The sequence below is a fragment of the Cupressus sempervirens genome, chromosome 6, assembly GCF_028749045.1.
Source record: "Cupressus sempervirens isolate cs-2001-9-10 chromosome 6, ASM2874904v1, whole genome shotgun sequence".
NCBI classification, from domain to species: Eukaryota; Viridiplantae; Streptophyta; class Pinopsida; order Cupressales; family Cupressaceae; genus Cupressus; species Cupressus sempervirens.
The window spans coordinates 16,615,003-16,903,360 of record NC_143123.1 but is presented as its reverse complement, the minus strand read 5'-3'; the positions used below and the strand labels follow the sequence as shown (position 1 = coordinate 16,903,360).

Here is a 288,358-nt window from a genome sequence, read left to right as displayed (position 1 = left end):
TTTGCATAATAGAAACAAACATCGGTAATCATGAAGATCGCAAAGAAGAAGAAGATGAAAGGTTAAGAAAACCCTCAACACTAATGATGAAGGGAAATGTGAATCCCACCTACTATCTAAGAAAATTAGCCTAATATCATCACCAAAGAAGCAAGATCCATGGAATTCCTCTAACAGGAAAAACAAAACTACATTACAAAGAAATGTTTTGCAAACACTTCTAAATGTCGTCAAATAAAATTGCATAGAAAAGGGGTTCAAGGTACTAACCAAAAGCAAGCTTGATACATTATCTAATCACATGTCCTTCCCCTACTCACCACAACCTCCTCCATTGCATAGAAAACAATGAACAAAAAAAATAGAATGCAAACACAAAACAAACATACAATACACATAAAACATGGAATACAAACATAGAACACAAGAAATCATCATAAAAAGGAGAAAAAATACAAGAAAGTACCAAGAGAGATAAGGCTAGAAATGTTGATTTGACATCTTAGATTGGAAGAAGACCTCCTAGAAGAAGACCTCAATGCATGCTGCAGGTTCTATAGAGTTCGTTCAATGCCACAAAGTGGTGCGAACTTGAAAATCTACACTGCTCTTTGGATGTTGATTTGACATCTCAGATTGGAAGAAGACCTTCTGGAAGAAGACCTCAATGCATGCCATAGGTTCTATAGAGTTCATTCAATGCCACAAATTAGTGCAAATAAGTCAGATCTACAATGCTGATGACACTCAAAGGTTTGAGGGTCATGTGGGAGATTAAGCATTCGATAGGCCAAAGATGAAGCCCGTGTTCGACATAACAATGAGTGTGCATAACAATGAAATAGGGTATGCCATTTTTCATTTTCAAAACAATATGAAGCCCATGTTGGTCAAAATTTTGACCAATACAGGCATGGATTTAAAAAAAAGATATTTTCCCTTGCATATTCTGACCAATCTAAAACATTTTAATAGATGGTCAAAAACTTTGGTCTAAAAATGGGGTCAAATGTACTAGTGGCATGCGTTAAGGAAATAGGGTTACGGGATTTAGGAAATAGGGAACAGGGAACCAAGGAATAGGGAAGCTAGAAGCATTAGCGAGCTAAGGGGCCAAGGGCTTGAAGCCTTCAATCAAAAAGGTCTTCAAGTCCCTCCATGTAGAATCTATTGGAGAAGATGATGTCGTTGAACTTGTCCAGCCATGTGAAGTTAGTCTCACTGACGTCGTCCAACAACAACCACTTCTATATAAAATCCCTTCCAAGCCATGCCCACTTTTGATGGCAAATCAATTGCCATTTATTCACCTTTAGGTTACCCTTTGTAACTTATTAGGTTACCATTTTTGGGTTTCGATCTCCTTTTATAAGGATTGATCTCTTTGTAATTATAATCTTTTCTAATTCTAAATATACATTTTTGTGTTTTAGATCAAACCCTTATATCTTCTTGTCTTTTTCTTCTTTGTGACAAGTTTTTTACATGCAATTATTCTTGGGCTTCGTGGATTTGATTTGCATATTTGCTCAAATCCTACATGGTATCAGAGCTAGATCTATTGTAGCTTGTTCAATATCTGGAGAAAAAAGGAGAACAAGGGTTTAGCAGATCAGATCTACTATTTTAAAGGTATTTCCTAAGAAAATAGGGGTTCACTAATTTTTGGATCAGTTTGAGGCCAAATAGACATCACAGATGGATTCAAAAGGCATCAAAAGACCCATTTCCATATAAAGTTTGTCCGTTTTGAACAAGATTGATCTGGGAGGCAACAATTTTTTGCCCGGCAGGGCCATATAGCCTAATCCAAGGTAGAAAATTGAAAAAAAATTATTCTCAGCCATTTTAGGCCATTGCGGTTAGCAAAAACTACTGGTGGTCACTAAAATCACTAGTGGTTGCGGCAAACCGTCGACGATTACCACTAGCAGTCCTGCAGACCACCATGGCTCTGTGGTTGTTGCGGCTCCACCACCGCCTCCCATGAGTGGGTGCTGCTAGTGGTGACACCCACCTACTACCACCGCCCCCTCTCCACTCTACCTCCACCTAGTGGTGGTGCTTTTTTTTGAAGGTTTTTTTATTATTAAAAAAATATTTTTTTTTAATGCATTTCCAGGGCCTTGTCAGTTTTTCCTCCATAACTTGAGCATACAAATGTATTTTTTCAATCTGAAAAATGTGCTAGAAAGTTGGTTCCAAGAAAAAGACATTGGTGTAGGTTTTTTTTGGTTTTGATGTAGTTTAGTTTCCTTCTTTTGTAGTCAAATCTGAATGTTTAGTTTTGCAATCTAGCGGACATATCTTGAGCATCTGATCTCCGATTTGGAATTTTTTAATATCATTGGAAAGCTCTTTTCGATATCTTTCTAGTGATGCTAGTTTTTTTTTATAGATTCTTCTCTAAGAACATTCTATTTAGTCTTCTACTTTTTTGCATTTTGGTGGATATCCTGGTTGTTTCATGTCTAGGGATCAATTTTGTTGCTTTAGATGGTTCGTCATGACTTGTACTATCTTTTATATTAGTCTTATGTCTCTTTTGATTTATTTAGACATCATTTGTATGCATTCTTGCAAACACATAAGATAAAGTGCCATACTACATCTATATTTTTTGTTTCACTTGTTTTGCTTTCTGATTCAAGCAGCATCATCTGAGGACACTTGTACAGATTATTGTCTTCTTAGGATTCATTATATCTTGTGCCTTATTATACATGCACTACTTTGATAAAGTGACATGGGGGGGTTGATATTTTTCCTTTGTTTTCCATCTTCCCTTGTTGAGTGAGTGTTCCTTTCGTGGCATTACCCTCATGACATGTCTGAGATTGATCACCTCAGTACACACTTATGTACTTTTTTTGGGCATCTTGATTATGCTTCCTTGACTTGCAGTTCCTTTTGGATCACTTTCTCAATTACCTATCTCCTCACCCTATTTGCATTAGGGGGGATTCTACTATTGTTTCTCATGCTTCCTTGGTTCAATTGATCAGCTCTTTAGGCTTTGGTGCTTTGTGCCATCTATATTTTCAAGTTCAATTGTTTGTTTCTTGATTCGATGTAGATTACAATCTTTTCTACCTGGTTAGGTTCTATTTTAGTTGAGGTTCTTTAGATTAGTAGTTATCTTTTGACATAGCTTTATAGCTTCTAAATGCTATATTGATGTTCTTCATGATCACTCTTTGTTCCTATTTTCTGGGACATTCCTCTAGTTGGAGGCTTCTTTAGTCCTTCACTAGATTTTTTCAGCTATCTCTTTTTGGAGTAGAGTTTTTCCCACTGGGTTTTCTCTATTTCTCTATTTCATAGAGATTTTGTTGCGATTAGGTACCTCATCAGGCCTTGGTGCTGAAACCCAAGTTTGCTTTCAACATTGCATTATAGTTGCATTGTTTCTCATATTAAGGGGGGGTGTTAGAGAAAATAGATAATTTAATTTCATTTATTAAATTACCTTTTCTCCCTTCTTAAGATTTTTCTTTATGTATTTTTTAGCTTTGTCTATTTAATAATTATTAAATAACTTTTACCTTTAGGTTACGCTTTGTAACTTATTTGGTTACCCTTTTTGGGTTTTAATCTCCTTTTACAAGGATTGATCTCTTTGTAATTATAATCTTTTCTTATTCTGAATATACATTTTTCATGTTTTCAGATCAAACCCTTGCCTCTTCTTGTCTTTTTCTTCTCTGTGATGGGTTTTCTGTATGTAGTTATTCTTGGGTTTCGTGGATTTGAATTGTATATTTGCTCAAATCTTACACCTTTCTCCCATCACTTGTCTACTATGTCTGCAAAAGGGATGCCAATGCTTGACCCTGGTACTTGCTCGACCAATAGAATAATTTTGACCTCGTCTTCTAAAAATATTTCCTTAAAAATGTTATGCAAAAGCATCAAAATGTCTACTTGATTACCTCCAAGGTCAAGAAGAGACATGAGAAAGTGGGAGGTAATATCTGTGGACACACGATACATTTTATCATTTCTTAAGAATTCATGGACGAGGACCACGAATAAAGCATGGCGAATAAAAGGAACTTGGGCATCTTCCTTGCAAACCATGACTAGGACATTGTCAGGTATCATGCCCAAAAAGGGCTTTTGTAGAGTCATTGTAGTGCATTTCAGGTGAATTAGTGTATCCATGACTAATAAACTTTGCAAACCGAATTCGGATTCCAGAATTTGAGAAATGATAATGAAAGAGCAATTGAAGAGGCTATTTAATGGTAGTTGCATTAAATTTTTTGGCATTCACAATCTTTCATATCTTATTTTTTCATATTCCTATTAATTTTCAAGTGTACGAAATGGACTTGCATTAATGTTGGATAGTTGAAAGTGCCTGCCATGGTTGTAAATGGAATGTAATAATTGTAACTGTCAGTACCACATTTGTGATTTTAATCTTGATGTGATGTTCACTGCATTGAGTACATTCTAGTTAATGGCTTCTGTGCAAAACTTTCCACATATCTCCATTCTAGAGAATTTCATGTGACTCTAGGTCTTTTTAAGTGATTGGCCTCGAAATGCATCTTCTGTCATTGATCTCTAATTAATCAATAGTCGATAAAACTATTGTATTAAAAATACGAAAGTGATGGTAACTGACTTGGTAATAGTGACACTGATGTAACGACATTATTAATAATAGACCTAAGACAGTACACAAGTTGAAACTTGAAGTGACTACTCAATAGTCAGTACAGTCACTAGCCAATACATGTTCAAATTTTCTTTCATATCAAACAATTTTTCAGTACCAATAAAGATTAGCCAAGACCATTATTATTCATTTTCCTCCAAAATAAGTAATTTGCCTCTAACATTATTAATTCATTTTTGGAAAGGGAAAAAATAACCATCATTTATTTATTTTTCAGCAAGAAAAAAAATTAATTCACCACATTTAAAATGATTTTTGCTAGGGCAAGAAAAAAATTGCCAACATATAATATTTTATTTTCCTATATGGAACAAAATAATGGCCCTCAACGTTAAAATATTCCTACCCACAAAATGTTGGATTCGCCAACATTCTAGGCATTTTTTTTTTTGGAGGGGTTTCTTAAAGTTATCCCTAACTCAAAGTGCACATCATGAGCTCCTCAAAAGAAATCAAATAACCATAATCTTTAACCAAGAAGATGTACCACCATTACCAAATTAGAAATCCAAATCAATGAACATCAAGGATGTACCTGTATATCCAATCATGCCATGCCAAAATCTATGGCACCATGATCACATCCATGAACCAAGCATCTAACCCTCAATATGTCCAACTTGTCAGCATAAAATAGTCAACCACAATCCTCCACCATGACTATACCTAGTAACAACATCTCATCCCTTTTGCATGAAGAAAAAATCAGCAAATCACGTGACTTAGGGCATAGACAACCCAAATCCAAGCCACCAATCTGAATATGCATCAATAATGAAAGATCAACAGGCAAAGACAACCCATAACCAAGCCATAAATGCAACCTATAAGTATAGACTGCTTACAATATTGCACAACTTGTAAACCCAACAAGTCATCATACATATCCAAACCAAATATTGATAGTCATATTATCATGAGACTAATTTGAAATATGAAATGAGTATACAATGACATCAAATCTTAAATCTCCAAAATATAGAATGTCATAAACACATAATGCTACCATAGTCAATATATACCATAAACTATTCAGATCAATATATCACCAAATAAACACGCCAAACCTACACCAAATCTAAACCAATGTGTAGAGCTCTCCAAGAGCTTTCTGTTGACTACTCAAAGTCCAAAATCTGACTCCATATGCCCAAGTTATGCCCTAATCTATGCTCAAAATAAATAATATCTAAATTTTGGGCCCTTAAAACCTGATAAAATATCAAAATCATAGAACCAAACCTACACCAAGTTGTAGTGCTTTGAATTAGCTTTCTAACACTTGTAAGAAGTCTGAAATCTGATATTGTGAGAGAAAGTTATGGTCATTTTACTAAGATAATCTTTTTACCATTTTTACTGTGACTTTTTTTTTTTTGTGACAAAAATTTTGACAGGATTAAATTTGATAGCCATCATGGGCTAAAACTAAAAAAATATTTCATTTCCTTTGAACATGGCCAAATTAGGGCATATGAAATATCAAAATTTATGGAAACATCGATCTAGATCCAATGGTCAGGTATGTTTTTACCTAGAAGGTCATTTCTACAAGCTCCCCATGAAACCTTTCATCTAAATGAAACATCAAAAAAATCCTTTTAGATCTGAAATAAATAAGAAATTGAAATCCATATGCAAGAGTATTAATTGACAACATACCCACAAAAATGTGACACAAGATATACCCTGGGAAACCCTCATTGAGGGAAAAACCCAGCCTCCAAAAGCATCCATCACCATATATTATTTAGCAAAAACACCATTACAATACAACCATGGAATCCTTCAAAGCCATAGCCACAACTGAGAAATCCATGTGAACAAGCATGAATCCACATATCCCATGCCATGCTTCCAACCTTCACAAATGCTCCTTTGGCTAACCTATTAAGCCTTGTCCTACACGACTCTTTCTCTTTTTTCCTTCTGTCCTTTCACTTATCTCTATAACTACCCTTGTGGTTGCTTATATAGTAGCAAGTCCCACAAAACTACCAAATGGTATTACATAAACCATGTGCTACCTAACCCCTCAACCCCACATTTAATATTAGAATTTAAATTCTTTTGCTCATTATTAAATAATTACATGAAATATTATTACAATGTTACAATACAACTCATCAAGTATATCCCATGGGAATCTTTACATGTTGTATGTCCATCTAGGTGCAACATTACATAATAAAATAAAATAATATAGTATAACAATATTATGCAATGTGTGCAACACCCATTAACTCAACAAGGGTAAGTTTTTTCGTTGATGTTGATTATATATGTTGAATTGAAGATGTACATTGAAATAATCAATTTTGAAAGTGATTGGAGAGTGAATTTGTACAAGACCCTAGTTTTCAGAAGAAAGTTATGAGGATTTGGTGGTTGGGAATGTAAAAAAAGCCAATGGGACTTTAAACTATTAGGATTAACCACAAACATAAATAATAATTACATGCAAATATAAATAATATCAGAAAATAATAAATCACATAGAAGAGAACACAAGACTCCAAGATTTAACGTGGTTCACCCAATCCTTGGGCTACGTCCACCAATAGCAAGTCCAATATTATTACTATCTAGTGATTATAATCTGTAATCTCTTACAACTCAATCCCACTGCAAGAAGCTACAATAACACCATACATTATGAAATCCATAACCCTAAGCCTTCTTATACAAGCTTTTTACCACTTACAAAATTAGGTCTAGAATAAGTCATCCAATAGAAAAATAGTAGCTGATGCCTTTTATGATATATGGTCATTTTTGGCTTTGGAGGCACTGCCGATGAAAACCCCTATGGGGGTGTTGCCCCTCGACCCCACCCTATATTGTGATAGGGAGTGCACTTGAGACAATGCCCTAGGACCTCACAGGGGCACTACCTCTTGACCTCATCTTGGGGACACTGCCCACAAACCACCATAGAAATAATTTGGGGAGAAACCACACTAAATAAACCTTTGAGTCTAATTAGGCTCCACATCACAATAATCTCCCACTTTGAGACTGATCATAGCACTAAAAAACCTATAACTCCAACTAGAATATCAAACCATCCTAGACTCTGTTGTTCTTTTATTTTATTCAGTCTAGAAGACCAACTAAAGTTGAAGAGGATTTCAACTTCTCCCTTGTTACTGCCTTGGTAAACATATCTATTGGATTATCATCTGTATGTATCTTCTCCAGCTTTAACTGTCCATCATCCAAAATTGACTGAATGAAATGGTACTACAACTGGATGTGTTTTGTCTTTAAATGCAAAGCATAATTATTCACAAGATGAATGACACTCTGGCTATATGTGAACAAATAAGTATCCCTCTATGGGTGCACCAATTATTCCATGAAGAACTAAAGCCATATCATCTCCTTGGTTGCCTCTATAGTAGAAACATACTATGCCTCTATAGTGGATAAAGCATTAACCTTCTGTAACTAAGAAACCTAGCTCACTGCTGCCCCACCAACAATAAATTCACAACCTATAGTACTATGCCTAGTATCAATATTGCTTGTCAAATTTGAGTCAACATAGCCCTATAAATCAGTAGTAGATCCCCCAAAATGTAAATGCTTACTGGATGTTCCTCTCAAATATCTAAAAATTTATTTAACTACATTCCAATGCTCAATTCCTAGATGACTTATATACATGGTAATGAATCCCTATGGTTGTGTCATATATATCTCTTCATCCAAAGCACCATGAAGAAAGGTTGTTTTGAAATAAAGATGATCCAAATTCAAATCTTCAGTAGCCACAATACTTAAAACAATATGAATAGAAGTCATTTTAAAAATAGGAGATAATATCCCATCAAAATCAATGTCCTTTTTTTTGTGCAAATTCTTTTACAACTAACTTGGCTTTAAATATTTTCTTACATCCATCCTCTTCTTTCAACTTGTAAACCCATTTATTCTATAAAGCCCTTTTACCTATAGGAAACTTGCATAAATCCCATGTCTTATTTTTGAGCAAAGAGTCAATTTCTTCTTTCCTTGTAGACTCCCACTGAATCTTTGTATCCACATGCACAACTTCATCATAACACTCAGGTTCACCAGCATCAATTAATAAAATAGAGTATAAAGAGGGAAAAAATCTTTCTGAAGGTCTATTTAGCCTTGTTGAGTGTCTAACATGTTCTCATGAATGTTGATGATGCTACTTTTGGGGAGTATCCTAAGCATTGGAGAGGATTCACATGTTGCTTTCATGATTATGTTTTTCATTGATTTCAACATAACATTATTTCTATAAATATTGGTTGACTAGAAGACAAAGATATTAATGGTATCAACAATGGTTTGATTATCTAGTGATGCATATTCATGGACATGTTCTACACAATGTCCTGATGATGTGTGTCAAGTGCATAGAGTCTAATTTGAAGACATACAAAAGTTGTACCTAGTTTACAAAGAGAAATTCAAAGACAAAGTATTGGGAAAGTAGTTCTTGATGTTTGTTTTCTATCTTACATCTGAGATGCAATGAGAAGATGCCTAGTCAAGAAATGACAAAGGACAATTTGTTAGTGAAATCAACAAGTGCACAAGCCCTAGTATCACACATGTGAAGTTTTGTATACATTGTGAGCCAATAATGTTATTATAATTGTAATTAATTAATTATCTTATTATAATTAATTGGAAAAGCATAGGGCTGACTCAAGAAATTATTTTAAAGATATATTATAACGGAAATATGTTTTCCTTATTTTTAGTGTGTGTGGAAAATCCATTGAAGTGTGAAGTGTGAAAATGAGTAGAGTGCTTACTGAATTTGTGTAAGCAATCCAAGGGATTATTGGATGTGAGTTATGTAATCTAATTACAAGATTAGAAGGAGCAGAGGTTTGGTTGATAGGACAGAGGAAGAGGAAGAAGGTACATTTCATTTCTATTATTCTGTAAGGAATAATATAGAGATCATTTGGACAGTGGGTTCATTGGTCTTGCTCTTAAATCTATTTAGGCAGTGGGTCCGACTACCTTCCACAACTCCTGATAGGGTTTGAATCTCCTAAAAGGGACTCATATGTATTGAATTTATTCATGGACTCCTAGCATTATCCATCCTCTAACAAGGAATATTTATATTAGTACACCATCTTGTGGGTATCATTCCCACCATGGTTTTCCCTCTAATCAAGAGTTTCTCTAGTTAACATATTTGGTGTTATTGTTTATGAGTATCTTGTTATGGTTTTAGTTTATATTTCTCATATGGTTCAGTTTGTTTAAGGTTTTTAATTGTGATAATTTTTGGATAATTGATTCACCCCCCCTTCTCAATTATATCAGTGGACTATATATTCTAACAATTGATATTAGAGTATCAAGTCCTTAAAGGATAAGCTTAATAGCCTTGAGAGATCAATGATGAATCTTTTCAAAAAGGATACTCCTAGATTTGATAGGGCCAATTATGACAGTTGGAAGGAGAAGATGAAGACTCATCTATTGTGCATGGGTCCAGGCTATTGGATCTTGACAAAGAGTGATAAGATGATTATGGATGAAGAACAACATGAACAATGCACTAAAGAATAAAGTAATTTATTCATTTATAACATGAGAGCCAGAGAAACTCTACTATTAGCTCTTCTAGAGAATGAATACAATCAGGTAAAATCACTTCAAACATCTCACACAATTTGGAAAGCATTAGAACATAATTTTGGAGGTGATACACATGCAAAAAGAATTAGATTGCAGAACTGGATATGTGCATTTAAAGATGCCAAGATGATGGAAGATGAATTTGTAAGAAGCTATATTGGTAGAATATCAAAAATTGTTGCAGGGATTCATTCTCTTGGTGGAACAAAGGAAGATGATGAAGTAATATGGAATATCTTAAAAAGCTTGACGCTACCATTCAAGCAAGTAGCTTAGATAATTTACTTAGTAATACTTTGTACTAAAGATTTCAAAAAGGAAATTTTGCTTGGAAGGTTAGAATATGTAGAAGTAGTTTTGAGATAGTTTGGAGATCTAGTTACAATAAAAAAAGGTTTCAGTTCCCTGAATATTTGACCTAATCTGACAAGGAGTGCAAGCACATGTGGAGATTTTGCTAGTAGCAACAGATTTGATGAAGATAAGAAGATTGAGGAAGGAATAGGCCTTCTTTTTATAAGAGAAAATGATGGTAAGAAAATATTTAAATTTTGGACTTGTGATGAATTTGGTCATTATGCATCTAAATGTCCTAAAAGAGAGAAAAGGTATAAGGGAAAGTTTAAGCCTATAAGAGATAGAGATATAAATTGTTTGTATGCAAATGAAGATGAAGAATATAATGAGAAAGGTCAAAGTAAAAGTGATGATTAATTGGGATTTGTGGCTATCAAGGAAGATGATCTTAATAGAGAAATTAGAGAAGAAAGAGCTCTAATTTCCATGTGGAAAAGAAATATGATTGGATAATTAAGAGTGGTTGTTCACATCACATGACTGGTGATATGAATAAGTTTGTTAAGTTCAAGAATCATGATGGAGGTATTGTTAGATTTGGTAACAATGCATCTTGTCATATAATAGGAATTGGATCCATTACTCTTGATTGTAAAACTAACACTGATGATGTTGATTTTGTTGATAGATTGAAGCATAACTTGTTAAGTGTTGGACAATTGGTGGACAAGGGTTATTAGTTGCAATTTACTAAGAAGACCTGTATTATCAAAGACATAAATGATAAATGAATTGGAACAAGCACAAGATCCAGAGGTAATGTATTTCAATTGAATTCTACTAAAATGACATGTTCGGTAGCTAAAGTGAACAAGCTGGTTGTGGCATAGAAGATTATGTCACATAAACTTTGATAATATTGTGAAGGTTAGTAGCACAGTTGTAGTCAGAGACTTACCTAAGATAACTAAGCCTAATAATGTTGTGTATAAAGAATGTGCTTTGGCTAAACAAAAGAAAGTATAATTTCCTAGCAAGAAGTTCAATACCACAGAGAAGCTAGAGATTGTTCACACATATTTGAGTGGTCCTTCTAGAACAAGAGGATTCTATGGTGAAAGTTACTTTATGATTTTTTTTGATGATTTCACTAGAATGATGTGGGTGTCTTTTCTTAAGATAAATTTGAATCTTTTGATAAGTATAAGATATTTAAGAATGGAGTTGAGAATGAATTTTGTGTTAAGATAAAGCGTTTGGGATCAGATAGAGGAAGGGAATTCATCTCTAGAGAGTTTAACATATTTTGTGAAGAGAATGGAATCAAAAGACAAATATCTTCACCTAGAACACCTAAGAAGAATGGGATTACTAAAAGAAGAAATAAGTTTGTAGTAGAGGCAAAAAGAGCAATGTTGTTTGAGAATGATGTTTCTAAGACATTTTGGAGAGAAGTAGTCAATACAACAATATACACTCTGAACATAGTACTGATCAAAAAATGTATGAAGAAGACACCTTATGAAGCATGATTTGGTCATTCACCATCAGTTAAGAATTTCATAATATTTGGGAGCAAATGTTACATTAAGAGAGATGATGACATTGGTAAGTTTGATCCAAGAAGTGATGAAGGTATGTGTCTTGGTTATTCATTGAAAAGAAAGGCATACAAATGTTTTAACTATAGAGCTAAGACAATAGTTGAATGTACAAATGTAAGGATTGATGAAAAGTTTCAAATTAAGGAAAAGATGGTAGATTATACTTTAGATGAAGAAGAAGATAATTCTGGAGTTAGATAGAATGCAAAAGTTTTCTTTGAGACTAATAATTATTTGTAGAATTATTTGCTAATTGTTGAACAAAGAGGAGAGAAGAGATCTGAACCTAGAGAAGAGATCAGAGTTGAGATGTCAACTCCTTTAGCTCTAATAGGAATCTGACAAATAATCACCCTCCTAAGCAGATAATTAGAAGAAAAGACAAAGGTATGATGACAAGAAATAGAGTAAATGAGGAGATATATTTGATATCTCAAGTTGAACCTAAGAGTGTAGATAAAGCATGTAAAGATGATAATTGGATTCAAGCAATGAAAGAAGAATTAGATCAGATTGTGAGGAATGATACATGGGAGTTAGTCCCTAGAATGAAAAAAAAGAATGTGATAGGAACCAAATGGATATTTAGAAATAATATGAATAAGCAAGGTGAAGTTGTGAGGAACAAGGCTAGACTTGTATGAAAGGGATATTCATAGCAAGAAGCCATAGACTATGAGGAGACATATGCACCTGTAGCTAGAATGGAAGTAGTAAGGATGTTTTTGGCTTATGCAGCAAATAAGAAGTTCAAAGTATATCAAATGAATGTTAAATCAACTTTCTTGAATGGAGAACTTGAAGAAGGTATATATTGAGAAGACTGAAGGTTTTCCTCTAACAAAAGGAAAAGACATGGTATGCAAACTAAAGGAATCTTTATATGGTATGAAGCAAGCACCTAGAACCTAGTATGCAAGGTTGAACAATTATTTGGAAAAGCTTGGATTTGTTAAAGGTACAACAGATGGTAACTTATATTTGAAAGAAGTTGAGAATGATTTTCTAATAATAGTAATCTTTTTTTATGACATCATTTTTGGAGGTAATGATGAAGAAAGTGATAAGTTTGTTGAAGAGATGAAGAATGAGTTTGAAATGAGCATGATAGGATAAATGAAGTTTTCCTAGGATTGTAGATTGTGTAGAAGAATGATGGTATTTTTTCATTTCACAAGCTAAGTACCTAAAAGACTTGTTGAAAAGGTGATGATACTCTCTCTCTCTCTCTCTCTCTATATATATATATATATATATATATATATCTCACATACACACACACACTCACTCACTCACTTACACACAATTGACCCCAAATGAAATCTTAGTATTGTCTACTAGCGTTCAACACTTAGTCATTTACTAGTTATAGTTGGTTGGTCAAAAGTGCGACCAAGCCACAATATAGACTAAGCCATAAAGTGCAAAAGTATGTAAGTTAAGTGTGTGTCAGGGCAAGCATAGTTACTGAGAACACTATAGTCAATGAGAATTATAGTTGTTTTTGAGTGCTACATAAGATGATAAGTTTAGAGTTGAAACAATTCACATCGAGGGACAACATGAAGAACCAAGCGTGACTGAGCATCATGAGGTATATTTGTCGAGTAATACAATTTTTGTATTTGGGTTTAGAATGACACAAAATCATATGTAAGACAATTTTGCCAAGCTAAAAACATGTTTTTATGTTTGAGGAGAGAATCAAGGAGGTAATTATGCCTGTGATTGTACATCATGAATCCATGTGTGTTATGATCAACCAATTAGAAACTAGAAAAGACTAAGTGGCAATAAGGATGAATCCTAATCATTGATCAAGATCTAGAAGCTTCATGAGATGGTTATAAAAGAAGGCTTTCAAGCCAAAAATTGTTGTTGTGAGTAAGAGGAATGCATGAATAAGAAGCTAAAGGTGAATCAGTGTTGTGAAGGATTAAGGTGACCAAGTAGTATAGTGAAGATTTATTGCAAATCAGTCATTGAGAGGTGATTATAGTTTGGAAAGAGAAGACTTGTTATCAACATATCAATGCAAACCAAAGGATTAAGGTCTTGTTACATTGTAACAAGTGTATTAGGTGAATCCCTTAACAAAGTGCTCATGTAATTGTGAAGTTTAAATCCTTTAGTCAAAGTAGACTTAACAGTCTTTTAATAGAGAAGACTTCTCATAGGGTAAATCATCAAAAGTGATCAATATTGTAGCCCTAGTAGTAGTGAAGATTTAATGGATGCCATCTCCACTAGAATTTTACTTTCACCTTGGAGGGTTTCTGCATTACCAAATATTGTTTCATGTGTTTAATACTTTTTAATGTGTCTTATTCATGCAAGTAGATGGTAGATTTGATATTACATGTTATAATGATACATGCTTAAAAGGTTAATAAGGTGTGTGTGGTAAAATAAGTTTTATATGGTTTATTTTTTAAGTGGTAAAAGTTTCAAAGATCTTGATTCCATGAATAGATCTGTAGAGGCCATGAGACAACTTGGTGAACAACTAAAAGCATAGAGGGGACCTCATGATACTAGTGGATTAGGCTATACCGATTTCATATCATTTGTTGAGCAAGGAGAGAGTCATCAAAGTATGGAGAACAAAGAGATACAAAACCAAAGAACAAGAAGCCTACATGCTATAACTATGGAAATATAGGTCATGAAAGAAGTGTCTGTAGGAGAAAAATTGGTAAGCCCAATCCTAAGCTAAAATTCAATGGTTATTGCTTTAGTTATAACAAGCATGGACACCAAGCACATGGGTGTAGATGAAAGACCAATAAGATACCAGTTACATCTATATTTGAAGGTCATTGCTATACATGTCACAAGTATGGTCACAAGGCACAAGATTGCATATCTAATCCAAAACATGGTTGGACACCCAAAGGTCAAGGCAGTGCAAATAGACAAGGAAATGCTATAAATTTAGATTACAATACTTGTGTTAATTGTCAATTATGTGGGAAGTATCAACATATTGCAGAAAATTGTGCAAGGATACATCTAAGAGGAAGGATAGGACATTAGAGGAACTTTGGTCTAGTATGGTTTCATTGTCAAAATATTGGTCACCTAAGCAATGATTGTATGAATTGAGCACCAACATCCAATATTGAAGAGAGAAATGGAAAAGAAAAGGTAAATGCAGAAGAAGTGAGAAATCAGATGAATCAAACCTAGAAGAAGAAATCTTATGGAAGAAACAATAAAAATAATGAAGTTGAGATCACCTAATCCAATGGATTAGGTGATTCCAACACTACAAACTAAGATAAATATGTATGTATGGAACTGTATTTGAAATTGCTAAATCATACATCAATTCCTAATATTGAGTGCACAAAAGTATGAATGAGGATATGATTAGATGCATTTGGATAGGTTGAGGTTTGAGCCAAGTGAATATCTTGAATGTTGAGTTGATAAGTTAGAGATTACCGAGTGTTACTATTGAAGGATGAAAAGTGTAAAATGATTGAGTAAAAATTTTAAGTGATTGATTTGTGGTATTAACCAAGTTTAAGGAACTTAGAATTTTAAATTGTTATTGTCGAGATTTGTAGTTTTCACCAAGGCAGTTGTTATGCACTCACTATGTGTACAGAATATTAATGAGGCCCTAAATTCAATTTTTTGGACCTATTTAGCAAATTTTGACAACCATTTTGGTCAATTTTCTTTCAAGTTTTCAAGAGAAAATTGAGTCTAAGAGATTTATGGGCATTGTTGAGTGATTCTGTGAGATTTGTGAGTGTATTATCGATATTTGAAGTGAATTGTGAACATTTGTATTGTGGCCAAGTTAAGAAGAGTTTTGAGGTAGTTGAAGAAAATAGACTGAATCAAAGGTTAGTAATGTCTAATTGATTAGAAACAAGGCATGTAATCCACCTAAGTTTAAGGCATATCTAGAGATTGGGTCAATAGGAGATTCATCTAGTGCCCTATCTTTGATCCTGCCAAGGGTAATTATGATTCATGATGTCAAATCTTGTTATACATATAAGATTGGTGAATTCAATGATCTTGAATTGAGGAATGCTTATGAAAATTTATGCATAGATGGAAAGTTGAAGGAAGAGCATAAACACACCACTGAGAAAGTGTTAACTCTTGCCCTAAATTTTTAAGGGTTTTCAAAATTAAATGGATTAAATATATTTTGAGCTAAATCCATGACATGAAGATATGGTTAGAAGGTGGACCAATCAAGATTACAAAGAAGATTGCACACCAAGTTAGTGGATACCTTGTTATAGACAAAGTGAACATAATTTGCTGCTAGATAAAGGATGTGATTGAAACCATCACATTGATGACAATATGGAATAAGTGAGGGATGATGGGTTTCTACCATCAAGGATGTAGAGACTGAATTTGTAGTGGTGGTTATTGCACATAAATTTTATAAATCTAACTAACCAAACAATGTACCCTATGTTGTAGTCGATGTGGCCTAGAGATTCTGAAGAAGGATCATAGATATGACCTTTTCAACCTGCAATTAAAGCAATTAAATGAGAATTTGCAAAACATCAAAAAATTAGAAAAGAGCACAATGTGTAAGTTTGGATTCTTACTTTTGCATATTATCATATGTACATAACTCTTTTCGTACTATTGGTAATGTTTCATGGAACAAAAAGAAAATTGTCACCCAACAAATAGATTAATTCATCACTCAGTTAAGTCATGAGAACTTTGAGAAGTTTATGGATGGCTAATTTGAAGAGTTTTAAAAAAAAGATGAAAATAGGACAAGGATTCCTTAGTCCTTGGTGGATAAATATTATGATGATATATATTTCTTAGTGGATATTTATTGGACATATATTGAGGTGGTCATACCTAGAATGACATGATCGAGACCATTGCCCCATGAGATAAACATTGATGAAGTGAATGCATCAATTACAACATTGTTAGATGAGCCTATTGATAAGGATGTCAAGCCATTCAACAAATTTGAGAAAAAAAAGGTTAAGATTAATATGTGAATAAGATTCCCCTAAGATTGAGAAGAAAAGCAAAGGAATGATAAAGAACTTGGAGAGAGTGCTGAGAGAAGTAGCTAAGCAAGAGCCACCATTATAGACAACCGAGGGTAAAGGTGAAGATATGTCTAGTGATGAGGAAGAATGAAATGAAGAATAGGGAAAAGGTAAAGAGAGAGTCTTTGCCAAGCCTTAGGAAAGAAAGAGTGTCAAGAAGGTCATCAAGCCATTCCCTATAGTTTTTTCTAAGCCTCGGGAAAGAAAAAGTGTCAAGGAGGTCACTAAGCTAGTCTCTACACCACAAAGAGTCACTAGGAAAAGAGAGCAATTACAGTGGTAGTGATTATGCCAAATAATGAGTTGTAAGAGTTATCAAGCCTGCTCAAGGCAGGAAGCTAACAAAGATGAAGAATATCTCAATTGAGGAGGAGGCCGAGCCAAGTAAGCCTACAAAGAATTCAAGAAGAAAGGTTGTTATGGCTAAAGATGATGAGTAAGATGATGAAGAGAGGACTAATTTAGAAGATACAAGTTAGTTTAGAATTGTTGTGCACAAGCCGACCCAAACTATTGATAAACTTTGTTAAAACATTAGGGGGTGTACATGAATTGTGGGATTTATTATCAAGTATGACTCTTTGGGCACTATAGATAAGCAAAAGATAGAAGAGGCAGTTTTGGAGATGATGGAAACATTCAAGTACACACCTTTGGAGTTAGGTAATTTGATCCCTAATGAGTTATATGGGAAGATTGATGAGAGATGGTAGTATTCCTTGAAGATTGAAAGGTAGATAAGGGAAGACACACTTGAAAATGTAATGGTTGATTTGAGTAGAAATAAAATTCCAAAGGTAATGAGTAAGTACAATGATAAATTTGTTCCTAAAAGAAGAGCATTTTTAATTTTGAATCACAATATAGAGAATGTAGTAGAATATAAAAAAGTAATATGGAAGAAGATCTATGGTTTAATGTTTGATGATGAGAAGAAGGATGGGTCTGAGCAAGCCAAGCCTGAAAAGGTTGAATTAGATAATACTATAGATTTTAATGATGATATTGTTCAGCAAGATGATGAGAAAATAGAAACAATCATAATTGAAGATGAGTCAGAGATCAACCTAGCTAAGGATGTAGCACAAGATGAAAATGTTATGGCTAAACTCAAGAAGATGAATATGTTGACCGAGCCAAAGAGGAAGGAGGAAACTCCACAATCAAAATTAGCACATTAGACCTTGCAAATGGATCCAAACCCTATAATTGTACAAGTTAATGATTATCCCAAGCTTGACACATAGGTGAGTTAACAACATGTTGACTCAATGCCTATTATTCCATCTATTCCTAATATTTCACTAAGTCCAAATGTCAGTAAGGGTAATGTACATGTTGGTGATGCCAAGGAAAAAAGTTTGTGGACCGATGAAGGTGAAGTTACCCATATGTCAAGACATAGAGATGATGCCAAAGAGGGAAATGTAATATTGATATAGAGGGAAAGAAGAATGAGAAGAGTAAAGATGATGTGACATATCAATCTTCTACTGGTGAGAGACCACATGCCTTCAGACCTCTGCAGGAGGGAGAAAATGAGGCAAGACAACCAAGTTCAATTAGTGAACACAAAATTATTGATGAAAAGGAGAAGAAATATGAACTAGTGAAACAAGAGCACAAACCTGAGGAAAAGAAGATAGATGAAGAGACTAAGAAGGCCAAGGAAAAAAGAGATGAGACTCAAAGGTTGAGTCTAGAGATTCAAATACAACAACATCAAATAGTGCTGAGCTCCAATACATTAGACTCTAAAAGTAAGAGATTGAAGAAGAAAGTAAAACAGTCACCACAAGCCATGAAGGGAAAGCCTATTATTTTAGATGAAGAAATTTTGATTCCAAAGCGGGACATACCTAAATTGAATGTAGAGTAGATGAGGACACTCAATGACTTACTAGATAGAAAGGCTAAGCAAGAGGAGGTGAGAAAGGAGCATAAAAAAAGCCAAGTATTTCATGATATCAAATATATATTTCTTCATACTATTGTTGTTGATAATTTGGATGAGAATTCCTCCATTGTTGAATATTTGATTAAGTTCATTGATAATTAGAATGATTTTGACATTGATACTCAAGAAAAAATATACAATGGTTAGAGAGAAAATTTGAGAATAGAGTATTGGAGAAGGTTGCTACTAAAATTACAATCAAGAAGGTTGAATTAGCCACTCTAATTACTGAATTGGAGCAATTAGTTACTAGTGCCAACACATTTTTTGGTAAAATATGCAATGTTCTAGGTTTTACAAATGAGATAAGGGTGAAAATGGACAAAATAGATGTAGATCTAAAGAAGTGATGTAGGAACATCCAGTGGTGTAAGAGCAATCATGTATCACCCAAAAATATTCCAAGTGTTAGCTTTTGTATTTATGGATACCCATTTGGGCCAAATAAAGAATCCAACTCTCATAGTTCCACTATTAGTTTTGTGTTAGTATTTTTTATCACCTTGAGATATGTGCCAATGTAGAAAAGTGGTTATTTTGTTATTGATAAATAATTATGATGATTCAGAGGGTGTAAGTTTAAGGGATGATTTTAATTTCAATTTCAAGCACTCTAGCAAAAGAATTAGGTCAAAAGGCTTTATGGTTTGAAAGTTATTGCAATTTTAAGTTTCTTTGAGACTTCTTAAGAATGCTTCAAAGTCAGATTTGAGGCACTAAGAGGCCTTGTACGGGCTCAAAAATGGTTGGAAAAACTAGGCTAGTCCATGGGCATATAGAGACCTCAAAGAGATTTCCAAAAATGTAAATGTTTCATCAATCAGAGCCCTAGATCAAAAGTTATGCCTCCTGGAAGTTGGATTGCCATTTCTAGATTGTTCTAATTTTGTGCTAACTTCTGACACCTCTTTTAGAACCTTCTGCTTTGGTAGTGGATTCCAAATGGCATATTATAAAATTTATTCCTAACCCTAAACCAAAGTTGAGTTACTTAAGGTCATTTCTTGCATTATAAAGGCAATTTTTGTGGAGTTTGGGAGAAGGTATAGTGAGAAGGGTTTTTCTCTAGAATATGATCATATTGTAAGCCTATAGGGAATATGGTTGAGTTTATTTTTTGTTGTTATGAATGTAATAGCATATCATTTCTAATAATAAAAGTATCATTTCCTATTGTGTTCATATTTGTGTTGGGTCTTGCCCTCATCAAGATGTGTAGATTGGATCTGAACATGGATCCTAGTTCCAATTCAATTTATTCTTCAAAGATCAAATTTTTGTAGGGAAAATATTCAAAGTTTCTACATGAAGAGTGAAACATATGGAAGTAATGTAAAGACATTTACAAACTACAAAAGATCTTAGGAAAATTCCACGAGTGTCTATTGGAAACAACATGGTCTATTGCATATCACTACTCGACATATGTTACAAAAACAAGGCAGAAATACATGTTTATATATTGAGTATAAAGAGGAAAATGCATGATGTTTTTGAAATGTAAATAGAAGAACAAGGGGGAATGGAGTAACAAGTGATGCCAAAATCAAAAGATTTTGAAAATACAAGCTACAATGATATGATGACCAGCCTATGAGTATGGAGTACACCTTAAGTGGACTTAATGTTTTGAAGTTTTGTCATGGCATATTTTTTAGCATAATAATATTTTTTTCTACTAATGCCAAAGGGGGAGATTGATAAACCTAAAGGAAATCTCAGTATTGTCTATTAGTGCAAAACACTTAGTTATTTACTAGGCAAAGTTGGTCCATCAATGCTGTGATCGATCCACAATACAAGCCATATCATAAAGTCAAAAAGTAGGTTAGTTTAGTGTGTACCAAGGTAGACATAGATATCAAAAACACTACAGTCAATAAGAATTCTAATTGCTTTAGAGTGTTATATAAGATGAGAAGTTCAAAGTTGAAACATTTCAAGCCAAGCCAAGTTCATGCCAATTAACATCATGAAGAACCTATTGGTATCCCTAACTATTATTGTCTATTAGTTTCTAACACTTAGTCATATACTGGGAAAAGTCAGACAATCATCACTATGACTAAGCTACTCTATATAGGTTGAGTCATATAAAAACTTGTACATAAACATGTATATGTCAAGCTCTATAGGAGTCAAGCAAGTCTTTGGCCGCCAAGTATTTTTAGTATAAGTTGAGCCTAATGATTGTTGAGAAGTCTGACCACATTGGCATCGAGTTATACAATAGGTGTCAAATATAGTAGAGATCGAGAAACAACATTGACAATAGTGAACATTGAGTATCAAAAATATTAAGTGTTAAACAATGTAGGATTAACATTCAAGTCAAGAATAATATAAACTTTGAGGTAAATCATTTCAAGCTAACATGGACAAGACATTTAATATTTGTAGAGGTTGTTTCTATTGCACATTTTATGATGTGGATCATGAATCCTTGGAAGAAATGTTCAACCAATTAGATGAAGAGGCCAAAAAGGGAAGCATATATAAAAATCTTTAAGAAATATTTAAATAGAGTAGATCAAAACCTATAATGGCATGGTGAGAATAAGTGAGAAAGATACTTGTGCAATCACAGAGTAGATCAATTGTGAAAGTGCAAACATTGTGAGGAAGGCAAGAGAGTTGAGTTTTTTTATTGCAAAATAGAGGAAATGAACTTATCAAGAAATGAAGGACAATAAAGATATATCAAATTAGAGATTAGATCAGATTGAAGAGAGGAGATCCAAAAGCATCTTTTTAGAGAAAACCGAGGATCATGTATTGAATTGGTTTTAATAGATTGAGTCAAGGATAATATCTTAATAGAGTGGTTTTAACAGATCTTTTGTAAATCTCTTAACCAATTCCATACTTTATTGTAAGTGTAAAATCCTCTCACAAGGTAAGACCTAATAGTCTTAATAGCCTTTAATAGGGAAGACCCCTCCAAGGGTAGATCATCAGAAGTGATCAACATTGTAACCCTGATAGGTTAACTTTATTATTGCAATAGTGAAGATTTATGGGTATCATCCCCACCCCAATTTTACCTTCATCTTGGAGGGTTTCTAGGTAACCAAATCTTTATGTTATATGCTTACATTTCATGCATGTGATTGATAGTCTAGATCTACATGTTACTAAAGCTTGATTTTACAAGTTATACATGCATTAGATATGAGATGGAAAATGTGGTGAATGCACTAAAGTTATGTTAAAAGGTAAAGTGTTATAGATCCTAATTCACCACCCCCCCTCCCCTCCATCAATATCTTAGTTTCCCAACTAAGACTTCCAAAAATTGGTATTAGAGTGAAGATTCACTTGAAAAAGTCTAAAAGATTTGGAGTTTGAATCTTGGAGATGGAGGCTTATAAATTGGGAAAAGTTATTAACATTAAAGAGATTGACATCTAGATCATACTGTAGCAACTTGAGGTAGAAAGACAAGAACTAAGGAAATCCCTAAAAAGGAGAAAGGAGATGGCCATTAAGCTAAATGAGTTGAATTACAAAGAAGTTGATACTCAAGAACTATTTGAAATTGGAAATTCATGTGATAGTGATGCACTTGTTGTAGATCTACTAGAAAAGGATAATATTCTGCATGAAGAAGTCAGAGGACTAAAAATGGAACATGAGATCTAGTTAGTGAGACTATGTGAAGTGACCAAAAAAAATAAGAAATTTGAAGAAGATGAGGTTTTTGCTGAGGAAGAAAAAAGGAAAATGACAAATAGACTTGAAGAAAGGTCATCTAATGTGAAAAAGAATGCAAATACTCAATTAGACATGATCAATCAAATTATGCTTGCAAATTAGGAGTTGACTATAAAGGACATGGAAATAGAAAATATGAGATCATAGAATGACTTATTGAGGAATGAACTGAAGACTGAGAAAGAAGTTGTGGAAAAATTTGATAGGCCTAATGAAGCAATGAAATACTTTGAAAAACTAATGAGATCATCTTTCTAGATCAGATCACATAAAACAAAATTCATTTACCAAGCAAGGAGAATCATCCAAAAGTGGAGAGCTAAGAAATGAAAAGTCAAAAGGAAAGCCAATGTATTATCATTTTTGAAAACTTGGTCATATTGTAAACATTTGCAGAAGCAAAAATGGTATGCAAAAACCTAAACCCAAGTTTATTGGTTATTGTTTTTACTCCAAGAAGCAAGGACATCAAATATAGGAGTGTAGATCAAGAATGAAGAATGCATCCACCACACTTAGATTTGATGGCTATTCTTACAATTGTCAAAAATTTTGACATAAAGCATATGAATGCAAATCACAGACAAGGTCCTATTGGAATAAAAAAGGTCGAATGATAAACCCAAGAATATATGTTCCAAATGTCATAAGTTTGGACATTAGAGCAAAAATTGCAGGATGCAAGTACTAGCATCAAATCATAATCACACCAAGGGTAAAGGAGAAGTAGACATTGAACAAAAAAGGAAGGATATGAACCTAACCTAGAAGAAAAAGCTAGAAGATGGAAATAGTGAAAGAAATGGAGGTGAGATCACCCAATCCAATGGAGGAAGTGATCATATCATCTCAAACTAATCAAAAAAGCTATGTAAGGAAATACATATTTAAATGATATATATTACATCAGTTTTGAACATAAAATGAGCTAAAGTTCATATCTACATAAGAAGAGATGCAATAGAACATATCTATGAAAAGACTAGTACAAAAGAATCATTTACATAGTTAGTGTTAGATGTTAGTAAAATTTTCTATATTGATCAAGCACTTCCCTATGGATCAAGTACTTTGTTAGAATCTGAAAAGATTAATAACCCAGAAAACTAGTGCAAAGAGTAAATATCTAAACTATGAATGCAAATAATACAAAATCAAAATAGCATCATAGAGTTAGTCTCCAAGAGAGTAATGCAAATGCTGGAAGCAAAATAACATTAAGAGGATGCAAAAACAAGAGATGCAAATACAAGCCAGGTAGCATGCTTATATAGGCTAGGAAGAGGGAGGAGGTGGCAACACCAACCAATGAGGAGCAACCATCTATCGGACTAAAGATAGCAAAGTATCTTTCCAAGATAGCTAATGGATGCTCACATGTAGGAAGATGACACCTCACAACCATTCACCTAATAAGACATGCTTTATTAACCTAAGCAAGATTATTAAAAGTGTAGGAAAAACCTAGCAAAATAGGAAAAATAAAAAACTACACTAACACCCCCCCATAAGCGAAGCTTAGGTGGATGTAGAAATGGGTCCCGGCAAGTCAAGCCTGATGAGGTACCCATATACATAAAATTCCCCCAAAAGAGAGAGAAAAGAGACTCCCCAAAGAAAATTAGGACTCCAAGTGAGAGGAAGAGGCCCCCCCGAAAGATGTAGCATCCTGCACCTCCAGCAAAGCTTGCAAATTTTGTCCGGTAGATCCACTTACATCGAACAATTTTTCTTCCCTTAGAAAAAGGGACAAGATCCCAAGTGTGGTTCCTCATCAAGGAACTATACTCTTCCTGCATAGCTGTATCCCACTCAAAAATACCAGAAGCCTCATGAAAGGACTGTGGATTTGAGGCAGTAGCAATGAAGATATGTAGAGCATCCTGGAATTGTGAATGAGTCTGCTTGGTGTCTGATGGATCCCCAACCCAATCACCTGCAAACTGTAGGGTCTGTCTAGCCCAAAGTGGACCAGAAGATGGAGAATCTAGAGGAGAATCATCAACCTGTGAATGATGACTAGGAGAGGAAGGAGGTGAGTCCTCTGAATCACTCTCTGCATCAGAAGTGGAGGTAGAAGACTGCTCAAGTGAATCTGACCCATCATGTATTCCAAGTGACTCCAATGTCAAAGTAGAAGGCAACCCTGTGACCATGCTTTGCTGGTTAAGCTGATGCAAGTAGTGGAAGTTAAGATGGCCAAACCGCTCATGCCATAATCTGCTCACATCATTAAAGTGAGTGAGTGAAACAGTCAAAGGAGGATCAGGAACAAAGTGAGAAAATATATAGAGTCGTGACTGATGATCTGCTCTCCCCACTGCAACTGTAGAATCATTGTGCAACTCACATATCTCCACTGAACTAGGAGTGAACTCAACCCGCTTGCCTAAACCCATGTGAGTGATCTGGTGTACCGATTGGAGATTAGTTGACAATGAGGGTACATAAGGAACATCATGGAATGTACCGTCCCCCACATCAACAGACCCTCTCCCACACACCTCAACAAGAGTGTTATCACCCATCAAAATAGAAGGCATAGTACACGGCTCCAAGGATGCAAGTTCTTCCTTAGATGAAGCCATTTGGTGTGAAGTACCCGAATCAAGAACCCAAGTGGATGGTGAGGAAGTGACTGCAAAAAGGGCCTTGCCCTTTCTTTTCCCCTTGCTATTTTCTTTTTCCTTGTTAGACCCTTCATTAGAACTTTGTTTGATAGACTCAGGAACACTGATATTATTCTTCTCAAGAATGTATGTCAAGTGATCAAGTTGTTTCTGCAAACATTTATGTTCATCATGACCAGGTCTTTTACAATAAGCACATTTGACCTTTTCTTTCTTAGGCTTATCGCCCTTGGAATATGGTGTATCAATAGTTGAAGAAACCGGCGTCTGATCCTTCTTCTCCTCGCTATTCTTTTGTTTCTTGTCCTTACTATTGTTGTTACTACTTTGTCCTTGTTGTTCTTTTGTGTCTTGGTTAGCAGCCAAGGCATGTGACTTAAAGGACTTAAGAATGCCCATCTGGATTAGCTTGTCCTGTTCTCGAGTGAGATTGATAGCAAAATCATCTAAAGATGGCATGGTGAATTGAGTACCAAGTGCACCCTTAGTAGCATAGAAGGTAGAAACAAACACAGAATATTCTGAACTTAGCTTAGAGAGAATACTAAGAATCAGTTGTTCATCTTTCTTTTCAATTCCACATTGTTTTAACTGTAGCCTTAGTGATTTCAATTTGGTGAAGAAATCTTGAATTGTGTTGAAATTGCCTGGACTCAAACTAATTAATTCATTTTCCAACATATGACCCCTCATTGAATCTTGTGTGCCAAATAGTGTCTCTAGCTTTGTCCATACTTCATTTGGTGTATCCAAAGACTCAATGTGAAATAGAAAGTCAGGAGAAACAGAAAAACACAATGTTCCATATGCCTCATCACATTTGTTAAACCACTTAGGCTTGTCTTCATCTTTAGTAGGTTCAGTTTCAAGTCCCATAGTTATCCTATTTAATCTAGCTTTCTTTAAGTGAATTATCATGCATGATTTCCACTCAAAGTAATTGTATGGAGTTAGGATGGGCATATTTGTTTGATCCATGATGAAGGAATGCAAAGAAATGCTAAAAGGAAGAGAATCCAGCCACGACAATGCCCCCCCCTTTTTACTCAATCAAAGAACCCCCCCCCCCCCCAAAGAAATATGATTTGGCACTTTATTTTAGTGCATTTACAATTACCACTAGAAAGAGATGTTTAGTGGTCTTGATTTCAATGCATTACAAACCCTCATGAAGAGCATATGCTAAAAGTGAAACTTGGGCACAATAATCAAGGAAACAAATAGCACCACTGCGAGCTACTAAAAAAATCATGCACTTTCAAAAAAAGAATCGCCTCGATACGAGGTCGTATGAGAAAGTTATGATCCTCCGAAGTTTCCAAAACGAGAACTGTGCACAGTCACGGCTGAGAATCTGCAATTTCTGAAGAATTCATGCATGAAAATCAAAAACTAACTCCATTAGTGGATAGAGCACAAAAAAATAACCAAGTTCATAACAAGAATCATCAAAATCGGAGTCCGTATGAGCAAGAACGAGACATTTGAAAACTGCATTCAGATCTGCGGCTGCCAACGGAGAGGGGTATGGCTGTAGCTTTGCATGCTCGATTCTGAAAAATATAGAACTTGCATGCAAAATCTAAAAGATACCCAGATGGTTTTTTGGGGCTGCAAACAAAACCCAGAAAGCGTTTTTTTTGCTGATGAACAGAAGATGTTGCTGTAGTGTAAATCAGACGCTTTTAACAGTAAAAAACGGCTCCAAAAATCAGAAAACGACCCCAGCAACCAAAATATGACATGCAAATGCTGGATCAGCTTCTTAAGTCCATCAATGGCATGCTGCAACCTGCAAAACTGATTGAAAACTCCAATTATGCAAGTTGGTTGTCAAATTTGAGATTGAAACCCCAGAGAAAAACTGTTTTTGTCAAAACTTTTCTGATTCTCAGGATCATCCAAAGATGCAAGAGAAGAGCATACTTCGTTTTTCAAAAAACTACAATAAAGTTTATTTTCCCCCCCCGAATCTCTCAAATAAGGAAACTAAAATCTACTCTTGCACATAGAAAAGCTCTGATACCATGTTAGAATCTGAAAAGATTAATAACCCAGAAAACTAGTGCAAAGAGTAAATATCTAAACTATGAATGCAAATAATACAAAATAAAATAGCATCATAGAGTTAGTCTCCAAGAGAGTAATGCAAATGCTGGAAGCAAAATAACATTAAGAGGATGCAAAAACAAGAGATGCAAATACAAGCCAGGTAGCATGCTTATATAGGCTAGGAAGAGGGAGGAGGTGGCAACACCAACCAATGAGGAGCAACCATCTATCGGACTAAAGATAGCAAAGTATCTTCCCAAGATAGCTAATGGATGCTCACATGTAGGAAGATGACACCTCACAACCATTCACCTAATAAGACATGCTTTATTAACCTAAGCAAGATTATTAAAAGTGTAGGAAAAACCTAGCAAAATAGGAAAAATAAAAAACTACACTAACATACTTTAGATGCCAAACTAGTGTATAGGTCAAGTTAGAAGGAATAGACCAAGCTATATAGTGAAGACCAAGTTCAAAAGGCACAATATCAACTAAGAAAACTGGATTCCACCTACCAGTGAGCACAACATTAATGGAGACCCTAATTAAAGCAAAAGGAAGTATGTATTGAAATTTGAAGACATTTTTCATACCTTGCATACAGATTACAAGAGCATAGAGCAGTTTGTGCAATTTGTAAAAGAGATCTTAGGGTGATTAAAGAGAAAAATTTGGAGCGAAAGTGTGATTGAGTGAAGATTTGAGTTGTGCCAAGTTATCCAAAGAAAAGAAGTTTCAAACTCTAACAAAGAGATATCGTAGCTTCATCATCAATAGGAAAGAGCCAAGGAATAGAGGTAAGAAACATTCAATTAATGAAGAGTGATGCTTGTCCTCCACCCAAATTTCATCATATTCTTGAGATTGTAATGAAAGTGACTCAATGGGTGTGTTATCTTGGATACCACCTAAATTAATCATGATCCATGATGTACGAAGTTGTTACATGTGTAATATTGGAGAAGTTGGTGACTATGAGATTCGAGAGGTATATGAAAAACTATGTGAGGAAGGAGTTTTGAAGGATGAGTTCAAAGTTTTTGAAAGGAAAGGGTTAACTCATTTGCTAGAATTTCCAAGGAAACTTAAGATTGAATGGATCAAGGTTGTACTAAGCATGATCCATGATATGAATTTATGGTTACACAATGGCCCTATTGAGATAACCAAGAAGATGATTCACAAGGTTACAAGCTATCCCAATCTAGACAAAAAAAAAAGACTATGTGATGTCTAAGTCATGAATAAATTAAGGCAAACACAAAGGCTAAGTGGAAGGGGTGAGGGTTGTCCATCTCTAACATCACTAATCCATTGATTGAATTCACAGTGAGAGTAATTTCTCACAAATTCTATCAATCAAGAAGATTGAACAATGTGCCATGTATGGAAATCAACCAAGCGTGGGAAAATGTTATGAAAGATCATGAATATATTCTCGTAGAGTTGTATAAATTAAATTGGCAAAAAACTTGATATCCATTAGAAAGGAAAAGAATTCTATTTGTAAGTTTGGATCTCTTATTATGCACATTTTCTTTTATGTTTAGAAGTTTTTTTTTTGGTATTGGTAATATTGTTTGGGAGCAAGGCAAACTAGTGACAAGACAAATCGATGAACACATAACTCAGGAATTTTTTTTGAAAATATCATGGACATATATTTTGAAGAATTTAAATAGAGATTGAAAATGAGGATGAGAATACCAAAAGAATTGGTAATGAAATACTATAGTGATGTATACTTTTTAGTGGAGATAGATAACACATTTGTGCAGGTAGTAAAGCTGATGAAAGCATGGCTAAAAGCATTTGATTATGAAATTAATAGTGACATTGTGAGTACAAATATTTTTGCACTACTCAAAGAGGAGATTGATATTAAAGAAGAACCTTTTGGAAAGCATGAAGAAGCTAAGGAAAGAATTACCATTGATATCAAAATAGCTTCTAAGGAGAAGAAAAGAAAGAAAATGATTGAAGACCTAGAGGAAAAACTAGGCACACAAGGCAAAGGAAAATAAATTTGGCATCACACACAAGGTCTTTGAGAAGATGACGAGAAAGATAGTGGTGATGAGGAAGAGAAAGAAGGAGAAGGAAATTAGGGTAAAGCACTAGTTGTTGTTACACTACCAACCAAGAAGGCTAAATTTGTTAAGCCTAAAGAAAGGGAAGTTGCAAAGAAGATAGAGGTGGCACCCCTCTTTCCTCCACCACAAACCAAACCAAGGACTAGAGTAGTAGTAGAAAGTGTCGATCCATTAGAAAAGAAAGGAGTAGTAAAGACTACTAAACTGAGTAGCTCAAGTCTAGAGAAAAAGAAATCACAAGCCTCTGTAAGCCAACCAATTAGGAAAATATTGGTAAAGAAGAAAGAGAGTGAAGAAGATGATGTAGAGAGAATAGAATCAGATGAACCAACCACATTATCTATAAGAGAAAAGACCATTGATGAGGTATGTGCCAACATACAAAGCTCTGCAAGCTTATCCAGTTTTAAATTTGTAAAATATGACATATTGGATAATGTTGATTAAATTAAATTTCATGAGGTCATGATAGATATGATGGCTAATAAAAAATTGGCTCCTACTAAATTGGAGAAGAAGATTCCTATTGATTTGTACAATAGACTAGATAAAAGATGACAATAGGCATTCACAATAGAGAAAGGTTTAAGAGAAGGAACATTAGTCAAGGTTATGCCTGATTTATCAAAAGAACTGAAGGCAACATTTTTGGAGAAGTACAAAAGACCTTAGATGCAAAAAAATAGAAGCAAGAGGTAGATGAATCAAATATAGATACAAGAGTAGACATTTCTACCAAAGGTCATGAAGGACCAAATGTGTCAAAACCTCAAATTGTGGAAAATAAGAAGACAAATCAAACACTACAAAGTGTTACTATTGTCTCAAGCAATGATATTCAAGAAAGACCAAGTGGTGACATCCCTTCATCTACTCCTACAAATACAATGCCAAACAACATCACTCCATCCCCAAGAAAAGGAAAAGCAAAACAAGATAATTCACCAAATATTTTTGTTAGCCTCGATGAAGTGATTGATATGCCAAAATAGGATTTGGAAAATCATACTCTTGAACAAACAATGATGTTGCAATGGTTAGGAATAAGGTATATCAACCTTGGATAATTCCTATTCTTATTATTTGTTTTGTAAATGTATTTTTTGCAAATAATGTAATTAAGTGTGAGTGTACATGTCTAATTAGCATGTTGATGTGTCACTCCACTTGTATGTGTTGGCATCCTGAATTGTGTGTAAGGAGATCATAGTTAAAATAGTTATGACAGATTCCTATGATGCGTAAGAGTTATCTCTAGTAGATATTATGATGGATGAAGATGTGAAGACATGTGAAAATTGATCATTGAGTATGTCTCCATCTAAAACATGAGGTTCAGGGCATCACCCTAAATTTTCTTGGGGGTTCCTACTTTTTTGGAGAATGGTAAAACCCTAACATGGTTGTTCTTTGGAGGTTCCCCTAAAAAGGGAAAGCATATGATATAAGAATTTTTTAGGGTTGCAATTTAGAGAGAGAGAAAGTATATTTTTGGTATGGTATGCTGCTACTGAATTGGTTTTTTATGTCCTAAAAGAACGTGCACTACAAGTGTGTTGTAACCTTTTGTGTTGAAGATAATACATTGTGCAAGTTTTGGAGGGGTGGGGTTGTTTTACCAAAAGGTTTTTCCCCACCGGCATATCTTTGTGTTTATGTGTTTTCTTTCTCTATCTATTTTCTGTATTCATGGTTGACTACAATATTATTGTTTACATAATATCAAATTTGAAATTGTAAGGATTTAATAGGAATTTGCACAATACTTTCCTTAAGGGATTATTGTAGGAAGCTATTTTTGCACCTTAGTTTCCTTACAACAATAATTTTTTGCGAAAAAGAAGAAATAGGAAGGGATGAAAAGGGAGAAGCAACTTAAGAAAGTGTTGCATGATATAAAGGACATTTTTGTTGATGCATTTGATTTACACAATTTTGATGGACAAGTCCCAATTATTTCCTAGCTTGTACATATTATTGAAGAAATAAATCTTGGAGACATAGATGCAAATGAAAAGTTGATGGCATGGTCAACTAAGAAATTTGAGAATAAGGTTGTGGAGAAAATCTCAACAACCATTGTTGAGCAAAAAGTTAAATTATAGGGATGTGTATAGAATACCTAGGAGCTTATACAAAAGGTACAAAATTTGTACAACATTTTGTGTGATGTGTGAAGATTAACAAGTGATCTTCAAGAAAACATCCAGTGGATTCAAGCTAACATGCAACACCATTTTCATAGTTAGTTGAATCTAGCTCAAGACATTACAATAAGTTATTATTTGCTCAAGGAAAATTGGCTGAGCTATAGATAGCTAATAGTAGCATGAGGTCAAAATTGATCTCTATCCAATCTATGTTGGTACCTCATTTGGAGGTTATGCAACATGAATTGAAGTCAACACAAGATCTTATTCAAGAATATCATAATCTTTTGGTTGCTAATACTTTGACTGATTTAGTAGCTAGATTAGAGTTGAAGAATCACATTTTGGAATCAAGAAAAACCACTTGGAATCATATACTTGCTATGATTAACCGAATTCACAAACCATCCATTGAGAAATATGGTTTGATTCCATCCATTCAACCCCAAAAACAACCATAAATGACAAAAATAAAGGGGAATGTAATAATGATTCCATATTTTGAATAGAAAATGATCACAAGGGGAATTTGAAATCAAAAGAGTCAGAATCCAAATTTAGCAATCAGAGTTCAGAAGATAAACATGCTGTGACACTGAAATAGTTAGATTACTTAGAGTCATGTGAATATATGTATTTTGCATTATTATATTATTCATTGTTTATTCATTTAAAAAAAGGTTTGTAGTTATGTAAGAACTATGTCATAGGCTTAGGGGGAGTACTCTTATTTTTCTATTGCAATGATGTAATCATGAAAAAGTATTTTTTGCAACCAATGTCAAAGGGGGAGATTTTTGGTATCCCTAACTATTGTTTTCTATTAATCTCAAACACTTAGTCATATACTAGGTAGAGTCAGACAATTATCATTATGACCAAGCTACTCTTATAGGTCGAGTCATATAAAGACTTGTAAATAAACATGTACATGGAGAGCTCTATACGAGTCAAGAAAGTATTTGGTGGTTGAGTATTTTTAGTTTGAGTCAAGCCTAATGATTGCTAAGTATTCCAAGCACATTGAGGCCAAGTTACATAGTAGGTGTTGAGCATAGTAGAGATTGAGCAACAAAATCAAGAATAGTGAATTCTAAGTATCAAAAATAATAAGTGTTGAGCAATGCAAAATTGACATTCAAGTTAGGAATAATAAAAACTTTGAGGTAAATCATTTTAGGCTAACATGGACAAGACATTTAATATTTGTAGATGTTTTTATAGAAGCTATTACATATTTTATGATGTGGATCATAGATCCCTATGAGAAATGCTCAACCAATCAGATGAAGAGGTGAAAAAGGGAAGAATCTAGAAAACTCTTTAAGAAATATTTAAATAGAGCAGATCAAAACCTATAATGAAATGGTGAGGAGAAGTGAGCAAGTTAGTCATGCAATCACAAAGAAGATCATATGTGAAAGTGCAAACATTACAAAGAAGGAAAGAGAGTTGAGTTTTGTTATTGTTGAACAAAGGAAATGGCCTTATCAAGAAGTGAAGGATAGTAAAGATATACTAGATCAGAAATTAGATCAGATTGAAGAGAGGAGACATAAAAAAAATAAAAAAATTAGATAAGACCAAGGATCAAGTACTGAATCATTTTTAATAGATTCAGTCAGGGATAATCTCTTAATGGAGTGGTTTTAACAGATCTTTTATAGTCTTACCAAACTTTAATAGGGTAGACCCCTCATAGGGTAGATCGTCAGAAGTGATCAACATTGTAACCCTCACAAGTTAACTTTATTACAATAGTAGTGAATATTTGTGAGTGTCATCCCCACCCTAGTTTTACCTTCTCCTTGGAAGGTTTTTGGGCAACCAAATCTTTGTGTTATTTCCTAACATTTCATACATGTGATTAATAGTTTAGATCTACATGTTACTATAGTTTGATTTTACAAGTTATGCATGCATTATATATGAGATGGAAAGTGTGGTGAATGCACTAAAGTTGTTTTAAAAAGTAGTGTTACAGATCCTGATTCACCCCTTCCCTCTTAGTATCTTAGTTTCCTAATTAAGACTTCCAATAGGACCAAGCATGGCATAGCATCAAGAGGTATATGTGTCGAGTAATATAGTTTTTTAATTTGAGTTTGGAATGGTACAAAATCACATGTAAACCATTTTTATTGTGCTAGAAATGTGTTTCTATGCTCAAGGAGAGAATCAAGGAAGTAATCATGATTATGATTACACATCATTAATCCCTATGTGCTCTGATCAACCAATTGGAAAATAGGAAAGACTAAGTGTAAAAAAGGATGAATCATAATTGTTGATCAAGATTAAGAAGTTTTGTGAGATTGTTATAAAAGAAGGATTTCAAGCCATAAATTGTTGTTGTGAGCGAGAGGAATGCATGAATACGAAGATGAAGGTGAATCAATGTTGTGATGGAGTAAGGAAATTGAGCAGTGTAGTGAATTGTTATTGCAAATCAGTATTATAATTTGGAAAGAGAAGATACGTTATCAACATATTAGTGCAAACCAAAGGATCAAGGTACTGTTACATTCTAACAATTGTATCATTTGAATATGTTAACAGAGCAGTCCTAGCAAGCAAGCATATTGTAAATCTCTTAACAAAGTGCTCACTTAATTGTGAAGCTTAAATCCTTTCGTCAAGATAGACTTAACAGTCTTGTAAGCTCCTAATAGAGAAGGCCCCTCATAGGGAAGATCATCAGAAGTAATCAAATTGTAGCCCTAACATGCATACTTTATTATTGTAGTCCTGAAGATTTTGTGGGTTCCATCCCCACAATAGTTTTGCCTTAACCATGGAGGGTTTCAACATTACCAAATATTGTGTCATGTGTTGATTACTTTTTTATGTGTTTTATTCATGCAAGTAGATGGTAGATTTGATAGTAAATGTTAGAATGATGCATGGTTAAATGTCAATGAGGTGTGTGTGGTAAAATAAGATTTATATAGTTTTTGTTTGAAGTGATAAAAGTTGTGAAGATCCCAATTCACACCCCCCCTCCCCCCCCCCTTGCACCAGCATCTTACTTTCCCATTAGATTTCTAACACACACACACAAACACAAACTATTAACATGGTTGTGTATGTTGGCTATGGTGTACGATGTTGTATTGGTGGGATATGGGATATGAATTATTTTGAATGTGTTATACCTTTTGTATAGCAAATGATTATCCTCCTTAGTATACAAAGATATTTATAATTCAAGAATGCCTCATTTTTCGGTGGGAATGTTTTTATCTTTTATGTCAATCATTAATGGTTTGATTACTAAGATGATGTCATCCTTAAATATGATTTTTTGTATCTTTGTTTCTGTGTGCTCTCCTATATTCCCCATCAATGACATGGACTATATACACCCTTAAAAAAGGGTTGTGACTTATCATTTTGGGAAATATTTATTTCATTAATAATATATCAACTGGGTATAATATTTTAGTTAGTAATTTTCTTATTAATTACTTATTTATTAATAAAAATTAACTATTTAGTCTATCCTATTCATTTAATTTATTGATATTAATTAATATTATTTATTTATTTGATGTCTAATATAAACATTGATTTGTTTATAGTGATTTGGTAAAGTCTAATTTATCTAGGATTCTATTTATTGACAATTATGTATTTTATTAAATGATTATTGAGGTACCTTAACACATCTATTGTGTATATTTATTTTATTTATCTAATAATCAATCAGACATTACATATAAATCCTTTGATTACAACTAGGAATATCAATTATGATTTAATATTACGCTTCTTTATTAGATGGGATATTACAATCCACCCCTCCTAAACTTACTTTTCCTCAAGTGATTTTAAAGTTCTTAGAATCTTACAAAGTGATGTCGGTTATTGCTAAGTGGCCCTCATTAACATCATCAAACTTATCCTTCTTGTTGGGTCTTTTGTCTTCAAAGGTTGCTTCCATTTGGTGGATTTGGGATTACATTTGTAGCTCAATTTCCATCTTTCCTTGCATTTATGACATGATCCTTTATTTTTTAAATCTTCCTTTTGATATATGTGTCCTTTTTCTCATGATTTCTTACAATTATAGAATGGATTCTTGATGGAGAGCATCCTGCAACAACATTAATCCCATAGGATCATGTTGATCCAATCAACCATGTTCACAAAATTAACCATTTTTTTAATGTGTATGAGCTATACACAATCACTAGATAAGCTTATTAGCTTACCAAATCAATATCCATATGACCTTTCAGTCCTTACATCCTTCATTATTGTTAGAAAATATCACCAGATCATAATTTAGTCCCTTTGAATTAATATCCACTATTCTTAATTTTCAAAGATATACAAAACTTGTCTCTTAACACCCTTCTAGGTTCCAAGGACCATTTAATACAAACTTTTACCAACTAACATTTGATTTTTGTTTTTACCTCATCTAAAATAATTATAAAACCCTCTTTATTAACCATTTCTAATTTCAAACATACAACCAAGTTTATAAGCTAAAGATTCATTACCTATGTTTATATTTTCAATATGTTATCTACATTGTGACAATTTTATAGGTATGCACTCCATCAACCACATCTTCCACAATACAATGAATATTGAGAATCCCTCAGGTGACATTGTACATAAATAGGTTTATGAAAAAAATATATTATTTAGGAAGATCCAATGATACAACCCAAAGATATACCTTTTTTTCACATAGACCCATTTTTACTATCACAAAATTAGAAAGGATACATTTGTAGTCCTCCTAAAGCATCAAATGTCTTCCAACATACAAATCCATTTGAAAAAGTATCTAATATACCTTTAAATACAAGATATACAATAGTTTACAATGGCGCAATGAAATCATATTGATTGAACATTAAAAAACCTCAATTAGTGAGGGCTTTAAAATTTCTTTTACAAAAAATCATCATACCTCACCCATTCCTTTAAGAAAAATCATCAAAGATGAGAAAAAAAGGAAGTCATTTAGGATGGATATAAAAAATTCATTTCCCAAGGTTGGTTAGTTATTAAAATTAAATACTTACATGACCCTTAATCCCATGAAGAAGGAAGATGCATTTCAATTTGTCAACTTACACTTAGAAGGTACAACCAATGATTGGTGGTATCATAGAGTTTTCATACAAGGGTACAATGACATAATAACTTATGAGGAGCTCTCTCAAAAAATTATTTAAAAGTTTGATTGTGAACATTCAAAAAATTATTAATAGGTTAAATTAACAAATGCAAACAAGGATAGTTGATGAATATGTCCAAAGATTCCAAAGAATTTCTAAAAGAGTTACAAAGGTGGATGAAGAAAAATTATCCTACATATTTGTAGGTGGATTAAAAGAATCATTAAGGGGATTAGTTGTTTCATTTGTACCAACCTCTCTAGAAGAATCTATATAAATAATAGTAAATGTGGAATCATCGGCCCTAAATAACAAAGATGAAGATGAGCATGTAAGACACACCCATAATAAAGAAATTAACCCCAAATCCCATGAGAATCTCGAGTAAAAAAAATAGGATAATTGGTACAAAAGCACCTAAAAAGATACAATCAAAGGTTGAGGATAATGAAGAGATCCATTTAAGTCCACAATGTTATTTCTATTAGAGTAATTTATTTATTACTCTAGTTGCTTTACCTCTCTTAGGTGCATATAATTAATATTTTATTTTAATTATATCGTGCAAACCTAGTTTCTTTTTCCCTCTAGGGTTTCATTTACCTTTAAAAGGTTGAACCTTTGTATTTTTGTTTTCATAATGTGGAATACATTTTTGCTCTCAGATTCTTGAGAATTCTAAGCTCTACTTTTTACATTTTCTAGTTTCTCTTCATTGCAAGATATTTGCATGTAGTTGTTCTTGAGGATCTATGAAGTAGGTTTTCTCATCTTCTACATGGTATCAGAGTAGACCTACTACTTCCTCATCTAAAGATTCTTGAAGCCACAATTCAGAGTTAGAAACCCTAGCTTTTTCAAAGTTTCTTTCTTGAAAAGGGAGAAGGGTGTTTTTTGGGCACTTTGGGCCCAAACGGACCCTGCCATTGGATCTAGAAGGCCGTTTGCAGTCAAAATACATATAAAACTTGTCATTTTTGGCTTTTGGGCATTTGGGAAAATTTTCTAAGCCCCTCGATTGTAGTCGTATGATCGTACGGACACGAGAATCAAAAAAATATAAAACATATACAAAGAAGGCACCACTACCACCATGCCTAGGTGCCACCCTGTGACCACCCACTCCCTGCTCAGTCAGTGGCTCCCCATTGCAACTCTTCTGATAGATAGTGCCCCCACGTCTCTACCCCTACTCCGCCAAGGAGCCACCTCCGTTCCACTCCTCCAATGGTGTCACTAGGTTCTCCTCCTAGGTGCCAATACCACTGGTGGTACTTTCCTACTCGCCTCTCTAGCATGCTAACATAGCATTTAGATAGAGTGACATCATCTTTTTAACAGTCATACATGTGCTGACATCACATTCTATCCTAACACATCATCTTTTCGACGAGTGACATCATCTCTGCCAGACCTCGTGATCACATAATTTCCTGGTGAGGTGACATCATCAATTTAGTTGCTAATGTTAGCAATTCAGCCATCAGATTTCTTTTCCAGTAATAGCCTCGTGATGTTTATACAAGTGTCAAATTTAAGCCAGTGTCTATAATTTTTATAGAGAGCCTCTTTTTTGGAGTAGCAATCAATTTTTTGTCCATAACTTGAGCATACAGACATATTTTTGCAATCTGAAAGAAGCATTGGAAAGTTGACTCAGAGATAGAGACAATGGTGCTCATTTTATTTGATTCTGACTTCGTTTGAGCTTTCAAATTTGGCATTGAACTAGAGGCTCTTTTTCCTCTTCTTTGCATTCAAATTCCAAGTTCTTTTCTCAATTTTTGTGTTTTTCCATAGTTTTTGCTTTGGTTTTGGGGGATATATTTATTAGTTGTGGGGGGAGCATTTTCTATTCTATAATTTGCTTTAGAATTAGACCCTTCTACTTCCATCTTCTTCATTCTCTCAATGTTGGATCTTTCTGTGATTTGGCTTATGCCGCACAACTATCATAGTTGGAAGACATAGATGACTAGGCTTCTCATGTCAAGAGGCTTATGGTCATGTCTAGATGCGAACCAACCTATTCTACAACTCCCTTTTGAGGTTCTTTAGCACATAAACAAAATGGATGAAGCCATGGGATTGCTTGCACTGAACATCTCAGATAGTCTACTATTTCACTTGGATGGTTTGACCACTCCACTGGCTATTTGGACCAAATTCCACACATTGTTTGGCACAGTGAATGAATTTCAAGCACTACAGCTTGATATAGAGTTGACTTCTTTGACACAAGCCAGCTTTCCGACTATTGAAGACTTCTTGATGAAGTCCAAATCTCTACGTATAGTCTTGCAGGGATGTGGTAAAAACAAAACTAATAATGAATGTATTTTTTTGATACTCTCAAAGTTATGAGGACAATATCAGATCTTTTCTTCCACTTTCTACTCCACTATGGATTTCTTGGGTATCAAACATTAGATGCCTTCTTTTGAGACATTTTGTGATTAGTTGACATGAGAACATGCTAAGATCCAACAGGTGGATGCCTTTGGCTCTTCCAACCAAGAATTTGTTGCTTAAACTTCTCAGGGGAAACCAAAATAGAAAGCCAAACCATAGAAAGATGCAGCAAAAATTGATGCCAAACCTCCAGCTAACCCTTCCAAGGGTAAATCTTCTTCAAAGTCTACTGAGTCTACCTTCAAGACTAAGAAGAAATCAACTAAGACCTATAGTTTTTGTGAAAATGATGCACATCTCATTTCTAGGTGTTGGAAATGTTTGGAGACTTTAGAGGAAGCTATGTAGGAGCACCACATTTAAGCTTGTAAGTCTTCATCCCCACCTGCAGGAAAAGTTCATGCTCTTACTACACGAGCTATGACTTCTAGGCCTACTTGGATTCTTGATTCTGGTGCCTCCCACCATATGACAAACACTTAGTAGTTATTCAACTCACTTGCCCCTTGTCCTACTTCATAGATTGTTGTTGGGAACTCATCACATCTTTCCATCATGGGTTTTGGTTCTATTGCATTAACTGGGGGCTCTCTTCAGGATGTTCTTCTTGTCCCTAATATTTTAATGAATCTATTGTCTATCTATCAGATTTTCCACTTTGGCTCTAGTAAGATAGTTGAGTTCTCACCACATGATGTGGTTATCTAGGACTTACATGATTCTAAGATGATTGTGGCTACTAGGAGTGTTGATTCTGCATCTCACCTCTATAGATTTGATGGATTTGAGTCTTCTGATGACATAGATACATGTCTTGTTGCACATGAAAATTCAGTAAGTAGACTTTGGCATGATTTTTTTGGTCATGTCAATTATAGATATCTTTAGTAGATGAGCATACAGGCACTTGTTCTTGGGCTTCCCTAGATTTCTTGTACAGATGGTGTTTTTTAGGGTTGTGCACTTAGCAAACAACATAGGGATCATTTTCCACATGGATGAGCCAATCGTGCTTTGGCACCACTAGAGTTGATTCATAGTGACCTCATGTCATTTCCCACTCCTTCTTTTTTAGGTGCCAGATATATGCTTACTTTCATTGATGACTTCTTCAGACGTACATGGGTGTACTTTTTGAAGTACAAGTCTAATGTCTTCGATTCATTTTGAGTCTTTAAGACATTTGTTGAGAAGCAGTCTAGTCTTTCTATTTGATAGATCCACACAGGTAATGGGGGGGAGTATGTGAACCAAGCTTTCAAGGATTTTTGCTTTGAACATGGTCTTCAGCATTAGTTTTCAGTTCCCTACACCTCTCAGTACAATGGTGTGGTTGAATGAAAGAACAAAACCCTTTGAGAGATGGCTAATTGTATGATTCAGTCTAGGTCCATGGATTCATGTTTTTGGTCAAAGGCAGTCAATTATGCCAACTATATTTAGAATCAGATGCCTCACAAGGCAGTTCAAAATATGACTCCTGAGGAGGCTTGGTCTCATGTCAAGCCTAATGTTTCCTCATTCCGAGTTTTTGGTAATGAAACATGGGCATTTATACTAGATGCTCAAAAGAGAGTGATGGAGCGGAAGAGCCAACACCTCATTTTTGTTGGCTACTGTGAGGATGTTAAGGCCTACAGGTTGTTTGATCCTAATTCTAGAGAGGTCTTATTTTGACGGGATGTCCAGTTTGATGAGCACCTTCCTATAGTAGATACCCCACCTCTAGAGTCTACTTCACTTACCACCACTCCCTCATCCTTTCCAGTCTCTTTTCCAGATGATGAGGATGATGATCATGTTGATCTCCATTTACCTTTGCCATAGGATTCTCCATAGATGCCTAAATGGGCTTGAGCTATAGTTGAGGCTGTAGGATCGCTAGCTGGTGACCCTACCACTTCCTGTCGCACCCATTCTCATACTGCAGGTTCTAGTCTTCTCAGTCACACTATTTGTGATTACCCTTAGACTTTTGCAGTAGCAAAATGATATCTTGAGTGGGACAGTGCAATGGAGAAGGAGTGTTCTTCTTTGATGAAGAATCATACTTGGGATCTTTGTTCTCTTCCTAAGGGAAGAAAGGTAGTGCAATGCAAATGGTTGTATTAGACTAAGTTTTTTGCTGATGGTTCCATTGACAAGTGCAAGGCCTGTCTTGTTGAGAAGGGTTTTTCATAGGTTGAGTGTATTGATTACACTGAGACATTTTCCCCTGTCACCAAGATGAACTCTATTCGCCTTGTCTTATCCCTCACAACTTCATAGGGATGGCCCATTTTTCAAATGGATGTGAAGAGTGCATTCTTGCACGGTGATCTTACTGAGGAGATTTACATGGAGCGGCCTCAGGGATTTGTGCAGGATTCCTCCTTGATTTTCAAACTCTAACACTCATTGTATGGTCTCAAATAGGTCCCTCGAGCTTGGTATGAGAAGATGGACTCCTTTCTGCTTTCTATAGGCTTCACACACTGCCATTCTAATCCTACAATCTACATTCAACACCTTGAGGCCAAGGTTTTGATCCTTGTGCTATATGTTGATGATCTTCTTCTCACAAGTAGCTCATCCTCTATGATTAAGGAAGTTCAAAGAGCATTGATGGAATAGTTTGAGATGACTAATCTTGGCCTGCTACATTATTTTCTTGGTCTCTAGTTTGTTCAGTCCCCTGCTGGAATCTTTGTTTATCAGTAGAAGTATGCTCTTGACATGCTTCAATGCTTTGACATGCTTGATTGCAAGCCTACTCCTACACCTTTTCAGTCGGGTGTTACTTTGTCTACCTCTTGCACTTCACCTTCATTGGATCCCACATTGTACCGGTAGTTGGTTGGCAGCTTGTTGTACCTGACACACACTTGTCCTGATCTCTCCTTCGCAGTGGATCTTGTCTCTCAATTTTCACATGTGCCTCATGAGAGTCATTGGCAAGCTGCCAAGTGTATTTTGAGATTCATTCAGGGCACATTGATGTATGACATTCATTACATAGTAGGAACTACTCATATTGTTGGCTACACTAACTCAGACTGGGCCGATGATGTTGATGATTGAAAGTCTACTTTTGGCTTTGTTTTCTATCTTGGCTCTAGTCCTATCACAGACGTTCTGATGTAGGAGCATCTTGCATGGAAAAATTAAATTATTAGAAAAAAAAAAAAAAAAGAGAAAAAGAAAGGGGAAAAAAAATAAATAAATAAATTTGTGGAGGAGAGAGAAAGTGACGAAAATGGAAGGAAAATAATTAAAAATAGAAAATAGGAAAAGTGGAGAAAAGAGGAATCTCTATTTTCAAGGTGCATGGGTGGCATAAATAGAAAATAATAAAAATAGTTGTCATTCCATTAATCGAGGTGTGTAGGTGGCAATTTAGAAGTTTGTGGAAAGTTCCTTAAATCATGCATTTAATATTTTTTGGGTGCTTAGTTGTATTTGGGTGGGAATTTAATATTTATTTAAAGGTAGTTGTATTTACCTTTTATCCCACATTGGTTGTGTTTGTAATGTTTTGGGTTAGAAGTGCCTATTTAAGAAAGGCCTATTATCATTTGTAATCAAGTTCAAGAAGTTCAAGAGATGGAAGCTCTTCTAATGGAAGTTGGAGAAATAGAAGCCCTTCAAGACAAGCTCTTCAAGTAGAAGCTCTTTGGATGTAATTTCTTGTAGAAGCTCTTAGCGAGAAATCTCTCTTATATTGTAAGAATTTGGAGTTTTTCCATTTGGAGAATATTCTAATGAATTTCAAGTATTAATGGAAGTTTTATGAGGCATTTTGTCATCTCTCTTGTCTCCATATTATTGCATTTTTTTTGTGAGTTGGTACGGGTGGTGTGGCTCGTCATCACACATGGTCATGTAAGAAGTAGTAGGCTCATGCACTTTCATCTACAAAGGCTAAGTATCAAGCCGCAGTGCTTTCTAGTCAGGAGATTTTATGGTTTCGACAATTAATGACTGAGTTTGGTTTTCCTCCTAATCATCCCACTATTCTGTGGTGCAATAATTAGAGTGTTATTCATATTTCCCACAACCCAGTGGAGCATCAATGCACTAAACACATTGAGCTTCATATACATTTCATTCGTCATCTAATCCAAGATAGTGTTCTCTCTTTGGAGTACATTTCTACTAATGCACAAGTTGTTGACATCTTCACCAAGTCATTTGCATCACCTTGCTATCTTCAGTTGTGGTTTATGCTTGGGATTACAGAAGTTTTCCTTGGGGGGTCTTGTTGAGGCCTTCCTTCCTTCATGTTTGTTCTATCTCTTTTTGGATAGGGATTTTTCCCACTAGGTTTTCTCCTTTTTCTCTAGTTTACAAAGATTTCTTTGTTTTGGGTACCTAATCAAGCCTTGTTGCTGGGACCCATTTTCTTGCTTTCATAGCTTTGCTAGGTTAGTTTCCTCCTAAGTTTCACTTAAGGAGGGGTGTTAGAGTAAGTTATTTATTACTCTAATTGCTTTAGCTCTCTTAGGTGCATATAATTAATATTTTATATTAATTATATCGTGCAAACCTAGTTTCTTTTTCCCTCTAGGGTTTTGTTCACCTTTAAAAGGTTGAACCTTTGTATTTTTGTTTTCATAACTTGGAATACATTTTTACTCTCAGATTCTTGAGAATTTTGAGCTCTTCTTTTTCCATTTTCTGGTTTCTCTTCATTGCAGGATATTTGCATGCAAGTGTTCTTAAGGATCTATGAAGTTGGTTTTCTCAACTTCTACAATTTAATCTCATTTTGAATCAATTGGACTCAATGATGTAAAGGTTATGCGAATTCAAATTGTAAAATTTGTCATAGTTGTCCTAGTGGGGTCAATCATGGTCAATAGGGTTGACATGAGAAAAAAAGATCTAATGAGAGGTGAAAATTGTTCAAAATATTTTTTTCTTCTATCCATATTGATGTGTTAAGATTACTCATAAAAAAATTAGGATCCATTTGGGTCAAAATGTGAAAGTTGTAAATATAACAAAAAGGTGTAATGCAAGAAATGGAAGAAAGTTTCAAAATGCACTTTGGGAGGTTCCAAATTGGCTAAAAAGTAGTTATGAATGTAAAAAGGATAGTAATAAAAGTTATTTAACATTGATTCAAATCATAAAAAATAAGGAGTACATTTTGATCAAGTTTGATCTTCAAATATCTTGTTCTATAGTTCCAAATTAGTTTTGTCCTCTATTTCTAGGCTTTGTACGGTCTTGTACAACCTGGAAATGGTGTATTATTATTTGATTAGTTAGGATAATGGTGCAAGAGCACCTAGAAATCATATAAATATAAGATATCACAATGTATATTTTAATGATTTATGCTCATTTTATATGTTACAATGTCATTACATGTAATGGAATCCAATTGAAAATAAAATTTGTAATAAAAATGTAATGTTGTCCACATTGTTGTAAAATATGTCCCAATTGGTTTAATATGTCAAAAGTTGTAAAATAACCCTTGAAAGGGTAATAACCATGTAAAAGGTTATTAAATGGTCATTTGGATATGTCTTGAATGTTTGTGCAAAGTCATGACATCACATTTGTAAAAAGTCTCAAAAGTTGTCAAGAAGGTGAAGAATTACCAAAAATGCAACAATGTAAAATTGCATTAAAGTTGTAAAAGGAAGTTCAAAGGTCATGGGTGGTATTTTTAAGGTCTAAACTAACCACTAAACTATAAAATTCATTGTAAGTTTGAACCAATAAAAGAAGGGAGGAAAAGTTAATAGTTAAGTGTTAGAAATAGATAATATTGAGAGGGTGGGGGGAATTTGTATTCTACAAACTTTTTCACACAACTGGATATTGTTAATTACTTTATAACTTGCGCATGAAAGTAAACCAACAATGTTGAATAGTAAATATAACCATACATAGAGAGAACTCATAACACCATTATTTTTTAACTGGGGAAACCCTAGCCAAGGGAAAACCCCAGTTGGGATGATACCCACAAGATGATCCACAAAAAAAAAAAAAAAATCTTGTTAAGGATATTGACCCTGTTAGGAGTCTATGAATTACATATAGTGTCCCAAATCCTTGTTAGAGGATGAGGCCTTGTTAGAAGCCTCAACCCTACTAGGATTTGGTAGAGAAATTAAAATGAATGCAAGAAGAGCCCATTGCCCTAACATGCAATATACAATTAAGTTTGTTCACAAGAATAGATATACATACAATATTGTCTCTCACTATTGTAACTTTCAATTTCGTGCATCATACAAAGCTTGCATATTTATCCTTCACAATAGTTTGCATCACATACATATCACATTCGCTTGATTACTTTTCATTGCACCACATCTTAGCGATGCAAGATATGATCTTTACTTATACCTTGCAAATAATAAAAATCTTTATCAGTCAGCCTTGATGCTTTCATACACTTGACTAATTATAAAATAAATTTGAGTAAACATTGGGGATGTCGACCCATCATTATTAAGTAATTATTTTGTTACCAAAATAACTCCTTAAGTCGTACACTTCAATTTACTGATGTGCTCTATTAATTCCCTATACTGGTAATCCTTCTATAACTTATATCATACTATCCATAGATATATGTGTATTGATAGATTTTATCATGACATTGTCATCTATTACTCCTCAACTTCACATGAGATATCTCAAACTCTATCATCTGTACATACCATATATGTCTCTATACTGCTACAAACTGTCTAACACTTAGATAATTTTCTAACTTTGATTACATCATGAAATACCAAAATGGATATGTTTCCATAAATGAAAACACTGATACATCTACCAGCCATATTTCCAACAATCTCCCACTTGGGCATTGATGGTGATATTTGAAACAATTGGCAAAGTCCCAAAATGATGTCATACAAAACAATAAGTAACTACTCAAAAAATGGCCTTCAAAACATAAAATTTTATTCATGTCTTGATGGATCATTACATTAGTTATCACTCCTTTACAATAATATCTTAAATACATAGCTAAGCTCCCCTTTATATATACATATACATACTTATTACTTACATATACAAACATGTACATATACAACTTCTCCTTGACATATACAAACATGTACATATACAATTTTCCTTACATACTTCTCCCCCTTTGACATCTATGGAAAAGGTGTCAAAAAAATTTGTACACACAAAAAAATTGTTGCCTTCCTCTGATTAACTTGATATTATGGATATACAATCTACAAAAAAAATCCTTCTTCCATTTTTTCTTGACTGTATCAAATATGTTAATGAGTGCACAAAGTGCATAGGATTCCACTTCCACTACGCTCAAGTTAGTATAGGAAAATTTGTAATAAGATCCCTTTGCTGCAAGACACTCCTCTAATTGCCTCTACAAAATACTAATTTTAGGTGAAAAATATTCTCTAAAGATAGAGAATCTCCTGATTACTTTCTCCTTGTCAAATTTAATGCCTCTAATAGCATTGTGAATCCTCTTCATTTATGTTCCAATATCTTCAATATTTGCCTCAGGGTGCTGCAATCTAATAGTGAGTGTTTGAAGCTCACTCATGTGGCCTTTGATCAAATTATCAAATTTTGATAGATGATTGTATGAGATTGTGTATTGTTCATACAATTTCTAACCTTCATCTATGCTCTTCCTTTTCTCTTTAATGCACACATTCAATGCTTGCAAGTCATTCTTGACATTGTTGCATACTATGTTGAACAGTGATGCATCATGATTTGTCTGTGCTTATACTAAAGCAATTTTAGATAAGGTGGCAAACTCTACAATAAAAGATCTTATCATTTCTTTAGCCTTCTTCTGTAAGATTGGTTTTGTAACAATGGACTACATTATCTTCTACATTTTGTCCATAACTTCTGCCAATATTTTCTACAAAGCCTTTATAGAATTATTCTTCTCGAGCAACTTTCTCAAAAAGCTCATTAAACCTTTCTGATCATCATCCTCATCAGATATTGTAGGCAACACAATAACTGGTGGTGGTGTGGTGGAATGAGTGAGACTACTTTCAGTTTAGTACTTTTCTATTCATCCTCTTGTCTCTTGTTCTCCTTCTCTTCTTCTCTCATTCTTTCTTCCTTAGCTTTCTTTTTCTCTTCTTCTAATATTTCTTTCTCCTTTTCTACTTCTTTCCTTTTCTCTTCTTCTTTCTCTTCTTCTCTTCTTTTCTTTTCTTCCTCATTATTCTTTTCTTCTCTCTTTCTCTCTTCTTCTACTTTCCGCTTCTCATCTTCTATTCCTTTTATTTCTTGCTCTTTTCTTCTTTCTTCTTCTTTTCTCTTTACTTATCTCTTTCTTTCCTCTTCCTCTAACTTTTTCTTCTCTTCATTTTTCTCTTCTTCTTCATCATCCTCTTCATCTAAACTAGAGTAGGTAGTAATATTGCCAACAATTTTGGTCTTGAATCTTGCAAAAGGATTCTCTTTGGCATTGATAGTTATATGAGTACTATCGACTTGCATGGATTTAGTATCAAAAACTATGTGAGGAGGTGACTTTTCTTTCTTAATTTTATCAACCTCTTCTTCATTGTTAGTAGGAGTACTGGCCTCAAAATATATTGAACTTGTTGTCTCTGACTACACACTTCCTTTGGTGGTTTTTGGCATGGAAGTCATGTACTTCACTATAACCTCTTCAACATCCTTCTTTACTTCTTCATAGTTGCCTCCCATAGGAAGAATTTCTCTTCTTTTGTTCCTTAACAAAGGCTCAATGTATTTCAAAATAATTTTAATGTTCTTATTGCTAACTTCACACAATTTTTGAATCATATTCTCTCTCTTTTTTTTTAATTCCTATTTTTTATATTCCTCTACTACTCTTTTCTTTATGTTTATTGATATAATATAAAAATCTTTTGGTATCTTATTCTGAAAGTTGTTAAAACTTGTTATTCATCAAAATCATGTTTCTTACTATAGCATTCTCTGATTGTCTCCTATCCATGTTACTGTACAAGCTATAATACTTATTCAACTAAAAAAAACTATCATTATTTATAATCTTCATTTTTAGATTTTCAATCTTGGGTTTCCAAAATTTCTTGCCAATTGGTGTCCTTTCTTCTCCAACTGCATGTTCTGTTGGCTTTTCTTCAATCTCATCATCAGACTCCTCATACTTACTTATTTGCAGTGTCTTCCTTATCTTTTTGGGTCCACTAGAGGTTTTCTTGACCCTTTTCTTGGGGGTTGGTGTTAGTTCTTGCTTAACCTTCACCAATATCTCATATTTCCTATGTGTAGATTTTTTGTCACCACAACATCATCAAATTTCCTCTTTTTCTGACCAAGTTGTACCTTGATTGGTTGTACTCACACAACTACTACATAAGGTGCAGTAAGTATTTGTGAAGTAGACCCTACTATTGTCACATCCACAGATGGTGTTGTAATGGAAATAGGTGTGGCTTTCAACACCCTAGTTTTCCCAATGGCCTTAATCTCCAATTTTATGCCATTAATTTCATTGAATTATTGCCTACTCATGTCTAGCTCCTTAAGAATAGATTCTATCTTCTTTTCCACATTCTTCTTTATCTATTTACTATGAAGTTTGGAGAACTTCCCTTATCTTCTCTTCATAATTTCCCCACCTTGGACATTCATTGTCCCTTTCAGATTATAATAAATCTTTATGTATCCTTCAATGAGTTCTTCACTCATTTCATAGCCCATAGGTTCAATAAATTTCACTCTAGGTTCAACTGCCTCCATACAGATTGTGTTAATCTCTACCATAAGTCATATTTCATCTCTGTACTTCTCTACCATAGAGGGAGGTAACCTATATCTTTTCTTCATTTTTTATTGGAAACTCTTCATCATCTTGTCTATGTCTCTATCTCTAATATCTTCAAGTCTTGCCTTGTAACACAGGGTGATCATCTTCATAGAACATTCATTACTGTCCCAATTTGTCATTCCAGGAAACTACTTTGTTGCATGAAAAAAATGTGTTAAAAGATATTTGAATCTAGAAATTGCATTCTTAGTTTTCTTTAATTTTTCAATGTTTTCTAACAATTATACTTTGATGATCTCACACATGTTTGATTTCTTACTTTCAACTATCATAACATAGGCTGCATGTAAAAATTCTCTTGGAATTGAGTTTACTCTAGAGCTTTGATTTAGCTTGTATCCTAGAGCTCAATACTCTGACTCCAATATCCTGAAATAGGTCTATCCTCATGTTTCTTCCATCAAAATTAGTCTTTAAGTTCATTTCAACAGTCTTTCTTACATTTTTGTCAATTATAGGATTGCAATGTTTATTGCTTAAACTCATGACCTTATGAATTAGGTCATTGTTAATTACAATAGGTACATCACCTATCCAAAACATTTTTTCATGGACTCTTCTTAGAATAATTCTATTCCATTCATGATTGTCAAATTCTATGTAAAACACATACTTAATTAGGTTCAATTTATTCAAGTATGTGTACTCAACTTTTAGGGTTAGGTCTCCATTACTCATAACCCTTATATCATTGTGGATGTCTTCATCACCAATACTCTCAAATTTGCAATGAATGTAACTTCTAATATATTCTACGTGAAGTACATTTGGCAGGATTTGAGAAAATGCTCCTAACAGATCATCAATGAGAGAGACAAGTGGGTGCTTCTTGAATTTGTAACTAGGTCTCTTACTAGCATTACATACTGACTGGCTTGCTATAATGCTTAATTTTTTATATTGTAAATTCAATTCAAGCTTCATAAAATACCTTGAATAATACGTATTAGGGCTTCTACAACTTCTCACTTGAAATGCTTCAATTCACACTTGAATTTGATGTCAAATCACTCACAAATAGCTCCAAACTCTTCACACAATCAAATGTTACTAAATATCTTACTCACAATCCTTAAATCATTTCAAATTTAACTCTGCTTTAAATGCACATCTACTTTGCCTTCAAAAAGTTGTCACTGATTAACAAAAACCTTTTTTTTCTTCCATGACTTATTGCGACCATAAAAATTCCCACGCACTCGACCATACCTTCATCTCTATGTCATCTACCTTCTATTGAGTGATAAACTTCTAATTTTTATTCTATCTTCAGTTATGATTAACTAACGCTTTGTATCTATTGGAAATGCTTGATTCAAATATGATAAGTCACAAACAATTTTTGACTTCAATGTTCCATCAAGTGCATCAAAGTACTGCTCTTCCAAAATTGTATAAGAAATTTTTAGATTTTTTTCTTTCACAAATACTTCTTTGAATTCATTAACATGTTCTTTGATTTCTTCCTTTAAGTGTTGTTGCTGCCATTATCATTTCTTCTGTCATTTATGTTATTGTTCCTTTTGTAATTAGGATTCATGTTGAAGTTTCTTTTGCCCATTCTACAAAATCTTGTTGTGTCCAAATTTTTTACATAACTAATATACAGGTGCATTCCTTCTTTGATTGGTTCCATTCTAACTTTCAACTGCTCTGCAATTCCTTGCAATATGTCCAGGATTGTTACATTTGTAACATACAACTTGTTTCCTTTCACCATTAGATTTCTCTCCACCATTAAATCAGCTTTGTGATCTTCCTCTCTCATTACCTATAGGGTTAGTATTCCTAAACATTCTACTATTTTCATTGCTATCATCAAAGATAGGTTTCTTACAATCTACTGCTTTATATCCATAACCATGATAATTATAAAAATAGGAAATAGTAATAGGTTTAAAAGATTTACTTGTGCAATCTCTTTTTATATGACCAACTTCATTGCATATGAAACATCTACCTCTAAATTCATGTCTAACTTCCTTAGATGATTCAACTTGCTTAAGTTCATCAACTTTCTTTGTTTTCTTTGGTTCATCATGTTTCACAAAAAATCAACTAGTTCAACTTATTAAGATACTTATGTAGTTATGCTTGATTTAATCTTACTCAAATTAGATTCTTTAGGGGACTTAACAATTGGATTTGACTCTTTTCTAATTTCAACTTTCTTGGCTGATTTTTTCCAATAAGATATCAAAGGTTTGTCTTATCATAAGAGTGTCTCTGGTGTAATATTTGTTCATCAATTTTCTCACTACTAGTATAAAGCTTCTCTAATTTTTGTTTAGCTTGTGTCAATTCTCCTTTCATAATAGTGTTGCACTTTTCTAATTCTGCATGTTTTCTCTTAATATAATCTAGTTTAGATGTTACTTGAATTAACTGGGATCTAAGGTTTGGATTCTTATTTTAGATCTGGTTCAATTTTTCTATCATATTTCTTAAGACTTAAGTTCAAAAATTTTTAACTCATGCTTCAAAATATCATTTTCTTTCTTGAGGTTTCCTACTTCATCATTGTAAGTAGTCTTCTCTTTTGATTCCTTTCTAGATCTCAAATCATCAATCTTTTCTTTTAGTTTTCCAATGTAAAAATTTTCATCCTCGTACCTATCTTTCAGGTTATCTCTTTCTTTAGTAAGAAAATTAATTTTCTCAAGAGCTTCTTCAAGGTTTCTCTTCAATTGTTCCATATCCATAGGGATCTTACTCAAGAGTCTAAGCCTCTTCTGAGTAACTGTGCTCTAATACCAATTGTTAGAAATAGATAATATTAAGAGGTTGGGGGGGGGGGGGGGGTGTATTGGTAATCAGTATTCTACAAAATTTTCCCCTGAACTGGATATTGTTAATTACTTTATAACTTGCATATGAAAGTAAACCAACAATATGGAAGAGTAAATATAACCATACACAAAGAGAACTCATAAAACCATTATTTTTTAACTAGGGAAATCCTAGCCAAGGGAAAAGCCCAGTGGGGATGATACGCATAAGATGATCCACTAAACAAAAGAATCATGTTAAGGATATTGAACTTGTTAGGAGTCTATGAATTACATATAGTATCTCAAGTCCTTGTTAGAGGACTAGGCCCTGTTAGAAGCCTCAACACTGTTAGGATTTGGTAGAACAATTACAGTGAATGCAAGAAGATCCCATTGCCCTAACATATAATATACAATAAGTTTCTTCACAAGAATAGATATAAATAAAATATTGTATCATTGTTGCACTCCACACTTGCTCACATCATACAAAGCTCACATATATATCCTTCACAATAGTTCACATCACATACATATCACATTCATTTGATTACTTTTAATGACACCACATCTTAGGTTCACAAGATATGATCTTTAATTATACCTTGGAAATAATAAAAACTCTTGGTCAGTTAACCTTGATGCTTTCACACACTTGACTGATTATAAAATAACATTGGGTAAACATCTAAGATTTTGACCCATCATGATTAAGTAATTATTTTATTACCAAAATAAGTCCTTAAGTTGTACACTTAAATTTACTAATGTGCTCTGTTCTGCTCTATTAATTACATATACTAGTAATCCTTCTGTAAATTACATTGTACTATTCATATAGATCTGTGCATAGTTATATATCATCATGACACTATCATCTATCAGTCCTCTAGTGTGCATGAGCTAACTTGAAGTCTATCATCTGTACATACCATATATGTCTCTGTATTGTTGTAAACTATCTAACACTTAGATAATTTTCTAACTTTGATTACATCATGAAATACCAAAATGGATATTTTTCCATAAATGACAACAATCATACATCTCCCTAGCCATATTTCCAATACTAAAATCATTTGGAGCACTTTGTACTTATTTTTTATTGGGTTTTCTATTTCTTTCATTATTTATAGGATTTGTACATCCATGTAAAACCTAGAAACAATGTATTATTAATATGGTATATTAATAAAATTAATATTCCTTCTATTTTTTTGGTTTGAGTTTATTTCATGCAAATTTGAGAAAGTTATGAACATTTTATGCATGAAATTTTTTAAAGATTTTCTGATTAAAATCATATTGAAGTAATGTGTATGACTATTTAATGGATGTTTTAAGGGATAAAACTTATATTTCTAAAAGAGGGATGAATTATCTTTCTAATTCAATTGGTTTGGTATGTTTTTGTACTATTTTGTAAAAGTTATGATAGTTTTAGTGAAAATAGGTTTTTAACCCTTTTCAATGGAGTCATAGAAACATGGGTCTTGTTGTAGAGACCATAACTTTGGCTTCTACTGTTGAATGTTTCTAATTTTTGTATATGTTTTGGGGAACCAATTTTACCTAAATTGGATGATTGGATTAAAGAAATAATGATTGGTTCAAATTTTATGAATCTCTGTATGCAAGTCTATCTAGAATGGAAGATTTGAAGACTATGCTTTCAAGATTAATTTGTTATTTGATAATGATGATTTGATTGATTATTGTATTGGGAAACACATATTAATGCCTCTAAAATATTGAAGATATTATGTCAATGATTGGAACTCCATGACTGATTTTGGAGTTCTTGAAGGGTTATGAAGATGATTTGCATCATTATTATGATGTAGGAGCATTTATCAAAAAGGAAAAATGAGAGGATCCATGTGGATATGATACTTTATTATGATATTTTAAATATATTTTGAATCCATTTAAGTAAATATATAAGGATAAATGAAGTCATTTGTAATAGATTATCAAAGTTGTCTAGTATGGTCAAATTATGTAAATAAACCCATGGAAGGGTAAATTTTCATATTTGATATTTTATTATGTGTATTTATAAGTTTTATAATTAATTTTTAGGAAAATACAAAGTTTGTCAAATATGTAAGTGAATATTGAATATTGTCATAAAATGTGACAATATAAAAAAGATAATATAAAAGAGAAGGTGAAAGGTCATAGTAGGTATCCAGTAGGTTAGAGGAATTGAAAGTAGTTTAAAATAACATATAATTTCCATGAAAGTAGTTTTATCTCTTTAATTATATTATATAGATAAAACAACATATATTAAAGAGATAAAAGTAGTTTGAAAGTAAGTAGGAGATGATTTCCACAGCTACTCATGAAACATGGGTCATCGAGTTTGACTCAAAAATCACACAGTTAAATCCTGATATTCACATCACAATTTGACTAGCTGTGGAAATCATCTCCTACTTATCAATTGATGAGCTTAAGGGGCTTCCTAATGAATGGTTCATAAGGCACAACACTTGGTGAAGGTTTTACAAATGGGGTTGCAAGCTTTGGGTTTAACTGTAGAGGAAACTCCGTAGTTAAGCGCGCTCAGGCTGGAGTAGTACTGGGATGGGTGACCTCCCGAGAAGTCCCGGTGCTTCACCCCTGTGAGCATCACCTAGATCCAATGAGTGCTAAGTGTTCCATTTATTCTCATGAGAGATGGATTCATTTTGAATCACTACTCATGAAACATGGGTCATCGAGTTTGACTCAAAAATCACACAGTTAAATCCTGATATTCACATCACAGTTTGAAAGTAGTTTTATGTTAATTGTCTGTGTAATTTTCCAAAAACCTGACTGTTGTTTCTATTCATAAAAATTCATATTAAAATATAAAAACCTGAAACTTACATTTTTAGAAATTTATTTATGTTATCATTCTTTTGGTTTTTTTTTGGTTGAATTTTATTGTGATTTGAAGAAGATATGAGAAATTGAGTGCAGATTGGTTTGAACCTGATTTTTATGTAAGTAGTTTTGGAAGAAGGGTAATAACTTTTATTCTAGTTATTATTTTGAGCTATAACTTTTGAAAAAAGATGTTCAACTGATATATATACACTCTCATAAAGGAATTATTTTTATCTCTTTAATTGTGAAAGTTATTAATAGTTCTTTGGAGAGTTTATATTCTGTCCTAAATGATTAAGTTGGTAAAAGTTCCTTAACTAATGTGTAAGAACACATTTTTCAAGCCTCTTGAGTGGTAATCCAAAAATTTATGTTACAAAGGTGTTCCTCTAAATCATTTTTGGTATCAGAGCTTAGAAAAAGGTCTAGGCAAAGGTGAGTTTGTGAGTTTGTGTGGGTTGTGATAGGTTGAGGAGAGAATCTATAGAGTGGCCAAAAGATTAGGTTGAGTGGAGTAAAACTAGATGGGATAAAATGGTCACAAGAGGAGATTTATCTTATTATAAGATTATCATATTAGATGCATGGGATTCATATTGGGATTTTTAGAAAAAGAAGAATGAAGAGGCAAAGAAAAGAGAGGAGGAGAAAAATAAGGAAAAGAGAAGAGGAAGCTAGAATGAAACTAGAGATAGAAGAGAAAATAAGATTCATAATATACCTTGATTCCCTTCAAATATGCCCAGATATGGCATGCTTTTACATTAGAGATCTTATTTACCATTTCAAAAGATCGCAATGTAGTCATTTATGCTCACAACACACTTGACATTAATGTGGCTATGTACTCTAAAGCATGTATTTACAACAATGTCATGTTGCAAATTCAAGTACAAATGGATAAAGAGGCTTTGGAGGTGGCACACTTATAGGAGCTTTTGGCTCATTGGGGAAATGCCCCCTATATGGTTGCTCGTGTTCTGCCAAATTTGGCCTTCGATGATCGTACCCCTCTTCACGGTTGTCGTCGAGGATGTAGCAATTCCACTCACCACTTGCACATGCCTCACTCTCAGCAACACCACTCTCCCAACGGTGGTGCTTCTAGTTGGTGTCATGCTTCTAGAGGTTCTAGTGGTCAGCACTGCTCGGCCTCGCCTCCCCAGAGGTCTGGTTTGGGGTGGTCCTCAATGGCTCCTCTTATTGCTTCTACTATTGGTTGGCCCTCTACTCACTCGGACCCCAAGTGGGTGTTTCCCCGACTGGACTTAGTCATTTCTCCTCCTAGGCCTGAGGGAGAGAAAGATGAAGATAATGTTTCTATTGTTGATGATGATTGGGCTCCCCCTGAGCCATCTATTCACCCCACTTTTGGGTGGGGCTTTGATGATAAGGATCCTCCTTCCTCGGCTGGCGTTGCACTAGCAACATGAGGATTTCTTTGTTTTATGTTGTTTTCTAAATTTTTTTTGATGAATAGCTAATTTTCGACTAGTAGCCGTATGAACTCCCAAGGTGATCATGTATCCTCCAGCCCCTTTTTTTGTGAATATGTAGCTTTATTGTATTTTTTTTAATATAAGGAAGGGACTATTCATAAAAAAAAAGGGGGGAAGACAAATTAGAGATACTAAACAAGGAATTGAAGAAAAATATGGACAAGGAAAAGACTGATTTGGAGCAACCATTCATTGTGGACACAAAAGTATGTGAAGATAGAATAGAGAACCCAACTACCAATGAAGAGAAGAGTTTTCCATTGGAAGGAAAAAGTGAACAAATTGATGTTAATCTAAAAAGTTTGCAAAAAATAGTTGTTGATGAACCTTATGATGAAAAGGTTCTTGAAGATAGAAAAAAGATGTAAGTGGTAGTTGTTGATGAGCCTTATGATGAAAAAGTTCATAAGGATGAAAAAGAGATAGATGTGATGGTTGTTGATGGAACCAAAGGATGGGATTTGAAGTTAAGAAAGAAAGTGGTATGACCTATCAAAAGGAAAATAGTAGAAACAAGAAAAAAAAACTCATGATGAAGCTAAGAGGATAGAGAGGGATCAAATACTAGTGAATCTTTCTCCAATTATGGAGCTATTACAGCATGAAAACGTTGAACAAAAAGATACAAGCATTTCTATGGTGAACCAAATTGATGAATTTATGTATGAAGAAGTCCCATTTATTTTGCCTAATCAATTTATTGCAAGTTTGCATGAGTTATTCTTCTTGGATACTCATGTGGAGGAGATTTATGAGGACACACAAATTGATGACTTGGATACTTGGCAAGAGTATAAGGAACAAATACCAAAGATTTGGAAGACAAGAAAGAGGAAGGAGAATCCAAGGGGCATGAACTTTTTTGTTGCCGAGAGTATGATGTAGGAGCATCTATAAAAAATGAACAATAAGAGGATCCATGAAGATATGATACTTTATTATAACATTTTAAATATATTTTGAATCCTGTTTAAGTCAATATGTAAGGCTAAATAAAGTCATTTGTAATAGATTGTCAAAGTTGTCTAGTATGGTCAAATTATGTAAATAAACCCATGGAAGGATAAAATTTAATATTTGATATGTTATTATGTGTTTTATAAGTTTTATAATTCATTTATAGGAAAATACAAAAGTTGTCAAATATGCAAGTAAATATTATCATAAAATGTGACAATATGAAAAAGATAACATAAAAGAGAAGGTGAAAGGTCATAGGAGGTATCCAATAGGTTAGAGGAATTAAAAGGACATTAAAATATAATTTCATGGTCATGATTTACAGATTCTAATGTTTGGAATTTTTTTCGAGGAGAATAGAAATGAAAGGAGGTTTTTTTTTTTGCAAGTTTTATGTTAATTTTTTGTGAAATTTTCTAGAAATCCAACTGTTGTTTCTATTGATAAAAATTTATATCAAAATATAAGGAACTCAAACTTATATTTTCAGAAATTTATTTGCATTATTGTTCTTCTGGTTTTGGTTTGGTTGAATTTTATTATTATTTGAAGAAGTTATGAGCAATTGAGTGCAAAGTGGTCTGAACTTGATTTTTATGTAAGCAATTTTGGAAGAAGAGTAATAAATTTTATTCTATTTATTATTTGACCTATAACTTTAGAAAAACATGTTCAACTAATCTATATACTCTCTCATAAAAGAAATTAGTTTTATCTCTTAAATTTTGAAAGTTATTAATAGTTCTTTAGAGAGTTTATATTCTGTCCTAGATGATTAACTTGGTAAAAGTTTCTTAATTGATGTGTAAGAACACATTTTTGAAGCCTCTTGAGTAGTAATCTCAAAATATATGTTTCAAAGGTGTACCTCTACATCAATTTTAATTCCTTTTTAGACTATTCTTTTACCCTTCTAGGAACCTCAAGTCTTTTTTCTTCGCAATACAGATATATATTATTTTTATCTTAGGACTTAACCTCAAATACATTTCTACTAGTCTTCCATGCCATGAGTATGGTGATTATTTCATTCTTCTTCCCTATGTGTTTCCAATTTGGGTAGGAAGCATAGTTCTTAACCTTGGGGGTTGATGTCTTGCTATTAATTTCTGATTGTTTTGTACTAAGATCCTTCCACTTAGGGTTTCTAAGGAAACTTATTAAATTATTCACATTTTTCAATTCTTTCATGAGTTTTATGACTCTTTCATTTTTCTCCATTAATGTCCTGCTTGTTATTTCCATGAATGTCCTTCATTCATTACATATCAGTTCACTCATTGTACTATTCATTATTTGTTCTCTTTTTTCTCTTTCTAAGTCCCTTTGAGATCTTTGACTTTGGGGTACTAACATAATAGTGGGGTAATAGGTCTGATACCACTTGTAATGTTCCTTGTTAGGGTTGGACATTGACATTACACAATTGAATCATTTTAATGTTATAGACTTCTAAAAAATCTATATTTGTGAGTATGAAGTAATTTCCTTCCCACATACTCAATGCTATTAATATTTGCTTTGTGGATCAAAGAGCATAGATGTTGTCTAGTTTCCCTAGATACCAGCTATGGAATCCCTCAAAGTTTCTATGTCCAAGTCAATTTCACGAATATTTATGATCATTTATCCCTACCCTCTATTGGATAAACCCTTAGTTTGGTTTTATACAAGCTACTCCTTGGTCACATTATAAGCTTTACCATAGGTCAAATAATAGTAGTATTGGAAGTAACTTTACAAATACTTGTAATGATAACATAAAAAAAATTCCACGTAATCTCAAAATCCATTTAATATACTTTGAAGTTGATTCTCTTTTATCTATTATTCATAATTATATATAATACATACACACACACACACATATACACATACATACATACATACATATATATATATAGACACACACACACACTTATATATACACACACAAATATATATAAATAAGATATATATAGATATACATATATATGTGTATATATAGATATAGATATACATATACATACACACATATACATATACATGTATGTATATATCTGTGTGCCCCAAGGTTCACTTTAGTGCCGAATATTCACCATTTGGTGAATTTCACCAATTAACCAATGTCGGTTTGGAAAAAAATTTATGCATATGTGGTATGGCACGTCTCCCCAAGTTTACCAAATATAAGTCAAACCTACAAGCCCATCACCACAAGATTTATGCCATTGGATCTCCTTTCGAAATGAAATAGCCAATTAGAAATATTTTTTGCGCACAACAAATTAAACACATTCGCTTATGATTTTTGAAACATAATTTTTTGGATGGCCTCAATTCACCCTTAGTTTTAAAAAATGTTTTAGGAGAGGGATGAAATTTGCCCCCCAAATATGCAGATGTATGTCACACACTAATTCAAATTTTCTAACTATATTATGGATGTCTGTATAATGGATGAACCATATCTACCTTGGAAATTCCAGAATATTTATTTTTATTACGCAGGCTTTGCCAAATGTTTTGTATGCACTATAATATTCCCATGAAATTTTCCATAAAAGAGTAGTATAAATACATTCATAGATCAATAGGATGTCTCAATTATAATCAATAGTGAAGTCTCAATTCCTCATACTACTGAGATCATTGTCAGGCGAGTCACGAGTGCAACAACTACATTTTAGCCAAAGGTGAGTAACTCAGACCCCTATCTATCCATTCTCTATAATTTTAGTTCATTCTTATTTAATAGATACAAGTTAGACTGTCAATGGTGAGTTATCAATTGGGACCAGCGACCAATACCACCGAGTCATGTAGTTACTAGGGAGACCTAGGACATCTATATTTTATATTGTAGGTCGTACAACCAATGAATACTATTTAGATAAATATATGTAATAGATTATAGTCGACTGTCACTTTTTGAAAAACTTTAATTTCATGACAGCCTATATTTCTTGGGGAATGTCAAACATGAACAAGGATAAGAGTCATATGTGGTGGAAGTCAAGAAAGGCCAACCAAGTGCACTCACAAAACCTTGTCATCATATTTTAGTTGCCAAAATCAGGAAGCTACAACATCACAAGTACATTTACAAGATTCTAAAACACTGCCACTACTAGTTCCATTGGCACATAGTGAAGAAATTGGCAAACCTAATATCTCTGATCATGATAAAATTGAAGAATATATTCAGGTAAATACCCAAAGTAGTCGAGATCTTCAGGTCAATACTTAGAGTAGCCAGAATAATATATAATAGACTTGAACATAAATTCCAGAGATGGTGATGGTGCACGACCAGGAAAGGGAAAAAAGAAATAGAATGCAAAAACTGATGTGAAATCTTAAAAATATCAAAATTGGGATCTATAGATAAGGAATTTTCAAATAGAATGGGCCTTAAAGTATCCATTCATTAAACTTGAACACAATCCAAAAGAAGGTAAGCCTCTGGTAGAATGTAGATGTATGATATGCACAAAGATAAATACAAAGGAAAAGAGGTTACAACTAAAAATTGACATCATAGAAAAGAATATGGGTAAAGTTTATGAGAAGAAAATCATACATGGAGTGGAAAAATTAGTGACAAGATGGAAAAACAAGGAGGAATGTCAACATTCTAAGAATGCAGAATTCTTAGAATTTTACAAGAAAATACAAGCGAAGCCTACTGAAGTTAAAGGCTCCATTGAATCTCTTCTTGAAAAAGTAATGGAAGTTCAAAAAATGGGTAAAGTTCTTCAGTTAAGAGTTGTCTTCTATATTTTGAGCAAAGGGCATGTCATGATAGACTACCCATTGTTGAATGGTTTATTACACTTTGTGAAAGTTTGTAATTATCCGAGCAGTCACTGGCCAATAAAAAATAGATGGGAATGGGCAATTTATCTTACTAAGGTTGAAAAGGAAAATGTCAAAGCAAAAATTAAAGAGTCAAATTTCATTGCATTATCTTTAGAAAGGTGACATCAATAGACAATACTCCCTGGGTATGCATGCATGTTTATACTATACATAATTTTGTCTGCTAACCCAATCTACTAACTATTGTTAAATGAAGGATAATTCAATAAAAAAAACATATTTGAACTAGTAAAGAGTTCTCTAATTGAATAATGAAGGTTGCTCCCCTTAATACCATAAACACATAACAAAAACAAAGAAACAACAACAAATGTGAGAACAAAATATGGACTTCCTATTATCACCGCAAATGCGGAATTATAGAATTCACAAGTACAATATGTTAACCCACACAGGTGCCTTTATTATAGTAATCTGCAAGACAATGCTGTGAACTATCATCCAAAGCTATTCTAGACAATGTTCGAACCTTTCTTAAATAGGAAATTTATGCTGCTCGAAAATGTTCTAAACATTTAAACTTAATACCTAGGGCCGAAAAACCATAACAATACATATAGAATCAGCCAAATACATCTTTGACAATTATATTAGAAATTTTTAATAGCTCAACTTTGGAAGATCATAACTCTCAAACTATTGCTCTGATTGGCTATTATAACCACTTTTTGGACATGCTAGCTCGATCTACAGGCTCGTAATCATGAAAGCACCATTCCATCAAGTTTTTAGACCTCATTTGTGGCCTCTAAGGCCTTCAAAATGAAGTTCAAATATTTTTATCCAAAATTTTCCATCAAAAATCCACAATAACTTCTTTGCTAATTAAGCTGGAGCAATTAGATTTTTATGGTAGGCTTATTATTCTAAAATGAACCTTCATGTAGAAAATGATAACATTCCAAGCTTGTATGAAAAATTTACTAAAAATAGTAAGTTCTTAGAAATAACAACCCCCTGTCTAATACAAAAGGCTGAAATCTTTAAAAAATTGGGTGATGCAAAATTGCTCTTACACCCGGGATGCTTCTATATCAAATACCCAAGGTAATTTGAGAAGTGACTCTGTCACATCTCAGGTGTTTAGAGGAAAACCAAGATGATTAACCTCCTCCCTTGCTAGCCATGATGAATCTTCTATTAGTTTTCCTTTCCATTTGACTAGGTATTTCTCATAAGTTTTGTTCCTTGTACTTTTTCCAACATGACTGTCCAATATCTCCTCAATCTCCTTTGTAGCTGAACTAGCTGCTGGAATACTCCACTGTGCTTTTGCAATTTTGTCTCCATCACCTCCTTCATAATACTCTATCAAATCTGAAATATTAAATATTGGTGAAATATTCAATTTAGCAGTCAACTCAACTTCATAAGCATTTCCAAAATCATGCCTTTTCACTAGCTTTCACAATCCAAACTTCTTCATCTTCAACTTATATATGCACCCATTGGAAAATGCTTCTTTCTCAAATGAACCATGACTTCATCTCTAATATGAAATTCCTTATACCTCCTTTTCACATTTTCCTTAGCCTTGTACTATGTATTAATCTTTATGATGTGCTTCATCACCTCCTCTTGGATATTCTTCAAATGTTCAACAAATTCTTCTGTTGCAACACTTTATCTCTCCTTTATCCAACTATCATAATTCAAAAGCATTTCTGAGTCTACTCCCATATAAAATCTAGAATGGTGATTTACTAGTACTCCTATTGACAGAATTATTATATGCAAATTATGTTTGTGGTAAAATCAGATCCCATCCTTTTGGTTTGTCTCCAACCAAACATCTCAGTAAATTTCCCAAACTATATGGTTCACAACTTCTATCTGTCCATCATTCTATGGATGATGCGATGAACTGAACTTCAAATCTATCTTCAACTTCTTCCATAATGTATGCTAGAAATACCCAAAAAAATTGGTATCTCAATCTGAAACTATACTCTTTAGTAGACCATGTAGTCTCACCACTTCTTTGGAAAAATAATCTACCACATGAACAACATAACTAGTCTTCTTGCAAGGAATAAAATGTGTCATCTTTTAAAACTTGTCAACCACCACAAAAATAGAATCATGTCCACGCTATGTCCTCGGTAATCCAAGAACAAAATCCATGTTAACATGCTCCCACGGCTTCTCTAGTACAGGTAATGGCTGATATAACCCTATATTCTACTTCACTCCTTTCACCATCTAACATACTTTGCAACTTTGTACAAACTTCTTCACATCTTGCTGCAACTGTGGCCAGTAATAATTCTCAACAACCAAAGCTATGGTTTTATCTCTATCAAAATGTACAACCAATCTTCCACTATACTTCTCCTTGATGAGATTCTCCCTCATTAAACTTTTGGGAATGCACAACTAGTTTCCTTTGAACAACATATTATCCTGGATCATGAAATCAAACCACTTTGTCTTATCAAGTGTAATAGGTTCTATATAAGCCTTCCATGCTTCACCAAAATCAAGACCATCTAGATACAAAGTACTGAGTTCGTTGAACCCAACCACCTCTATTTGCATTTATGTCAAAAAAAGTTTTCTTCTACTAAGATCATCTGTAACTTTGTTAGACTTCCCACTCCAATGTTTCAAAAACAATATACAACTCTACAAAAACTTAAACCGCTTCAAATGCCTTTGGTATAATTTTCCTTGACTATTCAAATATTACAAAGCTTGATGCTTAGTATACAAAACAAACTCCTTAGGAAGAAGATAGTGTCTCCACTTCTTCAATGCTTGAACTATAACATAAAATTTCTTATCATAAACAAAATATTTTATTTTTGCATCATTCAGCTTCTCACTAAAATATGAAATAGGTCTACCTTCTTGGCTCAAAATAGCTCCTATTGTAGTACGAGTAGCATCATAGTCTACTTGAAACACCTTGTTAAAATCAAGAAGTGCTAAAGCAAGCTGATCATTAACTTTCTATTTCAACAGATTAAAACTCTTATATTCTCCTACAATCCACTTAATTTTTTTCCTATCCCCTCTCATTGTTTCAGTCAAGGGTCCACAAATACTGCTAAAACCTCTTATGAACTTTCTCTAAAAACTAGCCAGTCCAAGAAAAGATCTTACCTCTGTCACACTCTTTGGAATAGGCCATTCAAGGATAGCCTTCACTTTCTCTAGGTCCATTTTCAGACCTTCTGCTAAGACTACAAATCCTAGGTATACCAACTCCTTTACAAAAAGCACTTCTTCAAGTTTATCAGCAACTTTTCTTCTATCAACTTATCAAACACCTTGTGAATATGAATCAAATGCTCCTCCAATGTCTTACTAAAGATCAAAATATCATCTAGGTAAACAATGACAAACTTACCTAGAAACTATTTTAATATCTCATTCATGAGCTGCATGAAATTGATCAGTGCATTGGTTAGCCCAAAAGGCATGATTAACCACTCATACAGTCATTCCCTTGTCTTGAAAGCAGTCTTCCACTCATCACCTTCTCTGATATGAATCTAATGGCACCCACTCTTCATATCTATCTTTGTGAAATACTTAGCTCCACTCAAATAGTCCATAATATCATCCATCCTTGGTAGTGGAAATCTATACTTGATTGTGATCTTGTTGATAGCACGAGAATCTGTGCACATCCTCCATTATCCATTCTTCTTTTGTGCTAATATGGTTGTTATAGCACATGGAATCAAACTCTCTCAAGTCAACCCCTTTTGCAACAACTCGTGAATTTTTTTATTCAACTCTTCACTTTCTTTTAGTGTCATTCTGTGGATTTCCTTGTTTGGAAAACTAGCTCCTAGAACCAAATCCATCTAGTGATTGATCTTCCTCACTGGGGAAATTCATCAAGCACATTATTTGATACAATATTAGAAAACTCTCTCAACATAACTGCAACTTCTAAAGGCACCTCATCTACTTCTTCTTTACTATCTTTTGGAATTATAAAAAATCACACATGCTCATGTTTCATACCTTTGAGAAACTCTTTTCCACCAAAAAAACATATTTTGGCAACACTACATACCTTTTATTCTTTCTCCTTCAATAGCTTCAACTTATGTTTCACTCCATCCTTGGTCATAGTTTAGGTATTTGCTGACCCATCATGTACAACATGTTTGTCAAACTACCATGACCTACCCAAAACATATGAAATATGTCCATAGGTATGATATCACATAGTACCTCATCCTATTAGCTTCCAATCTTGAACTTCACTAAGCACTGCTCATTGACCATGACCTTGTGGTCATCTTGTATCGAAGAAATGCAGTATGAATGTAGATGTTTCTATCTCTTCAACTTCAACTTTGTGATCATCATTTCTTACACCAGATTGTTAGTGATTCCACCATCAATGATCACATCACAACACTTATCTTCACATCTGCACCTTGTGCAAAATAAGCTCCTTCTTTGATCAAGTTCATTCTCACCACTTAACGAGACTCTTCTATTAAATAGGACTTCTTCTCTTTCAACATCTTCAAAATGTGATGATCTAACATCTTCATCAACATGTGCAACTCTAGCTTGGCCTTTTGTTCTTTGATCTATCCTTCCTTGGTGCTAGGAACATTCAATGATCTATGCCCTTCTTCTTTGCAGTGAAAGCATTTCCCATGGAAGCCTCCTCTTCCAAATCCTCTTCCTCTACCTCTTCCTCTCTAATCTCTATTATTTTGATCATGGAAATGATGAATTTTTCCCCTCTGGTTCTGACTACTAGTTCTAGCCTCATCCTTCTTCTTTTGATTGTCATTTTGACCTCCATAAGATCATTTGCTAGATCATCCACTATGACCTCTTCCACTATTCTTGTTGTCAAACTTCTTGCTTAGTTTCTCCTCAACTCTTAGGGAAAACTGGTATGCCTCCTCAATACTATTCATTCAAACCAGACTCAACTTGTCCTAAATATTTATCCTTAACCCACTAAAATAATAGGCCACTTTCTCCTTATCATCTTCTGCATGGTCAGTTCTAATAAGAACTTGGTAGAACTCTTCAGTATACTCTTGAATATATTTTTTTTCTTGCTTCAACCCTTGCATTTTCTTCAACAAATCAAACTCATAATCCACAAGAATGAATTTTCACTTCAGTTTAGCTATCATCTAATCCCATTTGATGATTTTTTCCTTCCCCTTTCTATTCCAAAATCCAACTAAACCTCTTGCCACCAGATCTTTACATGTCCCTTCATTTTTTCCTTTGTAAACTTGACCCTCAATACCTTCATACTCAAAGTATTCATCCAATTCATTGATCCAATCGATTAGCTCCTCTAGGTTAAGATTTACAAAAAATGTGGGAACCTCAAACTTAGGTCTTTTTCCTATCTTAGAGATGGTCTTAAAAAGCCTCTCTTCCTCTGGGATTAGAACTACCTCTACTTCGACATTTTCTTCTTCTTCATCCTCATCGTCACTTTCATCTCTTACAACAAGATTTATTCCTTGCAACAAATTTCCACAATCCATGATATTTTTTATTTGAGCTTCTGGGTGAGATTGTGTATGATTTTTTAGAATCAACATTTCGGACCATACTTAGCTCTCTCATTAACATCCTGATGATGGATCATGGAGTATGATCTGAAACATTGATGCTAAAAAATCATACACAATCTCACCCAGAAGCTCAAATATAGAAGATTTATTCCTTTGTGCATTTGTTCTTCCAATGCTTGCATTTGTCTTTGGAGGCTCTAAAACCCTCAAGTGTAACACCTACAAATCTTCCACCACACTCTCTTCATGGAGGCATTTTTTGTTCTTTTGCTGAAACCCCAATGCAAATTCTCTCACAATCAGTGATCTGTCTACATGCTCAGTCCAAACCATGGTCTTGATGCAAACTGCCTCAATGTTTATTATCTGTCCATACACTCAAGAACTCTAGCTTTGATACCACTTGATGAAGGGTGCTCCCCTTGATACCATAAACACATAATAGAAACAAAGAAATAACAAAAAATGAGAGAACAAAATATGGAATTCTTATTATCACTGCAAATGTGGAATTACATAATTCACAAGAACAATATGCTAACCCACATGGGTATCTTCATTACAGTAATCTGCAAGACAATGCTATGAACTATCACCTAAAGTTGTTATAGACAATGTATGAGCCTTTCTTAAATAAAAAAATTTATGCTGCCTATGAAGGTTCTAGACATTCAAACTTAATACATAGGGTCCCTAATAATACATATAGAGTCAGCCAAATACATCTTTGACAATTATTTTAGAAATTTTGGGTAGTCCAACCTTGGAAGGCCATAACTCTTGAACTATTTCTCTGATTGGCTATTATAACCACTCTTCAAAAATGTTGTCTTCTTATCTATAGGCTCAAAACTGTGCAAGTGCCTTTTTCGGGGCCTCTAAGGCCTTCAAAACTAAGTTCAAAGATTTTTCTCCAAAAAAATTCACCAAAAATCTGCAATAACTTCTCTGATACTTAAGCTAGAGAAATGATACTTTTACGGTAGGCTTATAATTCTAAAATGAACCTTTATGTAAAAAATGATAATATTTTGAGCTCGTATGACAAACTTACTAAAAATAGCAAGTTCCCAAAAGTAACAACCCCCCTGTCTACTAGTTCTTATTAAAATAGAAAAGGCTGAAAATAAAAATATTTTTGGGTGATGCAAGATTGCTCTTACACCCAGGATGCTCTTGCATTATTAAATATGGAGGTATAAATGAAATGACGATCACCCAAAAGTCAGTGTGTGTTGGAGCAGCTGGAGCTTTAGTAATGCAAGGCCACAAGAATGGTCTTGTCGCAAAGTTATAAGATTTTCTTGCACCTTATGTTGTCGGCATTCACTGCATGACCCATAGAATGATTCTAGCTTTTGAAATTGTTAGCAACTCTCCAAAAATATTTAGAGTTGAAGTTAAATTTAAAGAGATCTATAGGCACTTTTGTCAAAGTCCTAAACGATATAGGGAATTTAAATGATTTGTTGAGGAAATAATTATTGGGAGAAACCATTTAAAGGATAATGATACTAGATGGATCTCTTTGGATGGACTAGATCATCAAGTTTTTTCTGAATATCTATTGTTGCTTGGTATAATGGACTGAACTTGTGACGATCAAGGTGGTCAACAAAAATATGGTGAGATACTTGAAAGGTTAAGTAATGTAGAGACACTCTTAATGTTAGTAGTCATTCTCTCTATGCTAGAGAAAATGAGAAATATAATGAAGAAGATCCAACAAAGATTTATGTATATTGCATAATATAATACATGCACAACCCTCAATAATATTTATAGAAATATAGATTCATTTTCTATGGACGAAAATCTTTTAGCATGGATGATAATCACATATTTGGATAATCCTGATAAATTTGTAAAGATTGATGCAAGGGGGAATTATGTGCCAATATACGGGGTGTTGAGATGCCAATGCACTACTATGGAAGGTTCGTGTCCACAAGAAAAGGAAAGAAACCCATGCAACCAAAACTAATTGTTACAAAGGAATTATTTGAACATATTGTTGAGTTTGTAATGAATTTTGTGAAGGATATTTCTTATAATATTTCCTCAAAAATTAGAAAAATATTGCCTTGACATGAATTAATTGAATTAATGTGTATTGTGTTTCCCCATTATTGGAGTTTAAGAAGTCCTAAAGATTTTAGAGATAAGTTATTGGTTTTGATAGATCAATTTTACAAAAGAAAAAAAATCAATGGGGTAACTATAATGTCATATCCCACAATTTGAAAGTAATAATTAAATTAAGTTAATTAATTAACTAGTCCCAAAATTTACATAATATAACAAAAGGATCTTTAATTAGTAACTTCGATTAAGATGAGGCCCAAGTTCATAATATGTGTATTTGTGGTTCTAATTGATTTAGTATATCTTAGACCCATTTTTATTTAATTGTTCTATAGGTGTTGTCATCGTCTATCTTTGTACATCCTTAAAATGATTTTCCTAATAGGTATTTAAACACGACATGTAGGTATTAGTTGGTATACGATTTGGATTACTTCTTGGTATTTGTGAATTCTTGTTGGAGTTCTAGATTGTTCACCATTTTGGAAGTGAAAGATCTTCCCTACTTGGCTCTCACAGTTTTGGTGGGAATCAACCCTCGCCCTATTTAGTCTATTATTTGGCTTAGATCTAGCAAATCAGAGCATATTTCTTATGTGTAGATATTATTGTTTCTGGAATACATCTATCGTTATTGATGTCCATGTGTGGTCATGTACACTCTCATGTGTTTCTAGTGATTTCCCATGATCAATAGAAAACTACATTATTTTGTACACCTTACTACAACCATCATTCTATAATGCATCTCTTTCATCACCATACGACCTCTTACAAAACACCCTACATCTCCACTGTTGTATGACCTCTTCTTTTCTCCACTGTACAGCTCCCTAAGCACTGTCATATGGCTTGTATCATTGACTGTATGACCCCTTGAAATATCATACCAAATAAATGCCCCCCTTAAACCATATGACCCTATCTTTTGATACCATAAAGATGCACACCCAACCCCATTGTACGACCCTATCTTTCGATACCATATGGTCCTGTTAGTTTGCTACTATAAGACCAATATTATCCCCTCATTATATAGAATTTGGGAATCACCCCTAGGTGTAGTAGAATTTGATTTTGAACTATGATTTTGGGCATAGAGAAAGGACACCCTAGGTCATTTCAGGAAAGGAACATTATAGTTGTGTCAGAGATGGTGATTTTGCCAGCCTATTGGGAGAATGGATAGCTTTGATTTGGATTACACTATGTCTCAGTTTCAAGATTATTGGAGGGTACATTTGTTAGTTGAATACTCCAAGAATAATTTTATGTTCCAACTATTGGATGGTCAAGTATAGGATGATAGATACAAGGTGATTAGCAAAATCATTTACCACAAAGAAAAAATCTACTTAGTACTTGAGTCCAAGATGAAGGAAATGATTCAAGAAGAAGGGACTTGTACAAATATCATTGAACAAATGCCCGACGATCAACTTGATGGAAATTTGGGTTCTACCAATGAACCTCTAAATAAGAAAGCCCTACCAGTAGTTGTCCAGCCTCCTAGTGATGCAGATTCATTTGAGGATTATTTGAAGGAGAAATCTTTATAGTTGGCTAAATATGAAGTATATTCCCTAATGGAAATCATGATCGATTACAAATTTCACATTTGGGATCATGGTGACTCAAGACATGACCATATGTATATCAAAGTGGTGTAACAAATGCTTAATGACAGTGTGGTGCAAGTGAGGTTTGATGATAATTCACTTATTTTGCTTGCATGTTTAGTTTGGGATCCTAGTGACTTAAAACATGAAAATATTTATATCAAAATAGTGCAGCAAAATTTTTATAGCAATGTGGTGTTGTGAAGGATTGATGTCATTCTATTTATCTCGCCTACATGTTTGATTTGGGACGCTAGAGTTGTTGGTGTTCCATCTGATGACGAATTGCTTGAGGGAAAGCAATCTTTGGGAAGTGAGGATTTTTTGTGTCCCCAAATTTGAATGTAATAATTTAATTTAATTAATTAATTAACTATTTCCAAAATTTAAATAATATAACAAAAGAACCTTTAATTAGTTACTTTAATTAAGATGAGGCCCAAGTTAATAATATGTGTATTTGTGGTTCTAATTGATTTAGTATATCTTGGACCCATTTTTATTTAATTGTTCCATAGGTGTTGCTGTCGGCTATCTTTGTACACCCTTGGAAAGGTTTCCCTGATGGGTATTTAAGCACAACATATATGCAGTGGTTGGTGTGTGATTTGGATTATTTCTTTGTATTTGTGAATTCTTGTTGGAGTTCTGGATTGTTCACCATTTTGAAAGTGAAAGATCTTCCCTACTTGGCTCTTGTGATTTCAGTGGAAATCAACCCTCACCCTATTTCATCTATTATTTAGCTCGGATCTAGCAAATCAAAGCATCTTTCTTATGTGTAGATATTATTGTTTATGGAATACATCTATCATTATTTATGTTCATTTTTGGCCATGTGCACTCTATATTTCTAGTGATTTCCCATGATCAATCGATAACTACATTCTTCCGTACACCCTACTACAACCATCATTCCATATTGCATCTCTTTCATCATTGTACAACCTCTTACAACACACCCTACATCTCCAGCACTACATGACCTCTTATTTTTTCCATTGTATAGCTCCCCAAGCACTTTTGTATGGCATGCATCATTGATCAGATGACCCCCTACAATATCACACCAAACATATGCCCCACCTTAAACTATACAACCCTATCTTTTGATATTGTATGATTGCATACCCACCCCCACTATATGTCCATATCTTTTGATACCATATGGCTGGACACTCACTCCCCCACCATACGACCCTTTTACTCACCTACTCCCCAATGTATGGTCCTATTGTTTTGCTAACATATGGCCACTATTATCCCCTCAACATATAAACTCTTGGAGTTACCCCTAGGTTTAGCAAAAGTTAATTTTGAAGTGCAATTTTGGGCATAGAGAAAGGACACCCTAGGTCATTCTAGGAAAGGAACATTACATGTAAATGGAGTTTTAGATTAATCTCTTTTGAGAGAGTGTTGGGATACTTTAGAATAACTGAGGGGGGGGGGGGGGGGGGGGGGTGAATCAGTTATCCAAGGTCCAAATGTAGAAATAAATTTTTTTAATGCTACAACTTATTCTTATGCATGCATTTAGCATTCAATATCTTAAACATATTCATATTGTTGTCCTATATCAAAATAACTTTTCAGAAATGTAAACATGCAATACCACAAAATCAATCACACATTTTGAGACAAGGATTATATATAGAAACTCAATTTGGAAAAAAACCACTAGTAACATGCTACCAATTTGTATTCTTCTAAAGTGAGCTTTGTGAGGAGCCAACCCTATTAAAGGTTACAATGCACACAGTTAAATGCAACCTGGTTAAAGAATTTAAATCACCCTATTAGGAGTGAGTCCTATTAGAGGACTTTAGAATATTCCATTAGAATTTCACCCTATTAAAGGATGAACTAATGATTGTTAGGTCAACCTTAATCCAAAGGATTTATCCAGACTGATACAATTGTGAGAGAGTAACAATAGGACTTGATCTAATAACAATAACAACTCACTTGCAGATTACAGATCTCAGCATAATTATCTTCCACATGTTACACACAATTAAAGAAACTAACTTTGTCGATTCAAATTCATTAAATCTTCAATCTAACACATTTTAGTGGAACTCGTCAATAACACTCTATTTTCTCAACAAACATTGTCTTCTAATGCTTGGCCAACACTAGGTTGCTCAACATCCAATAAGTTTTTACTGGTGCCTAACACATACTAACTTTCTTCACTCCATACCAATTAGATTTCTCTTGATCAACACATACTAAATATACTTCACTCAACACTAACTATATTTCTCTTTCTCGATACATACTAAACTTACTTTACTCGACACCAACTAGATTTCTCTTGCTCGGCACATATTGAACTTACTACTCAACTTCAACTAATTTTCTACTCGACCAGCATTGAATTTTCTTAGATTGCACTATTTGCTAGGTCAGGATTGGTAGACCAAGGATAACTTTAAGAAACCCCTTCCAAAAAAATGCCTAAAATGTTGGCAAATCCAACATTTTGTGGGTAAGAAAATTTTAATGTCGAGGGCAATTTTTTTGTTCTATATAAGGAAATAAAATATTATATGTTGGCAATTTTTTTCTTGCCTTAGCAAAAATCATTTTAAATGTGATGAATTAATATTTTTTCTTGCTAACAAATAAATAAATGATGGCTATTTTTTCCCTTGCCAAAAATGAATTAATAATGTCAGAGGCAAATTACTTGTTTTTTAGGAAAATGGATAATAATAGTCTTGGCTAATCTTTATTGGTAAACTAAAAAATTGTTTAATCGCAAAGTGAATTTGTACATGTATTGGCTAGTGATTGTACTGACTACTGAGTAGTCACTTCAAGTTTCAACTTGTGTACTATCTTAGGTCTATTATTAATAATGTCATTACATTAATGTCACTATTACCAAGTCGGCTGCTTTCACTTTCGTATTGTTAATAGAAATAGTTTTATTGACCATTGATTAATTAGAGATCAAAAACAAAAGATGCATTTCGAGGCTAGTCATTTGAAAAGACTTGGAGTTGCATGAATTTCTTTGGAATGGAGACACGTGGAAATTTTTGCATGAAAACCATTAACTAGAATGTACTTAATGAGTGAACATCACATCAAGATTAAAATCATAAATGTGCTATTGACAGTTACAATTATTATATTCCATACACAACCACCTTGGCAAGCACTTTTGACTGTCTAACATTAATGTGAATACATTTTGTACACTTGAAAATTAATAGGAATACGAAAAAATAAGAAATGAAAGATTGCGAATGCCAAAAAATTTAATGCAATTTCCATTAAATAGCCTCTTCAATTCCTCTTTCATTATCATTTCTCAAATTCTTGAATTTGAATTCAGTTTGCAGAGTTTCCTAGTCATGGATACGCTAATTCACCAAAAATACACTACAATGGCTCTACAAAAGTCCTTTTTGGGTATGATACCTGACGATGTCCTAGCCATGGTTTGCAAGGAAGATGCCCAAGGTCTTTTTATCTGCCATGCTTTATTCATGTTCCTCGACCATGAATTCTTAAGAAATGATAAGAGGTACCGTGTGTCCATAAATATTACCTCCCACTTCCTCGTCTCTCTTCTTGACCTTGGAAGCAATCAAGTAGACATTCTAATGCTTCTACGTAACATTTTCAAGGAAACATTTTTAGAAGACAATGTCAAAATTATTGTATTGGTTGAGCAGGTACCGAGGCTAGGCATTGGTATCCCTTTTGCAGATGTAGTAGACAAGTGCTAGGAGCAAGGCATAGGGAGCATTGTACAGAAGCATCCCTTCCTATTTAGCATGAATGAACAACAATTGACTCACCATCGAAAGTGTGTGCAACTCAAAAGAGATTTTCTATGGAAGTAGTTGTTGTTGGACGATGCTAGGAAGAATGACTTCCCATAGCTGGACGAGTTCAGCAACATCATTTTCTCCAACAGATTCTGTGTGGAGAGACTTGAAGACCTTTCTGATTGAAGGCTTCAAGCCCTCGGCCACTCAGCCTGCTAATGCTTCCAGCCTCCCTATTCTCTAGTTCCCTATTCCCTATTTCCTGAATCCTATAACCCTGTTTTCTTGACCCTTGCCTTTTGGGCAAAAAATGTTTTTAAGATATCTCTTTTTTCTTTGGATTAGGCCTTGCTCTTTAATGTAAATTACAAAATAGTAAAACCAAGTTGATTTAATCAGTTATTTTGAATACCTATGCTATGAATCAGTATTATGTACATTGTACACTTTAAAATATTATCAATGAAAACAATAATTTTTTGGCTTCTCAAATTGTTGTTCCTATTAATCTACAACTTTTTTTTTGGCATCTCAATGCACTATTGAAATGTTAGTCAGTGACTCTATTATAAAAAATTAATTGTTAATAGTTATAAAGTTAGAAACAAAAAAAAGTGTTTCAACAATCCCTTTATGGTTTCATATTTGATTAACAATTTATAGTAAAAAATTATTCAATTGAAAATTATCCAATGACAATTTATAAATTTGTAATATGTATATGTATGTCCTTTAAATTTCAAAACCTGTAAAATTTGATAATATATGAATGTAGGGGTTAGGGCCATGCAAGTTAATAGTTGTTAGTTATAATAGTTTTAACTATTATTAATTTATTTAAAAATATTAAATAAATAAATAAAATAGTTTTTTAAATTTAAACTTATGATACATGTAACATCATGAATCATGAATCTTGAATCCTGATCAATGATCATGCAATTTAAATTGTATAGATAATATTGAAATTTGATTTGAAAATAAAAAGTTTAAATTATAACTTATATATAAATGTTCATATAAAATATTGAACATTAATTTATTTATTCATTTCTTCCTATTTTGAACTGTAAATTTATTTAAATATCGTGATCATCATATTTTTTAAAACTTTTTATCATATTTTGAATTAAATGAAAAATGCCATAGTTATTTAAATTTAAATAAGTTATCACACAACTTGTTAAAATAGTGCACTAGTGAGATGCGTCCAAAAATGACTTTTTTAAAAACATTCGACCAAAGCTTAATCTAAAAATATCTAATAACTAAATTTAAAATTATTATTTATTGTTAATAGAATATTGTATAACTATATGAAATGTAACATATATGTAACTTAAATGGACCAAATAGTTATTATTAATCACAAATATTTATTATATATAACACAAAATGACAAATACTTCAATAAAAATAAATAAAAATTGTTGTTATAAAAATAACACATTATTATATAAAATACAACCTATAACCAACACAAAGGGGCCATTAGTTGAACACTAAAAGTTTTTGACAATCTCACACATTTCATAAGAAAATACAAAACATTTATTAGTATTCACCTTTTATATTTGTGAGACCTATTATTGATGTGATTTACTCTATGCATATACATTGCTACCCCAATAGTTGTACACATAAGAGTAGTAATTGTACACTAAGATATCGATGTTTATTTAATTGAGCATATTATGTTTTGAGTGACACACATATATGAAATAGCTATGATATTTTTATTTTTATTTGAGACAAAAAGTTATTTATTTCACTCATTAATGAATTCATATATTTATTTTTTCTATAACATCTATAAGTTTTCATGTGTTCAAGTATTGGTATATTTTTTATCAACGTTTGGATTTTTTTAGATATAAAAATAGTTCAATTAATTACAATATATAGTATAATAGTAAAAATGTGTTGGATTGGACTATATGTTCACAATAGGGTGATCATAATTAGTTCGTGCTATAGGCTATAGAACTATAGGCATCGACTTTTTTTAACTATTGATTAAACTATTGAACATTAACTAATTAATTTTCATAGTTTTTCTTCTAAGTATCAAATTTTAATATTTGATAAAGTAAAATACACAATTTTTAAGTTTTGTAATTTCTAAATTTTTTTATCTTTAATCTAATTGGTTAAAACAAATAGAGCGATAAGTGTGGACTTCAAGGAAAACTAAAAGATTATAACCTTAACAAAGTTAAATTAACATCATGATTTTGACATGCTCAAACATTAAAAAATAATAATAATAATTAATAACAATTTATTTAACAATATTTATTTCAATATTTTTTCTCTATATTAATTAATATGCTATTTAAATTCTTTTCATGTTAATATTTTTTTACTAATTCTTTCAATTTTTTTGGCTCGAACTTAGTTGCTATGCAAGCTTGTTTAAATAATTAACATTACTTATGTGAATGGTTTAACAATTCACAATTTGATCTGGACCATTCAACGAACGATAGATCAATGATCGTGGCTCTATTTCAGGCCAAATTTTAAAAGATTCAAGTTAAATTCTAATTCTACCCAAAATTGGGACACATGTAGTTGAAGATTCTTTCTTATAGGTTATATTTATGTCCAACTCCCAACTCTTGACTGTTGACTAAAAGAAAGATCGACGGTCCGAGATGAATTTCAAGCCAATTTGGGGAATGTTTTCCCATGTGCCTAGATTCATCCAAAATCTTGATACGTGTCCAGTCATTATAAAGCTCAATTAAGTGTCAAGACTTGGTTAATTTTAATAATAATTATGTTTAGTATTTTAAAAAATTATTACTTAATTCTGACTTGGCGATGTCACATTTGTTAAATAAAAGACAGATCAACGACCCAAGATGGATTTCGGGTAAATTTTTGGGAATGCTATCGCTATTGTTAAGAAACATCCAGAATTGTGACATGTGTCCTTGACAAGTGTCATGATTCTGGATGACTCTTGACAACAATAGCATTCCATAAATTGACCCAAAAATCATATCGATTATTAAGTTTGATTTTTATTAATTAATTTATTTAAAATGAATAAATGTCAAAATTCAAATATATATATTAATGTAATAAATTTTTACTTTTTATCATTATAGTTATGTACATTATTGAGTCTTTATGTCGTTTACACGTGCATTGTACATAGTATTAGTAAAGTACCTAAAACGGTTAATTACTTAATACTTATGTTTTAACTTTTAACTATTAACCTTTTATGTTTTTAGAGTATGAAGTTGAGAGTTCTCCAAGTCGAGAGTTTGATACGATAGGGTTTTCAAATTTCAACTTTTCAAAAATTGACTGAATTCCATTTTGTGTTCTAAAGACTGAAAATGTGAAAATTGAGTATCATAGGACAACACCAATTATCTGAGTATCTACTAGCACCAGTATTTGTCGAATCTCAATTCTCAATTCTAGGTATTTAATTTTTCATTTATTTTTTTTTAAATAATGCAATTTGTAACAATAGAAATCTTGATTCTTATTGTCTTAGGTTTACATTTTACAAATTTTTTAAATAGAGCTTGAAGAATTTTTTGTGTAATAACCAATAGTAGGTGGGCAAAACAAAGTCAAAAACCTCCAGTATAAGTGCAAGCATAAAGGAAGAGAAAGACATTGTAGAACTCAAGCAAGTGCTACAAACCCCAGGTTTCACCGATGAATGTCATGATATTTTTTATCCTAATATCCATGGACATTTTGGAATCATGGGAATTAGACATTCAATGTTTAAGAAGTGAAAATATGCACAAAAGGGGAGAGATTATTACAAATATAACAACAATATTTGTGCACATACAAACAAACAAACTACTTTAGTTATTGGATTAGCAAACTTCATTGTACCCAAAGTATTCCCTTGCCCTAAAATTGGAATACTATGCGCTTAGAATTATGATAAAAATAGAAAGGAATTGTAAACCAAAACACTCAAGAGGAAATTTTATCCATAACTGAGAGTGAATTTTTCACTTTGTTAGACCTAGGGCTAAGGTTTAGAAATCTTTAATGAGCACATTGACTTGGATAAACTAGCACAGGCTTATGACAAACTGGAAAGAGTTTTTCAAGATTCATATATAAAGGGTTTAATAAACTCAGAATCATCTACTAGTGTTACAGTGGACATAGATCCTAAGCCTCCTTATTAGAATGATATTTTTGTGCCATGGGTTCAAAATAATATTAGAATACTATTTCTTTGTTATCATTTTGTCTAGGATTGGATAGTAACAAGGAAGTGGGCCTTTGTTCTTGAAATGATTTATAATATCCATTATCAAGGTCAGTCAGTTGAGAAGGTAGATATTTAAGATAAAATTTTGTTTAGAACATTGTTGAATCTATGCAACAACAATTAGTAATGATTAAACAAAGTACAACTACATGCAAGATGAAGACATTTAGGTTCACAAGTTACTTGTGCTACCTTCTTTTAGCAAAGCATCACCCAATATTTGAGATAGAGAACAACAAGCTTGATATTGAGGTCTATAAGTTTGATAAGAAAACCCAAAAGAAATTAGAGACTCCAAGTCTAGTATATGAGTGGACACATAAGATGAGGATGATTGCTAACAATAATAACTACAATCATTTTGTAGACTTATTTTTGGCACCTATTTACTAAAAAATCATAGGCACTTCGATGCCTAGATTTCCTGTGTTTTGTAAAGATTACATTCAACTGGGAATTCAAATTCAATTAGCTGACTACTTCTTCATGGAAGAATACACTGTCTTAAGGTTTTACAATTTAGTGGTTGAAGCATGCAAACTTCCAATGCATGTTACAGAAAGGATTTTTGCACTAGAATATGTACAGTAGATAGAGAGCATAGATGAACTTTTCACTGGACAATAAAAGAAAATGATATTTCCTTCCTTGCCTTTCGCAATTGGAGGCCTCACATTTGAGAGAAAGGCTTTCAAATTGGCAAATGAATTGGTAACTTTTTTTGCTTTGATTTTATTAGTTACTGGAATTATGATCCACTGAATATAATAAAAACAAGACTAATTGCCAATGGGAACTATGCGAGCAAATATCAACATCAAGAGATGCCATTAATAGAAAAATTAAAAAATAAGGATTTGTGGGATGAGGTTAAGAAAGAGATGAAGAAACATGCAACAGAGAATAATATTTCAATGCAAGAATTGCCATCCCAAATTATGATATTGTAGATATCAGAGTCACACAAATCAAAGCCTCTGACATACCTAAATTTCTACAAGAAAGCATTTCAACCTTTGAAGAGGTCTATGCCAAAAGAAATTAAAGAGGCATATGCATCTGAATTGTGGTGTCAAACCAAGATGACTAATTTTTAGAAAATGAGGCAAAATTTGGGTGAACCAAAGACATCAACATGTTTTGAAAAAATTGAGGAGGATGAACTTTTCAACAATTATTAGAGTAAAGAGCATCCTGTTAGAGTAAATAATTATTTATTCTATTACTTAAGTTTACTTAGATTAATGCATTTAGTTAATAGTTGTAGTTGATGAGTTGTTGGCAATTCGGGAGTTTGTTCCCTTCTAGGATATTCCACCTTTTGTGTACATATGTTTAGTTGTCAACCTTATCTTCTACCACTTTCCAACTTGTTCTACAAGCTTCCTTGAAGCCTTTATATTTGGTATCTCTCTCATTGTAAATTCATTCACATAGCAATTTCATTTTCCTATTGTGAAATATTTTCTCTTGCATTGTTTGCTTCAAGCTCTTACTCCTTCGGTTTCTCTTCAACAAGTTATTTGCATGTAGCTGATCTTGGCACACTATGAAGTTGGATTTCCTCAACTTCTACATGGTATCAGAGCCTCCCTGCTGCTTCTTAATTAAAGGATTTTTGAAGCTATGATTCAGAGACACAAATCCTAGTTTGTTTGTGTATTTTTCTTCAATCCGAGGGTAAAGCAATTTTTTGGAGCACTTTGGGCCCAAATGAACATTGCCATTGGATCCAAAAGGCCAATTACAATCAAGATTCATATTAAAAAATTTGATTTTGGTTTTCGGGCATCAGGAAAAAAAATTTGGGCCCCCTACAGGCAACCGTATGGACTATACAAACTTGGCAAAAAAAAAAAAAAAAAAAGGGGGTGCACCACTGCAACAATGCTTGTACATCACTGTAGGGCCACTCGTGCACCACCTGCACTCTGCCAAAGCTAGCTGCATCACCCATGCGATGCTTGGCCTTGGCCACCACTGGCGCACAACCTCCTCTCTGCCTCCGTCAGTGGCACGATAGCTGCGTCATTAGGTTCTCCTCCTAGGTGCCACTGCCACTAGCAAACCACTACTTCTCACCACTCCAATAGGTGACATCACTCTACAAAAACCTTGCATCAGAAAACTGACATCTAATATCATTTTTCTAGTGTCACATCACTTTTTCCAACCGCTGACATCATCATGGACCAAACCCATGCTAACGTCATTTTTCAATCAGGTGACATCATCTTTCTAGCTACTGATGTTAGCAAACTAGTGACTGAAATTTTTTTTGATGATATCCAAGTTGATGGCTGTATAGCCATAAAAATTTTCTAGTGACTGTATTTTTCTAGCAAGGTTGTATTTTGGAGCAGCAGTTGGCTTTTTGACCATAACTTGAGCATACAGAGGTATTTTTCTGATCTAAAAGAAGTGTTAGAAAGTTGACTTAGAGATGGAGACAATGGTTTTGGTTTCATCACATTCTGATTTTGTTGGAGCTCCCATTATTGACATCAAAGTAGAGGCTTCTATTTCCTCCTTCTCTACATCCGAAATCTAGGTTCTTTTTCAAATTTTCTTGCTTTTCATAGTTGGTTTTGTGGTATTTGAGGGATATCGTTATTAGTTTTGGAGGGGCATTTTTCTTTTCTATAATTTAATTGAGAATAAGACCTTTCTACTTCCATTTTCTTCTCTCAATGGTGGATCCATCTATGACCTGTCTCACGCCATACAACTATCCCACCTAGAAGGCACAAATGACTAGGCTTCTCATGTCAAGGGGCTTATGGTCATGTCTGGATGAGAATCAACCTATTCTCACATGCCCTTTTGAGGTTCTTCAGCATAGAAATAAAATGGATGAGGCCATGAGATTGATTGCACTGAAAATTTTAGATACTCTTTTATTTCACTTGGATGGTTTGACCAGTCCACGGGCTTATTGGCTCAAATTTTAGACTTTGTTTGGCACAGTGAATGTGTTTTGGGCACTTCAGCATAATGTAGAGTTGACTTCTTTATCACCAACCACCTTTCCCACCATTGAAGACTTCTTGATGAAGTTCAAATCTCTGTGTGCAGTTTTACAGGGATGTGGGAAAACCAAAATAGATGATGAGTGTATTTTTTTGATAGTCTCAAAGTTGCGAGGACAATATTAGATTTTTTCTTCTACTTTCTACTCCACTATGGATGCCCTTGATGACAGACATAAGATGCCTTCATTTGAGACATTTTGTGGTTAGTTGACATGGGAATAGGCAAAGATCCAACAGGTGGATGCCTCTAGCTCTTCCAACCAAGCATTGGTTGCTCAAAATTCTAAGGGGAAATCCAAGAAGAAAGGAAAATCGAAGAAAGATACATCAAAATCTAATCCTAAGCCTCCAGCTAATCCTCTAGCAAACCCTCCAAAGGGTAAAGATTTTTTGAAGTCTGCTGAGTCTACCTCAAAGACCAAGAAGAAATCCAGTGAGACTTACCATTTTTGTGGTAAGGATGGACATCCCATTTCTAGGTGTTGGAAGCATTTGGAGGTTTTAGAGGAAGCCATGAAGGAGCAGCATATTTTAGCTCCTCGGTCTTCATCTCCCCTTGTAGGGAAAGGTCATGCTCTTTATGCTCGAGCTATGACTTTAGGGCCTATCTAGATTCTTGATTCTAACACCTCTCACCATATGAGACACACTCCTAAGTTTCTTACTTCACTTGCTCCTTGTGCTACCATGCAGATTGTTATTGGGGACTCATCACAACTTTCAGTTATGGGTTCTGGTTCTATTGCACTAGCTAGGGGCTCTCTTTAGGATGTTCTTTTTGTCCTTGGCATTTTGATGAACCTATTGTCTATCTATCAGATTTTCCACTCTAGCTTTGGTAAGACAGTTGAGTTCTCAACACATGATGTGGTTATCTAGGACTTACATGATTCTGAGATGTTTGTGGCTATTGGGAGTGTTGACTTTGCATCTTGCCTCTACAAATTTGATGGATTTGAGTCTTCTAATGACATAGGTTCATGTCTTGTTGCACATGTAGATTCAGTAAGTAGACTTTGGCATGAATTTTTTGGGAATGTCAATTTCAAATATCTTCAATAGATGAGCACATAGGCACTTGTTCTTGGGCTTCCCCAGATTTCCTGTATAGATGGTGTTTGTCAGGGTTGTGCACTTGGCAAGCAACATAGGGATTATTTTCCATATGGATGAGCCACTCATGCTTTCGCACCTTTGGAGTTGATTCATAGTTACCTCATGTCATTTCCTACTCCTTTTTCGGGTGCCAGATATGTGCTTATTTTCATTGATGACTTCTCTAGAAGCACATGGGTCTACTTTTGCAAGTACAAGTCTGATGTCTTTGATTCATTTCGAGTGTTTAGGAAATTTGTAGAGAATCAATATGGTCTTTCTATTTGATGCATATGCACAAATGATGGGGGGGAGTACGTGATCTAAGCTTTTAGAGATTTTTTTTCTGAACATAGTCTTCAACATCAGTTTTCAATGCCCTACAATCCTCAGTAGAATGGTGTGGCCGAGAGAAAGAACAAAATACTTTGGGAGATAATTAATTGTATGCTTTAGTCCAAGTCCATGGATTCATGTTTTTGGGTAGAGGCAATCAATTGTGCCAACTATATTCAAAATTGGATGCCTCATAAGGCAGTTTGACATATGACTCCTGAGGAGGCTTGCTCTCATGTCAAGCCTGATGTATCGTCATTCTGAGTTTTTGGGAGTGCAGCATGGGCATTTGTATTTGATGCTCAGAGGAAAGAAATGGAACAGAAGAGTCGACCACTCATTTTTTTTGGCTACTGTGAGGATTTTAAGGCTTACAAATTTTTTGATCCTAATTCCAAAGAGGTCCTATTTCAACAATTTGTCCAGTTTGATGAGTGCCCTTCTGTAGTTCATACCTCGCCTCCAGTTCCTACTTTACCTCCCACTACTCCCTCCTCTTTTCTATTTTTTTCCATGGATGCCATAGGATCCTCCCCAGATGCCTAAAGGGGCTTGAGCTATAGTTGAGGCTACATGATCTCTAGCTGGTGACCCTTCCACTTCTGGTCGCACCCGTTCTCATACTGTAGGTTCCAATCTTCTCAGTCATGTTATCAATGATGATCCTCAAAAATTTGTAGAGGTGACTGGACATTTTGAATGGGATAGTGCAATGGAGGAGGAATATTCTTCTTTGATGAAGAATCATACATGGGATCTTTGTCTTCTTCCTAAGGGGAAAAAGCTAGTGTGATGCAAATGGATCTATTGTACTATGTTGCTAATGGTTCGATTGATAAGCATAAGGCTCGCCTTGTTGTGAAGGGTTTTTCAAAAGTTGAGGGTATTGACTACATCGAGACATTTTCCCCTATCACCAAGATGAATTGTATCCCCCTTATCTTATCCCTCATAGCTTCATAGGAATGACCTATTTTTCAGATGGATGTGAAGAGTGCCTTCCTACATGGTGATATCACTAAGGAGATTTATATGGAGCAGCCTCCAGGATTTGTGTAGGATTCCTCCTTGGTTTATAGACTTTGATGCTCATTTTATGGTCTCAAGCAAGCCCCTCGGGCTTGGTCTGAAAAGATGGACTATTTTCTACTTTCTATAAGCTTCACTCACTACCATTCTGATCCCACAGTGCACATTCAGCATCTTGGAGATGAGATTTTGATTCTTGTTCTATATGTTGATGATCTTATCCTCACAAGTAGCTCATCATCTATGCTTCAAGATGTTAAGCGTGCATTGATGGACCAGTTTGAGATGACTGATCTTGGTTTGTTGCACTATTTTCTAGGTCTTTAGATTATTCAATCCTCTACTAGGATTTTTGTGTATCAGCAAAAGTATGTTCTTGACATGCTTCGACACTTCGACATGCTTGATTGCAAGCCTTCTCCCACACCTTTTTAGTTAGATGTCACTTTTTTCACCTCCTACTCTTTTCCTTCTATGGATGCTACTTTGTATCGATAGTTGGTTGGCAACTTTTTGTACCTAACACACACTCATCCTAATCTCTCCTTTGCAGTTGGCCTTGTCTCTCAATTTTCTCAGGACCCTCATTAGAGTCATTGGCACAGTGCCAAGAATATTTTGAGATACATTCATGGCACACTCGTGTATGGCATTCATTACACCATGGGGACTCCACACATTGTTGGCTATATTGACTCAGATTGGGCTAGTGATGTCAATGATAAGAAGTCTACTTTTGGCTTCGTGTTTTGTCTTGGCTCTAGTCCTATTACATGGTCGTGCAAGAAGTAGCATGCTCAAGCACTTTCATCTATAGAGGATGAGTACCAAGCCACCATACTTTCTAGTCAGGAGGCTTTATGGCTTTAGCAATTGATGACTGAGTTTAGTTTTCCTCTCGATTTACCCACTATTTTGTGGTGTGATAATCAGAGTGCTATCCACATTTCTCATAACCTGGTGGAGCATCAGTGTGCCAAGCACATTGAGTTGCATATGCACTTTATCCGTCAGATGATCCAGGATGGTGTTATTGCATTAGAGTACATTCCCACCAATGCCCAAGTTGCTAACATCTTCACTAAACCTTTTGCATCTCCACACTATCTTTAGTTGCAGTCTATGCTTGGGGTTATGGAAGTTGTCCTTGGGGGGGCTAGTTGAGGCCTTCCTTCCTTCACTTCATGTTTATTTTAGCATGTTTTTACCTCTTTTTGGGGGAGGGTTTTTCCCATGAGGTTTCCCCTCTTTCCCCATTTTCAAAGGTTGCATTTATTTGCATTGTTCATGGGTACCTAACATGGCCTTCTTGCCAGGACCCATTCTGCATTACATCTTAGTTTTTGTGAGCTTAAGGCATTCCCCTAAGTTGCATCTAAGGGGGGGCGTTAGAGTAAATAATTATCTATTCTATTACTTAAGTTTACTTAGGTTAATACATTTAATTAGTAGTTGTAGTTGATGAGTTGTTGCCAACACGGGAGTTTGTTCCCTTCTAGGATATTTCACCTTTTTGTGGATGTATGCTTAGTTGTCAACCTTATCTTCTACCACTTTTTAGCTTGTTCTAAAAGCTTCCTTGAGGCCTTTATATTTAGTCTCTCTCTCATTGTAAATTCATTCGCATAGCAATTTTATTTTCCTATTATGAAATATTTTCTCTTGCATTGTTTACTTTAAGCTCTTGCTCCTTCGATTTCTCTTTAGCAAGTTATTTGCATGCAGGTGATCTTGGTGCAATGTGAAGTTGGATTTCCTCAACTTCTACACATCCATCTGTACTAAATGATTTTGGCAATTTTAGTGATAATGATATTAGAAGATAGAAGGACCTCGATTCTGATGGAGACATTCAAAGTATATAGGATTCTGGGCCAACCAAGGGCAAACATATTGTTAATCTTCAAATGAGTGATTCTATTAAACAAATGTATAGTAAAGGGGCAACTATGATACAAAAATGGGTTATGTAGGTATAGGGCCCATTGGTGCAAGTGGTGAAGGGATTTGGAATTCAGCTCTATTACCAAACCCACCCAAAAGAGGAAGTAAACCAATCATTGGACTCTCTAATGAGATCAAAGATGATTCATCTAGAAAGGGGGAAAAACATTATATTTCTACTTTTGAAGGTCATCCCAACACATTATTTGTTAAATCTTCAAATACAATTACAGTTGATCCCACTGGCACTAGCACTTGCACTAGCATGGATGAACCTTGTGCAAAAAAGAAAAAAGTTATGATAATTACACTACAAGCAATGTCAATGATTAATTCACCAATGTATGCACCAATAGCTTCTGTACAAAACTCTAAAAATAGTCCTAAAACACCAAGATTTGGAATGGGCCATCTTTAGTATGTTGGCAATCCTCAAAATACAATTGTAGTTGGAGTAAGTTTAACTGGAATTGGAGGAAGATACAATAATACAACTGATAATTCACCTTTCAAACACTCAATTGTGTCAACAAACCCAAATTTTTGTTTGAAGGAGTTTGCATCAAAGTTTGATTAGACAAGCAAAAGATATAGGCAAGTTATAAAGACTTTGAAAGTGATGTAGTTGTTGAATCTCAGGGATCTACTAATAGTATATTTCCAACATATGATCCAAAAAATGAAATGATGAACTTCATGGTTGTTATGCCCCTGGCTAGAGATAACAATCCACTCGAAAATGTAATAAATCATAATGATGTACAAGTTACCAGTCTTCAAATAGATTTTTTAAAAGGGAAAAATATTGGCAAAATCAATATATCAAAAGAGACCAACAAAATGGTCTACTCTACACTTCTAAAAGAAGAGAAGGAAAACAAAAGGCTTACAAAAAGAATAGAAAAGTTACAAGAAGACCTTGATAATGTGAATGCCAAGGAGAAAGCAACAAACAATAGGTTCAAAGAATTGCAAAACAAAATAAAGAATTCTTCTCCTATAGAGGCAATTGTCTAGCAAAAAAGGATGAACGAACAACTGAAAATTTTGACTAAAGAATTGGATGAGTGGAAAAAAAGAATTTAGCATGAAAAAGCCTCTACTACACAGTTGTTCAATTTTGTAGAGAGTAGTGCACAAGTCAACAATAAATTGAAAACTGACCTGGACTTTGTTGTCAAGGAAAATAATGATTTGAAAATTGAATTGGAGAATGAAAAGAAAAAAGAGGAGTCTAAGGAAAAGATAATTGATAATTTGCAGAAGAAATTGAGGAATGAGAAGAAAAAAGAGGAGTCTAGTACAAACACAATCCGTAATTTGAAGAAGCAATAGGAGAATATGAAGAAAAAAGAGGAGTCAATTGCAAAAATAATCCTTTATTTGAAGAAGGAATTGGAGAATGCGAAGAAAATGGAGTTTAGTGCTACTGCAAATAGTAACACAATCCACCATATGAAGAAGAAATTGGAGAATGCAAAGAAAAAAGAGGAGTCAACTACAAAGAAAGTCTTATATTTGAAGAAGGAATTGGAAAAAATGAAGAAAGAGGAGTCTACTCAAACACTTCATGATTTGAAGAAGGAATTGAACAATGCAAAGAAAAAGAAGGAGTCCACTACGAAGACAATCCATGATTTGAAAAGGGAACTGAAGGATGAGAAGAAAAAACAGGTAACTACTGCAAAGACAATCCAAAATTTGAAGAAGAAATTAGAGGATGGAAGGAAGAGAGCAACTAATTGGCAAGGAAAACTAGAGGAAATATAGAAAAAGAGTGAAATAGAGATGTCTGAAATGAACAAAAAGATGGAGAATGTAACTGCACAAAATATAACAACATCTTTCGAAGACCATCATGTCAAGGATACTATAATAAACATAGTTAAGCTTATCAAACAAGAAAATAGGGACAAAATAATGAAAAACAATGATAGTTTGTTTGATGGCTTGATTTAAATAGCAATCTTAGACTTGTCTTTGAAAATGTTAAAAAAGATGTCGAGGGTAAAAGAATTATCTTCACCAATTCCTTAAAAAATCTTGCTAAACAAATTTTGAATAAAGTATAGAGATCTAGCGACAAGGATTTGGCCAATGAAGGAATAAACAATTGCTTAGATGCCTCTATAATGACCTTTGTTGTCTATCACAATTGTGAACAAGTAATGGAAATAGATGAATCTCTCAATCTACTTCTAGAGACTTGATGAAGATGAATCACAACATACTGAACTTGCTAAATGTTGGATTACCAAATCCAACTTACTAAGACAAAAAATTCATTGGAAAAGAAGATTACATGAAAAAGTTGCACAACACCATGAATTCTGATTTAGACAACTTGCTTAAGGAAACCACTCTAGAAAGAATTGCAAGTTGCATCAAACCACTGTCAACAATGAATGTCATTATAGATAAATTCTTTGATTCATGTAAAAATATCTCTTCAAAGTATTCACTGTTGATGAGGTTACAACTATTTAGCTACAACCTCAAAAAAATAGAGCTTCCAAATGATGCATAATGGAGTCCCCTAAAGAACATCATTAGAGCTGGGTCATCTTTTCAAACTGTTACTATTGCTATCAGTGATAGTCATAGCTAATAACACTTTAAAAAGTAACAATTTAGTAAGTGATAATACTATAATCATTTTGTTACTTGTTGCTCTTTAATTTCAAAATTTTGGATTTAATTTTAACTTTGTTTAATGTTAATTTTTACAGGAATCAAGAGCCAGCATATCAGGATAGTTGGATGGCCAGGCACTGGCATACTATTACTACACAGAGAAGATGGAAAAAATTTCCCTACTCCTACTTGAAAAAATTGTACAATTGGCAAAGTGGCAAATTTGCAATGTGATTTTACACACATAATGTATTATGTCATAATAATTTGGTTGTATATACAATGACAAACCAACCTACAACTATTGTTTCTCCCTTGTATCTATAAAAGGGAATTGTAGGGTCTTTTGACATTGAGTCATTTGCAAAGGGTTGCAATTGTTTGTAATTGTTAAATGTATTATGTTATAGGCTGATTTATAATTATAAATTATAATACTATTTTTTTAAAATAAAGCTTATTCTATTAAATGCATTATGTTAAAAAATTTTAAAGAAACTATAATTAAAGAAAATCTAAAAGTAAAAATGTGTAAAAACTAGAATGAATGAAAATCTCAAGTTCAACATGTACTATTGTATTAAAATTAGAATCAATAAAAATATCAACATGTTTAAAAAATACAATCAATGAAAATCTCAATTCTCAACATGTTTAAAAAATACAATCAATGAAAATCTCGATTATCAACATGTTTGAAAAATACAATCAATGAAAATCTCAACATGTGTAGACTCTTAAAGTAAAAACTAGTTTCAATGAAAATCTAAACATGTAAGTTTGTAACATCAACATGTTTTAAAAAAATAAGCATCTATAAAAGGACAGTGAATGAAGGCTATAAATTAACTTCTACAAACATAATTAATTAGTAGATAGAGTCTTAGATCAGAGCTACTAGCCTACTACTTGACTCACATAGAAGTTAGAACTTGAAGTTGAGAAGCTGCTATAGTTGCCACTCCACCTAGACCAGCTCAACATCACTATCATCAGAATCCTCCTCAATCATTGCATATAACATTTCATTGTTCATTGTGTTATTTGAAGATTCACTATCAATTCAATATGCATGCCAAAGTAAACATCATCTTCATTGTTTCCAATATCAGGACATGAATCACTACCACCGCCACTGCCACGACCACTACCACTGCCACTTGGGTTTGAAATGTTGGCCATCCCTCTTCTTTCACATTTGTTTCTCCAAATATTGGTCCTCCAGCTCTGTCATAAGGGAAACTATCTACCTCCTATCTAGAATTATAGAGCCTCAAACAATTATCCAAATTTTTGTCTAATTTATTTCTACCCTTTGTCTTCAAGAATCCCCAAGTATTGAAAACTCTCTCATCCTCCACTGAACCCAATATCATTTTCAAACATAAATTAGTAAGCTTGAAATATTATTGTATTGACTCTCTCAACTGAATGCTCTAACCAAGGTTTTTCCAAAGCTTTGTTACCACTCCCTCTTCATTTGGATTTTCCATAAGATCATATTGTTCCCTCATTATGTTTGCAAAAAAATATGATTGACCTCTCAGTCAATATTCATCTAAAATTCCATGTATAGTTACTCCATTGATTACTTTAAGTTTGCAAAAATGCTGAATCAAATTCCTCATCCTTCTTCAAAAATTAGTTAGATAGTTTAGAGACCAATATTGAGGAAAAACAATAGACATTTCTTCGAACAGTTCCTCTAGAGGGAATCTAAATCTAATTTCTAATGAAAGATTGTAGCAAACTCTCTTGATTGAGTCAAGCATAGAGTCTTTGATCTTTTTGAAGTCTTCACTTGTAACACATGAAAGTACCTTCTCTGGTTTTGATTCTATTTCATTTCCTACTTCGTTGGGGTTGGAGTCAGGGTTGATGTGAGCGTAGTACTACATTGGTATGTCAACTCCACGTACCATGATACATACCTCATCGTTTGCACCAATATGTAAATAGTTCCCAGGATTGTTCAAATCTATGATTTTTATCCACTTTGCAAACTTTGATTTGTCTAATGGTAGTAATCAATATAGAGTTTCTAGTCTACTACATGTCATTTTACATAGCTTGTTATATTATGCAATGTACATAGTTCTTTGTTGAACTTTTTTCATAATATTTCTCATGCCCTATAGTATGGGGAAAATAGGTGCTAAAGTTAAGAGTATCTTAACATTAGTTAGACTTGAATATAGCCGAGGGAATCTATCTTGCACAGAGTGGATTAGTCCAAGCAAATGACAGATATTTAGAGAATACTTGATGCACAGGTCCATCTAAAGAGATCCATCTAGTATCATTGTTTCTAAGAAGCTTCCTTCCATTAGTAAGTCCTTGAGAAAAGTGTTGAAATTCTCAAGCTCATTTTGGACTTCGAAAAAAGTATTGGTAAATCTCTTTGATTAGAGATTCCACTTTACTTACACAACCAAAATTGCTAACAATTCCAAAAGCTGGATTCATTCAATGGGTCATGCAATGAATGGGAACATCGTAGGGTGCCAAATCATTCTTGATATTTTTGCAAAGACTGCCTTTATGAGCTTGCATAATCAAAGTTCCGTCCACTCCAACAGAGACCAACTTTTTGGCAATCTCTATGTTATCTAAATCTCCACATTCAATTAGAGTACTCTTTAATAAATCATATAAATTTTTAGCTATCGCATTACAATTCAATTTAGCAACAAATAGTAGAAAGGGTTGACAAAAAAGATCATTTACAGTATAAACATGCATGCACACCTAGGAGCTATTATCAATTTCTATAACTTCATCTAGAGACAATGCAATGAAATTTGAGTGTTTTATTTTTTTCTTCATATCTTCTTTTTCTACCTATGCAAGACAACTAGCCCATTCCCACCTACTATTTACTGATCAGTGATTGTTCAAATAGTTTCAAACTTTAAAAAAAGCACAATAAGGTAGTAATTGAAGTGTAATCCATCATTGGAAGTCCTCTACTCAAAATATAAAAGAGCACACTTAATTGAACTACTTTTTCCATATTTTACACTTCCATTTCTTTTCCAATGAAATCTTCAATGGAACCATTTACTGCAAAATGCTTCTCCTATAATTGCTTGTGTAACTCTTATATTTTGGCATCCCTGATATGCAGACATTTGTCCTTTGTTTTCCAAGTTAACATAGATTTTTCAACTCCATCTATAGTTTCCTTTTTATAAACTTTACTAACATGTTTTTCTATAGTATCAAGTTTAAGTTGCAACCTCTTCTTCTTCTTTGTTATCTCTGTGCAAAACTTACATCTGCATTCTACAGGAGGCTCACCATCAATTGGATTGGCCACTAGTTCAATGGACCAGTACTTTTTCACTCATTCTAAGTGAAAATTCCTTTTGGAAAAATCTAGCAAGATCAATCTTTTTTTTATTCCAATTTTTTTTTCCCATTTTGTGCATGAACATGATTTATGGAATCACTTTTGATTTTCTCACCTGACTAGTCATTAACCAACTCCAACTCTATAATATCAATTTGTGACTCCCTACTCAAGGGAAGTGTCTCTAAATCATGTTCAAGTTTGTCCTCAACTGAGATATCAGGTTCACCAACTTGAACTTCTTCAATATGGTCTCCAACTTGTGATGAATCTCCTTTTTCAATAAGCACTTGAGATCTAACTTGTGAATCTCATACATTGCCAACATTTCCACCACCAAAATATGCCAATATGGTTCTACATTTTGGTAATGATGGCCTCTCTTGCCTTTCAGGGATCCTACTGGAACCCCTGTTACCCCTCTTGTTTGACACTGCAAACCGATAAAGGCTACAAAAAATAAATCAACTTAGTTGTTGAACAAAAGACTCAAATAGTGATGAGTTAAAGACTATGAATAGTGATAGTAGACTACTTAAATTAAATATAATAACAATAATATTATTCATTCTCATAAAAAGGGTACTATAGTCTACAATACTACCCAATAAAATTTGCAAACCTATAGGCTATCTTAGCATGTGAGATATCTAGTCACTACTGGACACTGGATAGTAAAACTAAAAAAATAACTAATACCAATACCACTGTCCACATAAAAACAAATTAAAAATCACTTGCCTTTTACGAAAACCATGGTCCATGATTCAATGGGCAATGCACTCAGCACTCTAAAACTTTAACAACAATAAGAAATGCCAGTCTCCAAACCAGAAAAAAGTGAATTTTGTAGAATAATAATATCTTATAGTCCAATATAGGTTGGAAAATTACATGGGATTAACAAGAGGGAATATCAAATGTAGGTGAAATGCACCTTCTATGCAAGCCCACGGTAGGAAATAGTTGTTTAAATGTGGCTGGTGGTTGACGCACGTCGAGAAAATGGTGGGTGATGTCCAACCCAAGGAAAAATTATTTGGTTGTAGTAATGGAAAAAGAACATTGTCCAATAAGAAACAACATGCAAAGGATGGAAAAATATTTAAAATAAATGTATCCAACACATATATTACATTGGTGATTGGACCGATATTTTTGACCAATCATGTGATAACTAATGGGTGGCTACCATGGGCATTGGACCCAAATTTGATATATATCCAGCGACATGGTTGACCTACATTACATGTGCTATTCGCCAACTTACGATCGACCCATGAGATGGGATCACCAAATGGAGAAGATTCACCACTAAAGTAATATATGCTTTGATTTCTTTGATGGTTCAATGCCTTGGTTGATTCTCATGGTAAGAGGATTGTTTTATCATCATGTGTCATGGATAGCTTGGATACACAGTTTAGTGGGAGCTTATGAAAGTGATGGGGTGATAGTGTAGGATTAGTTTCTGGTTTGGTTTGTATCTTCTTGGTCTGGAGATCTTGGTTTCACCTGGTATTGACACTTTGGTTGTGAGTGTATACCTGGAGGATATTCATGTAGGATATGGATTTTATGATGCCATGGGTTACTCGATACTACAGTTGAGTGGGAGTATTTTGGCATTGATATATTTGATCTCTTTAATTGATATATCTATTGAGTGTTTGCAAATGTTAGAGGTTTGTCTTAGATCCTATTTTTGTAGAAACATCTTTAAAATTTGGATGGTGCACTTGGTTATCTTCATAGTGTGTGAAGATGGTTAGATCTTGAGGACTCATGGGGTTCTTGGTTATCTTCATGGTATGTGGAGATGGTTTTCTTCATTGTATGTGGAGATGGTTGCATCTTGAGGACTCACATGGTTCTTAGTAAAGGTGTGGTTTATTCATTGACATGATATCCTTGGTGTGAGGATGGTTTCATTTCTATGTCATGGTATACTCTTGATACACGTTTAGAGTTGTGACATGTTATAGTATGTTCATATGGAGCATGTTATCTCTTTGGTTGAGATGGTTTAGATAATTTTGTCATGTTTATGTTCCTAAGGCCATGGTTGGAACTTTTACATTGATCTTGGCTTAGTTTCTTGGTATTGAGTACATTGATCATAAGTTGGATACTTCATGATATTGCTATGTTACATTTGGAGTTGGCATGGATTGATTGGTTATAGGTGTTCATGGATACTTAAAGATGGTGATGATGTTGATTCTCTTGGATTAGAGACGTATTTGGTGGGATAGTTATTTGGTTTCAGTAGGAAGTCTGAGGGGCATTCACCTAATATGCACTTGAGAGGAGATTGTTCTTAGATGAATATTGGTTAGAGACTTGGATATCTTGATGAGCATTCCCATTCTCCACTCTTGGTCTACTTGGTGGTTTGCTACTTGAGAGGTATAGGCCATTATTTCTCTCAGGTGCATTATATTTATGCTTGTCTTTCATGGATATGGATCTTGAGCTATGGTACATGAGTTAGTTCTGGAGAGCTCATTTGAGAGATGGTTTCACATTAGTTATCTCCATTTGCATATGTTGTTATGCTAGTTGAATTTGGGAGATGGTTTCATAGTGGGCATATTTCTTGGATTAGGAATGATTCATGAGTTTGATCTTCTTGTGAGAGGCTTACATCCATGATTAGTTATATGGTACGATTTTGGGTGTTGTTGAGGCATCTTGGTTAGGGTTCTATGGAGGAGATCATACTTGCACAATTTACATCTAGAGGTGTGTGTAGAAGGACATGATATAGGTTATGATTTACATGGTTTCTCTTTGGTCTTGGTTATCTTCCTGGATGTTCGGTTTCACTTACATTGGATTTGATATTGGTTAGAGATTGTGATCACTAGTTTGTACTCATGTATGTCATGTAAGAGATGACATCATTATTCCTTTATCTCTTTCCTCTGTTGGTTGTGGAGAGCTTAGGAGATTGTTGGAGGCTTGTTATGAGAGGTGTTCTTGCAAGTTATTGGGTTATGTGTTGCGGATGTCCTTGAGACTACATGGGTTCACTTCTTTGAGATGTTGTGAGTGGATTGGTTATAGATTTGACATTATTTCTTACAGTGGGAGCTTCTTGGTATATATGTGGCAGGTATTGCTCTTAAGGCTTGTGATTACAGGTTATAGATTGGATATGTTGATGATGTGAGATTCACTTAGTATACCTTTGGAGGTATGGATAGTTGGAGGGGTATGACACTTGTTGTGGGCACTATTTCAGCTATGGATATTTTTTACCACTATGGATACATGTGATTACCTTTGGATCAGGTTTTTGTGCTTGGCATTTCAATTCATACAGGATTTTATGATCTTCTAATGCAACATGTTGGGTGGTTTTCTCTTGGATGGCTTCTATGTATGTTCGATGACAATGGCATAATAGAAGGTGGCTTCACTCATGTTTGAGATATTGGATACTTTGATTTTTTTGCCAGTACCAAGATGGAGCACTTCATGTACTTTGATCCATAATGGTGGATGTGCTAGGAGTGATTATTCCCTTGTTCATTTGTGTGGCTGCAAATTGACCCTATGCAATGTATACAAGAAGTGGGAGATTGTTGAGATAATGGGTGTTGCACACATTGCATAATATTGTTATATTGTATTATTTTATTTTGTTATGCAATGTTACACCTAGATGGACATACAACATGTAAAGATTTCCATGGGATATATTTGATGAGTTTTATTGTAACATTGTGATAATATTTCATGTAATTATTTCGTATTGGGAAAAAGAATTAAAATTCCAATATTAAATGTGGGGTCAAGGGGTTAGGTAGCACATGGTTTTAGAACATGATTTATGTAATACCACTTGGTGGTTTTGTGGGACTTGCTACTATATAAGCAACCACAAGGGTAGTTGTACAAACAAGTGAAAAGATAGAAGGCAAAAAGGGAAAGAGTTAAGTGAGACAAGGTTTGATAGGTTAGCCAAAGGAGCATTTGTGAAGGTTGGAAGCATGGCATGGGATGTGTGGATTCATGCTTATTCACATGGATTTCTCAGTTGAGGCTATGGCTTTGAAGGCTTCCATGGTTGCATTGCAATGGTGTTTTGTTGAATAATACATGGTGATGGATGCTTTTGGAGGCTAGGTTTTTCCCTCAATGAGGGTTTCCTAGGGTATATCTTGTGTCACATTTTTGTGGGTATGTTATTCTAATAAAATCGATTTAGGGGTCCATCATTTATTTCTGACTTAATCTCTTACTTGTATCCTTTGTATTATATTTTCTTCGATGATTCCCCAATAATGAGTTTAAATTCCCATATATATACTAGATGGACAAATTACTAGAGATGCATCTTTTCGAACTTGTACCTTTCTTTAAGCAATGGGCACCTCTCCTTGACAATTGTTTTATCTAATAGCTATTAGTATAATGATTTCTTTGTATTAATATTAACTGATTATTTATTAACTAATTATCATATCAATCAGTCATAGTATTTGCCTTTAAAAATCTATTTTAATTGACTATTACTTACTTAATATTGTATTACAATTGTATTATTTTCATTATATTTATATTATATTATTTATCATATTGTATTCATTATATTAATTACATGATATGGTGATATTGATCTATATATGTGTGCTACAAATTTTCTTATTATATATTTATAATAGACCATAATAAATCATATTATTATTTATTTTATTATTCATTTAATTACTAAATCTAATAAATATGGGGACATGATATTATCTTATTTATATATTAATTGATTATATTAACTATATTATTAGATCATATTATAGTACATTGCTATATTAAATTAATTAATCAATTCATTACCTTTAGTTATCAATGTGATGATAGTTAGATATATTATCAGCTATAGATTTATAATGTAATTATAACATATAACATATTATATATTATATTAATAATATCATTATTCATAATACTATTACGTAGTATATTTCTTTGTATATTATTTATAATAATATGTAATTCTCAATTATGTTATAATATTATCTCATGTAGGTACGTTATAAAATTATTATTACTGTTTGATATCGTTTATAATCAAATTATTTATTTGTTATTTAATATAATATTTTACATTACGATTATGCTATAATCTTATATATTGTGTTATATTGTCAAATATATCACTATTATAATGGATTATAATATTAATATTCTCAATTATTATCATTTTATAATATGTTATTCGAATATTCATATATCCTTAAATTTGGGCTCATGACAGTTGTCTATTCTCTTACATGTGGATTTCAATTTCTTATTTATTTCAGATCTATTATGGGTTATGTGGAAACAATTATATTCTTTGTTGCAAGTTTCCTTACAACCCTTTGTTAAGGCATACAATTGTTGGTATACTATTGCAAACACTTTATACCCTCCAACAATTCTTTCTCACGATGTACACCTCTCAATCCTTCTTTCCTGCATATCTTTGAGCTCATGTGAGGTATTGTTGAGTTGCTAGGTTTTACAAGATTGTGTTGTCTAGGCCTAAAAAAACATATTTCAGTTTTTAGAGATTTGACTTTTTTTGGATTTGAAATCCCTTTCTCGCCTAATGCCAAAAGTTACAATGCTTCTCAGTATAAATGAGCAAGGTTGTGTATATTTCAAACCATTGGTCCTAGGAATGAATTGTCTTCTTTGTTAGCTCTAAGTGGTTGGGTTTAGGCTAGGGCCAACCTCATTCAGCCACAACATCCCTAGGACGCTATCAACTAGATTGAACAAAAGTATCCCTAAGGGTCTCTAAGCACCATTGGGATGCAATCTTTGATCGAGCATTTATTTGATCTTGTGAGAGGTTGGTGTAGGAGCACCCTAGAATCTTGCTTAGGTTCTAGTGTGTTTTTGGCTTGTGGGTGGTTCTAACCAACCACCAAGGTACTAAGGACTAATTATAAATTTACAAGGTTGTTTTAGTGTGCGTGTTGAGGTAAGGATGCTTAGAGTTTGTGATTTGTAAGCTCAATTAGGCTTTAGAGTCAAAGACTTAGAGAAGTCAAGAAAATGGTAAAAGTTTGACCAAAATTCCAAAATGGAGCGGCACTTTTTTTTTTGATGTTTTTAAGTGGTTTGGGATCCAAGGAGTTGATTTTGGAAGGGGATATTCAAGTTAGGAGAGAAATTGCAAAATGAGCAAAAAGTTACAAAATTGCTCATGACAACTTTTTCCTAAAAAATAGGAATTAAATCTACAAGATTCCTAACCCTAAACTTAGGGTCTAAACACAAGGGGTTGAAATATTTAAGGTGGGACAAACCTTAACCCAATAGTTAGTTAATAGATTGTATAGATTGAGGATTGGGAAGAGCAAGAATCGATTGTATTTGCGTAACAGAGCCTTCATCCAGGCATCCATGGATTGAAAGAACTAAACTAATGCATGGATACCTCACTTTGTGTTGTGTACTTATCCATAGTAGCATTGTTTAAATTATTTTGTCAGACTGGTTATCATTTTTCTAATTTCTTGTGTTTTGTTGATTCACTGCCTAGTTTAGAGCTAGTTTTGTAAATATGGCTCCTACTTGAGTTCCCATGGTTAAACTTCCATGGCCTCTTAAAAAAAATTAGGAGACTCTATAAATAGTTTAAATATGTATTTTGGAGTCAATTTTTTAGGGGAACTAATTTTTCCATCAAGCCGTAGGCGAGCACTGAGGTATTTTGGCTAGGAGTTTGTGTAGAACAACAGTAAAAAGGCTTGCAAGATTGTTTGGTTTGTGCCAATCAATGGTAGGAGTGTGAAAGGGAATGTGTCCTTGGTATATGTATGCAAGGAGGAGAACATAATATTTGGATAGATCATCAAAAAGAATCCAAGAACCTAGACTGGCTCACATGCCCTAGAAACCCTCAAAAATAGGGGTTTGGTGAAAGTCCTATGTATAGACATTTTGGGAGGCTAAGACCTATGAAATTTTTAAGCCTAGGAAGACCTTAGAGAGGATCCCTAACCAAGTTGGGGTTTTTTTTTAGAGGAATTTAAAGTTATACCAAGAAGTCAAGTTTGAGGAGGCTAAATTGGGGCAAAATGGCTACAAGCCCTAAAAATAGCAAAATAAGAACTCGATAGGAAATTTAAGTGAGGATCCATAAGAATGGATCAAGATGGATTGAAAACCAACAATAATAGAGGGGAAACCTATTCCTAGCCCCAAGAATAGTTTGGGAAGAAAAGTGACTGATTGAGCCCATGAATGCATAGGTTGAAGTTGAGGTTTGGTTGATGTTTGAAATTGGTGGAGAGTTCTAAAGGGGATATGGATCCTAGAAGTGATCTCTAAGTAGGGTAATATGAAGTACCCTAGAAAGACCAAGGAATAGGTCTTAGGGAGAGCTAGAAGAGATATTGAGAGGTAGTCAGAACTCCCCATCAAAATGGTATCAGAGCCATTGAAAGGCTTCGGTAGTGTAGAGTGCATGTCAGAGGTAAGCGAATCCATAGGAGAAAGCACCATGGTGACCACTGCAGAGTTGGCAAGAGATTTGACATATCAACAAGAGAAGAAAATGCTTCCTGAGGAAGTTGTGGAAGAGATGAAGAAAAAACTAGATGAAGTTGTTGAAATTGTAGGCAAGATGAAATAGTAGCTAGAAGTAGATAAGGACAAGGGAAGGAATCAAGAAGAAGAGGAAATAAAACTAGAACTAGACCCTCCATTAGTAGAGGAACCTTTTCTCAAAGCATTAAAGGCATTAAGTGGCAAAGCACTAGAAGGCATTCTTATTTTACTGGAAGAATGGATGCAAAATTAGTCATGGAGTGGATTAAGGGTATGGAAAATCACTTTGAGTGTGATGGAATAATAGAGGCACAAACGATGAAGATATCCAAATCAAGGTTAAGAGGACAAGCATTAACTTTGTGGAAGTTCTTGTAGGAACAAAGAGAGAAGGAACGCAAAAAGCCAATAGTCAATTGGAATACTATGGTGGTTAAAGTAAAAGAAAATTCTCCATTAGAGGATTATGACATCCAACTACACAAGAAGAGGCAAAACCTCAGACAAAGAGACCTAGAAGTGGTTGCCTATCTTGAGGAGTTTCAAAAACTAAGCATGAGGTCTAGAGTGTAAGAAAGTGAAAGCATCAAGGTTTCCATGTATCTAAATGGTCTTAGATGGAGTATACAAGAAGAACTAAGTCTCTTTACACTTACTATCCCGCATACTTATTATCAGATGGCTATCAAAGTGGAAGAAAAGTTGAAAAAGAAACAAGAATCAAGTACTAAGAGTAGAGAAAGAGGTAGAGACTCTAGAGGTGTACATATAGGAGGTTCTAATGGAAGAATGAATGAGAATAGAGGCCAAGGAGACTCCAGGTTTGTTGAAAAAGCACATCAACCTAATAACAGAGGTGGTTATGGCAGAGGAAGAATTTTTCTCAGTAATGGAAGAGGAAGATCAAGTGGATTTGGAAGAAGTTCCCATTTTTCTTCCATGAAGTGTTACAATTGTGGGTAGTTGGGTCACCTAGCTTATACATGTCCTCAAAAACCATCATCTTCACAAGGGGAGAAAAAGATAACATATGTGCAAGAGGATTGTCCTAAACACTCAAAGGTGAGTTTAGATTCAGAGAAAGGTGAAAATTTGATTCTAGGGAGGATATTGATCAAAAAACTTGCCAAGGATGAGCACAAAAAAAGGAGGGCTCTCTTTAGGGTCAAGTGCAAGATATTAGACAAAGTGTGTAGAGTCATAATTGACTCGAGATCTACTAATAATGTCATTTAAGAGGAGGTAGTCCAGAAGTTAAAAATCACCAAGATACCCCATGAATATCCATATAAAGTCACCTGGTTGAATAAAGGGCAAAACATATTGGTTAATGAGAAGGTATGGGTTGATTTCACCATAGAAAAATATCAAGATGGAATACTTTGTGATGTGATACCAATGGATGCATGCCATTTGTTGTTTGGCAGACCATGGCAATATGATAGGGAGGTAGTACACCATGGCAAGGAGAACAAGTATTCATTCTAGAAGAATGGAGTAACTTATAAGATCTAGTCTTTGATAGAAGAAGATGCAATGGAGAAGGAAAAATCCAATACACTTTTGATGAGTGGGAAGGATTTCCTAAAAGATATGAAGAAGGAAGAAGGAGTTGGCTATGCCATACTGGTGAAACCAAGGGAGGAGGAGGCACCTAAATAATCATGTATGCTAGAAGAGGTGAGACAACTGCTAGATCAGTTCAAAGACATCATTTATGAAGGGTACACTGACTACGTTACCACCAAAGAGAGCAATCAACCATCAAATTGATTTTGTGCCAAAGGCATCACTGCCTAACAAGCTTGTATACAAGAGGACACTAGAACAGAACAAAGAGATATCAAGGCAAGTTCAAGAGCTTTTGGATCAAGGACTAATCAAGAAGAGTATAAGCCCATGTGTTGTCCCAATAGTTTTGGCTCCTAAAAAGGGAGGTAAGTGGAGAATGTGTACTAGTTCTATGGTAATAAATAGGATAACTATTAGATCTAGGTTTCTTATTCCCAGAATAGAAGATTTAATGGATTTCTTTAGGAGTGCTAAATATTTCTCCAAGATTGATTTAAGTGGCTACCATCAAATTAGAATGAAAAATGGAGATGAGTGGAAGTCAACCTTTATGACCATAGAGGGGTTGTATGAGTGGCTAGTAATGTTATTTGGGCTTACAAATGCACCTAGTAACTTTATGAGGGTGATGGATGAGGTTATAAAGGACTATATAAGAGTATTTGTGGTAGTCTACTTAGATGATATCCTCATCTTTAGTAAGACAAAAGAACACATTAAGCACCTAGAACTTGTGTTGAAGAAACTCCAAGAGGAAAAGCTGACCATAAACCTTGAAAAGAGTGAGTTCATGAAGCAAGAACTAGTCTACCTAGGATTTGGAGTATCACAAGGTAACTTGAAGATGGATAAGAGTAAGGTTGATGTCATTTCAAATTGGCCTACTTCTAAGACAGGGATTGAAGTCAATAGTTTTCATGGGTTGGCTTAGTTTTATAGGAAGTTTATAAGGAGATTTAGTGAAATTTGTGCACTAGTCCTTGACACCATAAAAGGAGGACTCAAGACAAATTTTGTGTGGAAAAAGGAAGCCAATGAAGGTTTTGAAAGAATGAAGAAGGAAGTGGCTACCCAACCTATATTTTTGTTGCCAAGTTTTGATAAGCCATTCATAGTAGAATGTGATGCAAGTAACATTGCAGTAGGTGCAATCCTAAGCCAAGAGGGTAGGCCAGTGGCATTCTTTAGTGAGAGGTTAAATGAGGCCAAGTTCAAATATTCATCCTATGACTTAGAACTTTTTTTTTTTGTAAAAGCCCTTAAAAAGTGGAGACATTACATATTTTCTAAGGAGTTTGTGGTTTACACTAATAACCAAGCCCTAAGTTACATCAACATAAATTGAGTTTGAGGCATACCAAGTGGATGGAACTACCATAGTCCTACACCTTCACCATTAAGCATAAGAAGGAAGTTAATAATAAGATTGCAGATGCACTTAGTAGGAGGTTGCTCACTGTTCAGGAGATCCAATTGCAGAGTATTGGAGTTGAGGAATTCAAAGACCTCTACAAAGGAGATGCAGACTTCTTAGAGATCCACAAGGTATCCATTGAATTTGATAACCACTTTCATAAATATGCTGACTACACATCAAAACGGTTTACTGTTTAAGGGTAAGAAATTGTGTGTCCCAAGAGGTTCTCTGAGGGAGAACCTTATTCAAGAAAAATGCAATGGGAGTTCAAGTGGGCACTTTGGGTTGAACAAGATCCTAGACATAGTAGAGAGGTTCTATTATTTTCCTAAGATGCAAAAATATGTAAGGAGATGTGTGGAGCAGTGTGGAGTGTGCTAGAAGGACAAGGGGATATCATCAAATATAGGTCTCTACCAGTCATTGCCCATCCCAAATAGGCCTTGGGAGTGCATCAACATGGAATTTGTAGTAGGGTTACCTAGAACACCAACTGGTTTGGATGGTGTGTTTGTGGTGGTGGATAGGTTCGGTGAGTTTGAGGCATATCAAGTGGATGGAACTACTATAGTCCTACACCTTCACCATTAAGCACAAGAAGGGAGTTAATAATAAGGTTACAGATTCACTTAGAAGGAGGTTGCTCACTATTTAGGAGATCTAGTTGCAGAGCATTAGAGTTGAGGAATTCAAAGACCTCTACAAAGGAGATGCAAACTTCTCAGAGATTCATAAGGTATGCATTGAATTTGATAACCACTTTCATAGTGAATATGCTAACTATACATCAAAATGGTTTACTATTTAAGGGTAAGTAGTTGTGTGTCCCAAGAGGCTCTCTTAGGGAGAACTTTATTCAAGAAAAATACAATGGGAGTTTGAGTGGGCACTTTGGGTTGAACAAGATCCTAGACTTAGTAGGTTCTATTATTGTCCTAAGATGCAAAAATAAGTAAGGAGATATGTAGAGCAGTGTGGAGTGTGCCAGAAGGAAAAAGAGACATCATCAAATGTAGGTCTCTACCAACCATTACAAATCCCAAACAAGCCTTGGGAGTTCATCAGCATGGACTTTGTAGTAGGTTTACCTAGAACACCAACTGCTTTAGATAGTGTGTTTGTGGTGATGGACAAGTTCAATAAGACGACTCACTTTATTCCATGCAAAAAAACACATGATGTCAGTTAAATTTCCCACCTTTTATTTGATGAGATAGTCATGATACATGGCTTACCCATGAGCATAGTGGCAGATAGAGATGTCAAGTTCATGGGCCATTTCTGGAAGACCCTTTGGAAGAGACTAGGAACCAACTTTTTCACATAGCTCTGCCTATCATACCCAAACAGATGGTCAGACATAGGTGGTCAATAGGGTACTTGGTAACTTGTTGAGGTGTTTGACTAAGGAGTATGGCCAAGGATATGAGCAAGTCATTCCTCAAGAAAAATTTCCTTACAATGACATTACAAACAAGACTATAAGTAGAAGTCTATTTGATGTAGTGTATTGGTTACATCCTAGAGGTGTTGTTGAGCTCAGAGACTTGAAGGGTTATGAAGGAATCACTGGTCATGCCAATGAATTTGTTCAATCAATAAGAGAGGTGCATGAGCAAGTAAAAAAAACATTAATGGAGGCAAATAAAAATTTGAAAGCTAAGAGAGATAAAGGGAGAAGAGACCTACAATTTGAAGTAGGTGATTTGGTGATGGTATTGTTGAGGAAGGCTAGATTACATAAGGGAATACCAAGTAAACTACATATGAAAAGGATTGGACCATGCAAAATGTTTGCTAAATATGGACCAAATGCCTATAAGGTGGAATTACCCAAGAAGATGTACATCTCTCCTATATTCAATGTGAAGGACTTGATAAAATAAAAAGGACTAGAGATGGGTGATGAAAAATAGAGTACTAAGGTGGGTAAGGATGTGGAATAACTCAAGGTACCCAATCAAATAAAACCACAGGTTCAAAAGATTATGGATACAAGAGTGAAGAAGAAGACTAAACACAAGACATACATGCAGCACCTAGTGAAGTGGAGACACCAAAAAGAGTCAAAGGCTACCTAGATGGAAAAAATTGATTTCAAGAAGCATGACATCAGTCATGAATTCTTAACACCATAGATCCCTTAGCTTTTTGTTTCTTGGGGAGGATGGTTTAGGAGCACCCTAGAATCTTGCTTAGGTTTTAGTGTAGTTTTGGCTTGTGGGTGGTTCTAGCCAAGCTAATAAGGACTAATCATAAAGTCCCAAGCTTTTTTAAGTGTGTGTGTTGAGGTAAGGATTCTTAGAGTTTGTGCTTTGTATGCTTAATTGGGCTTTAGAGTCAAAGTCCTAGGGAAGTCAATAAAAGGGTCAAAATTTGATCAAAATCCAAAAATGTAGTGGCACTTGTGTTTTTGATGTTTTTAAGTGCTTTGGGATCCAAGGAGTTGATTTTGGAAGGGGGGTATGCAAGTTAGGAGAAAATTTTCTCATTGAGCAAAAGTTCCAAAATTGCTCATGACAACTTTGCAATTTTGCAAAGTTTTCATAACAATTTTTTCCTAAAACATAGGAATTAACTCTATAGGAGTCCTAACCCTGACCTTAGGGTCTAAACATAATTTTTTGAAATATTTAAGGTGGGAAAAACCTTAACCCAATAGATAGTTAATAGATTGTATGGATTGAGGATTGGGAAGAGCAAGAATTGACTGTATTTGCATAATAAAGCCTTCATCGAGGCATCCATAAATTGAAAGGATTGAACTAATGTATTGAGACCTCACTTTGTGCTATGTAGTTATCCATAATAGCATTGGTTTGGTTTTCTTGTCAGACTAGTTATCATTTTGCTAATTTCTTATGTTTTGTTGATTCATTGCCTAGTTAAGAGCTAGTTTTGTAAATATGGCTCCTACTTGAGTTCTCGTTGTTGAACTTCCATAGCCTCTTGGAAACAAGTAGGAGACTCTATATATAGTGTAAATGTGATTTTTGGAGTCATAGTTTGTAGGGGAACTAATTTTTCCATCAAGCCCTAGGCAAGTGCTGAGGCATTTTAGCGAGGAGTTTGTGCAAAATAGCAACAAGAAGGCTTGCAAGTGCCAATCAATGGTAGGAGTGTGAAAGGGCATGTTTCCTTGGTCAAAAGAGTTGGATAGAGCATAAAAAAGAAGCCAAGAACCTAGACTAGTTCACATGCCCTAGGAACCCTCAAAAATGGGGACTTGGTGAAAGTCCTATGTACAGACACTTTGGGAGGCTAAGACCTAGGAAATCTTGAAGCCTAAGAAGACCTTACAAATAATCCCTAACTAAGTTGGGGGTTTATTTGGAGGAATTTAGAGTTATACCAAGAAGTCAGGTTTGAGGAGGCCTAATTGGGGAAAAAAGGCTACAAGGTCTAAAACTAGCAAAATAAGAACTCGATAGGAAACCTAAGTAAGGATCCATCAGAATGGATCAAGATGGATTGAAAACCAACAAGGAATAAAGGGGCAACCTATTCCTAGCCTCAAGAACAGTTTGGCAAGAAGAGTGGCTAATTAAGCCCATGAGTGCATAGGTTGAACTTGAGGTATGGTTGATGTTTGAAATTGGTGGAGAGTTCTAAAGGGGATAGGGATCCTAGAAGTGATCTCTGAGTAGGGTAATGAGAAGTACCCTAGAAAGACCAAGGAATAGGAATTGATGAACTATAAGGTGCTATAAAATCATGTTGTCTAGGCCTATAACAACCTATCTTAGTTTTTAGAGATTCAACTTTGTTTGGATTTGGCATCCCTTTCTTGCCTAATGCCAAAAGTCACAATGTTGCTCAATTCAAATGAGCAAGGTTGTGTATATTTCAAACTGTTGGTCTTGGGATCAAATTTTCTACTCAGTTAGCTCCAGTTGGTCAGGTTTAGGCTAGGACTAACCTAATTGCAACCACAACGTCCTTAGGAAACTATCGACCACATTTAACAGAAGCATCCCTAATGGTCTCTAAGTACCATTGGGTTGCAATCTTTAAGAGGTCATTCCTTTGAGCTCGTGTGAGGTATTGATGAACTATTAGGTGCTACAGGTTCATGTTGTCTAGGCATAAAACAACCTATCTCATGTTTTAGATATTCAACTTTGTTTGGATTTGGCATCCCTTTCTCGCCTAATGTCAAAAGTTGCAATGTTGCTTAGTTCAAATGAGCAAGGTTGTGTATATTTCAAACAGTTGGTCCTAGGATCGAATTGTCAGCTCCATTAGCTCTAGCTGGTCAGGTTTAGGATAGGACCAACCTTGTTTTAGCCACAACATCCCTTCGACGGTATTGACCACACTTAATGAAAACATCCTTAAGGGTATTTAAGCACTATCAAGCTGCGATCTTTGACACAAATACAAAAATCATGACATATTTTTAATTTTCATGTCTTATTAAATCAAAATAAATGACATATGAGTTTGATTATATGTTATAATGAATTTGATAAACATGTTACATTTTCTGTATAAAATAATGAACGTTCATGTGTTTAATTAATTGCAAAAAAAGTAAGATGAAATACAAGTTTGCATGCACACATTGAACAAGTTGAATGGGAATCCAAGTTTAATGTCTATCAATATGAACAATATATTGTTCCATACCAATCATATAGTTACAATAAGACACATCATGAGTTTAACTCAAATCATAAACTTGATAGGTGAGCAAGCTATGATACCGCATAAATGGAAAAGCCACAATTAATGGCCCCCAACAAGCCTATACAATAGTAAAGAGTATTGTTATAAATACAATATAATGTTGTAAATGGGAAGAATACACAATAACAACAAGAAGATCATAGGAGGGAAAGAAGACACAAGAAGGACTCGAAGGATGAGATTGGAAGGATAGTTGAAAAATAGGAAAATTTGGGGCTCAAAAAGTCTACAAGGCCTAAATTGAAAACAAAGAGACCGGGAAGGAAAAGAGAGATGCAAATGAACTTTTGGCACATTTCCATGAAATACAAGTATAGATTCATGATCTCCACACTCCTACAAGACACCCTATGTGATATGGAGGTTCTTCAATGTAGATGGGTATATGGAGGATGAACTCATTAGATTCATTAGATGGAGTTTGGGTATGCTAGGAGCAAGAGATGTGGATAGGAATTGGATGGATTTGATGAATTTGGGAGGGTTTACATGATGTTAGGAGATTGAAGAGGAGTTTAAATAATGGTAGGAAATGGAGGAGGACCTATAAGTGGGTTGGATGAAAGAGGGATAATAGTTCTGGGACATCGATTAGGAATAATGAGTGCAGGAGATGGAAAGGTTTCAGCGTTCTAGCAACTTCACATGATGTAATTATATGAGATGTCCTCATCAACTTAACTTGGACAAGGATATTCTATTGGCTTCCTTGTAAGATTTCTTAGAGACCAGGTGTTCATTGCAAAACAATTAAGAAACAACATTTAGGGAACTTTGTGTTGTTACTATCATACCAATTAAGAAAAATATTTCAAAGCCAATGTATTACTGTACTGTTAAAAATAATTTAAAAACTTTACCTTAGGTGTTCTTGCTCCTAGCCTTACACTTCTAGCAAAATGAGTACTCTATGGTGTTCTCGTACCTCTTGTTGCACCTTGCATCTCATATTGTTCATAGATCAATCTAGAGTGCTCTATATTTTTTTATATTTTTTTACTTTTACGATATTTAGGTGATTAAATAGTATCATGTCAAAACTCAAACAAACAAACCTGTGTCTCTTGTCTACCAAAGACCATTGTCATCAAATCATCTGTGAGTTTGAAATCCCCACCTTTGTATGAATAACAAGTATGCCCACAATGTACACATGGATGAGATGATACTCCATCCTAAGACGCCTCAATATCCATCCCATCACACATGCGCTAACAACTAGAAAAAAATGTGATTGGGCCCCAAAGACTGTAATGATACACGTGATGATGATGTAGGTGGCACAAGAGAGGATGGCACTGGTGGAGTAGGTGACACAAGAAGGAATGAGACTAGTGGTTCAAGTGATGTTGATGGATCTGTCATAGATTGTGATGATCCTAAAGGCACATCTAATGATGATCGAGGTGCCATAGGTGATGATGATGGAGCTGTCACAGGTTGTGATGACCCTAAAGGTGCATGTGATGAAGGTTGAGGTACTGTAGGTGAAGGAAAACCACCTAACTACGAGCCATGCTCAATTATAACGTTTGTCAATGATGCAACTGCATAAAGAATCTATCCTACGCATAGCCTCTCCCTCTACCTTCTCACGGATGCCAAAGTAATTTGGCTTCTCACCAAGGATGAATTCACAATATAGCTTTCTTAAAAAATATAGAGGCACCCCATAATTATTACATGGTGGTAGGTCAAATACCATATACCACCTATCCCAAAAACGTGATCTTATCCTGGTATGAGTGCACTAATGAATAAAAAGAGTTTTGGTCATGTGTAATAGGGAGTTGCCAGATATAGGATCAGTGAGAAGAGAACATATAGTACATCTCAATATGTTATTATCTTTCAATTGCTGATATGATAACCCATTAGAATAAAATGCACAACATGTATCCCTCCATGAACCCCATTTCATGACCTCCCTAGACACCTCATTCACATTTTGGCTCATTTGTTCAAGTGTATTCACTAGGGTTGAGTGGTGAGGAAGTGTAGATGACCGCAACCTATTGACCGTTTGGGTTATGTGAGCACTATTTTGTGTAAGGAGGTTTATGAGGTCCTCTTGTGCAGTATTTAAATGATGTAATAGTATGCACGAAGGGTTTATGGGTGGTGATGGTTATTGAACAGGGACATTGAGTTGAGGGTTTTGTGGTTGTGTCACTATAGGTGGAGGGTTTTGTGTTTGTGTCACAATGGGTGGAGTGTTTTGTGGTTGTGTCACTACAAGTGGAGGGTTTGATTGTATAGGAGGTTGTATTTAGCCTCTCCCTCATTTTGTTGGATTTATTGATGCATTTGATACTAAAAAAATTTAAAAAACAATTACAAATTATGAATTTTTTTTACAAAACTTACAATTTATAAAACCACATTACAGACTATGATAAAAAAATACATAAATGACGAGGAGAATGAATACATACCTCGTTTGCGGGGAGCCATGGATGAAAATGAAAACAAAATCCTCAAGTTTCCTTACAAACCCGATCAGGTTTTGCCTTCTTCTCCAATCCACGCTGCTACTGTCATTTGAGGGTATAAAAATGCCCTCAAACGCAGGCAACAGAAATAATATATGTTTCTTAAAATACGATCGAGTTTTAAGAAACACAATCTTAAAAAAATCGATTGGGTTATGTGGGCAACAATAATAATTAATGTTTCTTAAAACCCGATCAGGTTTTAAGAAACCCAATCAAGTTTTAAGAAACATAATTTAAAAGAACCTGATCTTTTTATTGAGATTTTTTTTTTTTTTTCCTTGGTTGTCCACTATTTTGTACACCAACTTGGTGCACTCACCCATATATTCATTGTTTTCCATCCATAGCTATTTAAGATTCTTACAAACACATCCTCGTTTATTTTTATTCTTGTATTGTAAATTTGGATAACGCTCTTAGAAAAATTACTCTTCTTTGTTGATAACCACTTCATTGTTATTAGCCCGCCTTCACCATAGTCTTTGGAGCTTTTTCTACATCGATATTCACAATTTTCTAGATTGAAACTAGCTTTTTTCTAACATGAGCACATTTAAGTCGATTTAGAAGCATACGTCATTTCAATTTTGACACTTAGTTCTTCAACTTTATGCTAATGGGTTCACTAATCACTAGTGGATTTGTTTACTCCTAAGAAGAATATTATTATTTGTAGGCAATGGATCATGTTTAGTCTTCAACCTTTTATATTGGCACACAAAAGGGGTTAGAGTCCTCATTTTCTTTGTCATCTGGGGGCACATCTATTACGAGTTTGTGACAAAAGAAACCCTTGGTGGGTCACATTGTGTCCACCTATCCTTCTTTTACTACTGCAATTATTTAATTTTATTTCCTTTAGAAAAGAGTTTTTCCTCATATGGTGAAGGAATTGCATTTGTTTGTACATAGGTACCTCATCAAGCCTTGTAACTAAGACACACACATTCATGCATCCATCTTTGCATTTACCATTAGGTTTTTAGCTTCTCTACAAGTTGATCTTGAAGGGAAAATTGGAGTAATTAGGCAATCACCTTAATGATTAATTATTAAAACATTAATTACTTAGGTCCACTATTACTTTTTAATCTTAAGCTAAATTCAAGAGGTTTTAAGTATTTAGACTAAGGTCATTGTAGGCCATGTCTCAATTTATATGACACAAACACTTGTCATGATCTCGTTTAATAATCATCTTGGTTTTTCTTTCATACTATTATAATCATTCATTATTATCTATCCAATTGTATTCAAGTTTACCTCAATATTACATACTTTATTGGATCAAGCTTCTTCACAAGACTGCATGACCACATCAATAAACTTGTCTTTATATGTCATAAGTGTTGGTTGTAAATGATTTCTAGGAGCTATGGTGTTCTCTATCAGATAGCACATAAACACATGAAAAAATTTCAATACTTCCCATCCTTTAATTCCATCAAAATTTAGAATTATGCCAATAGAAAAAAAATAGCAAAAAAAACTCATAATAACAAAGTTGAAATAGAGAGGACAATCTTGCATTATATAAAGAAGGATGAATAGACTGCATAAATATAATTAGAAAAGTAAAATAACAAAATAATTATTATTATACAAAGAAATGTTAAAATTAATCACCATGTAGGAAAATATAAGATAGATCATTTTTTAAGATATGTGAATAATGTAGACTAAATAGATCCAAAAAGAATTATTGAAAAATAAAAATAGAAGGGTAATAGTAACATAGTATGATGGTTTAAATATGGTATTTTTACTCATTTTGTCTAGATTTGACCATTCTTCAAACTTCATTGAGGGTTCTTATTTATTATTAATGTTATTAATGTTGAGAATGAGTTCCCATTTATAATGTCATTGGTACATAACTTAGGTAAAAAATATTCATTCTTTTAGATTTAAACAATCAATTAAAATAAGTAAAAAAATTGATAAGAAAAAGAAGATATAAAAAATAAAATATTAAATTAATTCTGATTAATCTTAGACAAATAAATTAACAGTGGTATTGATAAAATTTGTACTTGAAAGCAAATACAATATATCATCTAAACATAAATAATTTTTATTCCAAATAAGAAAAGTGGTTCACTAGATGATTTCAATGAACAAATTGAAAGCTAATATACATCATTCCATTATTTTAGTGGAACCAATAGCTGAACAAGTTACTTGGTTGAATGAAGTAAAATTAGAGTGACTTTACAATCAAGTAAGCTGTAATGTCATCTAACCTCCTCACTTTAATCTATTACACCATTTCTTTGGATATTGTTATAAGAAATAGGTTACCTGCCTTGTACCTTTCAATTAATGTGACTTGACATAAAATTTCTTCTATAATTAGTCAATTATTTTTGGTATCCAGCACCAACTGTAACTCTCGTTGCTCATCCAACTTTCCCATGTAAAAGCTGGTTAGGTGAGTGAAATATCAATATATAACCTTTTGAATAATCACTAAAACTAGCATCTTACTCATTTTGTCAAAGATTTGACCAAGGTTCAAACTTCATTGAGGGTTCTTATTCATTATTAACTTATTCATTATTAATGTTATTAATGTTGAGAATGAGTTCCCATTTATAATGTCATTGGTCCATAACTTAGGTCAAAAATATTCATTCTTTTAGATTTAAACAATCAATTAAAATAAGTAAAAAATTTGATAAGAAAAAGAAGATATAAAAAATAAAATATTAAATTAATTATGATTAATCTTAGACAAAGAAATTAACAATGGTTTTGATAAAATTCATACTTGAAATCAAATATGACATATCATCTACAGATAAATAATTTTTATTCCAAATAAGAAAAGTGGTTCGCTAGATGATTTCGATGAACAAATTGAAATTTAGACAAGCTATTATGCATCACTCCATTATTTTAGTGGAATCAATAGCTGAACAAGTTACTTGGTTGAAGGAAGTAAAACTGGAGTGATTTTACAATCAAGTAAGCTGTAATGTCATCTAACCTCCTCACTTTAATCTATTACAACATTTCTTTGGATATTGTTATAAAAAACAGGTTACTTGCATTGTTCCTTTCATTTAACGTGACTTGACATAAAATTTCTTCTATAATTAGTCAAATTTTTTTAAAAATCCAGCATCAACTGTAACTCTAGTTGCTCTTCCAATTTTCCCATTTAAAAGCTGTTTAGGTGAGTGAAATATCAATATATAACCTTTTGGACAATCACTAAAACTAGCATCTATCCTCCCTAATATAACAACATTTGGTATCATCTTTTCCTCCAGCTAATATAAAGTGCTTGAAGGGCATTGGCGAGGATTTAATAAGCTGCTTTATATAAGATAGAAAACATCGTCTCATGGGTTGATTGTTGTTGATGGCTCTTGTTTTGCCTCTCCATTTAGCACTCGTTCTTGAGCATCTTGCACCTAAATATTCATAAAACAATTAAAAACAGCTAATGAAAGAACAAAATCCTCCCCCTAAATCCTTCAGTGGATCAGAATGAATTAGCAAGAATAAGAAACCATATTTGAATTTCTGACATGAAATTATTTTATAATTCAAGTGTTTATTCAATGAAACTTGCCCAACTTCATCAAAATCATATACAACAGAATCTGACCATGAATTCCTTTTGGTAGAGTTTTTAATGATAGGTTCTATTTGATTAAAGCTCCTATATTTGTATTAAAAATTTCCAAGTGTTGCAATTTTAAGACTCGGGCATAGTAAAAAATGTAATTTAATAACTTTGTAGTTCATGAAAGAATTAGTTTTCCATGTAAGTAGTTTGGAGTAGTTTTGGGAATTTTTGAAAATTAAATGCTTTATAAGCATTTGCACCATTCATTGTAAAACTCTATATAACTTTATAGCATTATTCTTGAGTTTATTATTATTGCCATCATTGATTAGATTCGAACAATATTTGTGTCTATCGTTTTATAGCAATTGGGAAGTTATGCTTTAATTTATGGATCATTGCATTGTACGGGAGAAGGAATAACATAAACATGAATCGTCCTGTCAAGGGTTAAAATGCAAACAAGTCAAATTATAGGGAGGAAATGACAGTTGGCACATAGTTAAAAAAATGCAATAGTATTTGATGGAGTCAGATTGGCATAAAAAACAATCATGATAGTGTTTAAATGATGCATCAACTTTTAGGAGTCATAACTTTTGAATTGGACTTGGGTTTTCTCTCAAATTTTTATAGTGGCTTCTTTAGGAGGAGTTTGGTTGTTGTCAATTAAGCTCGACTTCATTAGAAAAAATTATTTTCAGGTCCCAGAGAATCCGTTTCGACCCCCAAAATTATGTTTTCATAATCTTTGTGCCTTTTTAAAAATTTGTGTTTTGTAATAACATCGAATGAGTATTTCCAAATTCGAAGATTAGTTGGCTGGTCTAGTTGTCATAGTTTAAGGAAAGGCTAGTTTTATTTTCAGCTTTCTAGGAGTTAATTCCGAAGGTTACCAAAAATGGCAAATTTCAAGATTTGTAAAAATCTGCCAAAAAGGTAATTTTATGTTTTTTCGAATTGAGGGTGTTTTTCATTACTTAAGAAGTTGTAGAATGATGTAGAAGGGAGGATGGTGAATTGAAAATATGCAAGTTTCAAAATTTGTGTATTGCATCTGTATTTTTTTTCTTTTATGTTTTCTCTCTACCGAACGTAATAATGTGAGCACTAGATACTTGGTACTACATCATTAACTACCAGTGGAAGAAGAACATGTATGGGTTATTACCATAGAGACATTTATATGGAGGGTTGGGATCCTCATTTGAAAATGCACTTTCCAACATAGAAGAATCTCGCACCCCTTTGCATCAAATCCATAATACAAATTGATTGGATTCAAGAAACCCAAGTAAAATCAAAATAAAATCCTAACACCCAAAGATATAAACACATCCAAGACTGGGACAACATGGAAAAGTTAACTTGGCGAGAAGATACTTTGTAGTCTAATTATTAGGCGTATATTGGTGAAACATTTGAAATTGTATAACTTTTGAAAATTTCATGCACAATAATTTGGTGTTCATTTTGAAGTCCTCGAGCCTCGTTAGTCACAAGGTGAAATTTCTTTTGGGGAAGTCTAGTTGAGATTTTAGAAGTGAGTTAACACGTTTGGTACTTGCCAACAACACAAGGGGATAACAGTCAAGAACCTGGGACTGCTATGATAATTGCACATACAAAATTATTACCTTATTTCTAAAGTCAGACGACCTAAGTTTCATAATGGTGGCTGTCAATTGTCTCATCAATATGCCTCACTTATGTAGACTAGCTCATCAATTTTTGACTTCTTACTAGTGGTGTTTCTGGAATACGGACAGAACATCCATAGAAATGTGATGGGGACACAACCGAAGAACAGAATGGACACAACAGAAAAGGGAAATTGTATTAACTGAAAAATAAGCTAGTACATTCAATACAGAGAAAATAAACTTCAAAACATGCCCTAAGGGCTTACAATAGCATAAATGTGGAGATAATTTCTCCTATCAGTACCTCCTCTCAAACTCCACTCCGAACTGCCTGTTACAATGCCAGAAATCTCCTTAAATAGACCCCAGAGGGTTAAGGACTAGGAGTACATTCTAAAAAGTGCTAGTAGGCATCCACCGACTAAATAGAAGGTTCTAGAAGCTGCGTTAGAAGTCGGTGCAAATCTAGAAGAATCCAGAAACGGTAACCTAACTTCCGGGAGGCATAACTTTTGAACCGTAGCTCCGATTGACGAACCGTTTACATTTCCGAAAAGCTCTCGAAGCGCTCTATAGCCCTATGGACCAGCTTTTCTCGTCCCCCATTTTTCGGCCCTTTTCGAGGTCATTTAATGCCCCTAACCTGACTTTGAAGGATTCTTAGGAGGTCTCCAAAACCCGAAAAACTGCAATAACTTTCAAACCGTGGCGCCTTTTGACCTGATTCTTTTTTTGGAATGCTCTAAATTACAATTACATTCATCTGGCCAATTCACACCTCCTAGTTCACCAAAATGATGGCCCAATTACATGCTCCTATTTTTTCGGAATTTTCTAGCTCACTGATAGTGGAACTGTGAGAGTTGGAACCTTTATTTGACCCAAATGGGTGCCCAAAAATGAAAACACATGAACAGAAACTAAGTCTAAGTATATTTTTTTTGGGTGACACAGGATTGCCCTTATACCTCTGGATGCTCCTGCATCAAACACCCAGGGTAGATTGAAAAGTGACCCTGTCACTTTATGAATGGTAGAGGAAATCCCAAATGGGAAACCTCAGCTGCTGAAATCCAAGTTGAGTCCTCGATCGGTCGTCCTTTCCATTTGACCAAATACTCTTCATACTGCCTGTTTCTGGTACTCCTGCCCACACAATGATCTAGAATGTCTTCTATCTCCTCCTTCTTAGAAGCAGGAATTGGACATGGCTCTAACACCAGCTCCTCATCTGCACCATCATCATGATACTCTGTTAAATCTGCAATGTTGAAAATGGGAGAAATGTGAATACCATCTGGCAACTCCACCTCATATGCATTTCCTGAGTCATGTTTCTTCAAAATTTTGCAGGGGCCAAATTTCTTCATTTTCAGCTTGTTGTAAGTACTAGCTGGAAATCTTTCTTTTCGTAAGTGCACCATGACTAAATCTCCTACTTGGAATTCCTTATGTCTTCTCCTTTGGTCAGCCCTAGCTTTATACCCATGATTCATTTCGGTAATGTGTGTTTGAACCTCCTCATGTAGACACTTGATATGTTCAGCAAATTCCTCAGCTTCAGCACTTGTCCTCTCCCCTTGTTCTATCTTCCTCAGCTCTGGTGCAATCCTTGGGCTATTCCCATATACAATTTGGAATGGTGATTTTCCAGTACTCCTATTTATAGAGTTATTATAAGCAAACTCTGCCTGTGGTAAAATCAAATCCCATCCCTTGGGCTTATCCCCAACTAAACATCTCAGCAAATTGCCCAGACTTTTGTTCACCACTTCTGTTTGGCCATCAGTTTGTGGGTGATGCGTGGAACTGAATTTCAAGTCTGTTCTCAACTTTTTCCATAATGTCCTCCAGAAATACCCCACAAATTTAGTATCTCTGTCAGAAACTATACTCCTTGGAAGTCCATGTAGTCTTACCACCTCTTTGAAAAACAAGTCTGCAATATGGACAGCATCATGAGTTTTGTGGCATGGAATGAAATGTGCCATTTTGGAGAACCTATCAACCACCACGAATACTGAGTCATTACCCCTTTGTGTCCTTGGCAATCCAAGAACAAAATCCATACTTATGTCCTCCCATGGCCTTGATGGAACAGGCAATGGATGATATAGGCCAGTATTGTGACTAAACCCCTTGGCAACTTGACAAACTTGACAACTCTGTACAAACTTCCTCACATCCTGTGAAATTTGAGGCCAAAAATAATGTTCTCTAAGAATGGCAATGGTCTTATCTCAACCAAAATGTCCTGCCATCCCTCCACTGTGTTTCTCCTTAATCAGATTTTCCCTCATGGAACTCCTTGGAATGCACAATTGACTACCCTTGAACAACATGCCATCCTGAATCAAATAGTCTAACCACTTGGTTCTATCTACAGCAACAGGTTCTTTACAAGCTTTCCATGCTTCAGCAAAATCAGGATCCTCGGGGTACAATTTCTTGAGTTCATCAAACCCAACTACTTCAACCTGCATTACTGTAAGCAACAACTGTCTCCTACTTAGCGCATCTGCAACCCTGTTAGATTTTCCACTTTTATGCTTCAACACAAATGTATAACTCTGCAAGAACTCTACCCACTTCATATGCCTTTGATTCAATTTACCTTGGCTATTTAGGTACTGTAATGCCTAATGATCAGTATACAAAAAAAATTCCTTTGGCAATAAATAATGCCTCCATTTCTTTAAGGCCTGAACTATTGCATAGAACTCTTGATCATAAACAGAATACTTCTTCTTTGCATCATTCAATTTTTCACTAAAATATGCAATAGGCTTACCTTCTTGGCTTAATACAGCCCCAATAGTGCTGCCACTGGCATCACAATCCACCTGGAAAACCTTTCTAAAATCTGGAAGTGCCAATATAGGTTGTTCTGTTACCTTCTTCTTCAGCAATTCAAAACTTCTCGCAGCTGCTGCAGTCCATTTGAACTCTTTTCTATCCCCTCTTATTGTATTAGTTAGGGGTGCACATATGCCACTGAAATTCTTAATAAATTTCCTGTAAAAACTAACCAGACCATGGAATGATCTTACCTCAGTAGCAGACCTTGGAGTAGGCCATTCCAAGATGGCTTTTACCTTCTCTGGATCCATTTTGAGACCTTCCGGTGATATAACAAACCCCAAATAGACTAACTCCCTTTTTGCAAAGATACACTTCTTCAGATTAATTAACAGTTTCTCTTCCCTTAGCCTTTCAAGGACACTACGAATATGTAGTAAATGTTCTTCCAAAGTCTTGCTGAAAATTAAAATATCATCCAAATAGACAATAACAAATTTTCCCAAGAACTTCTTAAGTACCTCATTCATGAGCCGCATGAAGGTGCTTGGGGCGTTCGTCAATCCAAAGGGCATGACTAACCACTCATAAAGACCCTCCTTGGTCTTGAAGGCTGTTTTCCACTCATCTCCTTCTCGAATCCGTATCTAGTGATAGCCACTCTTGAGATCTATCTTTGTGAAGTACTGAGCTCCACTCAAGCAGTCCATAAGATCATCCATCCTTGGCAAAGGAAACCGGTACTTGATGGTTATCCTATTTATAGCTCGAGAATCTGTACACATTCTCCACTCTCCATCCTTCTTTGGTGCGAGTACTATAGGTACTGCACATGGACTCAGGCTCTCTCGAATCAAGCCCTTCCTCAACAGCTCCTGAACATGTCTATTTAGCTCCTCTGTTTCAGTAGGAGTCATCCTGTGAGCAGCCTTGTTAGGCAAACTAGCTCCTAGAATCAGATCTATCTGATGACTGATTTGCCTTACTGGTGGCAATCCATCTGGAAAATTATCAGAGATAATATCTCCAAACTCCCCTAGTAAATCTGAAACTTCAAGTGGTATTTCACTACTACCTTCTTTATCTTTCCTAGGAATCAAAGCATAGCACATATGCTGATGTTTCATGCCATCTAAAAACTTCCTTTCATCAACAAGACAAATCCTAGCACTGCTACATACCTTTTCACCTTCCTTTTTCATGGGCTTCAATTTGTGGCGAACTCCATCCTTTGTCAGAGAGTATGTGTTTGCATGTCCATCATGTACTGCATGTCTATCAAACTGCCATGGTCTACCCAACAATAGATGGCAAACATCCATCGAAATAACATCACAGAGAACTTCATCATGGTAACTCCCAATTTTGAATTTCACTAAACATTGTTCACTTACCAGGACCTTATGATCATCTTTTACCCAAGCAATCCGATAGGGCTGGAGATGTTTCTCCCTCTTGAGCTTCAGCTTAGAGACCATCTCTTCTGATACCAAGTTATCAGTGCTACCACCATCAATGATCACGTCACAACATTTATCCTCACACTTGCATCTGGTACGAAACAAACTCCTTCGTTGTCCTGGTTCAATCTCACCACTTAGTAGGACTCTTTCATTTACCAAGGTCTCTCCTCTTTCTGCATCCTCTGAATGTGATGATTGTGCATCCTCATCCACATGAGCAACCCTAGCTTGGCCCTCAGCTCTCCTATCTGTCCTTCCTTGTCGTTGAGGGCATTCAAAGGCACGATGACCTTCTTCATTGCAATGGAAACAGGTACCACGGAAGCCTCCTCTTCCTTGTCCACGTCCTCTACCTCTTCCTCTCTGATTTCCAAAGTCTTGATCATGGGAGCGGTTGAAACCCTCATTCCTCTGGTTCCTGCTAGTACCCACATCTTCATTTTTCTTTTGGGTTTCATTGCAGCCTCCAAATGATCTACCGCTTCCCCTTCCTCCTTGACCGCGCCCTCTTTGTCTTCCTTCAAACCTTTTATTCAGCTTCTCTTCAACTCGTAGGGCAAACTGGTATGCCTCTTCAACGCTGGTCATTCTTACCAGACTTAATTCCTCCTAGATGCTAGGTCGCAACCCACTGATATAACGAGCAACCTTCTCCTTATTTGCTTCTGCATGCCCCACTCTAATCAAGAGTCGGTAAAATTCCTCTGTATATTCTTGGACTGATCTTCCTGCTTGCTTTAACCCATGCATCTTCTTAAACAAATCAAGCTCATAGTCCACAGGAATGAACTGCTTCTTCAATTTGTCCACCATGCGATCCCATCTTGTGATCTTCTCCTTTCCTCTTCTGTTTCTTTCCAATTGGACCTCTTGCCACCATATTTTGGCATGGCCTTTCATTTTGGCCTTTGCAAACTTAACCCTATCTGGGTCCCTGATATCCTCATACTCAAAGTATTCTTCCAGTTCATTGATCCAATCGATCAACTCATCTGGTTTCAGATTTCCTGAAAATACACCCACTTCAATTGTGGGTCTTTTCCCAAACTTAGTAATGGCCCTAAAAAGCCTTTCCTCTGCATAATTCAGAACTTCCCCGTCAAATTCCCCTTCTGGTCCCATTACTTCTTCTTCATTGTCATCCTCACTGTCGTCGCCTGTGGCAACATTTGCTCCTCTATGGAGCTCCTCTTGCAATGCTTGTACCTGCCTTTAGAGGGCTCTAACCTCCTCAGGATTAATAGCTCTGGCCCTTCCACCACGCTCTCTTCGTGGAGGCATCTTCTTAACTCAAACCCACAACCACATAGTCCTGGTGCAAACTGCCTCACAGTCGGAGTTCTGTCTACACACTCAAGAAAACCAGCTCTGATACCACTTGATGGGGACACAACCCAAGAACAAAATGGACACAACAGAAAAGGGAAATTGTATTAACTGAAAAATAAGCTAGTACATTCAGTACAGAGAAAATAAACTTCAAAACATGCCCTAAGGGCTTACAATAGCATAAATGTGGAGATAATTTCTCCTATCAATACCTCCTCTCAAACTCCACTCCGAACTGCCTGTTACAATGCCAGAAATCTCCTTAAATAGACCCCAGAGGGTTAAGCACTAGGAGTACATTCTAGAAAGTGCTAGTAGGCATCCACTGACCAAATAGAAGGCTCCAGAAGCTGCGTTAGAAGTCGGTGCAAATCTAGAAGAATCCAAAAATGGTAACCTAACTTCCGGGAGGCATAACTTTTGAACCGTAGCTCCGATTGACGAACCGTTTACATTTCCGGAAAGCTCTCGAAGCGCTCTATAGCCCTATGGACCAGCTTCGCTCGTCCCCCATTTTTCGGCCCTTTTCGAGGTCATTTAATGCCCCTAACCTGACTTTGAAGGATTCTTAGGAGGTCTCCAAAACCCGAAAAACTGCAATAACTTTCAAACCGTGGGGCCTTTTGACCTGATTCTTTTTTTGGAATGCTCTTAATTACAATTACATTCATCTGGCCAATTCACACCTCCTAGTTCACCAAAATGATGGCCCAATTACATGCTCCTATTTTTTCGGGATTTTCTGGCTCACTGATAGTGGAACTGTGAGAGTTGGAACCTTTATTTGACCCAAATGGGTGCCCAAAAATGAAAACACATGAAACAGAAACTAAGTCTAAGTATATTTTTTTGGGTGACACAGGATTGCCCTTATACCTCTGGATGCTCCTGCATCAAAATGTTGAAATGAACATAACATACACCAGCTGCTTTTGAAAGAACTACTTGAAACATTGGTCTCTAAACTTGCATGTAATTCTTATTATCATCCTCAATCAGATGGGTTGATTGTTAGTGGTTCGCAGGTGCTTAAAAGGATACCTTTATTTGTTTGCATTTGACAAGGAAGTGTAGTTGTCCAAGTCGTTATTTTTTACTGAATGATGCTAGCCTTTCAAAGGTGAACTCGTTAGAAGATTCCTGTCCAGGCAAAGACTGTAGAGTAGGAAGAGAATGGAAGATTTATCCTAGAGCCAAAGAGTGGTTTGAAATAGCAAGTACAACATCTGTATAGCAAAATCAAAGAGTACATCATTAAATGAAATAGATTTTTACTAGAGGATGTTAATGCAAGGATGAGAGTTTTTTGCAGGTATAGCTTGTGCGGTTGTGCTCATCTTCGTATCCATGGACGCAAAGCCTTTATGTGTGAAAATTTGTAGGATAAAAATCCTCTTGATTTCCATTTGAGTTTTAAGGACAAAATCCCCCTTGCCCTTTTCAGTCAAGAATCACATTTTTACAAAAATTCAAAAATCATTTTAGTTTTAGTTGCTACAATGAGACTACGATACTGATTCAGTACCACTACAATGCTGCTACAGTGCCTGGTTGCAGTGATAAATACTTATTTTTATATTTGCATCAGCTTTCAGTTTTGATTTTTAGTGTAAGTTTACGAGCATTTAGATTTATATATCAATCCAATTGTCTTACAGCAACTTCATGTAAAAACTTATATCAATATAGGAGATTCTTGTAACTTGTTCCTATATTAGTGTATTGTTATTCAAATATTCTTATAAATACAAATGAGAGTTTATTTTCCAAGATATACATTGGGAATAAAGCCCGGGTCAAGTATTAAATCAAGAAGTGAAGATTGACAGATGCTAGGAAACCCTCGTTTTCAGGGAGCAATTCTATTCCAGTTCATTGCACAAGTTTCTTTGTGAGTAACTTGGAGATAATGCTTGACAAAGCCGGTGAAATAATTACTTCCCTTGATATTTCTATGTATCATGTCAATGCTTCCCTAGTGCTAAATCAGCAAATGTACAAACAAGATATCATAGAGGCAGTTGACTGTGCAAGTCAAGTTCTTTAAGGTCACTCAGATAAATCAGCATTTGAAGCAGATGTTGTTCATAAGCCCAGTAAGTTGCATAAATTGGGGAACCGATTCAAGGTCAATGAAGATAAGATTATTGCAGCAATAAAACATTTTGATAACATGCATAAGATGTTGTCTCCATTTTCATGAGCATCAGTTTTCAGTGGTTTAGCCTATCACTGGTCCTTGCAGGCTAATAATGATCTTAGAGGGCCTTGTTCTGGAGATATCTAGTATCTTAGTTGGTAGTTGGCAATGTTTTAATATTGATATTCTTTTTGTATTTTGAAGCAATGTTATTTAGGGTGTTCTGGTTCCATTTTAATATGCATACTATTTATAGTAAGTCGGTGGTTGATATAGAGAGACCCTTACTAGTTTTAGTAAGACAGTTGGGTGCACAGTGGACACAATGGTTGACTTCCAGGTTCAAATGGGACTGAGAAATAATGATTATTTATGGAGTTATGTAATTATTAATAAAGTGATTACTTTATTAATAAGTGTGATTATAATATAAGGTATTAAAGATCACTTTATGTGCAATGGGGCCATAACCCACTACTAAATGCCACTTAAAGTATGTTATTGATTGCATAAAAGTGAGTGCCCAAGTTGAGGAGACAATATAAAGGTTTCATAAAAAACCTGAAAGTAGATGTAAATGCTTTTAAGGAGATTTGGGTTATTAAAAGGTCTCAAAAAGAAAATAAATTCATTCTTGATGATTTTGACTTATGTTTTTTGGATATCTTGCTTGGAGAAAGAACCAGCTAGGATTTCAGCCATATTTGATCATTAGGAATGAAAACTCTCATTGATTCCAGCTATCAAAGGTTTTGGAAAATTAATTAAAGGTTTGATTTGTAAGAGCTTCATCCAAAAGTTCTACTCGTGAAAAATTGGTTAAGAAATTTATAGAATACAGAAGTGATTGAAGGCTGAGCTTGAAAGTCAATTTAAGAACTTGGTAGTTGTTATCTTATTCCCATAATGTTATACAATTAGTATACAGACAATTCCGGGTATGCATGTGATTTGATAGAAGTAGTGTAAACAATAAATTATCAATATAATGTATTGCAGCTTGTAATGTACTTGATATAATTAAATAATTTAATTAAAGATTAATTGTTGTATGGCCCCGAAACTTAAATAATAATACCTTCCAGGTCCTTTTTTATTCATTAGTTAGTAGTGTTTGGCTGTGTTAGCACATATGTAATCCTTTAGGAGGTTTCTTGGAGCCCATTTTTAAGGCCGAGTTAGTTACTGTTGTAGGTATGCTGATTTTCATATTTCATTTGTATTTGCAAACTCCAATTGGAAGTTCAGCATAGTTGAAGTTTCAATGGTGCAAGACCCTCCCAAATTTTGTATCTACAGTTTTGGTGGGAGTGACTCCTCACCCTAGTCTGCCAATTTGGTCTGATTCTGTAACCTCTTTCTTTGAAGACCAAGCTGATGTAATTTGTGATATACATATATATAAGCAATTTGATCTTCATATGCGCAAACCCTTTCTGTGCTTGTTAGAATTAATCTCAGATTCCATTAAGCCAGTATCTTAGTGCATTAAGTGACTGATGGACAGAGGCCTAACCAACCACACAAGCGAAAGCCCTGACCGTACGGAGATGTAACAAGTCATCCGGGTGTGCAGAAGGTTGTATGGACGTGAAAGTCCATACAAAGTGCAAGAAGTCAGTATGGTTAGGACTGACCGTACAGTGTTGACCAGCTAATTGTACAGATTAAGTTTGGGTGGGTAGTTGGTCTCGTACGGTGAAGATGTTAATGTCATACAGACTGGGTGACTAAGGCTGTCGTGCAATGCACTTGATCGGCCAAAGGCTGTCGTGCAATGCACTTGATCGGCCAAAGGCTGACCGTACACACGGTGGAGTGTATATATCTGTATGGGCCCTCCTCTTTGTCGTATGATAGTTAGGGGATCTGAGCATACATGGTCTTTTGGGTGACCGTATGAAAGACATCTGCCAAAGGAACTTTATAGTGGTATCAAAGCAAATGATTCTGCCAGCTTGTCAAGTTATAGATGCAGAACGAGCTCAGAGCGTACGCAAGAAGGTACCATCCGGCAGACAGAATCCACATAATGAAGGAACTGCAAAAACCTAACTCTACCATCACCAAATTATTAAGGCAACGAAGCCATAATCAAAGGGGAACAACAAGAAGAGGGCATTAAGGGAACATTGCAGAACTTGGTAGAAGGTAATACAAGTAGAGGACACCATGGGCATGGTTACAATTCCGTCATGGGAAGCTCAAACAAATAGCATTCATACTCACACCTATCAATGTTGACATTCCAACAACGAACTGAAGCATCTCACAAAATGTTAATGTTTTATAGCATCAGTCAGATAAAACATAGAGTGTAAACCTAAAAGACATCTCCTTGATTAAATGTATTTATAGATATAACTGTGTAGATATATTAGGTATATATACTAATATACATTAATTTATATATCTATAATATCATAAATCAAGTTTCCTTGTCTGCACATAAGCCATATCGGGCATGTTAAACACCCTCACTTTGCATTAGCAGGCCCTTCCCTCAATTTGACCAATATGGAGACCACATCACCATCGTTTCGGACATCATGTCACGTGACTATGGAATGTATATTCTCAGACCTTTTTTTTATGGTTTTACCTTTATTAATATTGACCATTCATATCGGGTGTTCATATATTATCCACTTTATCTGTTATATGGGCAGTGTTAATTAATGTTTTCTTACGCATTAGTTGTGTTCGATGGGATGTGCCCCTTGGATAAGTAAAGGGTCACAACTTTTTGGATATATTTAAAGGAGTAAGAACCCTCCTTTGGAAAACACATAATATCAAGTTCTATTACAAAGTGGGAGCTTTAACTATTAAAATCATTTATTATAGTAAGATAGTTATTATAGAGTATTAAATTTATAAATCTAATCAAAACTTAACACAAACAATGAGAGCCCACTTTTCAAGAAATGCAAGAGCAACTAGGGAAAGATCAGAGGAATGCAGATCTTGAAGGAGACATACCCTTCAAGGATTATGTAGATCTTTGAATGAGATAGTCGAGTGACATTAATCATGGCTACTACACCGATGACCTCAAACGATATATAGGCAACATAAATTTATTATCCTTTGATGGATCAAGGGCAACATCCACATGAGTATGGATACAAAAGGTTGATACATTCTTTTAGCTCGATTGGATGCTTGAGGATAAGGCAATCAAATTTGTTGCGCTTTACTCAAAAGGAATTGTGCACAAATGGTGCCATTATGGGATGGTCACCCTAGGCCATGATCAAATAACTTCGTATGTGGAATTAATAGAGAGACTTATGGACCACTTTAACAGAAAGTATCTTGAACTCAACTTTAGGGAGTTAGCTCAACTGAAGCAGTTTGGACTAGTGGAAAATTACACTATAGAGTTCCAAAGATTGTTAGTATTGGTAATAGACATGTCGGAGAGGAGACTGGTTGTGTTATTCATGGCTGGGTTGATAAAGCCCCTAAAGGATTGGGTCAAAGGGTTCAACTCCAAAACGCTCACTAAAGCAATTTAGAAGGCACGTGACATGATCACCTCATCTTCTTTCAAGAGCTCCTCACATGCAAAACCACCCGTCACTAGAAAGAGAAAAACAATAAACCTCATCTGAAGAAGTTATCCTTGGATGAGACTACCAGGTAGGAGATTAGGAGGAAACTCTTTAATATCTGCAAGAAGTCGTGGGAACTAGGGTACCAATGCTTAGGAAAGGTAAAAATCCATAACATTGAAGTACTGTACAACAACGAAGAGGAGAATGAAGAAGATAGTCAACAACACTTGGAGTAGGCTAAAGAAAACATAAACCGTGCAAAGAGAATTGCCACACTAGTACAGAGGAGAGGTGGCATTGCAAAACTAACCGGTACTCAAAGATGCAATATATTTTAGGTATGTGGTATGCTCTATGGACAATGGGCCATGGTCAAGCTTGACAGTGGGCCACAATTAACTTTATCAACTCCTCCCTCAGCAATTGGAGAGGTTTGCATGGGGAGGGACACAAAGATTTCAAAGTCAAGGTGGCAGGAGGAAATCTCGTCATGTACTCATTTGGTTTTGCAACTGAGCATCACTGTGGGACCACATAGTGACATGTGACTTATTTATGGTAGACGGGGATGACATAGATGTCATATTCGACATCCAATGGATGGAGACTTTCGATGAGTACAAACAAAGCTTCAAGTGGATGGGAAAAAAGTGCTAAGAGGAATGCCAAATGGAGGCACGAAGGAGATTTCAGCCAAATGAATGGAAGACATTTCCAGACATGGTGATGTCATCTGTGTTACACTGCTCAATGGTGTTAATCTCAACAGGATTGATAAATATTTTATTGCAGACTAAATTCAGCATGTCTACATTGCATCAAAATATTTCTTTCTAAGATTTCCTTTACCCTCCCTGCACTCCCATAGTATTTGTAAAATAATATTTCTCCAGTGGGGTTTCTTTGTGTTATTGGAAGCCCACTACATTCATATTTTGTACCATTCCTCCTCATGTAACATATCATTGCTCATAGTTTGCCAACTCAGCGTGTACTCTCAAGAGTTGCTGAGTACTCTTTGTTTTTTCTTTTATATGTGAGTTTGTACAAATGGGCTGAATACATTCATGAAATTCAGAGCCCAAATGCAGAAGCTTTGCCTAATGCCGTCTCTGTCATTGATGTTGAATCTACCTTGAATAAGAGTTTTATTGAACAGGTCAAAAGGGATCGTTCCATTTCCCAAGCCTATGGCGAGTGGTTGAATGCAGTTCATGCTCAAGCGACCAATTATTTCTCTCACTTTACAAATACCAATGCAAGAGCTGATAAATTGATGACTGCCCTAGAATCAGAGATGAAAGCCTGGGAATCTCAAAACATTAAATGGAATGAGTATGTCATTGACATTTTAGAGGTTCAAGAATATGGCAAAGACAAATTCTTGAATGAAAATTCAAAAGCCAAGTTCGATATTGATCTTCTATTCATCACCAGAGCTAACCTGGAATGGAGGAACATAGTGATTGAATAGGGATTAGAAGAATGCTTTGAACTGCTAAAGGAAGTGGGGTGTCTAAAAGAAATCCTAGCGGCTGATATCAAATGCATTAATGTCAAGATTATGGGGAATGAGGATCGAAATGAAAAATCCCCAAAGGAAGTGTAAACAACCTTTTTCTCCAAGATTAAATAGTTGAAGGAAATGAGTGAAGTCTCAGTTGAGAATTTAACCATCGTCGCCAGAGCATACTCCATGATGATCATCTGCACCAACCACTTGGATGTACAAGGTCAAGAGCTTGATCATATTTGCAGGATTATGAAGATGTGGAAGCTTTTCTTCGAGTAGCTAGGCATCCCACAACAACAGGAGTTGGTTGGTTTCTTCACAATACACAAAGTCTAGAAAGAAAATGGTGGTGGGTTCTCTAACTCCCAAGACCCTCATGCCAATGTCAATGATACAGTTGGAGCTTAGAGAATAATCAAAGAACCACCTACATCATTTCCCTATTTTTAGTTAACTTTGCTTTAGGACTCATTCCATTTAAAATGTTTGGAATTACTTAGGGAGTTACCTTTTGGAAACGAATTCGAAAAGCCCTACGTGGCTATATATGTTATGTTTTGATTGATCTAAGGGGTTGGCTCTCTGGACTTAGTATCTTTCTTTTTGCTAGTAAGTTTAGTTGTTTCCCTTTTGTTGAATGAACAGTAAAGTTAATGATAATAGAATTGATTGTATGGTTATTTCTAGTGCATCTGTTTGATAATCGTGTGGTTGCCTTGCTAGGTGATGAAATTTGTGTGAAATTCATTCCTACATAGATGTTGTTTCATTAACTGTGTTGAAGTTATATTTCCGTTTGTTTGGTTTGGTGAGCTTGATCACATATCTGGAATTATTAAGTTGTGTTGTGTGGCATGTATTAAATGTTGATTGCTCAATCTGCAACATTCTTTCGTGGTTATGAGAGGATGTTTTCATTTCCCTTAAGTTCTTTTAGGTCAAAAGAATGACTGCCATAATTCATTTACAATAAGAGTTGTATTGATAAATTATTGTAGAAGGGAGTTGTGCCTTTGAAAGATAGAGAGTCTATGCAAGTTATCAAGACTCATTTGTGGTGAAAGTTTTTTATCTTATTGATATAAACTCAAATCATTGGGGGGAAAGACTATTCACTTACATGACTAATACCGCAAGCTGCCACCATCCATGTTGAAGTGAATTGACCTTAAAACTATCAATCGGCTCCACTATCAATCTCTTCTCTACTAAAACAATATATTAACCTTCACACTCCGTACCTGATTTTGATAATATTTGAAGTGAAACTGGGGCTACGCCCAATCTCCACAATCTTATTAAGGGGTTTCGTCCTTAAGAAAGCACAATCACATTTAAACAACCTTTTAGGATTTGAAAAATAACATATTTCATGGTATCAATCCCAATGCAGATACTTTCTTTTATAACCTTGATGTGAGGGGAGATGCGAACAACTAGACAGTGTGGGATAAAAGCCTATTTTGTCTTTTACTTTTATCTTTTAGTCTTTACTCATTTTTGTCATAAAATGACTTAACCTTAGGAGTTCCCACTTAAATATCTCCCCAAATGAAACCAAATAGACTCCTGCTACTGGCTAGCATCCTCAAAATAAATGTCTTTAGCCTATCTGAATGGAAAGATAGACCAACAAGGCACCATTAGGTCTAGTGCAGAGAAGGGGACATTACAAAGACCCAGGCCTATGACTTTAATATTGAGTATGTAAAAGGGAAAAAGAAGTGGTCGCTAATGCTCTATCAAGGAGGCCTACCAAATGATCTTTGTCCATGTCTTGACTGATTAGAATGCACATTTCTTGGTTGAGGAATACCTTTGCTTGCTACTTGATGTCTGATCAAATTCACAATGATAGATATAAATTCATATGTACAATTTATGTACACATTTTGTAAAGAAAAATGATAATAATTAGTGAATAAGATTACCTCCTAATTAGACCCCTTTGATGGATGCCAAGTGTTGCCACCAAGGCCAAGAGGGCCAAAGTTTTGCACTTGGGCTTAGGTAGGATTTTTAAGAAGAATAAGCTTCCCATCTAAGTAGACCACCTTGATGGATGCCAAAGTGTTGCCGCCAAGGCCAAGAGAGCCAAAGTTTCACTCTTGGGCTTAGATTAGGAAAAGAATGTTAAGATGAATATCTAAGTAGACCACCTTGATGGATGCTAGAATGTTTCCATCAGCGCCAAGAGGGCCAAAGTTTCTCTCTTAGGCTTAGATTGGTCAAGGACCATTTACATCATGTCAAGCTAATTTAGTATAAGATAACCAAGAATCTGCCAAGTAGACCACCACATGGATGACTATTGTCTTCCACTGGGGCCAAGGGGGCCAAAGTTTTTCTCTTGGGCTTGGTAGGATATTAGTTTGGAACTAATTTATCATGACTCATTTTTTGTTTGGAACTATTATGTACATGCACATGCTAATCATCACCTGTGTTTGCAGAATCCATGGTCAAAATCAAAAAGTGTACTGAAGAAATATTTTGTAAATCATTTTCTTGACTCTACTTCAATGCGAGATATAACTTATAGGGAATTAAAAAAGAATGTCTTATGTGTTTGCAGTGTGTATTCCTCGTGTATTTGTGCATCTATGTGTCTACATTGTGTATACTTCATGTTTTCATGGTTTCATGTGTCTACCTTGTCTTCATTTATCAAAGTTTATACTTTAGCTATGTTTTGTGCTTCCTTGCACCACTCTATACATTGACTCTTCATGATAAGATTTGGGAAATTGATATTGCTTAAGGAAAAGCAATTTTGAGAAGGGAAGTTGTCATGACCCTTCCTAAATGGGATCCCACAATTATACAAAATAAAATATATAATAATAATATCATATAATTATAATACACTATTATCATTAATATATCTTATGTATATGAATGATAATCACTTAGATATATTATTACCTTAATAAGGCAATAAAATTATCAAATGATCGTGAGTCAATAAAATTTCAAAGATGCTTAGGTATTAAATAAAGGCCATTGCAGGATCAGAAGAAACTCAACTTGAATGTTTGTAATGACATTACCAATAGTTATATCAATATATAACTTTGATCTATTTTAATATATTCAATCCATATTAAAGATAATAATAATATCTAATTATAGTCTAATTATAAACATGAACTATAACATATCAAACTTGATATTATAAATACTTACTTAACATTAAAATATAACTACCAAACACATTATATAAACAACCTTGTAACATAGTGATCAATTTAACTATCAAATCGATGACACGAAAGCATAAAGTCAAGTGGCATCACCGCTAAGGTAGGTGAGGGGTCATGTCTTGTCAAGTTGATGAGCACGAGTATCTAAGGGGACCTTGACACAGAAGTAGGAGGACAATCATCGAATACATAACAAACTGAACATAAGGATTGGGAACACGTGAATACATGGAATATTTGAGCCCAACTAAGACAAGCCTAGGTCTAACCTTAGACCTAAAGGAGCACTTTAGACCAAACATCAATACAAGCCACGTCACTTAAGAGTATGAGGGGTGTGGAAGTAAGTAGAGGGGTTGGGAGAGAAAAGATAGAAGGCAGTCAAAAAATGGAATAGAGGGAGCAAACCTAGTAAGGGAATTTAGGAATATAAATGAGGGGAGAATAATAGAAGTGGGATTATGAAGTGTATTAATTTGATGTGTAGGAGATATATTATACACTCTTTCTTATACAAATTAACTATTATTTTGATATACATATATATTGTTCACGAGATCATACATCTATTGAGGTGAATTCTAAATTTCATATATTGTCAAGTGAAAAATTATATTTATCATTTATGGCCAAAATATAATTTTGGAACAATTAAAGAGCATATTCAACAAAGGGTACATTACATTCTGCCTTTGATAGATTCAAATCTATTTTTGTTGAATACTAACAAGTGTCTAAAAAGAAAAGGCCTTAAGCAAGTACATCAAAAGATTGGGGTAGATTGCAATCACTTCAAGCTGGTTGGAAGGCAATCCCAACTGGAGATTAAAAAGGAGGACGGTTCATCCTCTTCAAGGCTAGTTAAAACTCTCAAGCTTAAGCTCAAAGGAGTAAAGGGATCAAGGATTCTTCACAAGCACCCCTGCAAGCTCAAGAACCTAAGGAAGAATCTGAAGAAGACAAAGAAGAAGAGGGAGAGATAATGATTATATCTCCCCCACGACCAACAAACAACCATAAGCCATATATTTAAGGGGAACCATTCTTGGATGCCGTAGACAATGATGTGGATTCATTCTCCATTGTATTCACACCCACCATTTCTGTCTGGAGGTGAACATGTCGGCACTCCCCATCTCTTCTACAGCTCCTACTATCCTCGCAATAAATCAATGTGAGAACTTGGGAAACGTATTTGATGATTTTCTAACTCTCACGAAAGCTCAAGTTTCTTGACTTGATACCTCGACTGCAAGGTTTGACATGTCTATGACAGAGTCATCTCAAAGGACACCCATGGTTTTGGGTATGCAAACTGAAGTGTGCACTGCAATGATAGAAATACAATCAGGATTAATGTTTGTTGCAACCACTGATCCAGTTTCAGCAGATGAAGGTTTCAATCTAACTGCATGGTTGGAAAAAATGACCATGAAAAGAAGGAAAGTTATACTACCCCCAGATGATATCTATGCAAAGAAAAATAAATCTAAAATAGGCAAAGGTCATTTCAAGAATCATTGTTGATTCTAAGAAGACCAATTACGCCGAAACTGGAGAGCCTTTGCTAGGTAAACCAGCTGTGGAGCTTAATCACTCAAATTACAAGTTCACCAAAATCAAAGATGGTAAACAATCATGACTGGGGTGTTTACAAGATGCTCGAGATGTACTCTCAAATTTGTCAAGAATCAATCACGAGCTCTGAGAAAAGAAGAATCAGTTGAAGCAGGAAAATACTAGTCTTCACGAGATCATTCGCCAACAATCCTCATAGCCCATGGTCACCAAGTCACAAACAGACTAGGTGAATCGAAGAGTCGAGGCGGAAAAGGCTTAGTTCGAGGAGGTTATCTTAGAAGGGGTTCAATTGATTAAAGATGTGCTAAAAACCTTGAACGTATTAGAGGTGTTGAAGAAAGACTGCATGACATGGTCACTTGTTTCAATCAAGAGACTAATACCCTAAAAGAAGATTTGGCTACCTGGAATCAAATGGAGAAGAGTGATTTGGATATCCTAATCACATACCACATATTTCCATCCCTAGATATGTTCATATTTCCATCCCTAGATATGTTCTATAAATAACAAGGACTCATGGATCACAAGGAATAGGTGATGGAAAACCTTTTGATGAAGTTACAAGGAGCCTTAGAAATGGAGATCATGAGTGATCTCAGACATATGGGATGCAAGGTCCTTAGAGAAAATGATAACTTGTTCACAAAAAAGGAAATGACTTCAGAGTACACCGACGGGGTGAAAGTTGATTTTGATTCAGAAAATTTTGGTTTGCACACGATGAGCAAGCTTGCTACATACAAATTTGTGGCAAAGCACTTGTGGGATTCTCCTACAGAGAATTACCAAGTTGTAAAAATGACATGCAAATGTAATCAGAATTGTGTTTACCGTACTGGTAAAGAAATTAACACATACAGACAATGGAACAGAATAGCAGAACTATATTCGCATATGCCAGACATACATTATGCTTGATAAGATCGATTATAGAAGATGCATTACAATGATCCCAGACGGGATATAAACACTATTCGCCGAACCCTCCCGAAGGGGTCCGTCGGCCACAAACATTATATCCGCTACAAACTATTTACCTGTCGGCTATAAAATACAAAGTTTACCGTACTGGTAAAGAAATTAACACATACAGACAATGGAACAGAATAGCAGAATTATATTCACATATGCCAGACATACATTATTCTTGATAAGATCGATTATAGAAGATGCATTACAATGATCCCAGACGGGATATAAATACTATTCGCCGAACCCTCCCGAAGAGGTCCGTCGGCCACAAACATTATATCCGCTACAAACTATTTACCCGTCGGCTACAAAATACAAAACACCGACGACAGTCAATCCGTCGGCTATAGAAACACCACCGGGACCATCCAGTCGGCTGACACCATCCCCCCAAAAAGAAAAGTCGTCTCCTGATGACTAACAAAATTAGGAGACAACTTATAGACAACAAAAGAAATACTAGAGAGAAGGGGGCGTCCCAAAAGAGTGTTGTTGGTGACTTAACTCATAAACTTGCTTTGTCCTGATGCGGAGATCTGTCTAAATCTAGGAATTAACCTCGACAGCCTCCTTTAGAAGAAGCGCCACATCCATAGCTGCCTCCTAGCTAACTGCATCTCGTGCTCAACCGCATCCTTATCTTGGACCGCTGCCTCTGTACCTTGCCTTGCCACGTCCCTCTCCTGCACCACTGCTACCATCTTTGCCATTAGTGTCGCTCGCTCTGCAGCCCATGCTACCAGCTGGTCGGCCAAGTTGGTGGCTAGCTTCTGTCTAGCCTCACTCTCAGCTGCCAATGATCTCTCTACTGCAACCCTGTTTGCCTCCGCACGCCGACGACCATAGTAAACATCCTTGTACAATCCCACAATCTCATGTGCCAGCTTCATCATAGGGGTGTCACTGGGTCCCAACTCCGGCTCAGTAGCCCAATCTGCCAACATCTCAGCTATCTCCACCGCCGGCCAACCCCTGTCTACAAAACAAGTCTGAAATCGTCGAGGACAAACCCCACGAATGTATGCGCGGATCAAATGCCACTCCCTCCGCCGAGTCATAGCTTGGATTGCCACATCGTGCCCTTTCGTCAATGCAGATTTCATAGCCCGGAGGTAATCTCTGCACCTCTCCTCGTCCAACCCATAATCCTCCTTAACAAAGCCCTCCAATGACCATTCCACATCACTATTCACCTCCTCGTCAGTGGGAACCATGCCCACATCCGGTGCCGCCTCCACTGTTGCTGACGCAACCACGGCCTGTGGCATTCTCCCCTCCTGAGGTTGAGGCTCTAATATTGTAGGTGATGCTCCTGTACGCATGGGAGACTGAATTGATGGAACTCGCTGGGTAGGGGTGAGTCGAAATTGCTGCCTCAAAAACATACTTGCTCTATCCATCACCTCCGCTCGCTGCTGTACTAGCTCGGCTGGCTCAGCCCCTGCTAAGAGGGATGATGCAATAGTCACGACTGCATCGCAGTCAATCACATCCAGACTAACTTGAGGCTCAGTCTCTGGCGCTGGCAACTGTGCTCTCTGTGTAGCGTCATTTGCTTGTGAAACTTGCTCCGTTGATATAATTGGAATCACCTCCGCTACAGTCGTCAACTCTATATTGATCTGCGGGACATCTGTCAGCATCTGTGGTAGAACTTCTGTCGCTGTCTATGGGACCATCTCCGTCAGTGCCCGTGGGACATCTGTCGCTGCTAGCGGAGTCATGATGATAGGAGCATGGCGCTGACCAAACGGCGGAATGACTACTGCAGCGGTAGTCAAGTGCGTCGAAGTAGACAACTGAGGAGAGGTAAAAAATGTGGGCTGACTATCTCTGTTGCCAATCTCTGCTGAAGTACTATCCTCTTCATACCCCGCTCCGTTGCTTTCCGAAGTTTCCTCCCATCCACTGTCAGTGTCCCTGTGTGCTGCTTGCAAATCCAAAAACACTTTTTCCTGTCCCGCGGCTGTTCCATCTGTGTCTAGATGCCTCCAATAAAATACCGGAGGTTCTTCTTGTGCCAACTTCCCCTGAGGTGGCGCTTCAAAATCATCCATAGGTATCTAATTAACCGCTGCCTCCAAGAACAAGCCAATCGCATGATATGGCATAAAGAATGTGCGATGCTGAAGTGTCATGAATTCCTCCATCCTGTCGAGGAGGACCAAAGCCCAATCGTACACCATACCCTGCATGATACCATTCATGAATACAATTTGTGTCAATGCTATATCTGAAGCTCGAGTGGCACCTGTCAACCTGCTCTTGATGACGCCCATGATGCGCCGCCAGTGACCTTCCCGAATGAAATCTATGCGGAGCCCTTTGCATTGCAACCCCTTAGCCACCACGGAATCCATCTCCTCAAGTGAAAGGTCGCGGCCCACTAGTTGTATCCAATGTTCCTTCCTTTCCAAAGAGAGCTTGTGGTTCTTAATTTCTACCTTCTTACCATTGGGACCAGGGATACCAAAAACTCTAGTGAAATCCCTTGGTTTAAAGAAAACTATCATCTAATGTTTTTTGTACATAAATGTACTTGTTCTGCTGTGCCGGCTATATGTCTTGATCATAGTGCGCAAAACTGAGTCGAATAACCGAATGGAGAAGATTGGAATCTGGATGGCCCAATGCACTTGTGCCCGTATCAAAATTTGCTTAATCTGGTCTGTGTCTGGGGTCTCCTACCACCACCTTCAGCATTCGCTGCCATTAAGGCCCTGGAACTGAACGGTGAGATAAGTGAGTTCCTCCCTAACCTTCTGTTTCTTGCTACTGGACCCCGAGGGCCCTGCAACTCGGATCCCTAATGCCAAAACCCTTGCATTCTTTTCCATATTTGCTGCCAACAGATTCTTCCACTGCTTTCGTTTGCCAGCTGATTCCATGCAAGAACGACTTCTTTGTCCTTATGGAAGTTTCCTCTGTCCGTTACAGAAGGTCTCACCCCATGGAAGAGACAAAAGAACATGCGAACACATTTCCTGTGGGAATTCAAAGGGTGGAAGAAATCTTAACCACTCTGATTTTATTCGGGGACAACTGCAGAAAGGAAAAACTACCAGTTGTTTACCGTACTGGTAAAGAAATCAAAGCATACAGACAACAATAGCAGAATAATATTCGCATATGCCAAAACATACATTAGGCTTCATAATATTCGCAATAGTAGATGATTGATGATTTACAATGATCCCAGACGAGATATAAATACTACCGCCGAACCTTCCCGAGGAAGTCCGTCGGCCACAAATATTCTATCTGCTACAAACTATTTATCGACGACGTCGGCTACAGAATACAGAAACACCGCCGGACATCACCCCGTCGGCTACAGAATACAGAAACACCGCCGGACATCACCCTGTCGGCTACAGAATACAAAACACCGACAACCATCATTCCGTCGGCTCCAGAAACGCCGTTGGAACCATCTAGTCGGCTAACACCATCCCCCCCAAAAAGAAAAGTCGTCTCCGAACGACAATTACAAAATATCTTGATAGCCACCTGTGCTGCTTTCTCTGCTTCCAACACTGGGTCCACTGAGCTAAGTGTCGCTGCACTGCCTCCAATTGGATGATTAGCTCCTCCCGAGCTCTCTATGCATCCACCAAGACAGCCTCCCGGCCAACACCTACTCCCAGTGCCTCGGTACACAAACAGTCATGCCTGCAGCAACTTCAACTCTTCTGAACTGGTCAGACTCCCATGACTGATATCCGCCACGACTGGGGGTCCAGGGGGCCTCGCCACCAAGACCAAATTAGCACTTCGAAACCCACACAAAACTGCACGGAACACACCATTTCTGACATTTTCTGTCGATTCTACACTCTTTCTGGCAACCACTGATGCTTCCCCTTCCCTTTGGCATCATTTGCTGCTCATTCCGAACAACTTAAATCTGTCGTTTTTTTTTTTTTTTTTTATATATGTTAGCCATCAAACTAAATTCAATTCATGTTACAGGGCATGTGTACAACCCGAGACAGACTGCAACTCTTCAGCAGTTGCCAAACCGTCGCCATTTGGAGCTCACCCATGTCAGAAATTCGGCCATGATCAGGCGGCAAGCCGTATGAAACAATCAAAAATCGAATTTTGAAGCCCCTTTCTTGAATCTCACGGTTAGCAGTGAAGAAATGCTTGAAGTCTTTGCACGATTCTATCTCCTTCTGGCAGCGAATGGCAGAAAAGCACGCTTCTTATTTTATTTGTCTTTGATTCCTTGCGGAGAAGTCTGGCACGACCGGCTTGGAGGAGTGAATGAAGAAGTCTGGTGAAATTGTTTAATATCCGTGGGGCTTTTCACTTGTCCGCAGGCCTTTTTCTTTCTTTACATCCACGGACAGACTGCCCGTGGGGCCCTTTTTCACCCGCGGATAGCTGCCCGCGGGGCTTTCATCAACCCGCGGACAGACTGTCCGCAGGGCCATTCCTTTTCACGCCCACAGACAAGCTGTTGCCCGTGGGGCTTTTCAGTCCGCGGGGTGCCCCTTCTTTTCTTTTCTTTTTTTTTTTTTGTTTTTGACAAAAATAAAATAAAATAAAAAAGACAGCACCTTAATTTTGCTTCCAGGCGTCGCCATTCTGCAACGACGACGGAGTCAGCTGGCCATTCTGTGATAGCGACGAAGTCTTCCTGGCACCATATATTTGCAATTTAAATCCATTGACTACCGGAGGCACCTCTTGCTCGTCCAATGTCTCCAATTTTATCACCCAATTGTTGCCGACCTCCCAAATCTGATATGGTCCAACCCATCTTGCCTTAAACTTTTCCTGTTTGATTTCATCCCGACCGTCGTACTTGAGTACCAACTGCCACAGCTGAAACCTACTGAGTTTGTCATGCCGCGCCTTATGTCTGTTATGTGTTACCTCCGTCGCCCACTGTGCTTGCAGTCGTCGCGCATCTAGCTTATTTCCTTGCTGTCGGCACCCTTCCACCAATTTTGTGCTACAGTGTAACCTTTTCTTTCCGCTCACCATGTACTCGACAAAGGGATCTTGCTCTTTTTTGGGCTGTGACTGGATGTTCGTCCCCTCAACTTTAGCCATAATAGCTTTTCCTTCTTTCGCTTCCCTGCATTCCTCTGGACATTCATTTTCCTGTGTTTTTTCACGTTCGTCGACTGTTAACATATTGCAACTTGGAAACAATTCGTAGTCCTCTATCTGCCAGTGGAACAGGCCATTAACCGAGTCCAAGTCGTCATCATTTGATCCTCCGTCGAGTCTCAATACTCCTTCGTCTAGTTCCGTTCTCCTCTTTGCTTCGTCGTCACTTTTGCCGTCACTTTCTGAATCTGACGATGCTACCTCCTCACCGACCATTTGTGTATGCAGGTCAATTGTGAATCTTTTGCCTCCGCGCTCCATTGATAGGGTATTTCATTTCCAATCATGTTTTACTTTTGCTTGCACCAACCAATCCCGTCCCAGAATAGCATCATATCCTTTTCTTTTTAATGGAATGACCACAAAATCCAATAAAAATGGTTGCGTACCAATTGTTACCGGTTGCGCTTTCAAGATTCCCAACGGTTTGATTCCATGTTGGTCTGCCGTGAGCAACTGAAATGCAGGTGGCCACAATGTCGGCTTTCCCAACTTCTTCCAAGTATCTTCCGGCAACACATTCACGCCGGACCCTCCATCGACAATTGTGTCTGTCAAAACATTTCCCAAAATCCCCATCTCGACGACCGCTGGATGCCGTCCGGATGTGAGTACCAGCAACATTGGGTCTGTTGTCATCACTTCCCTACTATCCCTTCCTGTGTCCTCCGGTGCTTTCGGGAACGGTGTATGATTTAGAATGGCCATCCGTAACTGGGGCATTGTGAAAAGGAGGTCACTTATCTTGACCGGTATCTCCGTTTGTAAGATCTGTCGTACAATGTTTTGTTCTGCGAAGTTCCTTGCCAAGGTGCCGGTAATATCCTTCAACTGAGATGTCCCCACCGACAATGCCTTTGCAATGTCCACCTGCGCTTCCCCCACTTTTCTCTTTTCCTCCGCTTGCCTCCGTGTAATTGCCAAAACCTCCTCTACATCTGTGCCAACAGTGATCAAGTTTACTCCAGCCTTTGGACACTTGGAATCTTCGTGATCGCCGGGTCCGCACCATCTGCATAATAATTTCGGTGTGTTTTCCGCTGTACAATCCCGCACAAAATGACCCCACAAATTACACGCTCGACATTGAACGATCGGCCGTCTGTTTGCATCATACTGAGTTCGACTTCGGCTCCCATTATTATTGTTATTATTGTTATTATTTTGCCCTCTGTTATTATTCCTGTATCCTCTGGATGTAGCACCGGCGGTATTCGTGTTTCCGCTACTACTCGACAGGGAAGCCTCCTATGTGAGAAACACCTGCGGAGATCCTCTTGTCTTCATTTTAAAGGGGCACTCCTTTGTCGAATGGCCCATGATTTGACAAATGTCACAGAATTGGTTCTTTGGACACAATCCTTTAGTATGCTCGTCTGTCTTACACTCCGTGCACCACAGCTCAGTGCCTTTTGGCTCCTTCTGCATGTTTTTAAATTCCTTCATCATGCGAACCATATCCTTCTGTAGGGCACGAACCTTCTTGCTGTTGCCTTCATCGTCGCTGCTATCATCTCTGGCAGGCTCGTCGTCATCAGAATCAGAGGAGCTAGTTTTCTTCTTCTTTGTCTTCTGTTCACTTTCAAGGTCCAGTGCTCTGTTATACGCATCCACATATGATGACGGTGGGACAATTTTCATTTTCCTCCGCAATTTCGATCGTAGGCCGTCCACGAACCATCTTTTCTGCAATCCGTCCGCCGACTTGCTTTCCATTTTGTTTATTAAGTCTTTTAATCTCCTGGCGTAGATGCGGACAGTTTCGTGCTTCCCCTGTTTGGTATTGAAAATCTCCGCTACGATTTCATTATCATCCCACAAGAGTTTAAATTCCGCCAGGAACTCCTTTTTAATGTTATCCCAAGTATCCAGCTTTTGTGGATTCGTATCCGAAAACCAATCAATCGCAACACCCCATAGGGTTGCCGGAAATTGCCTGACCCATTCGTTGGCATCTGTGATTCCATTTGCTCGCCAGATCGTCTCACATGTCTTACAATGTCGGATGGGGTCGGCTGTACCATCGCCTTCAAATTTCGGCAGCTTTTCTTTGGGTCTCGCCATCACAACACGAGAGGTCTACACTGTCACATTGGAGGTCTGCACTCCTACACTGGCGATCGGCACTCCCACACCGGCAGTCTGAACTCCCGCATCGACGGTGTGCACTTCCGCACCGGCGGTTTGTACTTTCGCACTGGAGGTGTCGACAACTGCGAACCTTGGTGAAGAAGAAGGATGCTCTGAAATTGTTTCCCGCGGAAGTCTATCCTGGACGAAGAGATCACTCCACGCTCATGCTCCGTCGGCACTACGAGCCGTGCAAGTTGATGCTCTTCCATCAGAGTTTTCCTCCCTTGGCGAACACAAGTTCAAGAACTCCTCTCGTGCTTCTTCCACCAATTCCACCCGCTAGCGAGTCTCCTCCAACAATTCTTCCGCGCTCTGGTGTCCGTCGGCAATCTTCTGAAATCTCCGTCGGCGTTCGGCTTGCTGTGCCAGAATTAAATTCTCCTGTGTAGTATGGATTCCATCTTTTCCCTTCGCCTTATTCCGATCCTTGTTAAGCTGATTTGGAATTAATCTTCATTCCTCCCACCTTCCAGATTCATAAGGCAACAGCGCCAAATGTTTACCGTACTGGTAAAGAAATCAATGCATACAGACAACAATAGCAAAATAATATTCGCATATGCTAGAACATACATTAGGCTTCATAATATTCGCAATAGTAGATGATTGATGATTTATAATGATCCCAGACGGGATATAAATACTACCGCCGAACCTTCTCGAGGGAGTCCGTCGGCCACAAATATTCTATCCGCTACAAACTATTTACCGACGACGTCGGCTACGGAATACAGAAACACCGCCGGACATCACCCCGTCGGCTATAGAATACAAAAACACTGCCGGACATCACCCTGTCGGCTACAAAATATAAAACACCGACGACCATCATTCCGTTGGCTCCAGAAACACCGCCGAAACCATCCAATCGGCTAACACCAATGGAAAGTTTAGAAGAATGTCTCCTCCAAACCCATCCCCTTCAATGCTGAGCACTGGAAATTTGTTTTAATAAGGCTACACCCAGACCTGCACCATTTATCGACCTTCCTCCCATTCGAGACCATGGATCGCGTGGTTAACAATACATCCGCAGGGACACATTTAAGTTTCAGTCGCATCTGACCTGCCACTGTCGTTCTTAGCCGGCTCTCATGTCTAGCCTTTTGCTATCTGAATCCGTTTTGTTAAGCCCGTATCAAATGCAAAATGTGGAGGGGCGTGAATAGGCGTAGAAGAAATGGTAATACTGCGGAAGTTCACTGCTCGCAGATTAATAAGTTTGCAAGCCGGAACGCTGAGAGCCCACACGAGCAGAGTGAGGACCAAAACAAAGTCCGCAGGTTTTCTTTTAAATCCAAAACACCGCGGAAAAATAAAGCCTGGAGAAGAAAAGAAGATCCGCAGAAAGGGAAGACCTCGCGAGAAGTCAAGCGCCCGCTAAGAATTGGAAAAAGCTTCACGGAAGACAGGAGGGATAGTTCCGCGGGAAGGGAAGACTCTGCGGGAGAATAAGACCCCGCGGGGAAAAGCCTTCCGCGGCCCCCCTTTTTTTTTTTTTTTGTGGTCAAATTTTTTTATTTTTTTGTTTTTAAATTAAATTACTGAGGTGCCTTCAATTGGCGTCGCCGCCTCACTGTCTTTTAATGACGACGTCGAAGGATTCATATGAGCACTGGGCAACGACGATACTCTTCTTGTGCGGTATATTTTCAATTTTGATCCGTTAACTGACTGAGGCACCTCCTGTCCGTCCAACGTCGATAGTTTGATTGCTCCATTGTCGCCCACCTCCTAGATTTGGTATGGTCCAACCCACCGTACCTTGAATTTTTTCGGCTTGATTTCATTGCGACCATCATACTTCAATACTAACTGTCCAAGCTGGAATCTACTACGTTTCAGGTGCTTATCATGCCAGACCTTGCATCTGTTTTGTGCCACTTCCGTCGCCCACTGTGCCAGCAATCGCTTCTCCTCCAGCTTATTCAGATTGCTTAACCGCTCTTGTAAGATTTCATCGTCATCCATCTTGTTTTCCAACGCTATTCAGAGACTCGGGATCATGAATTCCGCTGGGACTACTGTTTCCTGTCCAAACATTAACTGGAATGGTGTGTGCCCTGTCATGACCTTGTACGCCGTGCGGTAAACCCACAGGGCAGCAGGTATGTTTTCCTCCCAATCAGCACCTTCCACCGCGCAAGATTTGTAGATGATGGATACTAGGATTTTATTGGTGGCCTCCACTTGTCCATTTGCTCTTGGATAGTACAGACTCGACAGTGAATGATAAATCTTAAACTGAGTGGTGAGCAGTCGAATAACATGATTAACAAAATGACCTCCCCTATCACTTGTTAATTGTAATGGGATTCCATACTTGGTAATAATCTGTTCATAAATAAGCTTCGCAGTGCTGACGACCGAGTTATCTGGTAACGCACGTGCCTCCACCCACTTGGTCAGGTACTCCATTGCAACAATGATGTACCGGCATCGTCGAGTCTTGCTCACCCTCAATGGTCCAATGAAATCTAATCCCCATCTCTCAAAAAGTTCCTGCGCATGTGAGGGGTGAAGTGGCATGAAATCTCTCTTCAACGGCTTCCCGGCCCGTTGGCAAGTGTCACATCTGACGACCCATTCTCGCACGTCATTGTACACCGTTGGCCACCAGAGACCTGCGAGCAATATCTTCCGTGCAGTGGTGTCAGGCCCCATGTGTCCTCCCGCAGGACCCTCATGTGCTTCTTTTAACACCTGCGGTATCTCCTCTTCCAGCACACACCGCCGAAGAATATGATCCAGCCCCATTTTGTAGAGCAATCCATTGATCAATTGAAACGTGCGACTCCTGATTATCAACTTGCACCTATCATTTGGTGACAGCCCAGTGGGAAACTGTCCTGTTGACAGGTACTCGCCAATACTCCTGTACCATTCCGGCAATACCCCAATCTGAAACAGCTGCGCGTCAGGGAAGTCATCATTCACACCCTCCACTAGTTCCCCTGTTTTGATCCGCAACAGGTGGTCGGCACTGACATGTTTCTTTCCTGGCCGGACAATGATTTTGAAAGTGAATTCCTGCAACAGGAGTAGCCATCTGTTGATCCGCCCTTGGATGACAGGTTTATTAATCATGTACAAGAGGGCTTGGTGATCAACATAGAACACAAACAGTGTAGCGAGCAAATAATGACGGAATTTTTGCACAGATTAGACCATTCCCAATGCTTCTCTTTCAGTCGTGCTGTAGTTCTGCTCGGCCTTTGATAGCAACCGGCTGGCAAAGTATATCGGGTGATCTAGTCCGTGGTTACCAATCTGTGCCAGGGTCGCGCCGATCGCATAGTTGGAGGCATCCACATGAACATGAAACTCTTTATTCCAGTCCGGATATGCCAGGATGGGTGCCATAGCCAATCGTACCTTTAGCCCTTCAAATGCGTCGTCCTGCTCTTTATCCCATCTAAATGATTCTTCCTTGCAGGTTAACTTATCCAACGGGTGGGATACCTTGGCAAAAATTTTAATAAATCTCCTCTAATAACCTATATGCCCAAGAAAAGATTTTACCTCCGTCGCATTAGTAGATGACTGCATTTCAAGGATGACTCTCACCTTGTTAGGATCCGTCTTCAACCCTTCCTTACAGACAATGTGTCAGAGCAGTCTTCCGTGTGGAACCATGAATCTGCACTTCTTGGGATTCAATGCTAGCCGAGCTCTGCGACATCTCTCTATGCATTCACCAAGTGCTGCCAGGTGTCCATCCTCCGTGCTAAATATTGACCAATCATCCAGGAAGGCTTTGACGTTTCCCACGGACATCTTGTCGAAGATTGTAGTATAATCCGTTGGAATGTGGCCAATACGTTACACAACCCAAATGGCATCCGGTTGTACGCGTAGACCCCATCTTCGATGACAAACGTTGTCTTCAACTTATCCTCCTCCGCTATAGAAATTTGATTGTATCCGGAGAACCTGTCCATAAAGGAGTAGATTTCATGTCCCGCGACCTCCTCCAGAATGCTATCTGTGAATGGAATCAGAAAAGGATCCTTGATCGTTACTGCATTCAGGCATCTGAAATCGACGCATATCCGGATCTGAGTAGTATCCTTCTTCGATGAGATGACTATCGACGACACCCATTCGTTGGTCTGTACCTTGAAGATAATGCCAGCTTCCAGCATCTGGTTGATTTCCTCCGTAACCCGTGCCGCATAGTTCTTGTTCATCCTGTAGGGTCGCTTTCGTACAGGTACAGCTCCCTCCACCAGCGGGATGCAGTGCACACATAATTCCGGCAGTACTCCCTTGAGGGCCTTGTATGTCCATGCAAACACATCCTTGTACTCTAGAAATATCTTAAATGCCGTAGCCTTGAGTACTGGATCCCAATTATCTCCGAACAGTATGTTCTTCGGCTCTGCCTCGTCCCCCAAATTCATCGTTTGCAGTGTAGCTTCATTATATTTGATTATCTCCCCTTCACTGAATGCATGGGCAGGTGTAATGTCCAACGATGCCTCCCCCTCCTTTACCTCACTAAACTCCTTCGGATATTCATTCTCAATTGACAGAACATTGCAGCTATGAAATAATTCATAGTCCTCCATTTGCCAGTGGTAGAGACCGTTAACGGAATCCAAGTCGTCATCCGTTGATCCCCCATCCAATCGGAGGACGCCCTCCTGATCCGGTTCCATCCATTGTCTACCTTCATCCTCCTCTCCCTCAGAATCTGACGATAGGGCCTCTTCCCCTACCATTTGGGTGTGTAGATCAATGATGAATCGGCGGCCTTTACTTTCCAGTGATAAGGTGTTCTTCCAGTCGTGTTGGGCTCTTGCTTCGAGAAGCCACCCGCGGCCCAGGATGGCATCATAGCCTTTCCTCTTCAACGAAATCACCACGAAATCCATCAGAAACGGCTGAGTGCCAATGGTTACCGGCTGTGCCATGAGAATACCCAGTAGTTTAATGCCATGTTGATCGGCGGTCAACAGCTGAAATCTCGGAGGCCACAATGTCGGCTGTCCAAGTTTCCTCCAGGTTTCTTCTGGCAATACATTTACGTTGGACCCTCCATCAACTATTGTGTCTGTGAGAACATGTCCAAGGATCCCCATCTCCACGACTGCAGGGTGCCATCCGGATGTCAGCGCCAGCAACATCTGATCTTCTCCTCCTACAGCAATTTCCTTTTCCTTCCCTCGACTTGGTTCTCCCAGTGACTTTTCCTTCCCTTGACTTGATTCTCCTGCAATATTTGAAAGAGCAGATCGAAGTTGAGGCATGGTGAGAAGAAAATCATTTACCTGTACTCGCACCTCCGTTTGCAAAATTTTTCGTACTATGTTTTGTTCTGCTGAATTCCTCGCTGAAGTGTCAGCGGTGTCCGAAGGTGTTCCTACTTGGGACACTTTTCCAACCTCCGCCCGTGCTTCTGCAAATTTCCTCTTTTCTTCGGTGGGGTCCGAGTATTCTTTTGCTTGTTGCCGCGTAATTGCCAGAACTTCTTCCTCATCCGCCTCGATAGTGATCAAGTTCACCCCAAATTTTGGACACTTTGAGTCGTCATGATTGCCAGGTCTGCACCATCGGCACAATAGTTGAGGTGTATTCGCTGTTGGACACTCGCGCGCAAAATGCCCCCACAAGTTACATGCGCAGCACTAAATAATCGGCCGTCCATTTGCATCATACTGGATCTGGCTTCTGCTCGTATTGTTATTGTTATTGTTCTGTCTATGCCGATTATTCCTATATCCTCCGGATGTAGCGCTGGCGGTATTCGTGTTTCCACTACTACCCGACAGGGAAGCCTCCTATGTGAGAAGCACCTGCGGAGATCCTCTTGTTTTCATGTTAAAGGAGCAGTCTTTTGTCGAATGGCCCATAATCTGACAAATGTCACAGAATTGGTTCTTTGGACACGATCCTTTAATATGGCCGTCGGTCTTACACTCCGTGCACCACAGTTCACTGCCTTTTGGCTCCTTCTGCATGTTTTTAAACTCCATCATGCGAACCATATCCTTCTGTAGGGCACGAACCTTCTTGCTGCCGCCTTCGTCGTCGCTACTATCATCTCCGATAGGCTCGTCGTCATCAGAATCAGAGGAGCTAGTTTTCTTCTTCTTTGTCTTCTGCTCACTTTCAAGGTCCAATGCTCTGTTATACGCGTCCACATATGACGACGGTGGCACAATTTTCATTTTTCTTCGCAACTTCGAGCGTAGGCCGTCCACGAACCATCTTTTTTGCAATCCGTCCGCCGGCTTGCTTTCCATTTTGTTTATTAAGTCTTTTAATCTCCTGGCACAGATGCAGACAGTTTCGTGCTTCCCCTATTTGATATTGAAAATCTCTGCTACGATTTCATTATCATCCCGCAAGAGTTTAAATTCCGCCAAGAACTCCTTTTTAATGTTATCCCAGCTATTTAGCTTTTGTGGATCCGTATTCAAAAACCAATCAATCGCCACACCCCGTAGGGTTGCCGAAAATTGCCTGACCCATTCGTTGGCATCTGTGATTCCATTTGCCCACCAGATCGTCTCACATGTCTTACAATGTCAGATGGGGTCGGCTGTACCATCGCCCTCAAACTTCGGCCGCTTTTCTTTGGGTGCCGCCATCACAACTGAATTTGGTAAAGAGGCGTTACTGGGTCCTGCAACACTGGCGCTATTTACTCCCACATCGGAGGTCTGCACTCCCACACTGGAGGTCTGCACTCCCAGACTGGCAGTCTGAACTCCCACACCGGCGGTCTGCACTCCTACACCGGAGGTGTCGACAGCTACGAACCTTGGCGAAGAAGGATCTTCTGAAGTTGTTTCCTGCGGAAGTCTATCCCGAACAAAGAGGTCACTCCATGCTCGTGCTCCCTCGACACTGTGAGCTGTGCGAGTTGATTGTCTTCCGTCTGAATTTTCTTCCGTCGGCGAACACAAATTCAAGAACTCCTCCCATGCTTCTTCCACCAACTCCACCCGCTACCGAGTCTCCTCCAACAATTCTTCGGCGCTCTGGTTTCCATCGGCAATCTTCTGAAATCTCTGTCGGCGTTCGGCTTGCTGTGCTAGAATTAAATTCTCTTGCGCAGTACGGATTCCATCCTTTCCCTTGACCTTATTCCGATCCTTGTTAAGCTGATTTGGCATTAATCTTCATTCCTCCCACCTTCCAGATTCATAAGGCAACAACACCAAATGTTTACCGTACTGGTAAAGAAATTAAAACATACAGACAATGGAACAGAATAGCAAAATTATATTCGCATATGCCAGACATACATTATGCTTGATAAGATCGATTATAGAAGATGCATTACAATGATCCCAGACGGGATATAAATACTATTCGCCAAACCCTCCCGAAGGGGTCTGTCGGCCACAAACATTATATTCGGTACAAACTATTTACCCGTCGGCTACAAATTACAAAACACCGATGACAGTCAATCCGTCGGCTACAGAAACACTGCTAGGACCATCCAGTCGGTTGACAAATTGAAGCCATTTCAAAAATAATGAAGATCCCACATCTTCCTATGGTTCATGGTTGTATTGCCAAATATAAGGCTTTCCTTGATAATCTCAAGGGTTGATTGAACTTTCTCTGCCTTTTTCTTTTTTAGTTTATAGCATTTCATCTTTGTAGTTTTAAGAAGATGAATTGCATGTGATGCAATTACATGTAATTTGATTGCATGTCCTCGTGACATGTAATCTAACAAATCTTCTCACCTAGTTTTACCGGGTCAAAGTGATTGAGTTGCTCCCACTTTTTCCTCCTTTCTCTCACTCTTTCTCCCTATATAAGGAGCTCCATCCTAATTGTAAAAATCATATTTTATTTGATGCAAGAAAGCTCTGATAAAATTGTGAAAGCATAACTTTGATTGTGTACTAATATTTTAAAGAAAAGTGAATACAAAGAAACAATTAGAACTGAAAATTTCATTGAGAGCAATTGCGATAGTGCAAATTAGAAGCTATGACTGTAATTTGTATCTATTGTCTTTGATTTATGTTGTTATGGTATGTTTAATAATAGAGCATGGTGAGTTAAAAAGCAATCAAAGCCGAAGCTTTGACTGGGAGCGATTGTGGTGATTCATAGACTAGAAGCTTTGACTATAGCTTGTATTGTTGTCTCAATTCACAAAAAATAGTTAGAATTCCCTATTTCTGGAAGTCTTTGCACCCCAATGGTAGAGGTTATTCTTATAGAATAGATTAAAATAGGACTTAGAGCCAAGCCGGTATGCTTTCAATCAGTCTTTGAGTTGGTGTTGACTTATTAATATCATTGTTTCCATCTATTAGGTAGAAGTGTAGTTAGAGATTTCATCTTGCATAGTACTCACTCCGCGGGTAAGTGGATTCTTTCCTGAAAGTTAAGAGGAAAGAATAGTGGTAACACCCCTTACAAAATCTCTCAACCTCTTGCTTACCTTGAGTTGATTGAAGGAACGGTGAGAAGGGGGAGCCTTCCCTTTAAGGTAGGAGAGACTTTGTCTCATACGTTGTGGCTGATCTACCTATTTTGCAACTAAATTTTCACAAATTGTCGGTTACAAAATATCCACCCAACAAGTCGTACTGTATTTGATCTCATTGTTGATTTCCATAACCTTTTGGTGATACATATTGGGGTTTCAATGGAGTGGACTCTCCCTATGTAAAGAGTACTTGCATTCTTCTAGCCTTCAAAATATATAGACACTCTTTGATTAATAATCCATCCCTTGGAAAATCTCACAAAATATCATTTAGGACAATTGCCTTTTGCATTCCCTTCAATTTTGCACTATGTACACCATAGTTGATTACTTCTTTATTGATCTCTTTCTCAACTTTTAGTTCTTTCATTATTCTCATCATGTCTCATTGTAGTGCTTGCATTTTTTGTTGATTCATCATCACCACTACCCTCCGTACTATTGCCATCATGTGTCTTCCTCTTTCCTCGAGTAGATGTCTTGTTTTCATTCTCAATGTTCATCACCTAATTGTAGGCATCGACATCAAGGGTGGAGGAGTTGCTTTCATCATCTTACATGAGGAGGGAATCAATTCCTCGATCAACCACCTATTATTCAACCCATCGGCTAGATAATTCTCCAACTTGTGCAACAATTCCTTGAACCTATGATTGCAATCCTATACACTCTCATTCTTCTCTTGTTTGGTATTATAAATTTCAGCAATAATCTCATTGTCATCTCGTGCCAACTTAAACTTCGCCTCGAGTGCCCTTCTAAATGCGTCCCAAGAAGCTATGGATAAAACATCAGGTTTTATGAACTAGTCAAAGGTTATACCTTGAAGCATTGTTGGAAAGGATATCAGCAATAGTCTTCGCAATCTTGAGCTACCTAGATAGTCTCCCAAGTCTTCCAATGCCTTATAGGGTCTTCCAATCGTTCCTCATGAACTTTGCCAACTTCTACCAATCCACATTTGAAATTTCAATCATTGTCTTTCTCACATGATTGTCTCCTTGTGCATTAGACCTGAATAGATTGTTTGAACCGTTATATTCTAGTTCTTTCCTTGCACTATCGACCACATGCATGTCCTCCACACATCCACCTTCAACATCCCCAACACCTCAAGTACCTTAACGCCTTGACTTGCACTTGTACTCCCTCCATCAAGGATCTTTAGTTTAGAACTTCTAATGACAGATTCTCTTCAAATGGATAGATTCTACAATGTCTTGCAATATATTAGTCAGTTCAAGATTTCCTTTGTATTCCTCGTCTGACAATGTCTGTAAAAACAATTATTATGCTTGGTCAGCAAGATATCCTTCATAAACTTTTTCCTGCAATCTTCTTCGTTCTCTTTGTTATGCAATTCTTAAAGATTACTTGATCACTTGGTCTTGACCATCCAGTGGCCTCTTCTCGCCTTTATTGGGATGCCAAGGGCATAATAATGCAATGGTGATCTGATTTCTTTTGAGGCAACATAGCAAAATATTTACTTCTATACCTAATAACTTACATGCATGAAATAATAATACAAATGACAATGTCTACCAGATTCAAGGTAAAACATATCTTTATTAGCTCCAAAATTCATTACGGAAATAAAGACCAATGATGGTCAGCCAAGGATTACAATTTACTAGATGATACAATACCTTCTTCCTTGGTGGTACACAACATATTTAAAGGACCCATAAGTTGCCAACAAGGACACAACTCTCAACCAATGAGACAACAACTATCCCAGAGTGATAACAAATTAAATATGGGCAATTAATACATTGATGAATAACCTATATTATCAACCATAACGATATGCATTTTATGCTTGCTATAGTCACTACTGTAGGTACTGTCCGAAATTGGAAGCACTTCAATTTAGTGATTGTCTAGCTCTTCTTTAGTTCGTTTACATTGTAAACTTCCACTTCACACACACTTGGTTCAGTTTCCTTCTCTTTCTTAGGCAAAATTTGGGTAGGATCTAACACATCCTCCTTGATTTCCTTTTATTTCTTATGCACAAATCAAGGTAGAACCTAACTCTAATGCATCCTCCCCGTTTCTAACCTTAACTTTATTTTTGTGCTTAAGTCATTGTTTCTCTCTTATTTGTCTGAAAAATTCCGACCAAACTGCACATTTGAGATCTCGGGGAATCTCTTGTGATTGGTTCCTCTCGAGGTTGAGATCGAGGTTGACCTCAACCCAAGGAATTGATTTCACAAAACCTCGAGCCTATTTAAAATTGAAGCACATTCCCACTCAATTTAGTTGGCTCTTGCGGGATTTCATCTCTAAATCACTATAAAACACCCTCATTTGGTAAGCTAAGGCATGAATGACATTGTGCACAAGCTAGAGCATGCTTTGGTGGACATCCCAATTTCACATAGAGCAATTGCAAGGTGAAAACCAAAGGCTTTTATGATTCATTTATTGAAGAAAAAGGAGTTCAACATTCAATCATACAAGCACCACAAACAACATTTAATCAAGCATTGAAATCATCATGGCGTTGTCAACAAAGAATGAAGATGGCTAGAGTACTTTGTCCCTTGGGGGCTTGTTATGATGTCTATGTTATTTTCAGATCTATGCTTTGTTTCTTCATATTTGCAAATTGGCAAGCACTGAAGCACATATTGATTGCATTTAAATGCTAGGCTTTCACTCTCTAGGGTTAGATCTTGCCATTTTACATTACATTTATATATCTTCTTGCATTCTAGATCCAAATTATAGATTCCAAGGCCAATCAAACACTAGATTTCTCTTAACGATTATCCCTAGAGGCATAAATCACCAAAAAGGGATGTTGACTAAGGCAAAACCCTATATAGCCACCTCCACACTTTTCAAATCTACAAGATTCAGAAAACGGTTTTGAGCATAGATCTGAGTACCTTTTTCAGTCAAGATCCATATTTCATTCGAAGTTACAACATGACTCTTCTAACCGTTCCTCGTGAAATTTTCCAATTTCTACTAATCCAAATTTGAATTTGTCAGTCATTGTCTTTCTCACACAATTGCCTTCTTATGCATTAGACTTAGGTGGATTGTTCAAACCACTACATTCTATTTCTTTTCTTGCACTCTCAATATCTACCTCCAGTGTCCCCCACACCTCGGGTAGTTTAAGGCCTTGCCTCACACTTGTACTTCATCCATCGAGGGTCTTCAATTCAAAACTTCTAATGATGGGTTCTCTTCAAATGGATAGGTTCTCAATGTCGTACAATATGTCAGTTAGTTCAAGATTTCCTTTGTATTATTCCGTTGATAAAGTTTATACAAACAATTGTCTTGCTTGGTCGGCAAGATATGTTTCATCAACTTTTTCATGCAATTTTCTTCATTCTCTTTGTTATGCAATTCTTAAAGATTGCTTGATTGCTTGGTCTTGACCAAACCCAGTGGCCTCTTCTTGCCTTTATTGGGATTCCAAGGGCATAAATCATGCAATGCTGACCTGATTTCTTTAGAGGTAACATTGCAAAATGTTTACTTCTATACCTAATAATTTACATGCAAAAAATGAAAATAATACAAATGGCAATGTGTACCAAATATAGGAGTAAAAAATATCTTTATTAGCTTTGAGATTCATTACAAAAATGAAGACCACTGATGGTCAGCCAAGGATTACAATTTACCCAATTATACAATACCTTCTTCCATAGCGGTACACAACATATTTAAAGGACCCGACAGTTGCCAAGAGTGACACAACCATCAACTAACCAACATGACAGCTACCCAAGAGCAAAGTTGTTGAATACTCTTCTGTCCCTCTTTGGGTGCGTGTATCCTTGTATCCAATTTGGAAACGTATCTAATACTATCTAGATACACAACAAATACTAAAGAAACTTGAATTTCCACTATGCCAAATACTATGGGATTTCATTCTTTTAAAGATTTGACGTAAATCTTCCCACATTTAATTTAAGAAAAACTTAATCATTTTTTTAAATAATAGAATAAACAAGACCTGCACTAAATGAGAAAGACAAATAAAATGTTTTTTCTATTTCAGAAACTCATTTTTTACATTATCTTCTAATGCAACTCTACTATGTTTACATCGTAAAGTGTTAAATTAACTTATAAATATTTATATAGCATTTATGTGGTAGTATTCCTTTTGAAGTAATGAAAATCTTCTATAATAACTTAGAAAACTATGTTAAATATATGTATGTGTTATTTATTAATGTCGTGTCCAATCGTATCCATATTGAGGGTCTTAAAAAATGGTCGTATTCGTACCCAATACCATATCCATATTTGTATATGTATCTATATCCATGCAACTTTGCCCAAAAGTGATAAAAAACTTAATATGGACAATTGATACATTGATGGATAACCAATATTATCAACCACAATGATATGCATTTTATGTTGGCTACAGTTACTCTTATGGATACTGCCCAAAATCGGAAGACTTGAATTTAGTGATTGTCTAGCTCTTCTTTAGTGTGTTTGCATTGTACACTTGCACTTTGCACAAACTTGGTTTCTTTCCCTCCTCTTTCCTAGGCAAAACTAGGGTAGGGTCTAACACATCCTCATTGATTTCCATTTCTTATGCACAAATCAAGGTAGGGTCTAACTCTTATGTGTCCTCCCATTTTCTTACTATGCCTTATTTTTGTGCTCAAATCATTGTTTCCCGCTTATTTGTCTGACAAATTCTGACCAAATTGCACATTTGAGATCTCAAGGAATCCCTTGTGATTGGTGCCTCTCGGGGTTGAGGTCGAGGTTGCCCTCAACCCGAGGCATTAATTTCACAAAATCTTGGGCCTATTTCAAATTAAAACACCTTCCCACTTAGTTTAGTCAGATCTTGCAGGATTTCATCTCCGAATCACTATAAAACTCCCTCATTTGCTTCATTTTGTAAGTAAAGGCATGAACAACATTGAGCATGGGCAAGAACACATTTTGGTGGACATCCCAATTTCATCAATCAATCACACCTCCTCCATCTCATGGTATGGAATATATATACATGTTTGAAGAGACACATTGTAGAGTCACGTCGCCTAATGTTAGTAGTCAATGCCGCAAATAATAAAATAAACATAATGCGATTAAGTGCTGACCATTGTCAAGGCAATATCATGATATAATCGCAAGTAATAAAAAATGATCAAAGTGTCAATAATCATCAAGGCTATAATGTCCCAACTATTAGGGTTAGTTTGGGACAGGTAATTCCTACAAAATAATGGTTAGAATCACAACAATAACAAAACTAATAATATTATTCTACCCTATATGTTAACCCCAATCTTAAGGACATCCCTAAGTCGGGCTTCCTAGCTCATAGCTACCTTGCCACCTTCCCGGGAGAGCACCCGTTAAGATTCTTCTTGGACGGGCATCCTCTATCCAAGGCTACTCACATATGCATATGTTGACAACATAAGAATATTCTAGTAGATCAAATATTGGCCATGGCAGACAATGGAGATCTTAATATCTCCATGCTCCATGCTTCGATATCGATTCTTGGCCATGGAGATCTTAATATCTCACATGCTCCATGCTTCGAGTTCATTAATATCCATGGTGTTGACCCAATAGGTCAACACAATATCATCCAATAACCATCATGTCTTATATAAGAAATTATATTCATTATTCCAAATATAAGTCGTTCATATTATTCAAATGAATGTATTTACATCTACATTCAAGATAACAAACTAATACCATTCAAAAGAATATATTTATATCTATATTCAAAATAATTTAATACCATTCAAAATAATACATATTTTATAGGAATAGAAATAAATGAAATACTCATTTAGTAATATACTATATACCAACTATGTTATTACTAATACTAATGTAATAAACTTATATAACATATACTAATATGAAAACAAAATAGCACATATACTTACTTCCTTTTTCCCTTTTCTATAAAACATATTATTATTATTTCAATATCCTAAAGATAGCTTTTGTTAATGAATAAAAGTATACTACTTCCATATTACATACCTTAAAAAATACCCTCCCTATAATCTGGGATTCCTTATTTTGTAATTACGTGGGCTCCTTTGTATAAGAGGGGTTTTGTCTTTTATGGTTCCAATACTTCCCTTAAATGTTTAATCTTTCTCATTCTTTTCTGTATGATATTCGATTGTTTCTGCTATATATATTATTTCATTCATGTTCGATACTGACTGTATTATGCTAAGGATTATTTATTATTATTTTGAGTTCTTCCCCATTCGTTTCCCTTTCCCTATACTCATGCATAGACTCAAATATGTACTCCAAACCGATCAAAGGGTCCTGACCTTTGATAGGTTAATGCTGACATAGGATTTGATTTAAATAATGTTATTAGTAATATTAATATATTTATTGATTTATTTGTTATTTTATTTTAATAACCTTTATTATTTATTTTAGTGAACAGTTAATATGTTATATAGTGAAATGCTTCAGTCCTTATTTAGTAAATAATCGATTTCTTAAATATTTGAATAGGGATGTTGATGATTTGCGTTTTATTGTGAAATCTCAATATTAGAGGGGGGATATTGCAAAGGCTGAATAATGATCATGATTTACTGATACTCACTCCCTATATCAGCAGTGACACCCGGTTATGGATTTAACAATCAATTAGAATATGATGCTTAAGCATCATTCATCATTACATATATCCATACAGGTTATAATGATCAGAGCAATGATCATTGTAACAGGTATCAATATATGCATATAACAGGGGCTATGGATGTCATCATGAGTATTAGACATATATGCTGAGATGCAATGATATGTAGGAGCATGGATATATGTATGTGAATGCAGTGCATGTATATAGATATATGTGTGTGTTTCTGTGCAGATCTGTATGCATGTATGTATGTAGATACATGAGTTCTAATACATATACGGATGTTCATGCATGTGCGGGTCCATCAAAATGAGTAATGCAATGGATGATGTCTGAAAATGAAATGCAAACCAGATCCTACCTATTATGCAGGTGTGATTTTCATTACAAGGTATTTTTTAAATTTTCCTTGCCTTATTTACAGCTGTTTTCGTATACATAATATTTAGGGATATCACATTTAAGTATCCAAGATTAAAAGTTGTTTTCTGAGCATATTGCATGTTCACATATTTTTCATGAGGGTGTATACTTGGGATATTTCACTATGAATCCATGGGGAAGGAGGAGTGAAATAATCTATAGTTTTTCATATTTTGCCAATAAATAATGCTGACTAGATCATCTAGACATCTACCTTGACGTATCAAACAGAATTTGTGGAAGTAATAGATTATAAGAGTGATGTAAATGAATGATAGTACCATCTTAGTCCAATTGGTCAGGAAAAGTGAGATGAATAATAGGATGCAAGTCTGACTCGAGATGCCACAAATTAACCCTGTCCACAAACCCTGCAAACAATTAAATTGCCCATAGTGAGAAGTAAAATTAAAAAATTGTGATCTATTTGTATTCAAGTATAATTTTGAAAGTGCTATATATTTGTATTCAAGAATATTTGAGCATAACACAGGAATAAAAAAGGCTGTTTCCTTGCCTTGAGAAAATAATGGAACAATATGTGCATATATTTAATGTAGATACTATTAATACTCAGAAAGGTTAAAATAGTTACTGTTTCACACATAATTGGAGCAAATATTGTCCAACATCTATGTTGCCATAAGTTTTGAAGACAACCATGGTAAGATATTTAGTTGGCAATACTATTGTGCATCTGGCAAAGATACTTAAAAAGATATTTAGTAGGCAATATTATTGTGTATCTGGTAAAGATACTTAAACCCAAAGGAAAAGCAAAGTGAAATATAAAATTATAAATTTAACCACTCCTCCAGTTGCATATGTGGACACAATATCAAAACATATGCAATCATCAGTCATAATTATCCATTCAACTAATCCAATTGAAGACATCTGGTAGTGCAAAAGCAACTTTATATATAGTCAAACTAAAGTACACAATCAGAATGGAAAAAGATATTCCTCAATCAAATCTTTCTGATTAAGATATTTTGTAGGAATAATCACTCAAAATGCAGAGTAATGCTAGGCTTGAACGAAATTATTTTACTGCAGAGGCAGAAGTTATATCCAAGAGGTAGAAAAAACATTGCATAGAACCTTCATGTCACTGAAGAAGAATGAATATGGTATAGGGATTTCACTAGATTATGCATGAATAAGTTGCACATAATACAACCTACTTTTATAACCTTCCAAAGACTTTATGTTCTGATATTTTCAAACAGAGCAGGATTTTCAAGAAGATCACATATAGAACAGATAGTTGTAGTAAACAAATCACACAGGGAATTGAAAGTGAAATTGTTACATAAAGAACATATAGCACAAATAATCAGAGGATCATCATATTCTATGTACAGCTGTGATTGCAGAGGATAACAAAGCTTTTGGGGATACAGCAGTTGATAGAAATAGGGAAAATTAGAAAATATAGGAAACTTCAGTTATTCATATGATAAAGAATTCACCACATTCATTATGATCATACAATCACCTTCTACTATTGGTAGAACTGAATCAAGAATTCACTAAGAGTAATTGAACAACCATATTCCATTGTTTTCATTGTCACTGTGCATATATCATGTATCACTTATAATTTTGAAAGAAAATGGGCAATCTAAATGGTTAGTTCAGTTATATTAATTTGAATTCCTGATTGTCACCAGTAAATATTGTGTAGCCGACGGGTTGATGTCATTGGTAACTGTTATGTAGCCGACGGGCCCCTTCGGGAAGGTTCAAGGAATGGTATATGTACAACTTTGGATTATCATTGTAATCATCATCATAAGCATAATGTAATGTCTTTGGCATATGCGAATAATAAAAGGAGTACTGCTGTTACATATTCTTGTTTCATTGTCTATATGCATTAATTCATTTACCCCATATGGTAAACATTTGGCGTCGTTGCCCAATGGACCTGGAATGAGGGCAGAGGAATGAAGACTAATGCCAAATCAGTTTAACAAGGATAGAAATAAGATAAAAGGAAAAGATGGAATACGCACCGCACAAGAAAATTAAATTTTGGCACAACAAGCCGAGCGCAGACGGAGGTTTCAGCAGATTGCCGACGGACACCAAAGCACCGAGGAATTGTTGGAAGAGACTCGACAACGGTTGGATTTGGTGGAAGAAGCAAGGGAGGAATTTCTAAACCTGTATATGCCGAGGGAAGAGAATCCAGACAAAACGGAATTAATTCGCATGGCTCGGAGTGCCGAGGGAGCACAAGCATGGAGTGAACTCTTCGTCCACGATACACTTCCGGAATGGACAACTTTTCTTAACAACAATCCTTCTTCACCAAAGAATGCAGCTGTTCATAAAACAACTAACCGAAACAGTGCCAATGTCAAAGTGCAAACCGCCGAGATACAGAGTGCCAGTGTCGAAGTACAAACCGTCGGGATACAGAGTGCCGATGTCAGAGTGCAAACCACCGGGATACAGAGCGCTGGTTTCGGTGTCGGAGTGCAGAACAATGTCGATGTTGCAGTGCTAAACGCTGCCGGTGGAGCAGTACTAAACAATGCTCGTACACAAAATCCAATAGTCATAATGGCAAGACTAAAGGAGAAGTTGCCAAAGTTTGATGGTGATGGAATGGCCGATCCAATCAGACACTATAAGAGATGCGAAACAATTTGGACGGCGAATGGCGTAACTGACACAAATGAATGGGTGTGACAATTTCCAGTGACTCTAAGGGATGTAGCAATTGATTGGTTTATCGACACGAATCCCCAAAAATTAACTACATGGGCGAACGTTAAAAAGGAGTTTATCACCGAGCTTCAATTGCTATGCGACGACAATGAAATCGTAGCAGAAATCTACACCACAAAGCAAGGGAAAAATGAAATTGTCCATGTATATGCCAGAAAGCTCAAAGAATTAATAAATAAAATGGAAAGTAAGCCGACAAATGGGCTGAAAAAGAAATGGTTCATTGAGGGACTACACCTAGAGTTAAGGAAGAAAATGAAGATTGTGCCGCCATCATCATACACTGAAGCACACAATCGGACGATGGACTTAGAGAGTGAACAAAAAACGAAAAAGAAGAAGAAAAGTAGCTCATTCGACTCAGATGACGCATCTGGGGAAGAAGATAGCAATGATGACGAAAAGGGCAGCAAAAAGGTCTGAGCACTCCAAAAGGATATGATCCGAATGATGAAGGAATTTAAAAAATGCAAAAAGAGATGAAGGGAAATGAATTATGGTGCACCGGATGCAAGACAGAAGGTCACACGAAGGGATCCTATCCAAAGAACCAGTTCTGTGAGATTTGTCAAATTATGGGACATTCCATAAAAGAATGCCCCTTCAATATGAAAATGAGAGGACCTCAACAAGTGCTCCTGACACAGAAGGCTTCTACGTTCGGAGGCTGCGAAAACACCAGTACTGATGGTGCTACTTCGGGTGGGTACAGAAATAATAAAAGGAGGGCAAACAACAATACCAACAATAATAATGTGGGCCGCAGCTGAATTCAGTACGATGCGAACGGCCGCCCGATGGTTCAATGCCAAACATGCAATTTGTGGGGCCACTTTGCATGAAACTATACATCAGCAAATACACCAAAGTTGTTATGCCGATGGTGTGGTCCTGGAGATCATGAAGATGCCAAGTGCCCGAAATCAGGAGTGAATCTGATCAGCATTGGTGTGGATGAAGAAGAAGTCTTAGCAATCACCCGTAAACAAGCAAAATTGTACCTCGACCCGACGGAAGAAAATAAGAGATTGGAAGAAGCGCAAGCGCAAATTGAGAAAGCAACATAAGCAGAGAAATCACAATGGAAGGACACTACCGATACCTCAACAAGGAACTGCGCAGAACAGAACATCATACGGCAAATATTACAAATTGAAGCACTAGTTAAAATAAACGATTTGCTGCTCACAATGCCTCAACTCCGATCGGCACTCACAAATATCGCTCCAACTACTAAATTACCAAGAGAACAAGGAAGGGAGAAGGAAAGTGGAGCAAGTGCAGAAGACCCAATGCTGTTAGCCATTACATCCAGACGGCATCCGACGATCGTCGAAATGGGAATTTTAGGAACTGTTCTGACAGACACAATTGTGGACGTAAGGTCAGGCGTGAATGTGTTACCGGAAGATACCTGGAAGAGGTTGGGACAGCCCATGTTGTGGCCACCTACATTCCAATTAGTAACGGCGGATTAACACGACATTAAACCTCTTGGCGTCCTGATGGCACAACCAATGACTATCAGAACACAACCGTTCCTACTTGACTTCATCGTCATTCCGCTAAAGAGAAGAGGATACGACGCCATTCTGGGCCGAGGATGGCTAGTACAAGCAAAGGTTAAGCATGATTGGAAGAAGAATACCCTATCAATGGACCGCGGAGGCAACAAATTCATAATTGATCTGCACACACAAATGGTAGGCGAGAAGGCAGCATCATTGGATTCCAAAGGCGAAGCTGGAGGGGATGAAAAGGGGAAGAAGAGAATGGAACCTGATCAAGAGGGAGTATTGAGACTCGAAGGAGGGTTGAATGAGGACGACCTAGATTCGATGAACGGACTATTTCACTGGCAGATGGAGGATTACGAACTCTTCTCGAGCTGCAACATGTTGGGCATTGAAGAAGAAAAAGAAAAAAACGAGTTCTTGGAGGAATATAGTGAACTAAAGGAAGGAGAAGCACAGGTGGATGAAACACCAGCCCATACGTTCAGTGAAGATAAGCCAATAAAATATGAAGAGGCCATAATACAAACCATAAACCTCGGAGATGATATTGAACCAAAATACATACTAGTGGGGAGAAGAGAGAGCTTTGACCCACGCGGAAAAGAGAAAAATACACTGTACGGCTGGAAATTTGCAGGAAGAGACCTGGAGGTGCACCATACGACAAGCACAGGGCAAGGGAAAAATACCGTTTAGACTAGAAGCTCTGTATGGACAAGGAGCTACCATCATACGGCCTTCTGGAAGCAGGAAGGGAAGTACTATATGGCCTAGACAAAGCAACCGTACGAACCAGCTAGGGTACCATATGATACCCTACGAACAGGAGTACAACACCACTGTACAGTACATGAACAAAACCGTATGGCCACAAAGGGGGATACACATTGCCAAAGAATACCGAATGGTCAAACAAGGTAACTATATGGACAACTAGAAGAGGCTACCGTACGGACTGTAGGCACCGTATGGACAAGGAACCACCACCATATGGCCATGTAAATGCCTACCATACGGTACTGTATGGCCAAAGAGGTGTACCGTACGGCAGTACGACAAACAAATGAAGGGGAAGCCATGTCTAAGCATTACACCGTACGATAGCCATACGAGTACAGCTTAAGGGAAGAAGAAAGGAGGGTACATCATACGACCATCCAGTGCAAGGTATGTCGTATGGACTTGGATCATAGGGGAATAAATCAGGACATGCTGTATGGCCATGGCTGGGAAAGTTGCAAAAAAGGTAAGAGCACCATACGGCCGTACAACCAGATTGCTTGGAGGTTGGGTGGCTGTATGATGAAGGAGAAAGACCGTACAGCTTACTCATACGGACATCGATAGTAGGAGAACCATACCGTACGGTAGCAACAATCAGAGTGGGGAGGCCATACGGTAGTAGGAAGATGGTACAACTATAGCAGAAGCAATCCATTGTGTAGCTGTATATTGGTAGCAAGGTTGTAACATAACAAAGAGAGACCATCGTACAGACACAGAAGAAGGGTGATAGGAGATTTTCTTTATAAAAAAAAAAAAAATGATGACAAATTGAAACAATTCAGAATGAGTAACGCATGATGCCAAAGGGAAGGGAAAGACATAAACAGGTAGTAAAATATAAGCAGTTGCCAGAAACAGTGTGGGATCGGAAGAAAATCACAAAAAAGGTGTGTCCCATAGAGTTTTGTGTGGTTTTGAGAGTGCTAATTTGGTCTTGACGGCAGGGGTGCTGCCCCTCAACCCTGCCCTGTATCGCGAGCACTACCCCTCAACCCCGCTGGGAGTGATGCCCCCTAGAACCCTAGTCAGTGCAGTTGTTAGTTGTGGGAAGTGTGACCAGTTGATGAGACATGGAGCTACTGCAGGCATGCAGTGTCTCAGTACCAGAGGTGGAGAGAACAAAAATGCAAGCCTTTCGAGAGGGGTGATACGCTTTGAGGCACTTTGAGTAAGTATTGGACGTGAGGCTGTCTTGGTGGATGCATAGAGAGCTCGGGATGAGTTGATCATCTAGTTAGAGGCAGTAACAGCGACACTTGGCTCAGGGTACCTAGGAGTTGGAAGCAAAGAAAGCAGTATGGGTGGCTATCAAGGTCAACTTGATTAAGGAGACAGTATTGTGTTAGCAGAGGCTATAGATGCAACGTGGTTTGGAGACCATTTTGTTGCAGGCACGGGATGAACGTGAAAGTGGTGTGACAGAAACAGATCTATTTTGTTGTAGTTAGTCAATTAATGTATTCCGTTTTGTTTCGGATATTTTGTAATTGTCGTCCGGAGACGACTTTTTCTTTTGGGGGGGATGATGTCACTAGTAAATATTGTGTAGCCGACGGCTTGATGTCGTTGGTAATTGTTATGTAGCCGATGGGCCCCTTTAGGAAGGTTCTTCAGAATGGTATATGTACAACTTTGAATTATCATTGTACTCATCATCATAAGCATAAACATAATGTCTTTGGCATATGCGAATAACAAAAGGACTACTGCTGTTACATATTCTTGTTTCATTGTCTATATGCATTAATTCATTTACCCCATACGGTAAACACTGATCATTTTATGTTTATATCAAATTCAATTCATAAGCTCCATTAATGTTCAGCCTGATACTATAATACAAAACTTATTATTCTTATTAAATATGGGTTCTCAAGTTGGTCCATTTTGTTAGTGAATCTTGACTTGTTTCTTCCCACAAACTGATGCTTTGAATCTAAAAGTTGACTCAAACCTGTTATTAATATCCAATCTTTGAAAATTATCTGTCCAAATAATCACCTACTTTATTTTAAGTCCAATGGATCATGCCACAAGATAAGCTTTTTCTACAAAATACATGTCATGTTTCCTTTTCAGCACTGTGTCTATTATAGTCCCTTAGCCTATTTTATTATTTCTTGTAGGTTAACGGGGTAGGTTAGAGAAATATTTTAATTAGACTAAGGAAATACACCCGCACCCTCCCCAAGAGTGCATATCTTCATACCCATTATGAGCACAAATGCAAGAGAGCTTGGATTCGCATCACATATTTGTACCCATGTGTACCCTAAAATCACTAATTTTCTAATCATGTCAAACACAATGTGATTTTGTTTATAAAATTTTACGTAAACCTTCCTAAACTTTTTCATGCAATTTATTTTTTCTATTTGAACAACCCGATTTTTAGGGTCTTCTTTTTGTTCTTTTTTCTTTTTGGTAACTTAACTTTATAAATTTTTAAAAGGATAACTGTATATAACTTTATTCATATTTGTTTTTGCTTACAATTTGAGATTTTAAAAATTAAAAATATTATTTAAATATTAAACATAAACAAAAAGAATTGCATATTAAATTCTTTGTCCTTCACTAAATTATTAATATTTAAATTTTGATCTTATTTTAATTTGTATTTATTGTTTTTATTAGGGGTTTTATGTTTAATTTAGATTTAGAAAAATAAATGTGAAAGTGAGTTTTTTTTTTTGAACATTAGAATAACATTGATTGTTTAGTTCTTTATATGTAGATGTTATAATTTTAATATTCCTATGTATTTTTTAATTTAATTTAAATATTATTTTAGTTTATTTAGTTTTGACTTATATTTTAATTTCATTATAGATCTTGATTTAAATATTGCAAATTGTTAGATCAACTTATAATCACCTAGTCGAATACTCGTGACTTCATTAGAGATTCTTCTCTCAGCCCAAGAGTTTTTGGATCTCTCATCTAATTCTATGAACTAGTCAATGGCAATTCCATGTAATGTTGCAGCAAACTCTATTAGCCAATTATCCCTATCCTCCTGACTAATTGCTATCCAAATTTTTTCGCACTTATTGAAATGCTATATCAGGCCCTTCCACACATTCCTTGTGAACTTGGGAAGTTTCTATCAATCAACATGTGGACTTGAGAAGGGAGTCCCCATCTTTCTTGATCAGTGCATACCTGTGCCTTGGTCCTAGCTGGATTCTTTTGCCCTTAACATTCTAGTGCCTTACTTACACTCAAGACCATGTATGAGTTCTCTACATGTCCACCATTGGTGTCCCTAGCGCTCTAATTACCTTCCTCTTTATTCTTGACTTTGACTACCTTCCTCTTCATTCTTGAACTCACTTATCCCCAAGATCATTAGCTCAATGCCCCTAACCTTTGGTTCCTCTAATATGGATAGCTATTTGATACAATGTATGTTACTCTCTAGTATCTCCATGAAATCGGTCTCAAATTTCTCCTCTTTGTGCTCTTCATCTAATACTGATTCTATACATGTGTTGCCTACTTGATTAGCAAGACCTACATATGATTCATCTAGAAGTGGTAGGTGTCTAGAAAATTCTTCCAACTCACTCTTCATCTATCAACCATTGATGATATTCTCTCTCCTCTCAACTGTGACTAGGACTAATGCTTGAACTAGTGCTTCTTGGTGGACTAGAGATTTCAACTTTTGTGATTCTTCTCAGTGTTTTGTTCTCTTAGCCAAAGGTATCTTCTTACAATTCTTTCTATGACTTCCTTATTAGAATATTATAATGTTTCTCTAATGATCATCTTAGTTAGTCTTTATTTTATTAGGTAGTTTCTATTTTTGTATTTAGTTCACACGATTGCTTCTTTTAGAAACATTGCCTTCATGAATCTATATAAGGAACTTTCATCTCCTCCATTTAACACAACTACAACATCGATTTACCATAACATGGTATTTGATCAAATCGATAGGATTTTAAAAAATTTGGCAAATTTGTTAAGAAAAATTCAAGCCTTCTTCGATCTGAAATTTTTTCCAAAAATCGTTATAGATATTTTGTGAAAATTTTGTGCTTCATATTTGAAGATTTTTTCTGGAAATCAAAACCTTGGTTTAGGGTTTTGATTGTGTGATATCTTGGTTGTAGCAAAAGTCTTTGATTTTTTAGGTTTGTGTGTACTTGCATGTGTTAGTTTACCATGTGAAGCCTCATGTTTTGCTACATGAAGATATTTTTGATGGGTTATCATAATTCTTTACCTCAAAAAAATTATGATTTTGTAAATCACAAAGTTGGGTGGGATTCATTTGTGGGTTTATAATTTTTTCCTCAAAAATTATCAGATGGGCTTTCATAATTTTTTCCCTCAAAAAAAATTCTGATTTTGTAATTCGCAAAGTTGCGGGATCCCTTTGTGGACTTATAATTTTTTCATCATTAATCATTTTTTGGGGTTTACCATTTTTATTTCCTCAAAAATGATGCTTTGTATGTTGATTCTTGTCTAGTTTCCATTGATTTTTCACCTCAAAAATCATGTCTGGTTTTTCCAAATTTTCTCCAAAAAATCATGCCTTTTTGTAGTCTATTTTAGGGCATCATGTTCAGCTACAAAGTTTGGAGAGTTTGCTGATTTTTAATCAAAATTGTGCTAGTTGTTCTCAGTGTTTGTCTTTGTCTCCAGCAAAGAGCAACTTCGTTATCCAGCATCAAGTTAAATATGTTTGGGATGACTTTTGGTCAGATGTTTCCTTGATTCTAAGAGGTTTAGTGGCAAACCCATCTCAGTGGTAGACTCATCTCAATGGAAGGCTCTTGTCTCTTTTGCAAAGTTTTCTAAATAAGGAGGCACCCTTCTTTGTCCTTTTCTGGATAGATTTTGGCTTGTTGGTCAATAACATTTTGTAGATCTAGGGAGGGTCTTAGCAATGAAAAATGTTTTGCAAAATTTGTGACTAAAAGACAATAGTTAGATGATGAACATTAAGGAAAGGTATTAGAATATTATAATGTTTCTATTGCATGGTCTACAATGAGATTCGAGGGAGGTTCCACTGCTTATTCAGAGAATGCAAGTCCCTATCATCCTTCAAGTATGATAAGCGGTGCCTTTCTCTCCATCTCTAGGAGGCCTTCCATCTTCAAGATTTTAATCTTCAAGAGTTGCCCCCCTTTGGATCTATGTCCCTTCATTCGCTTATCACTTCCTTCTTCACTTTGGTTACCTCTCCTAGGGGAACCAAGCAATGTGGGAGCCCATCCATAGTTACTCACATCAGATCAGTGAGACCATGCAGAGATCGCACACACATGCACCATCAACGACACTGGCCCTCCTCTCTCTGGCAGCAAGTTCGGACTTCTCCATGCACAAATAGTTATCCTTCAGTTTAGAGTTGCCTTTCAATAACTATGAACCACTAGTTGCTTTGCGGTTTCGAAGTCTCTCTTGTATAGTGTTGTTTCTCTTCACTTGCTTCTTGCTCTATTTGTTTCCTTTTTCAAGGACACCATTCGGTGGTCTTGTTGCCTTCTGGACTCTTTTTGTACTTTCAATCCCTTAGGCCCGCTTCTGGTTTATTGTTGGACATTAATACTTTATCTTATCTTGTCCTATCTACTAATCATCTTTGTTAGTCTTCAGTTTTATTAAGCAATGTCTATTTCCGTCTTTAGTTCACAGTTGTTTATTGTAGAAACATTGTCTTTGTAAATCTATATAAGGAGCGTTCATCTCCTTTGTTTAATACAACTACAACAACATCAATTTAGCATAACATTCCTAACCCCTTCGTGTATGTCTTTAATATTTGTGTTCCTACACAAGCATTAATTTTGAAGGATACATCTCATGATTGTGTCGTGTTCTTCTTCCTTCCTTGTGTTTGGTTCTTCAAATGCTACAATATTTGTTGTCATTGTTGCTCTCAATCCCTTTCCTCCGGTAGGTCTCAAGGGGTAATTAAGTTACATGTGAGCAACCATATCAATTTCCAAAGGAGATGAGCTACTTCATCGTTCATTATTAGACTATGCCAGATGAAAATCTTGGAGACCTCAAGAGGTCAACCCATTACATCTCAATCCTACATGTCTATGACTTATATTTCTAGACTTCATATAGGAAACGATACCAAATGTTTGTCTATGACTTATATTTCCAGGCTTGATATATGCAATGACACCAAATGTTTACTCAACTAGCATCATGTAAAGATATAGGGCAAGCAAGAATGTAACTTACACAACATGGATATCAATATAGAACATTAAGTATCAAGTATGAAACATAGATATCAATATAGAACATTAAGTATCGAGTATGAATTCAACTCCCAGAAAGATATATTATTTATGCCATTTAATTTGCTATCAATGTGTACATGAAAAATATAGATGGTCCTTGATGCATACCAAATGAGCACATTTATAGTAGCCCTTGGTAGGTTAAGATTAGGAACTAGAACTATCAACTAATAAACTACTCGTCGAGGACTAACAACCCAGTCACAAAATAGTTTACTTGGCATATTTGGTCAACTAAATCTAGGTACAAATTCGTTGAGATTTGTTAAAAAATAATAAATTTGTCATTGCGGTGTTTGTGAAAAGTGTGCAAAGAGGAATTGAGTTGAAACTTACATTGCATATCAACTAGGATTCTCCCTAGCCATACATTTACCTAGACTCCAAAAGAGTGATACCATTTAAGAGGGTGAAGTCTAAGTTAAATATAAGGCATTTAAGCCTTCCTATAATTTTAGCACAGCTCATAAAAGAAACTCTAAGTCAACGTTGCTTTGCAAAAAGTTGCAAGTTAAGTTGTCACACAACTTTGAATGAGGTCACACACCTCACAAACAATCAAAAGAGGGGTCAATTCAATTGTTTAAAGGATTCATTCTTTTCCACATCTCATTGCAGCCCCTTTCAAGTCCACAATAGCAATCAATGAAGGATATACAGCATTAAAAGGCTTCCGTATCATTTTTATGTGGAACTGTGCCATTTGGGAAGGGGCTTTAAAAGGTACAAAGGATGTTCACTGGAATGTTCACAAGAATTATTATTGAGGTCAGAAAGTGAGTCTTTAATATAGACATTTGTTCACGTGATTATTTTTTATACAATTATCTGTATGAACAATTTTTATGTCAGCAATGCACAGAATTTGATTAGAAAATATCAGCTGTAAACGTTGTTCAGTATTTAGTTGTGTATAAATGAATATATACTTAGCAGTAAGAATTCACTTCTCTATTATATCCATTATGATATTATATCAAAATAAGATTACAACAAGCAAATTCTTGGACGAAATGTTTGTGTAGTAAAACTTGTGAAAACTGCAAATTTGGGATCACAAAACTCACAAACAACCAAAGGAGCGGTCAATTAAATCAATTGAAGGATTTATTCTTTTCCATATCTCATTGTAGCCCCTTTCAAGTCGACAATACCACTCAATGAAGGATATCAAGCATTACATGGCTTCCATAGCATTTTATGTGGAACTGTACCATTTGGGAAGGGGCCCTACAAGTAATGTGGGTACAAAGAATGTTGACTGGAATGTTCACACGCTTTACTATAGAGGTCAGACGATGAGCCTTTAATATAGACATTTGCTCAGGTGATTAATTTTTATACAATTATCTGTATACACAATTTTTATGTCAGCAATGCATGGAATTTGATGAAAAAATATCAGCTGTCAACATTGTTCAATTAGTTGTGTATAAATGAATATCTAGTTAGCAGTTAGAATTCACTTTTCTATTATATCCATTATGTTATAACTTATTATATCAAATAAGATTACAACAAGCAAATTGTTGGACAAAATGTTTGTGTAGTAAAACTTGTGGAAACTACAAATTTGGGGCAGTGACCATTCGAGACCATATCCACACAGATTAAGTACAAAAGCTATTCTGGTGTTGAAATCAATGCACTTGCCACCTCAATCAAGAGGAATCATCTGGATCCAAACTAAAAGATACAATGCTCTCCTTTTCCTTCATTTCAATTATGTACAAAGCCATCAAGTAGCAATTCCTCTATCTCAAAGACCATACCAGGCCTATTTCTAACTCAAACTTGAGAAATCCTTTTTATTTCAATTCAATTGTCCAGCTGACTAATTACATTTAGATGCCTCAAATAAATTATTTATGGGCAATTTCTAGTTGTCCCTCATGTTTTAGCTCAAGACTGAGTATTGTCATAAGCCCTTATGCTTCACATTTGTTCTATCAATGCAGCTTTTCCAAAAGAAACTAGAAAAGGGTGCTAGGGTTGATGGTTTATGACTTCCACAAAGATCCCTAGTTTGTGAATTATAATGTCAGATGCAGGTGAAGTTAAGAACATCTTAACATTAAATACTAAATTTACTTAAATATGTGAAGAATGCAATTTTTTCACCTTTTTATTGTTGTCATATATGTGTTTCCTATGCTTTTGTAAAGATAGATAGTAGATTGCACCTTTGCCTGTAGCTTCGCCAAAAAAGCAAGCAATATGGCTATTGGCATGCCAATGATATAAAATCCTAGCAAGTTGGTCCATGCTGCTAGATGCTGCCAGCCACATCCTCTTGCTACACCTGTAGAATACATGTTTTTGAATATACAAGATACAGGAAATGGTTTCTTTTAAAAATTGTCAAGATTTTCTATCTTGACATGTCTATCAAGTAAGAGATAATAAGAAGCTAATAATTAGTTCAAGCCTCAAGGCAAGTAAAAGATATTTTCACATTAAATATAGAATTAAAAAAATCTCACTGCAAAACCTGAGAGAATTCCTTGGACTGCATCGAAAAATATTGAAGCTGCAAGTAGTGGTGCCATTGCTGCAAATTTTTTCCTAATTATCCAACTGTCACTGAAAGCAGCTACCCAGATATTATGACCAAACAGTAATAGAACTGCAATTGCACAAGCTAGCATAGTTGCTAACTTGATGGTAAGTGTAACTGCAGATTTTGCTTTGTGTTCATTCCCAGCACCAAGTTCATTTGATACCCGAGTGCTGTCAACATGCAAAACAATGAAGATTACAAACAAATAAGGTAGGAGCTTTTGAAAACTGAAAAAGAAAAACCACCGGCATTTCAGAAATTAGTGGTAATGGTGAAAATAATTTGATCACTAATTAAAAGATTATGTGAATAGATTCATATCGTATACCTGACAGCAGCACTGAAGCCAACCGTAATCATATAAGCAAGGGCTTCTGTATTCACACTGCCAAGGAGAGCTCTTAGAAAATTAACTCAATTCCTTGGTTGGTATGAAACAATGGAAGAAGAGCTCATAAACTAACAGGACACAATAGCAATGAATGAAGAGACTTATGTTGCATGAGTTTCTGTAGGTTTGGAAGCATACCATATAGAAACCAATGAGGTATTCATCTCAGAATCAGATAAGAGCCCCGCAACCAAAACAAGAATTTCAAAAGCCCAGTACTCCAAACTGGCATAGAAATTTGAAAAGGACATTGCACATTATGGGATTTTCTAAGCAAATACAAAATAGCTTTATCACTGTCAGATTGACAATGCTAAGTACCATCAGATCCATAAATAATTTTAGGAGCTTCCACTTTGAGTTTTAATTTTCTGAAAATAAACACATTTATCAGAAGAATTGAAATAAATATGATACCAAATCAGTAATATTCTATATTTAAAATCCCAATCTCAAAATTTGTGTGCATCCTATGAGTTCTGAATTCAACCATTCTCAATGTATCTCCAAACAATAATTCCATCAGATAGTCTTGCCCACTTTATATTCTACCAAGAAGGAAGGACAGAAGACAATATTGATGTAGTGGATCTAATAACCTAGGAAATAGCCTCAAACCCTGAATTCAAAAGCATATTCACCTCCTATACTTGTTTTTGACAAATTATTCATTTTGCCCCAAACTGACGCATTTAAAGAATTGGAAAACATAGATAACAAGGTACAACTAAACTTCTAGTAATGTTCATTGTTTACAAATGAGTACATAACAGCTCAGTGGTACTCAAATACAAGAGAATGCACTAGCAAGTAGGATTATTAGAAAGTCCAAGAGCTTAAAGAGACAACCCTCTTTAAGGCAATGAAAGACCCGATTTAAAGAGGGTAAACCTATAACCAGTCAAAGAAGACAGACATATGATACATATTCAAATAAACATGTAAAAAAAGGAAGGTCATTAGATGAAATTATGCAGATAGAGTTGATGAAGGAAAGAGCTGGAAATCATGGCTAGAGAACAAAATTGATGCTTATCAAATTCCAGCAACGTTATTATTCATAGCCAAGAATAGGCAACATACACTCTGAAATACAATATTCATTTGCCTTCATATTGGAACACTCTTAAAAAAAAAATTCATTAACCAGCACATCAATTCGCCCAAATTTTATTTAGTTTTTTCTCATTTCATCATCATACTCATTCCACAATTTGTGGTGTTTCATATGTTTAATGAAGCAAAACTAGAGTGTGCCCTCCTATATCTTTGGCAAATGCAACTGAGTATCACAGGATTTTCAAACTGCTACTTGCTGGGGCTAATATACACATTTTTAACATGCTTCACATGTAGAGCTTGACTGCACTGATTTCCTTTTTTTCATTTGACAAATTGAAAGCCGTTTTAAAGAGTTAAAGAATCTTTAAGAAGAGTTCACGTGCCAAATATAATCAGAGATTCTATATTGTTTTAGGGGTGGTGTTTAATGTGTTTGTATGGAACCTCCAGATAGTGATTTCTGCATTGATACGAGCAAAGAATTTCAATGAAAGAGATATTGTTTACTTTAAATCCATAGCAGATAGAATGTAATCATGTCCCAAAAAAACACAAAATTGAAGTCTCTATGTGATCCCATTAAAGGAACAACTGCTCAAAACAAAGGAAACAGCTGATCAGAATGTTATAATGGCATCAAAACAATGAGATAAACCAAGCTACATCAGCTATAACATCTGTAAGCAGTGAACTGAGACAGTATGACCAGTATCATCTAGAGTATTAGTTGAATCTAGGTTTATATGTGGAACTACTTCCCCTTATGTGAATTTCTGCTAATGAGAAGAGACTCAAAAACAGTAAGTCTAGGGCTAACGGAAGGATTACAGGATCATTACTTTGCAGAATGAGAGAAGACATGAGAAGTGAGAAATTAACTTTCCTGTTGAACAACTTCTGCAAAGAAAAGAAATCAACCTGGAAACTGTTAAAGTATCTGATATATCATGAAATGGTGAGTGAAAGCTCATATGAGGAATATTTGTATTCCAAGAATGCAGAAGACAAGATAATGCTTTTGGCACAAGATACCAAAAGGGATGCTGAAAGACAACAAGAAATAAAATACAGAAAATACATTACAAAAAGGGAGTGTTCTTAACCACAAAAACTGTCCTGTACGGAAGAAATGGGCAGGCCAAAATGGAAACAGTAAACAGATAAAGAAGGGTGGATGAGTCATAAGAGGTAAAAAAGTTTTCGTCCTGGTTTTTTGAAAGATTTTTTGTGAATGCAAAGAGGAACTACAAGTGCCCAAACATTGGAAGGTTGAATCTAGAAACTTGAACCATCATTGCATCTAATTGCTGGACATGATTGTTATCGTTGTTTGCCGCATAGATTAATTGATTGATGCACACAGACAATGAACAAGAAACAGCAACAGCAGTACTCCTTTATTCACATATGCCAACAAATTACATACAGAGCATAACATGATTTACAATGATCCCAAATGGGGTATAAATACTTCCCGCTGAACCTTCCCGAAGGGTCCATCGGCTACATAACACTACTAATCTACCCGTCGGCTAAAAAATCTTTACCGACAACAACACCCTATTGGCTCCACAATATTTACCGACAACATCATCCCCCCAAAAAGAAAAAGTCATCTCTAGACAACAAATACAAAATATCCGAGACACATTAACAAAACGGAATACATTAACTGACTAACTACAACAAGATGGATCTGTTTCTGCGACACCGGTATCACATTCATCCCAAGCCTACACCAAACTGGTCTCCAACCCACACTGCATTTGTAACCTCTACTAAGACAATACTGTCTCCTTACTCAAGCTGACCTTGATAGCCACCCGTGTTGCTTTCTTTGCTTCCAACTCTGGGTCCACTAAGCTAAGTGTCGCTGTACTGCCTTCAACTTGATGATCAACTCCTCTCGAGCTCTCTATGCATCCACCAAGACAGCCTCATGTCCAACACCTACTCCAAGTGCCTCTAGTACACAGACACTCCATGTCTGCAGCAACTCCAAGTCTTCATCAACTGGTCACACTTCCCACGACTGATTAACCGCAACAACTGGGAGTCTAAGGGGCATCGCAAAACACCATTTTCGTGATTTTCTTTCGATCCCACACTCTTTCTGGCAATTGCTTGCATTTTCCACCTGTTTATATCTTTTCCTTCCCCTCGACATCATACATTATTCATTCTGAACATCTTTGAGTTGTCGTCTTTTTTCTTTTTTTTCTTTTTTTTAAAGGCTCCTACCTCTGTTCGTCCACTGTCCCTTACCTTCTTGTTCCAATCAGATAACTTCTTAAACCCACGCAAGATATAACGCCTGCTGAAACACAGGGTTAAGCCACGGAAAATAGAATGTCTCGATGAGAATGCCCTCCAAAGTAGTCTGCGGAAAGATAAAGCAACTTGCGGGAAGGAGCAAGACATCTGCACACAAACACGTTCGTGAGATATGAAAAGCTTCCATGAGAACTACAAAATCATGCGCTTGGAAGATGAAAAAAATTCCACAGAAACTAGAACAACATCCACAAGATATGAACATCACTATGAGCAGGAGAACAGAAAAGAATTCCGCGGAAGATGGAAACACGAACAAGCGCAAAAAAAAGATATCCGCAAGAGAAACAGCCACGGGAAATAAAACCGTCCGTGGGAAAGATATAAGGCCCACGGAGATAGAGACACCCACGAGAAGGGGGTCCACGGGACCACCCGCGGAAAATTGCCCACGAGACAGCCTGCCCACAAAGCGACAATCTGCGAGTGTGCTCGGAGGCACACTTCCGCTCTTCTTTTTCTTTTCTTTTTTGTTTGAACAAGAACAGCAATAGCAGTACTCCTTTATTCACATATGCTAAGAGATTACATACAGAGCATAAGATGATTTACAATGATCCTAAACGGGGTATAAAACTTCCCGCCGAACCTTCCCGAACGAGTCCGTCGGCTACATAACAATACTAATCTACCCATCGGCTACAAAATCTTTACCGACGACAACACCCTGCCAGCTCCACAATATTTACCGACGACAATTGTTGAGAGGGGATATTTCAAAACACCTTATTCTAGATATATATAAAAATTGTGGGTATGGAAAAGATTGCTTTGATATTTTGTTTGACTTGCAATGGAATCATATGCTAGCATCTTAAGCAGCTCAGTGATTTCATGGCTGATGTTGGAACATGACTTTGAGTGTCTTGTCCATTCTCTACTAATGAGAGATTTTCCATGTTTTGTTACTTGTTCCTCATAAAGCTCCTCATTTAAAGATAAATCACAAGATAGCATTTAACTTTGATCTAATTGTTGACTCGTCCCAATTCCTTAGCAAGTCAAATGCCATTATAACATTCTATGAGTTCAGCCTTCTTTTTTTTTCTTTCTAATAGTTGCATTAAAGTTTACAGTAGTTTCACATTCTTGTCCCCAATGATGCCCCCTTATACCTCCTAAGCCAAAATTGTTTCTGATGCCCTATCCAACTTCAATTGGAGCCGCTTCAATTATGTAACTAAAATCACATATTAGAAAACAAAGTCCAATATTTATAACCTATGCGAAAAAAGTTTGAGGCATTCAATGGTTGTTGATCAAAGAAAAGGTGGTTGAAGAATGCAAGGTTGCAACCTTAAATTCATAGGCCAAAAGAATATAAAAAGAAATTGAAGGCAGCTTTGTATCAAACACTATAGCAAGAGAAGTTGAGGATTCCAACTTGTCTAAGAAAGTGAGAGAAGTTCTAGAGCATTTGAACCAAAACCCCCTAAAGTTACATGCATTGATATTGCACCAAAATGGAATGGTGAGTCTGTGATGCCCTTGTTCTAAAATAGGATTTAATAATAATAAACAAATAAATAATAAGCTAAAATATAAAAAATAATTACATTAGCACTTACACCAAAAATAGGTGCAATGGTTAAGCCAATAGTAATATATGTTGGTGAACATATAAATCCAAAACAATTACAATTATTTAACAATTATTCAAATGTTTCTAATGAAATGCTTAGATACAAAAATGTATTAATTATATAAATTTTTTAAATTAACAAACTTATCTTAATTAAAAATACTACTTCCAATATCAAATATCTTAAATAATCAATTTGAATTTTCTTAGATTTTAAATTTATCCTTTATTAATTACAGTAATAAATAAAAGAAATACTAAGGAAAGCTTTGCAAAGTATATAAGAGTTGTTTCAGTGCTGGCCGAAGAAGAAGAGAATGTGGAAATGCAAGATGCCCGGCTTTGAATGATCGTAGTGGCAAGAAACCCTTATCCTCAAGCTAGTTAATATTGTTTTGTTTCATATACCCTTATTGGTACAGATGGTGTAGAATCAAGCTCCAATGGGTCGTTTTTGTTTCATTTTAACTTTACAGTTTTTCTTGGGAAACAGACACTTTCAAAAAGGTTGTTATTTTAAATATAGTTAGTAGATTTTATCTATGTATGTTAGATGGAGAACAATGAATAGGATATTTTTGTTGGTTTCCAAATGTTTGACTGTTTTTTATAGTTATTAGTCTCTGCCTTATCTATAAGGCAGGGAACTAATGTTCCCACTTGTGGTCCATAATTAAATTTTATGACCACAGTTACTTTATTGCTAAAGTTCAAAATCAATTTATTTTTAAATTAATTTTTACACATTAGTTTCTATTTTGTGATTGGCTGATCTCCATTTTCCTAGGGGTAAAATTGATTTGCTGCAACAAAAAATTGCCAAAAATTATATTCTAGAAACTTCCTCAATATGACTGTCTCATTATCATTGCCTCAAAAGCACAGTGGTTGACCATGCTTAGATAAGAGTCAAACTTGTTCTTAAATTGCCAAACATGGTTCTTTACTCGTGGTCTTATAACACGATACATTATCAGTCATGACTTACACACAGAGATCAACAGGAAGGAGTGGATCTGCCTGATCAGTTGTAGCAGCTGTGTATTTCTCCCCACAACTCAATTAACAGGATGAAAGCATGCTGGTTCAAAATCTTCGTTTGATATCACAAAATAAATTCATCCTTCCACCATATTTGTGCTCTGCCCAAGGACAGTCCACTCAGCAGCATAAGTGCAGCGAAGCTACCCACAAATATGAGCCTGAAAGTAATCTATATGATAAAATTCTTATTATTCGGAAAAACAATTATATACATCACGTAATGAATCCTACAAACAGATCCAAGATTGTTGACTAAGAATACATTTTACATAGTACTATAACATTGGCAAATGAATGATAGAAAACAACATATATTCTTGTTTGTCATTGCTCCCATTCTTCATTTTTTTGGAAAAATACCAGTTCAACATCTTTCATCGCCCTCCCAATTGTCCTTTTATTTGGGTTCTGCTGGTCCTTCCTCGCCTCGAAGCTCCTTTGGAAGCATATTAAAAATGTCCTCTACAGCATGTCTAATTTTAACAGAAGGAAATCCGATTAGTTTATGGATCTCAGCTTGTGAATCATATACAATTGTAGAAGCCCATTACCTCATGTACCCCAACTAGGATGGCTCTAGGGGAGGGTCATTTGCTCCAAGCAAGTACATACACTCTGATAAACCTTTTTGTATCTTTGGCTTGCATCAAGGAAATACTTGCTTTGGGCTAAACCATTCCTTATACCCTAAGTTACACGGGTACCCCTCCCCCCCCTCCAGACCTTGAACTGGTTCGAACCGGTTCGAGATTCTGGTCCGGTTCGACCAAGGTTTGATTTTCGAATCTTGGTTCGAACCCGAGCGGACCAGGCTAGGAAAATTGAACTAGGTTTGAACCCAGCCAAGAACCCGCCCACGGACGTGGGAATAAAGTGATTTATTTGCATTTTTTAATAATTTTTGGGGTCCACGTACCCTAAAAAAGTGTTATGAATTGGGTTTTTGCTCTCTCATAGTCATTTGATGTTTCTAAATAGGTTGTTTTGCCTTGAAGGAGAGCACATAAGTTTTTGAGCAAGCATCCGGTTGTGCAAGGAGGAGTTTGAAGATTGACTTGTTGGTGTTCTTGAAGTGTTTGTGCATCATTTATACACATTTGCAAACTTGCAATGGCTGGAATAGGACCAAGAGGTAAGATCTTATTCCATTTAATATTGTTTTGTTCTAGTTTTTCCATTTTTTTTTCATTTCTCTTTCAATCTTCATATGTTCTAAGTTCTTGAATCTTTTCCATTATTTCAAAATTCGTCATTTTCTTGCATATAGATTATGAACATATATCTAATTAGTAATTTCTTGCCATAGGGAAAGGTTCGAAAGTAATGTCATCTACCTCTTCATCAATAGGCAACACCGAACAAAGAATGGAAACCAACTCCGATTCTCCTCTATGGAAGTATGTAGACATTATAAAACCCATTCCAGGAGGTGGTGCATTCCGTTGGAGATGTCGAGGATGTGATGTAGAAAGAAATAGTTCTTATTATCATGTGGTAGGTCATCTATGTGGTTATACTGGAAGAGGAGTCAAGAAATGCCCTGGCAAAAATGGTGTCCCTATACCAAATCACACCATGTTAAAATATATTGAAGACCATGAGGCAGCAGAAGAGAGAGAAGGACGCAGGGCAATAGAACTCGGTAGTAGTAGCAATAAAAGTTAAAAAGCTAAGGGAATGCAGCCCCCCTCAGATGTTATTGTACAAGACCACCCCTTCTTCAATACTACAATGCACATTGACACTGAATCTGTCCCCATTGTACACAAAAGAAAGGGGCCAATAGAAACTTCTTTTCAAAACAAGGCTCGAGATATTGCTGACATTAAGGTGGGAAGATGCCTCTATGCAAATGGGTTGTATTTTAATGTTGTCCGCTCTCCATTTTGGAAGGACATGTTGAGGGGTGCCAATGAAGCTCCAAAAGGGTATTGTGACCCCGGGTATGAGAAAGTGTGCACCACCTTGTTGGATGATGAAGTCCAACGGGTTGAAAATCAATTGAAGCCCAGAAGGGACTCATGGGTTGAGACAGGAGTGACAATTGTTTCAGATGGCTGGAAGGATTCTAGGAACCATGCCTTGATCAATGTCCTTGCGGTGTCCCCTAAAGGGGCAATGTTTCTGAAAGCGGGGGATTGTGAGGGCAAAGTAAAAGATGGGCCATTTATTGCTGATATCTTAATTGAGGCCATTGATCAAGTGGGTGCAAGAAACGTTGTCCAAGTCATAACGGACAACGCAAAGATGTTGCGGAATATAATGCGGCACACCCTGCTCCAAGTAGAGAGTTGCCACAAGGCCCTCCTGCGAAGGCAGGAGGGTTATGTCTTATTGGACTGAAGTGGAGGGGACGACAAAGGCAGCAGCAAGAAAGTTCGGGCCCTACAGAAGGATATGATTCGCATGATGAAGGAGTTTAAAAATATGCAGAAGGAGTCTGTCGGCCGCAAATATTCTAGCCGCTACAAACTATTTACTGACGACGTCGGCTACAGAATACAAAAGCACCGTCGGACATCACCCCGTCGGCTACAGAATACAAAAACACCGCCGAACATCATTCCGTCAGCTACAGAAACACCGCCGGAACCATCCAGTCGGCTAACACACGGTAGCCACAGACATTCCACCACTCAATGAAGAAGGAAAGCTCATGTTGGAGCCAGCCAAGATCATTGAAGTACATGAGAAGACTCTACGGAACCGCATGGTGAAGGAATATTTGGGGTGTTGGAAACACTTGCCATTGGACGATGCAACGTAGGAGGGCGAGTACATTCTCCAGCACTCGGCATTGCGTTTTCTTGAGGACAAGAAAAATTTGGGACGGGAGGACTATAATGTTCCCGTTATAAAATAAATCATTTATCAACTATTGTAATAGGCCGATTGATTTAGTGTATCTCGGACCCATTTTATTTTGTTTTCATAGTTTGTGTCGCCATTGGCTATCTTTGTACACCCTCGAAAAGTTTTCCCCAACAGGTATTTAAGCATGGCTTATAGGTAGTCTTGAGGAATGCAATTTGAATTATTTTCTCTGCACTATGAATTCCTGTTGGAGTTCTCTATTGTTTGCCATTTCAGAAGTGAAAGATCTTCCCTACTTGGCTATTTTTCCGGTTTCGATGGGATTCAGCCCTCACCCTATTCTGTCGTCTATAACACTTCTCTCGGATCTGGCAAGTAGGAGCTTCATTCTTGTTGCAAGCTATTTATTATCTGATATAGATTCTCTGTGTTTTGGTTACTTCAAACTGGCAGTATCTGTGCATTGGTTTTGTGTTGGATTCATCCCTCTTTGGCATCATAGCATCTTCATACCTCTCTCCATCGTCCGTGCAACCCCCTGTCTACATCCGTACCTCCACCTTTCCACATCTCTGGCATCTTACTGCATGCTTGCCAACCTCCTCACCCTTCGTATGGCCTGCAATTCCTAGTGTACAACCTTCCTTATTCCCCACTGTACGACCCTTAGGATATCCCAGATAACCTCCATTTCACACTGTATGGCTCACCTATGGCATGGTCTTTGACCCTACGGCCTTCCTGGCATAAACCTACACCACACCGTACATCTTCTTCTTTTCCCCACCGTATGCCAACTTGCCCCATTGTACAAATGCCATATGGCCAATAGTTGATCCCCGTACAGCCACCATAGTCGCCTCACTCCAATCCACCGTACGGTCCCCTCTTCCAGTCCTTTTTGTCTGTAACGGTACTAAGCTATAGTACGGCCTCCTTCTCCCATATACCGTACAACCAACTTTATAAGTTTCACATGCATAGTATTCTGTACAATCCCATTAGCTTGCGAATAGTTGAGTACCACACGGAGGTCAGGAACATTACAAAGAGGTTGCTATGGAAAGTTGTTTATTTGTATTATTATGTGAAGTTGGATAGTGAGTTTGGTGGTCTTGTCCCTGAAGTTGTTTGGATAGTGGGTCCTTCTGCCTTCCACAACTTCTAATAGGGTTGGAATCTCCTAATAGGGATTCAAAGTCTCCTAATAGGGACTGATATGTACTAAATGTTAATTGACTTCTAACAGAGTCCATCCTCTTGCAAGGAACTTATATATTAGTACATCATTTTGTTGGTAGCATCCCCACTGGGGTTTTTCCTTTGATCATGGGTCTCCCTAGTTAACAAACTTGGTTTTATTGTGTTGGTGACCTTGCTATGGTTGTTGCACTTACTGATTACATGCATCAAATTTAATAAGGTTTGTAAAAGTTGTTTTAATTGGATAATTGATTCATCGCGCCCCCCCCCCCCCCAGTTATCTTGGTGGACTTTACTTTCTAACAATTGGTATCAGAGTATTAGGTCTTTAAAGGAAAATCTTAACAGCTTAAGGAGATCTATGGCGAGTCATTTCTAAAAAGATAGTCCGAAGTTTGATGGAGTCAACAATGACATTTGGAAGGAGAAGATGAAGACACATTTGCTATGCATGGGTCCAAGTTATTGACTGGTAACTAAGAGCAAGAAAGAAGTGGTTGGAGAAGATAAGCTTGAGGAATGTAGTGAAGGTCAAAGAGAAGTATTTATGTGTAGTATGCTTGCTAGAGAAGCACTTTTGACAACTCTTCCTAAAAATGAGTACAGTCACAAATTGTTGCAGGAATCAAGGCTTGTAATGGAAAGAAAGATGATGAAATTGTGTGGAAGATCTTGAAAACTTTGACACTTGCATATAAGCAGCCAACTTAGACGATTGAACCCTTGCATGGAGAATTTTACAATAGAGATTCTTCTTGGAAGATTGGAATCAGCTAAGATTAGTTTGAGACAAAGTGGAGATCTACCTAGAATTTAGACTGCTTTCAACACATTGATTATTCGACCTACTTTGACAAGAAGTGCAAGTACTAGTGGAGATTATGCTAGCAACAACAGAGAAAAATCAGAAGAAAACAAGAAGATTGAGAAGGAATTGCCCTAATTGTCAAAAGAGAACCTGAAGGTAAGAAAATCTTTAAATAGTGGACTTGTAATGAATATGGTCATTATGCTTCTAAGTTCCCTAAGAGAGTAAAGAAGTATAGAAGGAATTTCAAGACTGGGAAGGCTAAAGGATGTCTTTATGGAAATGATGAAGGTTTCGAAGGTAGTGTGGAAAGATTTTTGAGTAAAAGTGATGAAATAGGATTTGTTGCTATTAAGGAGGAAAGTCCTAAAAAAAAAGTTAGAGAAGAAAGAGCCCTAGTGTCACAAGTGGAAAAGAAGAAATCTGATTGGATCATAGACAGTGGTTGTTCACATCATATGATTGGAGATATAAACAAGTTCATTGAACTCAACAGTTGGGATGGAGGAATTGTTAAAAGTTGGAAACAATAAAGTTTGTTATGTAAAAGGAATAGGATCTATTACTCTTGATGGGAAAACTAACACTGATGATGTTTATTTTGTTGACAGTTTGAAACTTAATCTTCTAAGCATTGGACAACTAATTGACAAGGGATATAAGTTGTGATTCATAGAGAAGAAGTGTTATCAAGGATAAAGATAGTATGATGATTGGTACTGGTAAATGAACAAGAGGTAATGTTTTTTAGTTGAATCCTACTAAGATGACATGTTTAGTTTCTAAAGTTGATAACAATTGGTTATGACACAAGAGGTTTTGTCACATAGACTTTGATAATATTATGAAGATTAGTACTACGATTGTTGTTAGAGATTTGCCTAAAATTATGAAGCCTACTAACATGGTATGCAAGGAATGTGTTATGGCGAAGCAGAAGAAAAGTTCTTTTTTGAGCAAGAAGTTTAGTACATTAGCGAAGTTGGAGATAGTGCACACAGATTTGAGTGGTCCTAGAAAGACAAGAGATTTCTATTGTGAAAGGTATTTCATGATTCTTGTTGATGATTTTACTAAGATGATGTGGGTAGCATTTTTTAGAGAGAAATCTGAAGCATTTGAGAAATTTAAGGTGTTTAAGAATAGGGTTGAAAATGAATATGGTTTGAAGATTAAATGTCTAAAATCTTACAGAGTGGAGAGTTTAGTTTGAATGAGTTTAACAGTTTTTTTGAAGTGAATGACATTAAAAGACAAATTTCAGCCCCTACAATGCCTAAGCAGAATGGTCCAATAGAGAGGAGAAATAGATCAGTAACAGAGGCAACAAGAGCTATGATGTTTGAGAACAATGTTTCGAAGATATTCCTGGAGAGAATCAATTAATACAATAGTATACACCATCAATAGAGTATAGTTCAGACAAAGTATTGGTAAGATCTCCTATGAGCTTTGGTTTGGACATGCACCCTCAGTTAAGTATTTCAGAATCTTTGGAAGTAAGTGTTACATTAAGGGAGAAGATATTTTAAAGTTTGATGCAAGAAGTGATGAAGGTATGTTTAATGGTTATTCATTGAAAAACAAAGCTTACAAATGTTTTAATTAGAGAACTAAGACTATTGTTGAGAGTAAAAATGTTAAAGTTGGTGAGAAGTTTGGAATTCAAAAAAGAATGCTCGATTATAATTTTGGTGAAGAGATTAATCCAAAGGCTAACCAGAAGAATGTTGAGTTGTTTAATCTTAAGTAAGAGTTTAAATAGTGACACCCAATAAGAATCTGATAAAGAATCATCCTACTGATCAAGTTATTGGAAGCAAGGACAAAGGAGTGATGACAAGGAACAAGGTACACAAAGAAGAATTATGTTTGACTTCACAAGTTGCACCTTAAACGTTGATGAAGTTAGTAAAGATGATTTTTGGATTAAAGCTATGAGAGAAGAATTAGATCAGATTCAAAAGAAGGATACATAGGAATTGGTTCTAGACCTAACGAAAAGAGTGTTACTAGAACTAAGTGGGGTTTTTAGAAATAAGATGAATGAACAAGGTGAGGGTTGTGAGAAACAGAGCAAGACTTGCAAGTAAAGGTTATTCACAGCAAGAAGGTATAGATTATGAGGAAACATTTGCACTTGTTGCTAGAATAGAGGCAGTTAGAATGTTTTTGGCATATGTGGCTAACAAGAAATTCAAAGTGTATCAGATGGATGCCAAATCAACATTTTTGAATGGAGAATTTGAGGAATAAGTTTACATTGAGCAGCCTAAAGGGTTTTTTTGACAGAAGGAGATATGGTTTGTAAGTTGAAGAAAGCGTCATATGGATTGAAACAAGCACCTAAAGCATGGTATGCTAGATTGGACAAGTATTTGGTGATATTGGGATTTGCTAGAGGTATTGCAAATAGTAATTTGTATTTGAAGGAGATTGAGAATGACTTATTAATTGTTGAAGTGTTGGTGGATGATATAATCTTTGGAGGTGATGATAAAGCAAGTGAAGCATTTTTTGGTAAAATGAAGGAGTTTGAGATGAGCATGATTGATGAGATGAAGTATTTCTTGGGATTGTAGATTGTGCAGAACAATGATGGTATTTTCTTATCATAGACTAAGTATTTGAAAGATTTGGTTTGGAAAGTTGTAAACTTGTTGGTATGCCTATGGTAACTGCTTACAAGTCATGTAGCAAATATAAGACACCTATTGTTGAACAAAAGAAGTATAGATCTATGATTGAAGGTTTGCAATATTTAACACATATAAGACCTGATATAGCCAATGTCATTAGCATTGTGGTGAGATTTCAAGCTGATCCTAAAGAATCACATTATGCAACAGTTAAGAGGATTTTTAGATGTTTAAAGGGTGTTGGAAAAATGTTCAGCGCTCCCCTTGGGATTCGTGACAAGGGCTTAACTGCCTCTTGTGTACTATAAGTAAAGTGGTTGTATCAGGCACTAAAAGATCGATCTTTTGGTGCAACAACAAACCCACTCTAACAAGTGGTATCAGAGCTTGGTCATAGGTTTGAATCCTTAGACCCTTGGATAACACTAAAGGGGAGATTGTTGGCAAAATGTTCAGCACTCCCCCCAAGATTTGTGACAAGGGCATAACTGCCTCTTGTGTACTATATGTGAAGTGGTTGTATTGGGCACTAAAAGATTGGTCTTTTGGTGCAACGACAACCCCACTCGAGCAAAAGGTACACTTGATTTTGGATTATGGTATGATAGATCAAGCGTACATAAATCTTAAAAGGGAAGAAAGACATTAACAAAAATCATGACAAAAATATCATATGAAGAGTGATTAGAATATAAGACAGCAGAAAAAGTAAAGACACACATACAACACTTCTCACTACACAAAGAAGGAACAAAAAATATAGATATTTAGATATGTATTGATTAGATCAAAGAGGAGATGAGAAAGTATATGTACACCATATATAAGGAGGACTAATAAAGAGAGAAATAGAAAGAGAAGGAATTTCATAAAGATTACCATTGATTAGTTGAAAAGTTTGTCATCAATAAAGTCAATAAATGGATGCCTCAATATTATTTGTTATTAAATGGAGAATGTATTACAAGTATAAATATTCTTATAATAGAAGAGTACGAAAGGTATGATGTTGCAATCTCAAATTATTAGATTATCAATCTATAAAGCTCCATTAGACATTCAAGACATATCTATTTGGAATATTCTCTTCAATAATAGCCATAACCTAATGTACAAGGCTATTACTCTCACACTTTGCATCCTTTATTAATTTCATGTCTACAAGGCATAAAAGATATTGTGAATAATCGTGAGAAAAGAGACTTTGAGACAGTCCTTGGTAGGGGACATTACACAATGTCAAGCTTTGATCATTCTCTGTGAATTCCAATTAAGTGATAGAAAATTCCTTTGTATGTACCAGACTTAGATTTTGGATGCTATGTTTTAGAGACATATTCTTTCATATTCTTCTTCCTCATCCGTTACACTAGTCACTAATGACATCTTCACTGATCAAGACAAGACCAACAATAATAAGTTCTTACACATGGCCTCTATTTAATACCTTGGTTCCAGAAAGTTGCCTACCATGAATCATTTGAACCATACCAGTGGTTTGTAATTAGTATATACATATTTCATATCTAATCTACGGAAAAGAAAAATTTTCTTTTCTATAAACATCTTGATTAATTTTACTTGCTGTTCTATCCAGTTTTACTTAAGATAACAGTCCTCAAATACTTAGGAGTTAATCAAGTAGTGAAATGTGTCATGTCCTCATTTCAAATAAAATTTAATAATAATTTATTAATGAAAAGTTATTAAGTAAATAACGATAATAAATTAATGTTAAAATATAAAAATAAGTAAATAATAATAAATAATATTATGACCACAATATAAATAATAATTAAATTAAACACAAAAAATAAATAAGAATAATATGATATAATCTATTATGAATATACAATATTTAAAAATAGCAAATAAATAATAATAAAACTAAAATGAATGACATAAATGTATAAATAAAATAAATTACAAGAGACAAAATTGTAAAAAGCATGTTCCCTTTCTAAAGTAGGATTTAAAAATTGTTGCTTGTATGTCGTGAAAAGTTCTGTTTCTTCATTTTTCTAGGAGAAATAATTGATTGGTTGATTTGCCCCATCTGCATGTAAGTGGGGAAAATTTCTACTTCTTCAGTTTGATTCAAAATTCTTCTTTGTTGCTGCTTGTTATTCCATTGTACTGATAAGTTGCTAGGCTTAGTCGATGTTTGCCCAAAATCTTGCTCAACAAGAATGAAAAAGTTGTAAGAGACTCAATCTTCACTTATTGGCTCTTCTGTAAGAAGTCTCAATCTTTCTATTGCAGCCTACGATGATGAATTTCTTGTTCAAGATCTTTCAGTAAATAATATCTGCAATGCAAGCTCCTGAACACATCCTTTTCCTTTTAGCTTCAAAGATAATTTCTTGGAGACCATTCCAAATTGAATGAAGTATCTTGTCATTTCACCCGATATTTCTTTAATTATTGGATGGGTCATCCTATGGAATGACTTTTTCTATTTATCTGGCACTTAACCATTTTTTTGAGATCTTCAATTAAATAGAGTTAACAACCTCCATTCTTGGGGAGGCACCTATGGAAAGAAAACACCGACCCTCTTGTCTGCTAGCAAAATCACCAAGAATTAGTTGGTTAATAGATTTATCACCTAACTCTACATTCTCATGCCCAAAAAGGTGATGACTAAAACTAACAGTTGAGCCAAGTGTAATGATATTTTACACCTATGCCTAGCTTATTTTACATGGGGCAACTCCCTTCTAATGTTATACAAAGAATGAAATCCATGTGTGCTCTCACTAGAAAGCAAATATGGCATAGCTATCAAACAGGAAGATTTAAAAGATAAAAAAAGTAACAAAATTAGAATTGTATAGAATACGATGGTTCTACCCCAAAATACTAAGATTTTTAATATCCACAACATTATTGTTCCATTTGTCTAAAGCCAAAACATTCCTAGCAATGTGCATATATAATTTTCGTAAACCATCCAAGAGATATCAAGTATCCCACAACTATCAAGTAATGATAATCCAAGTAATAGAGTATTCAACATAAGAAGAACAAACAATCCATCAACCATAACACAAAGTCTACGATCCATGGAACTACATTCAAATTTCTTTCATTAACAAGAGCTTTGTTTGAGCTTGAGTCCCTACTTCTTAAAGAGTGTAAAGCAGGTTTTGAAAGAAAATAAATTATCAGATACATAGATTCACGGTACTAATAATAATAGTTTATAAATCTAAACATGAATCAGTAAGTTTGATTTGATTAAAGATCAAGCTATGAATGGGGTTTGCAAATAGATTGATAAGAATGAAAAATAAAATAAATTTTTATTAAAATTGTATATATTATCAATTTCTTTTTATAAAAATGATAATTTGTAATTAAAAAATTAAAAAAATTTAAAGATAGGGAAAAAATCATGTAAGTGTACATATATTATTTTATTAAATCATTTTAAATGTAAAATTGAAGTAAAAATAGTTGTAGTTTATATATTCAATTAATCAAATTATATTTGTAAATCATTTAAAAAGTAAACTTTTAAAGTACTTAAATACAAATTACTCCTACATAATTATAAAATGAATGTTAAGGTTTCTAAATGCACAATTTAATCCATCACTTTCAGATTTATACACAATTTTAAAAAAAAACTTTTCTATTCAATAATTTTGAACAAATAGGCAAGAGCCTACAACACAATGGTAAATTGTGAGCCTCTTAACTTGGAGGTTTTGGGTTCGAATCTGCTCAAGTTAAATAAACAAATAATAATTAATCGGATTTGAAACACATAATAATTAATCTTGGCTTCAACCTCTTATCGATCTGAAAAAAAAATTATTTTTGAACAAATTTATAAATATAATATTCAAATATATATATATATATATTTCTATATATATTCTTTTACTATTACTAAATTAATCCTCCGCCAACAAATAGCACTACTGTCTCTGAGAAAAATCTCTGATTTCTAACAATTAAATCTGATTTTGAATTTAATGTTTGTATGATGACGTTTGGGAAACATCTACAGAAAACCAGACATTCTGATTTTTTTGTATGTGTGGCACCAAGACATCTACATGGACGTTGTTGTTCCACATAGCCAATGTACCAAGGTTTTCTATTGTTGTCTGTTTGTCCAAGGATTCAACCACTCGAACATTTCCTCTCGGAGGCCATTCAGTGCGCGTCTGGCATTACATCATGGTAGTCTGGAGATTGGATGTATGGTCTATATTCACCTATGTGTATGTGTATCTCACAATACTTGATTGGGTGTTCGCTATAAGATGAAAGAGGGTTGGGGAAACGATAAACAAATAGATCAATCATCTCACTCCTGCGTACTTGTGGAAGGGATTACGAACCTGATCAGATAGGGCTTTGGCTTATAGAGAAAGGGAGAAATAGAAAGTGGCGGGATTTACAATTTAAACTGTTTAGGTCGGATTCTGCTCATAAGTTTTGTCTATTTCCTTCTTGAAGAGTGCAACTTATGACCTAAGTACAATGTCAAATCTGAATCAGATTCATGCATTAGTCCAACTTTTGGTCCCACTATATATTTCCATCTAGATGAGGTTTACTTTCCTTCATCAATAGAGTGGTTCTTTTAGAATGACGCACTACTGTATGATAGAGATTCCGAGACTGCTAAGCCAATTACTACCAATAGTTGAAATTTGCCCCAAGGAGGCTCAAATGATGGTAAATACTGGCTGGATTTACCTAATGATCAAAGATTAGGGAAAGTCAAAAAGGGTATTTTGGAGAGTGCCGAAGTATATGTGCATGTTAAACCCATATTAAATGGAACATTCACTGATATTGCAGTGTGGATTTTTTTCCCTTTCAATGGACTGGATACTACAAAGATTGGGCTATTCAACCTTTTGAATAACAAGGATTGCTTCTACAAATGACTAACATGGCCATTGTAATTGATGTCTTCCAAATGCAGATGTGGATCTCATATAAATATGAGAGGAGACATGTTTCTTCAAGAGACATGTCCCTATGGTTAATCATCATTAGTTAATAAATAACTATATGTATAACTCACCTTTAAGCATATATGTAATATTAATATATTAACCATATATGTAATATATTATTATAAAATAATATATAATGCATAATATATAATATATATTATATTACGTATATAATATATATTATATATAAGATATTTATCTTAAAGATAATTTTACCATCAATGAAGTATCTCATGATAAAATCTATTCGACAGAAGCTACAACCTTAACAACAAAGTCATGTACCGTAGAGACATGACTCTATGTGGCCAAAGGCGACGTAGAGTCATGTCCCTATTTGATCACCATTGATGTATACACAAACACAATTAGTTTTCTTCTCAATTGACAATCTAGAGGTGGTAAAACAATTAGATTCAGGAACTCCATAACATAATAGTCTCTTCTGATTATAAAAGCATGATTAGTTAAGTAAATTCATTTATAAATAAATAGACATATATATATATATATATATATATATATATATATATATATATATATATATATTCTTATCAATAATATGAGACATAAAACAATGTTCATATAAATCATGAATACAAATACGCAATGTAATGAGTATATCACTTCGACTGATGCTATACTTCAACACTCCCTCTTAGCAAGGGGGAAGTGACAAAAACATTTTATGAGATATCAGTATCAAGGATATCTATATGCAACATATTATCTGACTTTAACACTTTGAAATAATGACTTGTCAAATAACTACAATCACAATGTTATGAACACTATCATAACATATATTATGATCTGTAATTGTCCAAAGCAATATTTAGAGTAATCATAATGCTTTCGTTATCAAAGACTTCTAGCGTATCCGGACCAAAACTGTCATAATAATGGGCCTATCATTTACAAGATTGTCATCTTACAAAGATTACCTTCTTTCTGTTTGTTATCATGATTTCCAACACTTTGGGACAACAACTTAATGAAGTCTGTCATAATAATAGGTCTACCATTTATAAGATCGTCATCTTATAATGGTTACCTTTTGTTTATATATGTCAATGAAAGATCGTCACCTTTCATTACATATCATATGTGAAATAGTAAACACCATGAACTCAGTCAAAGGGTGGTACAAAGGCTTTCACCTCAATTTTCTCTCACAGAGAAGAATGCATTTCAAGGAATTTCATTTAGAATTTCTCATAGAGAAGATATCATTCACAAAGGATTGCATCTCCAAATTTCTCCCTCTAAACATTGATCCTGGGAAGTCATGTCCTCTAGTTACTTCCTCATAAATTCTCTTCACCCAAGGATGCCTGTCGAACTCACTCTAAATCAATTTTCTGATCTTCTGGCGATAATTCTTCAGTTCCTCGTGATATACATAGGAGTAGGTCCATTACATCATGCAGTCACCCACATGTATTTCTAGACTCCCTTTGAGTATCCATTTTCTAAGCTCTTGCGTTGTCTTAGAAGAAGTGTCATACGCCCTCTTAATGTAGAAGAATCTCATAATCTCAATCATCAAGGATGTTTGCTTCAAGACCCTTAGCTTATTTGTATTGATCATCAGGGTCTTTGGAGCTACCATTATTAGATGGAGTCTGCACAATATTTGGTAGCATATGTAAAGTTCCAACCTTCTTTTCCTGTAAGAATACCCTCAAACATAAAGGAAAATATCAAATAAAATAACCCTTATAATATGTATAGAATTACAAATAAATGAATAGATAAATGTAAAGGATACAAGTACTTATTTGCCCATGAGGGTCATGGAATATCTCCGTTTCTAAGGATGGTTCAAGTGGGAATGAAACATTGCCTATTATTCCCCCCCGCCTCACAATGTAAATTTCCTACTCTTATATTGTTGAACACTTTTACATCACATCAAATTTGATGACTTCTTTCTAAGTTCCAACTTGCTCTTTTCATCCATAAAGCTCCAAACATTCATTAAGCTTAATAGTAGAAGCTAACACAAACTCGTCTAGAATATGCCAATATCTTGATCGAGTATGATTATGCCACTTGAATGACTCTACAACTCATATGTCAAGTTTCATTTATCAAAGAGAGACTTGTAGATAGTTTAATTAAAGTCACCACTTTTTAATGATATTCACAACTTTCTATTGTTTCAATTTATCGATCACTGAAGATTCCATAACAATATTGGTTTACTCCCTCTGAATCAATATGATCGATAACACAGACGGTTGATGAAACCATATCCTCTATTTGCTCACTCTGACAGATGTGTTAGAATCTCTTTGAACATAAATCTTCAAAGCTTCTAAGATAAGCTTCCCTTTAACAAAGTGTTAGACTCTCTCTTAATCTGATATTAATCCTCCTTTTCCTGGAAGGACATTCTCAGAGGAAAATATCAAGGTATATAGCTCATATATATAGAATTCCAAACAAGAGTTAGCCACAAAAGTAATATTGAGGATATAATGAAATACTCATCTCATTATTATAATTTTTTTTATTACTTTCCATATAACTTTTCATTATCTCCTAATACTATGTGACATGAATTTGTTTTATTTCATATATCAATCCTAATTCATATTCGTATAAATAATAGGCATACTAAATAAGAGGAGAATGATAGAATTTATATGAAATATATATCAAGGTGAATATACTCAATAGAATATAACCCTACCAAGTATCATCTTTTCTTTTTTTTTTTGCTAATGCAGAGGTATCCTCATGGCCCAACCTAGCGCTCAGAAGAGGCGAGCTGAGGCAAGACTAATCCTCTGTGGGTGGGGCAACAAGCTCATACTACGGTCCCACCAAGTAAATCTGGAGAGAGGTTTGAACCCGAGACCATGGGGGTAACCCACAGCCTTAGGCCTTTGCTCTCAATCAAGTATCATCTTTTGTACTTACTTGATTAGAGGTGGGTCCCTAGATCTTAAGACTTGTCTCCTAACTTCCAATGAGTGCTTTACATCCCTCACCATGTCTAGATGCTATACTACATTTAAGTACTTGGACATTGAGGTGGGGTTCCATGGTTCAATAAGCCCAAGTCCAAGAGTGGATTACATACCCTTCTTTCCTTAAGGATCTGTTACATCCCAAATTTTGCCCTAAGTTTTAAAATTGATCATAGCCATTGGATTTAACGAATTATTTTCATGTGAAGTGAGTTAGTTAATCATAGACATTGTATCCATTTATTTCTTTCCTAATCATGCGAAGTGAGTTAGTTAAATTATATACATTGTATCAATTGATAATGAGTTAGTTATAATAGACGTTGATGAAATCTATAACTGTCACTAGATAATCGACAATGGTTTTGAATTAACAATTAATATATCTTTGAATTAATGTCTTGGCGAGAATGGTTGTTTTGGTGATTGCAGGAAAAAGACTGAAGAGAGGGGAAACATTGCTAAACGGGATCATCGGAAGGGGATGGTCGATTGGTCCAGTCATTAGAATCGACAGGTTTGACCTAAGACTACCCTAATAAGGACATTGTGACTTGACAACATGTTGCATTATAGGACCGCATGAGCTATTAGAAAAACAATAAAATAAAAACTTCATAATTAAAATTAAAATATGAAATTCATACCTTTGAAGATTTATTATTTAATCATTATTATTCACCCTCAAATACGAACACGTATATAAAAATAAGGTGACCAATAAATTACAAGTTTATAATCTAATGATGCCACTTTATTAATATATACGCATAAACGTTTATAAGAATGAATAATAATAATAAAATAATAAATTCAAACTCTCCAACTTCTATTCTTTTCCTCTTATTTCCTTTCTTTTAAAATTCGATTTGAGAGGCATTCGAATGGCCATCTTTATAACTGAAGGTAGCCGAAGAGCCAAGCAGCTATATTAAAAGAGTCTCCTTGATCGAATTGAATATACCTTTTTCATTCGGTGTTCCTCTCTATTTTCCAAGAATCTGCTACGTTTTTCTGAGTTTCTTCCACCTCACATTAAACTATCTCCATCTCAGCAAATCTGAACCATTCCTCTGATTTTTATCATTGAGCCCACAATAAGAATCGCAACAAGTCTATACGTGGTGGGAGTCAAGCTTCTCAGTTTGGTGAAGAGAATCCAGAGTCGGGAATCAGGTTTTTGCCTTTCGATTTTTAATTTAATTAGTCGTATATCCTTATCAAACAGTCTGATAACTTTCAGAGGTCTAATAAAGTCAATAAATATGTCTTTAACATTGTAATTGCTGCTGAGCCAAATTATATTTAGTCGACTGCCCAAGTCGTGGTTTTTATCATATATCTATACATGGAAGACTAAGAATATGGTAGAATAGTTGTTTTAATTTTTATTTCTCATGCATAATTCACTTACCATAATTCGTCTTTCTCAATCTAAAAGATCTATCTCCTCAGTCGGTTAAGATTGTAATAGCAAAAATAATCCATTAACCATCTGATGTAAATTTAAGAAGTATTAATGTTTTGTCCAATAACAATAATACACCGAGTTCACATCAGTGATTCAGTTATATTTATTGAACCCGAATATTTTGGAAGGTATCCAGTTGCAAGCTTAAACAAGCTATGTTGCATGGAATTGGTTAAAGTGACACCAAGGAAATTCACCTTGCAGAAAGGCCAAAGATTGGTGAAGAGGTGCAAAATAAATCCTACAATCAAATAAAAAATGAAATCAGATAACAAAGAAATAAAATACATATGATAGCTCATGCATGTCCTAATCATGAAACTAGTTGTCAAGTGGAGTGGTGGAGATCGGGTTTACGAACCCAACTTTGAAATCCTTGGCCAGGGTAGTCAAAGGCAGATGTGCCGAACATGAGATTTTTTTGTTTGTCTAGATGCTTCAGTTATTTTGGAGAATAACTATTGGGACACTCAAACCACCTGATTACTTAGATGGCTGGACTTATGAACATCCCAAGCCCGATTTTGAGGTAGGGAGGGCTGTTCTATTAAGTTAGGATGTGTGGGAATAAGTAATGGTCCTCGGTTGGGAGGTTCAGCCTATGTCAATGCTTCACCGAGGCTTGGACAACAAGATAAAGAGAATTCTTCATAACTGTATGTTCTTTGCACATTTACTTTTAGAAATATGAAAGCTTAAATAGGTAGTGTAGAAATATATGTTCTTACTTTATTTTCAATTAAGCATGTTAGTTTAATTTATATGATATCAAAGTAATCATTTATTTATTTCCTTACATTCATTGATGTTAAGATGCAATAGATTAGATAGGAGTTACTTCTTTCTAGTTATAATTAGTTTAATGAGATCATAGTCTTGTCAAAGGGTTTTTTTGTTAGATGAATATTTACAACGGTTGTGAAAAATTGGTATGTTACAGGATCAACCCTACCCTCTTACCCACCTAGTCTCTTTACCCTCTTACCCACCTAGTCTCTTTACTTATTAACATATATTTGAATGCTTTGTATCCAAGATGATTAAAATGTAATTCAATAATCTATCAAATATTTGCTTCACCTTATTTAATTATCCCATGACATAGTTATTACAAAATTACTAATATAATTCTTACTTAACTATATAATACATAACATTTACATTTCTTAAAATATACCTTACTAATCAAAATTAATGAATAAGGAAAGTACGTACCTCTCTTATCCCATAACATAGTTATTACAAAATTACTAATATAATTCTTACTTAACTATATTATACATAACATTTTCATTTCTTAAAATATACCTTACTAATCAAAATTAATGAATAAGGAAAGTACATACCTCTCTTACCTAAGCCTTAGTGGCAGCCTGTGATTGCTGACGTGACCCTGCACTATCATATCTAATGATCATGAGTCAAAGGGTGTTGTCACCTTTAATAATATGGGATTTTCCCTTTTCAAATAATATTTACTTGCTCGTCTTTACGTATAGCATTCCATGCGGTATCCATGTGGGGACTTGTCGTATTTGGAATAGTAATGAATGAATATACTATGTATTACTGCAGCCTCCACGTCATCATAGAATGACTGGTCATTTTGACCTCTTTAAGCCCTTCCTTCATTACCTTTAGTCGGATTTGATGGGTTTACATTAGAATTTTGCAGGTCCCTTTTATTCGTTATTCCCAACTTGCATGGCTGTCCTTATTACACGGTAGTCTTTATAGATTAAACCAAATGTCAGTAATTGATATCTCCCTGGTGACTAGTTGATTCATTGTAATGGTGCTAAATATGTGTTGTTTCTGACTTTCGCTGCTTTTATTTTCATTCAAGGACTGGCCATTTTTCAAGTATGTAGACTGTGGGTCCAATGATCTGTATGAGTCTACACTGACTTCATTAATTAACTTACCTGGTATCTATTTAGAACAAATGTTCAATCTCTTCTCTCAATCGCCATCCCCAACTATATTTTCATTGGTTCTTATATCCTTATATGATGCTTGGATTCTTTGTAATGTTCCAATCCCCGTACTTGAATGTGTAAGCCTTACGATACCAATTTCTTTGATGTCAATTGAATAGGAAATGTACGGTAGGGGAGGAAGCAATTGAAGGCCTAGAAGGAACCGTATGGTGTTAAACAAAGGTCGTACGTTGAGGAGGAAGAAGGTCGTATGGAGGAGACAACTCAAATGCCGTACGGTGGGAGGAAAGTGTTGTATGGTGACCAAATTGCAAGCCGTATAGTATCTAACGTAGGTATAGTGACAAGGTGTTCGTACAGTGATGTATAGTAGTGGAGCCATACGGTAGAACAGAGGAACGTACAATAGGAGACTAACTTGGCCGTACAAGGTGACAATGATGTCTATACATGGGGGAAAACACTAGTGTCGTACGGTAGGTTTGCGTAGTGAGTAGGTGGATGCCTGTTCGGTTGATTTATGAGTTTGGAGTGTACGAAAGGGGTGGTACAGACAGTGTGACAACAAAGAGCAGATAAACAAAGAGATTAAAATTTCCTAATACAAATACTAGAGAGTTGATCAAATTAAACAAAGTGATTCCTTCAATTCGCAATATGATGGTGCTCTGACTTGCCAGATCCGAGCGAAGTGTTACAAATGATGGAATAGGGTGAGGGTTGAAACCATCGAAACTGGACAAAACCATATAGGGAAGGTCTTTCACTTCCGAAATGGCAAACAATAGAGAACTCCAATAGGAATTCGCAGTATAGAGAAAATAATCCAAGTTGCATACCAAATGACTACCTACTAGCCATGCTTAAATACCCGTCGGGGAAAACTTTCTAAGGGTGTATAGTGATAGCTGACGACAACACAAACTACAGAAACAAAAATAAAAATGGGTCCAAGATATATTAAATCAATCAGCCCAATTGCAAAAGCTTAATTAAAATTTATTTTATAACGGGAACATTACAATCCTCTTGTCCCAAATTTTGCTTGTCCTCAAGCAAATGCAATGCCGGATGATGTAGAATGTGCTCGCCCTCTCACGTCGTTTCGTCCAATGGCAGTTGTTTCCAACATACCAAATATTCCTTCACCGTGCAATTCCGTAGGGTCTTCTCACATACTTCGATGATCTCAGCTGGTTCCAATACGAGCTTTCCTTCTTCATTAAGCAGTGGAAGGTCTGCTACTACTATGATGTTCTATCGCACAGCTTTCTTAAGGTAGGAGACATGAAAAGCATTATGAATACGACTCCCCTTTGGAACATCCAACTCATAGGCAACTTCATCGATGCGATGAAATACCTGATAAGGACCATAAAATCATGGCTTCAATTTTTTTTCCCTTTTTTCTTCAACAAGGATTGCCGATATGGTTGAAGTCTGAGATAGACCAAATCTCCCACTCTCCCACTTCAAAAGTTCTCTCGATTCAATGTCTGTTAGTGTAGATTTTTTGTTGATTCCGTACCCATTGTAAGTTTTCCTTCAAGCATTTCAGTATGTCCTGTCCCTCTTGAAGCAAGTCCATTGCCCTTGGTGTGCGATTGTCACCCAGAACTGTGTCGATGAAGGAAAGGGGTTCATATCTGTATAGTGCTTTGAAAGGTGCCATCCCGATGGACATATGGTAAGTGGTATTGTAACAATATTCCCCACGCCCATTGCTGTGCTGAAACATAATTCCGAAGGTAACCTTCAAGCCACTTGTTCACAATCTTTGTCTGTCCATTTGTCTAAGGGTGATAACTAGTGCTTCATGACAATTCTATTCCTGCCACTCAAAATAGTTCTATCCAGAAGATATTGATAAATTGTCCATCCCAATTGCTGATAATGTTTCGAGGTAACTCGTGCAGACAAAAAACTTCTCTAAAAAATAAATCGGCTACCTGCGCGGCCTGAAAGTCCAAGGCGATGGTGAAGAAATGTGCGTACTTAGTCAATCTGTCAACCACCATGTAAATAAAATCCTTTTCGTTCACCTTGGGAAGTCCAGTAATGAAATCCATCGAGATACTTTCCCACTTCTGTTCAGGATTTGGTAGAGGTTGCAGTAACCCAACGGGTAGAGTATGTTTGGATTTGCTCTACTGGCATACCGCACACTCTCTTACATACTTTAATACATCTCCTTTAAGATCCTTTCATGAAACCCTCTTCCTGAGATGTTTGTAACTTTTGAGGAAGCCCGAGTATCCTGCCAAGGGTGAGTCATGGACTTCCTTCAAGATTTTTTGCTTCAATTTGGATTTTGGCACTAAAAATATCCGATTCGTATAGTAAATGATGTCATCCACCACCTTCTATTGATCATCTTGGGTGTTGCCATCAATTAGCTCACAGGGAAATGTGTTTTTGGAATATTCTACCAACAAATGTGCTTTCTAGTCAGCTGAAATCTGGGTCAGTAAGCAGATAGCGGGTTTTTTTGGACAAAGCATCTGCAACCACATTGTTCTTTCCTTTCACATATTTAATGTCAAAATCAAAAGCCTGAACCTTGCTTACCCATTTTTGTTGCCTCTCGTTCAAGTCCCATTGCTCCAGAAAAAATCTCAGACTATTGTGATCTGTACGAACAACAAACTTGGCACCTACCAGATACTGTCGGAACTTGGTTAGTGCATATATGATGACCAACATCTCTTTGTCATAAATGGAATATAAGCATTCTGTTTGTGTAAGCTTCCTACTCTAATAGGCTATGGGGTTTCTATTTTGCATCAGTATTGCGCCAATGCCTTCTCCAAATGCGTCGCACTCCAGAATGAAAGGTAGAGCAAAATTAGGCAATGCAAGTATAGGAAAAGTGCTCATTGCTTCTTTCAACTTATCAAAAGTGAGTTGTACTTTTGCATTCCACTGGAAGGAACCTTTCTTGTTAGATTTGTTAATGGGGCACTGAGCTGAGAGAATCCTTTAACAAACCTCCGGTAATAATTGCACAGTTCAAAAAATCCTCACAACTCCGTGAGTGATTTCGAGGGAGGCCAATCAAGGATAGCCTGAATCTTCTCCTGACGAACTTGAACTCCATATTTATTGACAACATGCCCCAAGTACAATATTTCCATCATACTGAATTCACACTTGGATTGCTTGGCAAACAAGGACTGATCCTTCTTGATCCATAGGACTTTGTCCAGATGCTTCAGATGCTCTTCCCATGTCCTACTATAAATAAGAATATCATCAAAAATTACTAGTAAGTACTTACATAATTGTTTGTTGAAGATGCGATTCATGCATGATTGGAATGTAACAGGTGCATTTGTTAATCCGAACGGCATTGACTAAGAACTCATAATGCCCATAGTGACAATGAAAGGCCATTTTTTCCACATCTTCTTTCCTTATGCAGATCTGATGGCATCCGGAACGAAGATCTATTTTCCAAAAATAGATTGCGCCATGTAATTCATCTAGCAACTCATCTATCCTTGGGATGGGATATCTATTCTTTATTTATTTTTCGTTCAACATACAGTAGTCCATACTCATGCGCATCGTCCTGTCCTCCTTTTTGACCAATACCACTGATGACGTGAAGGGGCTAGAACTGGGATGGATCCATCCTTTCTCTAGTAGTTCCTGAATAGTCTTTTTGATCTCATCTTTGAATTTCTTGGGATGGCAGTAAGGTGTGGTTATGACCAGTTTGGCTCCAACTTCCAACTCCATAGTATGTTCAAACCCTCGATGAGGCGGTATGCCAGGAGGAATGTTAATAAAAACTGTAATGTTCACTCAAAATATTTTGGAGATCATCATCCTGGGGAGGTGTCCGTTGCCCTTTTATAGGTTTTTCCGAGACAAAACAATGTGCAACCCAAGCAACGTCATCACGTTGAAAAATTGCTTCCATTCGATGTGCAGAAACTTCCTTCGGACCTTCATTACCATTCTGCAGAGAACAACCTTCTTTCCATCGACAACAAAAGTGAAGTCCATCCATTTGAAGCTCTAAGTGTATTCATCAATTATTTCCATCCACTGTATGCCAAGTATAACCTCCATATCATCAATGTCCACTATGGAGAAATCCTTGTTCACCGTGTGATTCACCATTGTGATACTTAGCTGAGGAACAAGGTGTGTGTAGGGCAGGAGAGTCCCTCCAACAACCTTGACCTGAAATCCTATGTGTGTCTCTGTAGGTAGATCTCTTCGTTTTAGTAGAGAGGAGTTTATGAAGTTTAGAGTAGCTCCACTATCGAGCATCACCATAACCCTTTGTCTTTGAAGGGTTCCCCGTACATGAAACACTGTGCACCTCAAGCTACTGGCTAGGGCAATAGTTCCACTACATCGTATCAATGCTGCAATTTTTTCCCTACCGTTCAAACTAACCATTTTGGTGTAATCGTGGGGTTGGCTGTCTTCAGTGGGTATATTCTCCTGGTTCGTCCTCATCAGCGGACACGACCTCAATGTAGTGGATCTTTCCTTTCTTGAGGCATCTATGTCTAGGTATTCATGGTCCTTTGCAGTTGAAACATATTTTCTTCCTCCGAAGCTCTTGTCTGGTAGCTTCGTGCAATGACGGTTTCCTTGGTTGAGATTTACTATCTTTGTTCCTCGGAAACATTGGCCGTTTTGAATGTGAATAACCCTGAGAGGATGATGTTGATGATGATGCCATACTCCATGCTTTCTTAATGGCCTCTCACAGGGTGGCAAGATTGAACCCTTTTACCCAACCCTTCAGTGGTTCTATCAGCTCGTCCATGAAGAGCACTATCTGTCTTATTTCAGAAATGTTTGTGACCAAAACAAAGAGTTTCTGAAATTCCGCAATGTACTGGTCAACTGATCCAATTTTCCTTAGTTGTGTCAAATCTTTGAAATTGAGTTCTGGATCTTTACCATCAAATCGATCTATCAAGCTCTCAGTGAATTTCGCATAGGCATTTATTTGATCATGCCCCAGTGTGATGGTGTCGTGATGCCACCATTCATGTGCGACTCCCTCCAAGTGTAATGCCACGAATTTAATCGCTTCTTCTGGCATAGGATTCAGCTGGAACTAAGTATCGGCTTTCATTACCCACACTTGCATAGATATGGATCGAAATCCGTCAAATGGAGACAAATTTACTTTACTCAACTTCCTCCTAAGATCATCATTAAAATATCCTTTGTTTCCGCCTCTCGAATATCTCGTTCTTAGATCTGCATAATCTTTGTAGGATATATCTTCCTTAAAATTTGCATTTTTTCAGTCTTCTCTCAATTGTTCTTGCATTTCTTCAAAGGTTGGCTGCTTCCCTCCAGGTGGTGTGTCCGTCTGTGGGGGAAAAGACGACATGGAAGGTTGAGAACGTGTTGGATGAGGGTTTTCTTTACTCGACACCGAGTTTGTGCTATGACCATTTCATTCTCCGAATATTTTATTGTCAGCCAACTTCTTGAAAGTCTCTTCCATGAGTCACTGAGTATCATTGACCTGTGCCTGATTCCTTACAAGCTCTCTCTATAGTGCCACGAGTTCGGTAGCTGTGGAGTTTGGTTTGGCAGTCATTCTATCAACGGAATGGGTTCTTCCCCTCTTCCAGCTGTAGACTCTTATTCACTATCCACAGGCTGGCAGGATCGAAGCTTTGATACCACTGTAATGTTCCAATCCCCATACTTGAATGTGTGAGCCTCAGGATACCAATTTATTTGATGTTAATTGAATAGGAAATGTGTACAGTAGGGGAGGAAGCAACTCAAGGCCTGGACGGAACTATAGGGTGTTAAACAAAGGTCGTACGATGAGGAGGAAAAAGGCCGTATGGAGGAGACAACTCAGATGCCGTACGATGGGAGGAAAGTGTTGTACGGTGAACAAATTGCAGACCGTACAGTATCTAATGCAGGTACGATGACAAGGTGTCCGTACGGTGACATATAGTAGTGAAGCTGTTTGGTGGAACAAAGGGCCATACAGTAGGAGACTAACTTAGTCGACAGTGTAGGGTGAAATGGTCGTATGAGGTGACAATGATGTCCGTATGTGGGGGAAAACACTAGGGCCGTACTGTAGGTTTGCGTGGTGTGCTAGCAGATGGATGCCTATATGGTTGATGTGAGTCTGGAGTGTACAGAAGGGGGTGGTATAGACAGTATGACAACAGAGAGAAGATAAACAAAGAGATTAAAACTTCTTAATACAAATACCGGAAAATTGATCAAATTAAACAAAGTGATTCCTTCAATTCACAATATGATGGTGCTCCGACTTGCCAGATCTGGGCAAAGTGTTACAGGCGACGGAATAGGGTGAGGGTTCAATCCCACCGAAAGCAGACAAAACCAAATAGGGAAGGTCTTTCACTTCTGAAATGGCGAACAACAGAGAACTCCAACAGGAAATCACGGTATAGAGAAAATAGTCCAAATTGCGTACCTAATGACTACCTACCAATCGTGCTTAAATACCTGTCGGGGAAAACTTTCCAAGGGTGTACAAAGATAGCCGACGACAACACAAACTATGGAATCAAAAATAAAAATGTGTCCAAGATATATTGAATCAACCGGCCCAATTACAATAGCTTAATTAAAATTTATTTTATAATGGGAACATTACATTCTTCTCTATGCCACTTGACAGTTATATCTTTTCTTCCTTCGACCGTACTCTTACCAAATAATGCCCTGTTGAGTTGGTGCTCATCTGCGGATCTCCCTCAGCATTTGAATGGCTGTAATTACTATACTTTGTTACGTCAAGTTTTCTGGAAGGGTCTATGTCAAAGCTTCTATGAATGCATAGATACTTACCTCCGAGTGAAATCCATGGTTTACATATTTATAACTGGTGCTTTCTAAGCAACGATGTAGTTGTACAAGGGTGGGGGTGTTGTCCAGTTATCATTGGGATCCTTAACACCATTGCATTCTGTCCTCCATCATTTGAGGTCAAAAATCTCACTAAATATGTTATGTGCAGTCCAATGTATTTGTGTCTGTTAAGAGGGCCATATTGTGTATGCCTTATACATTAGTAGTTGTCTCTGATATCATGTTGAGTAACAAGGATCGCTTCTGTAAATGTACTAACATGGCCATTGTAATTGATGTCTTCTAAATGCAGATTTGGATCTCATATAAATATGAGAGGAGGAGACATGTCTCTTGAAGAGATATGTCCCTATAGTTAATCATCAATAGTTAATAAATAACTATATGTATAACTCACCTCTCAACATATATGTAATATTAATATATTGACCACTTATGTAATATATTTTTATAAAATAATAAATAATGCATAATATATATAATATATATTATACTACATAAGATATTTATCTTAAAGATAATTTACCATCAACGAGGTATCTCATGATAAAATCAATCTGATAGAAGCTACAACCTTAACAACAAAGTCATCTCTCGTAGAGACATGACTCTATGTGGCCAAAGGCTATGTAGGGTCATGTCCCTATTTGATCACCTCGGTGTATAAGCAAACACAATTAGTTTTCTTCTCAATCGACAATCTTGAGGTGGTAAAATAATTGCATTCAGGAACTCCATAACATAATAGTCTCCTCTAGTTATAAGAGCCCGATTAGTTAAGTAAAGTCATTTATAAATAAATACGCATATATATATATATATATATATATATATATATATATTCTTATCAATAATATGAGACAAAACAATGTTCATATAAATCATGAATACAAATACTCAATGTAATGAGTATATCACTTCAATTGATGCTATACTTAACACAATCTAGGCTTGGAAAGACTTGGAGAGCATGTTTCTTCTTTTTCTCGCAGCACAATGGAGGTGAGTGGATCACTGCCTTAGATTTATTGAAGGTAACAAGACGATAGTCTATTCTTCAAAAAGTGGGCATGCAAGCTTTCCTCATGCTGGTGATTTTCTTCAAGGGAATTCAAAATGTGGGTTGGGTATAAGCTAAGTTGCCGGTTTGTGGTTCGGTTCTGGGTTCGGGTTCGAGAACCGGTTCACTGGTTCGACGAAATTTTGGAAAGGGGTTTGGGTTCATTAGTACAAAAACATGTAAAAAAAATTTTTTTTTTTTTAAAATATATATATATATATACATTTTTATGAAGCATGAGTTAAAATTAGAATGTAGCATAGTACTATAAACACATTTAAAACTTTAAAACAGCATAAACAATAACATATCAATGTATCATGGTGAGCATACCATCATATAGTAACATAGTTCAATCAACTTCAACATCAAAGATGAAAGATTCAAAACATTTAAAATATCAAGTTCAAGTGTCATTGTTTCACATTCATTTAAAATTCTGAATTTCTAGTTCTAAGTTCTTCATTCTTCATCTTCATCTTCTTCATATTCATCTTCTTCTTCATCTTCTTCTTCATCTCCTTCTTCTCCGCCTACGCTATTACTTGCACCTGTTTACCGTACGGGTAAAATAAATGAACGCATACAGACAATGGAACAGAATAGCAGAATTATATTCGCATATGCCGGACATACATTATGCTTCATAAGATGAATAATTGATAGATGATCATTTAATTATTTACAATGATCCCAGATGGGATATAAATACTATCCGCCGAACCTTCCCGAAGGAGTCCGTCAGCCACAAACATTATATCCGCTACAAACTATTTACCTGTCGGCTACAAAATACAAAACACCGACGACAATCATTCTGTCGGCTACAGAAACACCGCCAGGACCATCCAGTCGGCTAACACCATCCCCCCCAAACAGAAAAGTCATCTCTGGACGACAATTACAAAATATCTAAAACAAATTAACAAACAAAATACATTAACAGAGTGACTACAACAAAAAATATGCTTCTGTCACATCACTTCCACATTCATCCCGTTACATCTGTAGCCTCTGCTAACACAATACTGTCTCCTTAATGAAGCTGTTTTCAATTCCTCGGTACCCTGAGCCAAGTGTCGCTACACTGCCTCCAATTGGATGATCAGCTCCTCTCGAGCTCTCTACGCATCTACCAAGATAGCCTCCTGGCCAACACCTACTCCCAGTGCCTTTGGTACACAAACAGTCCATGCCTGCAGCAACTTCAACTCTTCTCAACTGGTCAGACTCCCACGACTAATATTCGCAATGACTGGGGGTCCAAAGGGCAACGCCCCCGGTGGGGTCAAGGGCCAGCGCCCTCGTGGGGTCTTTGTAATGACCCTTACTATAAAGGCCACTGAAACCCTCAAACTGGGATAGCTCCAATTTTGCCAAATATGAACACTAAATTAATGCCACACGAAGACCTCACAATTTGCCCCAAACCGACTCACAAAATTGCTGCTGCTGCCCAACTGACAGGGCCGTACAGGTAAGGCCTGGTACGGCTGCTAGATAAAAATATTGCAGTATTTTTTTGTCACTCCAAAAGCAATAAATCTAGGCGCCTAGGGTTGCTGAATAACCCCCTAAAATATGAAATTCATCCGTCAAGCCAATTAGGAGTTATGAGCAAAAACGTGGGTCCAAACCCTGGACTGGCAGTCTGAAAATAATGCACAACTATGTCCACAAACCCTGTTAATCAATCCACAAATGCTAGGGCACAACTGAAACCCTTATTCCAACCAAAGTAAACCCTTATAACTGAATCTCAATGAAGTCCAAATGAGATGGCTGAATTACCCACTCCTCAAATGCAACAATTCAGGTGATATTTCACACCCTCAAAGTCGCCAATCCAAGGGAGTGATTCGTTCCCAAAGATCAAATAATTTGTAGACCCAAGAGACTACAAATTTGCTCCACAATGGAAGAAGTAGAAGAAATCTCAAATCCAAGCATGTCCAAAATGAGAGGCCCAGCCCTCTATTTATTCACTTTTCTAAGAAGTTGCTAGAACTTCTAGAAACATCCTTTATAAAATCTCATTATAATGCACTTTTTATAATAAACTAATTTTATAAAATAAAAAGTGCAACTCAACTTAAAATTATAACATGTAGGCCCCAATAACACATAATAATAAAATATAACCTCTTAACACTTCTTCAAGAGCAAGATATGACCATCTGATCCGCAGAATTGACTCTCTCTCCACACCATTTGCCTACGAGAGTCTGGAATAGGCAAAATCCATGATCAATGTCATGTCGAACTAAAGAGGGGACATTACAGTCCGCCCCTCCTGAAATTGCTTGGCCTCAAGCAATCTCAACACCGGGTGCTGCAAAATAGCTTCCCCCTCCCAAGTAGCATCCTCAACAGGTAGATCTTTCCACTTAACCAAGTATTCTCTGATCACTCTTCTGCGAAGCTGCTTTTCTCTGCTCTCCAGGATGGATTCTGGCACTAAAATCAATTTTCCCTCATCGTCTAAAGGAGGTAATACTGCAGAAGGCACCACATTCTGCCCCAACGCCTTCTTGAGGCGAGACACATGAAACACATTGTGCACCCTACTGTCTGCCGGAAGCTCCAACTCATAAGCCACCTCACCAATTCGCTTGATAACCCTGAATGGTCCGTAATAGCGTGGCTTGAGTTTCTCTGCACCACTCTTCTTAAGAGTAGATTGCCTGTATGGCTGCAACATGAGGTAAACCATATCATCCACCTCAAAACTACGCTCAGTCCTCTTCTGGTCTACATACTACTTCTGCTGGTTCTGAGCTCTCGCAATATTATCTTTGAGAGTAGCAACTATATCCTTACTCTCTTGTAATAATTCTTCTGCACTGGGTACCCGGCTGTCGCCCAACAACAAATCCAAGAAACTAGGTGCTTCATAACCGTAAAGTGCCATGAAGGGTGTCATCTGTATAGTGATGTGATATGTAGTATTGTAACAATACTCGCAGAGATATATCCATCTGACCCAAGCTCGTTGCTGAGCTACCACATAATTCCTTAAATACCCTTCCACCCATTTGTTCACAATCTCCGTCTGACCATCGGTTTGTGGGTGATAGCTAGTGCTGGGTGTAAGCTCTATGCCACATAACCGGAATACCTCCTGCCAAAAATGACTCATGAAACGGCTATCCCTGTCACTCACAATGTTCCGAGGCAATCCATGCAATCTGAAAGCCTCCCGAAAGAAAACCTCTGCCACCTGAGCTGCTGAGTGGGTAGTGGTGATAGGAAAGAAATGAGCATATTTTGTTAATCTATCTACCACCACATAAATACAATCCCGTCCTTGTACCTTGGGCAAGCCTGTGATAAAGTCCATGGAGATGCACTCCCACTTCCTGTCAGGGATCGGAAGTGGCTGTAGGAACCCTGCCGGATAGGTGTGTTCTTGTTTGTTTTGCTGGCAAACAAGACACTCTCGAACGTACTGCAAAACATCAGCTTTCAGCCCCTTCCAAGTGAACCGCTCTCGAACTGACCTGTAAGTCTTGAAGTACCCGGGATGGCCTGCTGTCGGTGAGTCGTGAAATGCTCTCAAAATCAATTGCTTAACCTTCGATCCTGGGACTAGGTAAATCCTGTTCTTGTAAATGATTAAATCATCTACAAGTGTGTATCTGGTGTCAATCACTGTTCCCTCCACTATATCGGAGGCCCATGTATCCCTGTTATACTCTGCTATAATCAAGTGTCGCCAATCCTTTGATATCTGAACCATAAGAGTGAGGTGTGGCCTTCGAGAAAGAGCATCTGCAACAACATTCTGAGTTCCCTTGACATATGAGATGTCAAAATCATATGCCTGCAACTTACCCACTTTTGCTGGCGATCATTCAGGTCCCGCTGTCCCAAGAAATGCCTCAAACTGTTATGATCAGTTTTAATACAAAACTTGCTACCCACAAGATATTGTCTGAATTTGGCCAAAGCATGCATGATGGCCAACATCTCCTTATCATATATACTGAATAAACGCTCGGGGCCTCTGAGCTTCCTGCTCTCATAAGCTATGGGGTGCTTATTCTGCATAAGTACAGCACCTACTCCCTCTCTAGATGCATCACATTGAAGTTCAAATGGCTTCGTGAAATCAGGTAATGCTAGAACTGGGCACAGTCATTATCTCCTTAAATCTCATAAAACAGTCCTGTGCCTTCTGAGTCCACACAAATTCCCCTTTTTTCAGTAGATCTGTCATGGGAGCTGCATGTCATGAGTAGCCACTGACAAACCTGCGATAGAAACCACATAAACCAAGGAACCCCCTCAACTATGTAAGGTTCTCTAGTGGAGGCCAATCAACAATAGCGCGAATCTTTTCAGGATCCATCCGCACTCCATCTGCACTAATAATGTGTCCCAACTATAACAGCTCGGTCATCCCTAAGTCACATTTGGACTCTTTTGCATACAAGGACTCCTTCTGTAAAATGCTCAACACTGTCTCCAAATGCTCTAGATGCTCCTGCCATGATCGGCTATAGATCAAAATGTCATCAAAAAACACCAGCACGAATTTCCTCAACTGATGGTGGAAAACTCTGTTCATAGTGGACTGGAAAGTGGCAGGTGCATTGGTCAGGCCGAAAGGCATGACTACAAACTCAAAGTGCCCACAATGACATCTGAAAGCAGTTTTCTCAATATCCTGTTCACGAACTCTGATCTGGTGATATCCTGATCTCAAATCAATTTTCGTGAAATAACAAGCCCCATGCAATTCATCTATCAACTCATCAATGCGAGGAATGGGACACCTTTTCTTAATGGTTCTCTTATTTAATTCCCTGTAATCAACACACATCCGAAGAGTTCCATCCTTCCTTTTTACCAAAACAACAGAAGATGCAAAAGGTGACTTACTTGGTCGGATGTGCCCCATAGCTAGCAACTCCTCGATGGTCCTTTCGATCTCATCCTTGAGTCGCTTTGGGTGTCGATATGGTGTGATGATGATAGGCTTAGCACCTTCCTCCAGCTCAATAACATGCTCAATGCCTCTGTCCGGTGGCCTGCCTGGTGGAATCTCACTGAATACCTTTTCGTACTTAATCCTCAATTTCTGAATATCAGGATGATATTCCGTCTTATGTTGCTCCTCCTGTGTACGTGTCAAAGTACAAACTGCTGCCAACTCTATATCATTATGCCTAGTTAATCTCTCCAGCCACCTAAATGAGATAGTCCTGATGTCTCCATTACGGATAGCCTTAAGCACATGAGTCCTACCATTCACTTCGAATTGTATCTCCATATCCTCTAATCTCAGGGTAACCACCTTCAATGAATGTAGCCACTGCATTCCAAGTACTATATCCATGTCACCCATGTTGACCACATGATAGTCTGCCTTAAACTCATAGTTGCTCAGGCGCAAAGGTAGGTCTCGTACCATCCTGTCACAACGAAGAGTGTATCCATCAGCTACCTTGACTCTTAGTCCCACGAACTCCTCAGTAATGAGTCCACGCTTCTCCACGAATCGTGCATCAATGAAATTATGTGTGGCACCTGTGTCCAATAATGTAATAACCTTCTGCCCAGCCAAAACTCCCCGAAGTCTGAAAGATCCCTCTCTCTGGATACTAGACAGTCGTGCTTCCTATAAATGTAGCTCTGTTCCCTGCTGTTGCCCTGCACTGTCTATCTCCTGCTCTCCCTCTGCTTCATCAGGATCCTCATCATGATGTTCTGAACTATCTGAATCTGAGCCTTCGTAATAAGCCCACATTGCTCGGTTGGTCTTCCCTTTTGGCCTCATAGGACAGTCATGGCCATACTCATACGGGCCTTTGCAATAGAAGCATAGCTTCTTCCTATGCAAGTCATTAAGTGTCTCCTTGTTCAACCTCTTACTTTCCTCCTTAGGTAGCTGTGCCTCTCTATGAAAGGGTTTCCTGTACCTATCTTTTCCTGAAGGGAAACTCTTTGCCTAGAATTTATTTTTAGAAGCTGAAGAGGAATCCATGTCACGAGCTTTCTTAATGGCTTCCTGCAAAGTGGGAGGGTTGAGAGCTTTAATCCACCCTCTCAACGGATCAACTAGCCCATCCATAAATAAAACCAATAGCCTCCGTTCAGATACATCTGTTACTAACACTGCAAGTTTCTGAAATTCTGAAATGTATGTTTCCAATGATCCCCATTGTTTAAGCTGAGCTAACTCCTTGAAATGGAGTTCTGGATCTTTCTTATCAAAACGTTCAATCAGTCTCTCCGTAAACTCCACATATGAGGTAATGTGTGCATGACCCATAGTGATCATACCATGATGCCACCACTCGTGTGCTAACCCATCCAGGTGAATTGCTGCATACTTAATAGCTTCTTCCTCAGACATAGGGTTCAATTGAAAGTATGTGTCAAGTTTTTGAACCCAAGCTCTTGCTGTAGACTTCCCCGAGCCATCATAATATGGTAACTGAAGTTTCCCTACTTTCTTTTGTAGCTCATAGCTCTGAGTCCTATCATGTCCACGGGGCATATGCTTCATCCGCACATCCATATACTCTCTAAAGGTGATTGCAGCTGTAAAATTTGGACCTCCTGCTTCCCAATCTCTCCTCAGCTGATCCTGTATGTCAGTGATCTGGGGTTCTGGTACTGGCTGCTCTGGAGCTCTAGGAAGGAACGTGGGAATCATAGGCCTCGAACTCACTATCCTAGCTTGCTGGGGTGCATGACCGAAATTGTTCCCAATTTGTTCGCCTCCATTATGTATCCCATCCTGATTATTCCCATTCTGATTGTTACCATTCTGATTATTTCCTCCACCTATGTTAGCGTTCAACCCCATTTGACGAGCCATCATCTGCATCATAAGCTCCATTCTCTAATTCTGTTCCTGTGCTCTTTGTTCGGCTAATCGCTGTCCCTATGCCAAGGTGTCTAATAACTATAAAAATCTTTCCTCTCGCTGATCTGGACCGGCATTCCCGCCTCTATCCATATTGTAGTCGTAGTCTTGATCAAAGAATACCTCCCCTATGTCTGTATGACTGGATTCTATGTCCACCTGTACAGATGAGCTAGACTGTTCGCTCTGCAGGTTTGAAATCCTATCTTGTCTTGCTTTGGTATTGCGGAAATTATAAAGCCTCTTTCGCATGCTCAAACATAAATGTTCTGATTTTAGTGTTTTGACATTTCGTCAAACACTTTCCCTTCTATCCAGCTGTTCCAAATTCCCTATAAGACCTCCACAGGATGGCAGGACTTATAGCTCTGATACCACTATAATGACCCTTACTATAAAGGCCACTGAAACCCTCAAACTGGAATAGCTCCAATTTTGCCGGATATGAATGCTGAATTAATGCCACACGAAGACCTCACAATCTGCCCCAAACCGACTCACAAAATTGCTGCTGCTGCCCAACTGACAGGGCCGTACAGGTAAGGCCTGGTACGGCTACTAGATAAAAATATTGCAGCGTTTTTTTGTCACTCCAAAAGCAATAAATCTGGGCGCCTAGGGTTGCTGAATAACCCCCTAAAATATGAAATTCATCCGTCAAGCCAATTAGGAGTTATGAACAAAAACGTGGGTCCAAACCCTGGACTGGCAGTCTGAAAATAATGCACAACTATGTCCACAAGCCCTGTTAATCAATCCACAAATGCTAGGGCACAACTGAAACCCTTATTCCAACCAAAGTAAACCCTTATAACTGAATCTCAATGAAGTCCAAATGAGATGGCTGAATTACCAACTCCTCAAATGCAACAATTCAGGTGATATTTCACACCCTCAAAGTCGCCAATCCAAGGGAGTGATTCGTTCCCAAAGATCAAATAATTTGCAGACCCAAGAGACTACAAATTTGCTCCACAATGGAAGAAGTAAAAGAAATCTCAAATCCAAGCATGTCCAAAATGAGAGGCCCAGCCCTCTATTTATTCACTTTTCTAAGAAGTTGCTAGAACTTCTAGAAACATCCTTTATAAAATCTCATTATAATGCACTTTTTATAATAAAGTAATTTTATAAAATAAAAAGTGCAACTCAGCTTAAAATTATAACATGTAGGCCCCAATAACACATAATAATAAAATATAACCTCTTAACACTTCTTCAAGAGCAAGATATGACCATCTGATCCGCAGAATTGACTCTCTCTCCACACCATTTGCCTACGAGAGTCTGGAATAGGCAAAATCCATGATCAATGTCATGTCGAACTAAAGAGGGGACATTACAGTCTTGGGGCAATGCCCCAGGTGTGCTCCCTGTCGCAATACAGGGCGGGGTCGAGGGGCAACGCCCCTCGCCACCAAGACCAAATTAGCACTCTGGAACCCACACAAAACTGCATTGAACACACTGTTTCTGCCATTTTTTGCCGATTCTACACTCTTTCTGGCAATCCCCGATACTTCCCCTTCCCGTTGGCATCCTCCGTCACTCATTCTGATCTGCTTCAATCTGTCGTTGTTTTGTTTTTTTTTTTTTGGCAAACCCTCCTACTTCTGTTTGTCTGTTGCTGTTTCGACTCTCTACAAGTTTCTCCTTCCAACACTATTGTTTTCCGCGGCCATGTTCTGTGCGGAACCTCGACAATACCTCTAGCTTAATATTTCTTTTTCTCCCACGAAAACTTACAACAACTGAAACCGTGAACATTCACCCATCCAAAGACTAGAAAGAAATCTTCGCAAGGCGCGTGAATACCCAGCGGGAAGAGGACCTTCGAACAGGCTGTGGTAATTGAAAGAAACTCAAGCGCAGGCAAAGGGAGGACAACACTAACGCATCCAACCCCCATAGTGGTGGTTTGGGAAACTCATCTTTTTTCTGGCGGCTATAACTACCTTATGAGCAAATTTCTTCTCCTTGAACCCTCGATCTGTTCGAGAGCTCTTATGCAATTAAATTGATGGCTTTCCTCCTCACAAGCGGACGAAGCAGCCGAGGCATATACAGGCTGATCTCTTCATTATGATCCCTTCTGTACAAGATCGATGCTTTCAAGGGTCTGTTCACCACCAAGAGTATTTTCGACGACCGTGCTCAAAACCACAGAACCCGATTTCCCACCTTCTACCCAAATTTCTTTGTTAAAAGAACTCTGGCAGTGATTTCTTCCCTAAGATGCGCTCTGTTCCGAATACTCTATCTCCAGTCGCGACCTTTCTACTTGATCCTCCACCCTCCCACGGCAACCCACTGTTCTTACGACAATCTACTGCTTTTAGCAAGATTGAAATCCGCGACCGCTTGCAAAAAGGAATGGAATAAAACTGAACTCCGCAGCTGATGAATTGGAGGTTCAAGTGCACGGGATTTATTTTGTTTTCTGCCTGCGGAACTCTCTTTTTCACCAACGGATAGAGTGCCCATGGGGCTTCTTTCTCACCCATGGATAGACTGCCCACGAGGATTTTTTAACCCGCGAAAAGTCTCTGCCCGCAGGACTTTTTCACCCGTGGACAGACTCTGCCCGCGGGACTCTCAATTTTGCCTCCAAGAGTCGCCATTCTGCAACGATGACGGAGTCAGTTGGCCATTCCGTGACAACAACGAACTCTTCCTGGCACCATATATTTGCAATTTAAATCCGTTGACTACCGGAGGCACCTCTTGCTCGTCCAATGTCTCCAATTTTATCGATCCATTGTTGCTGACCTTCCGGATCTGATATGGTCCAACCCATCTGGCCTTAAACTTTTTCAGTTTGACTTCATTCCAACTGTCGTACTTGAGTACCAACTACCTCAGCGAAAACTTGTTGAGTTTGAGATGTTTTTCATGCCAGGCCTTACGTCTGATCTGTATCACCTCCGTTGCCCACTGTGCCTGCGGTCGTCGCACATCTAGCTTATTTCCTTGCTGTCGGTACCCTTCAAGTAATTTTATGGTGTGATGCGTTCTTTTCCTCCTGTGCGGTCCATTCACAATGTACCGAATGGTTGGATCTTTCTTTTTTTTGGGTTTGGACTGTATGTTCTTCCCCTCAACTTCAGGCGTAACCACCTTTCCTTCTTCCATTGCTCTGTATTCCTTTAGACACTCATTTTCCTCTTTTTTCTCACCTTCATCGACCCTTAGCATATTACAACTCGGAAACAATTCGTAGTCTTCTATCTGCCAGTGGTAAAGGCCATTCACCGAGTCTAGGTCGTCATCATTTGATCCTCCGTCAAGTCTCAATACTCCTTCGTCTGGTTCCATTCTCCTCTTTCCTTCATCATCACTTTCGCCTTCACTTTCAGAATTTAACGATGCTGCCTCCTCACTGACCATTTGCGTGTGCAGTTCAATTGTGAATCTTTTGCCTCCGCCCTCCATTGATAGGGTATTTCGTTTCCAATCATGTTTTACTTTTTCTTGCACCAACCAATCCCGTCCCAGAATAGCATCATATCATTTTCTTTTCAATGGAATAACGACAAAATCCAATAAAAATGGTTGTGTTCCAATAGTTACTGGTAGCACCTTCAAGATTCTCAACGGTTTGATCCCGTGTTGGTCCGCCGTGAGCAACTGGAATGTAGGTGGCCACAATGTCGGTTTTTCCAACTTCTTCCAAGTCTCCTCCGGTAACACATTCATGCCGGATCCTCCATCGACAATTGTGTCTGTCAGAACATGTCCCAAAATCCCCATCTCGACGACCGTTGGATGCCTTTCCATCGTGAGCGCTAAAAGCATTGGGTCTGTTGCCGTCATTGGACTGCAGTCCCTTCCTGTGTCCTCCGTTGCTTTCAGAAATGGTGTATGATTCAGAATGGCCGTCCGTAACTGGGGCATTGTGAGAAGGAAGTCACTTATCTTGACCGCTACCTACGTTTGTAAGATCATGCGTACAATGTTTGTTCTACGAAGTTCCTTGCCAAGGTGTCGATGATGTCCTTCAACTGAGATGTCTCCACCGACGATGCCTTTGCAATTTTCGCCTACGCTTCCCCCAATTTTCTCTTTTCCCCCGCTTGCCTCTATGTAATTGCCAGAACCTCCTCTACATCTGTGCCGACAGTGATCAAGTTTACTCCAGACTTTGGACACTTGGAATCTTCATGATCGCCGGGTCCGCACCATCTGCATAATAATTTCGGTGTGTTTGCCGTTGTACAATCCTGTGCAAAATGACCCCACAAATTACATGCTCGGCATTGAACGATCGGCCATCTATTTGCATCATACTGAGTTCGACTACGGCTCCCATTATTATTGTTATTATTTGTATTGTTGTTGTTTTTCTCTCTGTTATTATTCTTGGATGTGGCACCTGCGCTATTCATATTTCCGCTACTGCCCGATGGGGAAGCCTCCTGTGTAAGAAGCACCTGCGGAGATCCTCTTGTCTTCATGTTAAAGGGGCACTCCTTTGTCAAATGGCCCATGATTTGACAAATGTCGCAAAATTGATTCTTTGGACAGGATCCTTTAGTATGACCGTCGGTCTTGCACTCCGTGCACCACAGCTCACTGCTTTTTGGCTCCTTCTGCATGTTTTTAAACTCCATCATGCAAACCATATCCTTCTATAGGGCACGAACCTTCTTGCTGCTACCTTTGTCATCGTTGCTATCATCACCGGCAGGCTTGTCGTCATCAGAATCAGAGGAGCTAGTTTCTTCTTCTTTGTCTTCTGCTCACTTTCAAGGTCCAATGCTCTGTTATACGTGTCCGCATATGACGACGGTGGCACAATTTTCATTTTCCTCTGCAACTTCGAGCGTAGGTCGTCTACGAACCATCTTTTCTGCAATCCGTCCGTCGGCTTGCTTTCTATTTTGTTTATTAAGTCTTTTAATCTCCTGGCGTAGATGCGGATAGTTTCATTCCTCCCTTGCTTGGTATTGAAAATCTCTGCTACAATTTCATTATCATCCCACAACAGTTTAAATTCCGCCAGGAACTCCTTTTTAATGTTATCCCAGCTATTTAGCTTTTGTGGATCCTTATCCGTAAACCAATCAATCGCTACCCCTCGTAGGGTTGCCGAAAATTGCCTCACCCATTCGTTGGCATCTGTAATTCCATTTGCCCGCCAGATCGTCTCACACGTCTTACAATGTCGGATGGGGTCAGCTGTACCATCGCCATCAAACTTCGGCAGCTTTTCTTTGGGTCCTGCCATCACTCCTAGATTCTGTGCATGAGCGTTGTTTGTTCCTGCAACACTGGCATTTTTCATTCCCACACCGGCGGTCTGCACTCCCGCATCGACGATCTGAACTCCCATACCGAAGGTCTGCACTCCCACACCGACGGTCTAAACTCCCCCACTAGAGGTCTGCACTCCCACACCGGCAGTCTGAACTCCCACACCAGAGATCTGAACTCCCACACCGAAGGTCTCAACAGCTGCAAACCTTGGTGAAGAAGAAGGATCTTCTGAAGTTGTCTCCCGCGGAAGTGTATCCCAGACAAAGAGGTCACTCCACTCTCGTGCTCCCTCAGCACTCTGAGCCGTGCGAGTTAATGCTCTTCTGTCTGAATTCTCTTCCCTCAGCGAACACAAATTCAAGAACGCCTCCTGTGCTTCTTCCACCAACTCCAACCATTGTCGAGTCTGCTCCAGCAATTCCTCCGCGCTTCGCTTTCTGTCGGCAATCTTCTGGAATCTCCTCTGGCGCTCTGCCTGTTGTGCCAGAATTAAATTAGCTTGAGTTGTGCGAATCTCATCTTTATCCTTCACCGTGTTCTTATTTTTATTCAACAGATTCGGCATTTAATTTCCATCCGCCTGCGTACCAGGTCCATCGGGCAACGGCGCCAAATGTTTACCGTACGGGTAAAATAAATGAACGCATACAGACAATGGAACAGAATAGCAGAATTATATTCGCATATGCTAGACATACATTATGCTTCATAAGATGAATAATTGATAGATGATCATTTAATGATTTACAATGATCCCAGACGAGATATAAATACTATCTGCCGAACCTTCCCGAAGGAGTTCGTCGGCCACAAACATTATATCCGCTACAAACTATTTACCCGTCCGCTACAACATACAAAACACTGACGACAATCATTCCGTCGGCTACAGAAACACCGTCGAGACCATCCAGTCGGCTGATAGCACCAAGGCCAATGGGATCAGCAGCAGAATCAACAATGGTATTGGCATCAAAGTCATCAAAATCATCAATTGTAAGCGCAACAGTGGAAGCATCCAAGTCCGCAATCTCTGCATCTACATCCCACTTCTTTGTCTCCCCTTCTTTGTATTCTTGACTCTTGTGCGAAAGAAGGCGCAAGTTGTTATGCACAAATACCAGGTTCTCGGCTTTTTTTGATTGCAACATATTGCGCTTCACCGAGTGGATGAAAGAATAGGTGCTCCAATTTCTTTCTGATGTAGAAGAACTAGCAACCTATAAAGACAACAGGGTAGGAAATTAAAAAGGAATTAATTCAACCTTATTAAAAAACTATTTTGAAGATAAAGTGAGCTAATTTAAAAATTTTAAAAAAAAAAAACTTACTTGTGATATAACTTTGATTGCAAGGGGCTGCAATGTTCGAATTTTTGGCCATGGAGGTACCACCAACCATGAGCATGCTTCTTGAACCAATGACAAAGAACATCATTACTTAGACCTGTAGCATTGACAAATGCTATGAACTCATCCATGATTACATCTCTTATATCATCATCAAGAAATATTCTTCTAAATGTTGTCTGGTACCCGTCAGACACTTCCATATCTCTATATGGTGGCAACCTTCCTGGTAGATCACAATATTGTGAGCTATAGTATTTGGGGGTCAAGTCATAGGCAAGCAAATGTAATGGAGTGGTCATTTTATTCCATCTTTCATTAATAATTTTTTGCACTTGTTTGAAAAAGGTCTCTTGCGGATCTTGCTCCTACTCATTTATAACTTGCCTGATCTTCTCAATCATTGAGTCTATGCCATCATAGATCTCTCCAAGGCAAGGCCTATCCATGTCAATGTACCTAAGCATGCTCATAATGGGCTCGGTGATCTTAAGGAGATATTCCACACGTTCCCACCATGAGTCAGCCAATAGCCTATCCTTTATTTTGTTTGCCCTTTCAGTGTTCTTTTGCTTCCATACACCCCAATTGTTGCTGATTACCATACCTTGAAGTGCATCTTTCACTTGCACAAGTCGTCTTAAGACAATTATATGTGATGCAAAACGGGTCTCAGCAACCTATGACATAAATTAGAGCAAAAAAAACTATTAGATACATATTTTAGAAAACTAAGAAAAGTATACACATTGGCAATTGCACAAGTAAAATATGAAAAATCAGAAATTGTCAAATATTAAAAATTAAATTACTAATTTGAGTTCAAGTTCATTTACCTTCAATAGCTCCAATTTTGAGTAGTTCCTGAAAAGAGATTGAGTCATGTGGTGGTTTGTGACAAACATTTGTATGTCCTCAGCCTCTTCATACACTGTTTTGATCCACTCAATTTGGTTCCCAATCTTTTGTAGCATAAGATTGAGTGAATGGACTGCACAAGGTGTCCAAAAGATATGTGGATATCGTGATTCAACCAACAAACCTGCTGCTCTACAATTCTTTTGTCAGCTGACTGGATGGTTCCGACGGTGTTTTTGTAGCTGATGGAATGATGTCCGGCGGTGTTTTTGTATTCTGTAGCCGACGGGGTGATGTTCGACGGTGCTTCTATATTCTGTAGCCGACGTCGTCAGTAAATAGTTTGTAGCGGATAGAATATTTGCGGCCGACGAACTCCTGCATATTTTTAAACTCCTTCATCATGCGAATCATATCCTTCTGTAGGGCCCGAACTTTCTTGCTGCTACCTTCGTCGTCGCTGCTATCATCTCCGGCAGGCTCGTTGTCATCAGAATCAGATGAGCTAGTTTTCTTCTTCTTTGTCTTCTGTTCACTTTCAAGATCCAGTGCTCTGTTATACGCGTCCACATACGACGATGGTGGCACAATTTTCATTTTCCTCTGCAATTCCGATTGTAGGCCGTCCACGAACCATCTTTTTTGCAATCCGTCCATCGGCTTGCTTTCCATTTTGTTTATTAAGTCTTTTAATCTCCTGGCATAGACACGGACAGTTTCGTGCTTCCCCTGTTTCGTATTGAAAATCTCTGCTACGATTTCATTATCGTCCCGTAAGAGTTTAAATTCCGCCAGGAACTCCTTTTTAATGTTATCACAGGTATTCAGCTTTTGTGGATCCGTATCCGAAAACCAATCAATCGCCACACCCCATAGGGTTGCTGGAAATTGCCTGACCCATTCGTTGGCATTTGTGATTCCGTTTGCCCGTCAGATCATCTCACATGTCTTACAAAGTCGGATGGGGTCGGCTGTACCATCGCCCTCAAACTTCGGCAGCTTTTCTTTGGGTCCCGCCATCACACCACTGGTTAAAAGACTTAATAAACAAAATGGAAAGCAAGCCGGCGGACGGATTGCAAAAAAGATGGTTCGTGGACGGCCTACGATCGAAATTGCGGAGGAAAATGAAAATTGTGCCATCGTCATCGTATGTGGACGCGTATAACAGAGCACTGGATCTTGAAAGTGAATAGAAGACAAAGAAGAAGAAAACTAGCTCATCTGATTCTGATGACGACGAGCCTTCCGGAGATGATAGCAGCGACGACGAATGCAGCAGCAAGAAAGTTCGGGCCCTACAGAAGGATATGATTTGCATGATGGAGTTTAAAAATATGCAGGAGTCCGTCGGCCACAAATATTCTATCCGCTACAAACTATTTACTAACAACGTCGGCTACAGAATATAGAAGCACCGCTGGACATCACCCCGTCGGCTACAGAATACAAAAACACCGCCGGACATCATTCCGTCAACTACAGAAACACCGCCGGAACCATCCAGTCGGCTGACACCGTGACGTTCTGCCCTATGGCCTTCTTTAGGCATGAAACATGAAAGACATTATGAATATGGCTTCCCTCCAAAACTTCCATCTCGTACGCAACTTCACCAATGTGACGAACTACACAATAGGGGCCATAAAATCGTGGTTTCGATTTTTCTTTTCCTTTTTCCTTCAATGAGGATTGTCAATATGGCTGGAGCTGGAGATAGACCGAATCCCCTACTTCGAAACTCCTCTCCATTCCATGTCTAGCAGCGTACATCTATTGATTTTGTGCCTGTTGTAGGTTTCCCTTCAAACATCTTAGCATGTCCTATCCCTCTTGTAGCTAGTCCCTCACCCTTGGTGCGCGGCTCACCTAGAACTGTACCGATGAAGAAAAGGGGTTCGTACCCATACAGAGCTTTGAATGGTGTCATTCCGATGAACATGTGGTACGTGGTATTGTAGCAATATTCCCCTAGATGTATCCATTTGACCCATGCTTGTTGTTGTGCCGAAATGTAGTTCCGAAGGTAACCTTCTAGCCATTTGTTCACAATCTCCGTTTGTCCATCTATCTGCAGGTGGTAACTAGTACTTGGTGACAATTTTGTACCTGTAATAACCCCAATAGGTTATAACTTCTTCCAACACCAAAAATCTTTATACTTCAGTTGTTTGACATTTCGTCAAACACTTTGCAAGCAAGGGTCCTCTGACTGATATAACTTTTCAGATTTCTGCAGTGATTCTTGTTTGGATTTGCCTCAAAGAGAATGCTTACAAAAGTCTCCAAATTGTCTAAACAATGACCTAACATAAATATGCAACTAATTTTGGCAATAGTGAATGCATATATGAGTTCTAATCATGAAAATGATCACCTACAGCCAACTGGTATTTTAACAAACAGTTGGTATGCAAGCTAACTGGCTGATAAGAAATGATATATTAACGCTCAAAGACAACTATTAATGACCAGCAATTGTATCTCCTTGATTGAGAATGAGTATCCAATACAATATTCATACTAAGTTAGCCAAAATTCTTGGCATTTACAAAGATATCAAAATATGATGATTGCTGGTAAAGTAATATGCACCTATAGCTGCCAATGAAAACTAATGCAACACTAAATATCTAACTTCAATACTCCCCTACAATAGTACGCTAATCACATGCATGATTAAATACAACTAAAGCCATGGATTGCTGATACCATTGTGAGGAATGTAAAAATGAATGGTATATCTATTAATGAATGATAGGTCTAATACGAAATGACAATTACAACAGCACTCTATAGTGAAAGGCAACTATGAAAATACACATCAGACCTGGCATATGAAGTCGCCTTAGAGAATAGATGTATTGCAATACCACTGAACAGAAAATAACCTCCTCAAATGCCCAAGTCGTGCCTCTCTAGCTGCTGCCCCTGATTGTAGATGGCTGTAATAATTTTTTTTGCTTTTTCGAATTTGCTTTTTCAAATTTGCTTTTTCGGATTGCTTTTTTTTTTTTGGATTGCTTTTCTGGACCTGCTTTTTCGGCTTGCTTTTTTTCGGTTTTGCTTTTTCGGCCTGCTTTTTTCGGACTGCTTTTTCGGCCTGCTTTTTTCGAACTGCTTTTTCGGCCTGCTTTTTCGAACTGCTTTTTCAGCCTGCTTTTTCGAACTACTTTTTCGGCTTGCTTTTTGTACTCAAATATTTTTTCTCAATGTAGCACAAATAGAAGACTGAAGTATCTTCCTCCCAGCTGCAATAATTCAAGTGATATTTCACACCCTCAAAATCGCATACCAATTGAAAGTTTTCGTTCTCAATGGCCACAAATATTTTTTCTCAATGTAGCTCAAATAGAAGACTGAAGTATCTTCCTCCCTGCTGCAATAATTCAAGTGATATTTCACACCCTCAAAATTGCGTATCAATTGAGATTTTTCGTTCTCAATGGCCAGTTGTGACTATTGCCGAAACCCTAGGCTCCACAATGCACATCAACAAACATCAACATCAACAATAACAAATCTGGATGATTAGAATGAAGCCCCGGGGTGCCTATTTATTCTTTTTCTCCACTTTCTCCAGAAGCTTCTAGAACATTATTTTGTTTTATCTACTAAGTGACTTTATAAAATATTTTATAATTCAAGTCACTTTATTAAATTAATTAAATATAAAGTTACCTTTTAATATTTATTTATTTGATAACTTTATAAATAATTAACTTAATACCACTTATTTATTTAATTAAAATAATTAATTATAACTTCTTCCAACACCAAAAATCTTTATACTTCAGTTGTTTGACATTTCGTCAAACACTTTGCAAGCAAGGGTCCTCTGACTGATATAACTTTTCAAATTGCTGCAGTGATTCTTGTTTGGATTTGCCTCAAAGAGAATGTTTACAAAAGTCTCCAAATTGTCTAAACAATGACCTAACATAAATATGCAACTAATTTTGGCAATAGTGAATGCATATATGAGTTCTAATCATGAAAATGATCACCTATAGCCAATTGGTATTTAAAACACACAGTTGGTATGCAAGCTAACTGGCTGATAAGAAATGATATATTAACGCTCAAAGACAACTATTAATGACCAGCAATTGTATCTCCTTGATTGAGAATGAGTATCCAATACAATATTCATACTAAGTTAGCCAAGACTCTTGGCATTTACAAAGATATCAAAATATGATGATTGCTGGTAAAGTAATATGCACCTATAGCTGCCAATGAAAACTAATGCAACACTAAATATCTAACTTCAATACTCCCATACAGCAGTACGCTAATCACATGCATGATTAAATACAACTAAAGCCATGGATTGCTGATACCATTGTGAGGAATGTAAAAATGAATGATATATCTATTAATGAATGATAGGTCTGATACAAAATGACAATTACAACAGCACTCTATAATGAAAGGCAACTATGAAAATACACATCAGACCTGGCATATGAAGTCGCCTTAGAAAATAGATGTATTGCAATACCATTGAACAGAAAATAACCTCCTCAAATGCCCAAGTCGTGCCTCTCTAGCTACCGCCCCTGATTGTAGATGGCTGTAATAATTTTCTTTGCTTTTTCGAATTTGTTTTTTCGGATTGCTTTTTTTTTTTTGGATTGCTTTTCCGGACCTTCTTTTTCGGCTTGCTTTTTTTCGGTTATGCTTTTTTGGCTTGCTTTTTTCGAACTGCTTTTTCGGCCTGCTTTTTCCGAACTACTTTTTCGGCCTGCTTTTTCGAACTGCTTTTTCGGCCTGCTTTTTCGAACTGCTTTTTCGGCCTGCTTTTTGTACTCAAATATTTTTTCTCAATGTAGCACAAATAGAAGACTGAAGTGTCTTCCTCCCAGCTGCAATAATTCAAGTGATATTTCACACCCTCAAAATCGCATACCAATTGAGAGTTTTCGTTCTCAATGGCCACAAATATTTTTTCTCAATGTAGCTCAAATAGAAGACTGAAGTATCTTCCTCCCAGCTGCAATAATTCAAGTGATATTTCACACCCTCAAAATTGCGTACCAATTGAGAGTTTTCGTTCTCAATGGCCAGTTGTGACTATTGCAGAAACCCTAGGCTCCACAATGCACATCAATAAACATCAACATCAACAATAACAAATCTGGATGATTAGAATGAAACCCCGGGGTGCCTATTGATTTTTTTCTCCACTTTCTCCAGAAGCTTCTAGAACATTATTTTGTTTTATCTATTAAGTGACTTTATAAAATATTTTATAATTCAAGTCAGTTTATTAAATTAATTAAATATAAAGTTACCTTTTAATATTTATTTATTTGACAACTTTATAAATAATTAACTTAATACCACTTATTTATTTAATTAAAATAATAAATTAGTCATCCTCATAAAATATTCATTATTTTGGACAACCTAATTAATTAAATTAATTAAATCAAATTGCCTCCAAAATGGGGACATGACAGTACCTGCCATCCGAAACAATTTTGTCCAGAAGATACTGATGAATTGCCCATCCCGATTGATGGAGCCCAAATTTTTTGGGCCTCCATTTGAGAAAAGTGCAGCAAACAACCGCAAAAAATTATTTAGGACACCATTGCTGATGAAGCTCCAGTCATATCAATATCTGCACAACTGAAGTACAACGTTGACGTTGTATGTGAATACATAACAGAGAAGATTCCCATTCCTGAGCCTAATTTTGTTGCCCTGCATGAGATGATTATACTCAGATCATTTGATGTAAATAAACTTGGTGCTGAAGTTGATGGAATAAAAGTGGTGTTGCTGGTAAAAATATGCTGAGGGGCATTTTGAAAATGAATTAAAAAGTTGAAACCTGTCCTAGCATTACTGTTAAAGATGAGAATGGCAATGTACACCCTGATGGAGTCTAAGCTTTTTGCAAAATCTGAGTCTTCATAACTCATTTCACCAGCAAATACATACAAAGTCATAAATTCAGTCATCATAACTAAATTTTTAATTTGTATGAGGATTATGCATCTCGAATAAGAGCATGAATCTATGAGGAGTTTCATTGGGATAATCTAAAAATCCGTTCAAGAAAAAAAGCTTGATGAGTGACAATTGATTTAGAAGAATTTGCAGAAGGCTGAAATGGTTTGATTGGTGCAGAGTTTAAGGCTCTATGCCTATGGGCTGGAATCTATGCTATGAAGAAAAGAAGGTGCATGTGATGCAGACGTAAAGCCTTTACAATGATACTGTGAACATAACTAGAGGATGCCATAAAAGTTCAGATATTCTCATCATTGAGATCCATATCCTGCATCAAACTGGAGAGTAAACATATCAGATAAATGGCTGAAGATGAATGCATTGAACACTGATATCAATTTTTGTGTATGTTTCAAGAACATGCTCCACAAGGCTTTCACACAGAATATAGTATTCTGATTAGTTGCAGCAGCACGGTTTAGATCATAGCATGCCACAATCTGAACATTGAGAAGATACCTTCATATGAAATGTACATTGAAGTAAATGATTAAATTTATAAGAGAGGAAGTAATAATACTGGAAAATAAAAGGAATGAACTGATCAGCAAACAAGGAATTCACTGTCATATAGGCAGCATTAACATTCTGGAAGTCTAATTTCAAGTGATTTGAGAAAATGGAAAAGATGTACTAAGAAGGCATCGAATCCTATTGTCACGAACTCTCAAACATTACCACTCCCGTAGACATCTTTGGAGAACATAGATGCACAGGAAGCAGAGGTTGAGAAGGGAAGATTGATGACAATATGAGTGATGTCAGCCGACTGGATGGTCTCGACGGTGTTTCTGTAGCCGACAGAATGATTTTCGTCGATGTTTTGTATTTTGTAGCCGACAGGTAAATAGTTTGTAGCGGACATAATGTTTGTGGCCGATGGACTCCTCCGGGAAGGTTCGGCGGATAGCATTTATATCCCGTCTGGGATCATTGTAAATCATCTATTATCACAGATATTATGAAGCATAATGTATGTCTGGCATATGCGAATATAATTCTGCTATTCTGTTTCATTGTCTATATGCGTTCATTTCTTTACCAGTATGGTAAACATTTGGCACCGTTGCCTTATGAATCTGGAAGGTGGGAGGAATGAAGATTAATGCCAAATCCGCTTAACAAAGATCGAAATAAGGTCAAGGAAAAAGATGGAACCCGTACTGCGCAAGAGAATTTAATTCTGGCAGAGCAAGCCGAATGCCGACAGAGATTTCAGAAGATTGCCGACGAAAACCGGAGCGCCGAAGAATTGTTGGAGGAGACTCGGCAACGGGTGGAATTGGTGGAAGAAGCACGGGAGGAGTTCTTGAATTTGTGTTTGCCGAGGGAGGAAAATTCAGACGGAAGAGCATCAACTCGCACGGCTCGCAATGCCGAGGGAGCACGAGCATGGAGTGACCTCTTTGTCCGGGATAGACTTCCGCGGGAAACAACTTCAGAAGATCCTTCTTCTTCACCAAGGTTCGCAGCTGTCGACACCTTCGGTGTGGGAGTGCAGACCGTCGGTGTGGGAGTTCAGACTGCTGGTGTGGGAGTGCAGACCGCCGGTGTGGGAGTTCAGACTGTCGGTGTGGGAGTGCAGACCGTTGGTGTGGGAGTTCAGACCGTCGGTGTGGGAGTGCCGACCACCGGTGTGAGAGTGCCGACCACCAGTGTGGGAGTGCAGACCTCCAGTGTTGTGATGGCAGGACCCAAAGAAAAGCTGCCTAAGTTTGAGGGCGATGGTACAGCCGACCCCATCTGACATTGTAAGACGTGAGATGATCTGGCAGGAAAATGGAATCACAGATGCCAACGAATGGGTCAGGCAATTTTCGGCAATCCTACGGGGTGTGGTGATTGATTGGTTTTCGGATACAGATCCACAAAAGCTAAATAGCTGGGATAACATTAAAAAGGAGTTCCTGGTGAAATTTAAACTCTTGCGGGATGATAATGAAATCGTAGCAGAGATTTTCAATACCAAACAGGGGAAGCACGAAACTGTTCGCGTCTACGCCAGGAGATTAAAAGACTTAATAAACAAATGGAAAGCAAGCTGGCAGACGGATTGCAGAAAAGATGGTTTGTGGATGGCCTATGCTCGAAATTGCGGAGGAAAATGAAAATTGTGCCACCATCGTCATATGTGGACACGTATAACAGAGCACTGGACCTTGAAAGTGAGCAGAAGACAAAGAAGAAGAAAACTAGCTCCTCTGATTCTGATGACGACGAGCCTGTCGGAGATGATAGTAGCGACGACGAAGGCAACAGCAAGAAGGTTCGTGCCCTACAGAAGGATATGGTTCGCATGATGGAGTTTAAAAACATGCAGAAGAAGCCAAAAGGTAGTGAGCTATGGTGCACAGAGTGTAAGACCGACGGTCATACTAAAGGATCGTGTCCGAAGAACCAATTTTGTGACATTTGTCAGATCATAGGCCATTCCACAAAAGAGTGCCCCTTTAACATGAAGACAAGAGGATCTCCATAGGTGTTTCTTACACAGGAGGCTTCCTCGTCAGGCAGTAGCAGAAATACGAATAGTGTAGGTGCCACATCCGAAGGATACAGGAATAATAGTAGAGGGCAAAATAACAACAATGCGAACAATAACAATAATAATCAAAGCCGAAGTCGAACCCAGTATGATGCAAACGGACGGCCAATCGTTCAATGCCAAGCATGTAATTTGTGGGATCATTTTGCACGGGATTGTACAATGGCAAACACACTGAAATTATTATGCAGATGGTGCAGACCCGGCAATCACGAAGATTCCAAGTGTCCAAAGTCTAGAGTAAACTTGATCACTATCGGCACGGATGTAGAGGAGGTTCTGGCAATTACACGGAGACAAGCGAAGGAAAAGAAAAAATTGGGAGAAGTGCAGGTGGAAATTGGAAAGGCATTGTCGACAGGGACATCTCAGTTGAAGGACATCACCGACACCTTGGCAAGAAACTTCGCAGAACAAAACATTGTACGGCAGATCTTACAAATGGAGATACTGGTCAAGATCAGTGACCTCCTTCTCACAATGCCCCAGTTACGGACGGCCATTCTGAATCATACACCGTTTCCAGAAGCAAAGGAGGACACAGGAAGGGACAGTAGGGAAGTGATGACAACAGATCCAATGCTGCTAGCGCTCACATCCGGACGGCATCCGGCGGTCATCGAGATGGGAATTTTGGAAAAGGTTCTGACAGACACAATTGTCGACAGAGGGTCCGGCGTGAATGTGTTGTTGGAGGACACTTGGAAGAAGTTGAGAAAGCCGACATTGTGGCCACCTGCATTTCAGTTGCTCACGGCAGACCAACATGGAATCAAACCGTTGGGAATCTTGAAAGCGCAACCGGTAACTATTGGAACACAACCATTTTTATTGGATTTCGTAGTCATTTCATTGAAAAGAAAAGGATATGATGCTATTCTGGGACGAACTTGGTTGGTGCAAGCAAAAGTAAAACATGACTGGAAACGAAATACCCTATCAATGGAGAGCGGAGGCAAAAGATTCACAATAGACCTGCACACACAAATGGTCGGCAAGGAGGCAGCATCGTCAGATTCAAAAGGTGACGACGAAAGTGATGATGAAGGAAAGAAGAGAATGGAACCAAACGACGAAGGAGTATTGACACTAGAAGGAGGATCAAATGATGACGACCTAGACTCGGTGGATGGTCTTTACCACTGGCAGATAGAAGACTACGAATTGTTTCCGAGTTGTAATATGCTAAGGGTCGACAAAGGTGAGAAAAAGGAGGAAAATGAGTGTCCGGAGGAATACAGAGAAGCAAATGACGCAAAGGAGGTTACGGCTGAAGAAGGGAAAGACATACAATACAGATCCAGAAAAAAGAAAAATTCCATCGTCCGGTACACGGTGAACGGACCACACAAGCGGAAAAGAACACATCGCACCATAAAATTACTTAAAGGGTACCGATCGCAAGGAAATAAGCTAGATGCGCGACGACCGCAGGCACAGTGAGCGACAGAGGTAAAACAGAATGGACATAAGGTGTGGCATGAAAAACATCTCAAACTCAACAAGTTTCCGTCAGGGCAGTTGGTACTCAAGTACGACGATCGGAATGAAATCAAACAGGAAAGGTTTAAGGCAAGATGGGTTGGACCATATCAGACCCGGGAGGTCGGCGACAATCGGGTGATAAAATTGGAGACATTGGACGAGCAAGAGGTGCCTCCAGTAGTCAACGGATTTAAATTGCAAATATATGGTGCCAGGAAGACTCCGTCGCTGTCACAGAATGGCCAGCTGACTCCGTCGTCGTTGCAGAATGGTGACGCCTGGAGGCAAAATTGAGGTGTTGTCTTTCTATTTTATTTTTGTCAAAAAAAAAAAAAAAAGAAGAAGAAAAAGTCCCGTGGCCAGCTGTCTGCTGACTGTCCTGCGGGTAGCTCCCGTGGACATGTCCCGCGGGCAACTGTCCGCGGACTATTTCGCGGCATTTTTTTAATTCTTCCGCGTGCTAAAACAGAATTCTCCACGGAGTTTTTTTTTTGGTTGTTCACCCGCGGATTCTTTCTTAAGCACTCTAATTTCTCAGAAGGTGCACGCGAGGTCCTTTCCCGTTGTATTCTGCCCGCGGAGTTTTTATGCAATATTCTGCACGTGTAAGGCAGTCGTTCGCAGTGTTCTGGGCAATGGTTTTCCGCGCATAACGTGTTTTTTTTTTGCCACGGACTGGGTTTCCTCGGGGTGATTGTCTTCCGCGAACTTCGATTCTTCTTCCCCCGGAGCCAAGCCTCCCGGTTCGCTACTCTTTTCCTGTTACAGGCCTTGCTGCGACCCCGCAGGTTTCTCATTTCCGCGGGCTTCTTTTTCAATAATTTTTGCTGCATGTAAAACAGTCTCCCGCCAATGTTAAGCAATCTCCCACGATGTTATGGTTTATGGTTTTTTGTGGCGCCGGATGGCAGTTTGCAGTGTGGGATTGAGATTAAGCAACTGTATTTTCTGGGAAGGAGGTTTTTTTTTTTGGAGGTTGAAGGATTGGCGTTTATTATTCAAATAGATTTTTCGGCTCGGGCGACAGTTTGATCTGGATACGGAACGCACGCTAGAAGAGAGCATGTGCATGTTGTCAATCTAGCAAACGGAAGCTTTGGCTTTGGGTGAGGGTTTGAGTCAGCAGTGGGAAAGGTGTGTGGTAGACTGGAAAATTTTAGTTGGAGGATTGGAATACAAGAGGGGGAAAAAGGTGTGTGTAAGCCTGGAAGCCATGGAAGCAATCAGAAGTGAGGAGCTATTAATTTTATTTTTTTAAATTTAAAAAAAAAAACGACGACAGATTCAAGTTGTTCGGAATGAGTAGCAGACGATGCCAAACGGAAGGGGAAGCAGCAGTGGTTACCAGAAAGAGTCTAGAATCGGTAGAAAATGGCAAAAATAGTGTGTTCCATGCAGTTTTGTGTGGGTTCCGGAGTGCTAATTTTAACCATGCTTGGAAATATCAAAGAAATTGGATAATTTTCTGGAGATTGTCTCAATAGTTTGAAGGACGAAATCCCTTCAAGCTGGAAATCTTGACGCCATTGAAAGATATGGCCTTGAGATTCAACATGGTAGCAGTCCGAAAAAGCAAATACGAAAAAGCAGCCCGAAAAAGCGGAATCGAAAAAGCAGGCTGAAAAAGCAATCCGTAAAAACAGATCTGAAAAAGCAGTCGAAAAAGCAAATCGGAAAAGCTAAGCAGAAGGGGCAGCATTGAAGGAAATTATTACAGCCATCTACAACCAGGTTCCTTTGTTAGTATTATTTTTTTAGGGTGTTATAAGTTTCAGTTGTAATTGTGCATTATACCAGCATTATCATTTTGTAATCCATGTAAATGCCAAAGTCTTGGCCATATTTCATGAGCATTGTATTAGAAATTTCATTGCAAATTAAGAAGATAATAGTTGCTGGTGTCATTTAAGCAATTCAATATCACTATTTATCAGCTAGTTAGTTTGCATACCAACTGTTGTAAAAATGCTAGTTGGCTGTAGGTGTTCATTTCTCGTGCTTAGATTATATATATGCATTGAATATTGTCAAAATTAGTAGCACACTCATGTTAGGCCATTGTGTAGTCCATATGGAGTCTTCTAGCACAAGATTCTCATTGATGCAAATTGAAAAAAGAGTCATTTAACACTAGCTGAAATACTATATCAGTCATACGTCCCTTGCATGTGAATTGTTTGATGAAATTCCTTGAGCTTTCATCAACATTTTTTTAAGAGCAGATTTGAGGAGGGTCATTACAGTGATATCAGAGCTTGCTTGCAAAGTGTTTGACGAAATGTCAAACAACTGAAGTATAAAGATTTTTGGTGTTTGAAGGAGTTATAACTTGTTGGGGTTATTACAGTGGTATCAGAGCGGTTTCCTGCCAGCCTGATTGGGTGATTTCAGATTGAATTCAATTATCAGTATGGCTTTAATAGGAGACAAGGATTTGGAAGAAAGAATGCACAATGTAAAGAAGAAATTAAATTGTCCATTTCAGCAAACAGAGGACCTTCTAAGAACTTTGGAGGAGTTGGAAACTTATTTAGGCAAGTTTGATCAGTCAAGACCCGATGCTATGCAAACAGCTTTATCTCTAGCATTTGGTTCGTTGGTTAAGCCCCGATTATTGAGACATCATGATGAGGTAAGAAGACTTACAGCTCTCTCTTGCATTAGTGAAATCATGAGGATAATAGCTGGCCTTGATTCTTATGACGATCAGATTATGAAAGAGGTACTTCATGCCATGGTAAAAAGCTTTGAAAAGTTGGACAACATTCGGGACCCTTATTTCACAAAGAGGGCAAGATTACTTGAAGTATTTGCAAGGTGTAGATTTGAAAATATTATGCTGGCAATTGGTTGTATTAGTGACATCCGCAGGATGTTGAATACATTTTGGAATATTATGGACGAGTTTCATCCCAGCAGAGTATTGGCATCAATGTACTCCATCATGTTCACAATCTTGTTTGAGGGGGAGGATGAAATTTCTAAACTTTTGGCAGAAGACTTATGGTGTGTTTGGACAAAAGAGAGGAATTTGTCACCTATGGCATGTACATGGTTAAAGAGCCTGATTGATAGGCCTAAGGATCGTACCTTCCCTATGACAAGCAGAAACTTGTATGAGGAGTTTAACAGACATGCAGATTCGATACAGGGAGACATTAGAACATCTTCAAGTAATGGTTTATCTGCATCATCTTCACAGGCAGAAGGGGTTAAAGATGTTGTGCAGGTTGAGCCAGTTGCACCAGAAGGTGATATCACAGACACACTAGATTGCGTGATTGACACAGATAGTGATTCCAGTACAGTTGGGCTGGATGAAGTTACTGCAGTTGAGGATACTGTCATGTTTGAGGATAATACAGTTGATCAGAAAGTGAGCATTCATGACTTTGTTGAGAAAGAGTACCAGGCGCAGTTAGATGCTTCGTCACATGAGGTTGAGGCTGGTAGAACTCTGCATGATTTATCCAGCTAGCTGAAGGTGAGCAAAGACAGTATTGTGACTTCATTATCTCATCATGACAGGATGCGGGATATGATAGAGGATCACATTTGGATGATTCAGTTACAAGGTAGACATAAGGGAGTTCAGGCAAAGTCTTCTTGTGTTGACTTACAGGCGATTAGGGAAGGAATGGGAATGATGAAGTTGAGTTATTTACATCTTCTATCAGGTCGTGACCATCTTCTCAGCTTTGTCAGAGACTATTCAGATGCCTTGAGGAGGAAGGAGGAGGAAGTTGACAGGCTTTCTTGCGAGCTTGAGGACACGAGTTTCTTTGGTGAATACTCCATTAGCATTACAGGATTGGGAGAGACATGGGGATAAGCATGGCATGGAGTTGAATTTAGTTTCATCTTGCACTCCCGATACTCAACTTTCTGCGGCACGTAAATCATATGTGGTCGTTGATAATGTTGTGAGTTCATCTTGCATTCACATCCAGGATACAGGGACAATGTCAGACAGGTATGTGGAGTTAGTTGGTATTGGTCATATTACTCAGGTGAGGAGTTTGCTTGAGTTACCAGCTGATTCTAGTTTAAGGATATGGACTCGAGATTGTTTCATTGGCGTTTGGGATTCAGTTGACTGGAGATCTTTAACACTTTTTGGTAGCAGTGATTGTTTGGGTGCTATCATGGATTTGATTAGCAGATTGCACGATGTTGTCTTTTCTTGTCCCAGTAGCTTGTCCGATGTTGGTATTAGTTTTTATACACCGGTGTTGGGCTTTGTTCATATATCCAGTCGACCATTCTTGCTGGAATGTGTTGATGATCTTTCATATTTGGCAGTGTGTACAGATGAGTCCCAGGATCATATTGGCATTGATGACATCCAGGAGGATGCAATGGGCAATTTTGAAGACTTAGTTCCCTTGGCAGTTTCTTTTGGTACAGAGGAGTTGAACAGCAGTGCTACAGACTTTGATACTCCGTATGTTGATATGAGCTTTGGAGTTGATTTGCAGGATATGGATGGTAACACTCTAGAGACCAGTAACTTTGAGGATACTCCTTTAGACAGTGCGTCAGAGGAGGTTTGTAGGAGATAGTCTAGCCAGTGCCATCATGTGTCTAATCAGTTGAGAGTTAGTGAGCGAGACATTGCTATCACTTGCCAGCATTTCGATGTCGCTCGTCAGTTGTTAGCAATTTATGGATGGGGTTCTCCTACTAGTGATGAGTAGGGAGGCAGTTATCTTTCCTTGACAGAGATCCACTCTTTATGGGAGGCTATTCGGATTCTAAGACAGAATTATATGCAGTTGGTAGCCGACAAAGATTATCTTATGGAGTGGGGGAGTACAGCATACGAAGTATTATTGGCCAAGGAAGATGAGGTGAGTGAGCTTACTCAGCAGCTCGAGGTGACTTCTGAGATTCTTGAGAGTACACAGTTGGCTTTCGAGGAGTCACGGTTTCATTTGGCTAAGGTGACCATGGAGTTAGAGCAACTGCAGTCTTTACCAGATTCTGTACAGTCACAAGCTGTGGTGTCTGGTGATCCGCAGATGTCCATGGTCGAGGTTGATAGAGGTAGAGGAGATGAGGATATATCTATCCACGACACTAGTATTGGCATATTTGGTCTGTTTCCGTTGGAGGCAAGTTCAACTGAGTTGGGCGCTGCAGCTAAGCATTGTGATATGTTTGACTTGGAGGGCACAGAGACTAGTGATGTTGTTGATTCTGCACTCTTGGCTATATCATCCTCTGACGTAGCTGATGATCAGTTACAATTGGTTGTATCATGTCTGCAGGATGAGTCTTTGACTAGGATTAGTTCTTTTCACCAGCATTATACTGTAGGATATGTTCATCGGTTTGCTTTTGATCCATGTGTTGAGGAGTTGATGGCAGACAGGTTTGGTCTAGGCTCTCATTTTTGCTATCTACCGTGTAATGACTATTCACCATCAGTAGTGCATGGGTGTTATGGTTATGAGACAGTGACCGGTGATCTGCAGAGTTGTGTTAATTGCAGTGGGTGTGCAGTGTGTGGATTCTCTGTATTTGGTGCAGTTTCATTCTGGAGTATTCATCGTTGTTGCAAAATTGTATTGTACATTCCACATAGGCTAGTGGGATGTGTTGATGGTATTTACTATGTTGGCAGTTTGGGTTATCTACTCTACTTGGGTTCTGATATTTCGAGAGCTTGTTTCTCATGGGTTCCTGACTTTGGAATTTGGGTGAGTTGTATTCGCCAATTTGATTATGGATTCCTCTTGGTTAATTTTCAGAGGTTGTTGCAGGAGCCTATGTTGACTGACAGCAGTATAGTTCATGACTACATTTGGGATCCAGGTGGATTGATTGGGTTGTTGTTCGACCATTGCTTGGGGACAAGCAATTTTGGGAAAGGCGGACTGTAATGTCCCCTTTTTAGCATTCATAGCATGATGTTGTCGTTAGCCTATTTCCCCACAGTCCTGTAGGCTAACCAGGACATTAAAGGGACTTAGAGGCCATTTGGCCTAGATAGTTTCAGTTGCAGGTCTTTCTGAGGGGTTTTGAGGCAATTTTGGGCATACTTACTATTTATAGTAAGCCATCTTGGGCATGGGCGGACATCCAGTGGCAACGGTATGTCGATGGTAATTGTTTAAAATCGACAAGAAGACTTGTTTATCACTGATAAGATTTGTTATGCATTGATAAAACTATTTTATAAAATTAAATTTAAATATTTAACTTTATTAATGCATAGACTATAGTTTGTGAGAAATATTTAAATTAAAAGAGTCCCCTTTATTTTATAACACATTGGAGACATAAGTTACATAAAGGGAGTTATGTTTTATCCCACATTGAGAAAACGAAGGATGGAGCCCTTGTGAGAACACTATAAAAGAAATGGAAGAGCTTCTTTTAACCATGCTTGGAAATATCAAAGAAATTGGGTAATTTTCTGGAGATTATGTCTCAATAGTTTGAAGGACGAAATCCCTTCAAGCTGGAAATCTTGACGCCATTGAAAGATATGGTCTTGAGATTCAACATGGTAGCAGTCCGAAAAAGCAGATACGAAAAAGCAGCCCAAAAAAGCGAAACCGAAAAAGCAGGCTGAAAAAGCAATCCGTAAAAGCAGTTCAAAAAGCAAATCCGAAAAAGCAGTCGAAAAAGCAAATCGGAAAAGCAAAGCAGAAGGGGCAGCATTGAAGGAAATTATTACAGCCATCTACAACCAGGTTCCTTTGTTAGTATTGTTTTTTTAGGGTGTTATAAGTTTCAGCTGTAAGTGTGCATTATACCAGCATTATCATTTTGTAATCCATGTAAATGCCAAAGTCTTGGCCATATTTCATGAGCATTGTATTAGAAATTTCATTGCAAATTAAGAAGATAATAGTTGCTGGTGTCATTTAAGCAATTCAATATCACTATTTATCAGCTAGTTAGTTTGCATACCAACTGTTGTAAAAATGCTAGTTGGCTGTAGGTGTTCATTTCTCGTGCTTAGATTATATATATGCATTGAATATTGTCAAAATTAGTAGCACACTCATGTTAGGCCATTGTGTAGTCCATATGGAGTCTTCTAGCACAAGATTCTCATTGATGCAAATTGAAAAAAGAGTCATTTAAAGCTAGCTGAAATACTATATCAGTCATACGTCCCTTGCATGTGAATTGTTTGATGAAATTCCTTGAGCTTTCATCAGCATTTTTTTGAGAGCAGATTTGAGGAGGGTCATTACATACTCATCAATATCCTTCCTAATATAAGATGCTCCAATGAAGGTCCATATGCATCAAATCAAGGGATGATTCTGATTTTGTTCCTTCTCTAACATCTCCCTTCTAAGGATGGTTTGGAACATTGCTTACTATTGTCCCCCACAATGTGAAATTTCCACTAATTTCATTTATAGAATTTTTAGTTACTATCAAGTCCAATGGGAGACAATCATAAAGAGTTTGCCGCAATTATAATCGTTGCCTTAATATGTCTTTTAATTTCACTACTTGGAAACAGATGAAGATCAGTCTGAAATCACTCATGTTGGCAACTTAATTCCTTCCGTGGATTGCAGAGCATCAATCTGTTATAAGATCTAGAGGAATCAATTTCTGCTTTTGAAGTGTAGATGGATCAACACTCCTATTTAGGAGTTGCCAATACCTATCTCCGTGTTGTATATATTGATCAAGTACTCCGAACAAACAAAAGATAAGATTATTTTGATGATGATTTTTAGAGATGTCTCATATTTGTAAAGTTTGACACATTCCTGGACTTGCTCAAAGAGTACCACAGTTACTTCTCATGCCAATAAATGAGTTACTCGAAAATGTCACATTCATCATATTGATATTTAGTTGCCAAGGAATACTGATATCAGATTGGATTTTGTTCATAATTAAGTATTGTTCTTACTGCCCAAATATTCCAATTTTCATCCACAGCTGTTAGGTACAATACACAAGACAGAGATGTTGCCAAGGAACTGCAATATATATTCCCTACTCAAACTAGTGGCTCAGTGATTAACCCAACTTAGTGAGTAATCACTTTCCTTGTGCTCCCTTTCTCTCCAACAAGCAATATATAAGCTTCAATATATTATTCCAATACACTACTTGCTCTTCAATTAATCGTGACCTCCATTTGTTGCGGGAGATATACTTTAATGGGTAGTTCTTATATAATCCTAAATAGCAATTCCACCAATGATGATTCATTTCTCTAATGGATTCATACAAGAGTCTCCTGAAGCAGTATTTCACATCAAAGCCACTTTAATACGTCAAAACCTATAAAGTGATTACCTAGTGCTTGTTAGGTGAATGCAAATGTCTTGCTGATACGTCACATATAGAGAACAATGAGTTGAATGATGGCTTTGATCTTACCAAATGTTCAATATTCTACCATGATTGGTTCTTTTAATTAGATTTCCTTGACACATTATTCAATACTGACTTACAAGGTATTTGAACCAATTCCGTTGTCGCAGGTAATGATATTCCAAAAATGTTATGCACATCATATATGTCTCTGTTTTACATATTAGTCACAATGGTTCAGGCCAGTAATATACATGTCACGACTTTCAAGTTCTTTAATATCAACATTGACTTGTATTTTTGGATTAGTCTTCAGCCATATTGCTGCAAGGATGGCTCTCTACTGGAGATGGCTGGAAGGATAAAAAGTAGTGGCCTAGAAGCACAAGTTTAGGTATATTAATCTGCCCCACCACAGATTTCTCCTGCTAAGACTCGTGCTTTGTAAAGCTACATATGCTGGGTCCCGCAGATTATGAACAATTAAAATTTCAGTTTCAACTTATAGATATCTCCGTCATCTTACAGAAGTGCCCATGAGCAATATCTTGGATGTTTTGTTTGTTCATCAATACTTCAAACACTTCAATGGCATCCTCAATAGTTTGCTAAATGTGAGATTCAAAACTTAGTCTCCATTGAGTTAGTACCTAATGATAATTGACTCGCACCCCATCTACCTCCTTGTAGTGATACTTTGCCCTCACCAATTAGCCTCCTCCCCTTCTCCTTGTGGGTTCACCTTGCCGAAGTTGCGCATTGACTGTGACTGGGTTTGAAGGAGTCATCGTTGTCCCTTGGTTCTGTGACTGTGTTCATCTGATTTTATGGAAGTTTCTGATCCAAGACTTGGACCAGATGTCACATTCAATATCTGCAGTGGTATATCAGTCAATCTTGACTAATATGGCAGCATCTACTAATGATCTCGATCTGCATACGATGTAAATCTATTATGTTCCTTATTATATATACCAAATCATGACCTGTTATTGGGTTGATTCGATGATGTTTGTGTATTGACCATCAAGTTTCCTCTACTGATGTTAACAGATCTCTCAATTGTGATATTTCTATCAGGATTTAACGGTGTAGTTTTTCAGTCAAACTCGTTGACCATATTTCATGAGTAGTGATTAACATGAATCCATCTCTCATGAGAATAAATGGAACACTTAGCACACATTGGATCTAGGTGATACTCAGAGGTGGAGCAACAAGACTTCCCAAGAGGTCGCCCATCCCAGTACTACCCCAGCTTGAGTGCGCTTAACTACGGAGTTTCCTCCATGGTTAAACCCACTCTACTTGCAACCTCATTTGCAGGAATCTTCCTTTAAGTGGTAAAGCTTTGTTCAAAGGAACATGGCTCTGATACCATGTTAAATGTGGGTTAAACTCCTAATCAGACAGGTATAGTTTTAGTAATTTGTAAATTCAAGTGCACTGATTTTTCTTTATCGCACATTATGATCAGACTTTATACTCTTGAAGGAATCAGTTTAGTTTATTGTATGAAATACTAATCCAAAGAGAATGCAATTTTATCTGCAGGTCTGTAGATGTCAAACTTCAAAGAAAATAATATTAATTGATTTCTATATCTGTCTTGGACTTATTGGCTGGGTATAAAATTCATAGTAACGAGAATCGCCATGAAAGCACCTAAATCGCAAGATTGGTGATTCAATTCATGGCTGATGATTTTTCGTGCACTAATGAATCAGATCATCGATTTCATGGCATGTGTTACATCCCAAAATTTTGACCTGATTAAAATAACTTATAGTCATTGAGATGATTAGTTAAAACCATCATTTCTTTAGATCATGTGAAAAGGGAAGTTATAGTTAACCATTTATTTCATGTGAACTTGGTTGTTAACAATTATTATGTATATTTACTTAATGATGGTAGTTAGCTATCACTTGTTATATTTACTTGATGATGGTAGTTAACTGTTGCTCTATGTATGCACTTGATGATGGTAGTTAGCCGTTGCTTGTTATATTTATTTGATGATGGTAGTTAGTCATTATCTGTGTTACATTCTAGTATTGATGGAAGAACATGTTATTATTGTGGAAATGTTGCACGGGTGATTGCAGGAGTAGATGAAGAGGAGAAGCATTGCTAAACAGGATTTATAGAATGGGGCACTACTTTAGTCCATTGGTCCAATCGTCAGGTATGGCCTCTAACTACCTTGGTAAGGATCTGCCGACTTCATAACAAGGTACATACATTGGACATGCATGAGCTACTTGAACAACACATGAAACATTTATATATTTAATCATAATCAAAAATTCATGTTCAAAACCATTACCTTTGTTGTTCTATGATGCCGTCTCCATTTTTCTTCATTATCACACGCACACATATGTGTGTATATATGTATGTATGTATGTATATGTGTCTATATATATATATATATGTATGATGCCACCATGATATCAAAATAGTATCCATAGTTCCTCCCTATTAACATATATATAGATATATACATGTGTATATATCGAAAGGATATGAGTTTAAAATAAATCATTATTCCCTGAATTATGCATGTATATAGATATACGTATTTTAATGGGTACGACCTTGGTCATAATAATAGCATGATGGCATCATTTGAAAATAATATATATGTGTGTGTGTGTGTGCACATATATATAGATAGATATTTTTAATAGATTTTTCGAAGGAGCTCTTTAATATTTCAAACTTATAACTCTCTATGAGGGACGACATGTACACTTAGCGCCTCCTTTCTTTTTGAGCCGGTGAACTTATGAAACCGATGGTCTTGAATCAAAACTGCCACCTTAAGCCACATCTCGCTTGAGCCTACTCAAGATTTAAAAACATTTCACGTTTGATAAGAATGGCATTCATCTTCCTTACTTTCAGCTCTAATTGTTACCTGTGCACCAAGCATCATACCTCTATTTTCTTTGCGCACTTCTCCATATCAACGAATAGAATTTTCTTTCACAGTCAAGACGGCTTAAACCGCTCGGCAAGACATCCTGAATCTCACCAAGCATTTGTTTCAGGTTATGTTGGTGTTATTTACATTTTTTCTTCATGCTCTTAATCGATGCAAGTATTCTCTTGATAGCTAAATCATGCATTCGTCCCTCTTTAGAATATGCATCAACTATACATTAAAAATATATGCACTCAACTCGTGATCTGCCAATTTTCTTATATTTCCTTCAAGATCAAATGCAGACTGTCTATATCAGATCAGGACTGAAATTCAAAATGAGTGGTTCTCAGCAAAGACCAAGCCTTTCCTTCTTATGATACGATTGTGTTGTCTTTTGATTTAAACAAGTGTGGTTCTGCATTATAAGACCAGCACGTTGCCAAATTTGGAATTTCATCTTGTCATCAGTTGTATGCCAGTGGTGTACCTACTAATGGATGGAATTGCATGATTAACAATTGGAACAAACACCAAGGACTCACCCTGGCCGGAATGGCCAATGAAACAGAGTGAAGAGGTAAAGAAAATCCCTGCAAAGGAAGAACAGAAATCAGAACTATCATAAATGATAAAATTTTATAATAATTTTCTACAGATTCCAAGTAAGATCATGTTTGTACAATGCATATGCCCTGTTGTGCTACACCCTTAATATTGGTGTATATAGGGTTATGAATAGTCAACTTGTGGCTATCTTAATCCTTAATTAAGTCATGTTATCATTATTATATTATTATTTAGCTAGGTAGGTCAGCCTAGGTGCGATGTAAGGTTGTGCCTATTCAACCTAAGCATAATTAGGTATATATAGGACGTTGTGAGGCTTATTTCAGCATCATATTGTGAAGTATGTTCTCATTGGAGATATTTGGAAGTTGCCCCCTCGAAGTGGCCTATTACTCTTAGCTATTATCAAGTATTTATATAATATTTCATATTATTTTTTCTATTATGCAAGTTATTTCATTACAAGTGGTATCAGAGCATGATCTTGGCACCATAGAGGCAAGATTTTTTCTCAACATTGGGGTGATTTTGAGAAGAGTATAACTTTTAAATTTTAGTGAATTTTTCAAAGATTTTTGAAGAGTTTTTGAAGACCATATTAAAGAAGCCAGAGTCCAAAATTCAAAGGAATTGGAGCAAATTTGAGAAAATTATTATAGAATTATTATTTCTACACAATTTATTGAGATCTTCATATCTCTCACATCCTGCCGAATTGGAGTATAACTTGTATTGGGTTTTTGAATACATATTAGAGGAGCCTAAATTTCAAATCGTGGTGAAATTGAAGAAAAAATAAGCAGGCTATTACAAAATTAGGAAAATTCTATCTCAAGGGAGCAAATTTGCTAAAACAAAATTTGGACTTTTTTCTGAGTAAGGGTATCTTGGCCCTAGTAAGTTACAATAAAAAATAAATAAATAAATTAGAGAATTTACATTTCATTTACAGTGTGATTTATTTCAAAAATATTTGTTTCTATTATGATGGGACCTTCAACAAGAGGCAAAAAAAATGCTACCACACCGGGGAAATCCTCAAATCAAGATTGGAAACAACAGAGGATAGTAATCCCATTGAGGAACTAAGTAAGTTCAAGGAAGAGGTTAAGAGGGATATGTGTGACCTACGAGGAGATATATCAAATATACAAAACATGTTAAGCACCTATATGAATAAAACAAGGAATGAGCTCTCAAGCAATCAAGGTGAAACCTTCAAGTCCACTAATAATGACACAAATTTTATTAATCCTATGGGATCTAGGAAATTTTTTCCAAAGGTGGATATGCGCAAATTTGATGGCAAGGATCCTCTAACATGGATAAATCAAATGGAGAATTTTTTTGAAGTACATCAAATCCCATATGGACACAATGGCTTCCCTATATCTAGAACCAGATCAATTCATTTGGTATCGTTGGCTTTGTACTCATAGGAGGAAAAAGGGTCTCACTGTAGCATGGTCAATTTTTACAGAAGAACTCCAAGCACAATATAGCAATAGTGTGACAGAAAACTTCTTTAGCCAACTTGCTAAGCTTCAACAAACAGGATCAGTTAAGGATTATATTCAAAAATTCCAAAATCTATCCTTAAGAGTGGATATAATTACAAAGGAGAACTTGAATGATTTATTCTTGGGTGGTCTCAAGGATCACATTCAACATGAGGTATGCATGTTTTGCCCCAGCTCAGTAAATGAGTCTTTTATATTGGCACGCAGGGTAAAGGAGAAGTTCTTGATTCCTAGAAAGCAAGGGGCTAATGTGACAAGAGAAAAAGGAATTCAACACCTTCCTTCCTCAACCTACTAGGTTGACTCCACAACAAATTGAGGAGAAAAGAGCAAAAGGGTTGTGCTTCAATTTTGATAGCAAATATAGTCGAGGACATAAATGTAGTGAAAAGAAATTGTTCTATATTGAAGGTCCAAGTGAAGAAGAAGAGGATGAGCCCATATCAGAGGAGGATAGGGAATCAGGTGAGGAATCACATGATTCTCAACCAATCATTTCTTGTCATGCACTTTTAGATTTTAGTGCATCACAAACTCTCAAGGTAGTGGGTTTCTTAAAGAAGCAGAAAGTGACAGTGTTGATAGACTTAGGTAGTACTCATAATTTCATCAACAAAAAAGTTGGCAACTCTTCTAAATTGTTTTATAAATCCAGCCCCAGAGTTTCAAGTTTTGATTGCAGATGGGGGCACAGTTAGTTGTTCAGGGAAGTGTCATAGCATCAAATTATCCATGGGAGATTATCAACTAGATACCCCAATGTATGCAATATCCATGGGTGCAGTAGATATTGTTTTGGGAGTACAATGGCTTACTACATTGGCAACAATTGAGATGAACTTCCAAGAACTATTCATGTGATTTCAATCAAAAGGAAAGGTAGTTGAGCTAAGGGGATTGAAGGCAAAATCCCCACAAATGGTAAGCTCTCATCAAATGCTAAAGCTTCTTAAGAAAGGTGCGGCTGGATTTGTGGCCCAGCTATGTTCATTAGAAGTCTCTTAATCTAATGCTCTTACTCATCCAAATTTACAAGCAATAATTGATCGTCACTCAGTGATTCTTGGAAATATGCCTAAAGGACTTCCTCCTAAGAGGGATCATGACCATGCCATACAACTAGTTCCAAGGAGCCAAGCACCAAACATCAGGCCTTATAGGTACCCCCATATACAAAGAAGTGAGATAGAAAAAATTGTTGAGGAAATGCTAGAGGCAGGAATTATCAGGCATAGCCAAAGTGCTTACTCCTCACCTATTGTGTTGGTGCGTAAGAAGGATAAAACTTGGCACATGTGTCCAGATTATAGAGTGCTCAACAAGTACACCATTAAAGATAAGTTTCCTATTCCAGTTACTAAAGATCTTCTAGATGAATTAAATGGAGCTATGTATTTTACCAGGTTAGATCTTAGATCGGGTTATCACCAAATTCGGATTGAGGAAGATATTTGTAAGACAACATTTCAAACTCATGAGGGTTATTATGAATTTTTGGTGATGCCATTTGGTCTTACCAATGCACCATCTACATTCCAAAGTTGGATGAATTCCATTTTTTAGAAGTTCTTGAGAAAGTTTATGTTAGTGTTTTTTGATGATATATTAATTTATAGCAAGACTTGGGAAGAACGTTTGCAGCATGTAGATCAAGCATTACAATTACTTGAAGATCATCAACTCTATGCTAAGCCATCCAAGTGTGCTTTTGGTTTTAAGGAGTGGAGTATTTGGGACACATAGTTTCACATGAAGGAGTAAAGTTGAATCCTAACAAAATTAAGGCTATCATGGAATGGCCTATTCCAAAAACTATTAAGAAGCTGAGGGGTTTCTTGGGATTGACAGGATACTATAGAAGATTTGTGAAGAATTATGGTAGTATAGCAGCACCCCTTACCACTATATTGAAGAAGGACACTTTTCATTGGAATGAATAACTAATGTATCATTTGAGCAATTGAAGAAGGCTATGTGTACAACTCTAGTGCTTTCCACTCCAGACTTCACCAAAGAATTTATTGTGGAATGTGATGCTTCTGGAAATGGGATAGGAGCAGTTCTCAGGAAAGAAGGTCGACCAATTGCTTTTGAGAGTCGTCAATTAAAAGGTAAGAATCAACTCAAACCTATTTATGAGAAGGAAATGCTAGCAATCCTTCATGTAGTTAAAAAATGGAGGCCTTATTTAATGGGTCAACACTTCAAGGTTAAGAAAGATCGTGATAGCCTAAAATGTTTTTTTGAACAAAGACTATTGTCAAAAGAGCAACAAAAATGGGTCACTAAGATGTTCGGATATGACTTTGAAATTGTATACAAGAAAGGAAAGGAAAATATTGTGGCCAATGCACTTTTCAGGAAGGATGAAAAAGATGAAGCCTTATTGTGTGCCCTTTCAATTTTACAAGAAAATTGGGTGGTAGAAGCCAAAGAAGAGTGGCAAAATAATGTTGCAACAAGTAATCTCATCCAGCATAATAAAAAGTGACCCTAGTAGTTCAGATAAGTTTTGTTTAAAGGGGGATATTCTTTGGTATAGAATCCCACTCTTAAACACAAGATTCTCAAAGAACTACATGAGTCCCCAATTGGTGGTCATTCAAGATTTTTGAAAACATCATCGGGTCAAGCAAGATTTTTTTTGGGAAGGGCTAAAAAGTGATGTTCAAAAATTTGTGGCTGAATGTTTGGTTTTTTAAAGAAATAAGGGGGAAACAATTAAGACACCATGTCTCTTGCAGCCTTTATCTTATTCATAGCCAACGTTTAGAAGACATATCCATGGACTTCATCACAAGGCTTCCCAAATCTAAAGGTCATAATGTCATCATGGTAGTAGTTGATCGCCTCACTAAATATACACATTTCATTGCATTATCACATCCTTTTACAGCAAGTATGGTGGCAAAAGTTTTCTTGAAGCATATCCAAAAGCTACATGGTACACCTAAGGTTATTGATAGTGATCGTGATCCTATATTTACTAGTCACTTTTGGAAAAATTTATTCTCATGTTTGGGTACTCAATTGGCTCATAGTTCTTCATACCATCCTCAATCAGATGGGCAAACTAAGGTGGTTAATAAATGTTTGGAAGGATATCTACGTTGTTTCACTTCAGAAAAACAATCTCAATTGGTAGATTGGCTACCTCTTGCACAATGGTGGTATAATACTTCTTTTCATAGCTCATCAAAAATGTCTCATTTTTGGCACTTATGGATATCATCCTTCTTCCATTACATCATCATTAAAGGTCACCAAGAGTTCAGGCAGTAGAGGACCACTTGCTTCATCAACAAAGGTACTTTCAAGACTCAAGGAGAATTTAGCTATGGCACAAAATCGAATGAAACAAGAAGTGGACCAACATAGTAATGAAAGAAATTTTGAAGTTGGGGATTGGATCTTCTTGAGATTGTAGCCTTATAAACAAATCTCAATGAAGCAACAAAAAAAGAATAATAAGTTGTCTCCAAGATATTATGAACCATACCAAATCATGCAAAAGATTGGTAGTGTTGCCTACAAGCTTGAGTTGCCACCAACAACAAAGATACATCTACTTTTCTATGTTTCTTGTTTGAAGAAGGTAATTGAGCAGAATATTCCTACTCAAACAGTACTACCAGAATTTGATGAAGAAGGAAGAATAATTTTGGAACCAGAGTGCATTCTTCAAACACGCACGAAGAAGCTAAGGAACAAAACCCTGACTCAGTATCTCATCCAATGGAAGAACTTCTAGTTGAAGAGGCCACATGGGAGGATGAGGAGTTCATTCAAAAGAATCCACACTTGGTTAGCATTGAGGACAATGCTTCTTTCAAGAGAGGGGGCATGCTACACCCTTAATATTAGTGTATATAGGGTTATGAATAGCCAACTTGTGGCTATCTTAATCCTTAATTAATTCATGTTATCCTTATTATATTATTATTCAGGTAGGTAGTTCGGCCTAGGTGTTATGTAAGGTTGTGTCTATTCAACCTAAGCATAATTAGGTATAGAAAGGAGGTTGTGAGTCATATTTCAACATCATATTGTGAAGTGTGTTCTCATGGGAGCTATTTGGAGGTTGCCCCCTCGAAGTGGTCTATTACTCTTAGCTATTGTCAAGTATTTATATAATATTTCATATTATTTCTTCTATTATGCAAGTTATTTCATTACATGTTAAGTCGAGCGGTGGTGATCAAGCATCATAAACCCGTCTAAATCCTTAGCCAAGGTCGTTTAAAGGCATGTTTGACTTCCATTGATCACATGATGTCAGTGGTGCCAGATAATCAGGCATGCCCGCCTATTACTGAGTGGACATTCTAAACAGCAATAAAACTCAGATGACTAGATTGATAGTGCCCCAAGCCTAACCCCGGGTTAGGGAGGACCTTTCTTGTTTAAAGACTATGTGGGGATTGATAAAGTCAGTGGTTGGGAGGTTAAACCTAAGCTAATGCTTCTCCTCTTACCAGAAAGCTGAGGCTTGCAAAACATCATCAAACATCTTAGCCAGATTTTGTATGCTTCCTTTTCCAATCTTTATCATGAAATTTCTTTCTCATAATTAACATATATATGGAATGAATGGAAATGACTTAGTTTTCTCTTGTATTATTATAGAAATCAATTAGTTGGTTAATCAATATTTCAGTTATTTCCACATGAAATGGATTTAAGATGTTTATTTCACTAATATGGTTGTGTATTACATTCCTAACTGCTTTATTTTCAAAATATGGCATTTTAATTAAGTCTAGGAAATTTATATGTTATATATGGGATCAAAGCTCTAGTTTTGACATTGAATCTTGGGCACATGACCTATCAAGATTAGTAAACCTAAGATTTTGTGAGATTTATAAGTAACAGGATGTATACATGAAAGATACCTCGCAAGAAGGTGTGGCATCCCATCTTTCGATACTTGATTAAGAACATGCCAAACTATGATTGTTCTTATTGGTCCATGCCTCAGGACAATGAAACTTTAAAACAAGCTTTGCAATGAATGAGGAAGGAAAGGGTTTGGTGGACTTTTGCCAGGAAGGCAACTTATAGAAATCAATTTATTCAAGTTTGAAACACCCGCCAGGCTAACCCTCTTATGCACCTCCATAGATCTTGGATGGTGCAAGATGTGTAAAACCTAAACTGAAACTGAACAGAATGTCAAAATAAAATCCCAAAGTGATTGAATCTATAATCTAAATGTAACACCCTCAGTAAAGGGAATTTTGTAAATAAAGGTTTTTGTAAATGTAGCTACAAAGTTTAGTGTTGAATAAAGTAGTTGAAATTCTATCTATTCTTGTGCCATTCCTCCTCTTCTCAAAATAAATAAATAAATAAAAATTTGTTTTGGCATAAATGTGTATAAACCAGAAAATTTGACGTAAAGAACTTGCACTTATTTTCAAGGCAAAATAATTAAGAAACATGAACAACAATGGGAATGTCGTAGACCACGAAATGGTCCATGAGAAACCCGCTCCCTCCTACTGATCTAATACTTCAAGTTTTGCAAGACATACAAACGAAGTAAGACAATATGGAGAAGAGGATGAATGAATTGGCAGCCCAAATTGGGAAAAGTCAGAAGGAAATGCAATCCTTGCCCCCTCCCAGAACATAGTCGGAAATCTCTAAGCATAGTGAGAGAAACGTTCAAGCCTCACTTACCCAAACTAAGAAATAGAAGAAACTTGAAATAGTTAGCAATTTATCCGCAGACATTGAAAAGATCAAACCACCCAAGTTCTCTAGTTCCGAATCCGGAGAGGATGCAGAGGCCTGGTTAATAGAAATGGAACAATATTTTGAGATTAAGAATTTTTCAGAAGCCTCAGACGCAATTTGGGGAATATACCATTTTTTAGGAGAAGCTGCTACTTGGTGGGGATACACCAAGGTTGAACTGAATATTAAAACAACTGAAATTCCCTGGGAGAAGTTCGTGACCATCTTTAAAAATCATTGATTACCCCAAACTTTCTACAACCAAAAGCTATTGGATTTCCAAAACCTTAGGCAAGGAGATATGTTTGTACACAAGTATTGGGAGAAATTCACTCATCTACTAAGTATGTTCCCCCTGTATCAACAGAACAAAAATCTAAAAGTGAGAAAATTTATCATGGGACTAAATAATAGGATCGATGGGCCAGTTGATGTTCTCACCCCTCAAACCATGGAAGAAGCCCTAGAAAAGGTTGTTCGTTAGGAACATAAAATCAAAATAGATGATTCTATTTGAGATAATAAAAGGAAAATGAGTTGGAATTCAGAAGGTGTAGATACCGGATCATAAAAGAAACAATTTAAAGACCACAAATCCAACAAACTAGAACCAAGAGGAAATGGTAACAAGGATATCAAAAATAACCCCAATACCAATAAGAATGGCAAGGGAAATGAGAGGAAGTGACCACCAACAAGATGATACAATTGTGGAGGGGATCACTATGCTAACAAATGTCCTGGTAAGAGAAACACCAACCAACCACCTCAACCACCCCCACCACACAATAGCATGTTTACCAACAAAGAATTCATGTGTAGTCGATAAAGTTATAAAATAGTCAACAACTAGATTAGCATGTTGTCGGTAAAGTTATAAAATAGCTGATGGATAGATTAGCATCTGAAAGGATGCGTGACATTTGAGTCACCCCTTCGGAATGGTATATGTAAACCGTCCGGAATGGACTTTGGAGGATTGTTATAATCAGCATGGGAAGCACTATGTAATCTCTTCGGCATATATGCGAATAATAAAAGGAGTACTGATGTGTTACATGTTCTTGTCTATTATCTGTATGCATTAAACTATTTACCCCATATGGTAAACATTTGGCGTCGTTGCCCAATAGACCTGGAATGAAGGCAGAGGAATGAAGACTAATGCCGAATTAGCTGAACAAAAATAAGAATAAGCTAAAGAAAAAAGATGAAATACACACTACACAAGGGAATTTAATTTTGGCACAATAGGCTGAGCGCAGACGGAGGTTTCAGCAGATTGCCAAAAAACACCAAAGCACCGAGGAATTGTTGGAAGAGACTCGACAGTGGTTGGATTTGGTAGAAACAACAAGGGAGGAATTTCTTAACCAGTATACACCGAGGGAAGAGAGAATCCAAGCGGAAGGGAATTAACTCGCACGGCTCGAAGTGTCGAGGGAGCACGAGCGTGGAGTGAACTCTTCATCCGCAATACACTTCTGGAACGGGACAACTTCGCTTAACAAAGACCCTTCACCAAATAACACGGCTATGAGAAATAAGACGACTGTCTGAAACAATGCGGGTGTGCAGAACAATGCGAGAGTGCCAAACAGTGCGGGTACACAACAAGTACCTCCAACTCGAATAGTAATGGCTGGACCAAAGGAAAAATTGCCAAAGTTTGATGGTAATGGAATGGCTGATACAATCAGACATTGAAAGACATGTGAAACAATTTGAATGATGAATGGCGTAACCGACACAGATGAATGGGTCCAACAATTTTCAGCAACCCTAAGGGGTGTAGCAATTGATTGGTTTGCTGACGCCGATCCCCAAAAATTAACTTCTTGGACAGCAGTTAAAAAGGAGTTTATCACCGAGTTTCAATTGCTCTAAGACGACAATGAGATTGTAGCAAAAATCTACACCACAAAGCAAGGGAAAAATGAAACAGTCCGTGTATATGCCAAAAAATAAAAAGAATTAATAAATAAAATGGAAAGTAAGCCGACAGATGGGCTAAAAAAGAGATGGTTCATTGAAAAACTACACCCAGAGTGAAGGAAGAAAATGAAGATTGTGTCGCCATCATCATACACCGAAACATATAATCAAGCAATGAACATAGAGTAAACAGAAAATGAAATATAAAAAAAAAAAAAAAGTAGCTCATCCAACTCAAATGACTCATCTTCGGAAGAAGATAGTAGTGGTGACAAAAAGACATTAAGAAGGTCTGTGCTCTCCAAAAGGATATGATCAGAATGATGAAGGAATTTAAGAATATGCAGAAAGAGATGAATAGGAAACGAGCTATGGTGCACAGAATGCAAGACAGAAGGTCACACGAAGGGGTCTTGTCCGAAAAACCAATTTTGTGATATCTGTCAGATTATGGGATATTCCACAAAAGAATGCCCCTTCAATATGAAAACAAGAGGGCATCAACAAGTACTCCTGACACAGGAGGCTTCCGTGTCAGGAGGGAGCAAAAACACAAGCAATGATGGTGCCACTTCAGGTGGGTACAGAAATAATAGAAGAGGGCAAAACAATAATACCAACAACAATACCAGGGTTTGGATAGACACGATAGCCGATAATGATGACTGCAACATCGCAGCAGGCAATTATAGTAGCTACATTCTAGCAGCATGGGGTAAGACCTCCCCCAGTCCGACTGATTGGACCAATAGTTGGGTTTGCCATGGGATTTGCTCGAATGGAAGAACCCGTCAGCCAAGAGAGTATGCCAGTTCCTGCTGAAGCACAACCAGTAGCAGAAACCGTGGCACCTATAGCAGAGTGTACCGGAGGAGAGAGAGGAGACTACCATAGAGGTACCCGAACTACCAGTACCAAAGATAGTAGAGAGCCAAAATATGCCTGGTGTGCACTTGGAGGTAGTGGGTTCAGATGCAGTAGTCACAGTGGATTCAACAATCTTAGCATCACCTGAGCGAGATAGGGAGAGTCGAACTCAGAGGCTGAGTACCTACTTAAACACGCGGTTTCACCATACTCCAATACCTCGGGTGGCCCACATGTAGACACCTATGCGAGACGAAATTCTCGAGGAAAACACTCTGCAGGCACAGGTAGCGGAGCCAGTATAGGATGCGGGACTGTCACATAGCGCGGTTGAGCATATGACAGAAGTAGTAGAAAGGGGTATGGGGGTACAGCAGGAACACCCAATGGCGTCAGAAGCAATGGAAACATTCTTTGCTAATATAGCCACTCTAGCAACTCGGGCTCGACAGGTGGTGGCATCGGCAGAGGCGCAGGCTTTAGACTCAGTGGTGAAGGAGCTGGAGGGACTAGTATCTTTTATGAGATCAGGATGCCCGACTGTCTTTATAATTTTCTTTGAGGATAGAGGTTGGCCAAGCATGGAAACTACACAAATGCATCAGGATTGGGCCACCAAGAGGAGTCCGAGCTTGGAAAGCCAGATAGAGACATTGACTCAAGAGATTGTGCAGATATACATGGAGGCATATTACACCCTTTGGAGGAGCCAGGCAGATCAGGCAGTAGTTGAGAGGGCTCGGGAGGAGTTAGTTGCCAGATTAACTGTGGAAAGGGCAGTCTAGGAATCCAAGAGGATAGCCTTGCTAGAAAAATAGAGTCAGTTACAGCAATTGGCAGTAGAGAGAGAAGCTAGCAAATGAGAAAGAAAAGGAATTGGGAGAGATTGCTGAGATGATGCAGTCAGCTTTGGAGCTTTAGATGGAAATGGAAGCCAAATTGAAAGTTCGAAAGGAGCAAGTCTACAAGCTACGGGCTGAGCTGAGTGAAATGAGAGCACGAACACCTATCAAGCCAAGGACCCATCCCCCTACCTAGTATCTATGTATTGATGCAATTAGTTGTGCAATTTTCAATTTTGAGTTTTGTTACATTGTTGTCCAGAGACGACTTTACTTTTTTGGGGGGGGATGGTGTAGTCAATAAAGTTATAAAATAGTCGACAAGTAGATTAGCATGTTGTCGGTAAAGTTATAAAATAGTCGACGGATAGATTAGCATTTGAAAGGATGCATGACGGTTGAGTCACCCCTTTGGAATGGTATATGTACACCGTCCAGAATGGACTTTGGAGGATTGTTGTAATCATCATGGGAAGCACTATGTAATCTCTTCAACATATATGCGAATAATAAAAGGAGTATTGTTGTGTTACAAGTTCTTGTCTATTGTCTTTATGCATTAAACTATTTACCCCATACGGTAAACATCACGTAGCACAAGATAATTGGCAAGTAGAACAACATATAGGCCTGATCGAAACTTCGAGTAAGATCTACGAAAACCCTGTCTCTGTATTAATTGATATTGGGGCCTCAAAATGTTTTATATCTCCTAATTTATTAAGTAGATTTTCAAAGAGGTCTAGTTACACGGAAAAACCATGGACAGTCGAATATGCAAACCAGTCAAGGTCTAAGGTAAAGCAGTGTTTGTTTGAGGCACGAGTTAACTCTCCAAAATTCTCTACAAAACTAACTTGTATGTAGAACCTCTTGGGTCCTACGACATCATCATAGGCATTAACTGGCTTAGTGAGCACAAGGCCAAGGTTGATTGCCTTGCCAAAATAGTAGAATGTTTAGATGATCAAAGCAATCCTGTAAGTATTAAGGGAATTCTGCATGATATCAAACCATGTCAGATATCCGCCATGCAACTCAGGAGATGCAGAAGGAAAAGATGTGAGTTTTTTGTAGTTAAAATTGAAGATATCGGAAGAGATAGAAGTAACATGGAAGATGGAGAAATAGGAGATGAACCAAAAAGATCATTTGCAGACAAGTATCCATACCTTGAGAAATTTCAAGATGTGTTTCCAAAGGAACTTCCCAAACTACCTCCATCTAGAGCTTTTGATTTTACAATAGATTTAGTACCTAGGGAGAAGCTATATCCCGAGCTCCTTATTAGATGACCACCACTTAATTGATGGAACTTCAATTGCAGTTACAGGATATGTTAGATAAGAAACTTATTTGATCCAGTGTTTCACCTTAGGGAGCCCCGGTATTGTTCGTCAAGAAGGACGAAACTATAAGATTGTGCATAGACTATAGGATGCTCGATAAGGTCACCATCAAGAACCAGTACCATTTCCTAGAATCAACGATCTGTTTGATCAAATGAAAGGCGCTACAGTATTTTCAAAAATTGATTTAAGATCAAGATACCATCAGCTCCGCATCAAGGATGAAGACATCCACAAGACTATGTTCAGGACTATATATGAGCATTATGAGTTTACAGTATTACCCTTCGGGTTAACTAACACCCTAGTAGCCTTCATGGACCTAATGAATAGTATTTTTCAAGACTGTTTGGATAAGTTTGTATTGGTCTTTATAGATGATATTCTGATCTACTCAAGAAATGAAAAAGAACATCAAGAGCATCTAGAAAGAGTTCTACAAAGGTTGAGAGAACATAAGCTATACGGAAAGTCATCTAAGTGTGCCTTTTATCAAAAAGAGATCCAATATCTAGGACATATTATATCAGCTAAAAGGATAGTTGTCGATCCTTCAAAAATCAAAGCAATCAAGGAATGGCCCATACCTAAGAATGTGACAAAAGTCGGAAGCCTCATGGGGTTGGCAGGATTCTATAGGAAGTTTGTTAGAGATTTCTCTAAAATAGCTTACCCGATCACTTCACTTCAGAAGAAGGGGAAGAAATTTTTATGGACTGAAATTTCAGTCAGCCTTTGAGTACCTGAAGGAGAAGTTAATCACTGCACCTATACTAAAAGTACCTGACCCTTAAAAGGAATTTGTGGTTATAATTGATGCATCTGAGGAAGGATTAGGAGGTGTACTGATGCAAGAAGGACAAGTTGTTGCATATGAGTCAAGGAAGTTAAAGAACTACGAGTAGAACTACGCTCCTCATGATCTGGAACTAGCCGCCATTGTGCATGCCCTCCAAATGTCGAGGCACTACTTGATAGGGAAGCCTTCTGAACTCCAATTAGATCACCACGGCCTAAAGTACATCTTTACTCAACCCAACCTTAACGCCAGGCAGAGGAGATGGTTGGAATTTTTAGCAAATTACAACTTTGACATTAGCTACATTAAAGGTAAATAGAACAAGGTACCATATGCCTTCAGCTAACGAAGTCATGTTTCTGCTATGGCTGTCATAAATTTTAGATTAAGGGATCAAGTATTACAATAGTTAAAGCTAGATGAATTCTATGCAAAGGTCAATCATGCTCTTCTCAGGGACCCATAGGACCCTAGCACAAAGACTTCAAAATAGAAGAAGATGGATTATTAAGGTATGGTGATAGGATGTACATATCCAAAGCACCGGAAATTCAAAGAGTGATTTTAGAAAAATTCCACTCAGCTCCTTGTTCAAAACATCTTGGGGTGACCATAATGATGGCAGATATAAAACCACTATATTTTTGGAAGGGGATGAAAAGAGAAATGATAGATTATGTGGCAGGATGTCTAGAGTGCCAAAGAGTCAAGGCAAAACATCGTTATCTAGCTCGCCTCCTATACCCAAATGAAGTACCAGAATAGAAGTAGCTGATAATTTCCATGGATTTCGTACGACTACCCATGACTCGAAGGAAACACAACACCATTCTAGTAGTGGTAGACTGACTGACCAAGGTGGGTCACTTCATACCTGGCAACCTAAGCGATGGAGCACCAGAAATTGCTCACAAATTCATGAGAGAGATTTTTAGACTTAAAGGAATTCTAAAGAAGATTATCTTGGACAGGGATGCCAGAATAACCTCCAGATTTTGGGAAACACTATTCTCAGTCTTAGGGACTAAGTTAAATATTAGCTCAGCTTATTATCCCGAGACTAATGGACAAACAAAAAGAGTAAACCAAGTTTTGGAGGATCTTCTAAGAGTTTATTGTATGGATCGGCAATACCAATCGGAAATGTATCTACCCTTGGTAGAATTTTCTAATATAATTCCTATCAATCCAACATTAACATAGCACCCTTTGAGGCCCTATATGGCCACAAATGCAAAACCCCAATAATCTGAAACCATGTTGAGGACAGGATTATTATCAGGCCTGAAATGCTCAAGGAGATGGAAGAATAGGTGATCCAAATCTGTCAAAGATTGAAGGAAGAAAATGATAGACAGAAAAGTTGCGCAGATACAAAAAGGATACCCAGAGAATTCTCAGTAGGAGAAAAGATGCTATTAAAAATAAAACCCCAAAAGAGTACCATCAAGTTTAGTAAAAATGCCAAGTTAGCCCCAAGGTATGTGGGACCCTTTGAGGTGTTGGAAGTCATGAAGCCAATAGCCTAAAAAATCACACTACCTCTAGCTCTTGCTAGGATGCATGACGTCTTTCATGTGTCATATCTTAAGAAATACATCACTCATCATGATCATATAATTGATTGGAGCGTATTGCAGATACAAGACCTAGGGGTGGTGGAAATAGAACCACTCAGAATACTCGAGGTATGTCAGTTTCGCTTATGAAATTGAGACATAACTCAATGCAAGGTTCAGTGGGACCAGTATGCAGAAAACAATGCTACTTGGGAGGACTACAATGAGATTTTTTAGAAATACCATCATCTTTTCTCCAAGACCAGAGCCTGATCATTTCCTTTTGTTTTTCTTCTCTTTTTGCGATGCTAATAACATTTGCACAGATACTGCTTTTAAATTTTATTTGTGAATTTTATCGGGGATGATGAAACATAAGCGGGAGGGTATGTTACATCACAAAATTTTGACCTAATCAAAATAATTAATAGCCGTTGAGATGATTAGTTAAAAGTTAAAACCATCGTTTCTTTACATCATGTGAAAAGGGAAGTTATAATTAACCGTTTATTTCATGTGAACTTGGTTGTTAACAGTTATTATGTATATTTACTTAATGATGGTAGTTAGTGGTTGCTTGTTATATTTACTTGATGATGGTAATTAACCGTTGCTTTCTATATGCACTTGATGATGGTAGTTAGCCATTGCTTGTTATATTTATTTGATGAAAGTAGGTAGTTGTTATTTGTGTTACATTCTAGTACTGATGGAAGAACTTATTATTATTGTAGAAATGTTGCACGGGTGGTTGCAGGAGCAGACGAAGGGGGGAAGCATTGCTAAATGGGATTTAAGGAATGGGGCACTACTTTAGTCCATTGGTCCGTTCGTCAGGAATGGCCTCTAACTACCTTGGTAAGGATCTAGCAACTTTATAATAGAGTACATACATTGGACATGCATGAGCTACTTGGACAACACATGAAACATTTATATATTTAATCATAATCAAAAATCCATGTTTAGAACCATTACCTTTGTTGTTCTATGATGGCGTCTCCATTTTTCTTCATCATCACCTATATATATATATATGTGTGTGTGTGTGTGTGTGTGTGTGTGTATGTGATGCCACCATGATATTAAAATAGTATCCATAGTTTGTCCCTGTTAACATATGTATAGATATACATGCGTATATATCGAAAGGATATGAGGTTAAGATAAATCATAATTCTCCAAATTATGCATGTATATAAATATACGTATTTTAATGGGTACAACCTTGTACATAATAATAGCATGATGGCATTATTTGAAAATAATATATATGGATATTTACTTTTAATAGGTTTTTTAAAGGAACTCATTAATATTTCAAACTTATAACTCTCTATGTGGGGCGACATGTACACTTGGCGCCTCCTTTCTTTTTGAGCCAGTGAACTTAAGAAACCGACGGTCTTGAATCAAAATTGCCACCTTAAACCACGCCTAGCTTGAGCCTATTCAAGATTCAAAAACATTTCACATTTGATGACGACATTCTTCTTCCTTTCTTTTGCCTATAATTGTTACCTGTGCACCGAGCATCATACATGTGTTTCCTTTCCGGGCTTCTCCATATCAGTGAATAGCATTTTCTTTCAAAGTCAAGACAGCTTGAGCCGCTCGGCAAGACTTCCTGAATCTCACCAAGCATTCGTTTCAGTCTATGTTGGTGTTATTTACATTCTTTTTCCATGCTCTTAATCGATGCAAGTATTCTCTTTCACAGCTAAATCATGCATTCGTCCCTTTTTACAATATGCATCAACTATACATTTATAATATATGCACTAGGCTCATGATCTGTTGATTTTCTTTTATTTCCTTCAAGATCAAATGCAAACTATCTATATCAAATTGGGATCGAAATTCAAAATGAGTGGCTCTCATAAAAGAACAAGCCTTTCCTTCTTATGATATGATTGTGTTTTGTCTTTTGATTTAAACAAGTGTGGTTCTGAATTATAAGACTGACATGTTGCTAGATTTGAAATTTCATCTTTGCATCAGTTGTACGCCAACGATGTACCCACTAATGGATAAAATTTAATGATTAACAATTGGAACAAACACCAAAGACTCAACTTGGCCGGAATAGCCAATGAAAGAGGGTGAAGAGGTAAAGAAAATCCCTACAAAAGAAGAACAAAAATCAGAACTATCATAGATGATAAAATTTTACAATAAATTTTTACAAATTTCAAGTAAGTTCATGTTTGTACAATAAATATACCCTATTGTCAAGTCGAGCAGTGGTGATCGGGTATCATAAACCCATCTAAATTCTTGGCCAAGGTTATTTTAAAGGCATGCTTGCCTTCCATTGATCACATGATGTTGGTGGTGCCAGTTAATCAGGCATGCCTGCCTATTATTGAGCGGTCATTCTAAACACCAATAATGCTCGGATGGCTGGATTGATAGTACCCCAAGGTAGGGAGAGTTTTTCTTGTTTAAAGACTTTGTGGGGATTGATAAGGTTCGTGGTTGCAAGGTTAAGCCTAAGCTGATGCTTCTCCTCTTACCAAAAAGCCGAGGCTTGCACAACATCATCAGACATCTTAGCCAGATTTTGAATGTTTCCTTTTCCAATCTTTATCATGAATTTTTTTCTCATAATTAATATATATATGGAATGAATTGAAATGATTTAGTTTTCTCTTATATCATTATAGAAATCAGTTAGTTAATCAGTATTTCAATTATTTTCACATGAAATGGATTTAAGATGCTTACTTCGGTAATATGTCTATTTGTATTACATTCCTAACTGCTTTATTTTCAGAATATGGTATCTAAATTCAGTCTAGGAAATTTGTATGTTACAGCATGAATTGCCGATTCATGTGATTCATGCACAAAAAAAAAGGCCTGAATCACCTTGACATATCACGTAAAATCGGCCACACGAATTGGAAAAAAGTCAAGTGAAAATTTAATGAAAGCACACGCTTTTTTAATATTTTTTTTGCCTTTCCTATTTATTTCAACCCTAAAGGGCCTTCTAATTGTTTAGCATAAATAGAAGAGAGGAAAAGTGAGAGAGAATAAGAGAAAAGAAAAACCACATGTTTGCAACCAGCAAGAAGGAAAAGCACCAAAGAGATCAAAAATCCATTTGGGGAGATCATAAGATTGCATTGGAAGCATTACAAAGTCAATAGCAACACTCCTCAACTCATTTATAAGAGGTAAGTATTTATTTGTTTTTTGCATGTTAGTGTAGTGTTCATTTTTTATTAAATTTTTTTAGTTTTCATTTGCAAATCTTGAATGTTTTTTAGTTTCACTAAATTGCAAAGTAGGCTTTTCTATTTTGTTTATTAGTTTGAAACTTTGAGGTTTTACTTGAATTTTCTTATTGCAGCAACCTTAAATTTCATTTTCCACAATGGGTAAAAGATGAATGTTATGAATATACCGAAGACTTTTTTGGAAGAACAAAATATCGAACAAAATGTATGTTTTGCATAGATATAAATTTTGGTGGCATTTATAGATTCAAATACCAGATTGTTGTTATACCCCGACATGATATTACAATTTGCACTCAACAAACTGCTGAGGCAAAACACACTTGTTTAGTGGCATTAGAAAAATGTGAAGAGAAATTAAATATGAAAAGGCAACTTATAGGGTTATGGGCTATTGGCTTCCATGCTCCCGTAGTCGCATCTGCATCCGCATCCATAAGTTGGGTTGGAGAGAGTTCTTCCAAGCCTCTTTTTCGTCCTAGTGCTAGTGCTCATGCTCATGTTCATGCTAGTGCTAGTGCTAGTCGTTCTTATACTGAAATTGAGTCCAACCTATTGCAGCCTAGAGTGCGAAAGAACAATGTGGATAGTTACTTTATGCCCCACACTATTCTTAGCTCACAACCCACACTTGAGGGCATGGGTTTGAACAAGGAGATTCATGATGCTGCCAGAAAAAAAATTTGCAAATTTTGGTACTTTTGTATCATTCCATTTATTGCAACCAGCCAATTGATTCTTTTTTATTTGTTTTCTTTAAAGCTAAAGTAAAATTTTAATTATATCTACTTGTTTAATGATGTAATGTTCCAATCCACACAGTTGAAAACATGATTCCTCCGTTTACCTAATTTTGTCTCCATCAAGTAGTTGGAAGGGGTTATACGGGAAGGGCCGTACAGTGGGGTTCAATGCGTATGGTTGGGTAGGATGGTCATACAGTACAGAAGGCATCCGTATGAAGTGCAACCTATAATGTACAATATGTACGGTGGAGGCAAAGATGGTGAGCAGAACATGGAAGGATGGTTAACAGCCTTTGGCCTACCAAGTAAGATACGCAATAAAGATTGAATACGCACAAAACATCAATTTGTAACCAAGTCTATATTATAGTTGCAAATAACGATAGCGCTCTGATTTGCCAAATCCGAGGAAAACTAAATAGATAGAATAGGGTAAGGGTTAAATCCCACCGAAATCAGATTAGCCAAGTAGGGAAGGTATTTCACTTCCGAAATGGCAAACAATATTGAACTCCAACAAGAATTCACATTACAAAGAAATAACCCAAATCGTATACCAACTACTACCTACATGTGCTTAAATACCCTTCGGAGGAACTTCTCGAGGGTTTCCAAAGATAGTCGACGGCTATACCTACGAAAACAATTAAATAAAAATGGGTCCCAGATATACTTCATTGATTAATCATAGATTCACTGTACAAGTTTACATAATGATTTGTCATCTAAATTTCTAATCATAATCTATTTGTGACAGGGCCTCTTATTGGCAAAACATAATAGATGTGGTTGCTAATTATGGTCCAAAGTTTAAAGCCCTAACTGAGGCTAAGTTGAGTGGATATCTCTTGGATGAAATGGTAGAGGATATGAAAGTTGAGCTTGAGGAATACCAAAACAAGTGGACCGAAAAGGGTTACACCATCATGATTGATGGTTGGACAAATAGGAGGAATAAAACACTCCTCAATTTTCTTGTTTCCTGTGGAGGAGATTGATCGTTCTACTTTCCTATATGCATTGTTGTGAGTCTTGATTGAATAATTTAAGTTTTGATTGATTGTTAATTTGTTGATGATCCATGATAATTCATTGTTTTGTAGGATATACCATGTTCCTCAAATCCATTGATTATGAAATAATTGGCTATGTATAAACGAATCTGACTATGATATTCATTACAAAACATTAACAATGATATAAGTTTTCCCTTTCATATGATAAAGAAAAGGACAAAGACTTACCACACCATGATTGCAGATTGAGATCCCAGTTTTAGAAAAGGACTAAAAACCTTGAAAGCCTTTCGTGAAAATCCTCCCCAAGTATTTTGACAGCTTCGTCCCAGTTTCATATAGAGTATCAAACAAAAAACTATCAACTAGAATGATATTGAGTTTGCCAATGCAGCTCCACGAAAACCCAATGTTGTCTGATGAACTAATAAATAACATAGAATGAAATGGAGAATCAAAGGGAAAATTGAGCATATGGCCAAAGGCATCGCAATGCTTTGAGTCTGGAAGAAACGTGTTAAGGACTGCAGTATAGCATATGCATATATACCAGGAATTAGACTTCTCAAGTATATTTTTGCCATCACTGACACATCAGCTTGTTGCCCCATGAGTATGAATATTGACTCCGAATACAGCCAAAATATTGTTATGAATATTGCAAAAACAAATGTGACAATCATGGATGCTTGCAAATACACACCCAACATCAGATATTCCTTTGCACCATATGCTTGCCCACACAAAGTCTCCAAGGCACCAGTCAAACCAATCTACATCAGCAATTGAGGGTTTAGTCAAGAAATAAAGGATTGTACAGAACAATTAAGCTATTTACACAAAGGAAGCCACATTAATGTAAAGGATGAGTCACTTTCCTCTTGCCACACAGTCTAATATGCCTGCTAAATTCAAATCTGAAGAGTATTTCTTTGTTTGTAGTAAAAAAAAAGAAAGTTTTCACATTTTAATATATGACAGATGGTTCAGATATTAATCAGAAAGGAAAAGAACAGATTCCTTATCCACCATCAGAGATTGTATTGTTAATACAAATGAGTATTACAACTTATTATAATCATAACAACATCCTGTTCGATAACTGTTCATCGATAAATCAAGCTACATTGCATATTTGAGGCTTATGATGCTATATTTCATGACAATTATACATTTTTTAGATTTAGTTGCATGTATGTCCTATAGATGGCCAGAAGTTGCTTTCCTAATTTGATGTAGCAGCACAATATCAGGGCAAAGATTTTGAGTTTATCAGTAACTTAAGTACATCAAGCAAAAAGAAAATAGAACTTTCTCTGCTAGATGGTGACTGGATATGCCTGCAAGCAGAAAAGAATACAATATCTAGACTCCAGCTAATAAGTGTGCTCTTTAATAGTCATTTTTGGAAGGTAACAGTAATGGATAGGAAGTGGATGCTATTGTTCTGATTGGTTATTGTTGTAGATATACAACAAAAACAGATTAGGACAATCAAGAGTATATACAACAGCCAAAAACTTTCTCTAATAAACCATAGTATCATCATCATAAAAGAATTTGGGAATATACAGATTCAGTATCTACATAAATTGATAAGAACAGAATATTCATGCTCTCTAAGTGAGAGTCTGACTCATACACACAGCAGAGGTCCTTGAAAAACTCATCACAGGTTGTACATGTAGGAGAAAAGGGAGTTAGCGTGATGATTGGAAAAAATGGTAAAGTCACCACCATCTAGATATAAATCAATTAAATCATACTGATTGTTGCAGATTTTGCATTTCTAAAATAACTTTTGAAAATTCCTCATGGCACGCAGAAAGAAAGACAAACTGAACCAACAGTTGGATAGATTTCCACTGATTGGATATTCTTCCTCTGAACTTTGGAGGTACAGCTTCCTCTTATGACACAATTGGAATTTTCTGGGTGTGGTTTTAACCAGAAAGCAAGAAAAGCAAACTAACATCTGCACTAAGCTATGCTACAGATGTGAAAAGATTCAGAATACACTTTAAAGCAAAGATTTGACACAAGATTCAATCCATTCAAAATGCAATGTGTATAAACAAGGCATGACTTCACTTCTACTCAGAATGCAAAGTTTCTGGTAAGAAAGCATGATAACTATATCAAGCATACAAACATTATAGTATTATACAATGCTGCCATAACACAAAGTTTAATTCACAGCAAGGAAGAACATGACAAATCCACAACTTTGAACATATATATTCCCATTCGATAATAATTGCAGAAAAAGTTGTGACATAAGCTTCTTTCTATTCTCATTACCAAAAATTTCTATCTTGTACAATGTATCCCGTCTTTTTCAATATCAAAAAAGAGTTATCCACTATCTCTGCCTATCTAACACCTATCTATACAATGAAAGCGGAAAACCTTTTAAGTTGTGAGAGTAATGGTCTTCAAAACAAATATTATCAAGAAAGGAAGACGAAAACAGTTTTATCAACCCCAAAATTTACAAGATTCCATGTATGTTAATATAATAAATTTGAACAGCCCTAAACTGCAGGAGGGCGTTCGACTTCTATCCATATCTAAGTTAAGCTAGAGAACTATCAAGTGTCTTAGAGCAAAAAGGGTTGCACCATCATGAAGATGGTTGGAACGATGGGAGAAATAGGAAAGTCCTAAATTTTCTTCTTTATTATGGAAGCAATTGATCCTTATACTTCTCAAAATGCGTTGAATAATTTAAATTTTGATTTAGTGATTGATATATGAATTTATTTATGATTTTATTGATCGATCATTGATCATTATTTTGCTTTATTTTTAGGATCCACCATTTTTTATAAGTAAATTGATGCTTCCTCGCATGTGAAAAAATCCACATATTTATGTAAGGTTATTGACGAAGTCATCTGTGAGATGGGGGAAGAAAATGTGGTACAGGTGATGACAAAAAATGCAGCAAGCTATGTTGTTGCAGCTAGACTTTTGATGGAGAAGCACCTGAAAATGTTTTGGTCTCCTGTGTGGCTAATTGCCTTGACCTCATATTATATGATATTGATAATCTTGAATGGGTGAAACAATGAGTTGATACGTCAAAAAACATCTGCAGATATTCTTAAAATCATGCATTGATCGTCAAAAAATGAGGCAGTCAATGGAGCAAAAGGAGTTGGTTTATCCTAGTATCACAAGATTCACCTCAAATTTTATCACATTAAAATCCATGTAAAGGCATCTTCGAGGCACATGTTTGTAGGTGAGGAGTGGACTTCCTCATCCTATTCTATGACCATTGAAAGGTTGGATGTGGCAGATTTTTTATGACTCGGGTGTTTGGACCCTTTGGACCCCTTGTGCAAAGATTGTGCAAGTAAATTTATAATAATTTAATATTTAGTATTTACTTTTTATAATTTTGTATGTATACTTTTGTTTTGTTTAAAATTTTGCTTATTTTCATGCATTCTTGTGACTTATTTGCTTTTGTTTCACAATATTTACAAGCCACTGAGCCCTAGGTAGTTCTTCTACAAGTTGTTGATGTAGAGAAGCCCTTTATGTACTACATATATGAGGGCATGAACAAGGTCAAGGAAGCCATTAGATCTATATGTGGAGGAGTTGAACATAAGCACGGTCCCATTTGGAAGATAATTGATAGGAGATGGCATAACCAGCTTCCTAGACCCACCCATGTAGTTGTTTATGTAATGTTCTCATCTTTTTAGCATCTTGATGGAGTTCTTAGCCTTGACATTCTCTGAAGACTAAGTGAAGGAATAAGGAGGAATTGATTAAATTAATTTCTTATAAAGTCATTAAATAAATTAAAATTAAAAGGTGGCTTTATATTAATTTAATTAAAAGTGACTAAAGTTAATTAAATAAATTAAAAGAATCTTCTAGAAGGAGGAATTAAATATTATTTATTTCTTCTAGAAGGAGGTCCATCTATTGGAGGAAAAGAATAAATAGGGATGGCAGCCTCATTGTTGATCATCGAATGTGTTGCCATCTACTCTACCGGACAACTTGTGGAGCCAAGGGTTTCTGCAATTGCTACACTAATCGTTGAAAATGAACACTCCCATTGATTTGCATAACTAAGGTGGTGAAATATTTTCTGAAGAGTTGCAGTTGTTGGAGAAGACAAATCAGTCTTTTCATTGTGTCAAATTTGTGGAGTGAGATTGAAGGAATAAGTCGTATATTGTTAAAATACTGATTTGCTACAATGGCGATGCTACAATGATGCTCCTACAGTAATGCTACTACAGTGTTGTCGCTACAGTGATTTGCTACAATAAAATTCAGATTTTTGGTGCAATTCCAAGTTTTTATCTACTACATTTTGCATTGTTTGAGAGTAGGTATTTAAGGCATTGTAGGGTTTTTTAAATCTGTTGTAGACTGATTTATATCAGAATTTCATTTCAGGATCTGTTAAAGGGAAATAGAATGTTATTTAAATCATAGCATGCATTACTGTAAGTGTCATTGTTGAAGATGCATATTTTCTTATTTGTAACCAATGTTTATATGTTCCAACAAGATACAAAAAAAAAATTGCGTCACCATTATTAGTGATTTGGAGTTTGCAAGCATATCTCTTTCAGTTTGGCATTTAGGAACAATCAACATTCAGATCAGCGTTATATTCCTTGTGTCCAAAGTGTTGGACAAAAAGTCAAACAATTGAATTATTAAAGAATTTGGTATTTGTTGAAGTTATAAACAGTTGGAGCTATCACATTGGCATCAGAGCTAAATTCTAACATCCTGAAGTTTTAGTAATCACATGCAGCCACCTAGGGTTGGCTCTCACAGATTTTACACTCGCAGACAAGCTTTGTTTGACAGGGAACAAGAATTTGACAGGCAACCAAGCACCATGGGTGATAGGAAAGAGGGTAGCCCACCAAGAGACAGTAGGAATGAGGATCAGGAAACAAGGGAATTTTTCAAAGCAATGGTTATAAGACAAGAGTGGATGGCTTAGGCTTTGCAGGCACTCACCACCATGGTTGAGCGCATGAACCCACAAGACAAATGAAATCAGGAACAAAGGGATTACAGAAGTGCAATGGGATCACCTAGAGCTCATAGAACTCTTTCTAGAACAGCAAATAGGCCCACACATCCTACCTTTGTTAAAGAGGAACCACTACAGGAGCTAGCAGAGGAAGCTGGGGATGGTACATTTGCATATATCTTTATGGTTGCTAATAATGAATGGGAATTATTGGCACCGCAGGTGCAGGAAAGAATGACTTTTGAGAGGTTTGTGAACCAAAGAAGAGAACACTACTATGCAATCAGATAAAATAAGAGACCTAATGGCGAGGACGATGAATTAAAGCGTGCTACAGGGAAGCCTTCCTTGACTGCATTTGATGGGAGTAGTAGAATGACAGTGCAAACTTGGATTCACAAACTTGATACCTTCTTAGCAGTGAGACCTATGATAGAAGTGGAGGCAATAAAATATGCCATGCTACATTTAGAGGGACTTGCACATGATTGGTGGTACCATGGGATGGTTACCCTTAGCATAACCAGGTGACTTCATATCAAGACTTCCTAGATAGGCTAGTAGAGAGGTTTGATAAGAAGGATCCAAAAGTCTACTCTAAGGAGTTGACACAGTTGAGACAGACAAGGGGATTGGAGTATTTCATTAGTGACTTCCAGAAGCTATCCATTATGGTTCCAAATATATCTAATAGGAGATTGGTTGTTTTGTTCACTAAGGGATTATCCGAACCACTGAAGAGTTGGGTAAAAGCCTTTGACCCATTCATTTTGTAAGAAGCAATTAAGAAGGCTAGAAGTATAGAACAAGCAGCCCCAGTAAATAAATTTCAATCAAAGAGTGCATCATCTAGCAAAGACAAACCATTTTTCAAGAAACCTGAGAAGAATGAAATGAAGGCTGAATATAAAAATAAATCATTTGCTCATTTGGATAGAGAGACATTGAATGATTTAAGGAAGAAAAAACTCTATTTTTATTACAAAGGACCCTATGACTTAAACCATGATTGTCCTTTGAGGCCAAAGGAGAAAGCAAACAAGGTTATGTGCGCTTATTATGAGGATTCTAACTCTGAAAATTCAGACCAGCAATCTGAAAATGAGGAATCAATTGAAAAAAAGGAAGGTACAGATGACGAAAAGATGAACAAAATGGCTACAAGTGATGAGAAGATTGAGGGTAGACTTAAGAAGGCCCATCTCACTAGTGTATAACAAGAGGGATCATTTGGCATGAGAGGGGTATTGGCTGGTCAACGTGTTATTACTTTGCTTGATACAGGTGCTACTCATAATTCTATTGATTCCAGGTTGATTGAGAGGTGTGGGATACAGACAGAACATTTTGAGGGTTTGAGAGTGAGGGTAGCTGATGGCTACATCCTCAAATGTGATAGGAAGATTACAAGTTTGCCCCAAAAGATTAACAATATTGATTTGAAAGCAAAATTTTATGTTGTTAACATGGGTGATACAGATTTTTTCTTGGGTATGACTTGGTTACATGATATAGGGGAGTTCACTCTCAATTTGAGAGATATGGAGATGAAGTTTCAGTAAGAAGGGAAGACCTGTATATTTAAGGCCATTCATGATAGTGGGTTTAGGATAGCAATGGAGAATTTGTTGAGACATGACCAGGTTGAGTGGGCAACCCATTGCACTTCAATGCCATCTCAAGGGCAGCGAAAATCAAAATCTCACCTAAACATATAGGAATTGAGAGTCAAGCACTACAATGTTATTATATCAAAGTGTGATTTGGGATTATCAGAGTTATCATATTTGGGTCACATTATCAGTGCTCAAGGAGTACGCATGGATCCTGAAAAGATTCATGCTATTATTGAGTGGCCTACTCTAGTGGACCTGACACGGTTGAGAGGATTTTTGGGGTTGTGTGGTGTTTACCGCATAGGTTAATTAAGAAATGCACACAGATAATGAGCACGAACAGCAGAACTCCTTAGATTATTCGCATATGCCAGAACATTACATTATGCTTCATAAGATGATTTACAATGATCCCAGACAGGGTATAAATACTTTTTGCTGAACCTTCTTAAAGGAGTCTGTCGGCCACATACAATATGTCCACTACAACTATTTACCGACGATGTCAGCTACAAAGTACAAAATCACCAACAACAATCAAGTCGGCTGACATCATCCCCCCCAAAAAGAAAAGTCGTCTCCAGACGACAATTACAAAATATCTGAGACAGATTAACAAAACAAAATACATTGACTGACTAACAAGATAGATTTGTTTCTGCGACACCAATATCACATTCGTCCGAAGCCTGCACTGAACTAGTCTCCAACCCACGTTGCATTAGTAGCCTATGCTAAGACAATATTGTCTCCTTAATCAAGTTGACCTTGATAGCCACCCGCGCTGCTTTCTCTGTTTCCAACTCTTGGGTACCCTGAGCCAAGTGTCGCTGCACTACCTTCAACTGGATGATCAACTCCTCCCGAGCTCTCTATGCATCCACCAAGACAGCCTCACGTCCAACACCCACTCCAAGTGCCTCTAGTACACAGACACTCCATGCTTGCAACAGCTCCAGGTCTCGTCAATTGGTCACACTTCCCACAACTGATATCCACAACGACTGGGGATCTAAGGGGAAACGCCCTCGGTGGGGTCGAGGGGCAGCACCCTCGCAGGGTCCTAGGGCAGCGCCCCAGGTGCGCTCCCTGTCGCAATACAGGGCGGGATCTCACCACCAAGACCAAATTAGCACTTTGAAACCCACACAAAACTGCATAGAACACACTATTTTTGTGATTTACTTCTGATTCTACACTCTTTCTGGCAACCACTAATGTTTTCCCTTCCCTTTGGCATTATGCGTTACTCATTCCGAACAATTTGAATCTATCGACATTTTTGTTTTTTTGAAAACCTCCTGTCGCCCTTCTTTTGCGTCTACCAGTGTACTGCAATCTTCCTGTGGGTCACCTTCTGCAGCAAAGGTGTCCGCGGACCCATGTCCGTGGGACACTTTGTGTCCGTAGCCATGTGACCGCGGGACACCCTGCCCATGAGACACAGCCCGCAAGACACTCGGTGTCTGCGGGCAGTGTCCACAAGGCACCCTATCCACGAGACACTCAGTGTCTGTGACCAGTGCTCGCAGGATACCAAGTTTGCGAGACCACTTCTTCTTGGCAAAACTTTCTTTCCAGACACCTACATGATCTTATCCACCAACAGAACGTAATCATTTGCTTGAGTTATCCCTGTAGCCTGTCTTTTCAAAGCGCATTGAACCACAGATTGAGCTCTGAAGTGCTTCTTCCCCATAATTGAAGAAATTCTTTTTCTAAAGAGGGCTCCTTGTGAATCCCCCTTAGAAGAATCCCCATATCCCTCCCTCAGAGTCAAACCTTGGGCGACTGCTTCTTTGGATGCCTCTTTATGGAGTTCGGCACAACCAATGGACAATCCTCATTATCTTAATCAGTGGCCCATTGTGGCTGCAATTTCTTCTCCTCGAGTTTGTTCAGATTATATGAGCTTTCCCTCAGGCTTTCCATGCTGCGTACCATGAATTTCGTCGGCTGTCATTCCTCGCTGTCAACTATATTCTTGATTTTAGAACCTTCACTCTGTATTGCTGAAGTTTTTATTGAGCCTATTCTCTTTGTTTCCTGTGCGGACCGTACAATGTGTTTTCCCTACTATTGGTACCCTTCTAATAGATCAGTGGTTCGTCGTAACCTTTTCTTCCTGTGCAGTCGTACTGTGGGATCTTTCCTTTTTCTGGGTTCGTGCTGTATGTTCTTCCCTTCAACTTCAGCCGTAACCACCTTTTCTTCTTCCACTTCTTTGTATTCCTTCGGACATTCATTTTCCTCTTCTTTCTCACCTTCGTCTACCCTTAACATATTACAGCTTGGAAAGAGTTCGTAGTCCTCTATTTGCCAGTGGTAAAGACCGTTGACAAAATCCAAATCGTTGTTTGTTGATCCTCCTTCCAACCGCAGGACTCCCTCCTGATCTGGTTCCATACGCTACCTCCCTTCATCTTTTTCTTCAGAATCTGAGAACAAAGCTTCTTCCCCCACCATCTAGGTGTGCAAATCAATGACGAATTTCCTCCTTTTGCTTTCAAGTGATAAATTGTTTTTCTTTCAGTCATGTTTAACCCTAGCTTGAATAAGCCATCCACGGCCCACAATGGCGTCGTATCATTTTCTCTTTAGCAGAATCACGAAAAAGTCAAGTAGGAATGGTTGTGTGCCAATCGTCACCGGTTGTGCCATCAGAACGCAGAGAGGTTTAATGCCTTGTTGGTCCGCTGTCAACAACTGGAATGTAGGTGGCCACAACGTTGGCTATCCTAGCTTCTTCCAGGTCTCCTCGGGTAAGACATTTACGCCGGACCCTCCGTCAACTATTGTGTCTGTGAGAACGTTTCGGAGGATCCCCATCTTGACAACTGCGGGATACCGGCCGAATGTGAGGGCTAGCAACATTTGGTCTTCTCCACCTGCAGCAATTTCCTTCCCTCTACCTTGTTCTTTTGATATCCTCGAAGCTGGCGCAATATTTGTGAGAGCGGATCGGAGCTGGGGCATTGTAAGAAGCAAATCATTTATCTTGACAGGTATCTCCGTTTGCAAAATTTGTCGTACAATGTTTTGTTCTGCAGAATTCTTTGCCAAAGTGCTGGTGGTCCCTCAACTGAGATGTTTCCGCCTGCGATGCCTTTTCAATCTCTGCCCGTGCTTTCCCAAATTTCCTCTTTTCTTTCGCCGGATCCGGGTACTCTTTTGCTTGCCTCCATGTAATCACCAACACCTCTTCTTTAGCTGTCCCGACAATGATCAAGTTGACTCCAAATTTTGGACATTTGGCATCTTCATGATCGCCAGGTCCGCACCATCTGCATAATAATTTCGGTGTGTTTGCCGTTGTCCAATCCCGCGCAAAATGACCCCACAAATTACATGTTCGGCATTGAACGATCGGCCGTCCGTTCGCATCATACTGAATTCGACTCCTCCCGCCATTATTATTGTTATTGTTCGCATTGTTATTGTTGTTTTGCCCTCTGCTATTATTCCTGTATCCTCATGACGTGGCACCTGCATTATTGGTGTTTCCGCTACTGCTTGACAGGGAAGCCTCCTGTGTAAGAAGCACCTGTGGAGATCCTCTGATTTTCATGTTAAAGGGGCATTCCTTTGTTGAATGGCCCATGATCTGACAAATATCGTAGAATTGGTTCTTTGGACAAGATCCTTTAGTATGACCGTCGGTCTTAAACTCCGTGCACCACAGCTCATTGCCCTTTGTCTCCTGCATATTTTTAAACTCCATCATACAGATCATGTCCTTCTGTAAGGCACGGACCTTCCTGCTATTATTTTCATCATCACTGGTATCCTCTCCCAAGGACTCGTCGTCATCTGAGTCGGAGGAACTATTCTTCTTCTTTTTCGTCTTCTGCTCGCTTTCCAAGTTCAGTGCTCTGTTGTATGCTTCCATGTATGACGACGGCAACACAATTTTCATTCTCTTCCGCAACTTCGGGCGTAAGCCTTCCACGAACCATCTTTTCTGAAGTCCGTTCCCTGGCTTATTTTCCATTTTATTTATCAAATCTTTTAATTTCCTGGCATAGACGCGGACAGTTTCATTCTTCCCCTGCTTGGTATTAAAGATCTCGCCAACAATTTCATTATCATCACGCAACAGTTGAAATTCTACGAGAAAATCCTTTTTAATGTTATTCCAATTGTTTAGCTTCTGTGGATTTGTACTAGTAAACCAATCAATTGCCACACCCCATACGGTGGCCAAAAATTGCCTCATCCAATCGTCTTCATCAGTTATGCCATTTGCCCTCCAGATCGTTTCACATGTTTTGCAATGTCGAATGGGATCGACCGTACCATCGCCATCAAACTTCGGCAGTTTTTCTTTTGGTCCCACCATCACAATTGGTTTTTGTAAACAGGCATTGCTCGATCCTGCACCACTGGCATTGTTCACTCCGACACGGGCGGTCCGCACTCCCACACCGGCAAACTATTCTCCCACACTGGCGGTCTACACTCCCACACCAGCAGACTGTTCTCCCGCAGTCTCAACATCTGCGAACGTTGGTGAAGAAGGATCTTCTGAAGTTGTCCCCTGCGGAAGTGTATCTTGGACGAAGAGGTCACTTCACGCTCGTGCTCCCTCGGCACTCCGAGCCATGTGAGTCGATGCTATTTCGTCTGGATTCTCTTCCCTCAGCAAACACAAATTCAAAAACTCCTCCTGTGCTTCTTCCACCAATTCCACCCACTGTCAAGTCTCCTCCAACAATTCTTCCGTGCTCTTGTTTCTGTCGGCAATCTTCTGGAATCTCCTTTGGCGTTTGGCTTGTTGTGCCAGAATTAAATTTTCTTGCGCAGTACGGATTCCATCTTTTCCCTTGACCTTATTTCGATCCTTGTTAAGCTAATTTGGCATTAATCTTCATTCCTCCCACCTTCTAGGTTCATAGGGCAACGACACCAAATGTTTACTGCATAGGTTAATTAAGAGGTGATGATCTTTGAAAATAATGAACACTCATATAAAACATTATGAGAGGTGACGATCTCTTAGATAATGTGCTAAACAGTAGAGTTCTACTGTAAGATCTAGATGAGTTCAAAGATCATATTGTGATGTTGACATTGCTATGTTCATGGGTCACAAATTGGATAAAAGAAAAATTTTAGTATTCTCCGAGTTTATCCTGTATTCTGGTAGATCTTAAAACTCAGGATCGTGTTGTGATATGGAAATACTAGTTGCTATGAAATCATAACTTGATAAATGAAGAGATTACTCTTCAAATTTATCCTGTATAATATCACTAGTGGCACTGACTTGTCATATTACAGGTTTAAGTAATATGATTGTGTATCATGTGTTCTATTATACCACATAAGAGACAGACAGATATAGAGTATTAATTCTTGCTTACTCATCTATATTGATGGTTGCTAGATATAATATCTCTCTGTAGGATTATCAGGTTAAGAGGGAGTGCTAAAATATTAACCAAGATAAACCTACAAGTCTGACAGTATAGACCGTACCTTCTCTTAATGATAATATATCTAATGATTGACATTTAATAAATATATGTGTTTCTCCTATAGGTGCCGGTGATTTCTAAGTGATGTTTTTGTTTGGTGGTTGACTAAACTAACACTTAGTTAGTTAGTCATTACTAATTTGTGTCTCTTAAGATCGCCGACTTAGGAGAATTATAATTAGTGCCAAATTAAGGGTTATGTCCCTTAAGGGACATACCCTCTAGAAAGGATATATAGTAAGTTGTAAATGCAGTTTTATAGGACACAATACACAGCAGTCTGCTCCTATAAGCATTTCACTTCCAGCGAATACTAAGTCAGAGATATTCTATTTTATCAGATTGATTATAGAGTATTAGACCTGCTTTCAAGATAAGTTTTAAATTCCTCAACAATCTGAATAATCATAGTACTTAGAAGATCATTCTCGGCAATTCAAGACTAAACTAAAAGTCTGATCCAAAGAACAAAGAATTAGCAGAATCTTTACATGCTGATCTATTTAAGGTGATTTTCTCATGGTGTTGTTGACCAACGAAGCTTGTGTTCATATTTCTATGTAATGGGCATTTTGTCGAACATGGAATATCCAAAGAAAAAGAATGAAAAATATATAGTTGAGATATCACAGCACTTACCCAATAGCAATTGTTGGCGTTAAAGTTATGGGAGTTACCTATCTCTCCTGTATTCAAAATAAATAAATATAAATTTATATATTACTGAAGTCAGCTCAGTACATAACATCATTTTCTTGTAACATCATGGCAATGAAGGGTCAAGACAATTTTATGTATTCTTCCAGGAGGAATTCACATGATGGCAGATTGATATATTTTGTTTCAAGAAGACCAACATAGGGATTTATTATTGTTTGCATATTGACAGGTGCTATTATCACTGCTTCATTTCTTTGCCTTGTGTTTGGGCAAATCGTAAATTAGTCTTCACATCCACTATGTGTGCGTGTGTGTGTGTGTGTGAGAGATATATTTATGGCTGGGTTTTCTCACTCAAGTTGGAGGGTTTTCCAAGGATAAATCTTTGTGTCTTATTGTACATTATTTTGTTTTGTTGATTATCTTCATTTTTGAGTTTGAAACATAAACATGGTATCAAAGCCAAGCTTATGCAAAGAAATAAAATGTGTGTTGTTATTTTGGCAGTTTACATGAAGATTTGTCTAAGATTACTATTGTCTTCATTTGAATTCCCCTCCATGCTATTTAGCTATTCCCTTATGCTTTATTAGCAGTTTGCATTGTCTTGAGTGCAATTCTTCAAGATTCAACTTGTCTATGTTAACATTCACCTACCTTATCAATCCTTTGACTTTTTGTGTATATGCGCTATAGAGTGCTTCATTAGTCCAAGGATTATCCATTCAAAACACATTCTGAAATCATTTTATTAAATTCTTGAGATTGTGTTGCTTGAGGCATTATATGAAAACTTTTATGTTGCAATCTATAGAATTCTCCTTTTGATGTACCTGTGCTTCCCATTTTGACCTGTATTTCCACTAAATACAATGATGTATGCAAAGCTATTTCAAGCTATCTCTCATGTGTTCTTTGTGAGTGTTGCATCTCCATTGTTCTGAGTGAGCATCTGAACATGTTATCTTGTCTTGGCCCCACTTGGGATAGTGTATCATCTGCTGAGACTGCAGAGGCTATATTAGGTTACCCATATGTTATTCATTCTAACTATTACATTTTGCATGGTCTTTTATCTATGTAATCTTTTATGATGTTATCGCAGTCTTTTCATATCCTTGACCAACATTATAATCTGCATTTTCTTCTGCTCTATCCGCATTTGTCGTCTTACGTTTATACTTGTGTTTTATATTAGACTATGTGTGCATTCATGTGTGTTACATTCTACTGCATGTTGCCTCATCATTCATATCTTTTGCATCTCTAGTTTATTAATGGTTTTAAGAGGTGTATGAAGGAGAAACATTAGTTTATTTTATCTAAGGTTTGCTGCAGAGGTGGGATTATTGTACACGGTGTGAACGCGTATTCATGAAACCTTAGTGTAGGATGCAAATGGACTAATGACAAATTAAACTAAACCCAAGATATCATCATTAGAATGTAATTTGTACGAGCGTCTCATGTTTCCCTAACTACAACTGCTAAAATAGCTCTCAGACCAGCATTTTAGTGACAGTTCTAGAATGGGAGAATGCTGAAAAATGAATATGCAATGAACTAACAAGTGATAAATGATGCTAAATAACACAAAATAATGCTAAAATGCTATGAAAAAACTACAATAAGAATGCTAGATAATGAATCAAAATGTGCCTATAGTGCAAATGCCTAAGACTTGGGTCCTTTTGCTCTTGAATTCTCCTTCTATTTATAAGATTTTAGAAAGGGTTGGGGTAAGAATTTGGGTTTTACCTTTTCACTTGGTGGGTGGAAGTGAAATTGAAAAGGAGTTCAAAAGTCTTGATTGGAGGCTCCATACAATTTTCATGTCAACAAAAATGTTTCATGAGAGACAAAAAAAAGGATCTCAAAAGTCATGATTTGTGGCTAGATAAGACTTTATTTCAACAAAAATGTCTCATGAGAGACGAGAAAAGGAGCCCAAAAGTCATGATTTGTGGCTAAATATGACTTTTGTTTTCAACAAAGTATATGACTTTTATTTTCAACAAAAATGTCTCATGAGAGATAAGAGAAGGAGCCCAAAAGTCATGATTTGTGGCTAAATATGACTTTTATTTTCAACAAAAATGTCTCATGAGAGAAAAGAGGAGGAGCCCAAAAGTCATGATTTGTGGCTAAATATGACTTTTATTTTCAAAAAAATGTCTCATGAGAGACAAAAGGAGGAGCCCAAAAAGTCATGATTTATGGCTAAATTTGGATTTCTTTTAATTCTTTATATAAAAGGAGGATTTTTATTTTGTGAGAATAAATGGATTTATTGATTTAATAAAAGTTCCATTTATTCTCAAACATTTGTCTTTTCCCTCTTTTTTTTTTTTTAATTTCATTTTATGATTTTGAATTGCTTCTCTCATCTTTTGAAGTTGATTTAAGTCTTATTAATTTGATAGATGATTTTTTGTTTAATTTGCGCTGATTGATCAGAATTGCATGATTTATGTTTTAACTTTTTGCCAATTTTTGGGTGTCTACAATTATCATTTGAGTAACTAACTGAAACATTTATAATATTTTGGTAGGCGAAATATATATGGCAAACATATTTGAATAGACTATGGTATGATTAAATATTTCATAAGCAATGCTAGGCTTAATATTTGAAGAACGCTGGTACTTATGCATGGTTTTCTATATGCTCCGAGGTCATCAAGCTTGCTGCTGAGAGTGCAATAAATTATTGTTACCTCTGTGAAAACATATGCTGAGTGCATGAACTTTCTGTGAAAAGTATTGTGCTGGTTTTGTTCTTTGAATTGGTGGTGTTGATGTGGTGTTCTTGTTCCCCTGAAAGGACACTGCTGCTTATTCCAGGACTACTGATTGAGGTGGGGAGGATGAGGAATCTGAGTCTGTTGTGTAGGTACTTGTGCCTTATTCTTCTGCACTACACTGGCTCATGATGAAAGTTGAGGTTGAGATCTCTACACACTGCTGCAGCTCCCCAGGGAGGAGAAGCATAGTGGTTCTAGATCGCTATCTTGAGAACCAGATGAAAAACTGCTCGCGGTACTAGCCAAGTTGTAGGTCGGAGAATTGTGACTTTACATGAAAATGTGAATTTGATTCATTGTGAAATTTGCATGTTTATGAGAAAGCTTGGTGTTGTGGAAAATGTTTCTCTTGCAGAGAGGGAGTCTCTGCTAAGAGGGAGTGTCTATTGATAGGGAATCTCAGCATTAGTGATGTATGGAAAAATGCATATTTTGCTGTGACAAAGAAACATGAGGTGAAATCCCTTGAGCGATGTTGCTCATTCCACTCATGGGAGTCGCCATAGTGGATGTCATGTTGATAGACTCCATGATGACATCATATTGAGTGACTCTACGATGAACACTTGTGCACATGCTTCTTTCCACACATGGGAGTAGCCATGATGGACGTCATGTTGAGAGATTTCATGATTAAAAAAATTATACAAATGGGTTTATCCAATGTGGGGTGTCATGTTGAGTGACTTTGTGACATTACACATTGAGAAATTTTGTGATAAATTATTTTCCACAAATGGGTATAACCATTGTGGGTGTCATGTTGAGTGACTCCATGACATTATCGCGTTTAGAGATTCCATGATAATGTCTTTTCCACAAATGGGTATGCCATTGTGGGTTTCATGTTGAGAGACTCCATGACATTATCGCGTTTAATGATTCCATGATAATGTCTTTTGCACAAATGGGTATTGCCATTGTGGGTTTGATGTTGAGAGACTCCATGACATGGATATCAAGAAAGATATCTCCCTAGCTAAGAGGGAGTGCTGATTTTATAGCTGCAGGAGTTATCTTTCTCTCCTGTATTCAAAGTAAATTAATATATTATTGAAGTCAACTCAACACATAACATCATCTTCTTTGTAATGTCAAGGAAATGAAGGGTCAAGACAACGAAGGATCTTCACTTTGCAATGCCAAGACAATGAAGGGCCAACACAATTTTATATATTCTTCCAGGAGGAATTCATGTGATGGCAGATCGGTATCTTTTGTTTCAAGAAGACCAACATAGGCTTTATCATCGTCTGCATATAGATAGGTGCTATTATCATCACTTCATTTTTTTTGCCTTGTGTTTGGGTAAATTGTAAGTCAGTCTTCATGTATTATTTATATATTTGTGGCTAGGTTTTTCTCCCTCAAGTTGGAGGGTTTTCCAAGGATAAATCTTTGTGTCTTATTGTGCATTATTTTGTTTTGTTGCTTATCTTCATTTCTGGGTTTAAAACATTAACGGCAATTTCATTAAACACTGTCAAAATTATAAAGTGAAGGAAAATTAGCTTGGCACATTACAATAAGTTTCAGATATATTAACAACTAATCAATAGATATGGCAAATAAGCTAAAAAGCTAAATTGCTGCTTCCACTCAATAATTGAAATGGGCAAAAGGAAATCAATAGGTTTCTAGCCATATGAGACAGGAAATCTTGGGAACTTTGGTTTCTTTATTTTTTTTCTCTTCAAAACTTTCTTTACATTATGTATTCTCAAAGTGTTGAGAGTAAGATTTACAATGATCAACAAGGGAGGGAGATTCCCATTGTTTACGACAGTTCATTTGCATTCAATTGAAAATTCTATGGTATGACAATGGTATATGCTTTATTTCTCTCGAAACTAGACGAATGTATTGTGAAGGAAATGCCTAACAGATTCTAATAAAGTAGCCCTTGGATTTAAGGATAGGGTTCTTTTTCCGTAGCTTTTTCTTTATGGCATTTACAATTTTACAGTGATCAACAAGTGAAGTAAGTTTCCTGTTACTTGTGGCAGAGCTTTTCTCTTCAACGTCTTTTTCATGACAATTGTATAGTGTGGCTATGTTATATACCATTTTTTCCCCCCATAGTAGGTGAGCCTTTAGTCAAGGAAAAGCCTGATAGATTCAAAGAGAAAGAACTGAAGGTTGCGAGATTCGCCAAAAGAATGATGGAATGCCCTGAAGAGATGAGTAAAAATACCGATACCACTTCATATGGGTTTTTGCAAATGACTTATTTTCTTTTATTTCTCTGTATACCCATTCAGCTATGAATAGGCATGAAAGCTGAATCCAATGTCCTTGGCACTAAATCTAAGAAGACCAATTACTCTTGCGCCTGATACCAATAGAATTATAAATCCGGATCCTCAGCAATAACATGAAGAAGAACGAGTACTAGTGGAATATTAAGCATCAGCTCTTGCTACAGTAGAAGATTGATTACTTGTGCACCAAAAACCAATGGAATAGTATATCATGAGTTTTCAGTACCAGACAGAGACAGTGGAGTGCACACTGTTAAAAATCCTCAAGTCCTTGGTTGTAAAAGGAAGAAGACCCTTTACCAGAGAAAAGATCCCGTGAAATGTTTATTTCTCAGCGCTTGGTTCTAAATTCAAGAAGATCAATTATAGATTTGCATACCAAACAACCAATTGTTAAAAGTGTTTACGCAACATAAAAAAACTATTTACTCCTTCTTCTAACGAAAAGCATTAGAGGCCAATTGCTTTAATCTTCGAAAATGAATCCTACATAACCCAAATGGTAAATAAGCAAATGATGTTTAAACAAATACAGAAAGCTTACTTACCATTACAATTTGGCCAGTGACCAAGGCCCAGGAGTTGGCCAGTGCAGCACCAGCCAACTCAAGCTCACCCAGGTGCCCTGCAAACATGAGGGACACGAGGTTTATAGCGTACTGGAAAACATTAGTTAAAATCATGGGCACTGCAATTTTCAATTGCATCTTCAATTCTTCCGTGTCAACTTTTAAAAATGTCAAGAAACCATGTCGTTGCCGCTCTAATGGTACTAACAGTGGGGTTTCAGTTGTTGAAAACTCCATGATTATGCACCTCAAACTTAAACTGGATCGATTTCCCTCAGTGCAATAAAAGGCAATAACTCGTAGAGCTTGCCTTTGTTTTCCAAGAATATGCAGTGCAGAGGACCAGTAGCTAGAGAACCAGCAGTTAGAGCACCCTTCACGCCTTTCAAAATCTTTTATGTAACATTCAAATCAGTTTTATGATTTATACAATTTATTTGGTGTCTCCTAAAATTACCGGACTACATAAGGATGTTCTTCTTTATGCTTTACAAGTGTTCAAACCAGTTAAAAAAGTGAGACCACTGAAAGTTCTTTCGACCCATTCATATGTCTGTGGTTGATGTGATATCACACATTCCTTACAGTCTTAATTCAGTACAATTGTCATCCTTTGTCACGGGTCATGTTGGGATAGTTTTCCTTATGGAGAGTGTACAATTCTGCTATCACATTTGATTGCATAGTTTTTAAGTCAAATTTATTGACTCATGTTTTCAAAAATATTAGACATTACATATATTCAATTAATAATAGTTATTACAACTATTCAGATGCTTATAAATGCTATAATTTGATCATCCTCTCTCTTTCATATGATTGTTTGATAATTATATGATCAATATAATATATGTATTAATTAGTAATATTTACAAATATCTCAAATTACAATCACTATAATGAATTTTGATAATTTATTAATAAACATACAGAAGAAAAATTAGAATGTCATATACCATTCAATTCTAAAGAAACAATAGAACTATTAAATTTCAGACTTACCATATACAACGAAGGAAAAAAATAATTGGGATAGGCTTGCAATTGAAGTTGTGAGCAAGACTAAATACTCATTGGAAAGCTCGTGTGATATCTAAATTTTAAAATAACTCAAAAATTAAAAATTAAAAAACGGTTTGCCAAAGGAGTAGAGATTTGAATATTATCCATGCCATGTACCTCTCATTTTATAATATTATCCATAGCTTGTAATGATATGGAAGAAATGTTTTATGTCGTCTTCAAAACTCCACAGCTTGTCGTTTTGTATATTATAGAAGTGGAAAAAAACATGATTTGTACAACGTCAAAAGCAATCCGTTTGGAAGTGCTTGTCATTTTACACGTTGAAAATATAGGGTGATTACGTAATGTATTTTGGCACATCAATGGAAAAGAAATTCCATATAATATTATTGGTTCTTATTTCGTCTCGCTTTGTATTTTAAATAGTTATTAACAATTCAAGTGATGATTGTTATTAAAATACGTTCAATAATTAAAGGAATCCAGCAACTATTAAGTATAATGTCATTTAAGTGTTAAAAGACAAATTAAGAACGTGGTGCTAAAGTACAAACAAAAGAAGCTTCAATTAATGACTAAGCAAGGTGTACATTAAATATATGTCTCCCCACAACAATGACCACAAACAATTTCTTTCTTTATTTTATTTTTTTAATTTAATTGAAATAATGCATATATTACAAAAGAATAATACAAGAAGGGCAACAAAGACTGCCATACAAAAATGACACATGTCTGAACATAGAAGAAGGCAACTTACGGACAAGGACAATGATAGTAGAAGCAACCTGTGCCAAGCATTTCTATTGTGCAGTCGACTTATTTTCTTAATTCATAATAAGAGTACAAATACTATAATGAATCTTCATTGTAAACTATTATTCTTTTGATTCTTAATATTTTTTCTTTTTCTTTAACGTATGTTTTTAGCGTTATCAATTTTATATTTAGAAAATGTGGTTGAATTGGCATTCAATATATGTCTCCCCACAACAATGACCACACACAATTTCCTATTTTCTACCGGCTGATTTTCTTTTGTCATTGATATACCGATTAAAACTATGTAATGATGATAAGGAGTACAAATACTATAATGAATCTTCATTTTAAACTATATTCTTTTGATTCTTAATATTTCTTTTTATTAAAAGTATATTTTTAGTGTTATCAATTTTATATTTAGGTAACGTGATCAATTGACATTCAATATGATTTGGCTTTATAGATAGATATTTTAGTTGATAATTGAATTTTTCACAAAAAAGTTGTAAATTGGTGAGAAAAGTTGAATTGTAAATTTTTTTCGTTAATTATTTATTGGTCATTTTTTTATTTTTTTTCACTCCACTTTTAACTCTTGGTTTGATATTTATTAGTTGTTATCTCCACTTTTAACTCTTTTTTTTATTTTTTTCTTTTTAAAACTACTTAGCTCATATTGTGATCTCTATTTATTTAACTTTTGATTTTTTAAATTGATTTAGATTTTAGTTTTTAAATTTTTTTTTTAAAATTAATATTAGTTTAGTTTTTCCTTTAAATATTGTTTTTTAGTTTCTATAATTTATTTGGTCAATAGAAAATATATTTGTTAGAGACCTTGTTATTTTTGCATATTATTTTTCTTATTAATTTTTCATGGAGTTTTTTTTAATGATTTTTTTCATTTTTGATAAATTGAATTTAAATAAATAATATTTATTAATCTATTTAAAAGATTTTAGTAAATATTACATTATTTAAATTGAAAATTATTAATAATCTAATTTATTCACAAAATTATATTTTAAATCTCCACTTTTAACTATTATTTTTCTTTTCCTATTTATTTAAAAAATAATTACTTGTGATCTCCATATTAGCTTACCTTGTGATCTCTATTTATTTAACTTCTGATTTTTAAACTTGATTTAGATTTTAGTTTTTAAATTAATTTAGTTTATAATTATATTACTTTAATTTTTTCTTTAAATATTATTTTTAGTTTCCATAATTTATTTAATCAAGACGTTTTTTTTCAAATTTTTTTTGTATTTCTCTTATTAATTTTTCATAATAGAATTTTTTATGGAACTTTTTTAAATGATTTTTTTCATATTTGATAAATTGAATTTAAATAAATATTATTTATTAATCTATTTGAAAAAACTTACTAAATATTATGATATTTAAATTGAAAATTATTAATAATCTAATTTATCCACATAAGATTATATTTTTTAAAATAATTTTATTATCGAGCACCTATCGGCTTATCATTACAAGCACAAAAGTATGCAATTGCTAGGATTATCATTGTATCATAAATTATTTTAAAATATTACATAATAATAATAATATATTATCAGGCAAGAGCCTACAACACAATAGTATAGGTCTATATTTTATTGCTTAAATAAAAATATGTTTAATTATTTTTAAATTTGATAAATTTAATATTTATTTATTTATTTTATATTAATTATAATTTGTAATGCATTACATTTGATTTACAACTATTTTTCTTATTGAATTTACAGTAGTGATGAAAATATAATAGAATAATTATTTTTTATTTAATTTGTACTGATGAAAATATAATGGTATAATTATGTTTTCAATTTAAAATTAGATTTATATTACTAACAGTTGCACACTTTTGTGCTTGTAATGATAAGTAATAGGTGTTTAATAATTAAATTATTTTTAAAATATAATTTCTTATAAATTAATTCAATTATAGAATAAAGAATAAATGATAAATCTCTACCCAAAAAATTTATTAAGAAAAAATTATAAAATATAAAAAATAGTGACATGAGAAAAATTAGAATAAGGGAAAAAACCTAAAATAATTTTAGTAATTAAAAATTCAACTAATTTAAAAAATAAACAAAAATAATTTTAAAATCTTAAAAAACTAAATCAATTAAAAAGCCTAAACCAAATTTAGAGACAAAATCATAATAGATGATATTAGAAAAACTAAATGAATATATTTCTTAAAGTTTATTTCAAGTCAGCAAAATTGGATGGACAAGACAAGGATTTCGAAGCAATAGGAAAATATTTTTCTTTTGCAAATTTGAATACCATATATTACAAAAGTCTAAGTACCATTGTTTCTATCGAGGATGCCAAGAACCCAAGATGATTTTGCAATTCATTAAGAAGCACTACAATGTACACATAGGTATGTAGTATGTATACGTCCTAGTTTTGCAATGTCCTCCAAGTACAATTATGTTGCCTCAAAAATCCGAACTTTTTGTTGAGTTGGGTTGGGATGAAAACTCACAAAATTAGAAAATAGCACAAATCCTTGATCATGAAATGAATAGCATCACCCCATGTAAATGTCAATTATGTCTTCAAACCCAACATACTCTAAATCGACTCCCCCAAATTATCAAGAGCAACTATATCCTCCTTGGATTTATCTCCATTCTAAATGGATATAAACATTCTGACTTCAAGTGATGGATCTACCATATCAACTAAGCCCACAATTTAGAAACATTACAGATGGTATATAATATGTAAGGCACATAAATTTAGCTTAGACACTTAGTAGCCACAACATACATGGAAATAAGCAGTTGTTCTAATTTGAAAGTGTTGGAATATAATCAAACACAAACATAATTATGATGCACTTTTTGTGTGTTTTTTCTACATAAGGATGAAGAATGGAATCAAAATATGTCTGTTTGAGGGTTGCGCTAAGGGGAAGTGAGAGGACACATGGAGATTCTAGGTAGAGTAGATAGAGATTTTTGTGGCCACAAACCAAAAATGTGGATAAATAATAGTCATTACCTCAAGCACTAAAGTCATTTTCAACAAAAAATAATAATAGCTCATAACTCATTGTAATTAATGAATAAAAATATAAATATCATAACATAAATATGAGAAAGATGCAAATAATAACATCTATATGTTAATGATACATCGTCGCGATGATCTAAAACTTCATCAAAAAAATATGCATTACATATATCATTCCAAAAACCTAGCTCTCCTATAGTAGGTTGTTGAGAATTTATTAATTAGGAAAGCAAACAATAAATTTAGAACATGCAACCTCTAGTTTAATATGTCAAACCATACACGCAAGGAACAACATAGTTCCTCACACAAAAATAGCAGTTTTAGATTAAAAAAGAAAGATCTAGAATATCATAATAATAGAATTTTGTTTTTAAATCACAAAGATACAACTACATATCCATGATTTAATTTTCCCCACAGTAGTAATCAACTATTACTAAAATAATATGTGTAATCTAAATAAAGTAATTTTAAGGTCCGTAAAGGTAAACCAATAGAGGAAATGGTCGCCAAATAGTTCAAAACCCAGTCAGCAATAGACCCTGCAAACCCCAAAACCATTTGCATTATTTCCACCCACAAAACCATAGGTCATTACTGACAAACAAAAACAAAGAGGTGTCGCAATATTTACAACCTAGACTTCCCTAAATTTGAATATCAAATCCATGCATTCACAATAAGGAAATTGTGCATATGTGTTATATCCCATCAAAAATTTTGTAATGGAGATTTCTTATGTTTTTTTTTTTACACACAAAACTCTAAACTCTAAGGTAAATTTTCATATGGATTTTTTTATAAACAAAGGCCTAAGAAAGTTTCATTATAGGAAAGGTTCATTATTAGAAATATTTAAAAATAATTTCCAACCTTATTTTCTTTCTTTTTCTTTCTTTCTTTCTTTCTTTTTTTTATTTTTTATTTATTGAAATAATGCATATATTACAGAAGAATAATACAAGGAGAAGAAAAATTCAAGAAGGGCAACAAAGATTGCCATACCAAAATAAACAAATGACACATGTCTGAACATAGAAGAAGGCAACTTACAAACAAGGACAATGATAGTAGAAGCAACATGTGCCAAGCATTTCTATTATGTAGCTGCTTATTTTCTCAATTCATAATAAGAGTAAAATACTATAATGAATCTTCATTGTAAACTATTATTCTTTTGATTCTAATATTTTTTCTTTTTCTTTAAAGTATGTTTTTAGCGTTATCAATTTTATATTTAGAAAATGTGGTCGAATTGACATTCAATATAAGTCTCCCCACAACAATGACCACACAAAATTTCCTATTTTCTACCGGCTGATTTTCTTAAGTCATTGATATACCGATTAAAACTATGTAATGATGATAAGGAGTACAAATACTATAATGAATCTTCATTTTAAACTATATTCTTTTGATTCTTAATATTTCTTTTTCTTAAAAGTATATTTTTAGTGTTATCAATTTTATATTTAGGTAACGTGATCAATTGACATTCAATATGATTTGACTTTATAGATAGATATTTTAGTTGATAATTGAATTTTTCACAAAAAAGTTGTAAATTGGTGGGAAAAGTTGAATTGTAAATCTTTTCCGTTAATTATTTATTGGTCTTTTTTTTTTCACTCCACTTTTAACTCTTGGTTTGATATTTATTAGTTGTTATCTCCACTTTTAACTATTTTTTTTCTTTTATTTTTTAAAAAATTACTTAGCTCATATTGTGATCTCTATTTATTTAACTTTTGATTTTTAAAATTGATTTAGATTTTAGTTTTTTAATTTTAAAAAAAAATTAATATTAGTTTAGTTTTTCCTTTAAATATTGTTTTTTAGTTTCTATAATTTATTTGGTCAATAGAAAATATATTTGTTAGAGACCTTGTTATTTTTGCATATTATTTTTCTTATTAATTTTTCATGGAGTTTTTTTTAATGATTTTTTTCATTTTTGATAAATTGAATTTAAATAAATAATATTTATTAATCTATTTAAAAGATGTTAGTAAATATTATGTTATTTAAATTGAAAATTATTAATAACCTAATTTATTCACAAGATTATATTTTAAATCTCCACTTTTAACTATTATTTTTCTTTTCCTATTTATTTGAAAAATAATTACTTGTGATCTCCATATTAGCTTACGTTGTGATCTCTATTTATTTAACTTTTGATTTTTAAACTTGATTTAGGTTTTAGTTTTTAAATTATTTTAGTTTATAATTATATTAGTTTAATTTTTTCTTTAAATATTATTTTTAGTTTCGATAATTTATTTAATCAAGATGTTTTTTTTCAAATTTTTTTTTATATTTCTCTTATTAATTTTTCATAATAGAATTTTTTATGGAACTTTTTTAAATGATTTTTTTCATATTTGATAAATTGAATTTAAATAAATATTATTTATTAATCTATTTCATAAAACTTACTAAATATTATGATATTTAAATTGAAAATTATTAATAATCTAATTTGTTCACATAAGATTATATTTTTTAAAATAATTTTATTATCGAGCACCTATTGGCTTATCATTACAAGCATAAAAGCATGCAATTGCTAGGATTATCATTGTATCATAAATTATTTTAAAATATTAAATAATAATAATAATATATTATTAGGCAAGAGCCTACAACACAATAGTATAGGTCTATATTTTATTGTTTAAATAAAAATATGTTTAATTATTTTTCAATTTGATAAATGTAATATTTATTTATTTATTTTATATTAAATATAATTTGTAATGCATTACATTTGATTTACAACTATTTTTCTTATTGAATTTACAGTAGTGATAAAAATATAATAGAATATTATTTTTTATTTAATTTGTATTGATCAAAATATAATGGTATAATTATGTTTTCAATTTAAAATTAGATTTATATTACTAACAGTTGCACACTTTTGTGCTTGTAATGATGAGTAATAGTTGTTTAATAATTAAATTATTTTTAAAATATAATTTCTTATAAATTAATTCAATTATAGAATAAAGAATAAATGATAATCTCTACCCAAAAAATTTATTAAGAAAAAATTATAAAATATAAAAAATAGTGACATGAGAAAAATTAGAATAAGGGAAAAAACCTAAAATAATTTTAGTAATTAAAAATTGAACTAATTTAAAAAATAAACTAAAATAATTTTAAAATCTTAAAAAACTAAATCAATTAAAAAGCCTAAACCAAATTTAGAGACAAAATCATAATAGATGATATTAGAAAAACTAAATGAATATATTTCTTAAAGTTTATTTCAAGTCAGCAAAATTGGATGGACAAGACAAGGATTTTGAAGCAATACGAAAATATTTTTCTTTTGCAAATTTGAATATCATATATTACAAAAGTCTAAGTACCATTGTTTCTATCGAGGATGCCGAGAACCCAAGATGATTTTGCAATTGATTAAGAACCACTATAATGTACACATAGGTATGTAGTATGTATACGTCCTGGTTTTGCAATGTCCTCCAAGTACAATTTTGTTGCCTCAAAAATCCTAACGTTTTGTTGAGTTGGGTTGGGATGAAAACTCACAAAATTAGAAAATAGCACAAATCCTTGATCATGAAACGAATAGCATCACCCCATGTAAATGTCGATTATGTCTTCAAACCCAACATACTCTAAATCAACTCCCCCAAATTATCAAGAGCAACCATATCCTCCTTGGATTTATCTCCATTCTAAATGGATATAAACATTCTGACTTCAAGTGATGGATCTACCATATCAACTAGACCCACAATTTAGAAACATTACAGATGGTATATAATATGTAAGGCACTTAAATTTAGCTTAGACACTCAGTAGCCACAACATACATGGAAATAAGTAGTTGTTCTAATTTGAAAGTGTTGGAATATAATCAAACACAAAAATAATTATGATGCACTTTTTGTGTGTTTTTTCTACATAAGGATGAAGAATGGAATCAAAATATGTCTGTTTGAAGGTTGCGCTAAGGGGAAGTGAGAGGACACATGGAGATTCTAGGTAGAGTAGATAGAGATTGTTGTGGCCACAAACCAAAAATGTGGATAAATAATAGTCATTACCTCAAGCACTAAAGTCATTTTCAACAAAAATTAATAATAGCTCATAACTCATTGTAATTAATGAATATAAATATAAATATCATAACATAAATATGAGAAAGATGCAAATAATAACATCTATATGTTAATGATACATCGTCGCGATGATCTAAAACTTCAACAAAAAAATATGCATTACATATATATCATTCCAAAAACCTAGCTCTCCTATAGTAAGTTGTTGAGAATTTAATAATTAGGAAAGCAAACAATGAATTTAGAACATGCAACCTCTAGTTTAATATGTCAAACCATACACACAAGGAACAACATAGTTCCTCATACAAAAATAGCAGTTTTAGATTAAAAAATAAATATCTAGAATATCATAATAATAGAATTTTGTTTTTAAATCACAAAGATACAACTACATATCCATGATTTAATTCTCCCCACAGTAGTAATCAACTATTACTAAAATAATATGTGTAATCTAAATAAAGTAATTTTAAGGTCCGCAAAGGTAAACCAATAGAGGAAATGGTCGCCAAATAGTTCAAAACTCAATCAGCAATAGACCCTGCAAACCCCAAAACCATTTGCATTATTTCCACCCACAAAACCATAGGTCATTACTGACAAACAAAAACAAAGAGGTGCCACAAAAACAATTTTTTCACTCTGTTATATTTACAACCTAGACTTCCCTAAATTTGTATATCAAATCCATGCATTCACAATAAGGAAATTGTGCATATGTGTTATATCCCATCAAAAAATTTGTAATGGAGATTTCTTATGTTTTTTTTTTTACACACAAAACTCTAAGGTAAATTTTCATATGGATTTTTTTTATAAACAAAGGCCTAAGAAAGTTTCATTACGGGAAAGGTTCATTATTAGAAATATTTAAAAACAATTTCCAGGTTTCTTTTCTTTCTTTTTCTTTCTTTCTTTCTTTTTTTTTTTTTTTCTTTTTTTTTATTGAAATAATACATATATTACAGAAGAATAATACAAGGAGAAGAAAAATTCAAGAAGAGCAACAAAGATTGCCATACCAAAATAAAAAAATGACACATGTCTGAACATAGAAGAAGGCAACTTACAAACAAGGACAATGATAGTAGAAGTAACCTGTGCCAAGCATTTCTATTCTGCAGCTTGCTTATTTCCTTAATTCATAATAAGAGTACAAATACTATAATGAATCTTCATTGTAAACTATTATTCTTTTGATTCTTAATATTTTTTTTTCTTTAAAGTATGTTTTTAGCATTATCAATTTTATATTTAGAAAATGTGGTCGAATTGACATTCAATATAAGTCTCCCCACAACAATGACCACACACAATTTCCTATTTTCTGCCGACTGATTTTCTTAAGTCATTGATATACCGATTAAAACTATGTAATGATGATAAGGAGTACAAATACTATAATGAATCTTCATTTTAAAATATATTCTTTTGATTCTTAATATTTCTTTTTCTTAAAAGTATCTTTTTAGTGTTATCAATTTTATATTTAGGTAACGTGATCAATTGACATTCAATATTATTTGGCTTTATAGATAGATATTTTAGTTGATAATTGAATTTTTCACAAAAAAGTTGTAAATTGGTGGGAAAAGTTGAATTGTAAATCTTTTTCGTTAATTATTTATTGGTCATTTTTTTTTTTCACTCCACTTTTAACTCTTGGTTTAATATTTATTAGTTGTTATCTCCACTTTTAACTATTTTTTTTCTTTTATTTTTTAAAAAATTACTTAGCTCATATTGTGATCTCTATTTATTTAACTTTTGATTTTTAAAATTGATTTAGATTTTAGTTTTTTAATTTTTAAAAAAAAATTAATATTGGTTTAGTTTTTCCTTTAAATATTATTTTTTAGTTTCTATAATTTATTTGGTCAATAGAAAATATATTTGTTAGAGACCTTGTTATTTTTGCATATTATTT

The 288,358-nt window shown here is 36.4% G+C and overlaps 1 pseudogene across 1 annotated transcript; it reads right to left on the bottom strand.

Moving 5' to 3' along the window:
- Positions 1 to 112,482: 112,482 nt before the first annotated feature.
- Positions 112,483 to 277,900, bottom strand: LOC149550824 (protein DETOXIFICATION 19-like; annotated as a pseudogene). Its single transcript, XR_016352614.1, has 8 exons — positions 277,469 to 277,900; positions 259,308 to 259,852; positions 170,638 to 170,724; positions 170,437 to 170,493; positions 170,040 to 170,278; positions 169,732 to 169,850; positions 156,504 to 156,593; positions 112,483 to 113,056 (listed from the first exon to the last, which is right to left on the bottom strand). The product of XR_016352614.1 is annotated as a protein DETOXIFICATION 19-like (transcript).
- Positions 277,901 to 288,358: the final 10,458 nt, after the last annotated feature.